Source organism: Peromyscus maniculatus, chromosome 14 (assembly GCF_049852395.1).
Source record: "Peromyscus maniculatus bairdii isolate BWxNUB_F1_BW_parent chromosome 14, HU_Pman_BW_mat_3.1, whole genome shotgun sequence".
Taxonomy (NCBI): Eukaryota; Metazoa; Chordata; class Mammalia; order Rodentia; family Cricetidae; genus Peromyscus; species Peromyscus maniculatus.
The window spans coordinates 73700941-73945790 of NC_134865.1; the positions used below are offsets into that span (position 1 = coordinate 73700941).

The 244850-nt window shown below is 47.3% G+C and overlaps 3 protein-coding genes across 8 annotated transcripts; 2 read left to right on the forward strand and 1 right to left on the reverse strand.

Moving 5' to 3' along the window:
- Window positions 1–12769: 12769 nt before the first annotated feature.
- Rin3 (Ras and Rab interactor 3) lies at window positions 12770–125817 on the forward strand. 2 transcript variants are annotated; one of them, XM_006990889.4, is made up of 10 exons: window positions 12770–13284; window positions 43628–43835; window positions 56067–56184; window positions 83704–83776; window positions 92794–92885; window positions 104835–106334; window positions 109801–110109; window positions 117303–117434; window positions 122139–122302; window positions 124693–125817. In XM_006990889.4, the coding sequence occupies exons 1-10, from the start codon at window positions 13244–13246 to the stop codon at window positions 125011–125013; spliced, it is 2958 nt and encodes a 985-aa protein (XP_006990951.2). In that variant the 5' UTR covers window positions 12770–13243; the 3' UTR covers window positions 125014–125817. The 2 variants fall into 2 exon arrangements, with proteins under 2 accessions (XP_006990951.2, XP_042117009.1); XM_042261075.2 differs by lacking the exons at window positions 12770–13284; window positions 43628–43835 and adding an exon at window positions 53616–54778.
- A 1092-nt stretch (window positions 125818–126909) lies between these two features.
- Window positions 126910–172168, reverse strand: Lgmn (legumain). Of its 5 annotated transcripts, XM_076551284.1 has the most exons (17): window positions 172107–172168; window positions 163436–163685; window positions 159999–160065; window positions 152033–152091; window positions 148369–148528; window positions 138967–139064; window positions 138173–138254; window positions 136620–136705; window positions 135908–135983; window positions 135013–135075; window positions 134268–134334; window positions 133057–133175; window positions 132877–132966; window positions 131072–131272; window positions 128567–128737; window positions 127692–127759; window positions 126910–127420 (listed from the first exon to the last, which is right to left on the reverse strand). In XM_076551284.1, exons 5-17 carry the CDS (start codon window positions 148510–148512, stop codon window positions 127378–127380), a joined length of 1308 nt encoding a protein of 435 aa, XP_076407399.1. In that variant the 5' UTR covers window positions 148513–148528; window positions 152033–152091; window positions 159999–160065; window positions 163436–163685; window positions 172107–172168; the 3' UTR covers window positions 126910–127377. The 5 variants fall into 5 exon arrangements, with proteins under 5 accessions (XP_076407399.1, XP_042117011.1, XP_042117012.1 ...); XM_042261077.2 differs by lacking the exons at window positions 159999–160065; window positions 163436–163685; window positions 172107–172168 and adding an exon at window positions 159409–159615; XM_042261078.2 differs by lacking the exons at window positions 159999–160065; window positions 163436–163685; window positions 172107–172168 and adding an exon at window positions 159368–159529.
- Window positions 172169–200317: 28149 nt separating this feature from the next.
- Golga5 (golgin A5) lies at window positions 200318–231266 on the forward strand. The gene is made up of 13 exons (XM_006990892.4): window positions 200318–200621; window positions 203241–203808; window positions 207773–207997; window positions 209646–209865; window positions 210636–210759; window positions 213132–213335; window positions 217579–217749; window positions 219602–219730; window positions 221896–221994; window positions 224573–224798; window positions 226442–226547; window positions 229494–229557; window positions 230769–231266. Exons 2-13 carry the CDS (start codon window positions 203271–203273, stop codon window positions 230847–230849), a joined length of 2187 nt encoding a protein of 728 aa, XP_006990954.1. The 5' UTR covers window positions 200318–200621; window positions 203241–203270; the 3' UTR covers window positions 230850–231266.
- Window positions 231267–244850: the final 13584 nt, after the last annotated feature.

A 244850-nucleotide genomic window follows, 5' to 3' on the forward strand; every position in this document is an offset into this window, starting at 1 on the left:
CTTCCCACTGTCAGTTATGTGGGCACAGGAGAGAGACTTTCATGGGCTCTACCCACAGGGCAGAGAAGAGGGCACTCTGAAACACAGCCAGCCTTCTTCCTGTCTTGCTTGTGTAAGGCTTTGCCTTGCTGCAGAGCGTTGGTGCCTGAAAGGCATGTTCCCCGGGCACCGCCAGCAGAGTGGTCCCATGTTGGGTTTTTCTGAAGCCACAGCATCATCTACAAAGTTCACATACATGAAGCATGCAGTCAGGTTACCAAATATATATAGTGTACACACACACACGCACACACACACATATATATATATACATGTATGTATATACACTATATATTCCCCCCCCATCAAAAAAAAACTAATATAAGTAAGTTTACAGTCTGGTGTGGCTCAGGGCTGTATGTTGGATACTCCTGATGGTTATTTTTTGATAAAAGGCAGCCTCAACCTGGGTGCTCACCTTGTGATTCCCTTCATGTCTGATTTGAGACAATGTCCCTTCACCACAGTACAATATAAGCAAATGCATGTCTTCACGCAGTTGGGAAAAGGGGCACTTTTCTCCACCTCTGCCACCCAAGAGGAGCTATCATTTTAGGAAAGCCAGCTGAGCGGCTTAGGAGCTTTGGTGGGCCCCAGGGCAGGGGAGGGGGGTCCGTTAAGCACTATAGCTTCTCAACCCTTTTTGCCTTCCAGTTCCCATGCAGCTCTGCTGCACCCTCAAATACTCACACACACCCGCATACCCACTTCTGCACTGCTAGGGAGTCAGGGCTCCCCATTGAGGTGTCCTTCACCCTGTGTTTCTTAAACTCTTCTTCTATTCCCACTGTTTCTGGTCCAGTTGTCCAAGTTGGATAGCTTCCTCTTACTCCCTTCAGCAGGGCTGAAATCGAATCTCCTCTGGTGTGCCCTGGTGTAGTCCTAGGGCTCTGGGAAGCGTTGAGAACACAGTCTGCTTCTGTGAAGGTCAAGGCTGTGGCTGCGTGGCTTGTCTATCCCTTACATTGGCAGGGTCAGGGCTTGCCTGCTCCTTGTTAAAACCCAGGATACATGCCAGCATGACCCACAGCTCTTCCCACAGTACTGCCAAAATCAGAGCAGGGGTTGGCTAGGCACAATGCTGGTTGGGGCTTTTCCATCCGTGAGTTCCAGAAAATCCTTTATCCTGGAGAGAGCCTGGGCCTTCCCTACTCCATCCTTAGAAAACAAGTTTATTTGTTGCTGTTTTTAGCTATTAATAGAAGAGACCATGTGGCTTTTGGTTTGATGTGATCAGCTTTACTCTACTAAGGAAGGGTCCAAGACAACACTCACCCCTCATCACTCTAGAATTCCCAACAAGGAAGTTTTGGGGTCCACTCCAGAGGAAACACAACAGTCCTCTTCCAATAGGAGGACTTTCCTACTTCTGAACATGCCTGGGACCGAGACAGGGTCACTCTGTTCAACTAAGGGAAGTGCTCTGTTGGTGGGGGGGATCTCGCTGCTGGGTGTCCTGCCTCAGTTTGAGTCACTACCCCTCTGAGCTGTGGACCCTGTGAATATGCTCTGGCTTCTTCCATTTGACCTACCCCAAGTTCATTTGGGGACCCAGCAGACAAAGCTGTGGCTGATCCACAGTGGCTGACTTTCGGGGATCTCCAGTCTGTGGAGGGTTGGCTGCTAGTCTATAAGACTGGATGTACATTTCAGAGCACTCACTCCTGGCAGGGTGCTCACCCCCGTGTCTCCAAAGTCCTTCCTGATGTCTGATACAAAGGCAGCTTTGATCACCCTGAGACGACAGAAGGCTGCCAGCCAGCTGTGCCAGCTGCGCCAGATCCGGGGCAGAGGTCAGACCGCCAAGGCAAGCTGGGCGTGAAGAGGCCAGGAACATCCAAGATGCCAAGGGCCAGGCTGGGCACAGTTTCCCCGGGGGATTTGGACCTTTTCTCAACACAGCCTCGACTTACCAGGTCACAGGCAGATGGAAACAGAGGAGTCTTGAATCTTAAAAGAGCCTCCTTAAAAACACTCCAAACCGAGAACTTGTGAGGCCATCCATCCGCCACCGAGTGCCCACAAGACATCCGCGTAGCATGCTGGGCTGAACATCGCTATCTTTGTTCATTCTCTAACAGGCAGAGCAGGAGCAAGGGGTTGGAAAGCTGTAAATAATAAATATATTTATGCCGCTATTTATTTTTTCAATAACTGTGACCTCCTGCACTGTGAATGCTCTGTGATATGAGATTCCTAGTTTAATAAAACTGTCATTAAATTTGAATGAATTGATATTATTGGTTCCTAAACACTGGCATGAGCTTACTTTTATTGTGCAGAAAAACAATCTAGAATATGAATCTAAAATATGAAACTAAACCTTTATAAGAAACCTAGCAGTCAGTATTGTGATACAGTATATCAAAACCCTGTACACTGTCCATACAATAAAAAAAGCACAAGTCACCCCTCCTGATAGATCTTCATCCACCTTTTCATAGACACAGACGTGTATTTTTTTTAATTACATTGGAATAACAGCCATTGAAAACCATTTCTATTTGCATATTGAGAAAAAATAAACTTCAAAAAAAAAGGACGAGAAGTTGGAGCTCTTAATTACAATAGTTGGAAATGGATAAACAGAATTGGGCTTGTGGTATACCCAGACTAGCTGCAATGAGCCCAGATGGCACCACCCTTTCCTCGTGGCAGCCAAGTCATCTCACTGTGCCCCACCACACGCTTTAAAGGGCCTCAGCTTAGTTGTTACTATCTTGAAATCCGTGTGTGTGTGTGTGTGTGTGTGTGTGTGTGTGTGTGTGTGTGTTGCACATGTTGTAGACACTTTTGAGTGTGCATGTGTACATTTGGAGACCTGAGATTGACATCAGGTGGTGTCTTCTATGGCTTCCCACCTGACTTTTTGAGGCAGTATCTCTCATTGAAAACAGCACTGCTATATAACTGAGCCATCAGACCACAGAGATACTTTTTATTATATGTATTTACTGTGGGAGGGACTCATGTACATACCACAAAGCCCATGTGGAAATGAGAAGACAACCTGTGGGAGTCGCTTCTTTCCTTCCACCATGATTGAAGGATCCCGAAGACTGAACTCAAGTTGTTGATCTTGGCAGCAAGTACTTGGATGTGCTGAACCGTCACACTGGCCCCACAGAGATACTTACGCTTATGCACTATTCACAATAGCAAGGAGATGGATCAGCCTAGATGCTCATGGAAGAATGGATGGATAAAGAAAAGATAGCAGACAGAAAGTGGAATTTCAGCCATAAAAAATTTATAAAATATGCCGGGCAGTGGTGGCATACACCTTTAATCCCAGCACTTGGGAGGCAGAGGCTGGCGGATCTCTGTGAGTTCGAGGCCAACCTGGTCTACAGAACGAGTTCCAGGACAGGCTCCAAAGCTACACAGAGAAACCCTGTCTCAAAACAAACAAACAAACAAACAAACATTATAAAATTTGCAGGAAAACGAATGGAACTGTAAAATATTAAGTGAAATAACCAAGATTCAAAAGGACAAACACTTTATGATCTCTCTCATATGTCTTAGCTTCTCATTTTTATTTATTTATTTGGTGGGGTGTTGTTGTTGTTATTGTTGTTGTTGCTTTTAAGACAGGGTCTCTGTGATTCTGGCTGGCCTTGAACTCAAAAATATTTGTCTGTCTCTGCTTCCCAAGGGCTGTATTAAAGGCATGGACCACCACAGCTGTATATACCATATGTCATATTTATGTGGGATGAGTGTGTGTAGGGGCCAGGAAAATAGAAAGGGGCCTCTGAGAGGGGAGAGTGAGTTGAGGGGGTGGAGGAGGGGAATAGAATACTTGTGGAAACTAGAAGGGAAAGGGTGCAGTGGGGGAGTGAGGAAGGACCAACCTAAACAACCCGTATAGGAAAGCACGGTAATGAACCTTGTCTATGCGCTGACTAAACAAGCATGGGCTGAAGAGACTCAGCAGCTAAGAATACTTGCTGCTCTTGTAGAGGACCTGGGTTCAGTTCCCGGCATCCACATGGGAATTAATAATCACCTATAACTCCAGCTCATGGGCTCTGACGCCCCTTTCTAACCTCTGAAGGTACCAGGTACACATGTGGTACCAGACATGCAAAAACACATGTAAATATAATAAAAATAACTAAAAAGAAAAAAGAAAAAGAAAAAAAAAGAAAGTGAATGAAAAGAAAGCACCATTTGTTATGACCCCACTACTTGGCAGACAGTTAGCCACCTCCTACAGACTCCTCACAGGCTGCTGGGACTGGGCTCCTGGATGCCCACCTTTTAGAGGAGGTTGGCCCCAGGAGTTTAAGGAGTTTACCCAAGGCCACACTGTGGGGAAGAAAAGAAGGGAGCTGAGACCGGAACCCTGTCATCTGAAGCAGAGAAAGATGCTGTCTCCTAGCAACTGAACACCCTTAGCAGCCCCCCAGGAGAGTGAGTCCCCATTTGAGGATACGTTGACCTGAGGACTCAGGGGCCTCAGCTGAGATAACAGCAGAAGCCCAGGCTGGGACCATGGCCTGGTGACCACCAGGCAGGATTGGGTGTCCCTTCATCCTACCTGTCGCCAGTCAGTTTCATGGGAGCCTCCCTTGTTCACGTGGAAGATGGCCTGAGGACACCAAGGTGATTCACAGAGAAAGTAGATGTTCTCCCCAGAGAGACATGAGATGGACACTAATCAATTCCAAAGAGTGAAAAAGAAATAATCACTACTGCCCTCAAGCAGTTGGGGAGCAACCAGCTCTGCTAAGACACAAGGCTCCCTGCCCTGGACTCTGGGGGAAAAGACCTGTGAGAGAGACTAGTAATTCCAGAAGCTTCCACCATGGGTACTAACGCTATTACAGGCTGTAATTCATTTTTCTCTCATCACTAGCTAAAGATGGAGATATGGTCTTGTCTCTAGGTCTTTTCATACACCAGCTCATCCCCTAAAGATGTCCTTCCATTATTTCCTCCATTTCTTAAAATTTCCTTGAAAGCCTACTCAAGGGTTTATGTGATGATACCTGCCTATAATTTCAGGGATTATAGGGAGGTTGAGGCAAGGGGATTATATTCTGGGTTAGCATAGGGGATATAGGGAGACTCTGCCTAAACAAACAAACAAAAAGCTTACTCTAAGAAACCCTGACTGAAACAGGGTGAGAGTTTGCTTCTCGTTCCTGTAGATGAGAAAGTTCAGTGCACTCCATGGTGCCAGTGACCCAGCATCCTTCTAGGCTACTTCCTCAAAGTCCAAAAGTCCTGACTTCATCTTGGCTGCAGCCTCATGAGCACCCTTGAGTCAGAACCAACCAATTGAGCAGCTCCCAATTTTTTAGCCAAGCAAGGGTCTGGTGGCTGATGCCTCATATCCTAGCACTTGGACGGCTGGGGAAACAAGACCTCAAGCTCAAGGCCAATTGGGGGTCCATAGCAACACCCTGTCTAAAAAAAAAAAAAAAAAAAAAAAAAAGACATAGATTGATCCTGACCCATAGAAACAATATAAAATGGAGGGGGGGGGGCATGGATATTGTTATTTAAAGCTATTATGTTTGGAGGTAATTTTCTATCCTTCAGTGGTAAATAACACTGTATATACAATATTTCCACCATGTATTCCTGAGTCCCTAGCCCAGGACTGCATGGATGAAGGGGAAGGAGCTTCTGATTGCCTACACAAGTTCTGAGGGAGGAGAAAGGAGTCCTGTCACACCTGCCTTGTCTTTGTGTCAGCGGTACTGTAGCAGTAGACGCGGCCCAGAACTGTGACCAGCCTCCTGAGGAGTTCTCCGAAGCCTTTCGGGACCTCCACCCAGGTAAAGATGGATCCTTGACTTTGCCACAGAAGAGAATTTTAGAATGAGCCAGTATTAAGTAGAGTTGAAGTTTATTAAAAACAGGACGAAAAGCACCCAGGGAAAGAGCCTGGCACACCCAAGAGTATAGGTGTGTTTCTCAAATAAGAGTAGTTTTTTAATGTCCTAGAGGCGACTGCATACAAGATTTTAGAGACCTGGAATTTCCTTGCTTAAAGGGTTTCTAAGGGTCCCTGCATCCCTTAAATAAACAATTTCTATTTATTTACATTTTTGAAATTTAACTTTTGAATAAATTTTAACTTAAATTTGTTATGTTTTTAAGGGACCCTCCTTAAATAAACCCTTAAATAAATAATCTCTATTTACATTTTTATCTACTTTCTATCTATCTATCTATCTATCTATCTATCTATCTATCTATCTATCTATCTTTTTTTTTTTTTAGTGTGGTAATTAAAGTTATAGGGTGGTTCCTAAGGTGCCAGAGATAAGAAGACAATCTAATCAGGTAAAACCAGGAGCCACCAGGGTTACAAAGGAGACTAGACTACACCTTTTTACTATAAACTGAGTAGCTGGGGAGATTCCTATAGAATTGCAGGTTTATGGATGCAAAGGGAGAATGGCCTTAAAGAAATGTTAATCGAGCTGACATTCTGGTTCCCAGATGGCAAGAGGTTACAGCCAGACTTTAGCCAAACTCCTTTCCCTTCCCGTGTAAACATAATTTTCCATCTTTCTGATCTGCCTCCCTTCCCTCAACCCGAGCACACAGTAGGGCTGCATTTGCCTGGCTGGCAGTGGGAACTCCGCTCTCCAGGATGAGCGTGACCTCCTGGCTTGCCTTCTGGCAGATGAGGCCGCTTGGGGCGGCTTAATATGTAACCACTGGCCTCTTGTCAAAAATGTAGCTGGGCTTCCCAGAGGTCACTGTTGCAAAGTCTCTTTCCATCCCCTCATTCTCAGGGCTGCCAAAGGGAAGGCCCAGCTGGGCCAGCAGGGGAGAGCCTGCCTGAGCTTGCTACCAGCAGCTGGTGTTCAGGGCTGAGTCTGTCTAGGCTCCTTTTTCTTTGTGGCTATCCTACATTGTCAGGGGCAAGAAAAGAATCTTCCAGAAAAATGACTCTCTGTGCTTAATGTTTTTAAACCACACTGTCAGCAATTTAAATGACAATAGTGACTCAGGGCTTTGCCTTTTAATGATAATAAATTACACAATACCCTTCGTTATGAACTCTGTACAGCATGTCCACAAGTCATTTTTGTGATTTTTTTGTCAGCCTCTTGTGGCTATAACAACCTCTTTGCAACTGATAAATGACACAAACTATATTATAACTGATCATATTTTTGCTTACTACCAAAGGTAAATTGTGAAGGCACGAGTCAGGACTTCATCCCTGATCACACAAGTGACTTTGCTCTGTTATCAGATAATGGTTTTTGAAAAATGATAGGCAAGATATTGAATGTATTTATCAGAGTGTCCTTATGTGTGAACCCAAGCTGTGACACAGATGGAGGAGAAAATGATGAAGTGTGCATAGTTTTAGGCTAATGTCAGCGTCTTTTTGATCAGGTTTCATCCCCTCCCCAGCTTGGTTAAGGAAAAAGTCACACACACACACACACACACACACACACACACACACACACACACAAAACCTTCGGGCCAAGTATGGGTTCTTATTGCTATGACCCATCAGGGTCCGGCATTTTTCTATTCACGGGGCAGGCATGTGACCAATTGCACATGGAGTTTCAGTCCATAATAGGAGGAAAGCTTTTTCCTTTCCTACAGCATAGACAGACTACGTGATCCCGGTTGTTCTCATGAGCGACCTTGAAGCCAAAGGAGAGCTAACCTTAGAGAGGCTAATCCCAAGGAGGACAGAGCAGGGAGAGGGCTCGAATATCAGTGACTGATGGCAACACCCAACCCCTGGCTCCTTCTTCACATATGAATTCAACCACAGCAGACAGTTTCCAAAGATGGCTGACAAGCACTATTCTGGTGCCGGTTATGCACCTGACTTGGCTTTGACAACACAAGGTAAGATGACGTCACTTCTGTGACTAGATGCCACCTCTGATTAGATGCCACCTCTATGACTAGATGCCATCTCTGTGATTAGATGTCCCCTCTGTGATTAGATATCACCTCTATGACTAGATGCCACCTCTGTGGTGATCAGGTTGTGTAAGACCAGGACTTCCCAGCTTTGGTGCAAGAGCCCTCACTTGGCCATCCCAGTCTGAGCACATGGAGGAGTGTGAGGAGCCGAGGGAGGTGGCTGAGGTCCTCAGCCCAGAGCCTTTAAGGATCTCAGCCCTGCCCATGTGCCTGCCTGGGGGTAGACTCCTCCCTGGCTGAGCATGCAGATGGGACCCCAGCCTGGCAGCACTCAGCTACTGCCTGGGAGACAAGAATATGAGACAGGCCTCAGCATGTGCCCAGACTACCTCAGAGATAGGGGTGTGCATGTTTACTGCCCCTTGTGCTTACCAACAGCTGCTGCCTCTCCCTGCAGAGCCTGGTGGCAGGTCACCTCGAACCCTCTTCAGCCAGGGCAGATGTTTGTGTGTCTGTACGGCCATGGCACAGGGTGACTGATTTTGCAATAACAGTATGTCCATACTCCAAAGCCTTAGGAAACGGGGGTGTGGGAACCTGTTGGGTGTCAGAAGAAGGTGAGAACCTACAAACTGCTTCCTGCTGATCTCTTTTTGCTGAGTGAGACTTCCTAAAGAGCCACTGTGTCACTGTGACAGATTCTCTGGTCAGGTGTTTAGACCGGCTCATCTGTGGCACTTCTACCCCATCCGACATCAAAAGAAGCACCTGAGTGGCAGTTATCTGACAGCAGCCGTCCTAGCATGGTTCAGTGCCTTTGTTACTCTGTCCAGGGCTCAGAGCCAGAAGCCCCAGGCTCTGATCTCCTCCCCCAACACACACCAAAGGACCCACAGGGCCTGACCAATAAGCTTCCTCGTCCAGTCCTCCAGCTTCCAGCTAGGTTGGCAGTCCAACCACCACAGTCACAAGGGGTCGGGAAGGAAGCCTATGTTTCCTTCCTGGTTGCTCCCCTAGGTTCACCGGGAGCCTCTGCCTGGTGGTATCTGCAGGGCACAACTATTTCCGGGTCTGGTAGCCACCTGCTCCTCCTCTTGGGAGCTTTGGATGGTAATAGATCTGGGGGTTGTGGCGCTCTCACTTGTACCTCCCTATTCTTTCCTTTCCTTTTTCCTTTGATACAATGTCTCCCCACATAGCCCGGGCTGGCCTGAAACTTGCTTCAGCCTCCAGAGTTCTGGGATCACAAGCGTGTGGAGCCACACCTCGTTCCTGAGCATTTCTTAAATCCTTCTCCTGTCAATCTAATCAGAAGAGTCATCTGTTCCCTAGGTAACAGGACTGACACAGTGAGGGTCTAGTTACAATACAACTAACAATCACAATTGTTACAATTTCTAACGGAGTGCATTCCAGCTTCTGTCCAAAGCACTCTCCTCCCATGGCTCTACCAGTACTCCAGACATCCTGTGAGGTAGGCCGTTTTGTTATCACACCTGTGAGGACAGTGGGGCACAGAGAGGCACAGTAACTAGGCAAGATGACACAGCCACTACGTGGCAAAGCCTAGCTTTGAACCCTGAAGCCCTTGCTCTTCTTACCCACTGCAGAAAGACAAAATATGCTGTTTGCTAAAAACCAGAGCAAGGTTTGCGAGGCTGTTGAAAAGCAAAACTGGGCTATGAGGCCTTTGTCTTTACTAATAGCCCCCCAAACTCCAGGAAGCTTAGAGTTGGCCTTGCTTAAGGCCATTTTTCCCTCAAAGCCCCACTCCCCATTTTCCTACTGGGGACCCAGCAATTTGGAACCTTGTATAGAGGGAGGAGGAGGAGGCTGAAGAGCCCATGGAGGTGAGCACTAACCCAGGAGGATCCAGAGATACAGATCAAGTTCTCATACTGAGAATGATACCTCATCCCTAAATGACCTCAGTTTTCCTCCCCCAACAGGGAGAGAATGGAAGGTACCAGGGGATGCTGCCACCATGCTGAGCTGGAGTCTCTGCATTGGTTTTTCTGACGAAGCCCCTGGCTTGAAGCACAGGAGACCCTGGGCCCCCGTGGTGATCTCATGAGGACAGTGTGTGCATGGCTTCCCTTCATCTTGGCGCTCTTAACTAGTAGACTTTTAGAGCATGGTAGCCCAGGCTGGCTTTGGCTACTCCAAGTTTGTACTTGTCTTGGTTACAGGAGCTTGGCATGAGAACAGACTGGGATGTTTCTAGTCCTGCCAGCCAAAGTCCCAGAGAGGCATCTATTGGCCCTGCTGAGTTATACACTTATCTGTGAACCAAATCCCAGTGACAGGTATTTGGAGTTCTCTGATTGGTCAGATGTGTTTCACATGTTTCCTGTAAAATGGAGGGGGAGAGGAGGAAAGGGGAGACTCTTTAAAGGAAACCTGGGTTCTGTTGCCAAAGGGGTGATCAAAAGAGGATCTTACAGGTACAAATCATGATAGGCCCTCATACCGCCCTCCTGGGTGTTAAGATGCAAGACTGGGGGGCGGGGCAGTGATGAGGACTGGAAAGGGAATCCAGGAAGAGGGTAAAGACAAACCGACCACACAACATCACTAACAGTGTCCACTCAGCCTTCTGGAATCTTGGCAGATTACCCCACCCCACCCCCCAGTCATTTATCAGCAAGAGTAATTCCATGATACATACCTGAGGAATTGTGCCTTCTCAGAAGGAAGGCCTGGGACTGTTCTGTGGAACTCAGGCTCTTAGGTGTTTGCCTAGAGTCAGAGCAGTGTCCTGAAAAGAAACTTATGGGGTCTGGGCGTGTAGGGTTAATTGTATCAGCCTGAAGAGCCTGGCCAGCTTGCAGTATAGGATGGCCCACCAACCTAGGTCCAAGGCCACCTAAGAATGGCCTGCCGGCTCATCTGAGGAACAACAACCAAAGATTCCTTCCTGAAGGGGGTGCTTTCTCCCACACCTCGTCTGTGTTCACGCTATCACAGATGAACGATGGAGGCTCTGAGAAAGATGTAACCACTGTTGCCTGGATAGTCCTGGGGTTGGATTTGAACACATGGCTGTCCTCTGTGCCCAGCCTCCAAGCAGGAAGCTACAGGGGTGTTGAGGGAGATGGTAAAAAGTGTGACTGTGGCCCAGGGAGGAGTTAGTCTTAGAGAAGAGATGCCTGTAGGGCCTTGTGGTGACCTGAGAGGGAGACCGGCAGCAATTTGGATACAAAGAGGGGACATAGTGTGGGCTGGAATGGCTGGGGTGGCCTTCTGGAGACCACACTTTTGTGCCTTTCAAAAAAAAAAAAAAAAAACTAGTTTGATTGGGATGCAGTTTACCCACTTAAAGTGTATAATTTGATGGTTTTCAGGATAGCCACAAAGTTGTGTAAGCGGCACCACAGTCAATTTAAAAACATGTTCATCACCCCCAAAGAAACGCCATAGCCATTGCCAGTCGCTCTCCACTCTCCCTTTCCTTCCCCCAGCTTCTAGCAACCACCAGTTTATTTTCTGTGTCTGTGAAATTGCCTGTTCTGAACACTTCATACAAATGGAATGTGGGTTTAGTGACTGGCTTCCGTCACTTAGCATGTTTTCAAGATTCATCCATGTGGAAGCACCATTTTGTTGGGGCCCCACTCATTTTTGTGGCTGAATTATATTCCCTGATTGAATATCACTTATCAGGTGTACTCATTCATCAATTGATGAATGCTTGATTGCCTCCACATACTGGCTACTGTGAATGGTTTGTATTTCTTTCTGTGCTGGAGACTGAATGTAGGGTCTCACATACACATGCTAGGCAAGCATTCTACCACTGAGCTCCTGCCCCAGCTCTGGATATGAATAAGGCTGATATAAACAGTCATATGCAAGGTTTTCACTGGACACACTGTGATGGATCGCTTTAACTGTCAACTTCACACAACCCTAGAATCACTGAGAAGAGATTCTCAATAAGGGATGTCTACATTAGTTTGGCCTGTGAGCATGCTGGTGAGGGATTGTCTTAATTATGTTATTGATGTGGGAAGACTCAGCCCACTGTGGGCAGCACTATTCCCTGGGCAGGGTGTCCTGAACTACACATGAGTGGAGAACTGAGTGCAAGCAGGTAAGAGCAAGCATGTACACATTCCATTTCTCTCTGCTCTTGACTGTGGCTGTCATGTGACCAGCTGTTTGACATCCCTGCCTTGACTTCCCCACAATGATGAACTGTAACCTGGTATTGAAAGCTGAAATAACACTCTATGGATATGCAATTGAGGTAGGATTTCTGAATACAGGGTAACCTTTTTGAGGGACTGCCAAGGCCGCTTCCCAAAACAACTGCCCCATTTCCATTCCCAGCAGGAGGCTGTTAACTATGCTTTTCTCAATTCCACAGGCTGATTTGGAGGAAATGACAAGAGAGAAGTGGTGGTGAAGGGTGTGTGGACACTCGAGCAGAAGTGTGTAAGATGTGGATGGACGTTGGGTTACTCCTATAATGTCCAAGACAGTCCCAAGCACAAAACATTTCATCTGTTCCCAGTTGTCTAAATAGTGCCCAGGCTGAGAATGAATTAGACAAGGTGATATTTTGAGGTCTGCTCTTACCGGGTCTCACGGGCTTAGCAGGCTCAGGAGACGTTTTTGAGTGCCTGGGCACTTAAAGGAGAGGCCACAAGCCTTGCGGTTTTTGTAGAAGCTGGCAGGTTTTCTCCCTCTGCCTTCATCTGGGTGTGGTACCTAGCACAGGTGTGTTAGATGTCAGGCTTGCCGGACGCTATCTGCACTGTTAAATACTGAGCTTATCAGCAGAGGTGGCATCAAAGGGAGACAGCATGGCCACCTGTCAGGGATGTGGAGGAGGTGCCCTGCCTTGGCAGCTGAGGATGGGCTGGGATGGAGAAGCTCCCAGTCAGGCCCTGGGCCTCGTCACCTGCCGGCCCTGAGCGCCTCGCTGCCCGGTGCCAACTTGGAAACTTTCCTATAAGTTTCCCTCGCAGGCTTCCCGCGGGCCACGGCCACAGCCAGCGCAGCCCTCGGACCCCGGCACCGCCCGCCGCCAGGCCCGGCCCCAGGGGCGCGGCCCGGCTTCCGCGATCCCCAGGGGGCTCCCGGCTGCAAGCAGCCGCCGCCGAATGGCTTCTGACAAAAAGCCCTTGACCACCAGGGCCGGCCTCTTCCTGCGAGCCCCGCGCGCAGCGATCCAGGAAGTGGAAGGCAGCGGCCCCGCGCTTCCCCACTGGGCGCGCGGCTGGCGGCGGCGCCTGGCCCGGCCCTCGGCAAGGGACAGCGCTGGCGCCACGCGGAGGTCGCCGCGCCCCTGAGTCCCGCGAAGCCGCGTCCCCCAACTGCGGGCCCCACGATGAGACGTGCTGAGGCGCCCGCGAGTGCCCACCCTGCCGGGTAAGTCGCAACCCGCGCCCGCCTCTCCCCAGGTGGCCCGGGTCCTGCACCTTTGCTCTGCTGGCAGGTTTTCTTGGGTGCTCAGGAGGGACCCTGGGCTGAAGACATCTTGGGTGTCGTGTTGAGATGAGACCCCCCACCCCACCCCACCCCCAGCAGGGACCAAGGCCAGACCTAGCTTCTACAGGGAAAGGGGGCGGCCCTGGTGACTGCAACACTTGGCCAAACTTTCAAACTCAGACTTTGTTAACTGGAAAAACAGCGCACATTCCCCGCGGCTGGGCGGGTTTGGTTAGAGTATATCTGTATTTGTTGTACTTGTTCGAGCCCGGTGTGTCTGTGTAGACATGGCTCCTGCCCGGGCTGAACTTTGGATGCAAGCACTCGTTGTCCCGACCCAGCCAGCCCCGTGGACCCCAATGCACCGATGCTCTGCCTGAGCCCCCGACCCCCGACCCCCACTTGCGCCCACAAATCCCTTGCTCCCTCAGATCCTGGGGCCAGGAAGAGAGTAGGGTAGTAGGATCAAAAGCACCGACAACTTCAGGCAGCCCCACCAGGCTGCTGATCCTCTGCCTGGACTGAGGCGCCACCGGGATCCCCTTTGCTAGCCCGCTTGATCTCCTGGGGGCGGTGATCTTTGGACTGCCCTCTGCATCTGCAAAGCCTGGTGTAAGGAGGGTCTAGGGTGCTCGGGTACTTATGGTTGGTGGGATCCCAGGGCACAGATTCATCGTGAAGTGGGTGAAACTAAGTGGTTTGGGGACTGCCATTCGGAAGAGATTCCTACTTTCGTGCTCTTCCCTACTCCCTCCCCCCACCACGAGAACTGGGACACTGCCCAGAGCCGCGCACCGCTGGGAATCTGTCATCCAGCCCAGTCCTGAGAGTAGCTCTGGAAGGGTCAGGTTTGAAGCGGCACCCAGTAGGAAGCGATTGCTGGGAAAGCCTTCCAGGACTTTCTGAGGTGCCGTGGCTGATGGGCGCATTTGGGGTGCCATACTTTGTATTTCCATTTAAAAGTCCCGGGCCTAGTCCCGAGTGGACTCCCGAGGCTGGCTGCCTGTTTTAAGTCTGTGACCTCATCTCCCATGGCCTTGGATCTCCACTCTGTAGAATAGGAATGCTGTACCGATCTTGTGCGGTCGGGGATGGAGGGGGTGGGGGTGGGGGTGGGGGGTGTTGAGGGGCAGTAGGATGTAACTGGCCCTCATTCCGGTAGGAGGGACTGGCCCGTCGGGACCCTTAAGTCATGTAGATGTGGCTGCCTCCTCCCTCCTACCCCCAATCCCAGCTACAGTCACAGCCCGGAAATTCTGTGTTGATGCTTCCCTTGGAAGTGATCTCTGCAGAGACAAATGTCATCCGCTGGGGAACTGGGAATTCCGATGGGGAGGGGGTCTCCTGGGAGCAAACTGGGTAGAAAAGGAGGATGAGGAAGGAAGGAACCAGGCTCTGACCTCATCTACTTCCATGGCCCGACCTATCTCCTCCTGCCTTGCCTTATTCATGCTGGCACCAGTGATTTAATCCGTGCCTCAGTTTACCTACAAGGATAAGCAGTAGTCTCTACTCCTCACAGGTTGTTTTTGAGAGTTAAATTAGTCGAAAGCATTACACAGATTGGCTGGGAGGCGACATCCTCAATGGTTATTATGTTCATTATTATTGTCATCTGTTGGGTGGGACCCTTCCTTTTGCCAACTGGGTGATTGGGACAAAGTGATCTGACTTCTCCGCCTCTGAAAATCCAGAGTCCTAGAATCCCTCCCTCACTCTGAGATTGGATTGGATGGATTGTGGTGTGTGGGAGTGAGGAGTATGTGTTGGTATGTGTGAACCTGTGTGCTCATGTGTGTATAGAGGCCAACACTGATGTCATGTGTCTTTTTTAGTCACGCTTGGCCTTCAGTTTTTTTGAGACACGGTCTCTCACTGGACCTCACTGATTCAGCTTGACTGCCTGGCCAGCGAGCTACCGATGTCCCCCAGATTTTACATGAGTTCGGGAGGGGCAGATTCAGAGGCTCATGCCTACACAGCAAGCCGTTTACTGGGTGAGCCATCTCCCCAGCACCCAGAAGAGCTGTATTTAAGCATCTGTCTACAGGACAGTGCCTGGTACATGTTCAGCACTCTGTGAGCAGAAATTTGCTGCTGAAAATGCTTGATACTCTAGAGGTCTTTTTCGTGGGAAAGATTCCTAGGTGGCATGTGTGAAACCTTGTGCCTGGGGCAGAGACCTCAGGGCAACATTTTCAAAATGACCTTTCATACCCCGCCACTGGCAAAGGGCTTGCTACCATGAGTGGCCACCCTCTGTGTACAGAAACCGAAGTGACGTCTGCTTCTAATAACTCTGGTCCCTGCTCAGGGGCTGGTCCCTTTCAAGTCCTAGGGGGTACTTTCCAACACACCCTGCACCTGAGCTACATATCTAAAAATCTCAAAGGCCTTTCACCCCAAGGCACCCCCAGGCCCTGCTGCTACCAGGACTGGTCCTGAAAGCTTGAGTCTGTCTTTGCACCCTACTGGTCCAGAGCCCTTGCCTTTCTGGGGTGGGAGGGATTCAGATGGTGGGGGGGGGGATGCTACCTGCAAGCAGCCGCTTCAGTTCTGACCCCTGTCCTGAGGGTCTTCGCAAGCAAATTCTGCTTCTTCTTGAACCGGTTGGCTGGGAGAAGAGAAAATGCAGATAGGTTGCGAGCTCCTGGGGCAGCCATTTTTTTTTCCACCCACTGTTGCAGGAGGGACCCTGCCGTAAATTTAAGACTGTTAACAACTCCTAAAGCTGCCTCTGCCCACTGACTGGTGTCCTCTGAGGACCTAAGTTGGGCAGGGAGGCATGAGGAACCCTCAGAGCATTCTAGACAGGTGGTCAGAGGGAAGAGAGGACACTGAGCAGAGGTTAAGAAAATCTAGAACATTCTAAGGGTAGGGCAATGTGGTTAGCGGGAGCCAGGGCTATAGAAAGTGGGTCTTGCAGGGGTTGAGCGGTCTCTGGTGAGTGCTCAGGGCCCAGCTGAGGTTTGCACAGAGGGTGATGGACTGCAGCTGGACTCACAGCAGCTGGGGTGGGGGTGCTTAGGTAGCCTTGTAGCCAGGCATAGACAGGATAGACAGTTTGAGGCAGGAGAAGTTAGAGTGGCAGCCTTTGTTGATGGACTGAAGTTAGATGAATGGAATAGGAAATAAGGGGCAACTCCAGAGAGGCTGAGATGGCGGAAGGCTACTGCTTGGGGTCAGACACCCAACTGTGTGAAGTCCTAGGAGAATGGTGTCCCACAGAGCCTATGAGAGCTGGAAGTTTTCTAGGCCCAGGGGAGACCTGGCAGGCACCCGACACTGCCCTGCTCTAGGAAACACACCCAGTGCATTTTCCTAAGTTTGCTATGTCGAGGGCTTACAGGTTACTTAGAATTGTATTTGTAAAAGAATTCCTCTCTTAGAACAAATGTGGTGAGCCTTGACCCAATCCGTCCTCAATGTAACAACGAGGAAACAGAGATCCTGAAAGAAGAAGGTGAACTTGGGTCTCTGAGCCTTTGGCCTGACATGATACAGGGGTTCTTGACTTTCAGGGTCTGATGTCTTGGGCAGTCTTGACTGGCATCCACCTCCTGACAGAGAACCTGACCTGGGGCAGTGAAGGGTTTTCTTATCAGGGATGTGGTGTGGGGGGGGTGCAGTTGGCATGGCATGGAGGAGTTTAGGCACACCCATCCCTGTTGCCCTCCTTCCTCTCTTGGTACCTGCCTGTCCTGGGTCCCAGTCTGTGTGGAAAACTTAAGATGTTACCAGGCGCTAGCCTTCTAACACAGATGGGGTCTGGACATCACAAGTGGAGAAACCCACAGTGTCTCTGCTGGAAGCAGAAGGCAGCCATGGTATCAGAGGCAGCCCTGTCCATCCTCTCCACCTCCCACAGCTAGTCTGCAGAGGGAGTGAGAACTGGCCTTCATGGTCCCAGGGTGGCTGCAGTTTCTTCCTGAGGGCCTTCCCCCAGCTTCCACCTGTCATGGCCAGTGAATCATTCCTTGGTTCGTGTCACTAGACAGTGACGAATGAGGCAAACTGGCAGGCAGCCATGAAGCAGAGAGGGAGAGCAAGTTTGGAGAAACAAGGAGCCCGGAAAGGCTTGGAACTGGAATCCTTTGCAGGCCTGGGAGGGAGGGTGGAGCCCTGCCCTCCCCAGAAGTGGATGACCCTGTACCTTCTCCAGTGACCTTGGAAAAAGAAGACATTGGCCAGGGTTGCAGGATGTGGGGGGTGGGGGATTAGATAGAAAAGATACAGGTGTATGGAGGTGGCCTCCCAGCTACTGTAGAGAATTGTGTGCCCAGAAAGAGCCCAAGCACAGGGGAGAGGATCTAGAAGAACCTCTGAAAATCTTCTGTGCCCCTCTGTCAGTCCCTCCTTAGTGAAGGGATAGGTGACTATGAGTCATCTTGTGCCCAGTGAGTGGATGACTTAGTTAGGGTTTCTATCGCTGTGATAAAACACCACGACCAAAAGCAACTTGGGGAGAAAAAGGTTTATCTCATCTGGCGCATCTGCCTCACAGTTCATCATCCAAGAAAGTCAGGTCAGGAACTGGAAGCCATGGAAAAATGTTCTTAGTGGCTTGCCCCTCATGGCTTGCTCAGTCTACCTTTTCATAGTACCCAGGACAGTCAGCACTGCCCAGAGAGCTGGACCCTCCCTCACACATCAACCATCAATTAAGAAAATGCAGCCCAGGCCAATGTGGCGGGAGCATTTTCTCAACTGAGTTTCCCTCTTTGAAAATGACTCTAATTTATATCAAGCTGACATTAAATTAGCCAGCACAGTGGGTTAGTGCAGAGCCGACCACTAATTCTAGACCTTTCTGTCTAGGCATCTGCTGCCCAGAACCTGCCTTTTATTCTCAGAATCAGGACCATGGAAGTCTTCCCCAACAATGGACCTAAGGATCAAATCCACAATGTTAGTGGCTTTTGTAGCCTATGCCCCACCTCTCCTCTGTCATCAGAAGCCCTTATGACCATAGTGGCACAGTGTTGCTGATAAGAAAGAGAGTGGCTGTTTCAGCTGCTTGGAAGAGTCTCAGGCTAGGCGAGGAGAGCAGCATGCCTCTCCAGCCCCTTGTCACCTTCAGGTGCATGCTTACCTGTTTAAAAAGCCCCTCAAGGGAGCTCAGACCCCAAGGTCTCTACACCCTCCCTAGTCTAGAAGACAGAAAGGGCTAGATTCCCAGGACATTGAAAGGGGACCCACTCCACCATGGTCCTTAACTACCAGGATGGTATGAGCCCCTCTCAGGGATGGGCAGAGTGGACCATCTCCTGAGCCTGGAGAATGGAGTGGGCTGGAAGTGCAAGTTCTGGAGTCCCTGGCTGCCTCGCAGGGTTTCAGTTGCAGATCTCTGAACTCGGAGAAACTCAGAATTTTAAGGCGCTCTCGTTGGGGGAGGACTGCAGGGTTGGTGGGGAGCCTGTCTTTCTTTGATCTGGAGGCTGCATATAGATCATCTGTAGAGCTAACGGATATCCTGGGGTCCTGTCCCCTCTCAAGTTTGAGGATTGGTTTCCTAGGAAGCAAGTCTCTGCAGCTCTGGTCCCCAAATAGACTCTTATCTCTGAGCCACTGTTCCAGGGACATCCAGTAATTCCCTCCAGTGCTGACTCATGGGCAGCAGGAATGGAAATCCTACAATAAGACTAGGGTACATCAATAGGGCAGGCAGTGAGTGCTTCTCCTGCCAATGGCTAGAAAAGCAGTCTTCAGAATAGTCTAGAACATGCTATTCCCTTTCCTTAGAAACAAAGGCAGATTCAGAAAGGAGCCTTCTGGACCACCTCTCTCTCCAAGCAGCTGGGAGGAAATGCTTTCTCATACCGTGGCGTTTATTTGACAAAACTGTTCTTGTAAAAGAGCTGTGTTTTAAGAGCGCCTGTGGAGAAGACCAATGGTTTTTGGAGCTAGTAGAGCTTTGACTGAGGGTGGGTAGGACGGCTTCTCTGGGGAGAGGTGCCATCGAGCAGGTCTGAGTGACGTCCCAGTGGGCAGAGTAAGAACAACAGGGAAGTCCCAACAACCTTCAGTTGTCAACACTGTGTAAGTCACCTGTGACGTCAGCCTTTGCCAGAGTGGAAAGATGGAGATGAGTGGAGACCCTGCCTGGGAAGGGTTCTTCGGCCACCCACCAGAGTAAGGTCTCCTCACCACACTCTAAGGCCTTCTTCACACCAGTCAGCCAGTCCCTGTGTAGGAGGCCAGGAAGTGACTCTGTGTCCTCCGTTGCCAATCAGTGTAGAGTGCCCTTGAAGGAGACAGAACTGCACAGGCCAGAAGAATCTTTCTTCAGATATCAACAAGGCAAGAGGGAGCTTTCTCATCTCTCTATCTCTCTCAGGCTGTCAGCCTCGACTTTTCATGGAAGAATCTGGAAGTACCTTGATTTCTACTTCAGATGCAGTTCCTCTCCCCTAGATCAAGTCCTGTGAGGGCTGCCCCAAAGCAGGTACAGGCCGATAGTCGATAGCCTCAAACTTTGAAAAGGGTCACAGAGTCCCTCATGCTCTCACCAGTTCCTACTATGTCCCCACTCTGTCGGTAGATTTAAATGCACCAGCCTGAGACAGAATCTTAGTTCCTTTCAGACAAAGTGGCCCACCTCTGCAGGGTTGTGGTCAGGGCTTGTCTGTATCTGAGGTAGCTACAGTGAGCTCAGGCCACATCCTATAAAGCGTTGGCCCCAGGCTCTGGGTCAAGGCTGCATCTTCCTATTCAGGGCCAGGTAGACTAAGGGACCTCTAGTTCTGGCCTGGGAAGGAAAGAATCTATGACAGAGAGGTAGGGGTGGGACCTTAGACAGGCTGTCCTATTGGACACTGCCCCCCTGGGATGCTGGCCTCTTCTTGTTGCCGGCTCTAGGATCTTTAAACAAGCCAAGAGCTTGTTATTCAGTAGTAAGAGATGAGACTTCAGATGTGTTTGCCACCCTACTGGTGACTGGAACCCAGTGGGGATGCTGGAGCCTATGAGAGGAGCCTGTTTTCTCAAAGGCCAAGCTGGCCCAGAAGGTGAGGGACCTCAGGCATTGGGAAGCCCTCCTCTATAGGTTCCCTGGGGCTCAGAGGCTGGTGAGGAATAAGCCAGGCTGCGCTCAGTCTGATGGTCTCTGGCTAATGGGTCAGCTGTCGAGACAAGATTCACTCAGCTCTTTCCAGACTCACGTCTGGTTTCCTCCCTCTCTGCTGGTGTCAGAGGCTGGCCATGTGGATGTGTCTAGAGCATTAAGATTAAAGGACAGTTTCTAAGGATGGCATCTGGTGACACTGTCAGTTAAACCTGTATCTTCCTGCTCTATGTGTTAGGTAGAGCTTCTAAAACCTATTCCTTCTAAAGCATATTCAGGCACTTTTCAGTTGGTAAATATCTTCCTGTTCATTCATCGACACATTCTCCTATAGCCAGCCAACTACCTGCCACCTGTCCACTCATCCATCTGCTGACCCATGCAACCATTCAGACAGCTATCCATCCATCTACCACCTGTTGATCCATCCATCATCCACCCAAGGTCCTCCCACCACCAGCCAGCTCCCTGCCACCTGTCCACCCTCCACTTGCTCTTTCATACAGCCATCTAACCAGAAGTTCAGTCCATCTGTGTACCACCTCTACAGTCATTCATCTGTCCATACATTTATCCATCCATTCATTTTTCCACTCATCTATTCATTCATCTATCTATTCATCTGTTCCCCCATCTATCTGCCCGTCCATCTATTCATCTATTCCTCCATCCATTCATTCATCAGTTTATCTCTATCCATCTAGCCATTCACTGAGCACGTAGACATCTAGACATTTCCAGTTTACCTACTAAGGCATATGTACTGCTGAAGTACAAGGCCCTGTAGGTAACGGTGCTGAGGCGGTACTACCATTGGCTGTGGTGAGCAGGGAGTGTTCTGGCAGGGATAGCACTGGGGTTATGTCTTGAAGGGTAAGTATGTATTAATGACTGAGATCAGGAATATAGGGAAAGGAATTCAATTAGGAGTTAGCTTGAGTGAGAAGTAGAAAAGTTGGTACCAACAGGCCATGTGTGTGGAGCCCTGAAGAGTCTGGTGTGGGGCAGGGAAAGGTGCTGTGTGTGAAGGCATAGAGGGGTTCTACTTGGCTCTCTGTAGAAGAGTTTGGCTTCTATTTCCCATAGTGATGAAGACCATGGGCCTGTTCCTCCACTTAGTGGCAGCTCAGCAGTACTGGGCAAGAACCTGCCACAGCACCTTCTTCCTCTCGCACTGGTGATTGGGTGGCAACCCCAGCTCCCACAGTGTTGTCATGGTGACCAGAGACAGTGTGTTCAGCTCTTTGGGCTGTGAGGCCGTTGGGAACCCTGTGTGCATGTGCACATGTGTGTGTGCTTGTGTGCACACATACATACTATTACACATGTGGATACTATTGATTCTCAAAAGCAGTTTTTATTATCTACTTTAAAAATTCATAGACAAAAATGATGAAATTGAAAGCCTCAAACATTTATCTCTTAGTCTGTACCCAGACCAAATGTGTGTTTGTATAATTTTAATCTGTATGTACATGATGACTTGTGTTCTTCTTTTTGCACCAAAGTTTACTTCCTTCCATGTTTCTACATGTGCTGGGGACATGTGTTGCCTGCCAACCATCATGGCACCATGTGATGTAGAATTACATTGTGTGTGTGTATGTGTGTATGTGTGTGTGCGTGCGCCATGGTGCACGGTGGAGATCAGAGAATAACTTCTTGAGTCAGTTCATCCTTTCCTTCATGTGGGTCCTGAGACTGGAACTCAGGTCACCAAGCTTGGTGAAAGCGCCCCTACCCACGGAGCCATCTCTCTGGCCTGTGTTATGATCATGGAATGGACAGAGCCAACTTAGTCATTGCCTCTGTGGGCTGCTCAACATCATCCCAAGTCTCCTCTGTGTTAAATTAAACCTCTGAAGACATGTGCAGGTCTGAGATTTAGGGATGACTTCCTCAAGAGTAGTTCTTCATCTCTACCCGAGGAATCTCTTGAGTTTGAGATGACAGTGAAGCAAATCTTCACAGCTGACCCCTGCATTTTAGGTGTGCATAACTTTTAAGCCAAGCATTTCTCCCATTTTCTCGCAAGTAGATATAGTCATTTGATTAAGTTCAGGACAGTGAGGTGTAAGGAGGGAGTCAAATTTGCTCAAAGATGCCTTTACACTGAAAGGATTTGTGTTTCCTATTGGCTGAAATGCAGATATCATCTCTGGAACTGAGGCAGCCATCTTGGATTCTGGGGTAAACTTAAATGCAGAAGCTATATGGGGTGCGATAACAATATGGTTAGGGTCTCAAAACACAAAGCATCATTCTTGCTCTGGACTATTTACCCAGAGTTACATGCATCTCCTCATTATGAGGGAGGAACACATATTCATCTTGTCGAAATCACTGCGATTTTACTTTCTCTGCTACACAAATTCTATCCCAAGTAGCAGTTTTATATCTTTTGTCCTTACCCAGAAATACTAAACTGAATTTTAGGGCTATGTGCAAGTTCTTGTTCTCAGTGGGGCAGAAAGGAGAAAAAGGAAGAGAGAGGAGAGGCCGCCTCCTCTAGGACTAGGTTGCAGGTATGCGAGTTTTAGACTTCACTGGAAGCTTCAGGCTATTTATTCTGGTTCTCGTCTGACGGCAGCGCCGTGTGCTCTGGGATGTGTCATACCTCCTCAAGACTGCCGCATACCATTGTGCAGGTTGTTCACTGCTCAGATGGGCCTGCCTGGCTGAGGGAGCGCCAGTGGGGGAGGGGGGAGGAAATTGCATTTTGCTCAGAGCTGAGTGTCATGACAGCTGTGTGGGAGGCGGGGTGGGCTCGGCCTGCTTCTAGGGAGAGCAAAGAGCACCTTCCTCCAAGCTGCACAGAGGCACCCTGTGGGCCACTGGGGACCCCAACCAAAGAAGACACTAATTAGCATATGTGGGGCATAGAATACTCAGCCCAGAGGAAGCGTGCTGAGGGACAGTAGCCCGGGCTGGGGAGGAGCTTGCATCCCAGGGCTTGGAGGGCGTGCATGCACTCCCCTGAGTGAGGGATGCCAGCTCCCAGGGCCCCACCCAAGCCTGTAGTCACTCTCTTCTCTGTGCCCTTCAGTTGTCCTTGGAATGGACCCAGTCAGTATGCCCTATGTAAGCAGGCTGCAACTCCTTAGCTTGATGAATATGAAGCCGTCTGAGCGGCTTGGGGCCCAGTAGGCATTTCCTGTTTTCACTTGGAATCTCACTGGGTTGGTATGCTGGTTTGTGGATCCAGGTCCTCACAGCCCGGTGGGTGGCTTCCAGTTGGGGTGATCACAAATGCAGGCACCACAGATGTCTATGCCCAGACTTCCATAGTGGAACCCACATGGCTGCATCCGTTCAGGCTGCTAGAGTGGGTGACCCTGGCCGTGGAGGCTACTACAGGAGTCTCGGCTGAATGAGGCTCAGGATCTGGACCAGATCTTGGTAGAGGAGACAGGGTGCAGTTGGGTTGCTGCAAGTTTCCCTAGAAGGGAGAGTGCGTGGGACCTGACCGGAACTGTGTGTGCACATGTCTTCAGGTGGGGAGGGTGCTAGCCCCTCCCCAGGCAACTCCCCAGGGACAGGGCAGCCATGGCTCAGCATGCTCTCAGTGAGGCCAGCACACTGTGGTCAGAGAAGAAGGGTCTAGAGCAAACTGACAGGACGCACCTCTGCCTCAGTTTCCTCATCGTACAAGTAAAGTCATAACTGTTCCTAAATCCACAGAGTTACTGGATTTTGTGAGTTAATATGTGTGAGCAGTTTGAACAGGGTTGAGCATAAAGTAGGAGTTCGGTGACGTGTTTTTCTGAAGGTCTCTGCTCCTCACGCTTACATGCCTGTCACTCAGCCTTCTGGCTGTAACCCAGTTCATAGTGTTTCTATGCCTTGTACAAACTGGTCTCTAGTTCCTGTCCATGTCCACTTTGACTTGCTTTGAATCCTTGGGATGGATGTTTGCCTTCTCTAGTCTTGGCTTCCTCTGTGAATGCAGCATGGAGATGCAGAGGACCCATGTGCTGGTCACCAGAATGAAGTAAGTGGTGGGTGGCCTCACAGCCCTCACACAGTGACACTTCACAAAGGTTTATGACCTCCTCATTCATGGTGACGTGAGGAGAAGGCCTGCTTCTTGGGAGACACCCCCTCCAAATTTGGAGGCTGGGAGAGTCTCTTACAGCTGCCACTGACCAGTCCTCCCCTTCTTCCACAGGGAGCTGAGTGAGCAGGCTGCTTCCAGGCTCTGTGTGGAGAGCCACCTCCCCCCACACACATGCATCTTGGTTTCCCCAGGGTCCTGTGTAGAAGCCAGGCTCAAAATGGCTACCATTGGTATCATGAAATGGGGACATTTCCAGTGGATCCTCATACTCCATGGCTTCTGTTTGAAAATCTGCCTGCTGGCTAAAATTCATGTGAAATTCTCTAAGAGTGCCTGCCAAGCGCTAGCAGTTCTCTGACAGGACAGCAGGTGATAAGGTGGACACTCATCCTTCCGTGGTCTCTCCAATTCATGCTACAGATAGAGGTCCTTGTCAAAGCATCCTTCAAATCAGATGTGTTCTGCATCATTGTGCTTTTTGTTGTTGGTGGCCGTTTTATTGTTCTAAGTGGCCCCAACAGCACTGAAATGTCTTGTTCCTAAGCACAGGAGGCCATGATCTATCTGGGAGATCTATGGGTGCTGCAAGCTTCTGACGGGCGTGAACTGTGATGTCGTGGCATGTGGTGTTTCGTAGTGATGACTGGAGGGTGTGTATTCACTCTGTACATAGCTGAACCTCGGGCTGGCCAGAGGCCCTGAGAACAGGGTTCTGTATTGGCTCTCAGTAGTCACAGAAGTAAGAATCTGAGGATAAGCCTGCCAGCTCCTTCCCTCCTAGGCCTCCAGGCTGTGGAGTGTCTGCTTTATCTGTGGTCTGCCTAGAAAAGCACACGCTGTCCCTTAGGCCCTGCCTGGGCGGGCCCTGGGACTTCCCTCACCTCCACTGAAGTCTGAGTTTAGGAAGACCAGTGTCTGAGGAGGTCAGTAGTCTGTGCAAGTAGCTTTGGTTCTGTGACTCTAATAGAACTCTTGGGAGTGTGACTACTGTGTGTTATTGAGACAGGAGCGGGGCTCTGAGCATTCTTGGCTGTGCCTTGGTTACCCCAGCTTGCACCCTGAGGATCTACTTCTGACCACTCTGTTGAGAATTCTCTCTATGGTCGCCGTCTTCCAAGGCTGGAGTTCTGGTGCCCCTTGGCAGGTGAGGAGACCAAGGCAGTAGAGGTGGAACCAGAATGGAGCTCCGTCCCAGCCAGATCCTCTGCCTAGCCATGAATCCCCTGAACCTTGCATCTTTGTGCCACCGATGAGGCTCACACCTGATGCCTCCCTCGATCCAGGAATGCCTTGGGTCCCTGCTGGACTGCCGTTTGGCCCTCCCATCCTCCCAGCCCCACTGCAGGGTGACACCCGAGCTGGAAGGCACAGAAAGGATGTCAGGCCACACCCTGTCCTTGGAATTCCAGGGGCACTTGAAATGGGTGTGTGGAGCATATGCCCTGAGTCTCTCCCTTCAGCTCCCACTCTCCCCCACCTCAGGACCTCACCCTACCTCAAGTTCTCTAGCCAGTATCTTGCCAGCTCCTGCTGCTACGACAAAATGCCCAACGTAGCAGTTTGTAAACAGTAGCGGTTTTCCCTCTCACAGTTTTGGAGCTGTGAAATTCAAAATCAAAGTGCCAATAGGTTCAGTGTCAGGGGGGGGCCATTTTCTATTTCTCACAAGGCTGCTGGTTCTGTCCTCACATGGAAAGGGGCCAAGCTGTGTTCTGGACCTCTGTTCTGAGGCAAAATATCCATCCACAAGGCTTCACCCTCCCTCATGATATAACCCCTTCCCAAAGGCACCATCTCCTCATATCATCCCATAAGGTAAGGCTCTGCCGTGGGCATCTGGAAGCACACAGACAGGGGTCTGTGACAGCCAGTGTCTTCAGCTTCCTCCAGCCTCTCACCTGAACACTCACACCTGTCGCATGTCACATCTGATGTGGTAGTTGGGTGTAGAGTAACAGGGAGTAACTGAATGGTAGGGTTTCGGGCCAGGGCAGGCAACTCTGTTTGGCTTTTGGAGGTAGCCCGGGAGGTGGCTCCCTGAGAATCGGCAGGAGACTCGTCAGCCTAGGGTGCACAGAAGCACACATGACAGCCAGCAGAGGAAATGTGGCCACAGCCGCTGTTTGGGAGGGCGCCAAGTGACTCCGTGTCACAGGTACTGGAGAGACGTGATGCTTTGGTGGTTTGTGCAAGACGCGGGCCAGGCCTGTGTCCTGTCTGCACCCTCTCGTTCTTAGTGGTGACCCAAGGAGAGGCAGCAGCTGGAAGCCAGCCTTGCGTTCTGAGTCACCTTTCCGTTCAGAGATGGGGACTCCTTTGTCAAAGCATGCTTCCTCCCTACAGGCATCTCTGCCCTCCAGTAGCCCTGTGAAGCCAATAGGGGCACATAACCTTTGTCTTGTTTTACTGCTGAGGAAACAGATTTGGGGCGCGGGGGGGGGGGGCGCGGGGGGGGGGGGGAGTAGCCAGAGCTCACACAGCAAGTCAGTAGCAGAGGCTAGACCAGATGATTGCTCCCTTCCCAGGGCAGTACTTTTCCTACCCTACTCAGAGCTGTGCCAGTTGGATGGACAGTGGCCATAGCTGACCATTTACTGAGCCAGATGCCCTGGTTCTGGTGCTCCTCACAGCAGCCCTTCTGGGTCAGTCAGGATTGGTACCGGGACTGGAAGAGTAGTATGCGAGTCTCAGTACACTGCAGGCAGGTGCCTGGCTGAAGTACTTGGTCTCTGTCCCCTTCTGTGAGTTGTGTCCCTTCCCCCACATCCTGAGCTCCTGTGTCAGTGCATGGTGGTGTGTGTGTGTGTGTGTGTGTGTGTGTGTGTGTGTGTGTGTGTGTGCTGTCTCTCCCTTCCCTCCACCTCAACCCTGAGTAAGCAAGCAGCTTACAGGGCCAGAGGTGGGGTGACAGTGGGCGGTGGGAGACACTATGTACTGTAGTACTCAAAGCTAGAATGGCTGACCTGGATGGGGACTCTACCCCTGGCTGGCTGTACCTCAAGCCTCCTTGGTCCAGTTTTCTCAAGAGCTCCCTCCCTGGGAAAAGAAAGCAGCAGAAACAGGGAAACAGCACCAAGCTGGGGGGGGGGGGTGGGGGGATGGGGGGTTCAATAGAAGCCTGGGAACCCAGGGCAGCTGGAGTCAACCTGCTAAAGCCGAGGCCTGGCGTCCAGCCTGCCCCATGCAACAGTTCCGGGGAGAAAAGCCATTGATGGCAGGGTGATGTTTCTTTCCTGAGGGGCTTTCCCAGCAGGGCTGCACAGTAAGGATATGAGATTCCCCGTCCCAGTCCCCTTTTCTGTCCAATCGAAACCAGATTGCAAGTAACACACGTTCATGAACCCCCTGAAAAGGCAAACAATAGAGAAGTCTAGATCTGCCTTAGCCCCGGGATAACCACTGGCCTTGTGCAGCTCTCCACACATTAAATGCAATTAGTGAAGGCTGCACCAGGTGGTAGAGGTCTGCCAGGTTGCCAGCATCACATGGACTTCCGGGAGACAGCACCAGCTACACCACAAACTAGCAAAACCTGCCAGCAGCCACTGACTAACGTCTGGAATGGGCTAGATTCCTCTGGCCTCATCATATGGTACTGGCACTCGTGGAGTATCCTGGAGACAGCATTCCTGCGCTCAGACAACTCCACATACACAGTCCCGTCTGATCCCCCTGGCTTCTGGCCCTATGGATAGATGAGGATATTTCCCCTACTTTGTTTTTCCCTCCAGAGGAGGGATCTGAATGTGTTAGTTGGCTCGGATAAAATACCCAACAGAATCGACTCAAGGAGGAAGGGTCTGTTCTGTCTCACGGTTTCAGGCTCCCATCATGCTCACCGGGCTCGGTTGCTCTGGGGTCTGTGTGTTAAGGCAGAGTGTCATGGCAGGAGATGTCTGCCTCACCTGTGGCTGGGCAGCAGTGAGGAAACGTCACTTGTGAAGTAAAGCCACCGCCCCCCAAAGCTCATGGAACCATGATCCATGGTGAATGACTGCATGGATGAGGTTGGAGTCCTCGCAACCTGTCACCTCTCGCAGGCCTCACTTCTGAACTCCACTACCTTGGGCCCTTCACTCACAGGTTTTGGGGAGACACTTCAGATCCATTCTGTGATGCTGGAGCACAGAGAAGGCAAAGAGCCTCAGGTGTGGGGAGTGCTGGCCCAGTCTTTCCCTGGCACTGTCAGGGTGTCCAAGGTGCTCCTAGGCACTGAGCCGCTCCCCCTGTCCCCCCCCCCCGCCCCCTCTCCCCGCCCCCCCGCCTGCCCAATTCTGCCCTGTGTCACACAAGAAACCCCGACAGGCAAGTAGCAAGTAAGTCTGGAAGGCTTGTTCCTGGGTCTCCATTCTTTCACTTGTGTGTGTGTGTGTGTGTGTGTGTGTGTGTGTGTGTGTGTGTGTATACACACATCACATATATGTGCCCTGTATGTGGAGATCTGAGGACAACCCTGGGCTTAGGAGCCTTCTGCTTTTGGCTTGAGATAGGGTCTCTCATTGGCCTGAAATTTCACCAAGTGGGCTAAGTCCACCTCCATCTCCCATCTCACCATCTCTTAGATCACAAACACGCACCACTGCACCCAGCTTCTTATGTGGGTTCTAGGGTTCTATGTCTACCTTTTTTTTTTTTTTTCCTGAGGCAAACCCTTTGCTGACTGAGCTTCCCTCGGCCCTATTTTTCTACCTTCGTAGTTTCCCGTTACTTTCTGATAACAGCAATTAGTATTAATATAAACATACAGAAGTGTAGTCTGTACAGAAAAGTAGAGAGGAGACAGAAATCTCTGGATCTTGATGTGAAGAAGCCCATGGTGCCTGGTGCTCTCCCCATGTAGAGCCAGGGCCGGGTTCCCCTCTCCTATGCCAGTGGGGGGGAGGGTATCTGTCTTCACGGTTATCCCTACAAGCGCTAGTCAGATTTTCAGCCTTTCCCTCTCCATCCTCCAACCCTCCCTCTCCTCCCTCCTCCCCTCCTCCCTGCTCCATTCTCAATACCCCACCACCACCACTCTGTTTAACAGAGAAACTCAGGACATACTCTCTTCTGTCTGTCTGTCATTAGCCACATCCAGTCATTCTTCCATAGCAGTACATAGCCTCCTCCGTTTTTTGTTGTTGTTGTTGTTGTTGTTTGTTTTTGTTTTGTTTTTCAGTTGCATAATTTGCCCCTCATTTCTCTGATCCCTTACCAATGGGCACGTAGGTTGTTTCCAGTCATTTCTCCTGTACAGACAATGCTCCCATGACTCCAGGGAATAGTGGTTGTTCCAGGAATCATTTTGCACATGGCAGCTCCATCTGTGAAGATGACTCTTCACAGCTGCTAGGTTAAAGGGCCTGTGTGTCTGCAATTGTGTTATAAGTTAAAAAAGTTAACCCTCCATGGAAGCTGTACTGCCCAACATTCTGGCCAGCTAAATGGACCGTAGGAACTTTTTTAATGGCTGTCTATTATTTCAGCATGTGCTAAGTTTAGCATCTAAAGTTGCTTTCTCTGTAGATCAAGTATGGATGGATATTGCCAGTTGCCTATAATGCTGATGTGTCTTCATACATCATTCTTTTTTCCTTCTTCACCTCTGCTCTGTGCTGGACCAAGGTTGTAGACAACCTCAGCACCAAAACACAGACTGGGAAGGAGAGGTGCTCTGCATGGATGGGGTGTGACACCTTCACAATTTGATTTTTTTCCCATTTTCCTCAACTGTGAATCATGCCACAGGAAACACATTTGCATTCTTGAGAGAGCTCTTTGACGTAGATTCTAAAAGAAAAATGGCCTACCATAGATACACTTAGCCCAAAGAGGACTGAGCTCTGTGAGTGGGACTGTATGGTGCTGCTCAGCTGCACATGGGGAATCCTCCTAAGGAGAACTTGGCTTTCTTGGAGTTTCCAGCCACCTTTGTTATATCCCTAACCCACAGTGTAGTCATGTGACTCAAAATCAAAAAAGACAGCAGGATGACATGGAAGGTCCTCCATCTGCCCCCTCTGGGCACCTCTTGACCACCTTTCTCTCTGTCCCTGCACAGGTATCCTGAGATCATCCTGATAAAAGTGTGTAGCACACATGCCCAGGGCTTGTCCCTGCCATAGGGACTTGGGTCCTGTGCCTTTGAGGTTTTTAACTTCAGTCCTGGCCAATACATGGATCACTGAATCCTGCCTTCTCCATACCTTCTCTATATCTAGTGACATTTCTTGGTGTCTCTTTGGGGTGGGTGCAGGATGCCAGCTGCCTTTTGTTTTAAAGATTTATTTTGTTTTTAGTTGTGTATGTTTATGTCTGTGTCTGTGTGTCTGTGTGTAAGTATATGCACATGTGAGTGCTAGTGCATAAAGTCCAAAAGAGGTGTCAGGTTCCCTGGAACTGGAGTTACAGCTGGTTGTGAGCCACCCAGTGTGGGTGCTTGGAACAAAACTCGGGTTCTCTGCAAGAGCAGTACATGTTTTAATAACTGAGCCATCTCTCCAGCCTGCTGGCTGCAATGCTTACTTCAATAGTATTATGCTTAGCCTAGAATTGGATATAATGGATGGGTGGATGGATCGGTGGGTGGTACCAATATTATTGGGCATCGCTTTCACTGAAGCACAGCGTCAAGCTCTTAGAACCAGTATACAAAGTGCTCAGGCTCCCACCCCCACTTAAATACATGTGCAGAGAGGCAAAGACAGGAGCTGTCACGTGCATAGGCCACCCAGCTGGAACTCTTTCTGCAGGCTTCCTGGTTTTCAAGCTCACATCCTCAGCAAGTTAGTTTTTTGTGATTTTAGTATACACTATGGCCATCTAGGAAGAGGGAATCTTAGTTGAGATAATACCTCTCTTTTAGTTACTTTTTCATTGCTATGACAAAATACCATGACTAAGGCAACTATAGAAGAATGTGTTTATTGGAGGATGTGAGTCTGTGGCAGGCAGGCAGGCAAGATGCTGGAGCAGCAGCTAAGAGCTTACGTCTTATTCCCAAATTGGAGGCAGAGAAAGAGAGCTAACTGGGAATGGCATGGGCTTTTGAAACCTCAAAGCCCACCCCCAGTTTCATAGCTCCTCTAACAAAGCCACGCCTCTTAATCTTTCCCAAACGGTTCTACCAACTGGAGACCAAGCATTCAAATATGAGCCCATAGGAGCCATTCTCATTAAAACCACCACAACCTCCATCAGATTGGCCTGTAGACAAGTCTGTGTGGCATTTTGTAAACAGACATTTCTCTCCCGATTGCCTATTCCCAAATACCTGGCAGCTGCTTCCCAAATAATTGACTCAGAGCTTAATATAAACTATAAATGCTCAACCAATAGCTCAGGCTTATTACTAACTAGCTCTTACATTTTAATTTAACCCATATTCCTTATTAATGCTCTGTCACATGGCAGTACCTTTATTAGCATGGCACATTCATCTCCTGCTCCCTCTGCATCTAGCTGGCGACTCCTGACTCCGCCCTTCTTCTTCCCATCATCCTTAGTTTGGTTGCCCTGCCTATACTTCCTGCCTGGCTACTGGCCAATCAGTGCTTTATTAAACCAGTTTGAGTGACAAATCTTTATAGTATACAAGAGGATTATTTCATAGCAGCATTTTGTTGATCAGTGATTAATGTGGGAGGCCCCAGCCCACTATGGGTGGTGCCACCCCTGGGCAGGTGGGTCTGGGGTGTAGCTGAAGTTTTCCTGTGTCCCACCTGACCTGCAGTCAGGACAAATCTCTCTCACCCACCAGTCCCGTAGCCACTCGGACCTAAATAAATACACAGAAGCTTATATTAATTAAAACTGCTCAGCCATTAGCTTAGGCTTACCACTGACTAGCTCTTACACTTAAACTCAGCCCATTTTGTTAATCTATATGTTGCCATGTGTTCCGTGGATTTACCTGTGTGCCATTACATGCTGCTCCCTGATTGGTGGGCTGGTGTCTCCTGACTCAGCCTTCCTCTTTTCCAGAACTCACCTTGTCTGTTTATCCTGTCTATACTTCCTGCCTGACTACTAGCCAATCAGCTTTTTATTTATCAACCAATCAGAGCAACACATTCACAGCATACAGAAAGACATTCCCCCATCACTGGGGTACGTAAGACAGCAGGCTGAGCAAGCCAGGGAGAGCAAGCCAGTATGCAAGCAGCTTTCCTCCATGGCTTCTGCCTCTGCTCCTAGTTTGGTTCGTGCCCTGACTTCCCTCTATGATGGGCTGTAATCTGGACCTGTAAGTCAGATAAACCATTTCCTCCCCCAAGTCAGTTTTGGTCAGCATTTTATTACAGCAATAGAAAACAAATAAGAGCATACCCTAGGGACCAAGCAACACACCCCTGGTCATACCGATGGCCAAGAACTGGTACAATCACCTGCAAACTGGAACCCGATGGGAGTAGACAGTCCCATCCAAGACTCAGGGAGTGGGGGCAGGGTAGTAGGCTGGGCCTACTCAGGTCAAACATTAGCAGGAAGGAATCCTGTGATCCAGAGGAAGTACTGAAGGAAGACAGAGGGACCCAAATCAGGTGAGTGGGTGTCTAGGGCCCAAGGTGAAAAGAAAGCAGTCAGGGATGGAGACATAGAGGACATGGCACAGTGAGCAGGTCAGAGCATCTGAGAAGCAGGTTTAGGGCTGGCCTATCCTAGTGGAGGCTGCCATCCAAAGAGCCTTAGCAATGCCTCTGTGGTCTCTGTGGGGCCCGTGTGTGTGTGTGTGTGTGTGTGTGTGTGTGTGTGTGTGTGTGTGTGTGTGAGAGAGAGAGAGAGAGAGAGAATGGGGGCACAGTGAGTGTGAGTCCAGAGGGAACGCTGGAACCCATGGTAGATTCAGGAAGGCAGGGCCGGGAACTGGGCTGTGACTATTGACTCAGGAGAGACGAAGGCCTCTGTAGGTAGACACAGAACGCATGAAGGCTTCTGACTTGCCAGACCCCTTGATGTGGCCTGTGACGTATGACCTGAGGTGACCTGGTCTGCTCTCATTATTTCCGGGGGCCGGAAGACCTGCTTGAGCTGACTTCCCTTCTAAGAGGCTGTGGGCAGCCTGCAGAACTGGCCAGTGCTGGGCAAAACTGTGGAGGGCCTATCTTACCATACAAGGCTTTCAGTGTTAGGAGAAGGAGAGATCCATGAAACATGGGTTCTGGTCACTGCCTGTGGGTACTGGCCTGCACCTCCAACAGTCATGCCACCCTGGGAACAGGCTGCAGGTGTCTGTGGAACAGGGGTGAAAGAGGTCTGAAGCCAGCTACTTCTCCTCTAGCCCACAGGCCCCCGAGCTCTGCTATTGGTCCTGCTTCTCTGCAGCCTGGGCCAGACGGGGAAAGAGACAGCAGCTGCGGCTGAGTAGTGCACACTCAGGGGAAAGGATCTGGCAGGAGAGGCGAGGCTGGCCTGGCCTCCTGCCTCTTCTGTGCTGTCTTCTGGGGCAGGGCCAGCCCAGCTAGAAAGAGAAGCCTTCGGAGGCCCACAGCCAAGGGTCAGATGAGTCATAGAGACAGGGAATTTGCAGGGCTGGAAGGACCTTTAGTGTTTGGCCTGCGAGAGAGGCCCAGTCAGTATATAGAGCAGCAGGCACAGCTGTTCTCCCGCATGGAGCACCCCACAGACATCATTAGTTGATCCCCCACGTTCTTGCTCTGTGGTGCCCTCAGCATAACTGTCTGAGTATTGCCAAGCAGCTGGGGTTCATGTGGGGAAATTCAACCTACCAGGCATCTGAGCTTGAGCCCAACCCTCTTGTTTTCCTGAAGAGGCTGCTGAATTGAGAGATGGGGGAGGAGAGGTGCCTGGTCCACGATCAGACTCCATGCCCAATGCCATCCCTGTTCTGCCGACAACAGCATTTGTTATGAAGTCCTCAACTCATGAGTCCTTGTCTCCCTCCATTTCTACAGTCTAACTCCACCCTCGGACAAGTTAATCTGCTACAATTTCTCCAATTATTGATCTGTAGAAAACTGATGCTTGCTACCTTAGGTCTTATTAACAAGAGTTAACTGGATAGAATGTGGTCTGTCCGTAGAAAGCAATGCTGTCTGTCCATAAGAAACAAAAGGTTGCTAGAGAAGCCCTGATAAGCTCCACCAGTCACCACAAGGATGGGGGTGGACCTCAAGAACGTTCTGCAAAGTGGAAGAAACTAACCAGTGCCCAGGTCCACTTACAGGAAATACCCAGACTAGCCGAGTCTCTAAGGAGAGAACAAATGAGTGGTAGTTGGTGATGGGGGATGGGGACTGACCAGTGGCTAACATGTTCTAAGACTAGTTGTGGTGATGGCCGCCCAGCTGTGACAATAGTAAAAACCATGGAGTCAGATACTCTTAGAACTATTTCAAAAGTGACGGCTTGGTCAGCATATTTCTAGAGGTGGTGTGTGCCAGCGTGTGGCTTGGTGTCTGTCTGGAAGAAGCAGCTGACAGATGTTCCTACTGAGTGCTTCGTGGCAAAGGGACTGCTCAGCCTGGCTGGTACAGATCCTAGAGAAGGAGGTGCTGTGGTGGTTAGTGAAGAAGCTGCTGTGGCCTATGGCAAGGCAGAATAGAGCCAGGTGGGGAATCCAAGCAGAGATATAGGTAGAAGGAAGGCGGAGTCGAGAGAGACACTGAGCGCTGCTGGGGGTTAAGGGGGGGGGGCAAGATGTAATGGAACACAGGTAACACCACAAAGCCATGTGGCAAAACACAGATTAATAGAAATGTGTTGAATTAAGTTGTAAGAGCTAGTTAATGATAAGCCAAACAGTGTGTAACTCATATAAGCCTCTGCGTGTTTATTTGAGACTAAACAGCTATAGGACCAGGAAGGACACAGGAAAACTTCCGTCTACAGAGAGGTGTACATTTTGTCATCACAAAGTTGGGGGGGGGGTGCTATATAGGGGCAAGAGGTTGTCACCACAGCCCTGCAAAGTGCAGAAAAAAGCAAGAGCCTCTCGATGAATCTAGAGCTCACCAGTTGGCTAGACTGGCTGGCCAACCAGCCCTGATCCTCAGCACTGGGATTACAGATGCACATTGCCACAGCCAGCTCAATCCTTGTGTTTACAGCAAGCACTTTATCAACTGAGCCATCTCCCCAGCCCTCACCCTGCTCACCTCTGTCCTAGTAGGACTTACTCCCCAACACTGCCTATTGTCACTAAGTCTCGACTCCCTCCTGACACTGGTTGGAGGGCCTCATCTCAATAGCAGTAGCTATTTGCTCTGTCAGTGATGGACTGAACTCTTGGCTCTGCTGTCTCCTTTAGTTCTTACCTCACCACTAAGGTAGGTGACATGGTCTCCCTGTTTTACCAAAGACTGCTCACAGGATGCAGTGGCCCCAGAATGAGGCTCTATCCTTTCCCTGAGACTGTAACCTGCCTTATGCTACTGTGAACATCCTAAACCCAGGCTTTTGGGTCTGATGACCTTCAGTATCGGCTGCTGCTCTTTGCCCAAAGTCCTGTAGCTGCCACAGGAGAGCGGAACAGTTCCCAATGGCCTTCATGGCCTTCTGCTATGATGTCCTAGAGGTGGCTGCCCAAGCTGCTCCCTAAAAATGCCTGGACCCCAAGTCTCTGGGTGGCCATAGACTGCCCTCCCAGGGTGAGCTCTCCAATTCCTTCCTAACATGGACGTGCAGGCTTCTGACCTGACTCCGAAGCTCTGACAAGGCAACGCACAGATGTCTTCTGCATGGAAACCAAGAATTGCTGTTGAGATTGAGCTGCCTGGGAAGGTAGTGAGACTCTGTTCCTCCCATCACATGGGGTGGAGGGCTTATGCCAGCAGAAGCAAAAGGCTTGGGTTCCTCAGACTACTTTCCCCAGCACCTCAGAGAAGGGGGTACAAGCACATGGGCTTTTTTGTTATTTCAAACAAATATTGGCGCACAGGGCTGGTGGGGTGGCTCAGCAGGTAAAACACACTGCTGCCAAGCCTGACAGCCCTGACCTTGATCACCAGGACCCACATGGGAAAAGGAAAGAACCAGCCAGCCTCTCACAAGTTACTACCCTCTGACCTCCATGCTTATGTTGTGGCACCTGAGCTCCACAGCCACGCATACTGAATAAAAGTAATTTAAAAGTTAGAACTATTCCAAGTCCAGAGAAACCTACAGAGAACTCTGCGATGCCCTGTGTAGCTGCAATCCAGCTTGTAACATCCCATGTGTTACCACATCTGCCTTGAGTCTTTCTTTTTTAGTAGTCTTAGAACTCTGGTCGAAGTGAGCACCCTCACACCCCACCCCCGCTGCCAGGGAACACCCTCACCTCCCTACTGGGGAGCACCCTCACCCACACTGGTGAACTGTGGCCACAGAGGAGACATACAGCTGTCGTGAATGCTTTTGGACTCAGTAGTTTGCTTATTGCTCTCCATATTCTGGTGTTTTCGTTTGTTTGATTTTAGGACTTTCTCTTTGGGCTTCATCCCAGACTCCTGGGGTAGCTGCAGGAACAGAACAAAGAATTCCTGTGGCAGCTCCTCTCTCATCGATGTGAACACTCTGTCTCCCTTCTCCTCCTCCCCTCTTCTTCCCTGACTCAGTAGAACATGACGTTTCGGGCCTTGTTTTTGTTGTTGTTTGGTTTTGTTTTGCCTTATAGATCTCAGTGACTTATTCTCAGAGCTGAGGACATACGTCCCTTTCTCCTCTGCCCCAGGGATGAAATGGGAAATGAGCACCAGTTACATAGTCTTTGTGCATGTGTGTGTGTGTGGGGGGGGGGGGTCAGTTGCCTTGTGTTGCTGAAGATTGCTGGAAGTTTATCTTATAGAGTTATAGATTTATCTTCTAGATTGGTACTTTTTGAGGGATACACATGGTGTGTGTAGGTGTAGTATATGTGAGCAGGTGATGTGTATCTGTTCATGTGTGCATCCATGCATGCTAATATGGCGACCAGAGGTTGATGCTGGATGTCTTTGTCCATCATTCACTACCTTATTTTTTGAGACTGATCTGTCACCGAACCTAGAGCTTGCCATTTGGTTAGACCGCTGGCCAGCCAACTCCAAGGATCCTCCCATGTCTGCCCCTCCCTCCAGCACTAGATTACAGACACATGTTCTCACACTTGTCTTTTGTATGTGTGTTGGGGATCTGAACTCAGGTCCCCCTGCTTGCACAAAAAGCATGTTACCTACAGCCAGCATCCCGCCCTGAAATCTGCTTTCTCCCATTTTTTTAATTGGTACATACTACAGCAGTGGTGGCCTTTGTCACCATCTCCAGCAAAGGGGGGTGCTGGGAAGTGTGACAGCGTCTCACATCTCAGATCTAACAGATTGTCATGTGAGGGGGCACAACCTTCCATTCTTAGGGTACGTCCCGCCAGCCCCCATGCTTGCCTAGCTTTTAGGTCCTGAGAAATGGTCCTCCTTAGCTGCTGTTTTGTTTCACAGTAAGTGAGGCACAGTGGGCATGAGGAATGGGTGGATCTGGGAGCGATGAACAGGCAAGTGACCGAAAAGTGTAGGTACTTCTGGGAGAAGCACATGTGACCGCCAACGTTGTTACCCAGCAAGAGCTAGCTGAACTGTTCCCATGGGCCAGACATCACCAACCCCATGGAGCAGATGAGAAAACCGTGGGTTTAAAATGATTTTCATCGTAGAAGCAATGTGTAATCATTATGATTTGATCCACCCCCCTGCATGTCTCAGAACTGTCTATAATGATGCCTTCCATGGCCGTCTGCAAATTATATTCCTTGTGCATATTTATATGTCTCTGTATGTATCTGTTCCCAAATAAGATTTAAAAAAAAAATTTATTGAATTTTCTTTGCCAGCTACTATAAAGATATGCAAATGTGGAATTTTTTTTTTTAAAAAAAAACACCTTTTTCTAAAGTTAAAGATTTTAACTTGTAAAAAAAACCCCTCTTTTTATTGCATTGATCATTTAATTATTTATTACATGTGGGGTTATGTGTACTATGAGGTACGTGTGAGGTCAGAGGACAAGTTGTAAGAGTCAGTTCTCTCCTTCCACCATGTGGGTCCTGGGGATCAAACACAGATCTTCAGGCTTGGCAGCAAGCCCTTTACTCACTGAGCCGTCTCATTGACCCAATTTGGGGGAACTAGTGCAATGGTTAGAAACAGATTCCAGAGCCTGACCCGAGGCTGTCTCATCTTAGGACCCTTAACTTGATCCCACCTGCAAAGACCCTCTCTCCAAGTCTCCTACATGGGCACTGGGGTTGAGATTTAGACTCTTTGAGGCACTCAGCTCAGCCTGTGCAGCAGGTGTGAGGGTCACAGAGAGTTCACATCACCTCTGTGAAGCTCTTCCTGCCTTCTTTCTCTGCGGAGTCCTGTGCAGAGTGTTCGGGCCTTGCCAGAAGTCATGATGATAGGTGGGGTGACATGGCTTATTTCCTAGACCTTCCATCTCTCAAACCCCCCACTTTCTGTCCAAGTCTACACAAGAGGTCTCAGTTCTCCCAGTAACGCTTCCAGGAGCTCACCAGGCAACCAAAGCCTCTGGCTCTTGGCCAGGAAACTTCTGCGCTCTCCTCCAGGCGGGTGGTAGCCAGCCAGCACCCAGGCTGCTAACCCCACTGCTCTGTCTTCTTCCCACTGAAGTTCATTAGGCCTGTGACAGGGCCCATTCCTTCTTCCAGAGCTGCTCAGAACATCCCGGAGAAGCTGGGTGCCGAGGTACACTGTGGACTTCTTGAGCAACTGACCACAGGCACACGGAGGCAGCAGAGTGTCCCTGGGCAGCTGTGGGAGGGGAAGGCTATGAGGCCACTAAAGCCATTGCTTGAGCCACACACCGGAGGAGCATCTGCCTTGGAGGGCTTCTCTTTGAGGCAGAGCTCCTTTGTAACCCCTGGCCTAGTTCCTTCATGCTGTCAACTCCATTCATGATGGCCCCGTCACTGTCACATGTCACGCCTGCTTGCTTCTTTATCTACAATCAAAGATCTCAGGGTACAGCGGCTGCAGCATCTGCTGTCAGGACGGAGGGCGTGGGTGTCAGAGTCTCTGCTCTGCCAACCGATGACAGGCACAGTGCCAGGAGGGTTCAGCCACCACCACTGACAGCAGGAGTCACAGCCACAGGCAAAGCCCAGAGTGGGCCAGCTCAGCATGTGCGATCACACCTCTTCCCTGTGGACAGTTGAGAACTCAGGTTTCCCTGTGTCATCTGTCTCTAGCTTGGTTATGGCAGATACCGTGGGGCTTTGTCCCTTGGTTCCTGTCACTCTTCCAACCTAGTATGAAGTCCACACCTCCCTGAGGCCTTGGTGTCTCCAACTTCTATACCTTGCCAGGAGACAAGGACTGTGGCCTTTGACATCTTACAGAGTCCTCTAGGCAAAAAAAAAAAAAAAAAAAAAAAAAAAAAAAAAAAAAAAAAAAAAAAAAAAAAAAAAACACCACCCTAAGGGCTCCGAGCCAGCCTCTGTCATGTTCACACTCAGCATGGACCCCGAGGAACCTCAAGGAGCTAACTTTCTGGAAAGCATCTTTGGAGCCCATGTTGGGCTGACCCATGGTTCTTGTCACGGCCAGCTGTGTGGACCGCCCTGGCCTTGCCTCTTCATCCACCAGCTGCACTTAGGGCATGAGAAGAGTCCTCCCTGTAGTTTTCTTGATCAAGAAACTTGGATTCTCTTGGCAACTGTGTTTGCGTTCATGCCAGGCTGCATGTTTCCTGTACACTTGAACTCATGGGTTGCCACCAGAGCCAGAAGTCTCGGACAGCAGCACACAGAGGTGAGCACCGTTCACTCCAGTCAAACGTGCCGGAAGTCCTCACATGAAGTCCGCACACAATAGGGGATTGCAGCAGATGGAGAAGAATGGCAGCTGGAGAGCGGAAGGATAGGAACACATTAGCTAGCTCTGCTGAATTACAGGAAACACTGTGCTAAATCTTCCACAGACTGCATCAGATCGGCACAGTCTTCCTGCCAAACAAAGACATTTTTTTAACAGTAATTAAACTGAAGCCCAGAGAGGTAAGATAATGAGCCTAAAGGCACACAGTGTGAATTCAGAACCAGGCTTCTGGTACAGCAATCAGGCTTCATTTGAATGGGCTTCACAGGATGTGAAGAATTTTATCTTAGTTTCCTGAAAAGGTAAAATTGAATGTTAAACATGCAGAAGAGTAGATTTTGTAGTGAACAGTCATATCTACCACTTACCCTTAATGTTTTCCCGTTTGCGTTATTACGTGCCTTCATCTATCTGAAAGTTCCCTTTGTTTTTTGTGCATTCCAGAGGAAGTTCTAGCCCTCCCTGAATATGTTAGCATATGGGTTGTTAACTACAGAGTTCAGTAGACGACCGCTCTCTGCAACTTTAGTATAAAATGGATGTGAACAAAGTAAACAAGCACACGGATGGAAGTATGCACTGTTTGAACTGTGCATTGACTCGTGGGATCTGTTTTCTTTGCCCGTGGCTTTGATGCAGTGTGGGCATTCGTGATTCACCCACGTGGCTATTCATCGGTGGATCTCTTTGTTGCTGGCTGCTCCCTTGTGTGGGGAGCCCAGCCTCTTCATCCTCCTTCTATCGATGGGTCCCTGGGCCAGTTTGGAGTTATTGTAAGTCAAGCTGCTGTGACCATTTCCTTACCCATCTTTTTACAGATGTGGGCTTTTGTTCCTTTGGGGAACATACTGAGGAGTGAGACCTGCCATGGAGACCATGTGTTCAGGTTGTGACAACTTGCCCTGTCATTTTCCAAAGTGGTTGTACCAATGTACATTTACACAAGCAAATCTGAGAGCCTTCTGGTACCTGAGCCATCCTCAGAAAAAATGGTGGGGGCGGTCCTTATTTCAATCTTCCGGTTGCACCACAGTGTCACCTTGCGGTTTTAATTTGCATGTCCCTAATAACCAAAGATTTCTAGCACCTTTTCACCTGCTTATTGGCCCATGTATGTTGTCTGTGGAGAATCTGTTCAGATCTTTTGACTTCCCTTTTTTAATTGACTTGCCTGTCACTCATGAAGTATGTGTTTTGCAAATATTCCCGTCCAGGTGGATGGGCAGAGGTGCATGTGTCTGGGTGCACATGCATAGTAGGTGCACATGTCTGTGGAGGGCAGAGGACAAACTCGGGTGTTCTTCAGACACCTTCCAACTTGTTTTTGGAGACAAAATGTGGTGGTTTTAATAAGAATGGCTCCCATGGGCTCATATATTTGTCATGCTTAGTCATTATGGAGTGGCACTACTTGAAAAGAATTAGGAGGTGTGGTCTTGTTGGAGTGGGTGTGGCCTTGTTGGGGGTTGAAGGAAATGTCACTGGGTGTGGGATTTGAGGTTCAAAAGCCCAAGCCAGGCCCAGTGCCCCTCTCTTCCTGCTGCCTGTGGATTCACACGTAGGGTGCTCAGCTGCTTCAACACCATGTCTGCCTGCATGCTGCCATGCTCCCTGCCATGGTGATAATGGACTGGACCTCTGAAACTATAAGCCAGCCCCAATTAAATGCTTTCCTTCATAAGAGTTGCTGTGCTCATGGTGTCCCATCACAGAAATAGTAACCCAAAGACACTAGATCTCTCACTGGCCTAGAACTTGCCAAGGAGGCTAGGCTGCCTGGTGAGGAAGCCCCAGATATCCACCTGTCTCTACCTCCTCAGTGCTAGAACTGCAAGTGCGTGCCACCATGCCCAGCTTTTTTTGTGGATTCTAGGTATCAAACTCAGATCTTATGCTTGCCTGGCAAATAACTTTACCTCCAGTCACCCCAGACCTGGGCAGAAGTTTTCAACTCTAATTCAACGATTTTTTTTTTTTTAAATACAGTAGTTGTTTTTGACATCTTGTCTCATATCTCTGTTTATCAGCTGCAGTGAGTCAAGAGCTCCATGGGAACTATAGGCAGACAGGCAGTTCAAGCAGGAGACTGGAGAAAGATATGTAGGTTCTATGGGGGGGGGGGGGGTGCTGGACAGCTGCCTTTCAGGGGGTCCTTTCAGGATGAGAATGCCTTGAATAATAGGGCACTGGCCTGAATTCTTTAGCAAGTGGGAGCCACAGAAGCTCTTGGAGCAAGGATGCACAGTGTTAGGACCACGTGACTCAAGCTAGTGTCTGGAACAGTTTCCACTTGGTCACCCGAGAGCAGCAGCCTACAACTCAGGATGCAGAGAGGAACGTGGGGGAGAGGGAGTGGAGCCACCTCCGCAGGTCTGCAAAGATCCCAGGCTTAGAAAGCCCAAGGTCCGTCCAGGGAACAGGGTTCAGAGGCTCCTCCCCTCAGCGCTGGGGTTCCAGGGGAGCTGCTTGAATACTCAGAGCCAAGGCTCCCAGTGACTACAGAACTCCTGGGGTCCCTTGCCTCTTCTAACTTCACCTTCCAAATTCACCCCTGTCACCCGCCCCCATCCCTGAAGTTCCTCCTGGACATCTCTCCCCCAGACACCTGCAGTTTTCAGTCTAAAGTGATTGTGTACTGGGGTCCTCCTTGGCCTTCCAGGCTCCGCCCCCGGCCCTTCCACTGCAGTTCTGCTGTCCAGTCTACCCCACCCACTACCTCCTTTCCATCTGAAATGCAAATGCCTAGATGGTTCATGGAGTCTCTCTCTCTCTCTCTCTCTCTCTCTCTCTCTCTCTCTCTCTCTCTCTCTCTCTCTCACCATTTTGCACACTGTGGTCACCTGTGCCTAGAATGCTCTCAGCCTATATTTTCAGTATGGACCAGTCCCTCTTAACCCAGTGACCAATGTGTGGCAAGTCACATTGGATGGTGCAGGTCTCTCTCATTCATGGTGGTAACTACATGGGTGTGGACAGGTCAAAATGGAGCTAGCAGTATACAAGCCATGTGTACATCTCATAGCCTCCCAGTTGTTCTTCAATTAAAAGGTTTCAAAACCCTTCTTCAGGATCTACTCAGATGCTGCCATGCTTCCTTGAGTCCAGCTGGGCTGAAGCTAGCCAGTGTGTCCACTCCGCTCCTATTATTATTAGTCCCTTCTTGCGCCTTAGCCGGCTGTTTCTGTGTGTGTCTTACTTGCTGTAATGATACATGCCTTAGGTGGAGACTTGTCTGTTGATATCATTCCCCAAAAGGGCCCTGGCCACATAGATGTTAAATGAGCAAATGGGGTTAATTCAATCCCTACTTGTTGTCCATCCTCCCATGGTCCTCCGAGGGATGCACTGACCATTTGATTCTATGTCCTGTCTCAGTCCTGTTTCAGATGCTGGCAAAGGAGAGGGAGAAGAAGATGAGGAGAAAGATGGCATGAGGCTTGGTTTGCCAACGACCGCAAAGAACTGCATCCCACGCCGGGGCATCAGTGTCCTGGAGAAGCTGGTGAAGACCTGCCCTGTGTGGCTGCAGCTAGGGCTAAGCCAGGCAGAGGCTGCCAGGATCCTGCAGCGGGAGAGCGCTGGGGTAAGTCAGCTCTGTCCACTCCATTGAGGCAGGTATAGCTGTGAGGAGCTCAGGATGCACCATGGCTCATCAGCAGATGCTCTGGAGTCAGGCTTTGGGGTGGACAAATGGCCTTAGGTTTCTGGGACTCATTTTTGTTTCTTTGAAATGGAAGCTTTAATATCTCCTCTCCATGTGCTGTTCCCAGGACATGGGAAGAGAGAGTGAACAGTAGATGGTGAATGGGTGAGTGGATGGGTGGGTGGATGGGTGGATGGGTGGATGGGTGGATGGGTGGATGGGTGGGTGGGTGGGTGGGTGGGTGGATGAGTGAATGCATGAGTGGGTGGATGGGTGGGTGGGCAGATGGGTGGGCGGATGGGTGGATAGGTGGGTGGGTGGATAGGTGGGTGGGTGGATAGGTGGGTGGGTGGATGGGTGGATAGGTGGGTGGGTGGATGGGTGGATGGGTGTGTGGGTGGATGGGTGGATGGGAACATGAATAGATGAGATGATGGCTGAGCAGACAGAGATGACCAGATGACAGTTGATAGAATGAGTCAGAGCACCTCCCCTGCTCCTGTCACCCCCACACATTTTCTCAAATGCTATTCCCTTTTGAAAACAGCATGTAATTTGTTTTAATTATAAAAGTGATCCATATATGCATTTGTTATTTAAAAAAAAAAACAAGCTGGACAGAAATGAACAAAATTGTCAGAAGTAAAATGTCTAATGAAGGCTTTTTCCACCTACTCAAGGCCAACTCACTCCCCAGAAGGCATTTTAAAAAGTTAAGGCAAAATACACATCACATCACATCACATCACATAAAAACAGACATTTAAAGTGTACCACAGGAATTTAGTATGCTGTGCATTAGTATGCAGCTACTGCCTCCATATGGTTCTGAGACATTCTCTTCAGCTCAAAAGACAGCCCTGTCTCCATTAAGCAGCGCCTATCCATTTCCCCCCTCCACCCCAGGATCCACTATACTTCCACAATCATTCTGAAAGAGACCAACATTGTATCCTTTGAGTCATCTTCCAGACAGTGCCCCACACCCTAGCAGCCATATTCCCCAAAGATTCACTGTGTCCGAGGCTCTCTCCCACTGTCTTCTCAGGAATGAGCCATGACCCCTAACTACCTAAGGCAACTATTGCTGCAAACAGAGGGGAGTTTCTGTCCACTAGTAACTCCCAAATACCCAGCAGCCACTTCCCAAATTACCACACAGAGGCTTATATTAATTATAAAAGCTTGGCCAGGGGTTAGGGATTTAGATCAGTGGTAGAGCCCTTGCCTAGCAAGCACAAGGCCCTGGGTCCGGTCCTCAGCTCTGGGGGGGGGGGAGCTTGGCCAGTAGCTCAGGCTTATTACTAACTAACTCCTACCCTTAAATTAACCCATATTTCTGTTTATGCTCATGGCTTGTTACCTCATTTTTACATGTCCTACTTGCCTGGCAGTAGCTGGCTAGTGTCTCTGCTGATTCCACTTTCCTTCTTCCCATCATCCTCAGTTTGGCTTTCCTACCTAACTTCCTGCCCAGCTACCTGCCTGTCAGCTTTTTATTAACCAATGAGAGTGATACATATTCATAGTATAGAAAAGGTTTGTTCCATAGCATATTGCTACTACATCTCAGGAGTCACGGGGACTGAGTGGCAGAGCCAGGGTTTGAACCTGGGCTGTCCAGGGCTCCTAGAATCTATCTCACACTGTGTCTGATACTGGAGACTCTTGCTTCCTAGCTGTTCTCATCTGGGTGTGGCTTGTGGCACTTCTCTGTCTCCTGGGAGTCATCCTCCATCTAGAACATGGGGCTCAGATTCTCCCACCCCCCAAATATATTACATTCACAGAGCTGTCATTGGTGCCTGAAAACTGGGAAGACTGGAATCCAGGGGACCTCTAGCCAAGTCCCAGCCACCCTGCCACAGGGTGTAGGGCTGGGAAGGTGATAATATCCCTACCCCAGCCCATGGGTCAGCCTGAGTGTTCATAGATGCCTCTTTTCCCACAGGGGTGCACAGCAGGAAACGGGGGGGCAGGGAGATGCCATGGCCCAGAAAACAAACCCACTGTTTATTCCTCTCTCTCAAAAGGTTTCTAGTCCTTCAGTGACTGGGGCCCACACAGCAGGAACCCCCAGCAGCCTGCACCTTCCCCTGTGAGACAGGAGTCACTCCTCCATTCCTGTGAGGAGGCAGCTTAAAGGCAGGTCAAGGAGCAAGCTGGTGCCTGGTGTACTGTTCGTTGCTTTTTCTGTTGCTGTGACAAGCACTGTGATGGGTCCAGAGGAATTAAGAGTCTGTCATGGAGGAGAGATGGCAGGCGTGGCTACTGGAGTAGCCAGCTAAGAGTTAACATCTTGACCCACAAGCACAGAAGCAGAAAGAACGACCCAGACATAGGTAAAACTTGTTACTCTCACAGCCCACCCCAGTGGCATACTTCCTCCGGCAAGGCCACGCCTCCTGAACCTACCCAAACAGTGCCATCGGGTGGGGACCAAGTATTCAAATGCCTGACACTGTGGAGGGACATTTATCAGTCAGACCACCACAGCTGGCCATCAGGAAGGGTATGTCTAGAGTGTGTGAAGGAGGGTCTATAGTCAGTGAATAGTAAGGAACAGATCCACCCCACCCCACCCCACCCCCCATCTCTGGAAGAATATTGATGGGAGTCATACCACAAACTGGGGCGATAGAAGTTGTGGTCTTGTCAGAAGTATTTCTGTGGCCAGAGTTAGGCTCAGTGGTAGTGTGAATGCCATGTTTAGCAAGCACCCCGTTTTCCCCATACCATCCTTTCTTCAAAAAGCAAAGAAACTTGACATCTTCACAGAGCACCATCCCTGTGTTATCCAGATGTCACCTTGTCATTAGCAGGCTCTGCTTTTATCCTATTTCAAAAGCCACGAGGAGGCCTGAGTTGTTTTTTCAGTGCCAGCCTTTTAGAGCCATTGGTATCCAATAAAGAGTCCTCAAGAAGCCACAGAAAGCGAAAGAGGCTGGCAGAGGTTATTATATACACTGACTGAATCCCCCTGGAAAGTAGTGTGGAGTGTACACCTCAGGGCTCTGTCACCTGATGGTCTGGGAGCTTTGTGCTGTTCATCAGTCTATTACTATTATATGGGCTTGACAGTTCATTTTCCCATCCTTTCTCTCTGCCTGTTCTGTGAGAACAATCACCTGCCAAGAACAGCCCTGAGGTCAAGAGATGTGGAGCTGGCTACAGGAGGCAGGGCTAGAGTCTAGAAGTCTAGGGAAAGCCAGGGCTGGGTGGACAGCAAGGCTGCTAGTCCTGGGGTGTGAGGTCACCTGCCTCAGGTTATGAGGCTAGTGAGTGGTGGCCTACCTGGGGCAGAGTGGGGACTAGAGCAGCAAAGGAGAAACAGGAAGGAAGCAAACACAGTCACCTCATATCTCCATATTGCATCTGCACATTAACCGTGGATGGAAAATGTTTGTGGGGACAGTTACACTGAACAGTACAGACTCTAAATGATACAGCCTAACTCCTGTTCACACAGCATTGGGCTGGCTCCGAGTTGACAAAAGATCCCAGGAGGGTTTAGAGACTAGAGGAGGATGTGAGCAGGTTGTATAGAGATTCAGGTGTCTTAGCTGAGGACGGGGATGTGTTCTGAGAGGTGATCACTAGGCTATTTTATCATTGTTGAGCCAACGTCCCATAACATACTTACACAAGCTAAGATGGCCACTTGCCAATATTATCTGAACCTTGTAGCCATTTCTGTCAACTAGATATAATCAGCATCCCCCTTCCCAGATGAGGAAGTTGAAGTACAGAGATGTTGCCTAAAGTCACACAGCTAGGAGAGTGGGGCTGGAGAATATAGCTCAGTGAGTTCCAGGCCAGCCTGGACCACCATGTAAGACACTATTCCAAAGAAAAAGGAAAGAGAGGCACATGGTGTGATCTTCAAAGATGCTGGGAAAGCCCTTTGCTCAATATGCTTCCCACAGAACCAGTGCGATGATGTCATTATTTTGAAAAGCACAGACACCATGGGTGGTCCCTGTGCTTTAAGACAGCCCAGAGACCTCCTGGGTCCACCTCCTGAAGCATTGTGAGAGGCAGCCTTTGTCACGCCTCCAGCCAGCTCTCTTGCCCATCCCCAGTGTCTGTGTGACCTTGGCCACATCTACTTCCTTCCTCCGGACCTGCCTCTACTCCCAGCAGCCTCTTCTATGATAAGGACTTGGGAACACTGTGGCCCTTTTTAAAAGGAAAAAAAAAAGTCGTATGTATCCAGCAACAGAAAGTTGCCTTTATTCCTTCTGCACTCAGGCTGGTTTGTTGTTTCAGTTAGCATGGTTTTAGAGTTACGGAAAAGTTGCAAGCCCAGAACAGAGAGTGCCCTGTACCCTGAGAACAGAGCATGCCCTGTGCCCACCCACATGCAGGCCCTGCCGCTGACAGCAGCTAACCAACACTTGCCACAGTTTCTGTACCAGTCCTGGCACATCAGTGTCAGCTAAAGTCTGGGCTTGCTCTTGCCTGACGTCCTCTGTCGGCCCCAGGACCCTTTCCAGGACTCATATGCCATGCAGTCATCATAGCTCCTTTGACTCCTCTTGGTGGGGACAGTTAGTGAGATTTGAGGAGGACAGATGGGGCATTTAGCAGGATGTCCTCCATTGGAGTTTGTCAAGTGGTTAAGCATGAGTTGACAAGTCTCGGTGGAGTAACAGAGGCAAAGCTGGGACCAACCCATCATTCAAAGGTTCTGTGTTAGTCATGATTTTTGCTGCTGTGATGAATTCCCGAGAATTAAAAACCGATTAAAAGATGGAGGATTTACATGGGCTCATGGTTTGAGAAATGTAAGTTTGTATTTGGTTAACATTGCTGTAGACCTGAAGTGATGCTGAATGGCATGACAGAGAGCCAATGATGAGCAAAGCCCACCACCCTACAGTAGACAGGAAGTAACAGAGCAAAGCCCATCACCTCGTGGTGGACAGGAAGTGATGGAGCAAAGTCTATCAACTCATGGTGGACAGAAAGTGATGGAGCAAAGCTTATCAATTCATGGTGGACAGGAAGTGACAGAGCAAAGCCCATCACCTCATGGTGGACAGAACACACATAGCCAAACAGGAAGGACCTAGGGCCATATAAAGACCCGCCCCCAAATGACCTATGTCCTTTAGCCAAACCACATCTCCTAAGGTTTCCAGAGCTCTGAATTAGCACACTAAGTCAGAGACCTTGGCTTCAAGTCTTCAACACATGAATCTGTAGGGGGCATTTCCTATTCGAACCACAACAGATACCAAATAACAATGCAATTCGTCCTGGCGGCATTGGCTTTGCCTGCCCAGTTTGTGATGTCTCTCCACCTCAACCTCATTCTTGCCCTCCTCTTTCCCTAATCTTTGGAAGGAAAGTTGCTCTGCTGTAAGGAGGGGCATTACACCCTGCCTCCTGGATGACAGGGCTCCAGAAAAATTAGAGTTCTGCATAAGATGCATCTCTTTCCCCTTGTCTGCTTAATCATGCCCATCAATATGTAATCCTAAGACTAGTTTTATACTTTGGATGCAAACTAGTTTTCAACCTTGTGTGTGTACCCCTGCTATGGGGGCCAAAGGTCAACCTCAGGTGTTGTTTACCAGGTTGGTATTTATTTATTTATTTATTTATTTATTTATTTATTTATTTATTTATTTATTTATTTATTGAGAGTCTCATAGAACCTGGTCTCATTGTACCTTCAATAAGAAGGCAAGGCTAGGCCAGGCAGCAGTGGTGCACGCCTTTAATCCCAGCACTTGGGAGGCAGAGCCAGGCAGATCTCTGTGAGTTTGAGGCCTGCCTGGTCCATAGAGGGAGATACAGGACAGGCACCAAAACTACACGGAGAAACCCTGTCTCGGAAAACCAAAAAATAAAAGAAGGCAAGGCTAGCTGGCCAGTGAGCCCCAGAAATCCTGTGCTTGTGTCTGTCTCCTCAGCGCCGGGATTTAGTGTGTACCATCACCTTTTGCAAGGGTTCTGAGCCACAAACTCAGGTCCTAATGGCTTGATGGCTTGCAAGACAAGCGTTTTACCCACTAAGCTATCTACCTGGATCCTAATATGCAATTCTGTGGAAAGCTGTCCACAGAAGTCTCTCACATGGATTGTGACGGTTAGCTTTTGTCAGCCTGACACGATCTAGGGTCATCTGGGAAAGGGAATCTCAGTTGAGAAAATGGCTCTATCAGATTAGCTTATAGGCAGGTCCGAGGGGCATTTTCTTCTTGATGACTACTATGGGAGGCCCTAGGCCACTGGGGGTGATGCCACCTCTAGACAGGAGGCCCTAGGTTGTATAAGAAAGCAAGCAGAGCATGCTTGTGGGCAGTATTACTCCACAGTCTCTGCTTGGGTTCCTGAGTCCAGGTTCCAACCTCCAGTTCCTGCCATGACTTCCCTCCATAATGGACTGTGAGCGGTAAGATGAAATAAACCCTTTCCTCCCCAAGATACTTTTGGTCTCTGTGTTTGTCGCAGCAAATAGAAAGCAAACAAGGACATGGCTCTTGTGTCCCTTGGACCCCAGCACTCCACAGTCGTGAGTACAGATGTCCTTGCCTGCTTTCCGTTGGAGCACTTCCTTATTTTCTGGCCATACAAGATGCTGTTATCTTGTACACTCTCTGCCTCAGCCCAGGGACCAGCCACATCCTGTGTCTCCAAGGACTTCTGCTTCCTTTGATTAAGGAACTCTCCTAGAAGCCAAGGTCTGTGTGTGACCTAGATCTGTTATGACTGAATTGTCATCATTTCTAGGTTGAAAGACAGTTTTCACTTATTATTTATCTATTTTATGGAGGAGGGATGCACATGCCACAGTGGGAGTGTGGAGCTCAGAGAACAACTTGTAGAAGTTGGTTCTTTCCTTCCGCCATGTGGGTTTGGGGGATCAAACTCAGGTCATCAGGCTTGGTGGCAAGTGTTTTTCCCTGCTGAGCTATCTCGATAGCCCTTAAAAGGTAGTCTTCAATAAGAGAAGCCTCTGTGGTGGAGAGAGTTTAACTTAAGAGCTGTGGGAATGCATGTTGTCAGATGGACTGGCAGACGATGGTTTGGCAGATTGCAAGAGTGCTAATTCCATTCCGACAAGCTTCTTTGGTAATACAGGGAAGTCCTATTTCCCTCTGCATGGGATGAGGCTGAGAAAGGTGGCATTGGCAGTGGTTGGGAGGTTCAGTGGTCCCCTCTCTCGTCCTTGTGGCATCCCTGTGAACAGGGGCACACTCTCCATCCACACGTAGGAAACAGCCCTGCGAGGGGAACACATGGTCTGAGTTTGGCTCCCAATTGTGGTGTCTCATTTGGTTCCACCACTGGCTGCCTTCAGAGACCCAAAAAATTACAGCATCAGCCCCCCAGGCCAAATGCTTAGTCCTTTGGCTTGGCTTAAAAAGGAGGGATTCTTCCACCCAACATCCCCAGACGTGCTGGGTGATGGGTGGGGGCGCTCTGTGTGGGGCTGGGACATTTGGTCTCCCCCTCAGTGCTTGAGAAGCTAATCCATCCGTTGGCACCAAGTTGTGTTTCTCCTCTCTGAAAGAGAAGCCGTTGGCATGCTTTAAAAGCTCCCAAGGTGACTCCGAGCTGTGGCCAGCCTTGAGAAATGCTGCCTGGGCCTTACCATGGCCGAGTTGTAAGTCAGAGGAATGATAAGCCGCAGTTTCTCCATGTCTCATAAATGAATCTTGGTCAATGTGCCCTTCAGTCCATTTCTAGGTCTCTGATCTTCTGCATGCACTCCCCAGCTCTGTTGGGGTGGGAACCCTGGGGTGAGAGGTCCTTGGCTGCCAATGAACTACCACAGCTATATGAGCCCAGGATGGCCACTGGGCTGCCCATAGGCATGATGGGAAATTCCTCCAGCAGCAAACAGTTCTGGTCCAAAATGAAAGATGAAAACATAGCCATTTAGAGTGTATCTAGATTGGAGTTTTTATTTATTTGAGGGGATTACTGTGGCCCTGTAATTCTTTGCCTGAGTCTTTTTCCATCCCAGCTATTGTTGAAAACATTGACCTGTTCAAAACCCATCCTATCTTATCCCAGTACTTGGGAGGCGGAGGCGAGGCGGGTGAATCTCTGTGAGTTCAAGGCCATACCCTATCTCAAAAGAAAACCAGACATCCTGGTAGGGTATGATCTGTGGTTGGATATGCCTGCAATCACAGCTTTCAGGAGGCGGAAGCAGGGGAATCACTGCAAGTTTGAAGTTCTGCTGGTCTCTATAGCATGTTTCAGCCCAGCTTGGACTACTTAGCAAGACACTGTGTCAAAAAACAGAACAACAAAATTACTCAGAGACAGAGGCAGAGACGGATCTTTGTGAGTTCGAGGCCAGCCTGGTCTACAGAGTGAGATCCAGGAAAGGCACAAAGCTACACAGAGAAATCCTGTCTTGAAAAACCAAAAAAGAAAAAAACAAAATTACTCCATACTGGCCAAGACAGACAGGGAAGGATTACGAGTCATCTGCACCAGCCTCAGATTGCTTTAATTCATCACAACATGAGCTCTCTTGCAACCTTGGGGGGAGGGGCTAGGAAGGCCCCCAAAGTGCTGGAGCAAGAAGAGCTTTGGAATCCTACAGGTTTTCTTCCCTACAGAGCCAGCTCAGAGAGGGCAGGTGACCTCCCTGACAACACAGAGCAGTTCTGCATTGGAATTTAGAAGGACACAACTATTCAGACTCAGTGCCCAGGCCTCTCACCATCATCTCGTTCAGAGATCAGCTGGGGGAATCCTGGCTGTCACAGAAGTGAGACCCCAATGTGGCATGTGGCCCAGTGGCTTACACTGTTCGGGGAAGGCCATTCTGCTTTCTAGGGGGTTCCTAGTGGATTGTCTTAGAGGAGCTGATGAAAGGAGACGGGGGACAGAGGAGCCAGACCCAGATGTCAGGTCAGGTAGGTGAGGACCCTGGGACCGGCGAGGTCTACTGGTGCCCTGGTGAATCGGAGAAATGGCTCAGGAGCAGGAACCTTGGCAGTGTGGGCAGGAGAGTGAACCGCTCTGTGACCAGTCACCCTGGTAAGCATCCAGGAATGAGCAGAAGGCCCTACTGCCTGCTCCTGTGTTGCTCACTCTGGCGCCTCTCCACTCAGAGCCGAGGCCTGAGGTCTGCAGTTTGGAATTAGGCCTGTCAGGTTTCCTTGCCACAGGAGCCTCCTGCCCACCTGGTGGTCACTCTTCTGGTTCAGAGATGCTTAGGGCGATAGAAACGCTAGACTTCCAGGCATGTGCTACCAGATCTAGCCAGCAGCATTCTCCTGAGGTCTACCGGGCAGGAATGAAATCACAGATTGTGTAAGGGTACCATCCCAACCCTGCTCACCTCCCCCAGGCCAGGGTGGGGTTGGAAGCTTCAGCCTGGAATCAGTCTTCAGTCTCCCTCTGAAACCAAGGGCCTAAGAGCCTCCTGTTAGCATAACCCCATGTCTGGTCAGAAAAGGTCCTTAGAAAGGACAGATGCCCCTGCCTCAGGAAGTTCCCAGGGTTTTGAAGCTCTGTACCAAGAACTGGAAACAAAGACCAGCTGTATTTCATATTGTGCCACACCCACTCAGACACTCATTCACACGCGTTTCCTCCAGCCCCGCTGGTTCCCATGGATCTGTGGGCAAGGAGGCAAACTGACCTTGAACCTCTGTAGAAGAAACAAAGTGACTTCATATTTTGAGAGACATTTTTGGGACAGTTAAAGTTCAGTGTCTCAACCATTGTCTCTGGGCAGGAGTGAGAGCTAATGGAAGCATCTAGAAACAAGCAGACAGACTAGCAGCTCCTCTTCCCTTCTCTCTACTTCTGCTTCTGGTTCTCATGCTCTCTCCACCCTGCCCAGAAGAGAGAGGCTAACCACCACCCCCCTCCCCCACCCCACTCCCACCCCCACATCTTCCCACTTCAGCTAACTTCCAGAAGGGCCATGCATGCCCATGAAGAAATGACCTTTAAGAGCCTGGTGAGATAGGGGAGGGTCATGCCTGAGACCTAGAGTCAAGGGCCTGAGTTTAAAACCCATCTCTAGCATCTCCTGTGCTGTCTTAAGCATTACCTGGCTCTCCTTAACACTGTTTCCTCCTAACCACACCCCCTGTAGATTTAGTATGAGAAGTTGCAAGTTCAGGCTTGGGGCCAACTGGGGAGATGGTACACGTCAGCTGCTGTGGATCAGGAGCAGTGAGCTCACTAGTGTGTTTTATTAACAACACTGCACTCATGCCTAAGATGACCTGGCAGTGTCACGGTGGGATTAATAATCAGTAGTTGTGGTAGCAGAATCTGGAGCCTAAGGAGAGGTCTTCTCCAGAGCTTCCCACACTTGGGGTCATGTCCTCACATTTGGGGATGTCCCGGTGTCCTCGCTCCTCAGCCAGCCCTCAACAGCTTGGCTACACTCCTGGCCTTGGGAATTCCAGCTGAGCTGTTTGGGACCTGAGCCCAGGAGACAGAGTCCAGGGGCAGTGTGAGCACGGAAAGAATGGGAACACAGACCGGGTGCTTCCCTTCTGTTGACAGTGTGTTCCAGGAGGCTACGGGTATTCCAGAGGGTGTCACCTGGGAAGGAAAGGTGGGCTTGGGAAGGGCCAGCTGGACCTGCAAAGAACATTATTAAAGAACAGTTTATAACACAGGAAGGGCCTATCATTGTGATTGCACCTAGGAGGCCACTGCCTCTGGGGATCACTCGGAAGTGGAGCCACTACATGATCAGAAGTGGTACAGCCTAGGAGTCTATAAATAGATGGTTCCCGTTCTGAGCTGTTCCTGGTGTCCGTGGTCAGCTAGTACTGGCTTAATAGAGCACAGACACACATGTCCCCTGGCCCAGAGGGTCGTCTGTTGAGTCTGTCAACTCAGAGGGAATTTGCAGCAGAAGACCTGGAAGAACTTCATTTCAGGTTAGTGCAGAGAGCCCTTGCATGGTGAAGGTCCTGGGTACCCTGAGGCTGGATCCCATTCAGCCCCTCACAGCCAGGAAGCCAGTGACTAAGTTTATATTTATAGATTCCCAGGTTGTACCACTTCTGATCGTGTAGTGCTCCACTTCAAATGGTCCCCAGAGGCAGTGGCCTCCCAGGCGCAGTCACAGTGAGAGGCCTCTCCATTGTTACCAACTGTTGTTTTATAATGTCCTGGCCAGGCCAACCTTCCTGAGTTCATCCTGTGGTCCAGGCAGGTATTTACTCAGACACCACACCCTCCTGGGGTGTAGTGGGCGGTGATAGTCAGGGTCTCTTCGCTTCTCACCTGTCAAATGGGGACCATAACAAAACTCACACCGTGGGGTGATGGAGAGAATGGAGCCAGTGAGTATATGATATACCCTGACAGTTCCTGCCACAAAGAGCTCCAGGTTAACTGTCTGCTATTTTTAACAGGGACTGATAGCAAAGGTCCATAATCTCAGCTACTCAGGAGGTAAACCAGAGGATCAAAAGTTCAAGCAAGGCCCATGTGGGCTACAGAGTGTGTTCAAGTCCAGCCTGGGCAACTTAGTGAGACCTTATTTCAAATGAAAATGAAAGGAAGGCTGAGTCTGAAACTTAGTGGCAGGGCCTTGCTTAGCACCCACAAGGCCCTGTGTTCAGTCTCCAGTACCATAAAGTCCAAACAAAATAGCTATTTCTATTTATTGATTTTTTTTTTTGTTTTTTTCAAGATGGATTTCTCTGGTAGTCTTAGCTGTCCTGGAACCAGCTCTGTAGACCCTGCTGGCCTCGAACTTGCAGAGATCCGCCTGCCTCTGTCTCCCAAGTGCTGGGATTAAAAACTTGCGTTACCACCACCTAACTGCTCTTTTTTGTTTTGCAAAGGAGAAAAAGTATAAATTTTCTGGTACCTATGATTGTTTCCAACAGTTTCCACCTCCAACCCCACCCCTCCCCAAAAAAAGCTGGATGATAAAGCCATGAGTTGAAATTCAACCAACTCCCAACTATGAGGGCTTTTCTGAGCCTAGATCCTGGGCCACCGGCATACAGAACCCCACCCACGCCCATGCATCAGCAGTGGAGAAACTGAGACTCCACTCTGGATATGGGTCAGGTTCACTTTTCTCAAGGGATGTGTGACCACTTCCTCTTCGAGTTTGTTTCAGATACCCTCTGGATGATTTCCACCCTGCCTCCATCCCTCTTCCTCCACCAAAGCTTCCGGTTCACTGAGCCTCTGCTTCTACCATTTCAGATGTTCCTCGTTTGCCGGGACAGCAGCCTGAAACGCCTGGTGCTGTGCGTCCATTTCCCTTCGCTGAAGGACAGCTCCACCGAGGTCCTGGAGTACCCAATCAAAGAAGAAAAATCTAGTAAGTTCTCACCTCACCTTCCTCCCTCCAAGCTACACAGTAGAACCTGCTAGCCACAAATCCTCCACTCTGTCCCCATGTTTGAAACTAGAATGGGGAAAATCATTTTTAGAGTTGGGTTGAAGGTAGCAGTTTGGATTAGGTAAGAGTTTGAGAGGAGACACGTTTCCTGTATGTTTCCTGTGCCCACAATATATGGACTAGACCTTGACCAGGTTTGTTTTAAACTCAGCTTATCACTCAAATGTTAAAATTGCCAGACATGGTAGTGCATGCTTGGGTAACTTGGAGGCCCGCCCAGCTATGCAGTGAGTGTCAGGTCACAAAGTATCAAATTAGAAAGACACTATTTCAAAACACTAAGCAAAGTCACTGTTAATTTTCACTGTCTCTGCTCCCAGCTTGATTGTCTTTGCTTCCCAGTATTCCCAGTAGCCATAGTCAAGTTCTTTCTTGTTTGTGAGCACAAAGGATGATAGAGAAAGGGAGGAAAAGGTGAAGAAATAAGATGTCTAGTCCTGGGTTTCAATGACATATTAGTACATTCTCAAATTGTGATTGTGATCTTGGGTATGTCATGTAGCTTCTCAGGCTTTTTCTTCCATCAAATGAAACTAACGATCACTGTCCTACCTCTGTCCCAGAGCCTTTGAAACGGTCACATGAGCAAGCACTTCTAAAGACAGGGTGTTAGTTCTGGGTGTGCACAGGACTATCAGAGCAGAGCTGGGTTAGGGAGAACCTGTCTGGGGATCTTTAGTCCAGGCTAGCCTCAAACTCATAGGCCTCCGACCTCAGCCTCTCCACTGTCACACTGAGAGGTGCACACTACCATGCCTACATCCTGGGGTGGGTTTGTACTGATCAAGACATCTTGGGTCTTGGATCTCGTCTGGGCTAGGTTCACCCATCTGCACTAACTTCTGCATCCTTTCAAAGGCTGTGTTCACGGGTTAGGTTTGAAAATCCAAGAAGCCTGTGATGAGAATCCATAGGATAAACTGGGTGGTGGTGCATATACACCTTTAATCCCAGTATTAGGGAAGCAGAGGCAGGTGGATCTGTGTGTTCAAGGCCAGCCTGGTCTACAAAGTGAGTTCCAGGACAGCTAGAGCTGATACACAGAGAAACCCTGTCTCAAACAAACAAACAAAAATTCATAGGTTATTCCAAGCACCAAATGATGACACCCAAGGTGTCCCCTGAACCTTGTCACCCTCGTCAACCACAGAGTGACAGCAGCTAAGGAAGCTACAGTAAATACTCTCCTGCTTGTTGTTCAAGACACTGAGAAAGTACATAGAGAAATAAGATGACGGTCCTGGCCTGGGGGTGGGCGTCTCCAGTCAGGTTGGAGGGCTATGCTAGAGCAGGGCAAACAGATCTCTATTCCTCTCATGATGTCGATTGACAGGTGCTACTGCCAAGGGACCTCCTGTCCAAGTGTATGGAGGGCCCAGATTCTCCCTTCTGTAGGAAGAATCTGGAAAGCTATCTAAGAGGGGGAAGCTTTAGGGCTGGGTCCTAAATGTGTGAAGGTGCTTGTATTAGTCCAATCAAAGGCTGATTTTCTACAAAAGGAAAGTAGAGCAGGTTCCCATCCTGCTTGGAGGGGGTCTTTCCAGAGACTCAGACCACGTGAATAAAACATATCCTATGCTTGTCCCATGGTTACAGAGAGTGCATCTTGTGGCAGGAACACACGGCACCTGCCTTCTAGGGTATCAAGTGAAATAAGAGACAGCAGTGGAAAGGTGTTTACTGTCTCGGGCAATGTGGCCATGTGGAAAATCAGCCAGCTGCCACAATACCAAGAAATGGCTTAAAGTTTCAGGAAGCACAGGCAAGACGCGCCTCCCTCAGGAACCCTGCATGACCCTGCTGCTCTACCGCCAGCACGTGGTCTCCATATTTTAGGGTTGGGTCCAAGGTAACAGTTAGACTAGGAAAGGAGTCTAGGTGTCTCCTATACCCATATTTTATTGACAAGAACTCAGTCATATGACCAAGCCCACCTGCAAAGGACACTGGGAAATGCAGTCAATGCAATCTTGTGCCCAGGAAAACAGAGCTGCTGGATTTTAATGAGCTGCTAGGTGTTGCTCCCTGAGTATGAGGGTAGAGATGCGGAACTAGGAAAAGGCTATGGAGTCAGGGGGCGAGGGTGGAGTTCTCAAAGAGGATGGGGCCGGGGGTGCTGTGGTTTTTTTTTTCTAAACCACTGGAATACATGTCCCTTGGTGACTCAGAAGGGGTGGAGTTGTTTGGCTTGTTTTCTGTTTCCCAAGAAACCTGGGTCATTTTTCCTATGGCCCGGGGAAAGTGACCTTCACAGTGTCTTGGGCACCACATGGTCCTGGATGTGTTTGCGACCCCTAGAGAAAGTTGACCAATAGGCCACAAACTGATGGTCTGGAATTTCAGGATTGTCCTACCTCTTACTGAGAGTCATGACTTCTGCGACTAGGCTGCCACACATTAGTTACCTCTGAACTTTTAGGGACCCAAGTGCCTTGAGTGAGTTTCAGCCTGTAGGACTGGAAAAGTGGTCAGGTAAGGTTGTGCCCGGGGCTCTGTGGAGAGATTACTAGTTCAAGGGGGGTACCAGAGGTTTTTGGAGGTGACGGGGAGAGTGTGGCTGACCCAGAAACTGCCTGGGCTTCTGTTCTGCTCTTCTGTCCTCTATGCCTTTCCACCTGCCTGCTGCTGCCTTTGGGGCCATCACATGGAGGCCTCTGCACCTTAAAGACAACACACCCCTTGGAAGGCAGGGTGGCAGTGTGATTTCATGTCCCCTTTCCAAGTCTGAGCCTGCAGAAGGCAAACAGAGTAGAATGGTGGTAACTAGAGTTAAAACAGACCCAGTTCAGAAGCATTGCAGCCATGGGAAGGAACCCTCAGCACAGAACTGGCTCAATCCTGATCCGGCTTGCACAGGTGGGAATTTATAGCAAGGTGGGGAGGGATGATTCGATGGGGTGCTGGCTGAAGGTGGGCAGATTGGCCCCACTTCTAAAGGATGGGAAACAAGAAAAACCCAATTGGGTATAGATGGTGATCAGAGAGGCGGAGCAGAGGTCCCCCACGCACTTAAAGGGGTTATTGTGTGCCGGGCGGTGGTGGCGCACGTCTTTAATCCCAGCACTCGGGAGGCAGAGCCAGGCGGATCTCTGTAAGTTCGAGGCCAGCCTGGTGTACAAAGCGAGTTCCAGGAAAGGTGCAAAGCTGCACAGAGAAACCCTGTCTCGAAAAAAGGGGTTATTGCTGAAACAGGAAGTACATGGAGGGACTTCTGAGAAGGTCCAGGAGCCTGTGACCATTTAGTTGAGTGACGTTCTGTTACAGCAGATGGACAGTGTTACTAGAGCTATGAAGGTCAGAGCCTGGGCCCTGGCAGGCCCAACCAACCGGGCTGGGCCACTGGTTCTCCATAGGCAAATTAAACAGATAATAGTGAAAATATGAGGAAAGAGAGCCGCTCAGTGTCGGGAGAGGAACAAATAGAGATCCCGTCACCGTCCCCCACAAAGTCCATCTTCAGGGTCTTGACATGAGGCTTCAGTTGAGGGTGAGAGGTCTGCATAACTAAGCAGCCCTGGCCAAGGGGTGTGGTCATCCCTGACTGATCCCTGAGCCCATCATTGTCTGGATCCCAGTGTGTCCTGCAAGGTTGTTTGAAGTGTTATCAGAACTGTGCAACCTCTTTCCAGGAAATAAGCCCTCCTCTCGCTGGCCCCAGGAGGACCCCAGCCTTCTCCTTCTCCTAGCTGACACTTTAATTCCTTGGCGACAATGACTTCAATAGTGTGATAGCCCAGAGAAAGGGGCACCAGTGTCTCTTGAGAGTATCTTCATTTCTACCACAATGATTGCACCAGGCCATTCAGAAATGGGAGCACTGACGTCTCAGGCTCTTGGTTTCCTCCAAGGGCCACATGGTAGAATTCCCTGCATTTTTAAGGCTTTAAATAAATTCAGTGTTTAGCTTTGCCCTGAAGGTAATCAAAATGCAAACCAAAGTCATCCAGGCAATCTGGTTCTTCAATCCTTATTCTTCCACATTTACCACAAACACAGAGATGCCCGTGGTTTGTATATTTTGTTCTCTCTTTACATTACTCTGCTGCTCCCAAACCTCTTTCCCTTGAGGTCTGCCGCCAGAGCAAGGCCAGTGGCTATTTCTCTGCCTCAGCGATTCTAGGTCCATCCCTCCACCCTCTCTTTTAATTCTGTGCTGTTACTGCCTTCAGGACTCAGCCCTGACCGTGGGAGCCACCCAGCCTGGTAGACTCTCACCTCTGCCTCCTGCCACTTGTGTGACTAGGGCAAGATGCTCCACCTCTCCGGGCCCTGGCACCCCTGTCTGTGAGGTAGAAATAATGATGGTGCCTTTGTCAGAATCCTGGAAGGAATCTGTTGTCCAGAAGACATAGAATGTGAGACTTTGTGGCCGGGATGGCTGCAGTGGAGCGTCCTGAGGAGGAAGTGGGAGCGCAAAGGCCCAGACCTAGAACTGGAGCTTTCTGGGTTTCCCCACTCGAGTGGAGGGAGGAGACCAGGGGATGCCCCAAAAGTGAGTTTTGCTTGACCACAGCTTTGCTTTGAGGCACTTAGAATCTGCTCTCTTCTCCTTCTCCTCCTTCTTCTTTGTTTTTGTTTTGTTTTGTTTTTGAGACAGGGTTTCTCTGTGTCACAGTCCTGGCTGTCCTGAAACTCACTCTGTAGACCAGGCTGGCCTCGAACTCACAGAGATCCGCTTGCCTCTGCCTCCTCAGTGCTGGGATTAGAGGTCTGTACCACCACTGCCCAGCTTCCCTCTCTGGTTTCTTTTTTTTTTTTTTTTTTTTTTTTTTTTTTTGGTTTTTCGAGACAGGGTTTCTCTGTGTAGCTTTGCGCCTTTCCTGGGACTCACTTGGTAGCCCAGGCTGGCCTCGAACTCACAGAGATCCACCTGGCTCTGCCTCCCGAGTGCTGGGATTAAAGGCGTGCGCCACCACCGCCCGGCTCCCTCTCTGGTTTCTTACAAAGATTTTTCTTTGAAAAATCCTGATTCTGTCAGCTGAGCTTGTAGCAGTAACAGACTGCCCTAAACCTTAATTACTTACATACAAAGTAACATGGACGTACTGTTGTACTACACATATGATTATGACAAACATATACAAAGTAACGAGCGTGTTCTCACTGATGTGACATGAACGACCTGCAGCTGAGTTTCTTCACACTGCAAGGCTGCGGAAGAGCCGTACCCATCCGGGGAATGAGAGAGAAAGCAGAATTCCATGATGACTCTGGAAGGTTCCACTCAGGAATGGCAGCCACCACTTCCCTGCATAACTCATTGACCAAACCAGGCCACATGGCCAGGCTGGAGCCCAGTGGGGTGGGAAGAATAATCTCCCCTCATACATGTGGCCAGCAGGAAGGGGAAGTAACTCCAGAGATTAAGCAAAAGAGGATTTACAGCAGGGATGCACCAGTTGAAGGAGCAGAGCGAAGGGTGGATGGGGCTATGCCAGCTTCCGGGAGTAAGCCTGCCCCTTGATGGCTGGTATAAACAACCTGTCCTAGAGGACACTGTAGCAGGAGCATCCTTTATCCTAAATGCTTGAGCCAGGAGTGTTGCAGACTTGCCCCAGATTGTGAAGTATTTGCACATGTGTAATGAGTTGTCTTGGGGATGAGACCTAAGCCTAACAAGGACACTTATTTATGCTTTATACATGCTGTATAACATAGCCTTAAAGTGGTTTTTTTTCTTTTATACTCTCTCCAATGCACCTGCCTTTTAACTCTGCTTGTCAGTTGACATCAGGTGTAGAAGTTTTCACTTGTGGCAAGATGTCAGTGGACCAAACAGTTTTGGAGTTGGGAGCCTTTCAGATTTCAAATTTCCAGAGAGAGAGAGTGCTCAGCTGGACCTGCTTTTTCATTAATATGCATAGAGGTGGCGAGGATGATAAACAGATTCATGGGATGGCATTTTCCTAGTGGTTGCTGAATAAAGGAAGAAGAAAACCCATTTGGGACTGTCTCTACCAGAGCAGCCCTGAGGCGGTGTGGTAGCCAGGCCCATGCAGGAAGTGGGCTCTGCAGTGCACAAGGCCTGAGCCACAGTTCTGTCACTCACACCTAGTCCCTCTGGCCCCCTGACCCTTGACTTTAGAAAGGTCTGTCCACGAATTCTGAGTGAGTCGTCACTCTCAGGTGTGAGTTTTACATCAGGTTGGGTACATCAACACCTGGAGAACAGCCCGTCTCCTGGGCAAGTATGGCGAATTCTCATGCTGTTTGGTGTGGGGGTTATCACCAATGGATGCAAGGGAGAGCTCTCGGGGTGAGTCCTCCTGGGCAGTAGAGATGCATATAGGCATGGTAGAGTGTTGCCAGAATGCCTTTAACTTCTCTCCATACTCTTGAGGGTAATTGTCACCAGCTGAAACCCTAGAATGAAATCTGACCTGTTTTTGACTGGAGATGGCTTAAGGCCATGAACAGGTGAGAAATTGTTATTCATAAAGGAGGGATTGGTGTAGAGACTCCTCCATGTTTTAGCAGGAGGTGAGGTGGGTTTGACTGCCTTGTGGGAGATCTCACAGGCTTGTCAATGCAACCCCCCTCCCTTTTTTTAAGAACATGAATTTTGGATAGGATGACTGTAGGTCCTAGATTTTTATTCTTGTGAGATCAGGTAAGATGCCTGATGTCCTTGTTACCGTTTCTCTATCTGTGAACTGAGGGGGACTCCCCAGCATAGCTGTGAGCAGATCCTTGAAAGAAGCTATGAGCGGGGAAGCACTCGGCATCTTTGTATCTAAATGTAGACACTTCTGGGAAGAAGTCACGAGCCCCACGTGTAGCAAGTGCTGGGTGCACAGTGGCAGTTATAATTAGCACCCTGCAGCTCACACCTCGCAACCCCTCATTTCCTGTACTGCCCGTCCTGAGGACTGCTCTAAAAAGCAGATGCGTCCCGGGCTGCTGAGTGGCCACAGGAGCTTGGGCTAAAATAGCCATGGTTTACTTCATTCTGCCTTCATCATTCCTGCTTGGAGCTTCCAGACCTGGAGTTGTGTCAGGATGAGGCAGGGAGGTCAGTTTAGCTCTTAAGAGATCTACTGCAAAACCTTAGGAAACCAAGTTAACTTCTTCCTCCTGCTCCTCCTCCTCCTGCTCCTGCTCCTCCTCCTGCTCCTCCTCTTCCTCCTGCTCCTTCTCCTCCTCCTCCTCCTATTCCTCCTCCTCCTCTTTTAGTTCTTCATTTTGAAGATCTCACAGGAGAGCTCAGGCTAGCTTCGAATTTGATCTCTTCCTGCCTCAACCCCCTGAGTATTGGGATCACAGGCATGCACGACTGGGCTCCCTACTTCCTCATCTTTCCACCTCTCCATAGTCCTGCCTTCCCTTTGTATTTTTTGAAGCCCAGGGTGGCCTCAAATGAATCTTCTGCCTCCTGGGTGCTGTGATTACACACCTAGTTTTTTTCTTCTTCTTTCAATAGATTTTGAGTCACGGTCACGAATGCCACTGTTTACCCTTCCATGTTCACCATCTTGTTTTATCATGAGCTTTCTCAGCTCCATGCTGCTAAGCATGTCACAAAATGTATCCCCAATTAAGTATCTTCTGAATGGGTTTTGAGGGAAGACACTTATAAGGGGACTAAGACACAGCCCCAACCCTGAACCAAGCGAAAAGAGGCGCCCACAACTACACACAAGGCCACTGTCTTAGGTCCTATAATGTAACCATGCTCTTGAGATGTCAACACTCCTTATTCCTGACTAGGGGAGATCAATCACCTGGGTCCCTTTGGGGCTGGGGAGTTGAGAAACAATTGTGAGGAAGAATTTTGGGGAACAGGCTTGAGAAGCTGAAGCCACAGTCTTCTATGTCAAAGTTCAGAAACAAGGAAGGCCGGGCTGGTCAGGTGGTAACGGAAGAGACAAAACCAAGGCATCGAGGGTGGAATTGGCTGGGTCACCAGCAGCTGTGAGGATTTGGTTTGAAGTGTCATGGGAAGGTTTTGAGCAGGAAGCAGCCCAATGGGATAAATGATTTAGGCCCCCTGGCTGTATAACAGCTGGCAGGGACAGCGACCAGTCACAACCGAAGAGGAAAGAGGAGTTGTAGAAGACCACCAATGGTAAAAGCTTTATGACTGCTTAGGTGTTGGGGCTGGAGAGCTGGAAGGCAGCTCTGGGGGTGGACCCTGGAGAAAGAGAGCACTCTGAGTTGTCATGTCCTCCTAGACAGGCAGGAGAGTCCAACAGGTGAGAAGAGGAGCGCTCCACAGGGTCAGTGCCTCGACAGAAAAATAGGGCAGCAACACTCCTCCGGTAAACATGACCATGGTGGCTAGAGGAGTTTGTTTTGTTCTAAGAGAGCCCAAAAAAGATCCAAATCACAGGGTCTTGTTGATTATGAAAGGAAAAGGATGGTGAAAAGAGGTTGGTGTCACAGTGTGTGGTCCTGGTCTGCCTGTGGGTGGTCCTGGTCTGCCTGTGGGTGGTCCTGGTCTGCCTGTGGGTGGTCCTGGACTGCCTGTGGGTGGTCCAGGTCTGCCTGTGGGTGGTCCTGGTCTGCCTGTGGGTGGTCCTGGTCTGCCTGTGGGGGTGGTCCTGGCCTGCCTGTGGGGGTGGTCCTGGTCTGCCTGTGGGGGTGGTCCTGGCCTGCCTGTGGGGGTGGTCCTGGTCTGCCTGTGGGGGTGGTCCTGGCCTGCCTGTGGGGGTGGTCCTGGCCTGCCTGTGGGGGTGGTCCTGGCCTGCCTGTGGGTGGTCCTGGCCTGCCTGTGGGGGTGGTCCTGGCCTGCCTGTGGGGGTGGTCCTGGCCTGCCTGTGGGGGTGGTCCTGGCCTGCCTGTGGGTGGTCCTGGCCTGCCTGTTGGTGGTCCTGGTCTGCCTGTTGGTGGTCCTGGCCTGCCTGTGGGTAATTCTGATCTGCATGTGTGTGACTGCCCACATTTAGGGACTTTCAGCTTCAAGAAACCCATCTAGGGGACAGCAGCTCAACTTGGCTATTTCTGGACCAGAGGCCTCTACTCAACCACCCTTCCTTTGAAGGCAGCGGTAGAGGACGTCAGGGCCAAGCCCTAGGGTCTCCTGGCTTCGGTCTCAGGCCTGGGTGATCTTGGCTCAGCATATGTTTGAGCCCATCTATCTGTATTGCTGTAACAAATAACTGGAACTGGGTATGGTCTAAAAAAGAGACATTCATTTCTCACAGTTTTGGGAGCTAGGAAGGCCAACATTAAGTCATGGGCAGGTAACACTGTCTGCTGAGAGCTACTCCCTGCTCCAGCATGGTGCCTTACTGTTTCATCCTATGGAGGGGCAGGGAGCTGTGTTCTCCGTGGCAAGAAGTGGAAGGACCAGTGAGCTGAACCCTGCTTGAAGCTTTGTAAAGACTTAAGACTGTGGTTTAGTGGTAGAGCACTTACCTAGCACACATGAGGCCTGCATTTCATCCCAGCATCACATATTAAGTCAAATAAAATAATTAAGAGATGGGAATGTGGCTACACTGGTTGAGTCCTTACCTAATATACATACATAAAGCCCTGGGTCCAATGCCCAGGCCTACATAAACCCAGGTGTAGTCCATGTGCTTGCACACTGAAGAGTAGAGACAAGCCTGTCCCCGGGGCTCAGTAGCCAGTCAGGCTAGCCGAATTGGTGAACCCGAAGGCCAGCAAAAGACTCTCTCAAAAATACGATGAATGGCTCCTGAGGAACAACACCCAAGGTGTTCTCTCTCTCTCTCTCTCCCTCTCTCCCTCTCTCCCTTCCTTAAGTCAAAGAAAAGTCAGAGTTAGAAACTTCACCCCCTTTTCAGATATGGATGGATGGATGCAGCAGGCAGAAACTCAGTAAGGACACAGATGAGCTCAGCACAGCCTACCAACTGGATGTGACAGACCGCTAGACCCGCGGACCACTTCATCAACACAAGCATATACACATGCCTCTCCCGTTTAAGGGAAGCATGCATCAAACAGACCACACTCTGGGACGCCCTGTGGTGTGCCTTAAGAGATTATGGAGAACAGAAACCAGACCAACCACATGGAACCAAAGTAGGAATCGACAAGCAGAAAGACAGTGGCACATCCCTACTAGATTAAACAACTCATCCACCATAATACCATGTCAAAGGAAAAATCTCATGGAAATTTGTAAATACTTTAAATGAAAATCCAAACTTCTCAAAATGTGTATAGTAGGCAGCACCTACGGGAAATATATAGCATTGAATGCGTACATTAGAAGAGAATGAAATCAGATTTCCTATTCAGTACTCTCACTTAACTGGCTCTGGAAACTAAAGATCATGTGACATGTGGCCCTCATTCCCATCAGTCACATACGGGCCCATTATACCTCTAAAGAAGCTGTAGAAAGAACAGACAAGAAATGTGTGTGGACATACCTAAGACCTACAAAGTACAGGAGTGGTCCAAACACTGCTGTGTGTGTTTCTGTATTCATCTGTTTATGAATATGAGTACTTAGCATTTATTGGCTCCTGGTGATGATAAGGTTTCTTGTCTTCAAGTCTGGCCAGGGAGGCAGTACAGGCAGTTACAGAATAGTGTGATTAGGGCTCTTGTAATCAAGTAAGAGGGTGAGGGATGGCATTATACTATAAACCAAGGTTCCAGAGAAAGCACAGATGTGGCGCTCAACCAGAGTTGGCTCCTAAGAGTCACTAGGGCACCTGAGTGGATGGGAGCAAGACTAGACAAAACCAGACAAGGGGCTTGTGTCCTGTAGTTCTCAGCACTTCCCTGTGAGGAGGCTTGAGCTGAGTGGAATACCTGACAGTGAGGACATCTAAGGAGAGATTCCTAGGAACCTTAGCTCTGGGGAAGTTTGGGGAAGTTGATCTGGCTCACTTCCCAGGTTTGCTTTTGCCCTGGGAATTCCCAGGCAGCACTACCCTAAGAAGAATGAACAGCAGTAGAGCCATTGTGAGATTGAACAAAGCCCTGGCTGGGTATCAGTGAAGTGGGTTCTCATCAGGCTTTCCCGATAACTTGCTGTGTGTCTTTGTATAAGCCACTCAATGCCTCTAAGCCTCCTGGGAAAGGGAACTCCAGACTTCTGGCAAGTAATAGATTCAAAGTGCCCTGGAAGATATAAGGCCCCACAGCTTTGCCCAACTATATGTGTCCCACACACCTAGATCAGAAAGCCTCCCCACAACCTAGAAAATACATGGTGCCGTGTCCAGACAACCTAACTGCCTTTGGGGAAGCCATATTAGTATGTCTCACCAACAGAGGCAAGAACTTCTGGGAAGTTCCACAAAAAAGAAAAAAACAGACTGGTGTCTTCTGTGGCTCTTTGTGCCTGTCTCCTCTCACTTGTCAGAATCAATGAAAGGTTTGTCTTGCTCTTTGTGGCACAGCTGACTCAACCTTTATTATGTTTATTGCTTCTGCCTTGGTTATCATAGAGTCAACATTTAGGGAACTTGCCCTAGAGGAATTTCCCCTGCTGGAATGTTCCTTTGGTGTAGTTCCCTGTCCAACACTACCCTTAGCACCTCCAAATGTGGAAGCCTCCTGGTGAAACTAAACCACTGTCACTGGGCTCTGAAATTGTAAGCCTTCGGTCTCAGTTGTAGGAGACTTACCGCATGGCTTTTGGACTGCCCGTTCTCTGTCTTCACCACCTCTGAAGCAAGTGTTAGGATCTCCTCTTTGCAGATGAGCTAATGGTGCCCAAGGATGTCAACTGGGATTCAGCCGAGTCAGAGATGTATGGCTCTTTCGCCAGAATCCAGTTGTTTCTGGTCATGTCTCTGTATTCTTCATTCAACGGGCTCTCCAAGGGCCAGAGGAAGATGGCAGAGAGAGAAATAGAGCAGACAATAATCCAGTCGTTAATATTCTCATAATTATGTCATTGTTTCCTCTTTGTGTTCCTGACACAGAGCTAGAGCCAGGCAGAAAAGGAGCAGGTAGGGCTATGTGGCCTTAGTGAGGAGGGCCATGGAGATGAGAGTTCCAGGCCTGACCCTGCCTCTGACAATTGAACATAAGCTGTAGCTAGAGTTTTCCTGCCTTGCCCACGGTTAGGACAAATCTCTGTGACCCGCCAGTTCCACAGCCACTCAGACCCAACCAAGTAAACACAGAGACTTAAATTGTTTACAAACTGTATGGCCGTGGGAGGCTTCTTGGTAACTGTTCTTATAGCTTAAATTAATCCATTTCCATAAATCTATACCTTGCCATGTGGCTCGTGGCTTACCGGCGTCTTCACATGCTTCTTGTCATGGTGGCGGCTGGCATTGACCCCTTCCGTCTTTCTGTTCTTTTATTTCTCTTCTCTGTTAGTCCCATCTATACTTCCTGCCTAGCCACTGGCCAATCAGTGTTTTATTTATTGACCAATCAGAGTAATTTGACATACAGACCATCCCACGGCACTTCCCCTTTTCTTTTTTAAAAAGGAAGGTTTTAACTTTTACACATCTCCAAAGCTAGCTTGGTATATTTAGGAATTTGGGCATAGCTCCTCTTACTACTTCCTGCTGGAGAGGGGCACTGTATCTTATGGGGACACAAAGAAAATTTTAGAATCATGGAGTAGTCCATGAGGCTGTATCATCTGAGCCAGTTGCCTTGAAACGATTCTGGATGTTGGATCATCTGGGCCTTGGTGTCATCAGAGACCTTTCAGGTGGTCTTGGCTGGTCAAACCTGATGTGTCTTAATCTGGAACAAATCCATAGCCTCTGGCTTTCTGTGGAAACAAAAGCAGAGCCTCCTTTCCAAAGCAACATATCCTTACATCCAAATTTTGAAGTCAAGGTACCTTTTAAATATACATTTTGGCATAACTCAACAGCTTTTGCAATCAAATGTTTTTCTTCAGTTACAAATATCAAAGAGAACATAATTCAGATTCTCTGTGTGATAGCCATCCTTATGTGGCTTATTTTTTATATTACCTTGAGCCTATTGCTTTAAACTGCAGCCTTCTAAGTGATGTGGCTGCTGGCTCCACCCACTTCAGCTTCCCAACATGGTTGTGGTACATTTTCCGCCAGCTCTGGGAGCCATTGTGGGTCTATGCTTTTATCAAAGCAGCATGTAGTACAGAAACCTCTTTTTTTTTTTTTTTTGTTTTGTACTAGCAAAGGCTAAATCCACCATGCAGCTTAATGAGCCATTTGCAGAGGCCTCATTCCCACAATACTGTAGGTAGAGCTCACATGCCAGGAACTCGCCATTGTAGCTCAAACATGCAGGCTGCCACTAACTTGAGAGAAACAACTAGGAACTGTTTTATCTCCATTTTAGAATCTTTTTACTCAAGTTTTAGGTAGAAACTCTTGCCCCACATTGGGCGCCATTTGAAGCTAGAGTTTTCCTGCCTTGCCCACAGTCAGGACAAATCTCTGTGACCCGCCAGTTCCACAGCCACTCAGACCCAACCAAGTAAACACAGAGACTTATATTGCTTACAAATTGTATGGCCATGGCAGGCTTCTTGGTAACTGTTCTTATAGCTTAAATTAATCCATTTCCATAAATCTATACCTTGCCATGTGGCTCGTGGCTTACCGGCGTCTTCACATGCTTCTTGTCATGGTGGTGGCTGGCAGTGACCCCTTCCATCTTCCTGTTCTTTCTTTTCTCGTCTCTGTTAGTCCCACCTATACTTCCTGCTTAGCCACTGGCCAATCAGTGTTTTATTTATGGACCATTCAGAGTAATTTGACATACAGACCATCCCACAGCAATAAGCAATCTTGTTCTGGGCTGTGGCCCTGGTAGTGTTAGAACCAGTCAGAGCCCCTGGAGAGAGCTGGCTCTTCCCAGCTAGGGATTAAGTATATCATGAAACCAGCAGGGGCTATATCCAGGGTGGTTTTCCCTAGGGAGCTAATTGTGGCCGTCCCTCCTGCTGCTGCCACTTCCCATCTGGAAAATCAGGATGTGTGAAGAGCCACCCTTGGGCCTTGACATGTATGTGAGCATCTTACAAACCAAAGCATGACGTGTGTGTGTGTGTGTGTGTGTGTGTGTGTGTGAGAGAGAGAGAGAGAGAGAGAGAGAGAGAGAGAGAGAGAGAGAGAGAGTTGGAATCTGAGCACAGTATGATAGGAACACAGATTCTGAAGAAACCAGATGAATGACGTAACTCAGTTACTCATGGCTAGTATTTGCAGTCTTGAGGAACTTCCTCATAGACACCTGAGGTGCTTCTCATTGGCTTCAGCATCCTGAGGACCACAGCCTGTCATTCACAGAAAGGATGCCGTGGAGATTTCCCATGCTTTTCTTTAAGAAATATCAATGGATGGCAGGGGCTATGAAAGAAAAAGCCAGCAGATAGGCTTAGCTTTGAAGTCTAGTAGTCACATACCATGTGGATGAACCTGGGCAGGAGTTCAGTTTCCTTTCCTGTGGCCCATGGAGCCTCCCCATAGCAGACTTTGGGGGAGACCCTTGGAGTCTAATGACGTGTTAGATTGTGTTGGACCCTCTGTGTCTCTGAGGACTGTAGTTTCCTACCAGTCTTGGGACTCCAACAGGATCCCAAGTTTTCAGAATATGGCCCATGGATTGGCACAAGAATCTCCCCCTTCTAGCCTAGCCTAAAACATTGCCCATATGCCTCTTCCTCCATAGAATGATGGCACAAAAATTACTTAGTGAGATTTGGCTAGTTACTGGGCTTTAGGCAGTTATAATGGGACCGAAGGACTATGGTATCATAGCAGTTATTTATTAAGCATTTGGTATGAATTATTTATTTTTTAATTTTGAGATAGGATCTCTCTCCACACCCAGATTGCCTCAAACACACTATCTTCCTGCCTTAGGCTCCTAACTGCTGGGATTACAATTGCTCTGCTAATTTAATCTGCATGTTAGCTTTAGGATATGGTGCCACAGTGTGGCAGATTAAGGTATTTTTTTTTTTTTGACAGTTCTTCCTTCTTGGGGTGGAGTCTATTACCCCTCCCTTCTACTTTGGTCTGTGACTTCTGCGGTCAACAAAATAAGCAGAAATGACTCTAGCCAGTTCCTCATAGGTTTTCAGAGAGCTGGCACTTCTTACATTTTAAGAGCTGAGTTGCCTCCATCCTGAGGAGAGAGGCCTGGAAGGGAGATGGACCTGGCTGACTGTAGCCTTTTAACTCTCTGTGCCAAAGAGCTAGCTCATTTGAGGAAAACATCCTGGACCCTCCAAACCAAATCAGGCCCCACCTGATAGCAGCCAATAAAAAGTCAGCTCCCCAAGGAGTGGAAATGTCGCCCAGCTGAGCACTGCCCATTTCAGACCCACAATAAGTTGTAGGAAGATGGTTGTTATTTCCAAGTCACTCTGCTTTGTCTTTTGTTACACAGCAGTAGATAACAAGAACCAAACTCCTGTTTTCCAATAACTGATGCTGCTCAGAATCACACATTACTGACAGCAAAGCCAGGGTTCAGACCCCAGGAACCCAGCTCCGAGTACCTGCTCCTAGTACTCAGTGGTTCTCCTCTTGGGCCAGTGAAGTGGCTCACCAGGCAAAGGCCCCGACTACCAACTGTGACAACTGTGTTCCAACCCCAGGACCCACTCACAAGGCAGAGGAGAAAACCAATTCCCCCAGTTTGTCTTCTGACCTCCACACAGGCTCTGTTGCCACATGCACTGTGACTTGCCCTTCCTCTGCATATAAATAAATGTAATTTATAAACCCCAAACAAATGCTTCCAAGCTCCATATGATGCTGCATACCTGTAATCCCAGCATTTGAGGGGCTGGAGGAGGAAGCAAAGTTTGAGGCCATCCTGAGCCATAAAATGAGACGCTGTCTCAGGAAGAGGAGGAGGAGAAGAGGAGAAAGAAGAGGAAGAATAGGAGGGGGAGAAGGAGGAGGAGAGGAAAAGGAGAGAGAGGAAGAGGAGGGGGAGGAAGCAGCAGCAGCCACTGCTTCTCTTAGGAAGTGTCTATCCGAGAGGAGTCACGCCCTTGCCATGATTAGAGGTTTATATGCCTTAGTTTATCCGTTTATTCAGTTTAAGAACACTAGGCCCAAGGTACACATAGATGACTATGTTAGAGCAATGTGAAGACTTTTCTGCCCTCACAAGAATCCTCCAAGTACTGGTGATGGGCAGGTGGGTGTGGACATGTGGAGTGTCCTGAAGGACAGAGAGATTTGGACAAGAAAGGAAGTGCGTATCGAGTGGCAGGACAGCTCATGCAGAGTGCCAGGGTGCTGGGTGTGTCCAGGGGAAGTTAAGTGTGGGCAGAATGTGGGTGTGTGGAAGGGAGGGGTGAACAGAGAACCAGATGCCAGCGGAGGCCCACGAGGCTGTCCCAGAGCTGTGCACACAGGCCTTGAGTGAGGCTCAGCCTTTGTCCAGAACCCAATGAAGGTCATGTGGGTGGGGACATCATCTGATGTGCCTTTCACAGAGAAGTTACATGTCTGGGGGGTGGGGGGGCGTCGCTAAAGGCTAGAATTCAAGAGAGACCCTGAGGTTGAAGACTAGAGGGTAGTCTAGGGCAGCAGTTAGGGACAGCATGTGGGACTCGACCCAGCAGTCATGGTGGGCACGAGGAGAAGGACCATGTCCCAGAAATGTCCAAGCAAACTGGCTTGCAGAAGGAAAGGGCTCTGTGGGAGGGACACAGCAAATGGCATGGCTAGCCAGGGCACTTGGTATGGGATTGGCATGCGGTAGCTGCTTACCAAATAGTTACCAAAAATAAAGGCTGGATGAGCTCCTGGTCTGGTGCCAGGATGGGGGCAGTGTGTGGGGTGCAAATTTGAGGGCCCTTTAGCAAAAGGGAGCTCCCAGAATGAGAGGTTAAATTGTACATGTCTCTTCATAATGTTCTTACCCTTGGGGACCAAGAGGCCTTTTCATCTCTGCAACTAGAGGGCAATCTGATGTGCTCTCCTCGGGTGGCAACTTGTCACCAAAGAGAATTTGAATTAAAAAACCTGCTAGAGAAATGTGAAACCTGAGTTGGCCTAGGAGGACTTCCAGCTAGCTCCCAGCTGGCAGGTAGTAAGGGAATGCCCAGGAATGGCCTCCAACAACGGCAGCACCCCATCCTGACCTAGGGCTGTGGTAGGGGTGAATTAGGAGCTATGGCCTATGCCTGCAGGGATCTGGGGAGGGCAGGGCTCTGCTCTACCACCAATATCCTCCGCTCACAACCTACACACAAGTAGACACGGTGAGGAAGATGGAGGGACTCAACAAACTGACCAATAGCTGGATGAGGGGATACCCCCATCCATACCTCCACCAGTCTTGTTCCCTAGAGCTGCAGACTCCTGGGTGAGCAAGGGCTCAGCCTGCCTGAGATGCTAAAGGCAGCCGAGAGGAGAGAAGAAAGTTGGTAAGTCTGGCTCAGTAGTCTCCCAGCAGGCAAAGTACCAGTTGCCCAAGACTGGCCCCTTTGTTCCTGATTCCTGATTCCCACTGTGGCTCTGTGTTTCTGCGTTACTAGTTTAGAACATGGGAACCCAGACCCTTTAGGGCTGAGGTGTCCACTGAACTCAGTTCCAAGCTTGGTTCTTGGGAGTCCACTATGTGCCAGCAGCAGGCTAGGAACTGCTATCCAAAGCACTTCGAGTCCGTCCGTCCGTCCGTCCGTCCGTCCACACCCCACACCCCACCCCGCCAGGTGCTTCAGAGTACCCGTACCAGTTCCTAGCAGGTCCTCCCTTGTTGTATGAGGCTGTCCTGGGCTGGGCATGATGTCAGCATTCCTGACCTCTGACCACTAGGTGCCAGTAGCACTCTCCTGAGGTGCGATAACCAGAAAACTATCTGCACACATCGCCAACCCTGGGGTACCACTTTGCTCCCAGGTAAGAACCAAGGTTTTATCTGGTGTGGTGACTCTCACGCCTTTGAAATGTGGCCGAGTTGCTCTAAGATTAAGCATGAGTGCAAAGCACACCCCAGATCTTTCACACATAGTACGAAAAAGAGAACACAGAATGTCTGCTGGGTGGTGTCTTAGTAGTATGTTAAGAAGCTAATTTTCCATGTACTTGTAAGATCATAAAGTTGAAGTGGTGGTCTCTGGCTATTCATGGTGATGCCTTCATAACCCTCGGAGCTGACCTCCCTATCAGGGTGGCGCCTGGGCCACCTTCCTCCCCACTTACCTCTTCTCTTGACATGTGTGAGCGGCCACAAGCCGCCCTTGGCTGCTTCAGTGTAGCGGGGAGAAGGGATGGTTTTCCCAGGTCCACAGCTCCTCAGCATGCCCACACTCCCACCTGCCTTCTCCCAGAAAACCTCCCATGTCCTACTCTTTATTTAGTCTTCCCTGATGACACTTGGCAATTCGCAAATCTGTCCAGTGCCCCCTTCTCTGTTGGCATCTGAACCTATATATAGTTTCCAGATGAAGTCCCGGCTGCGTCGTGACAGTCTGTCCTGTGTTCCCTTTCAGATTCTGGAAGCCTCTTGTTTGCACTTGCTCAATAAGAAAGGGCAGCCTCCAAAAACAGGAGAGCCTTCTATTTAAACAAGAGTGGCGTAATAAGGAACCGTGCGGCTGCCTCTGTGGGGCTCAGAGATGGTCTTTCACAAATGTAAACCCGGGGAGCATGTAATAAGAACCCAAAAAAAAGATCCTAGAGCTGAGACGGTGGGAAGAAATGAGGCTCGGACCCGGTGTTCTTCATGCTTCGCCCAGGCTGAGCCTGTGGCACCTGTGATGTGGTGACACCCTGTTCTAGAAAACAAGATGTGAGCAGTCAGTGCCTGAGTCAGAGAGAGGGGTGAGCACTCTGCCCAGGAAGGCCTCCCCAGCTGCTGCCTTCCAGTGTCAAGGGGGAGGCTGGCCTGAAGGAGAGGCTGTGTGCTGACACCAGCCAGGGGCCAAGGACTGATTTCCGATGGGAACTCTCATGTATCCTCCCTATCCTCTACCTCCTCTCTCCATGCCACTGCTCCTGAAAAAAGTACCTAGTGAGCTTTTTTGTGTCACCTACCACCACCCGACCACACCTCTGGACCAGCTACTGAACCTTCCTGGCTTCCTGCCTTTAGCAATGACCAAGGCATTTGGAAGGGATGGACCCATGTTTCAACCTCTGCCTGGCCTCCTTGTACCTGTCCCATTGGCTTCTAGCTGTGGTACCCCGGGCAAGACTCACTCTGTCCCCTCCATGCTCCAAATCCTGCCGGGGCCTAGATTGGTGGAGAATCGGGGCCTGGGGAAGATTATCATACACAAACCCAGGCGCTGCAGAGATGGGCGGTGCCATGAGGGTTGGGCTGGCTGTCGGGAGCACAGTGAAGGGGTGCTTCGATCAGCGGGGCACTGGAGGCAGAGGCGTCCCCAGATTATCCTTAACAGCCAGGCAAGAAAGGGCAGTCGCCCCGGAACATTTGGAACAACACTCTCCCAGCTGCCCGACCCTCACTCTGCATTACCCTCCACACCCAGGGTCTCTGGACCTTTGTGGTGCTGTTGCTATTGAAATGGCTGCTCTCCTTCCCTCAGCCCTGGTGGCATGTCACTCTGGCCTTTGCACGCTGACCCACAGCGCCTCGGTCAGCCGCTGCGGCTCTGACCTGCACTCCAAAAGTGAGTCTCAGAAAGGCTTTGCCTTAGTCTGTGACTAGAAGGGGCTTGACTGTTGTGGAGCCTCGACCTGTGGTGGGAACTAGCTCTCCCCAGAGGAGACAGGAGTTTTTCTGGACGGGGGTGGGGGGCAAGAGGGTGGTTAGTCCTTCTGTCATCCTGACTCCTAGTCTGTGAGAGCCGTGAGGCGGCTCTGGCCACAAATCCCTCTCTTCAGCAGGCTCAGGCCTCTCTTCTCCTGGCTCCCTGGCGAGATAACTGCACTGCAGCAGGGTCTCAGCACAAGTGAGACCTTAGACTGTGGGGCCCCAGGACTCAGAGTCATTGTTACTTCCTCCCCCACCTCACCCCACAAACCCCTGCCGTCTGTGGGAACAGGGGAAGCAGGTTTCCTAGGCCTTACAGAACTGAGCTGAGAGGAAAAGGCAGTCCTTCCTCTATGCTAGCCACAGACTGGTCAAGTGGTGCTTCTGGTGCCAGTTACAGTTACTGCCCAGCAGCTTACATACATACATACACACACACACACACACATACATACATACATACATACACACACACACTCACACACACACATACACATATACACATACATACACACACATACACATATACACATACTCATACACACATACACATATACTCATACACACACATACATACACACACACTCACACATACACATATACGCATACATACACACATACACACATACACATATACACATACTCATACACACACATACACATATACACATACTCATACACACATATACACATATACACATACTCATACACACATACACATATACACATACTCATACACACACATACACATATACACATACATACACACATACACACATACACATATACACATACTCATACACACATACACATATACACATACTCATACACACATACACATATACACATACTCATACACACACATACATACATATACACACATATACACACACATACATACACACACACATACACATATACACATACATACACACATACACACATACACATATACACATACATACACACACATACACATACACACACACACACACACACACACACACACACACACAGGACAACTGTGGTCCTCAAAATGGGAAAGGAGTCCACTCTGCAGTATTCCTATGGGAACACTGTGACTGGGAATGGGATGGTCCCTGGAAGGGGGTATTGCTTCCCTTCACTGTGGGGAACCCTGCAGACTTTATTCTCTCCCTAGTCCCCAGGCTCTTATCACCTTCCCTTTCTGTCCTTGGGGTCTACCTTTTCCTGCCAAGGACTTGGCCAGTAACATAGCATCCCTTTGGGGTAGGGTGTCAAAGTTGACCAGGGTTAGATGACACAGCCCTTTCTGGAGTGACAGGGGAATGCAGAGATTAGCTCCATGGTGTCGCCTAAGAACCTGGGTTAGGGTACATCCTGAGCCCACCCAAAGTTTTCCCCAGCCGGGTGTAATGGGTTTTTTCTCTTCTCCAAACCTTCTAAGAGGCTGGCTCTTAGCCTCTCCTGGGGAGGGGTGTCCAGCTTTCCTGAGCCCCTTCCACAGCAATTTCATCATGGGGCAGATCTGATCCACTGATGGATTGTTCAGCCCCTGAGTGTGCAGAGAGGTCTGCCTGCATGCAGGAGAAAGCAAATTAGCCTCTCTCCACCCGCCCAACCCAATTTTCAGTCATCCAGAGAGAACAAGCAGATGGCTCCGTCAGTGTCTACTTCCGGGAAGAAGCTCCTGGTAGGTCCCCAGGCCATGGAAAGGAAAGGTCCCTGAGGCCCTTCTGTGAGTTCATGTCAGTTTTCTCACCCACTGACCCTTTGTTTCTACAGGCCAGGCTGGGGAGGAACTCTGTCCAAGCCCTTTATGTGGGCGTCACAGCTAAACATTTTAGTAAGAGCTATTGTTGACAGCACATGGCAGTGAGATCTCCAGCCAGGGCTACACAAAGAAACCCTGTCTCAGGAAAAAAAAAAAAAAAAAAAAAAGAAAGAAAGAAAGAAAGAAAGAAAGAAAGAAAGAAAGAAAGAAAGAAAGAAAGAAAGAAAGAAAGAAAGAAAGAAAGAAAAAAAAAAGAAGTGAAATATCTACGGTTAGTGGAACTGTCTAAATGTGGGAGGTTGAGTTTCTGTTTCCTAAGTAAATGTGTACCGCACACAGTAATCTTTGGCAAGGTGTATCCTTTTGATGTTTTTGTGTATTCTCATCAAAGCTGGGATGAGGGTCCCAGCTGCTCACCCTTCACTTACTAGTGACCCTTGGCACTTTCTAGTGACCCTTGTCAGAGCTGTTCCATGCTACCTTAAAGAACACAGCATAAAGGACACATTTTCGTTTGTTGAATACACTTGCCCCAGCCACTGGGGATTTGTAGTGAGTAAAACCAGGCCTGATCTGGGCTACCTTCCACAGCGTCTATGAAAAAGTGTCTGTGAGGAGAGCAGTGTGGATAAGACCGCAGAGAAGACTGTGGCTTACATGGGAATGGTGGCCCGTTCAAGTCCCACAGCGTCTTAACTGCCTTGGTTACTTTTCTCATAACGGTGACAAAATTCTTGACCCAAAAAAAGCAGCGGAAGGAGGGACAGGTAAATGTGTATTTTGGCTCATGGACGAAGTGTGAGGTACAGTCAGCCATGTTGGGAAGATGCTGCGGGAACGGGAGGCAGCTGGTCCCTCTGTGTCTGTACTCAGGAAGCGATGAGAGACCCATGCCACTGGCCAGCTCCCTTTCTCCCTCTTGTTAGTTTGGGACCCCAGCCTACAGGATGGTTCTGCTCACAATTGGCATGGGTCTTCCCAGCTCAGCTAAACCTCTTTGGGAACTCCCACACAAAAATGCCCAGAGTAATGTTTCCTAGGGGACTTTAATCCTGTGACGTGGACAGCGAAGTGGACTGCTACATAAACCGTTTCAGAGGGCAGGAGAACTGACTGTTAGTGAAAGTCCGTTAGCCACACTGAGGTGGAATATGCAATGCCAGCCGGGCCTCTCTAATCTAATGGACACATTTAGACAGCATTCTGTCTTTGCTCATTCTTGAATCTTTGGAAAGGTAAGTTAGATTTGGAGTGAATGTCTACAAAGCATAAATCTGACAAAAGGCTTGTGTCTAGACTTTATCTCTCAAAACTCATCGTCAAAAATGAATAATCGATTGGGATTGGGGCTGGAGAGATGGTTCAGCAGTTAAGAGCACTGACTAGTCTTCCTGGAGTTTGAATCCCAGCATCCTCATGGCAGCTCACAATTCTCTGTAATTACAGTTCCATGTAGTGATACATTGTGTATCCTAATAAACTTGCCTGGGGATTGGAGGACAGAGCCAGCCACTAGATTAGACATAGAGGTCAGACAGTGGTAGCACACACCTTTAATCCCAGTACTGGGAAGCACACACACCTTTAATCCCAGTACTGGGAAGCGCACACACACCTTTAATCCCAGGAAGTGACATGGCTGGGCGGAGAAAGGTACATAAGGTGGAGGAAACAGGAACTAAAAGCAGTTCAGCTGAGATCCTTTCAGGTGAGGATTCAAGCTTTCAGTCTGAGGAAACAGGATCAGCTGAGGAGTTGGCGAGGTGAGGTTGGCTGTGGCTTGCCCTGCTTCTCTGATCTTTCAGCTTTCACCCCAATATCTGGCTCAGGGTTTTTTATTAGAAGACCATCTAAGATTTGAACAGTTCCAAGACATCTGATGCCCCCATCTGGCTTCCATAGGTACTACAAGTATATGGTGTACAGACACACATACATGCAGGCAAAATACCAGACACATAGAAAAAAAGGTGGAAATCTGGCGGGGGGGGGGGGGCGGGGGGAGCAGGGGGTGCAAGACAAGGTTTCTCTGTGTAACAGCCCTGAATGTCCTGGAATTCACTTTTTAGACCAGGGTGGCCTTGAACTCTCCATCTGCCTCTGCCTCCCGAGTGCTGGGATCAAAAGTGTGTGCTACCATGCCTGGCTCAAGGGGGGAAAGTTTTAAATGAATAACCCATTTAAAAACAGGCAAGGGATCTAAATAGATGTTTTTGTAAGAAAAAAAGTATTCAGCCATACACAGTCAATAAACATAGAACAATGCTTTAGGGAAATGCAAATCAAAACTACAGGATCCACGTTAGACCCACAGGGACGGCTGCAGTCAGGATGCCAGACAGCAAGTACTGACAAGGATATGGAGAAACCAGAGCTGCCATACATGACTGATGGGAATGCAAAAGTGACGTCACTGTGAAAAATCGTTTGGTAGTTTCTTAAACACTCAGAATTACCATCTGACGGAGGGATTCTGCCTCTTGTATGCAAACGAGAGTCCACGAATGTGTCCGTCCATGCAGGCTTGTACATGAAGATATTCACAGTGGCACTCTTTATATGCTGGAGGGACTATGCCAAGCACCATGCCAGGTGCTAGAGGTACTGTGCCAAACACCATGCCAAGTACTGGAGGTACTATGCTAAGCACCGTGCCAGGTGCTGGAGATACTGTGCCAAGCACCATGCCAAGTAATGGAGGTACTGTGCCAAGCACCATGCTAGGTGCTGGAGGTACTATGGAAAAGAAGAGAGCCGTATACAGTCTCTGCCTTGTGTAGGGCATGTGTTTACAGGGTGACAAAGTGGAATTTCTTTTTTTAAAACAATACCTAATAGCTTTCAGGTCTCTTACGGCTGTTCCATTCTAACACTGATGCTGTAAAAGCCTAGGAGCCAGGTTGGTCCATCTCTACCTATCCCCAGTCCAGCCTTGGTGGAGAGTGCTAAGGTGACAGGCTTCCTGCTGAGAGGCAGATTCTGATTGCTGTCACCCGTGGCCACCTCAGTACAGCCTGGCTCCCACTGGCTGGCACTAGAGCCTGGCCATGTGAGGTCAGCTCTCTGGAGTAGTCTGTACTACGGCTCTTACTGAGGGGCCCTGGGGAGGATAAACACTGTGACAGTCCAGCATGACTGGCTGGCCTGCTGTCTTTGTCTGGCAGGCTCTGTGTGCCACAGGATATTGCCAAGTGCAGAAGTGGGTACCGGATGTCCCCAAGGCTGTGTAAAGGCAATGTGAGGTGTAAGGTGGCATGGCCTCTTGGCAGTGCTGGGGTCTGGGCACTTGTCAGCTTCTGAGGAAATACTGGAACTAATCTTTAGGGAACACCTCTGCCAAACCCCTGCTTATAGAAGCCATTCTTGGGGCTGGAGAGGTGGCTCAGTGGTTAAGAGCACTGGCTGCTCTGCCAGAGGACCCAGGTTCAATTCTCAGTGCCTACACAGCAGCCCACAACTGTCTCTAACTCCAGTTTCAGGGAATCTAATGCCCTCTTCTGGCCTCCCACAGGCCCCAGGCATGCATGTGGTGCACAGACAATCTTGCAGGCAAAGCATTGATGCACATAAAAATAAAACAATAAGAAATTTTTCGAAGAAGTCATACTTGCTCATTATAAAAAAAATCCCACAAAACAATGCAGGAAGGAAAGCTGAGTCCACTCTGTAATGAATCTTCCTCATTTTTTTAAAAAAGTAATGGCTTTTATTTCAATTTTATTCAGATGTGTTTATTTACTGTGCTTGGTATCATATGATTGGCCCATTTAAAGTATATAATTCAGTGGCGTTAGTATATTCAGAGTTGGGCAACCATCACCACCATTTAAGAATGTTTCACCACATCTAAAAGAAACCTCATGTTGCCTAACAGTGTGAACACACACAGTGCCGCTGAACTCTATGCTAAACAGGCTGTCTGTAGTTTAGCCCAGAACCCCTCATCCCAACCTCCCCCACTCCCTACCACCCACCATTCTACCCCCACCCCAGCTTACACACAACCATCCTAAGCAACCACACATCTTCTTTCTAGATAGGGTATGCTCTGGCTTTCCACCCCAGAAGGCCCATTCTACCCTGTGCTTTGTAGGCCCTGCCTATGCGCCTGCCTCAATGGTATGCTGGGCACATGGGCAGGAAAGCAAGACCTTCCCGATCTCTGCCGGCCCCCAGCCTATGGTACGCGCTGAGCATCTCACTGATTCTGCCTGTGTGTGGCCCTGCAGAGGGAAGGATGGGAATGAGGGAAAAGGTTAGGGATAGAGAGGAGATTGAAGGCTGAGAGCTCTGGAGGCTGGAAAGGCAGAGAGGAATGAGAAATGCATTGTGGAAATGAGGGGAGAAAGGGTACAGCCTTGGCATATGGCTTCTGCGCAGAAGCTGCGTGTGCAGACAGGTGTGGCAGTGGAATCCTCCCACTGCCAATGGCCTCTCTGCTCATCTTACCAGCTGAAACTACTGTTTGGGATCATTACTGTTGTCTTGACATGCCATGAGCTATCAGGAGCAGCTCCCGAGAATTTCTTTATTTCATGCTTAAGAGGTGGTATGGTCCTTCCTTTCTGCTGCAACAAAGGACACACATTGGATGATTTTCAGTAACAAAAACTTACTCTCTTATCATTCTGGGGGCCAGAGACCTTGAACGAAGGTGTGGGTGGGCTTGACAGTTTTCGAAGCCTCAGACCCAAGTGTGTTCCTGGTCTTCCAGCTCCAGGCTTCGCCTCTGTCTTCCATGGTCATTGCTTCTCTGTGCCTTGGTGTCCTGTATCTTCAGAAGGCCATCTTGTAAAAGGGGACACCAAACATGGCAATGATTTCCAAACAAGGTCACATGTCATGTTCTAAGATTCAGGACTTCAATATGCCTTGGGGGGGGGGGCTGGGAGGGACAGTTCAGTCCTCAACAAATGGGTACACTTATAATGCTGGTTCACAGTTGTAGAAACTGAGGGCACAGAGAGGCTATTCAACAACCTGATAGAGATTTGATGTCCCGATGCACATACAAGCCTCTAGGCAGGTGCAGTACCAAGTAAAGGTCCTGGGATAAAAGAGGGTTCATCTCATACTAACTTTATGCTCCACAACTCCAGAAGTTTGTGAGGCTCTGTCCAGACAGGCTCCCTCAGGTTCAGGGTGCCCCTTTGGGTCTCAAGGGAGAAAGACCGTGAGCATATGTTGGAAGTTCTAAGACCATGGACAAGATAGTCTCAAGATTCCCAGATGGAGCCACAGGGGACATTCCCAGAGGGCAGAAATGCCAAGGACAGTTTTATTTCTTTATAAATTTTTATATCTAACCAAACAAGAAGCTATTGTCTGTCATAAATCGATAAATATGAATTTTTTTAAAAATCACATGAGCTGTTGAGAACAGTGCTTAGGCTATGGGGGGGGAGCAATTGAAATATGTATATTTGTGGATCTGTGTCACTCTCTGCCCTGTGGGAAACTGGCCCAGGCTTTGCAAACCACATAGCAGGCTGCTGTCACCTAAATGATTGTGTATTTAGGGTTGGAAGGGCTGTTCCCTTGGAAGGTGGGAAACTGAGCATTGAGAGGGAAAGGGAAGCCTGCAGAGCCTGGCTATCAGTTGCAGGGTCAAAGCTAGGCCTGGAAGTCCAGCTGAACCATCTCCTTCTCCTGCATCACATGGGAAAGATACCAGAACTCAGTTCACATATTGTTCAGCACCACCAAGGCCCAGGAAAGCCCAGTGTGGACTCCTGAGTTTAGGGAGCAAAAATTGGCAGAGGTTTGGGCTCGGGCCTGAGACTTAGGCATCATGAAAGCCAGTGTCTACTGAGATTGTCACCAGCAACTCCTTCTACTTTTACAATCTGGAATCCTGTTCACAAAAAAAAAAAAAAAAAGATGACTCTGTATTAGTTGATATCAGCCACAGTAACTGGTAATCCTTGAGCTCCCGTTTCTCACTGCAGTTGGCTCCTGATACTTATAGGGGTCCTTTGGGAGGCACCAGGACCCACAGAGAGCATGGCAGGGGTGTACCACCTTCCGGATCTAGGAGAGCAGCCAGCCCCTCCCCCTGTTGTTAGAGGATACTTACAAGAGCCTTTCTTGTGTCTCCCCAGTATTGTACCTGGAAGGCTCAGTTCTTGTGTTTGAGGACATCTTCAGACTCATCGCTTTCTACTGTGTCAGTAGGTGAGTAACCTGGCCCCAGAGGAGGTTGTGGGGGTGGCTTCCCTTCCTGTCTTAACAGAAGTCCACTTGTTGCAATACACCCATCTGGTTGCAACAGACCTCTATGCAACCTTGGGTGTGTTTGTGGGATGGGGGAGGAAAGAGTAAAGAGGGAGGGGATGCAGTGAGAGGGGACAGTCCCTTGTCTTTGCTCTGGTAACTACAAGAATAAAGATCAGCTCTGATGTTTCCTGGACTCTTCTGGTAAGGACTTCTCTACCAGCCACCTGCCCATCTGGCTCTTGGTAGTCTTTTAATTTCTAGTGTTACCAGCACCAGGGACAGCTTGGGACCCTTGAGACCAACTGGTGCTAGGGAGTACAGAAGGAACTTCCTCTATTGACAGCAAGAAGAGCTGATGCCCCTTGGTGGGTGGGAGCCTGGGATTGTTCAGCTGGGCAGACCACCGTAAGTTCCGCTCCATTCACTCAGAACTGGTTTCCGATCAGCAAGAATTTAAAAATACATTTGGTGCATAACCCATCAGCTGAAGCTGCAGGGCCTGCACAAGGGCTGATCAGATGTTTGGTAAGATGTGTTGGGGTCTTTAACCCCAGGCACCTCTGCTGAAACACATGCTCCACTAATAACACCTCCAGCCCACCCTCCCACCCTTTAGCTCAGCAGAGGAACACTGATAATTACAGCTGATGCTGAGCCCGCCTGCTGCCTAGAGAGGGCTCCCTCCAGCACTCAGTGGGCCCCTGAGAGATTTTTATACCCACCGCTTTCTTTGTTTTGTTTTGTTTCTAAATAGGCTTTCTCTGTGTGTAGCCCTGGCTGTCCTGGAACTTACTCTGTAGACCAGCATGGCCTCAAACTCATAGAGATCTGCCTGCCTCTGCCTCCTGAGTGCTGGGATTAAAGGCTTGTGCCACCACTGCCCAGCCCTACCCACTACCTTTTAAAGATTTTTTTTAATGTGTCTTAATATTTGCCTACATGTATGTATGTGTACCATGTACACGCAGTGCCCAAGAAGGCCAGAAGACAGCATCAGATCCCCTCAGACTGGAGTTACAGACAATTGTAAGTCACTATGTGAGTGCTGGGAACCGAACACAAATTCTCTATAAGGGCAGCAAGTGCTTGTAACCACTGAACCATCTCTCCAGATCACTCCACATTGTCTTTTAAAACCTTGCCAACAACCCCACAAGGGTTGTTCCCATTGCACAGATGAGAAAATGGAGACTGGTAAAACGGCAGAGCCAAGTTTAATCTAAAGAAAGCTCTGCCACCAGCGCACCCTGAAGTAATTCTATTCACCAGCTTGGCCTACTGACTCACAAGGAATAATTGCAGAGGCCCTGGATATTTGTGCTTCACAACACCCCCGACTGTGGGAAGACAGGCCCTTTTGAGTTTAGTTAGTTAAAGGAGCTCTGTCCAGTATTTGGCATGTGCCAGGTACAATGAATGAATGAATAGAAAGATGGATGGATAGAAGGATAGAAGAATGGATGGAGAGGGGGATAGAATAATGGATGGATGGATGGATGGATGGATGGATGGATGGATGGATGGATGGATGGATGGATGGTCCAGATATTAGGCTGGATATTTAACACCTCAGAGCCTCTATTTCCTCTTTTATAAAAGGGAGTGCTCATATCAATTGCTTTGATGTTAGAGGAAGGGTGAGTTGATGTCCATGAAAGAGAGAGAGTACACTGCCTGGAACCCCATAGACTCTCTCATTCCATCTCTGCCATTTGGACTATAGGAGAGTTTTCCGGGCAACAGCTTGGTGCCCAGGGAGATCAGGAGCCATGGTCACCAAGCTTACCCATGTCGCTTCCCAACCTCTCTTCCTCTGGCTGCTACTTCTCCACCATCCAGCAAAGCAGATACCTGTTCTCCTGTCTTCACACTCCAGGGATCTCTGAGGGAGATCATGGGACAGCGATGGCCTGACCATGTTCTGGGGGAGGTGTGTCAGGCAACAAGGCCTGAATGCTAAGCACCTTAAGAGCCAGGCCTGGAGTCAGAAGCCTATCACCTTGCATCTGTGTGACCCCAGGTCCATCATTCGGGCACCCTTGCCTCTCTGTCAGGGGACATTAAGAGTTAGGTATGAGAGTCTCTGACTTTGAGATTCTAAGATCCCACCTGCAGACTCCTTCAGAACCAAACCCTGGAGGCAGCTGAAAATATACTGGAGATGCTTTGTATAGCTTTGTGCCCCCTCCAGGGCATATGCTGGCGAGTATTTGTCCAGTCTAGACTGTGTTAGATCTGTATCCCCCATCACCACACTAAACCCAAGGCCATCCCTGAGCAAGCCCACTGGATTCCTTCTTCACAAAGTGTGCTTCTCATTGGGCACCTGAGGTCCCTGTGAGCTGGTGGCTGCTCATAGAGACATTCCCAGGATAACAGACACTAACCCTAGAGGTTAGTACCCAGTGAAGACTTCACCACAGCAGAAATCTCAAACTTCTCACCCCTAATCTGTGCCTGACAGATTAGGAGCTCCCTCTCAGACATTTGTGAGGGTCACAGGTGCCAAGGCCTTCAGAAACAACGCCCTCTCTGGGTGTGCCCCAGTTCTTGCAAAAAGCTTCTCAGTTTTGACAGTGCCCAGGGGCTCGGTGATGAGTGTGCAGAACTGGAAGCGTGACTGCTGCCTGAGTGTCTGTGTGCTCAGTGCGTCCTACTCCTCTCTTTTTAGTCCCTAACGTGGCCATGCATCACAAGGCTCGTAGTGCCTATCCCTACTGCACTAAAGATTTCTGTTTGGGCCTTAGCAGAGCAGCAGGTATGGATTACTCATAAATCCATTCTATGTGTTCCTAGTGATTTTAGGGATGAGGAGACTGGGGCTGGGGTGTGACTGACCTCAAGGGGCACAGCCAGGTTCTGAAGGCAGATGTGAGCCCTGGCGTGGTACCAGGCTTGTAGAGGAAATGATAAATCTGTTGCTTCCCTTCAGTCTATCCTCTCTGTATATGGGGCTGGGAGGCCCTCCCTCCTCAGGAAGATGATGTGGGAGACTGCCCAGGATGGCAGGGAGAAAACTCAAGGCAGAGGAAACAGGATAGGCAAAGGGCCTGGCCATAGGTAGAGCCAGACGGTGGTGGCACATGCCTTTAATCCCAGCACTCAGGAGGCAGAAGCAGGCGGATCTCTGAGTTCGAGGTCCTCATCTACAGAGTGAGTTCCAGAACAGCCAAGGCTACACAGAGAAACCCTGTCTTGAAAAATATAAATACATACATACATACATACTTACATAGATAGATAGATACATAGATAGATACATAGATACGTAGATACATAGATAGATACATACATAGATAGATAGATAGATAGATAGATAGATAGATAGATAGATAGATAGATAGATAGATAGATAGATAGATAGGAAAGAAAACCAGAGGTAGCCTCAGGAATGGCTCCATGGAGAGGACAGGGCAAAGCCATGCCTTGAGAAGCAGGGGCTTCCTTCCACAGCTGCTGTGAGCCATGCTGTCTTCCACGGTTAGACAGCCCCAAACAGAGCAATATGGCTGCAGCAGGAAGTGGGGTCGAAGGAAGAGAAAAGGCAAGAACAGCCAGGGGTTGCTGAAGTCATCTGGAGCCACGAAGAGATGTCACCCAAAAGGGAGGGGGCAGCCGCTGAAGAAAAGAGGCATGGTTGCGGAGATAGGAGACACCAGGGCTTCCTTCCTGCTGGCAGGATGCTCACAGTTCCATTGCTTCTTGAGCGTATCCATGGTACCAGATGCTCAGCTAAGACCCTTACCAGGATCATGGGGCCTGACCCTCAACACAGCCCTGGTACAGGGTCAGTTAACTCAAACAAATGCTGTTACCCAAGATGAGGAAGGAAGGCGCTCTGGGGGCCCATCCTCCCTCAGATATGCCCCACACAGTGGCTAGGCCACCACCCTCCTCAGGGAGTGGCTCACTGGTCACTCCCACCTTTGAAGATAACTATCATCACAGTGCTTGTGAAGCTCTATTCCGTGTAAGTGGCTCAGAAGTGCTGGTGCTCCAGGCCTTATGACTGGCATTGGAAGTGGGGGATCCCGTGGGGGTCACTGAGCCCCGAAGTCTACAGAGTCTGGTTTCAATTCCAGGTAACTAACATTGGGACCAAGCTGAGCTGAGATGCCCAGTGTCTAGCGCAGTAGATGAGCAGATGGAGACATTAGACTAGAAAATCAATTTTGTGACTTTGTATGTAAGAAAGAAAGTGAGCTGGGCTCTATTCTCCTTTAAAATGCTCTATGTAGGTAGAGTAAGTCTTGTGTTGCTGAGTGTGTGTGTGCGTGTGTGTGCTGCTTTGTGTTTCTTTTTCTTTCTTTCTTTCTTTTTTTTTTTTTCTTTTTGGTTTTTTGAGACAGGGTTTCTCTGTGTAGCTTTGGAGCCTGTCCTGGAACTCACTCTGTAGCCCAGGCTGGCCTCAAGCTCACAGAGATCCACCTGCCTCTGCCTCCCGAGTGCTGGGATTAAAGGCTGTGCCACCGCCGCCCATGCTTTGTCTTTCTTACATTAGTCCCAATCAAAAGTAAACAGGGGTGAGGACAGGGGCCTCCAGAGAGGCGTATAGGTACCTAAACGTGTGCAAGCTGGCCCAAAAAGTGAGGGGTGGTTGTGAAAACATCCACTCTGAAGTTCCCACTTTCAAACTCTATCTCTGTGGTGCCTTTTACTGAGCTTTATGGTTCACAAGAAAATAGATAAGCATGTGTACATGCAGAGCATCTGTAAATTTGATTAATTCACTGTTCAATAGCCTTTGCTTTGGTGGAAGGTCTATGACTCCCATCCACATATTCCCCACCCAAGCCTGTGCTCAGTAGGATATACTTGTGAGCTGTTTAGAAATGCAAGTTCTGTAGCTGGGGGTGCTGTTTATTAGTAGGGCACTGACCTAATATCTTGAGGCCTTGAGCTAATTCCCTACATCACACATGCTTGCACACATGAATGCAAGCTAGTGTCAGCTCTCCTAGGCCCAATGCTGCTAACCTTGGGCAGAGGAGCTCACACTTGGGGCCTCTTCCCAGGAGTTCTGATCTAGGAAGTCTACAGAGAACAGACACTGAAAACATGGCAGGGTCCCTCAGAAGTGTCCAGTGCCCCTTTAAGTTTCGATGGTTGGTAGGCTTACAGACAGATGCCCACTGACCTAGCACTTCATCAGAGGGCTGTCCTGGCATTATCCCAAAGCCCAGGGACTTCACAATTTGGGTGTGACTGAGCCTGTTTTTGGCTGCCTGCCTTCCCCACCTTCACACTGTGCTAAGACTTCTTTAGTTGCCAAACCACAAATTGGATAATTTGCATGTCATTGTCACTGACAGAGGCCACCACTAAGTCCACTAGAGTGGGCTGCTCAGTCGTACTCAGGATTGGAAAGACAAAAAGTCCCATAATCTGGGAGCCATTTCTGTTGGGGTGTGAATGGGTTATACCCTTGCTTGGGGCAAGGGTAGCAAATGCTGTCATCTCTTGAACTATTATATCCCATGGCCGAGCAGGCTCACTAGGAATCTACCCAAAAGAAATACTAGCCAAGAGCAGAATCACCAGGAACTAAAATTCTTCTTTGCAGTATTGTTTGAGCCAATGGCAATATGCAAATATTTTTGTCTTTGTTTTGTTTTTTGTTTTTGTTTATTTTACTAAGAGGCAGTCCGGTCTAGGGATGAAGAGTCTGACCTTAGATCCGATCTGGATTCAAGTTCATACACTGGCATTACGAGCTGGTCTCCAGCCTCTTGTTGCCTAGTTAGGAAATGGGTCTAGGGAAACTACCTACTTCCATGAAAGCATTTGAGAGAGAACCTGTGGAAAGTGCTAGACCAGAAGACAGTCAGCGTAAGCTATGTGCTAGAATGAAAGAAGAAGCAGGGTAAGATACTCATCCAAAGAAGAAAATACACGAGTCTTCCCATGGAGTACTTGGAGGCACAGAAAAGGGGAAAAGTCAGTGTTGCTGCGCCTGCGTGAACTGGAATGTTCTTCAGTGGCAGCTGTTACAATTATTGTATGAAGAAAGCAAGCTGAAGGACCGTGCATGGAAGAAGCAGGCTGTCATTCACTTTTGAAAATAGTTGTGTGTGTGTGTGTGTGTGTGTGTGTGTGTGTGTGTGTGTGTGTGTGTGTGTAGATGGTGGGAATCTGAAGAGGAAGGCCATTTTATTTTAAACACTTGGGTACCATTTAATTTTTTTGTTTTGTTTTGGTTTTTATTTTGTTTTTGCTTTGAGACAGGGTTTCTCTATATAGCTTTGGCTGTCCTGGAACTCACTCTGTAGACCAGGCTGGCCTCAGACTCATAGAGATCTGCCTACCTCTGCCTCCCTGAGTGTTGGGATTAAAGGCGTGTGCCACCACCACCCAGCTGGTAATGTTGAATTCTTACAGCAAATATGTTTCTGTTTCTAATTAAACAAACAGTAACAGACTGTAGGGCTGGACTGTAGCTCCATGGTAGATCATGTGCCTAGCACAGGCAAGACCCTATGTTCCATCCTCACCCCTTACCTCAAAGTCTCACATCTTTATTACATTTATTTATTTATTATTTGTTTGTTTGTTTATCTTTCTGGGTGCACCTGCCATGGTGCAAACACTGAGGCCAGAGGACAGGTTGTGGGATGCGATTCTCGTCTTTCATCATATGCGTCCCAGGGATCTAATTCATCATCTTTGGCTGCAAGCACCTCTACCTGCTGAGCCATCTCTCCAGCCATCCAAAGTCTAGCATTTTAAAAAGTGAAGACAACAGTCGTGTGGTTATCCCCGGCGAGTAATGAGGCCTGGGTAGGAAACCAGAGACAAAATAAATAAATAACAAGTGATTTGTGATGCTAGACAACAGTATTTTCTTTCTTTCTTTCTTTCTTTTTTTTTTTTTTTTTTTTTCCAGAGCCGAGGATCGAACCCAGGGCCTTGCGCTTGCTAGGCAAGCGCTCTACCACTGAGCTAAATCCCCAACTCTGACACACAGTATTTTGTTAGCTGAGTGGTCTTGGGCAGTTTCTTCAACCTCTCTGCCCTCCCCCACCTCCCAGTTACCGGCCGTAAAGCTGGAATGATTGCCTACCTATGTGGTTGCTGTGCGGTAGTAGTGTAATAGTGATGTTAGATAATATTGTTCAGCTAACTGCCACATCCTGTGTGCTGTTCTGGATGGAAGGAGTGCCCCTCCAGGGGGAGGAGTGGGGAACTGGATGATGAAGCCAATGACAACCAGGTCTGGAAGGAAGAGGAGGCCCATGGTGTGGCTTTGAAGGATACATGTAATCTAAGCAGATACGAGTAGAAGGGACTGGTGTCTAGGAACATGGTGCGTTCACTACAGGGAAGTGAGTATATTGAGGCGCAGGCAAGGGGGTGGCAGCATTTGAAGAGCTTGCTGGAGGGGTGGGGCAGCGCCCAGGCTGTCTCCTGTGTGGGGGAGTTTGAGGCTAGGTCCATCTCAGCATCATAAGACAGAGAAGTGAGTGTTAGATTACAGGAAACATGAGAATTGAGTGACCTCTGCTGGCCACTGTGCTAGGCACTTTTCTGGGGACAGAAACCATCCAAAACCACACCAACAAACTAGAGAGTCAGTCAGGAAAACTGGGGTAATGGGAGATGAATCTTGTCAGCCTTTGAAACTAGAGTAGTGAGGAGGGGTGTGGGACCCTGAGAACCTATCCAGAATGGGGTCCAGCCGGACTAGTATAGACAGATGGGCAGTTGACATCAGAAGGCCTCAGGTGCATGGGAGAGTCACGTGATGATGACTGAAGATGCTGCAGTGCCACCCGGTCTAACAGTGAAGAAGCCACAGCCACCCCAAGTGTGCCACAGTCACCCCAAATGTGCCACGGTGCTTTCTTCCCCCATGAAAGATCTTCCCAGAGTGTGGGTGGAGGGTACTAACAGAAGCCACTAGCAGAATCACCTAGCAGAGAGGCCTCAGGCAGGTGTAGGGTGGTCTGGGCCCCCTGCCATGAGGACCCCCTGTCAGCCCCATGGCAACCATTGATGCTGTTCTTTCTTCAGCTCCGTGTCCCACTGTGAACAGGTCTGTTAATCGCCGTGGTGTTTACCGTACATTACAGGGTTTCCAAGACCTCAGACATTGCCCCACCACTGCCAGGAACTGGAAGCCCCCAACCTAGACTTACAAGGAAAGGAGAGACAGACAGGGAGTGTAAAGGACCTGGGTGGAGGGAGATAGCTCTCTGGGCTAACAGGGAAGGCTCCCAGCAGATGACAAGTGAATGGATGAGATTTCTTTGCTTAGGATTGGTTGGGAAGGAGATGGGTGGAGCATGTAGGGGCAGTGGTGGAGCAGGTTGCTAATCTTGGTAGCTGTCTGTTTTTGAGCTCTGCCGTTCTGTGCCCTCTTGGTCCTCGGGTCAATTTCTGCCTTCATGGAGGAAAGACCAGCTAACCGGAGAGAAGAGAGAGAAGTGGCTGGAAGATGATAGACAGGCCCTAAATGCCAGGATAAAACATAGAATCAGGACCAGCTATCCTGGCTGGAGAGGCAGTCTCTGGGATGGAGGCTGGAGGATGGAGGATGGAGGCTGGACCAGGACCCAGCACCATCTACTCACAGCCCACCACAGTGCCTCAGAAAAACCTTTCTCCCTCTGGGCCTCGGTTTCCCTCTGTCTGAAAGGCTACTGAAGATCACTTGCCCACCTACCTCCATGTGGAGGGCAAGGGTCAGAGGTCACTAAATATAATTAAAGGAAGTGTGGGCCCGGCAGGGAAGGAGAAGCAAGGGGGTTCTCCATGCCTCGAGGGCTCTTTCCAGGTCTCTGAAGCTGGCCTGAGATCTGGATCTTGCTGGCAGCTCCCTCAACTGCAGCCCTATCCCTTGGCCCTAGGGACATGTCCAGGTTACATGAAAATCCTAGCAGTCACAGAATGTGAGATGTGGAGCTAGACATCTGGATGCTGGAGAATGGGAACTCTGGCCCTCTAGTACCTGACCTACAGCCTTCCTGTCTTTACAGAGACTTACTGCCCTTCACGTTGAGGCTGCCCCAGGCCATCCTTGAAGCCAGCAGCTTCCTGGACCTTGAGACCATCTCCAACCTGGGCCTGGGTAAGTCTTCCCTGCAGAACCAGAGAATGGGTGGGTACTGAGGCAAGGGGGTACCAGGATTTCTGCCATTGTATTAATCAAGGTTCTCTAGATGAACAGAACTCTTAGTGTGCTGTTGCTGTGAAGAGACAGCATGACCACGACAACTCTTATAAAAACATTTAACATTTCATTAATCCCAGCACTCGGGAGGCAGAGGCAGGTGAATCTCAGTGAGTTTGAGGCCAATCTGGTCTACAGAGTGAGATCCAGGACAGGCTCCAAAGCTACACAGAGAAACCCTGTCTCAATAAATAAATAAATAAATAAGTAAATAAATAAATAAAAAACCAATAGAATGAATATTTCCTTGAAGTAGTAACAATCTCAGACACATGAGAGGCTGAGAACCTTGCAGCTGCTTGGTTTGGAGGACCAATGCCTTGGTCCTACAGTGGCTGTCTCACACTGGAGAAGCCTGGGACTTAATACTTGTTCAACCCACAAGGCTGCCTGCTGCGGCAGTCCCAGCTGGCACCAAAGACCTAGAGGGTTCCAGGAGGGAGCCACTGGTCCTCTCAACACTGGAGGCCTAGAAACCCTAGCTGCACAGGAATCACCCACTGCAACAGGGTAAATGAACTCAGCAGTCAGAGAGAAGGTCAGGCAAGCAAAAGATGAGTAATCTTCCTTCTGCCCTGCCCTGTTTCATCTGAGCTGCTACACATTTGGGGTGGATCTTCCCACACCAATGAAGGCATCCCTCAGGTGAGGATCCCTACTCAGGTGATTCTAATTTGTGGCAAGTGGACAATAAAACCAGCCATCACATCAATGATCTCTGCAGAGACATCCTTGGATGACACCAAGCTGGATCCTGAACCTTAGTTTGGGAGCCAACCACCCTTGGCCCAGACATGTGGAGCCACTGAATAGGAAGATCCTTGGGGTTCTAGACAGAGGGCCCCTGCATAGCCAGGGACCATCATTAGGCTGATTACATCAGCAGTGGCCCCGAGAAAAGCAAGGCCAACACCAAGGCAGTTCTGAGGGCTGGCCCACATCAGCCCTGCTTCTTCTGGCCCAGCCCTGGCCGTGGCCCAGCCCTCATGAAGAGGAAAAGCAGCATGGATGCTATCCTAGTTAGAGTGACTACTGTGTGATGAAACACCATGACCAAAAAGCAATTTGGGGAGGAAAGGGTTTATTTGGCTTACACTTCATCGTGACTGTTCATTGACAAAGGAAGTCAGGTCAGGAACTCAAACAGGGCCTGGAGATAGGAGTTGACGCAGAGGGGTGCTATAAAGGGGTGCTGCTAACTGACTTGTTCCACATGGTTTTCTAAGCCTGCTTTCTTATAGAACCCAGGACCACCAGTCCAGGATGGCTCCACCCACAATGGGCTGGGCCCTCCCCCTTCAGTCATTAATTAAGAAAATGCCCTACAGGCTTGCCTATAGCCCAATCTTATGGAGGCATTTTCTCCATTGAGGCTCCCTCCTCTCTGATGCCTCTAGCTTGTGCCAAGTTGACATAAAGCTAGCCAGGTTAGATGTGATGGGGAACTGGAGTGTGCTCCTCATGCCCTAGGTCTTCTTCATGTCCAGCCAACCAATCCTAAGGTGGGGTTGGGAGCATCTCCAACTTTCATTCTTTTGCATAAAAGAATATATTAGCGACCCAGACTTCCTGGGCTCTTCATGGGTGTCTAGCCATACTGAGGTCTCTGCAGGCAGAGGTTTGGTCACTGCTGACCTAGGGCTGGGCCTCATCAATGCTGGCTCTGAAGAAGCCAAGATCTCCAAGCTGGTAGTTGCTAGGACACTAAGCCAGCTTGTGTTGGGGACAGGAATTATTCTACTTCTGTGTGGTATCCAGAATAGTGTGTTTAAGGCAGATGGTTGTAAGATGAATTGCTAAACGGTCTTATTAATAAAAAACTTGGAGCCAGATATTGGGGTAAAAACTGAAAAATCAGGGAAACAGAAAAAAGCCAGCCATGTTCCTACTGCTAGAACTCCTCAGCCAAAGAGAGAGAGTTACTTCTTGTGTACCCACCCTATATGCCTTTCTGTCCCTGCCATTTTACTTCCTCTCTCTGCCCAGCTACATCACTTCCTCTTTCTGCCTAGCTCTGTCACTTCCTGTCTGTCTGTACAGACCTCCAGACCTTGGTTAACTAGTGTTGGGAATAAAGGTGTGTACCACCATGCCTGGATCTGTTCCCAGTGTGGCTTTGAACTCACAGAGATCCAGATCTCTGCCTCCCAAATGCTAGGATTAAAGGCATGTGCTACCATTGCCTGACTTCTATGTTTAATATAGTGGCTGGCTTTTTCCTCTGATCCTCAGATAAGCTTTATTGGGGTGCACAAAGAAAATATCACCACATTTCCCCTTTTTTGTCTAAAAATAAAAAAAGTTATAACTAATATAAGAAAAACTATATACAATAAGTACAATAACTATATACAATATATACAGGCAATAAATACATCAACAATGTCTAGTCCATTTGCATTTGACAAATTCAGAGAAAATATTCCATTATCTATCCTATTTTGGTGAGTCCAAAATGAACCTAATTCACTTTCTATCCTAACTTATATTACCAACAGAAAACTATCTTTTTGTTGTTGTTGTTTGTTTGTTTGTTTGTTTTTGTTTTTGTTTTTGTTTTTTTTGAGACAGGGTTTCTCTGTGTAGCTTTGGTGCCTGTCCTGGAGCTCACTCTGTAGCCCAGGCTGGCCTCGAACTCACAGAGATCTGCCTGGCTCTGCCTCCCGAGTGCTGGGACTAAAGGCATTTGCCACTACCGCCCAGCTAGAAAACTATCTTTTGATGTCCTTCAAATTTATATACTTCACACCTCTTAGTGAGTTTCTTTCCTGAAATTGTTAACAAGGAAAACTGTAACTACAACTATCTAATCTTCAACTCCCTCAGAGACCCAAGAAGGAAATAATATTACCTAGTAAAACAGGAAGGACAAATAAGCAACTTCCAAAAATGTGAGTTATGACAGAAACAGCCAGCTGCCTGGACAGTCACCCAAGGTTTCTCTGCAATGTTGGGGCATCATCTTCGGCCTACAGGCTTAGCATATCTGACAGACTTGTTTGTGAAACACGATGTACACAAGGCCTACAGCTTGACCCCACATTCGGTGCGAGTATTCCATGTACCAGATGAACTTAAATTCTGCCAATAACCTGTCACAATTCAGGATTTTAAATTCTGGAAATTGCTGGAATTTTTGTAGTTTTGGAATTCGGCTTCCCATTTTTCTCTGCTTGTGGGTGGCTTCTCCTTTATTAAATGCCAGTCTACCATTGAGAGGTTAGACTCTGTCAGCCTAGTTACTCCTTCAAGAATAACTGTTTCAACTACTGTTCCGCTGCACACCAGGAGCCATTGGTCCACTGCCTGCTCAGCTGCCTTCGAAGGAAGGGGCACTGTACCTTTCCTGGATTGCAAAGCCACTTCAGCGATGGTGCCATATTGTCTTGTCTTGGCCTCAGAGGACACCTGTTGCCAAAGCTGCAACCACAACTTGTCTTGGCAAGGGTCGGTAGTCGTGTGTGTGTGTGTGTGTGTGTGTGTGTGTGTTCTGCTTGTCCATTTTGGACAGCATTCTGTCAGCAGTTGATGAGAGGGCGCTTTCTTGCCCAGTGGCTAACTTTTGCCACATTGAAAGTTAACTCCATATGCAGTTTCTTCAATGCCTGTATCTTCTCTGAAGTAGATTAGTACCGCCAGGAGCCAACATGTCTCATCATCATAAAAAAGAAAAAAATCTGTTATTAAAACAGATATTCTTAAATGCCATGTTCTGCAGATCTCTGTAGCATTTGAAGATGACCTGTCTATCTAAAATATATCTCTGTTTGACCTTGAAAACATACCTAATATGACTGCAAGTTCAATTGTAATGACTAACTACTAACTTTCATTTCTCTATATCCTAATAGTTGGTAATAATAACTTTCAAGGATTAGCAAATTGCATTAAATTGATAAATGAACTGTGTAGGTACAATATCTTGAACAAGATTAGAAATATACATACAGTATTTTCTAACAAAAACAATCTCAAATTTATATCAATATATATAATTTGTATATAATATACAAAAATCCAATCCAATGTAAAATACTTAAAACTAGTAGTTGCTTTCTAAAAGTAGATTCAATAATCTACCCTTTTATCTTATCATATCTATATAAATCAATCTCAATTTTGTAGCAATAGATGAACAGCCTCTGTAGCTAGTGGTGGGGCAGAGGCCCCGGACTTCAACACCCAGAGCTAAGAGATGTCTATAGACAGGGCTTCTTCATTAAGATTCAGCTGTTCACAGGACACTGTCTGCAGCTGATTCACAGACCAGAAATACCAGGCATGATAGATACCAATGTTGCCTAAATGGAGGAGAACTAGCCCAGATTGAAGAGCCAGGTCACAGAGGAAGTCAGGGGCAGACCTCAGACCAGAGAAGACAACCCCCACCCCCAGCTCCCAGGCCAGGCTGTTCTCCTCCCAGAGGGGTCTGGAGATGGCGGTGTGAAAGAAGAACTCATACCCATTCCATACTGCCCCTTAACAGACTCGGCTATGCTGGTCCACGGAGTTACTGAGAGTAAGCATTGAACTTCACACACACTCATTGGCCCTGTTCTGAGACTCAAGCAGGAGTCCCTAGGGCGGATGTCCAAGGTTCTCTGTAGGTTCCTCCTGCTGGGACAGCCTGGGACCACTTGCTGGATAGAAACAAGCTACTCAACTTAGGAGAATTGAATTCCTGGCTGGAATAGAGTGGCCTCAGGCACAGAGTGAGCTGGAGATGGAAGTCACCATGCAGGAAGCCAACGGTGGTGCAGACTGGCCTGCCAGCAATGACTTCTTTGAGGCATTAAAAACCAAGTGTGTTACACCTAAGAAACCACCTGGAAGGTTCTGATCGATGAGGTATCCCAGGCGCTGAAGACACAGAGCCAGGCTTGGCAGATTGATTTTTTTTTCCCAGAGTCAAGGAAAGGTTGGCTTTCCAGTCCATCTCCTGAACAGATGGAGACCCGAAACTGTCAGATGCCTGGCCCTGGCACATGCAAGCAGCAGCCTGGCCAGGCTTTGTGTGCTCCGATTATGACTGCAGAGTGCATCTGCCAGGGACTCGGGCACCCAGGGCATTGTGCCGAGCACATGTGCGTCATTCCTCTACCAAACATGTCCAGCCTTCTGACATTGCAACGGGAGGCTATCACCTACAGAGTTCACACACAAGAGCCATGCAATCAAATTATAAAAAGAAAAGAAAACGCAATGTTTTTAGTAACTTTATGATTTTTGTACTAGGCTGCATTCATAGTTATCCTGGGACCCATGAAGCCTGTTGGTCAAGGATTAGACACACTTGTTACAGCAGAAAGCTGAAACCTACTCAAACTTGCATGGAGAATTCCTAAGAAATGGAGTCCAGGGCCACTGGGCTTTGTGAGCAACAGCCTCTGCTCTGTAACGCAACCCATTGCACTCTGCAGCCTGCTCAGAGCCCTCCAGTCCTCCAGTCCTCCAGGCTCTGCCTCCATCTCCATGCCCACCTAGCCGCTGTTGCTCAAAAGGACCTCTAGGGAGAATTGGGATAATTGTTACCCAGCTTCGGGGGTGGGTCCTTGGCAACAAATGTCCTCTTGATTCAGTCAGTATTTCCAGGCAACTCAGAGGCATGATGGGAGGCAAATTCACTGACTTAGGTGCATACATTCATTATTAGATTTTATACAACACACACACACACACACATTTGATAGAGGAAGCCATGGGACTCAAGGTGTCTAACAAGCTTCCTCAACTATAAGCGGAATGAAGCACTGGCTCATGGTACCACATGGATTGAAACACGATGTTTAGTGAAAGAAGCCAGGCTGAGAAACACTTGTAAGACTCCCTCGTAGATGTGCTCAGAGGAGGCAAATCCACAGATGTGGAAAGCAGGCTAGCGCTCGCCAGGTTGTGTTGTCGTGGCATTCAAATCCCCTGGGAAAGGCCAGAGATGGACTCAATTCAAACTTAGATGAAATGAATTTACTCTTCCTGCTAGCAGAAGGACGGCAACCTTGGAGCCAAACAGCATGCCATGCCAAAGGGGGCTGAAGGAAGGGTTTGTAAAGGTGGATATCAAAGGTGTTATCAAAGGTGTTGCAGTTACCCATGGAAACCACAGCTGGGCAAGAAAATTGTTTACTCCCCTCAGTCGTTTCTCTTGCCCCTTGTGTAGTAGTCAGTCCAGTCCCACAGCAGTAAGTGGGTTTACAAAAGCAGAAAGCAAGTGGTTAATACCTCACAGTCGAAACGCCATTACCCTATCTTATCTTACCTGCAGGCCACTAGGAGCTCATAAGCATTCCAGGGCCAAGGGCAACAGCCCGTAGGGATGCCTGGTACAATATTAAGTTTCTTTAGCCATCTCAGGGGAGTTATGTGTAAATTATTACACAGGTCTGAGCACTCTGGGCCAAGTGTCGCCAATTGACTGGGATAGAGCAGGCAGTAACACAGTGCCATCAGATTAGGGCTGGCTGGCACATCACCAGGGTCGGGGTCTCACTCCTGTGATAAAAGCGTGTTTGGACTCATGATTTGAGGGACACAATCCATCGTGGCAAGAGTTTACGTCAATGGGAATGTGTGGTTGGGACATCTCACATCCCCACCAGGAAGCCAGAGAGGGTTAGAAATTGGACCACGCTATAAAACTCCAGGTCCATCAGCCAGTGACCCACTTCCTCCACCGAGGATCACCAGCTGGGATCGAATGCTCACACATGAGCCTGAAGAAAATATTTCACATTCAAAGCACTGGATGGGGAGTGGCTGATTGTGGGCATGGAGTTTCTTGGGGGGTTGGGAGGTGACTAAAATGCCCTAACATTTATTATAATGACAGTTGTGCAACTATAAATATGGGAAAGCCACCAGGGGATTTTTTAAATAGGTGAACTATGTGAATGGTATTCCTGCTGAGATGGTTGAGGGAGGTGGACCCTAAGGCCTCCTGGAAGAGGATGTGGTAGGAGCTGGGACCTCTGTGTCTTCTCTCTGTCCCTCTGCCATCAGATCCTTTCAGCCTTGCTCACTGCTTCCTGCTCTTCAGCTCCCTCCTCTCTTGCTCTGGCTCCAGCAGAAAAGAACATGGCACCTTATCACCAAGGGAGGCTGTATTTAATGTTGAGCTAGGGAGAGCAGCGAGCCCTCTCTCTACCATGTACGCTCTGAGTACGTCTTTTTTTTTTATGACATCTTTTTCTTATTATGAAATCCCAGCATGCTGTGGGTTTCTTTTTAACTGACAAGACTAGAAAAAGACAAGGCTGAAAATCGTACATAATCCCTCTACTGCTGCAGAAACACAGTTCTGCATCTTGCCTTCCACTGTTTTGTGTGAACATATGTGTGACTTTCAGTTGGTTTTCTCATACCCAGAGTCAAGAAGTGTCTAGTCAATGGTAGATTTACTGGGTTTTCAGTGTGCCCAGTGGTCTCAATTATTCCTAGTTTTTGAGACACGTTTCCTTCCTCCTTGTTAGTGACTGTATTTTTTTTGCACTTGGTTTGGGTTTGGTTTGGTTTGGTTTGAACGAGTAGACTAAGCTATTTGGACAGGGGTGATGTTACCAAAGCAAAGCTATTCCCTTGCAGGCTCAGCACCATGAGATGGTTCTTGAGTGTTTGTTCATGAGCTGACACAAACCAAGTTTAGACCTGGAAACACCAACATTCAACAGTGCAGGCTATATAGGATGTCATCCCGGACGCAGAGCCTTGGGCTAGCATGGGCCCCAAAACTAACAGAGGGTTGAATTCAGCACTGAGCTGTTTGCAACTGATTCTAAATGCAGAGGGAAGAGGATGCTGTGTTGTGGGTCTCGAACACGCTTGAGGCAGGTGGATGCTTAGCGTTTTAAAGACAGGAAAGCCACACAATGTGTAGCTCTCCCAAGTTTGTGTGAACCTTGTTTTTTCCTTTATAGCATACAATGAGACTATTTCCTAGTTAGTAAAGATTTGTTAAAAGCTTGACGTCGGGGGACTGGGGAGATAGCTTAATCAATAAAGTGCTTGCCATGCAAGCATGAGGCCCTGATTTGAGTTTTAAAATCCATATTTAAAAAAAAAAAAAAAAAAAAAAAGCTTGGCCTGGTAGCCTGTACTTGTAATCTCACCACCAAGCAGATAAAAACAGGTAGGTTCCTAGCCAGCTCACTAGCTCATTGTTGGGTTCCAGGCCAATGAGAAACAGCCTCAAAAAGTAGGATTGGCTCACCCGAGGTTGTCTTCCAGCCTCCACATAGGCACACATGTCCCTGCACAGCCCACTACACACCAAATGAAACACTGGCGTTTGAGTGAAAGTTCAACCAGCCATCTTTGGATGCTACAAACATATGTATTCCCAGAGTCTCCAGAGCTTTTCAACCATTTCCAGGGTATCTGAATCCTAATTTTACCTTCAGGCACCACAATCCAGCACCTGGCACATCCCAGGTCCCCCCAAGCAATGCAGGGATTGAAGCTGGCAAGACGTACCCCCCACCCAGGTTCAGAAAGCCTTGGCACCAGCAAAATGGCTGCCTCAGTCAAAGGGACAGGCCCTTTCTTACTGGAACTTGGACGGCTGAGCTAAGACTTGGCATGGTGCCCACAGCTCTGCCAACTGCTGGGACTGCTTCTCCAGCCTTGGCTCTTTGCAAGCTGCAGAGAACTTTCGAACTTCCTTTTTTTGTTGTGTTGTTTTGTTTTGTTTTTAGCACAAAGCCCTGAACGGCCCCATTGCCTCCCTTACACAGCCAAAGGCCCTGGTATGAGCCCAGCATCACCCTCCCCTGGAAGTAGCATTGTCTTGGAGAGCCTGTGCCCTGTGAATTGTCCTGGGAGCAGGCAAGCAACATCTTGAGCTCTGGACCTCAGGGGAGCCCCAGTGCCTGCTCCACATTTGTAAGATGCTATCAAGATGTGGAGATGTGTTGTTCTATTCTGTGCCTGCTAAGGGACCAGGTCTGCAGACCAGTGATAAGCTGGCTGACAGTTCTGCCCCAACTGGAGCTCTTCTACTTCCTTTTTTCTTCCTCTCTCACTGTCTCATCTCCTCATCCCCCCATCCCTCAGCTTATCCCCACCTAGCTTGCAAAGCTAGACTGGCCAGTGCCCCCTACCCTAGAATGCTGCCTCCGCTTTCACTAAGCTGGTTCGTTCACTCACTAGTGTTGGGTGCTGATGCCTGGGCCCTGCTCGCTGGAGTACCATCCTGGAGGCTGGAGACGCACAAATGGAAGAGGCATCAATGCTGCTTTCTGAAACCCAGGGTGTGGTGGAATACTCAAACAAAAGCATGGAATGGCAGTCCTAATGGAGGTTCCTGTAGTGAGAGGACACAGTAGGGCTAAGGGACACGGGCATCCTGCACGTATCAGTCTTCTAAGACTAATTACCAGTCTTAGAAGATTAGTAAGAACCTGGCAGGTAGGAAGGAAAATAATTCTAAGCAGAGGAAACAGCATCAGCTAAGACCCAAGGGTAAGGCAGCAGATGTCATGTCCAGGAAGCAGTGAATGGCAGATGGGGTGAAGACTCAGTAGATAATTCTAGAAAAGATATATGGGGCATATCTCCCAGGCCTTGAGTGGTGTAGGCAAACAATGATGGGAGAGCATACCCAGGCATTGATGGGCAGTTCTTGACATCAGCTACCCCATGGTTTTATCCTTCATCCACATGTCTTAAGGGACTGTGACATGAGCATGGAGGGAGCTGAGCTCAGCTTCCTGGGACTACTGAATAGTTCACCTTCTGGCCACCTGATGCTCCTCACTAGAAAGACTTCAAGGAGACCAGCCTGCTCTACTGGGCTTGTAGAGATATAGGTACCATGTTTCCGATGCTTACTCCACAGAAAGCAAGCATCTGTGTATTCTGGGTACCAAGAGTTGGTCACTCAGAGGTCAAGTGCTATCCTGGAAAGCAAAGCCACAGCCTGGCCATCATGAAGAGTGGTCCTTGGGCTATGGAAAAACTAAACCTGGTCACATCTTACCCTGTGGCTGTGATGTACAGGGAGCTTTGCATACTGTAGAAAGACACATGAAAGGTCATCATCTTGTTTTTGTGGTGACAGCTGGGTGTTCTGGGCTGGCTGCCAGGTGCAACAGAGTCTGTCTAGAGCCAGGCTCCATGGTGGGTACCATGCTGCTTTGGTGCTCATGGTTGGGTAGGCCACAGCTTGCTTTCTATCATGGTGTTAGACTCTGCTCACACTGATGGGTATGCAACCTCAGGGCACCAAGGTGGCCAAGGTCCATGTCTTTGAGCAGGCCATCATTAGAACTGGCTCTGTATGACCCTGCCATATTTCAATATCTCCTTTCACAATCAAGAACCTGTAGTGGTCATGCCTGATGATACAGACCCATAATCCTAGCTGTTCTGGAAGCTGAGGCAAGAAGATTGAATGTTCAAGGCAGCCTGGGCAACTTCGTGAAACCCTTACTCAAAATTTGAAAACATTTTTAAAAGGGGTAGGGCCCTCAGTGGTAGAGCACTTGCCTAGCATGTGGGAGACCCTGGGTTCAATCCCCAATACCAGAAAAAAAACAAAAACAAACAAAAAACATAGGTGCTTGCTGTGTTCTTACCACATCTCTAGCTGGGGTAAAATCCACCAGCCTCTAGCTGGGGTAAGAGCCACCAGCCACCCACTGATAGGCAGAGCAACCCAAGTGGGAAGTGATGCAAGTTCCTCAGAAGGAGCCTGTAGGGCAGCAACGTGCTAGTCTAACCTGCTCAACCTCCAGCACTCTGTGACCCCAGGTGGACACATTTCAGCTGAGTCACTTGCCTTCATCCGTGAAGTGGGGGCCAATGCCTAGGGGTCATCAAGACCGTCCCCGTACAGCTGCAGCCCATGACTTGTCCACTGCACAAACCCTGACTGTCATTCCTCGGTGACTTCTTTGGCAGTCCCTTACATAGGCATCTCACTGAGGAACTATGGGAGAGAAGCTGTGTCCACCATTCTTCCCAGAATCCTGAGGCAGCATGGTTCATAATCTCCTTACCTTTAAAATGAACACATTGAGCAGATCCTGGGTCCCATGTTTCTCTCCATATGGAACCACTCTCCTGTGCGCAGAGTAGCCTATTCTCCAGAAGTCATAACCCTGTATCTTTTGGGAGGCCCTGAGCATCCCTGAGTGTTTGCTGGTATGTGATACCCAGAGGCCAAGAAGTCACAATGAGGCTATGAAGACTGGTCGGTAGCCAGCAGGGCAGGGCTTGCTCAAAGGTAGGAGCGGTGTCCTCACTTGTCCCATAGCCTAGCTCCTCAGTTAGTGTCAAGACCCTCCCAAGTCATAGCAGCCTGTAGCAGACAGCTATAGGTCCAGTTCCATCACCCATAATTCTCTGGTTCCCTTTTCCTCTGTCTGCCACCTGCAGTGACCGTAATGAGTTCTAGCCCCTTCCTGTCTACGGTAGGGTTCCCTCCCAGCACCCTGTGATGCTACTGCTGAGACACCCATTGGAGGGACAGCTAGACCAAGCCCTAGGACACAGTCTGCCCAGGGTACCCAGCTGGATAGCTGCGAAAACAACTTCATTCCCTCTGTCCCTACCATGCCCTCCTCCCGCATGCCCAAAGCCATAGTCACCCCCACCTGAATCACAGTTGTTCTCCATGACAAGCTCTCACATGGGCACAGAACTGAAGCTGGGCCTCTTGTGTCCCCTCCCAGCTCTACTCCACCCTCTGCTGGTGGGTACACAGGGGACTTCCCCTCCAGGCAGGAAGTGGTGGGAGAAGTTAAGAGAGTCCAAGAAGGGAAAACAAACTTACACATGAGCGAGGGCCCTTCCCCCACTGCGAGGAGGAGGAGGAGGAGGACTGACTGCCTCTGCTCTGCTCTCTCTCCTCAGGCTTCTGGGACTCCTCACTGAACCCTCCCAGAGGTCCTGTCGAGCCCCTCAGAGGCCCAGCCCCTGGGGCCCCTGCAGCCTCCAGCCTCCGGCCCACGACCCATTACGCAAACTGTTCCTGTGAAATCGAGCTGTCGGTGGGAAATGACCGCCTGTGGTTTGTGAATCCTATCTTCATCGAGGACTGCGCCCTGCCGGCTGATCCACCGCCTCTTGGCAGCTGCCCTCCACGCCTGGTACCTGCCACTTCGGATGCTACCTCACCTACCTCCAAGGGATCCCCACGCCGTCCCCCACCTCCACCTCCCATACCCACCCTTCCTCCAGCTGGCCCTGCCCGGCCTCCTGCGCTTCCTGTGTCCCCTGCATCTGCTGTTCCTTTGCCCAACTCCCCACTAATACCCACCTCTCACCTCGCCCCCCATGCGCCGGGCCCCCCAGGCCACCCAAACCAACCACCCATGACAGCCTGCGAGAGTCTCGCGCGCCCAGCGGTAGGCCTGGGCCCCTTTGGGGAAGAAGAGATGAAGCCTGGGACAGCTCCCAGCCCCTTGCAGCCAGCTCCTCCCCCTCCACTGCCCTTGAAGAAGACTCTTCCAGCAGCTCCTCCCAGACGGCGCATCTCTGAAAGGGTGTCTCTGGAAAGCCAGAATGTGGGGACTACAGCAGACAGGGACCTCCCAAGTATTTCCAGGGCAGCCTCGCTCAGCCTTCCTTCCCATGGCACCGTGAGCAGTCTTGGGGACAGGCCTTCAAGGACCACAGAGCAAGGCCAGGATACAGAGACCAAAGCTAGCCATGCTGACGATGTACCAGTGCCTCCTGGCAAGACCAAACAGCCCCCTATCCCACCCCCCAGGAAGAAGCGGGTCTCTCGGCAGCTGGCCGCCGCCACCCTGCTCAACCCCTTGGAGAGCCCTAAACAACCCATACGAGAGGCATCCCCTGAGAAACCAGCACCTGGTGCACCTTGGGAAGGCTTGAGTCCAGCCCCACAAGCTGGGACGCAGCAGCTCCATGCCCAGACCAGCGCCTGTCCCCATAGCTCTCCAGAGTTCAAGGGTTCCCTGGCCTCGCTCTCAGACAGCCTGGGGGTGCCTGCCTCAGCCACTGACCAGGATTCCTACTCAACCAGCAGTGCAGAGGAGGAGCTCGAGTTCAGCAGCCCCAACGTGAAGAAGAAGCCCTCGATGATCCTGGACAAAGCCCGCCACCGCCTCAGCTTCGTCAGCTTCACCAGCGTCTTCCACGCCTTCCTCTCCAACGACCGCAAGCTGTACAAGAAGGTGGTGGAGCTGGCACAGGACAAGGGCTCCTACTTCGGCAGCCTAGTGCAGGACTACAAGGTGTACAGCCTGGAGATGATGGCCCGCCCGACATCCAGCACCGAGATGCTGCAGGAGATCCGAACCATGATGACCCAGCTCAAAAGCTACCTGCTGCAGAGCACTGAACTCAAAGCCCTGGTGGAGCCCAACCTGCACTCGGAGGAGGAGCTCGGTCAGTGCCAGCTTGGGAGGGTGGGAGGGAAAGGGGTACATCAGTACCCTCAGGCATCCCTGGACCCAGAGCAGGCTCTGGAGAGCCTTGCCTAATGTCCTCATTTTTCTTCCTGACTGCCCCACAAAGCTCCTGGGCCTAAATCCCTCTCTCAGGCTCTACTTCTAGGGAGCCAACTCAAGGCAGCCCACTTTCCTGACCACTCCTGTCAAGCCACCCCCTCACCCTTCCCCACCCCCCCCACCAGCAGCCCTCCCCTCCCCCACCAGCCTCTAACCCAGTCACCATCACAGCTCTGCAATTAGGATGCATGGTGGCAGGTGTCCCTGCAGCACCTACGCATCTGTGTGCGTATTGAAAAGACTCAGGCGGACCACAGTGCTGTAGCTCTATAGGATAGCGTCTACCTGCAGTCCCAGCACTTGAAAAGTGGAGGCAAAAGGATCAAAGCCATTCTCGGCTATGGAGTGAGTTGAAGGTCAGCCTGGGCTCTCAAAAAGCAAAACAGAACAGAAAACTACATCGAGGGATTTAGGGGTTACCTGATAAACATTACTGTCTCTCTAGGCACCACCTCCATGTGGTCCTGAACCTTTTCTCCTTCTCCTGGTAATTAAGAGCATCAGTTCTGGACACACAGAAAAAGGTGCTTTGAGACACTACAGGATCACGATTCATAGTGAGAGGTCCTAGGGAAAGAGACTATTAAGTACCACCTTCCCTAGTGGAGACTGGATTTGATGGCTGGCTCCCGAGGACGGATACAGTTACCAGTTCACAACATTAGGACACAGTAGTAAGGTGGTGGGTGCTATGTTGAGGTCCAAGACTGGCATTGCTTCCTCAGAAGGCCATAGTTATGTGTGCACGCCACTAGGGATGGAGGGCTCACCTAGGCAGGATGCTACATGAGAAGGCCACCCACGCAACCCCTGACTTTTTCCACTAACAGTTACCATGTCCCAGAGACCCAGGCATTACCCCACAGAGCTTGTCTGGGGAGGAAGTGAGTTATATAAGTAGTTTGACAGAGAGCACTATGCTTCCAGCTCCTTGCCTATTGTACTGGGGGGAAAAATGGCAGCAAGCTTATCACAAAGTCCCTCCTGCCCTCAGGGAGCTCTCATTCTGACAAGTGGCAGGTAACCTGCAAGAAAGTCAGGGAGCCATAAAAGAAGATGACAGAAGTGTAAAGTAGACAGGAAGTGAAGTTTGGAGGCTCTGGGAGAGGTAGGTCACAGCATCATGGCCCCCAAGGTTTAGCATTTCTGCAAGGAACCAGGCTGTGGCCGATTCAAGGCAGGAGTGCCAGGGCTTCCCGTGTGCCCAGTGTGGCTCTGCTCCTTGAGCTGAGTGAAAGCAGAGAGACTAGAGACAAGCAGAGCTGTCGTGACAAGATGTGCTGGGGGCAGGTAGGTGGGACAACACGGTGGAACACTGGGCACAGATGTAGTCCATAGAAGTCGGCGAAGACCTGGCTGGCCTCATATGGGCTCTGCATAGCTGAGGGCCAGTGTGAGCATTCCCAGGAGGCCACAGCTGCGAGTCCTAAGGCCCAAACCTGGAGAAGCCCAGTGTTCTGTGTCAGAAGTTCAGTGTCAGAGAGATGGCCTCCCACCTCATTGGACATCCGGGAGGGGACGTGTGGAGGCTTCTGAGGCTGAGTCTACAGTCTGGGAGACAACATGTCTGGAACCCAGTAACACTCAAACAGCCACAAGACAAAATCAGATCGAGCCCAGGGAAGATCGTAGGCAGTGCGCAGAACAGGAGGCCGTGAACGGGCATAGAAAAACATGGAAGGACATGGACAGCTCAAAGCCTAGAGGAAGCTGTGGTCAACCATGCATGCCAGAACAGAGGGTAAAACCCATGGCCTAAGCAGAAGTGGGAGGGGACAGGCTGTAAAGAGGATGGTGGGAAGGCTTCTTTCAGGCAGAGGTGATGCTATGGGGTCAGACTATGGGGTCAGGCAGAGAGGTGGGACATGAGGCAGGAGGATGATATGGCCACCCATGCCAGGCTGTGAATGTCAGACTAAGGATGGAAGGGATGTATCCCAGAGGTGACGAGGAGAGCTATAAAAGAGGGAATGATGATCCAGAACTATCCCAGTACTGGACTAGGGCATGGCCAGTGGTATTAGTTACCCATCTGTTGCTGTAACAAAACACCGAACAAAAGCAACTCAAGGAAAGACATGTTTGTTTTGTTTCACATTTGAGGATGCGGTCCTTTGTGATAGGGAAGTAAGTCATGGCTGCAGGGGGCTGAGGCAACTGTTTTCACTGCATTCACCCTCAGGAAGCAGAGATGAATGCAAGTGTTCGGCTCATTTTCTCCTCCTTATGCATCGTAGGCCCCAAGCCCAGAATGGAATGGTTCTGCCCACCTTTAGAAAAGCCCACCTCAATTAACCTAATGAGATCCAAGCTCACTTAGCTCCCAGCCCGCAGGCTGATCAAGACCAAGGGGTAGCGGAATGGCTAGGGCCAAGCTGTGTGAACATCTGTGTAGCAAGGGGAACATGAGAAGCCGAAGTCCAGGGGCAGAGGCAGGCCTGGCAGGCTGGAGGAGCAGTGTGGGCAAGGAAAGCATGAGTGGGCGATGAGGCAAGTCACCTAGATTTGAGAAGCACAAGAGGCATTGAGAATAATCCTACCTTGGGCTGGAGAGATGGCTCAGCAGGTAAGAGCACTGGCTACTCTTCCAGAAGACCTGGGTTCAATTCCCAGCACCCCCATGGCAGCTCACAGCTGTCTGTCACTCTAGTTCCAGGGGATCTGATACCCTCACACAGACTTACTTACATGCAGACAAAACACCAGTGCACATAAAATAAAAGTAATTTTTTAAAAAAGAATAATTATTTTTTAAAAATTATGTTTTTTTTAAAAAAAAGAATAATTCTACCAAGCCAGGCAGTGGTGGCACACGCCTATAATCCCAGCACTCAGGAGGCAGAGGCAGGCAGATCTCTGTGAGTTTGAGGCTAGCCTGGTCAACAGCAAATTCCAGGACAGCCAGAGCTACAAAGAGAAACCCTGTAAAAAATAAATGAATGAATGAATGAATGAATGAATGAATGAATGAATGAATGAATGAATAAAAAACCACAAACAATCAAAAAAAGAAAATTTCTACATTGCATTTACTGGGCACCCAAACCCTTAGTACACAGCTGCCCTGGTTGTACACTGCATAGCTGTAGCACATCTCGTGCCTTCTGGAATATGTGCTTATGGACAGGCTCTGTTCCTGGCACTGGAGATAACACTGCATTGGAGAGACCAGGATACTAGGCATGGGAGACTCTGGTGCCAGTGCCGCTGCAAAGCAGCTCCCTGTCCTGTGTGTCAGGGCTAAGTAGGAACTGGGGGTGGAAGGGCTGTGCTGCCAGGCAGCAGAGCCAGGCGGGAGGGCCCCCCGAAGCTTCTCTCCTTACCTGTCCCTCTCACCCCACCAGAGGCCATTGTGGAGTCAGCCCTGTACAAGTGTGTCCTGAAGCCCCTGAAGGATGCCATCAACTCCAGCCTGCTGGAGATCCACAGCCGCGATGGCTCACTGCAGCAGCTCAAGGAGAACCAGATGGTGATCCTGTCCACCACCACCACCGACCTGGGCGTGACCACCAGCGTGCCTGAGGTGGCTGTCATGGAGAAGATCCTGCAGAAGCTGAGCAGCATGCACAAGGCCTACTCACCTGGGAAGAAGATCTCCATCTTGCTGAAGACCTGCAAGCTTATCTACGACTCCATGGCCCTCGGCAACCCAGGTAGGCAGGCTGGGTCCCTCCTGCAGAACTAGGGCAGGATGGGAGTAGGAGGCATTCCCTGGGCACACCCCACAGGGTGACCCGGGCAAGGAAGGAAATGGTGTTTCCTGCTGCCCTCAAGACAGCCAATGAGCTGGTTACACCTGCATGTGCATCAGGAAAAGGTACCGTATGAGTTTGCAGGGAGTGCTGGCTGAAAAAACATGGTTCTGCCAGCCAGATGACTCAAACACAGAACCATTGTGCCTCGATGCTGAAAGATAGAGTTCATGATCAAAGTGCGGCAGGGCTGTGCTCTCTCTAGGCACTGGGTAGGATCTGATCCAGCCTCACTCCTAAGTCTGAAAACCCAACAGTCTTCATTCAGTATTCTCCCATGGGCTCTGTGTCCACATTTCTCTCTTAAGAGGACACAGGCCACAGTGGATCAGGGTTGGCCCTACCCTAGTGTGATTTCATCTCAGCCAATCACATCCACAAAAGGTCACCTTCTGGGGAAATAATGTTGGCTCTTTAGCATGTGTGAACTTAGAAGGGACAGGTCCAGCTGTGACTGTTGATAGTAGTAGCTCACTAGACCAAAGAGAACCTGGTCTAGACTCACCAAAGTCAGTGGAAGATGCTGATGAAAGATGACTAGGCCCATCTATACCAAAGTGGGTACCTGATGTAGGCCATCTGGGTGGGTCTCAGAGCCAAAGCATATACCTGTGGCCAGCTAGAGTCCAGGGTAGTAAGAGCTGACATCATGACCGTGTGGCACCCTGCACTGTCTAGTCACAAGCTGAACCCAGATTCAAAGGGGTGAAGTATATGTCCTCGTTGGATGGAAAAAGCTTCAATGTCACATTGCAGGGGGTACAGGGAGGAAGGGAAGAAGAGACGGAGTGGAATCATCATGCCCATTTGTAGCCAATGACCACAGCGCTCCTCTAGATACACAGGAAATGGAACCCGTGCTGCATAGGGAATAAAACGCTGACCAGAGTTCATCCTGCACCCAGCCCTGTAGCTAGGTGCCCTGGTGCTGGTGGCCACCTGTGTAGTTAGCTGTACATGGGGGCCATGGCAGGTGATAGTGGAAAGAATGTCACACCACAGTTGTGACCTCCCAGACCTGGCTTCCGATTCCCAGTCTGACCCTTACCACTTGTAGGAGCTGGAATGGGTCACTAAATCTCTTTGAGCCCAGTTTCCTCATGGGAAGAGAAGCCAGATTCTAGTAGGTCAGAGCCACACTTAGGCACTTGCTGATATTAGAAACAAGCTGTGACATCTGACCCCGGTGCCCAGCACCAGCAGGCACAATACCTGGGGCTGGCTGAGAGGCCCCTCTTCCTCTGCATGTGCCTTAGGAATGAGCAGCTAGCTGGGCCTCTGGCAAGGCAGTTGTTGGCCTGGCACTGGGGCGTGGAACAAGGTCCCTTCACCCTAGCCAGTTTCCCTCATGAGGCTGGCAGAGGCTGCAGCTCCAGGTTAGAAGCCCTTTTTTGTGGAGGACCAGTATGTATCCTGCAACTGGGAGAGAATGAATTGAGTTCCTGAAGGGCAAATGCCACATGGGGATAAAGCTACATGATGGCTGTGTTGTCATGGACAAGTGTGGTGAGAAGCAAGGTATCATCAGGACAAGTTTGTCTTTTGGAGGCCAGGGGTCTTGTGCAGTCTGCAGACCAAGGCTAGGCTGTGAGCACAACTGAATCCTGCCTAAAAGTGGCAGCAACCGTGGACAGCCTCCAGGATTCAGAGCCTTACTCCCAAGCAGCACAGTCAGCCCCAGAGGCCCAGGACCCAGGGAAGGCGCCCAGCAAGGCTGACAGCAGCCATGGGAAGTTGAAGGTCAGGGTCCCCTCGTGGCTGATGGAAACAATCTAGGAACGACTCACGCTTTCTCTTCTGCAACAACAGGTGCATGTGCACTTGTAGACTTATTGTCTTCCTTCAATTGCTTCCTGCCTTTCACTTTTTGAGACAGTATCTCACTGAACTGGAAGCTCATCAGTTCGGTTTGGCTAACTGGCCCACCAGTGTACTTCAGGGATCCATCTCCCTGTTACACACACACACACACACACACACACACACACACACACACCATGCTCAGCTCTTCCAGTGTACTTCAGGGATCCATCTCCCTGTTACACACACACACACACACACACACACACACACACACACACCATGCTCAGCTCTTCCCATGGGTGGTGCTGGGTAGCAGAACTCGGGTCCTCATACATGTACAGCAGTCACTATTGACAGAGTCATCTCCCAGCCCCAGAACATTTTTTTTTAACCTATCACTTAAAACTTAAAAATCTTTAAATGGAAATGGCTCATGGAAACAAGGATGACTAGGTACCCTTGTGAGTTTTTTTTATCCAAGCAATTGTCAGGTGCTTTCCCTGTCTCCAAACACACACATTTTCCCTCAAATCCCATGAGTTATATATCTGGACCTTTTCCCAGTCAGCGCCCTCCTGAGTCTCTGTTCCAGACTCCGGGAGTGCCAGGCAGGCCGCAGAGCTCTCATGACGGCTGTGGGTGAGTGCCTGGGTCAGCGTCTGCAGGTACAGCATCTCTCACTGGATCACAGGTTGTCACTGATCTATAAAGGTCCTGGAGGACTCGGAAAGGCTTAGGAATTACACACCTGAGAGCCACTGTTTAGCTTCCTTTAGTAAGCTGTGTTTCAAGGGTCTTTCTTTTCTTTGACTGCACTGATTTTTTAAATTATTTATTTTAATTTTAATTGTGTGTGTGTGTGTGTGTGTGTGTGTGTGTGTGTGTGTGTGTGTGTGTGTGTGTGTGTTGAATATGTACAATGGGACTCCTGGAGCTAGAGGTACAGGCACCTGTGAGCTGCCTGATATGGGTGCTGAGACCCGAACTCAGGTCCCCTGCAAGAGCAGCGTGCACTCGTAACTGCTGAGCCATCTCTCTGGCCCCCAGTGGGTATCTGTGAGGATGCAGGCTTCCTTCCTACACCCGTCTTTTTCACCTACGCCACAGTTTCTCATTTCATGCTCTCACACTTCCCTCCCAGTTGCTGACTTAGTCACTTTCTCATTGCTACGATCAAACACTCTGACCAAAGTGACAGAAGAGAAAACCGGGTCTTTTCAACTTAGAGTTCAAGGTGTTGCCCGTCTCAGCTGGGAAGTCACGACAGCAGAAGCTCGAAGCAGCTGGTCACATTGCATTCCACACTTCAAAAAACAGAGCAATCAATGCTGGCTAGTGCTTTCTGCAGCCTACAGAGCCCAGGTCTCACCCAAATAAAGATGACTCTCCTCTGATTGGCTTGCCCAGAGGTCCATCTCCCGGGTGACTGTAGGTTCTATGGAGTTGACAGCTCACGCTATTACAGTTCCACGAAGGTGAAACATTCTTAGCTGCATCTCAGTTGACTCCAGTTCTCTTCAGACTTGACACTGGCTGATTTCAAGACTACACCCGCCCCCCAGTCCCTACCCACCCCACTCCCTTCCCTGTTCCCAGCAGCTCATGCTGTCTGGCTGTGACCTTGTGACTGAAGTTGTTATCCACACCCCAGCATCCCTGTGCGGAAGGCCTGGGAGCTCGTCAGCTGCTGCTGCAGCCTGTGTTGAGCTCGCCTCCCCCCTGACCGTGTTCTGTAGAACCCCACCACACCTGCCCCAACGCTGCTCCTAGACCTCAGGCTCCCCCGACTTCTGACCCCTAGACCTCAGGCTCCCCGGACCTCTGACCCCTAGACCTCAGGCTCCCCCGACTTCTGATCCCTAGACCTCAGGCTTCCTAGACCTCTGACCTTCTAGGCTTCAGGATCCCTAAACTTTGAGCCACTTAGGGCCTTAGACATCTAGACCTCTACCCACCCTGGGCCTCAGGCCCCCCTCTCTGAGCAAGAAGCCCACCACCACCTGACTCTCCTGTCATCACCACACAGGAGAGAGAAGTTTATGTCCAGCCTATGTGGCCCATTTATATAGAAATAAAACAGCCCGGCTGTGGGTGAGACCAGTTGAGACAGTAAGAAGACAGTCACATTCGGAGTGACAGGAGCCAAACGTAGCTGGTCGCACTATCCTCGCCTGGAAGATAACGGTTATCACACTTGGCTAGACCTGGCCAGAATGCAAACGTAGAGCCACATTGTACCAAACATATGCCGTCATCACTGCACCAGCTGGCCATCCTGAGAAAGCGCCAGGTTTGGAGATAGCAGTTGAGCACATGTTTGAGGGTCCTGGGTCAGGCAGGCTGGGAAGTTAACAATTCCACCACAGACATACCCAAGGGCTGTCCAGATCTAGATAATTCCTCAGCCATATTTTCTTCCCTGGTGATTCTGGGTCAGTAGTTCTCAACCTGTGGGTCTTGACCCCCTTAGGGTGGAATGACCCTTTCATAGGGGTCACCTAAGACCATCGGAAAAAATATTTGTAAACAAAATATTTACATTACAATTCATAACAGTAGCAAAATTCATTATGAAGTAGCAACGAAAATAATTCCATGGTTTGGGGGGGTCACCACAATGTGAAGACTGTGTTAAAGGGTTGCAGCATTAGGAAGGGTGAGAACCACTGGGCTTGGCTGGGACAAATTGACATCAAAAGCTAACCAGCCCAGTTCTTAACCCTGAGCCATTTCAAAGCCCTGGCATGCATAGAACTGGCATTGAAGCCAGGGAGTTGGGTAGGCAGGTGACCCTGCTCTGCTATGTGTCTCTGCCTCCAGCTTTGAACAGATAAATAGAAACACAAACCCCACCAGCTCATGGGCTACTAGAGCAGATGAAGTGGGGTGAGGCCCCTGGGTGTCCAGGTGTTTCTTATCTGGACCAGGTGCTCCGGAAAAGCGTCCATTTGTCCCCATCTAATGTTAACTTTTTCACTATTTCATGACAGGACCCAGAAACCCATTTTAAGGGCATCAGACCTAGTGGTGGTGTCTTTAAGGACGGCTTCCAGGAGAAAGGAAGGGACTTTAAGCCACAGTTTAGTCCTGAGCCCTGAGCTGCCCCAGGACGGTTGCATCTGCTACCTGCTTTCAGGAAAAGGCCACTCAGCAAAACCAGGGGATGGGATGGGAGAGAGGCAGACACAGTGCTGAATTCTTCCCACCAGCTCAACACTCTAGAAGCCACCCTCCTTCTGGCTGGACCCTGGTGTTATGTGTGTGCTTCTGTTTAGACTGCATCAGTAGTATTTGCACGGTGTCTATAGCCACTTTGGTGACAGAGGCTCGATTGAATAGCTGGGAATGAGACTATGTATGGCCTAAGAAAACAATATTTCCTACGTAGTGCTTTATGCTAGCCTGTCCTAGAGATAATGCCCCCAAATAACTGTATTTTATGTCATCTCCTCATTTGACACACACCACACTCCTAAGTAACAGACTATCATCCCCCAGTGTTCAGATGGGGAAACTGAGGCTTGTCATGGCCTCAGGAGAGGCCCGATCTTGCAGAGCTAGACTGGCTGCACTAGGATCTTCCTAGTTACCTATTCCAGTCTGCAGGGCACCCAGACGAGCCCTCCTCGGTTTATTTTTCTCTGAGTAAGTGTTCACTCTCAGCCAGGCGGCAGGGACACATGCCTTTAATCCCAGCACTTGGGTGGCAGAGGCAGGCAGGTCTCTGCAAATTCAAAGCCAGCCTGGTCTGCAGAACAAGTTCCAGGATAGCCAGGAGGACTACAGGGGCGGGAGAGAAAAGTTCACTCTCTCCAAAGTCCCCCAGTCCATACAGTGTGCAGAAAGTCTCTGCCAGCTCCTGGCAGTGTGATTAGCTCGTTGTGTGCTTGCAGATGGTGAGCAGATGGAACTGGGAAAGACAGAAGCTAAAACCAGGAAACACAGGCTGACGCTGGCAGGGCACGATCCATGCAAGCCAGCTGTTCAGATCACAGGAGAAGCATTTCACAGCTGTCCCCATCGCCCCAGGGCATATTGCCTGTCGCCTGGCGTACAGCTGGAAGAGTCAACTGGGAGCTGATGGGTTCCAGCTGTGCTCAAAGCTAGTGCTGGTCCTTAAGCAGACATGAGGTCTCAGTGCCCATGCACATGCTCCCTGCCTACAGGGGAGTGGGGTGGGGGGAGTGGGGGACACGGGGCACAACACAGATCTGGTCCCACCAGTGATCGGCACAGAACTTGAGCATAGGCTCCCAGCTCTGAGCATTGCCCTGCCCATGGTGAGGTTGGACCTGTGGGTGTACTGGGGGCAGCTCACACCAACTCAGGGAAGCTAGTTATGCCTCTGCTCCCGACTCCATGTTCAGGTCTGCAGTTTGAACTTGGTCACTGTGGAAAAGGTTACGTCATGGAAATAGACCAGCACTGCAGGTCAGTTTCTGTTTCTGCCTTTCCCTTGGAAAGTCTGTTGTGAAGCATCTCTCTACCCAGTCAACTGAGAATCCACATGGGGCTCAGTTTGGACCACTGGCAGTGGTGGATCTCAGGCACATTGGTGGGTCTCTGGGGTGATAATTGATCTCGGGCAGTGATAGATCTTGGGGCAAGAAGGGATCTCATGTACAGTGATATTCTCAAGTGGTGGATCTCAGGCACAATGGTGGACTTGGGGCAGGAGTGGATCTCAGCAGTGGATCTCTGGGGCAGGGGTGGATCTCACACAGTGATAGATCTTAGACAGGAGTGGGATCTCAGCAGTAGATCTCAGGGGCATTAGTGGATCTCAGTTAGAGGTGGGTCTTAGGGGTAGTGATGGATCTCAGGCACAGTGATGGATCTCAGTTAATGGTAGGTGTCAGGGATAGTGGTAGATCTCAGGAATAGTGATAGATCTCAGAAATGGTGGACCTCAGGCAGTGGGTAGATCTGGGGCACAGGGTTGGATCTCAGGCTTATGCAAAAATTCCTGGAGATGCCCATGCAGCAGTGGTGGGCCTATGAATTCAGTGTGATAAGAATTTGATGGCCCAGCAAGCAGCCAGGGGCAACCATAGGGGAAGAATGAGGAAAGGGCAAGAAACCAGAGTTTTGTCACCCCAGCCCAGCGATTTCTCAGTTCCTTCTTGCCACCCTATACTGAGCCACAGGCCACAGGGGCTGACCTTAGGAGTTGTTAGGGTCCTCACTGTTGAATCGTAAGAATATGGAAACCTGGCTCTTCCAGGGTGACCTCCCATCCCTGAGTGGCTCACAGGCATCTGGCACTCACAGCTTTCATCCTCTTCTTGCAGGGAAGCCCTACGGGGCCGACGACTTCCTGCCTGTGCTCATGTACGTACTGGCCCGCAGCAACCTCACTGAGATGCTCCTCAATGTGGAGTACATGATGGAGCTCATGGACCCCGCCCTGCAGTTGGGGGAGGGTAAGTCAGCGCCACCCCTATACCCACCACTGTAGCTGGAAGTTTCTCCAGTCCCGCCCAGCCCCACGGGCCAGACAAATCTCTCCCACCCAAGGTCCCACAGCCACTTATAAAATAATCACTCAGAGGCTTAATATTAGTTACAATTTACGTGTGTCCCATTACATGTTGCTCCTTGGACGGCGGGCTAGCATCTCCCCTACTCCACCCTTCTCTCTGTATCTGTTTGGATTTCCCACCTGCCTCTAAGCTGTCTTGCCATGGGCCAAAGTTGCCTTATTTACTAGTCAATGGGAGCAACACATATATTCACAGCATACAGAAAGACATCCCACAGTACACCATCTCATGCCCATCACCAGCTCCCAAGCCAGGCGGCCCAGCAAGGACTTATTAGGTAGGACTTTAAGGCCGAGGGACTTGCACACAGGCCCTGCCCGAATAGCTCATTGATTAAGAAGACAGACAGACTGCAAAGAAAAGTGTTACCATATCTTGACAAAATTTGATGATGGGAAATTCAGAGACTGGAAGCATGTTACCCAGACAGTGCAGTCATGGAGGGCTTCTAGAGGAGGTGATACCTGGGCTGAGCATTGAAGGGTGAGCGGGAGCCAGCAGATGAAGAAAAGGAAGGAGCTGGTCATAGTGGCACACACCTTTAATTCCAGCATTCAGATAACAGAAGCAAGTGGATCTCTGTGAGTTCGAGGCCAACATGGTCTACATGGTTAAGTTCTAGGCCAGCCAGGGCTGTATAGTGAGACACTGATTCAAAAATAAACAAATAAAGCTAAATAAATTAATTAAAAAGAAGGGGGTGGCATTCTGGAGGGCACAGCAGAAGCTGGTGGTTAACAAGCGAGGCCGGAGTGGCCGAAGGCGTTGGTCGACATAGAGTGTGACTAGTAGAAATCAGGTCTTAGATGGAGTGTCCTCCTGAGACTCAGCCCCTGTTTATCCAACCCTGGCCATGACTTCTGTCTGTAGGAGGAAGTTGCTGAGGTGTTAAGGGCTTTGTACTCCCTGGCTGAATGAAGGAGGGGTATGATTTGCTGTACCCTGTCTCAGTTTCCCTTCCCCCGTCTTTCTACCCACCACTTCCTCGGGCCAGGACCTCAGCCATACCTCCACTGAGAATCCCTTGAGATACAGCAGCCCCGCTATGGGCTCTGAGGGACCACGACACATCCTCGGGGCTTCCACCCTAGAAGAATGGAACCAGCCTCCCAGGCACAAGTGTCCCCTTTGGGCTTTGTGGTTCTTGAGAGAAGCTGGCCACCTTTGCATGGTGTTTGCATCTGCCCATCTCTAGAGAGAGAAAGCCTGACGTCAGTGCTCCGTCGAGGTCTTCACAGCTCAGGGCAACAGGGAAAGTTGAGAACTTAGCTGTCATATGTGGCTTCGGGCTGTGGCTGTGACACCTGGAGCTCACTCTTTTCCCTCGTTAGTTAAACGTTACCAGCAATTGGAGAGATGTGTTTCCTGGGAAGTCCAGGAATTCAGAAGAAGTAAATGTTTTTCAGTCCATCAACACATTCATCCACCCTTCCACTCACCACCATCCATCTATCCATCTACATGTTTATTCATCCATCTATCTGTCCATTTACCCATCCACCCACCTAACCATCCATCTATCCATCCATGCCTTCACTAGTCCATCTACCTACCTAGCTAACTATCTACCAATTCATTTACCTATCTATTATCTCTCCATCCTCCATCTATTCACCAACCCATCTATCCACCCATTTATCTACTCACCAGTCCATCCATCCATAAAATTACCTACCCATTCCTCAACCCGTCCATCCATACTTGGCATCTATCTACCCATCCCCCACATAGCCATTTGTCCATCTACCAACCCATGCGCTCATTGAACCATCCATGTCAGGCATGGGGCTGCAGTGCAGAGCAGGACAGAAAAGGCTGGGAGTCTCCTGAGACTGAGCAAACAGCTAACTCGGCACCCAGACTTGCGACCCCCATCTCCTCAAGGCTGCTTTTTGGGTTTCCATGCCCACGGAAGCACTCAGAGACCGAGGAAGTTGGCAAGGATCTCTAGCCAGCGCTCACCCTGCTGAAAGAGTGACACCCACCCTGAGACCATGTCCATGAAAGTCCTGGGGACCAGGGGGAGGGTACAAAAAGGGACACTGTGCCAGTGTCTGCCCTGGCTCACTCCCTGCCTATGGAAACACTGTATCTCCGAGCTGTTCTCCTGCCCCCTCCAGCCTGTGGTGTGGTGTGATTTAGCATATTCTGACGGCTGGTTCCCATGGTCTTTGCAGCAGGCATTTGTGGTGGAGGGAACAGGGGCTTCTTCTGAGCAGCTGGGAGAGCTGGTGGGACCCCCTTCTTATACCCACCGCTTACCCTGACCCCATCTCAGGGGAATTGCCAACTGAGAAGCCAAATCTCTCCCACAAGTGTCTTCATCGACCTTTTAGCTCTTCCCCAGGCCTGCTGACAGCTGCCTGTGTCCAGTTAATCTCACCAATGGAGTTTTTCAATCAACCCACTACACACTGTCTGGGAAGTGTCTGCAAAACTCACAGTGGTGTCGCCTGCCACCTAGTGCTCATAGCAGGCACTACACAGTCTCCACCAAAAAGAGCTAGAAGGGCCATGAGGGATGTGGAAGGCTTGAAGGGGCAAGAGAGCCCCATCAGGGTTTGGAGTTCCTCCTTTCTGCCTCTGCGAAGATCAGAATCCCCCAGAACTATTATCTGAGCTCGTATAACTGTATTACCCAAGCATGACTAAGCCCGGGCCCCTTACACAAATCATGACATTGAGAAGCGAGTGGTTGCTTCAGGGTGCCATGCTCTTCCCTGGGACTCAGAAGCAGAGCATTCTTATCCTTGCCCTGCTCTCCTGGCCACAGAGATAGGACTCAGGGCTGTGCCTGCTCAGCTGAACTTAAGGAGTCTGGGAAGTGAGCATTTTCAGGCCAGGGCCACTTCCTCAGATAACAGCAGAGTTAGGATGGGAAGATGGATTCAGGTAGGTCACTGGCAGAATCAGCCTTATGTCCAAAATCATGGTCCTGGCCTTAATAACCAGGAAGAGCAGTCTGGGGAGCATCAGAGAAGCTAGCAGAGACAGGACTGGAAGAGAGCAGGATGCTTGGGGTTGGGGTAGGGAGTTACTGTGTGATCTTGGCCATGTCAGCCTCTTTTTCTGGGGTTCAGTTTCTTTCCTTTAAAGTGAAGGATCAGAACAAGGTTTTCAACTCTTAACAAGCTAATGAGCAGATAAACATTCCTGCAGAATATTGTCTTTGAACTTAAAATTCTGACCAGGCAGTGGTGGTGCACGCCTTTAATCTCAGCACTCAGAAGGCAGAAACAGGCGGATGTCTGAGTTTAAGGCCAGCCTGGTCTACAGAGCAAGTTCCAGGACAGCCAAGGTTACAGAGAGAAAACACGTGGTTTGTGCAGCGTGAAGTACCTTAAAAGCTCAATTAGAGGAAACATTACAGATTCAGGTTGTTTTTAAAGAGAAAACTTAAATGGGCCAATATTTTGGTGGGTGACTCTGGGTAAAGGCGGTTGTTGCTAAGCCTGGGGACCCCAGTTCAATTCCCACAACTCATGTGGTGGAAGGAGAGAACTGACTTCTGCAAGTTGCCCTCTGACCTCCACATGAATGTGCCCACAAATATACATACATATGTGTACACAAAATAAAGTTTTAAATGTAATAATCTTTTTCAATGGTCAGGCCTCACTATGTAGCTCCAGGTGGCCTTGAACTTGGTGTGTAGACCAAGTTGGTATCCAGCTCAGAGATTCACCTGCTTCTGCCTCCTGCGTAATGGGATTATGGATACCGAGCATCAAAATTTTTTACTATTTTAAATCCTTAAAAACTTTATGCAATAACTGAAATTTCCTGTACATCTTTGAAAATCATTTTTACAATAGATAATATATTCATGATGCTATTACAATAGATAATACATAATGGATACACATATTTTAAAGCATGTGTATGATACAGTGAGAGTTGCCTTCCAGAAATTTCTTATGTATCCTATATATTTTAAACACTTAAAAAATCTCATTTTAAAATTAAAAACTTATTTTAAAATATCATTTTAAAAATACTGAGTTTGGATGACAGACTTGGAGGAATTGCTAGGTCTCTTTGTTTTCCTCCTAATGTGGCCGAGCTAAATAGATATCCTCAGCCAGGTGTGGTGAACCACACCTTTAATCCCAGCACTCAGAAGGTAAAGGCTGGAAGAGCTCTATGAGGCTAGCCTGGTTTCCATCATGAATTTCAGGCCAGGACTAAGTAGTAATATATGTTATATAAAATATATATTATATAATAGTATAATATATATATAATTGTTTTATTATATATAATATCTAAGTATTATGTATATTAATTATATATAAATGTTATATATGGAATGTGTGTATGTATTCCAAATGATTCCTTCTTGAAGGGGGTTGAGGAAAGATGTGAGCTAGTCTGTACTGTAAAATACCAACTGCTGAGGCTGCCCAGTGTACTACAGTTGCGTGTAACCTCTGAAGCAGGTTGTAGAGTGTGGACGCCCCCTAGTGGCTATGGAGGTAGAGGCATGTTGGAAGCAGTGGGCTGAGCCATACATACACTTTTGGACCCTCCCAGTGCAAGTGGATCCAGACTTTCCTAGTTCAACCTGTGTCCTTGACCCTGCAGGTTCCTACTATCTGACCACCACCTATGGAGCCCTGGAGCACATTAAGAACTACGACAAGATCACAGTGACGAGGCAGCTGAGCATGGAGGTGCAGGACTCCATCCATCGCTGGGAACGCAGGCGCACGCTCAACAAGGCCAGGGCCTCGCGCTCCTCTGTGCAGGTAATGCTGGGGACCATAGTGACTGGGGCCGCAGATTGCACAGATGCCACCTGTGCTCTGTGCGTGGCTGCTTTGGCCTACCAGCCAGCCTTACCCTCAGGGTGAGTGGCGGGACTCCCACAGAGGAATCCAAGCCCCTGCTTGTCAATCTGCCCAGATCTGCAGATCCTGGATGGGCATAGAAGTGCCACCAGACACGTGTTATAACCCAGTGGGCAAAGTGGTATGGGAGGAACAAGTCATTCCACACACCCCAGGCTGCATCAGATCGAGTCACCCACTTGTCCCCACGCAGCCCAGATCAGCTCCCTTGCTGCCCAGTGTCCACCCAGGCTGGTGTACCTCCTTTCCTTCACTGGTTGTCACTGGCTTCTACAAAACAACCCAGCATCTCCAACAGCCCTCCTATGAGAAGTTCCCTAGTAGCCCACCCCAGTGCATACACACACACACACACACACACACACACACACACACACACACACACCGTTCGTCTCCTCTCTGCCACGTGCCCTTGCTCCCCCATTACCCCACTCATCACGTCATGCTGTAAATCCTCTATGGATGAAGCTCTCATGTTGGCGAGGACAATGCCCATGGTTCATGTGTCTCAGAGGTCCAGAGCCTGGGACACAGCCAGACGACAATGTGTAGAAAATGGAGGGAGTTGGACCAGGAGGCCAGACAACCCTCCAGAGCTATTCATAGCTGTGTAGACTATGTGTAGAAAATGGAGCCCAGACCTCTGGGAGGCAGGAGTTCTGAATTCTAGACCTAGCTTTGAACTAAGAGTTGATTTGATCCATATTCTTTAACTTAGCAAAACAAAAACATAAATAAACCTTTATCCTAGAAAGTCCTAGATTAATCATTTGGAAGTAATGGTTACCAAAACTTGCTGTGTGGTCTCGAGCCCCCTCAGAAACTCCATTTCCCATTCACATCGGCCAACTGAACTGAATGAGTTCTGACTCTGTTCTAAGCTGCCCATCCAGCATCTCTACTCCCCTCTCAAATCAACAGCATCTTAGAACCCATGGGCAGGGGAAAGAATGTTCTGGCCTCAGCTTCTGCCACTTCCTGTGGTATAAATACTCCCAAGCAAGGTCAATTTCAACTTGCATCGATGAACTAGGAGTTACAAGGAGATACGTACCATACATAGACTGTCCCAACTTGGTATATATTGGCATGAGCCAGTGCCACCCCACCACTCACACCCCCAATAGCACTTCTGCCCCACCTTTCCCTTCTGGAAGAAACAGAAGACTACTTGAGGCCCAGACCCTGGCAGCCTGTAAGAGCACACCACCCTGTAACATGGTCATTGGTATTTTCATGGTTGTGGCCGTGAGCCATCTAGTGATATTGGACTCCATCCACAGTAGGGCAGCCCCACACACATTGTTTCTCACTGGCTTGGGGGCAGTTGTAGATCTTACTGCCTTGAAGTTGGGACTGCCCTCAGTCTACAATTGAAGCAGCAGAGGTCAAGGTCACACAGCAAATGGAACCATCTTCAAAGCCAGGAAGGGCAGGGAGCTCATGGACCCATACTTCATACTTCATCCCTAGTACCACAGGCATCACCTCCACTCATCCTAAATTCACCCCTTCCCCAGCTCCCCACCCCCAGCGTCCCCCAAGCCTCTTCCTACCCTGCTTCTGAACCACAGAGGCAACCCTTGCTCTTAGAGGCCAAACTGTTCCACTTGCCTGAACTGTGGGTGCTAGTTCAGACACTTCTGCCTTCCAACACTGCACCCGAGGTGGGTGACCCAGTGGGCAAGTACTGAATGAATGATTAAACCGTGAATGATAAGAAAGGGATGAGAGAGAACCACAGACTGGCCACAGAGGGTGTCGGGGAGAAGGGGGTAACCCCCTCCTTGCCATGACTCAAAAATGATTGAATCAGCCAAGAAGTGGTGGATTAGCTGGTAAAGGTGCTTGGCACCTTAACCAGGCAAACTTAACAATGTAAGTTCAATCCCTGGACTCCATGTAAAGGTAGAAGGAGGAACCAGCTCCACAAAACTGCCCTGGGTCCTCCACACAGGCATTTGGAGCACATGGATATATCATGCAGACACACAATAACTAAATCCATATCTGAAACATAACTGAATCACCCAGGGTAAGTCCAGTGGGGAGGTGAGACCCAGAGAAGGAAGTTATCTATCAGGCCCAGTTGTTGGCAGAGTAAGAAGGGGGCACAGATGCTCAGCTTCACAGCTGTTTGAGACCCCTCTGTCCAGAGAAGACAAAGACAGGTCCAATGCTACCATGCTCCTTTCTGCTGGCCCTAGCTCCCGATGTTGGGGTGAGGGTGACCCAAGATGCTATTGGCCAAGCCTGGTGACGTCAAGTCTCCTCCATCTTGCCTGCAGGACTTCATCTGTGTGTCGTACCTGGAGCCCGAGCAGCAGTCACGGACACTGGCATCACGGGCAGACACAGAAGCCCAGGCGCTGTGTGCACAGTGCGCCGAGAAGTTTGAGGTGGCACACCCCCAAAACTACCGGCTCTTTGTGCTGGTGGATAGGCGCTGCTTCCAGCTGGCCGACGAGGCGCTGCCACACCGCATCAAGGGCTATCTGCTCCGGAGCGAGCCAAAGCGAGACTTCCACTTCGTGTATCGACCCCTGGACAGTGGCAAGGACGGCTCAAGCCAGCCCTGTCTAGTGGTGCGGGAGCCCAACTTCCTATGAGATGACCCACTGTTGACGTGTGGTGGCAGGGTCTCCTGAGACTGGGAGTCTAGAGGGACAAGGATCCGGCTCTCAGGGCCACTCCCAAATTCAGTCAGCCATGCCCATTTATTCATCTGAGTGTCTGACCACACATACTCCCAACACAAGTGCCTGTGTGGGTCACACTGGTATGCCACCCACGGAGCATGCCTAAACGGACAGGGCAGAGTCATAGCCTGGGGCACCATGTTCTTCTTTGCACAGACAGTAAGAAAAGAAAACAAGGCTGAGGAGGAAAAGGCTTTCTAGCCAGCTGTAGCAAACAAGCCTGACCCTGCTCACACCCAGCCCCTCAGGCCATTCCCTCTGCCTTCCCCGGGTCATGCCTCACCCCCTACCCCCACCTTCAAGAAAAGAACTCACTTTCCCCAGGACTGGCTAACGAAGGGGTTCCTGGCCCCAGCTGCTTGCTCCCTGAGCCTCAAGATGGAGCTGAGATGTTCCACACCAACCCAAGATCTCAGGGGTTTCTCCACGTGTGTGTCGAAGAGACAGCCCTACACCTTACCCCTGCCTCAGTGCTTGTCATCAGCTACCAGACTGCCCAGTCTGCCAGGGTTCCTGAGCCCCACTGGACACAGCCAAGCCAGCTCCAGGGAAACATGGACAAGTTCAGCCAATGCCATGAGACTGGGGGGTGGGGGCATTGAAGGACTTGTCCCCTGGTGGAAACACCACAGGTCATCAGTGTTGACAAGATGCACTCTGTGGGGGGGGGAGTGCGGGGGAGGGGGGTGTAATAAAAGCCCTTTTGCAAATGCTATGTCCTCTGAACTGGCCAAAGTTCTGCTCACCAGTCCAGGGACCTGGTGCATCGTCACCATCCTTGGTCCTCATCACCCCAGGTTCTAGATGATTTCAAGAACCATCCCTTCTACCCTTTGCTATTACTCTTGGGAATTCCAATCCTTTTGCCCTTGACTCTTATATTCGTCCTTCAAAGTCCATCTCTAAGAAGCCTTCCTTGACTCCCCACGTTAGTAACGCGCTGATAACAAGATATATAAAGACAGCTAGCTGCTCAGAACTATCAGGTTTCATTAATTCCTCTTCTTTCTTTCCTCCTTTCTTTCTTTCTTTCTTTCTTTCTTTCTTTCTTTCTTTCTTTCTTTCTTTCTTTCTTTCTTTCTTCCTTTCCTTCCTTCCTTTCCTTCTTCATTCATTAATTAATTCATTCATTCATTCATTCATTGAGACATGGTCCCCTGAGAAAGTACTCAAGCTCATTATGTAGCCAAAGATAACCTTGAGTATCTAGAGCCTTCTAGGACTGCTGTTAGTACAGGTATGCACCATCGTGGCCAGTTTATATGGTGCTGGGTTAGTTTACATGGTGGTGGAACCCAGGGCTGCCTGACCTGGGATCAAGCAGAACCTCTAACAGTGTATCACAGCGACCTACTTCCTCTAGCTAGGCCCCACATCCTGAAGTTTCCAGAACTTCCCAAAACAGCGCTGCTAGCCAGGGACCAAACACTCAGCAGTGAAGCCTGTTGGGAACATTCCCCACTCAAACCACAACAGGTAGGGAGATGGAGAGACGGAAGCGAACTTAAGGGCGAAAGGCCCCCTGAAGTTGAATGGGAGGAAGAAGGGAAAGTGGAGCATTCCAGAACAAGAGAAGCGGCCTGGGGCGTGGGGGCCTGAGGGGCGTGGGGGCCTGTGGGGCGTGGGGGCCTGTGGGGCGTGGGGGCCTGAGGGGCGTGGGGGCCTAAGGGGCGTGGGGGCCTGTGGGGCGTGGGGCTGCAAGTTCACAGAGTGTGGAACAATGGAGGACAGAGTGGTGGGAGGGGAACAGGACCCACCACGAGTGTGAAACACAGACCATGAAGCCAGAGGCCAGAAACAAACGTCTCACTTTACCAATTATTTTTTAATACATCCATTATCACAGAATAAAATACAAAAGCAATCAAAAATCATATTTTTCTAAAAATAATTCTCCCTTCGAGGCTTACAGCCCTCTTCAGGAAAATCACTGTGGAGATGGAGAGGTTTCAGTTTCCAATTTCTCAGAAGATTCCTTCGATGGCTACAGAAGCCACAGTGAATTTTCTCTTGAAAGCTAATGGACAAGAAAACAAAAAACAAAACAAAACAAACTCCTAAGAAGCAAAAGTTCCTTTCTCCAGGGAGCTTTCCCACCGGAACTGGCTTCTTAGTGGGTCAGTATTGTCAGAAAGCAATTCCTGGGAGGGGCTGACAGCATTCCCGGGGAGCTGGGCTTAGGTGCCACCTCGGGCTCCACCCTTTCTGTCTCCGGTTGGGACACATTCCAATGGACTGTGTTCACTCCTCACGCAGCGCTGGGGAGGCATCTGTTCAGTAGTGACTAAGGCACACCTTGTCCATGGCCATCTTTATCCTGCGAGAGACAGGAAGACGAATGTGGTGAGTTAGGCCAACCCCGAAGAAAGCAAGACATAATCCAACCCTGGGCAGGAGTCACTTAGGACAAAGTCCCTGGTCATCACCACTGCGAAGCCGGCCCCTCTGATTCCACTGACAAGTGGCCCCAGAACAAAATTGGGCCATGGCACTGTTGTCTACTTAGGCCAGGTCTTCCTACGCCAGTGGTATGCCCCCAGATGCATTGAGAATGATGCCCATCTTTCCCAGTGCCAAGTGCTGTTTACCTGTCAATCGGATATGGCTTTTCACAGAGGTTGGCCAGCACATACAAATGCCTCAGGGCATACTCGTACTGCAAGAGAACAAAGAACCCGCACATGAGCCATTCAGTCAGCTCGCCTGCTTCTGCATTCAGACACAAAGCCATTTACTTCAGCCAGGGGTTCTAGGTCTGTTTGGGTCATGGATCTTCCATCATTTGTCAATCTACAGGTATTTACATACTCTCGCGGGAGAGATGCACATAGGTAAGGGCCACACACGACCTCAGGAAGCTGATGGGTCTGCAAAAGCACTGTCAGGTCTGAGGGTAGGACTCGATGATGGCCGGATGGTGGCGGACCTTGCCTTTGATTTTGAGAACCCAGCAGAGAGAAGGATGGCATCCAAACGCCATACTGGATGACAAAGACTCAAGAGCAGGCTCTGCCAGGGCTTGGTCTACAGGCCACAGTTTGCCCATCTTTCTCCAGCAGGATCCAAGCATTCCCTTGTAAGAGGACTTTTTAGGGGACCGCTAGCTGACTGACCCTCTACAATGGGCAGAAGCATCATTCTTCCCTCTCCATGGACCAGGGTGTGCATGGTCTTGGAGAATGGTTAGGAGACATGAAGAGGAAGAAGCCAATGTCTGGCAGATGTGAGGGTCAGGTGACGGGTAGGGCCATATCATCAAGAGAAGGAAGCACGCTTCAAAGCCAACAGTACTGGGAGTTGTTAGCCACAACTCTGGTAGACTCCCTGGGACCAACACATATAACCCCGAACTTGGGCATCCATGTTCCGAAGGCCCAGACAGAACCTTCTATAAGCCAATGCACCTGAGTTTAGCTTCCAGCTCTCAGCCCCAGGGAGGCCTGAGGACCCTGCCTGGACTCACCGTGGGGGAGTGCCAGTTGAAGCAGTGTGTGCGGAAATGGGTCACAGCTTCCTGGTAGCAATCATGTGCAGTGAGCATGGCTCTCTCCGACAGGAGGCTCTCAGCAGAGAGTCCAAACCCTGCCAGCAGGGAGACAATCTTGTGCACAGACTTCTCAATGACGTGCCTGGCCTAGGAAGAAAAGACAGCATTTCAAATCGGCTTGATGGACTCTCTCTGGGCCCTACAGTAAGAGGCATAGACAAACATCGCTCCTGACGTAGCCTTCAACCCACAGAGGATTAAAACAGGCCGAGAAATGCATTCAAGAGAGATGGAAAGTGTGTGCTTGGCTTCTGGGACGCTGGAAAGACCTGGCCTTCTTGACCTCCCTCCACCATGGAAGAACTGATACCTGACACCCAGAGGGAGGGCAGCCTGTGCCTGGTTTAAACCTGCCTCCGAAGCACACCGCTAGTCTCCGCATTTGATGCTGTGTGCTCGGGGCTGGGGGGGGGGGGGGGGGGCACCTTTGCCTGCTCAGGAAACCATGGCTGGTTACATAGGAAGCACAGAGGCCCCCGGGTTTCTCCCAGAGGATAAAAGAGCACTGTATAAAAGACTCCGCCGAACCTGAACCTGACCTCTCCATCCAAGTCTCGGGCCCACACATGAAACCTTTCCTTTATGGCCGAATTCTTCACACTCACCACCCACGGTGCGCTGGACCCAAATACAGGGTCCCTAGAGAGCTTTGTGGTTCCTGTAACGGCTTCCCTATGCTTCAGCCAAAACCCCAGAGCCACAGGGTAAACATCAGCACAGTGTCCAGCTGTCTTCTCTCACACTGGGCACAGAAAAGTTTGTAAATGTGAAGTGATGCTGTTCTGCACACACAGAAAGCGTGCTTTGTTTTTTGAAAAAACAGTTGTTTCTTATGCTTATTTCTGAATAAGTTAAATGTCTTTTTTTAAAATCTTGACTTTTTTAATTCTTTATTTTACATAAAAATGTAACAATGCAACAGTTACCAAGAAACTGTTGACTCCAGTAAGTGTATAGGCTTAGAAGTAGTTTTCAGATTTACAGCAGACACCAGAGAAATTCTGCACTGTACACAATTGCTCAAGCCAACACAAGGAAACCCGGGTTTAGTGTCTGTGACTACCCAGAGGACAAAGACAGAATGCCCTTTCATGCCATTGTTATTTGTTTTGAGACAGGGTCTCATGTAACCCACGTTGACCTCTAACCTCTAAGTCAGTATGTAGCTGAGGAACTCCTGACCTCCCTGCCCCCACCTCTCAAGTGCTAGGATTTAAGGCAGCTGACACATTGCCTGAATCATTTTAACTCTTAATGCAGTAACAACAAACGTAATAACTCCCATGGACAAAACCTCCCTAGGATCAATAAAAGGCATCAAGAGGCCAAAGATTCGAAAGCAGAAGGACATTTGTTCCCACTGTGTTTGACCTATCCTGGCCACTCAAGTTGTCATTTTCAGAGGGGACAAGTTTAAAAGAGAAAAGCCACCAGGGGCTGGGAATGTGGCTCAGCTGGTAGAGTGCTTGCCCGCATGCAAAAAACCCTGGGTTCGAGTACTAATCCTAAGAGCCACACACGCTGGGGATGATGGAACACCAGCACTCAGAAGGCAGGAGGGTCAGAAGGTGAAGGTCACCCTCTGCTATATAGCAAGCTGGAGATGGCCAGCCCAGGATACATGAGATTCTACTTGGAAAAAAACAATAATAAACAATAATACAAACAAGGATTTTTTTTTTTTTTAAATCTTTCCGCATGTCCATCAGTGTGCCACGTTGACTGGGGACAAGCATGAACACAGGGTGGCTTCATTGGAACAGACAGGCCGGAATGAGAGTACACAGCTCTGATCAAAAAGATGCTCCTGCCAATTCCATCAACAGTTGTGACAGAGGGACAATAGTTTCAGGTCAGGCTGTGACCATGAGACAATCTGATTTTATAGATTGGATTTAAAAAAAAAAAAAAAAGCCAGGCAGTGGTGGCGCACACCTTTAATCCCAACACTCGAGAGGCAGAGGCGGGCAGGCGGATCTCTCTGTGAGTTCGAAGTCAGCTGGTCTACAAAGCAAATTCCAGGACAGGAGGCTCCAAAGCTACACAGAGAAACCCTGTCTCGACCCCTCCCCCCAAAAAAAGACTGAACAGTGACTAGAGAGAAACATCTGGAAGGGGTCACCCATAGCCAGAATATCTTAGCAAGATTCTGAGGAGCTAGACCTCAGTTCTTTCCTTCCTGTTGCTGAAGGGGTCAAAGTCAAGAATCAAAATAACTACTGCTCGGCTTTCCAAGAGCACAGAGGCCATACTCCTTTCTATATCTGGGGAGGACGCACCCTAAGTTCTGGTCGCTGGTTGTGTGTATACCAGGAGCCACACACACACACACACACACACACACACACACACACACACACACACACACGTCAGTCTAGACAGGCCTGGTCTCAAGGAAGAGTCCCTTTGGTCACTACTTACATCCATAAGCTGCTGGATCTGCCCCATGAGATTGTGGGATTGCTGCAGGTCATTGGTGCTCATCAGCTTCCTTTTCAGGATGGCCAGGGGCACCTCTGGGCTGGGGGTGAGGTCAAGGCGTGTGACCGGAGGCAGAGAGATAGGGGAACTGGCTTGGTGCTTCATACCCTGAAACTGCATCACTTTCATGGTAGAGATCGACTGGAGAGGGGAGAACACAAACAAACACGAACCGTTCGGTGAGAAAAGCAGCTGTGTCAAAGCATACCGGGGCCCGGCCCCTCCGTGAGAGGGTCATAGGTCATAGTTCCCTCCTAGCTTTAAGAACTCCAAAGGGCGCCAGTCACCTGAAAACACATGACCAACTCAGGCAGAGACAACTCGACAGGCAAGATGACACATGCATGTGGCTGAAATCTACCACCAAAGAACTTCAGAAATACCCAGTGTGCTTTGCAGGAAGAGCGCCTTCACATGCAAAGCCAACTGCAGATCCACGGTTGGGCAAAGTTTGTTTTATTTCAGCAACCCTGGATGTGCTCATCACCCCTGCTCCCCTGCCTGCCCCCAGGGACCAGCAGCAGCATGGAGGTTCCAGGCATCTGTCCAGGCTAGAGCTGAAGTCTAGGTCCCAAGAGAATGGCATAGCTAGAGTCATGGGCCAGGCTGACACTGGGCCTCAGGTGCTGACAAAATGCATACAAATGCAGTCTGAGTCTACTCGCACAGGTCAAGACAGACTCAACCCAGGGGAAGAAATGACTTTCTCATTCTCAAAGTGAGCAACATTAATGCAAAACTCATTCTAAAACTAAAACCGAACTACAAATGGAAAAACAGCAAGTTCCAAAAGATCTATCACTCACACAAAGAGACAGAGACACAGACAGACAGACTAGGAATGGACTAAGCTAAGCACCTGTACTGAGAATGGGAAGCTGAAGACAAAGCCACGTAGCGGGGCAGGGCATTCCTGGCGTCACTGTCACCATGTCCTGTTCCTTCCTACACTCATCCAAGTGCCGGGCCAGGCCAAAGCAACCTGGGCACACTTCTTGTGTGCTGTGGCTCTCCCACTGCTGACAGGCTCACTCACAGCCTCTCAGGCCATGCTCTGCAGGATGTGTTAAAGCGAGCTGGGCTTTCTGCTATGAATTTTCTTCTAGAATGCCAGAGCTTGCATCTAAGAACAGATCTCTGAAGCCTGGGGAATGGCATACTGGAAGCTCCATTTTAAGTTTGTTTCAGCTGAGCTATACATCCAAAGCCTTCCCACCCAAAGCTCAAGCCTCTGCAGCCAGAGAGCACTCTGGCCCCCTGAGTACTACTATCTGACCCTGTTGGTCCTTGCTGGACAGAGTTAGCAGTGAGGTATGTGTGTGTGAACAGTCTCCAACTTCTAGCCAATGAGGAAAACTAATGACTCGCAGCTTGGCATGAGGCAGATTTTTGGAGAATGCAAAATGTGGAGTTCAGTGGGACAGTCAGGAAACAGAATGTGGGCTTTCTTTCAGCCTCTTGCCACATGACAGGTCCTAGCTCAGTGCTTCCCAGGTGTACCTGGCTACCCTGCAAGCAAGGGCTCTGAACACAGACTCAAAGAGCTCACCCTAATGCCCAGGTCTGTAAGTGCAAACCCAGCAGGTCTGGTCCCTGAGCCTGAGACCGCAGGACAGAGTGGCCACGTGAGGCAGAGCCACGCTGAGACAATTCCACACCTGGTTTCTCTTTATCAAGAGACAGTTCTGAATGAGTCTGCTTGGGGCTCCAGGACTAGGGAGCAAGAAAGCCAAGGCCCCACTCACTTTGTTCCCGTACTGCATGACGTGGCTGGTGTTGGTGTGGGACTTCACCAGGTGATACTGCTTGTGGAGCGTCTCTTTGGTCAGATCCTCCTGCGAGAAGAAAGACACGGAAGTCCTTCAAGGACCAAAGCCTGAGGGCTACACCGTAGTGGGCTGACCGGTCCTCACGAAGGGCCTTACCACGTCGGAGTCTTCCATCCAGTTGACACTGTACCAGTCACCCAGGTATGTGCCTCTCTCCTCATCATAGTAGCAGGCATAAGATGACTCCTTGGGGTTGGCGGCGGTAGTTGCGTAAACTACAATGGATTGAAGGTATGTGAGCCATGTTTTACTCCTAGCCTTGGACTACCCTTAAAACTGGAGTCCCTCCTTTGGTGACACAAAGCTGCATTCAGCACTGGGAGAGCATGGCCCTGGCTCTTCAGAGCAATAAATCCTTTCAAACGGGGACAGAAGATGGCCAAGTGAGGGACTCTTGCTGCAGCTATGAGCAAAATCTTGTGTACTTAGAACACAACTTAGGGGAAGATGGCTGACAGATTTTAACCAATTGGGAAACGAGAAGAATATGGGCCCAATTAGGTTTCTAGGGAAGGTTGACAGTTATTTAGAAAACACTGAAATGGGTGGGGACTGGGAATACAGCAAAATGCTTGCTGAGCAAAAAACAATTAAACTAAACAAACAAAAAAGTCAAGTATGGTAGTGCATGCCTGTAATCCCAGCACTTGGGAGGTAGAGGGAAAATCAGGAGTTCAAAGTCATCCTCAGTTACATAGCAAGTCTAACATCAGCCTGGACTATAGGAATTCTGCCTCATAGAAACCACTTAGCTGGGTAGGACCTTTAAAGTATCTGCATTTAAGATGTAACTCTTAACATGCAGGCAGTCATTATCCCCACATTCAAGGACCAAGTCACCTACCTGCCTGAGATCAGGGACACTGAGTGACCAACACACAGCAAAGGAACAGAGCTGGTCAAGTTTGTAAAGCTTGCCTAGAGACCCTTCTTGATACTATTGTTTTGGGGGATTTGTTGTTGTTTTTATCATTTCTTTATTTTATTTTGTGAGTGTGAGCGTCTATTCATGTACCTTGAATCCTAGGAGGCCAGAAGAGGGCATCAGTTCCCCTGAAACTGGAATTCTAGATGGACTCAAACCCAGATCTTCTACAAGAGCAGCCAGAACTCCTGACTACTAAGCTGGGTATCCAGTCCCCCACAGAATCTTTATTCCCTACCAATACTTGTGGAGCAGAACGAGCCAGATCTGGTCACAACCATGTCCTCCATCTGCCCTCCCTCAGTGGCCTTGCACACTGGAACACGTGGTCTCAAATGGGCAGTACCCAAGGACAACCACCCTCAGCCTGTTCAACACCTACCATTGATGTCATCGGGGAGGTGGTTCATCATGGAGCCAGACTCGCATGCTTCAATGTAGAACACCATCTGAAGACATCAAGACAGGTGAGCTCCCGTAGGCAGTGCCGGCCACTGGGCTGTCACTCTTTCCACCCCTGCCCACTGTCCTTTGCTCTGGATTTGGGGAGTCACTATTGCTGGACAGAAGCTATTACCAAAGGCTACAGAAGCCATTTGACAAAAAGTAATCACATTTCTTCCCTAATGGAATAAGGTGATTTGAGTCAGCAGAACACAGGGAAGACTGGAGCTTACAAGGCTGAAGACATCGGTTCTGGTACCTGACAGTAGCAGCTCCTTGGAGCCAGGCCACAAGCGGCCATCTTTCTGTATTAATCTCATGTGTACCCCGCCCTCTATAGCTTCTACAGAGGATGCAGAGGAAAGGGACAAAGTGGACAGAGAATAAGATAGTGGTGTTCTTCCCCAGCAGTCCTCATATGTGGGCCCTGTATCTGCAGCAGCTAATTCACAGCCCCTGCCCATACCTGCTAGGTCCAAGCTGGGGGCGGGGCCCACACTGTGTGGTAACAAGCTCTCGAAGAGGTACAGTGAACCCTGGCGCTCCACTGGTTAAAGCTGACCAGGTGAAACCCTATCCAGAGCCCAGCAACCTGTCCAAGGACCAGGTGTGCCGGTGTGGACTTTGTTCCTGTGCCTCCCCCGGGCTCCTCCCTCCCCAAGGCACTCAGGAACTAAAGTTACCTTCTGGTACATTTTGTGTTCATACATATAGCGAATAGTCTTGTTCAGGTCCTTGACATGAAGCTAAAAGGTAAGAAGGTGGACATTCAGACCAGGAGCCCAGAGACGCCACCAACACCTTATAAAGTCCTTTTCCCAATCAGTAAAAGAAACCACGGTGAGCAGTAAAATCTAGAACGCCATCTCGGGCCATTCCATTGCACATGAGAGACAAGAGAAGACGCTTCTCCGTGCATAGCGTCCTCGGCATTCGGAGACTTTCTTGTACCGTATCTGCAATGTACTCAGCCCTGACTGATACTGTGGCATGGAGAGAAACAGCTAGAAAATACAGCCTTCCAGCTGCGACATTTGTCCCCCACTCCCTACCACAGCGCTGATACCGCCGTTCAGAAAACATGTCATAGGTTTAATCTCAACACACAGGCCTTCTTTTCTATTTTCCTTTAAAATTTAAAGATAAATAAAACTATGCTTTTCATTTATCTTTAAAGAGTTAAGAAGGGGGCCATGAGATGGCTTAGCCAGTTAAAGGACTTGCTGCCAGGCCTGAGGACCTGAGTTCAATCCCCAGAACCTGCAGGATGGAAAAAAAAAAAAAAAAAACCGAGAACTGACTCCCAAAAATGGTCCTTAGACCTCCACATGGATGACATGGCACACATGCACATAAAGTAAATAAATAAATAAATAAGTAAATAAACAAACAATAAATAAATAAATAAATAATAAATGTAAAAATCCATTTTTAATGTTAAGAAAAATTACTAGGAGCATACTTAGAGGTACAGCCCTTGGCTAACAAACACAAGGCCCTGCATTCAATCAACCAATCCCCAGTGTCAAATAACAATGACAACAAAAACTGACGGTCAAAATGGTAAGCAGAACTCACATCCGCACTAGGGAACACCAGGAGTCCAGTTGCTCCGTGATCAGTGAAGTAAACAAACACATGATCCCGGGGACCACTGCCAAGAGAGGACAGAAGAGCGTGAGCCAAAGGAGCCACAGCTTCCCGTTCCTGTTTCCATGTCCACGTCTCTGAAAAGCTGCCTTCATCAAAAAGTTAAGGCGTTTGAGCAGGGCGTGGTATCACGTGCCTTTAATACCAGCACTAAAGAGGCTAGAGACAGACTGATCTCTGAGCTGGAGGCCAGCCTGGTCTATCTATACAGGGAGTTCCAAATCAGCCACGACTACATAGTGAGACCCTGTCTCAAAAATGCAGAAAGGGGAAAATACACATGCATGCATGGATGCAGGCACATGCTAATTCTAGAGGATGAGTCAGACTACAAGTTCAAGAGCAGCCTGGACAATTTAATGACAGCCTGTATCAAAAAATAAATGGGAGGGTGTGCTAGGGAGGGGCAGGCAATGGGGGGGGGGGTGTGTGCTAGGATTGTCACTTAATGGTACATGCATGAAGTCATGAAGGGGAAAAAAATCATAAGGGACCCTGATGACAGGGGTCTGTATGTGGCACAGAAACAGACAAACCACATATCAGCCCTGTGTGACCTATCCTGGGTCAGGACAAAGCTGTCCTCTCTAGATCCTCTGTGTAAGGTTGCAGCTCTAAGAGTCCACGAAACCGACGGTACCTCCTCAGGACTTTTCCAGAACCTTTGCCCTTCACAGCCTCTGCATCGCCTCTCAGCACGGCCAGGAAGTTCTCTGGAGTCACATCCTACAAGGAATTGGGAGTCAGAGCCAAATGCGGCTGTTACTTCCAAGAACATTTTATAGAGTCTGTGACGACAGACCCAGGGCACCCAGCTTCAAGCTCAATAGCAAATACCCCGACACCAAGCCAGGATGACATCAATTCCCGGGGCCCCAGGGCCTATGAACTGTGGAAATGCCACCTTGTTTGAGGCCGGCGGCTACTCAGCAAGCCTTTCATTCCTTCTCAACAACTATGAAGTGGGGGACCCCCTCCCCCCAACAAAAAGATTCTGCCAGCACAGGAAAAAAATACTCAAAGAGAGGGCAAAAGAGAGGAAGTGAACGGTTAGGGCCTTGGTTTGCCTCCAGCTTGCCACCTCAGAGCCTGAGTCCCAAGGATACTAACTAGATGTCCAAGGACCCTCAGGGATCAAAACCAACGCAAAAAATAGAAAGGGAAAAAAAAAAAAAAAAAAGCCCACATCATCCCCAATTCTACCACCAGGATTTAAACCTATCCCTATAGAGAAAGAAATTCTCTCTTAAGATGGGATCAACTATATTGCATTCCCTTTGAATTTAAGTTACCATAGAGTAAAACAAAACAAAGAAATGCTAAGCTTTGGGTCCATGTTTCTTTGCCTCCTAAGACATCCTTAGAAAGTTAAGGAAAAAACGTATAAAGACCATAAATGCCAGTTTATACAGTATCAATAAACTGGGAGGAAATTAACCATTTGGGGAGGAATGTATTAGAAAATTACTAATAGGAATTTAAATAGGAAGGTCTCTGTGAGTTTGAGGGCGGTCTGGTTTACAGAGAGAGTTCCAGGACAGCCAGAGCCACACAGAGAAAGAAATGCTGTCTAGAACCCCCCTTCCACCCCACCCCCCACAAAAATTATCTTCAGGAAAATCCTGCCATATTTTGTGCTAGGAGTGGGCTGAGGAGATGGATTTCTATAAATGAGCACAGATAATCTTTAACCCGATTAAATTAACACCTCACGAAATTCAGGTTATCACTGAAGGAAATACGTTAACATGCTTGATACATGCAAAGGCTAGAGTCTAAATAGCAATAGACTGACTGTAACCTTTTTTGAACACTTGCCCTTTTTTTCCTTTTCTCTGTTGGCCTCCAAAACTCTGATTAAACTAGATACAGTAGCACGTGCCTATGGTCCCCATTACTGGGTGGGGGTGGGGGAGGCAGGAAGATCGCATGGGTCTAAGAGTTCAAGGCTAGTTTGAACAGAAAAAAAAAAAAGACCCCATATCTCAAAAATCCAAACAAACAACTAAGGCTGAGGATATGGCTCTGTGGTAGAACACTTGACTAGATTATATGAACCCCGGTTACAGGCCCAGCACCATTTCCCCCAAGAAAATCTCTTCCCCATTCAATTCTCAAGCACAAATAAGGGAGGGAGAGCTATGAATAAACTAAGGCCCAAAGCCACTGGGCTGCAGATGAGGATGCGCTCACCTCTCCAGTGTAATCCTTCAGGACTCCTTTATACACATCTGTGCCATTGGGCCGGTTGATCACAATGCCTGGAGTAGGGTTGCTGAAAAATTCAAGGACATGGTTGCAACACAAAATGTGTCTCCCTTCCAAACAGAGAGTATCTTGGGACAAGATCACGCAAACAACACTGCTCTCAATAAACAAGGACAAGCCGGGCGGTGGTGGTGCGTGCACACATCTTTAATCTCAGCACTCAGGAGGCAGAGGCCAGCCTGGTCTACAGAGCAAGTTCTAGGACAGCCAGGGCTAACAGAGAAATCATGTCTAGAAAAACCAAACAAACAGGACACAAAGCAAAACTGAACACCCAGGCTCAGGTGCCACAATCAGGAGGGACTCTGCCAGAACTCAGAAATTGCTAAGCTCAGAGCGCTCTCAGCCTTTTCTCAGTTCCAGAAAAACCTGGGCAAGTGTGCAAGAGAACCACATGGAATACTAAACACACACCAGAAAGGAGCATGGTAGGAGGTCCTGCACAAACTAGAACCTTCTACAGGCAGGTGCCCCGGCTCAGAGATTAAGAACAGGCTCCCAACTTCAGGGTGCAGGGTCTCAACCCTCTCAGAGTACCTCCTTCTGCTCATCTCCTGTTTCCTGCCACCCCACAGGGCACCCTAACATACAACATTCCTGTGGCTTTTTTCCTGGGGCCACTCCCATTCCCACACCGGTCCACTGACCTAAGGAGCCCCAGAAGCCTGACAGTGTTTTTAAATTCTGTTTCGTGGCCAAGTTTAAAGCTCCCCACTTACTCTTCAGAGTTGGCAATGTCGTCATACATCATCACTATGATCTGCTCATCAGGAATCCCGTTCCGGTGAATGATCTGGTAGGCATGGCATGCGTCTGCCTGGAAGACAGGATTCCCTCGGCTTTTAGATATCACAGGGAAGGAGGCACATTTGGGGTACAATCTTACAGAAGGCTATGACTCATTCCTTACTGGTCAAGGTTCAAAATGATTAGTTTTTAAAACATTCATTTTTATTTTTTTAACATCAATTTTACAAGATCCCACTCTTATTATCTACATACTTACCTGATAGCAAGGTAGTACTATCAAGCACATGTGTGTAAACACACAGACACAGGTGTGTAAATATACAGGCACAGACGTGCATAAATACACAGGGACAGGTGTACATACACATAGTCACACACTGTCACATCTACAGGTTAATAAGGGCCCTTGAAAGTACTAAGCACCTTGTGTTCATATTTTAGACCACAGGATGATGATGATGATGATGATGATGATGATGATGATGATGATGATAGTTAGGAATGTAACTCAGTCGGTAGAGTGCTTGCCTAGCATGCCAAAAGTTCTAAGTTCAAGCACACCACCACACAAACTGGGTATGGTGGGGCACACTTGCATTTGTTTTGGGGAGGTAAAGGCAGGCCAGAAGTTCCAGGTCATCCTTAGCTACACAGTGAGTTTGAAGTCATTCTAGGCAACAAAAAATCTATCGTCTTTAAAAAAAATGACTAGTTTCATAATTTGAAACAAAAGAAGGCCATCAAGAGGAACAGAAACCATCCCTGTTGGAATTCCTTGCTTCAGATGATGCACACTGCACTCTGTGCAGAACAATTGAGGCCAGGAAGGAAACACGTTGCATAACTTCCCACTAACAATGTCGTCCCAGAACAGAAACCTAAGTAAACACAGCGAGGTGCGTGTGGCCAGCCTCGACACCCTCAGGCAGACACTTCCATATATACAGTCACTGCACGCAGCACATGAGGTAACAAAGAAAATAAAGCATCCACAATGCCAGGTTTCTGCCTCCAGATGCCTCCGGATGCCCATCCATCTGCTGTGACTGTATGGGAAGCGTGGGTCCAGCACTCAGGAGCTGCCAGACAAGTGGACAGCTAAGTGTGAGGCCAAGAACGTCCACCTTCAGTTTGCCCTGGACTGACTTCAGGCCCCTATCTCATTAGTCCTCAGTCTTCAGGTGATAAAGGTCATGACCCCCCTCTTACAGCTGGGGGAGAGGAGGTGACCCACTCATCACACTAGGTGCATGGAGAAAGAAGCCAATCATGTTGACTACAGATCCTGATGGTTCTTCATGCAAGAGCAGCAGCGAAATCATTAAATTTACAGAAGCCCCAAGAGAAAGCAAGGGGCTAAAAATCTAGACAGAAACAAAACAAGTCATCAATCATCACATATACAGTCATATAGGATCTGAGATTCGCCTCATTTGGAGATTCTGTTCAGTGTTCACACAAACTAAAGCAGCTATCATGTCTAAGCAATCGATCTTATGAGTCTGTCCTTAGCTGGGCAATGGTGGATATACACAGAGATATACAAATTACTAAAATAACCCAGAGTTGCGAGCCTGAAATGGATGGGATGGCACAGAAATAACGCCTTGGTCAAGGCAGAGGCTTTTTAAGAGGCACAGGGATGATGAGTCCTGTGTTGATGCATTCCAGGGATGCCTCAGTCCCTCAGGCCCACCCTGACAGGCAGGTGCTCACTCCATTTTATAAGTGGGATGAGATCAGGGTCTAAACCCAGGTATCTTGCTCCATGCCCCACCCCCACCCCCATTCAGTGGCTTCCAAGGGAAGTTGGGGACATATGCAGGGTCCTCTGAAGTACTCAGCTGCCTCTACCTTAGTAAATTCAAAGGGTTCTGCGCGGAGATGAAGAGGTTAATGAACAACTGGTGTCTTCCCCTCAGAAAAGCCAAAGGAGATGACGCCGGGCTGAGCATGACCTCAATACAGGGCACAGCCTCTGTGGTGAGCAGAGATTGTTGTGACTCAGCAGACTTCAAAGCTGACACCGGGAAGAGGCCAGGCTCACAGAGGAATCCCATGACGTCCTGATACTGAAGCCTCTCACAATGTCACATATACAGTGGGCATCAGCCATCACCACCAGCCGTAAGCACAGTAAGACAGAGCGCTTGGAGCGAAGGCTAAATACAGCTGGTGTGTGCTGTATTTAGTCATCGGGAAAGGCTCTCTGGCCAGGCATGCTTGCCTGACAGGTGCATACAGCTCCTCCCCTCCTGGCCCACATCCTGTTTCCCCAGCATCCTGCCTCCCAGGCATCTTGCATCCAAGTGCAATGGTGGGGAGGTGCTGAGCTGGGGTGCTGTAGTGCCCAACCGGCCTTTCACCAAGTCCAGAGGAAGAGGCTGAGGTTTAAAGCGAGCTGATGTCATTTGTTCCCATTATACAGCAGGGTAAGTAGGGAACAGCAAGTCCAGCTACCCCAAACACTTCCATCTTCATCACTGTTGGGCTCAGCAGCCTCATGCCAGCCCTACCCAGCACCCCCTCCCCAACCCTCTCCTGCATGCCCTCTTCAAAGGATGTTTGGCTTCACGCATTAGCAGCTGACCTTGCACCAATGAAGACAAGCTTCAGAGACATCAGCCTAAGTGAGCAGTTTGTCTAAAGGACAGACTGTATGGCTCGCACTGTCTGCTGCTGCCGGCACCCTGATGCTTCCCCTCCCCAACTTCCGCTGCCTGGCTCCTGTCCCCGCCAGCCTCCATTCTGCCTCTCTGCACGCCAAACACTCAAATATTTACTGCCTGGCCCTTTCTGGAAGAGTCTGCTGACTGGTCCTGAGCCAGACAGTCGTGGTATTACACTGAGTATGGTTATGGGGGAGCGGCTAAGCAGGTTCACAGGGTTTGGGGTGCCCCACCCCTGTTAGTACTTATGTAGGAGACAATCCAACTTTTCTATCAGAAAATGTGTATTAGCCAGGCATGGTGGCACACACCTTTAATCCCAGTGCCGGGAGGCAGAGGCGAGTGGATTTCTGTGAGTTTAAGACCATCCTAGTCTACATAGTGAGTTCCAGACAGCCGGGGCTATGTAGAGAGACCCTGTGTCCAAGGAAAAAAAAATCTTTATTACAGAGTCTCACTATGTAACCCCAGCTAGCCAGGAAATCACTATGTAGACCAGGCTAGCCTCAAACTTATAGAGATCCACCTTCCACTGCCTCCCGAGCACTGAGATCAAAGGCGTGCGCTACCACGACAGTCTCCATCCAATTTTCGTTACCTGAAGACAATGTGGCTTTGTAAGTTTGTCCTTCTAACACAGCTCGCTGTTCACTCACTCCCACTCTCCCCACCATCCCTATTCCAGTCTTGACTATGCGCCATTCTTGCATCACCTCAGGAACTCTGAGTCAGACCTAGAAACTCCCTTTCCTTCTCCAGAAGCTGACGTGAACATAAGCATGTGATATGTGATTGCAACTGTTGCCGGCCAGAGAGGGCAAAGTTCCCAAACCGACTCCCAGGAAGAGGCCCACCCTTGAGAGCGAGCGTGAGCGGTAACTGACACAGGCGGCCTCCTTTTCCTCTACAGTTTTTGTTTGGAGGGGACACCGGGAGCTGCTGTAACCGTTTTATAACGAGGAGCGTTTATCTGGAGACAGGACCTCAAATCAAAATCGGAATAGATTTTAGTCAAATGGGCCTGAGTTTAAGTGGCCAGCCTAGAGCTCTCCGCATTTGCCACTTAAAACACTGAAGAGGTTCTGGTACCTGGCAGACAGACTGGCTATTCCCTCACTGTGGTTTTGTGTTGCCACAGTTCACATGGAACACTCAGCTCTCCCATAGCTCCTTCCACAGAAGCTCCTTGCCCTTCCCTCCCTTTCCCCCATTCTCCTAACTGTCACACACACACACACACACACACACACACACACACACACACACACACATACACACACACACACACACACACACACACACACACACACACACACACACACACACACACGACCAACTATAGCTACACCCTGACCCATATATATCCGGTACTTGGGAGTTCCTACAAGAACCAGCTTTGTCAACGTGAGGCCAGCGAGCCTCTCCACCATCCTCTATCACCCAACCACCACACCCCCTGGCAAACCATGGGCTCCCAAGTAAAAGAAGTCAAATGGAACCGTGAGCCAGCTCAAGTCAATTCTATCTAAGTGCCTCGGGCGATGCTATGGGGAGGACAGTTTAGAATGTTACACCAGACACCAGGAAGCTAATGAACACAGCGATCTATTCTCTTTGGTTTATCTGATTTTTCTAAGTTTCCTGTGCTAACTTTAAACACATGTTAATTTTTAATAAGAGAGAAAGGAACCATTTTAAAACAGATCTGGATAATTTAAAGATACCTGTGCCGTGGAAGTAGAGGGAAGTGATGAATGCAGACTGTGGATTCATGCTGCCTGGTTCAGATCCCATTTGTACTTCTCCCTGGCTGTGTGACCTTTTACAAGTTGCCTAACCATTCTGTGTCTCAGTTTGCCAGTCTTAGAACGGATCTGAAATAAGACTCATTCTCTTGAGCTGTCTGAGGATAAATAAGATACATGCCTAGTGCTTAGCACTGGACTGACACCCAGTAAGGGTGGCATTCTCCTTCCAGAAAGTGGGTGCTGTTGTAACGGGCAGGTAGTATCCTATCCCCACATTGTCATCCCCATGAACTGCTCCTGACTCACTGTCTAGACTCATGAATGTCCCAAAAGGAAGACGAGCCATTTGCTGCAAGTCCAGCTCCTGAATGACTTCCAGCCATGACCTTTCGCCTCATTCCAGGCTTCAGCTCCCACATGCCAGACCCTCCTCCCAGTCCTGACCACCTTCCTTAGATGCTGTGTGGCCCTCTGTGACATGGAGGATTCCCCATTCTGCAGGCTGCCTGCCTCACTCTTCTGTCCCCTCCTGCTCCGAGCCCTCACCCGGATCTTCTTCTCTAACCCTGGGCTTCCAGAGGCCTATCTGTCCTAAACAGAGTGACCCACCAGTGTCTCCAAGACCAGCCCCCTCTGCTCTCATTCCTGTATGGAAAACAGAAATCCAGTTTGGTCCAGAAAAAACAAAGCAGAAATGACCACCACAGTGCATATCAGAGCCATTGGCAAGGATGTGGTAAATGGTTTGAAACCAAAAAAAGAGCTGGGGACTGGACCTCCTGTGGATGTGGGGGAACCTCAAGCCTCTATAAATACATCCAGTTAAAACCTTCATGGGATCAAGGGAGAGTTCTTAAATGATTTAACCTCCAGTGCTGGAGGTCCACTGGGAACAGAGGCACCCACGCAGCCTCAGCTCCACCATCCTTTCCTAGGTGGAGACAAAGACTCACATCTGAAGCACCCATGCAGCACCCATGCAGCCTCAGCTCCACCATCCTTTCCTAGGTGGAGACAAAGACTAATGTCTGCAGCTACTTCCTGACCTATCTGATATTTCATATTTTACCAGGAAAACCATCAGTTCTCCCAGGTTTTCCTGGTAAAATAATAGAGGCTGGAGAGATGGCTCAGTAGTTAAGAGCACTGGCTACTCAGAGGTCCTGAGTTCAATTCCCAGCAACCACATGGTGGCTCTCAACCATGTGTAATGAGATCTGGTGCCCTCTTCTGGCATGTAGGCAGAATACTGTGTACATAATAAATATTTAAATAATAATAATAATAGTAATAATGTTTCTGGGAGCAGCTGAGCATGGTAGCTTCTGACTGTAATCCCAGTACTCAGGAGGCTGAAGCAGGAAGATTGCTTTGAATTCAAGGCTAGCTTGGATAATAGCATGAGACCCTGTTTTGAAAAAAATTCAATAAAGCAGGAGGATAGCCATGAGGTAGACACCAGCTATATCTACAAACAACCAAAAAAAAAAAAAATGGTCATGAAGGTAATGTTCAACTAGTGTATTTTCCTAAGATGGTTGATTAACCAGCAAGCTTGCTGCCTGTGGTCTGCGCTTGACTTATCTTTTCACTCAAAGGCAAAGGAATCAGTCATGATAACAAATCTTAATCTGGCCAAACTTCCTTTCTGGTCAGCACACAAAGGCCATTCAAGATAAGTCAGAACTTCACCTAAGCCAACCCCTTTGACACATATAGACAATCACCCTGACAGACACAGGGACACAGCACCTTCTGTGAAAAACCCGCCAATAGCCAGCCACTGTTCAGGAGCCAAGCGCCTGCACCATGGACAGTCTAAACAGATACCCTGGTGTACACTGGACTTCAATGACTTAGCATCAAAAAAGGACATGGGGGCCATCAAGATGGCCCTACTGATAAAGGTGCTTGTGCCAAATCTGACAACCTGAGTTCGATCCCCAGGACCCACATGGTAGAAAGAAAAAGAGTCAACACCCGCAAGTTGTCCTCTGACCTCCACACATGTGCAATAGAATACACATATACACACATTCACACACACACATAAATAAATCTAATGAAAACTTCTTTAAAGACTGTAGGCTATCTCAACAACAATTTTTATTAACTACATGGTAAATTGATATTCATTTGGACATCTGGTTTAAATAAAATGTCAAATTTCCTGTATATATTTTCTGTGTTTATACATTTGTTTGTGTGTGTGTGTGTGTGTGTGTGTGTGTGTGTGTGTGTATGTGTGTGTGTGTGTGTGTGTGTGTGTGTGTGTGTGTGTGTGTGTGTTTGAATGTGGAGGCTGGGGTATTGCTCCTCAGGTGCTGTGGTGGTTTGAATGGCCCCCATTAGGCTCATCATATATTTTCATGCTTGGTCCTCAGTTGGTGAACTGCTTGGAAAGATTAGGAGGTGTGGCCTTGGTGGAGAAAGTGTCACTGGTGTGGGCTTGAGGTTTCAAAAGCCTACTTACTTCACGCCAGTGTCTCTCCGCCTGCTACATCCAGACCATGCTCACTGCTACAATAATGAACAGACCCAATGAAACTGTACACAAGCCCCCAATTAGATGCTTTCTTTGATAAGAGTTGCCTTGATCTAGGACAGGTGCTACTCTATTTTTATTTTTATTTGTATATGTATATGCCTGTATGTTTGTATGTACATGTATGTGCAGTTTCCCAAGGAGTACAGAAGAGGGCATCAGATCCCCTAGAGCTGGAGTTAACAGGAAGCTATGAGCTGCTGGCTGTGGAAGCTGAGACCCGAACCCAGGTCCTCTAGAAGAGCAGTGAGTGCTATTAAATTCTGAGCTACCTCTCCAGCCTACCCCCAACACTACAGACCCCCTTTCTGAGACATGGTCTCCCACCGGCCTGGAGTTTGCCAGGCAGACTAGGTTGGCTGGACAGTGAGTCCCAGGGATCCATCAATCTCCACCTCCTTACATCGTGTTTGGAGTACAAGAGCACCCCAATATTCCTTGGTATTTAGTTTTGTTTTTTTTAAGTGGGTTCTTGGGGCTGAACCAGGTCCTAGTGCCTGCACAACAGACATTTTACTGAACAGACTATCTCCTCAGCCCCTCCTACATATTTTAAGCTTTTTCAAATGCGGCTGCTAGGAGTTTTTCCATGACTCATGCAGCTCTTACTGGACCAGGCAGCTCTCAAGCCAGCTGGCTGGGTCTGCATCCTACCCAGCCCACCCCCCCCCCCCATGTACCGCTTGCCAGCTCCAACCACACCGGGCCAACTGCTGGCCACTTCCATCTAAGTGTTGGTGGATAAAGAGGGATTGAGAACAGGCTGGGCTCCACACAGCCCCACTGTGAGGATTAAAGACCTCAGAATGCTCTGAGGAGAGTCTACAACATGATCCTGTGACAATCTACGCACCTTGCATCTAAAGTTTAAATCAACTTTTGTTGTTGATTTGGTTTGGTTTGGTTTTTCAAGACAGAGTTTCTCTGTGTAGCTCTGGCTGTCCTGGAACTAGCTCTGTTCTGTAGACCACATTGGCTTCCAACTCTGCCTGCCTCTGTATCCAAGTGGTGGGACTAAAGGTGTGCGCCACCACACCTGGCTAAATCAACTTTTTAAAATGACAGTGTTATCAGTTACATAGAAGTCAGCCTTTAGGCCAGGCGGATTGTAGCTTTGGTGCCTTTCCTGGAACTCACTCTGTAGCCCAGGCTGGCCTTGAACTCAGAGATCCGCCTGGCTCTGTCTCCCAAGTGCTGGGATTAAAGGCGTGCGCCACCACCACCCGGCAAGACCGACAGATGTCACTGAGCCTAGAACACACCTATTTCTCCTTCACCAAGATACCCCCGGGGCAAATGTCAGCCAATCCGGGTCCTGAACCCTAGAAATCCCCTCACCCCAACCTCTGCTATGATTAAAAACCCTACTCTGCCTGGACTCGGGAGCTCTCTGCTCTCACTGCTGCAGACAGATGGAGAATCCAAACTCAGACTTGAATAAAGCCTCTTTGCATTTGCATACAGATCCGGTGTCTCTGTGGTGGTCTTTTAAGGGTCTCTGGGATCTAGGCTTAACACCGATCATGTTCCCATCCACATACTGGCTAATCTGAGTAAGGCTGATACCAGCGCAAGATTTTACATGTTTTCATTCCTTTTGGGTCCACACCCTGGGGTGGGATCTTTGGATGAGGGGTAACTATTTCACCTTCTTCCGGACTGCCAAGCTGCTTCCCCAAGGCCATCCCTTCTTCCCCACAGAAGGCTGGCTGTTAACTATGCTTTTCCCTCTCATTTCCACAAGCTGATGTTGTGTGTTTCTGCAAATCAACGGAAACGCCAGGAGACATAAGGTAAGTAAAGGGACAGAGGCTGAGCGGGCAGAGGGGTCAGGACTCTGGTGTTCCCAGAGTTCCAGCCCTGCTTGCCTCCTGCCATGGGCCTCGGTTAAGTCGCCTCCCCTCTCTAGCCCTCAGTGTCCTTTCTGTAAGATGAAGGCGTTACCAAGGGCTCTCACTTCGTAATCTTGCTCCCAGGTTATGCCGTGATGTCTGAAGATTGAGGTTTTGTTTGTTTGTTTGTTTGTTTGTTTGTTTTTTCGAGACAGGGTTTCTCTGTGTAGCTTTGCGCCTTTCCTGGAGCTCACTTGGTAGCCCAGGCTGGCCTCGAACTCACAGAGATCCGCCTGGCTCTGCCTCCCGAGTGCTGGGATTAAAGGCATGCACCACCACGCCCGGTAAGACTGAGTTTTTGAATTGTGACAGGCAGGCAAGTGATGCCGCCATCACTTCAGACACAGTACAGACCCAAAAAGGGAATAATACACTGGTTCTGAAGGCCACCCGTGTGAGAGACAAGAAAATCCCGCATTATACTAAGACAAAATTGTCTTCCAAAATGGCCACACCACTTTGTGGATCCAAAGCCTGGCTTTGGATATTAAGTAATAAAGAAACTTCAGTTTCTTACCTGGTGCCGGTAATTATACCAGCCATTGGAGCCCGCCACAATCACCACCCAGTGCTTGCCGCCATCCTCAGGATCATCCACACCAACCGGGAGAGCACCAGCACCCAGCACCAGGCTGAGAAGCACAGCTGCTTTCCAGATCATTCTGCACCAGTGTCAGCTAGAAAGGAAAGTGCAGAGGGCTTTTAAAGAGACAGGAACTAGAGATAACATCACAGCACCTGGGGCCAGAGGGCATACTGCTTAGCACATAGGAATGTGCTGAGGGTAACAATGAAGAACCTCTCGGAGCTTTGGCCACAGGTGAGGGGCAAAGGGCAGTCCTGTCCCTACCTCTCAAACCTCCATACAAGAGCCAGGTATGGCCACAACCAACTCTCTGGATACTATCCAGAGAGCACTTAGGCCAACTTCACAAGTTCCTACCACAGCCCAGAATGCAGGTGACATCCCAGCTACCCTGTGCTGGTGACATGTCCACAGCATACTCTGAACTGTTTGTGCGAGAACACACATGTGACCTAGCTGCGCAGAGAAAAATGTGCAAAGCAGACATAAAATGTAACAGGAGGTTTTTTTGCTGGGTGGTGGATGGGACAGGGCAATCTCCTAAACCGCCTCTTCTTATTACAATAAATGTTTATTACTTGACAGGTGTATTTACATTTTTTTTGTTTATTCTTGGGAGTGGAACATGTACATGTTAGAGATCAGAGGACCACTTTAAGGAGTCGGTTCTCTCCTTCCACTCCGGATCCCAGGGACTGAACTCAAAGTCCGCTGGCCTGGCAGCGAGCACCTCTGCCCACTGAGCCACCTCACCAGTTCCAATGTAGATTACTTACAAAGTTTGAATATGCAGTACAATGAACAATAATGTGAACTCAAGTTTCCAGGAAGGGAGCACAGAATATGGGGGAGGCGGGGGAGAGATGCTGCACCTGTGTTCAAGATTCTACAAGACCAAAGGGCTGGGCTTCAAGATTAGGGAGTTAAAATGTTGCAGACTGGAGCCAAATGATCTCGGGCTACTTTGAAAATCATTCACTGCCCTCCCGTGTCTAAACTAACATCCTTGTGACTATCACAACCTCACAATGTAGCCTTAGCAAACTGCTAGAGTCCACCAGTCCAAAAGTCAAGAATGTCATCAGTTCGCATCTGACTTCTACAGCAGTGACACCCCCGCTTTGCTGTCTACGGTCCCCACCACTGGATGGGGTAAATACTTAGATCGATGACTTTCTTTGTTCTGCCCCTAATGAAAACCACATGCAACCACTTCCACATGGTATCTGTGTTCCCAGGGCCAAGGTCGTTCATATTTGGCTCTCTTATTCCCTCTGAGTGAGAGCTCTGTTTTTGTGTCAACAATAGTGAAAATGATTTAAGCCTAAGTGTGAGCCATCTGGATAAGCTATGACCAAATTTGAATTCCTGTCTTTGACACTCACCAAGTACATGTGTCTTTGTACCCAGTGGAGCAAACATTTTCACGTGGGTTTTTTTTTTTTGTTGTTGTTGTTGTTGTTTGTTTTTTGTTTTTTGAGACAGGGTTTCTCTGTGTAGCTTGCACCTTTCCTGGATCTCACTCTGTAGACCAGGCTGGCCTCGAACTCACAAAGATCCGCCTGCCTCTGCCTCCCGAGTCCTAGGACTAAAGGTGTGTGCCACCACCGCACTACCCACATGTTTTTAAAAAGGAGAGGTTAAGAGAGGGTACTGCTTCTGCAGGGGAGCTGAGTTCAGTTCCCAGCATCCATGTCGAGCGGTTCACAACTGCCCTTAACTCAGCGCCAAGAGTCTGGAACCTCTACCAAGCTCTACAAACACCTACATTCATGTGTACTTACACACACACACACACACACACACACACACACACACACACAATTAACAATAAAAAATATTTTTTTCAAAATAAACGGAGGGAGGCAGAGGAAGGTATGAAGTGACACATCCCATATTTCTGGAGTATCTTTGGCCAAAGACCAGCCTTGTGTGTTTTAGATTCCTAGCCCATTAGTTTCTGCCCCATAGTTCTGCATCTCAAGGCTTTATGCTTAAGGAATTACCCAGCCTATATTATACTTTAATGCCAAAACTTGTTTTGCATTGAGACAAATGTCCTGATGTGTTTCCCAAACTGGTCTCCAACATCTGGTAAACAATCCTCCTGCCTCAGCTTCCAGAAAAGCTGGGGCTGCAGGCATGTCCCACCACACATGTTAATGCCAAAACTTTAATCCCAGCACTGGCCAGGTGGATCTCTGTGAGTTCAAGGCCACCCTGGTCTACAGTGTGAGATCCAGGACAGGAACCAAAACTACAGAGAAACCCTGTCTGGAAAAACCAAAAAAAAACAAACAAAAAAAAACCTTTTAACATGCAAGGTAGTAATAAGGCCGTATGCTAGCCACCATACATTGTGACATTAGCCTCTCCCTGTGTCCTGAAATGACACACCCAGGCCTGTGACCCTGTGATACGAAGTGTGAGGACTCAGCAGAGAGGACCTGTGGGACAGGCTCTGCTTTGTTTCCACCCTCAGGAAAACGCACAGCAGCTAAGGCACTATGGTCTTGGGTCTATCTCTAAGCTGAAGAAGCCCCATCCTCTGTGCTAAAGCTCCCAAAATCAAAGAGACAAAGAAGAGAGGAGAGGAAGGAAGCCCTGTGTCTGCAGAGAAAGGGGAAGGAAGCCAGGGTACCTGGGGTGGAGCCTCTCGTGAGGCTACATCAGGCCCCAGTTCACATGAGAACCTCACTAGGTAGACTGTGACTGAAGGCCAGGCCCATGAACAGCTTGCACTTCTAAAGCACTCCTGGTACACAGATGTTGCCAGCCTCAGATTGCACTTGGATGCAGAGACTTCAGGCATGAGCCCCATCCATGGGCTCCCATCCTCCCTGACCCTCAACCCAGCATCCCTGAACTTGGGACTGGGATGCTTGGTCTCTGCAAATTTCTCAAATTCAAGAACCAGATCCTGAGTTTGTAAGCCTCAGTCAGTGTAAGTTAAGGTTCTTTTTTTTCCTGCCTCCTCTTCTTCCTCGGCCCGAATACCTTAGCATCCCAAGTGTGTGTGTGTGTGTGTGTGTGTGTGTATGTGTGATACCTTAGCATCCCAAGTGTGTGTGTGTGTGTGTGTGTGTGTGTGATACCTTAGCATCCCAAGTGTGTGTGTGTGTGTGTGTGTGTGTGTGTGTATGTGTGATACCTTAGCATCCCAAGTTTCAATGTCTATCCCCTCCCTTTAGCATCCCAAGAGCTGAGATTACAGCATGCACCGCCACACCCAGCTAGAATTCCCATTTCTTTCACGGCACTGCAGAGTTCATGGAGGGAGGATTAACTCTAGTAACCGCTCCCAGGTTTGCTGTTTGGTCCCGGGATTGGGGGGGGGGGGGCGGAATAGGAGGGCTAGTGAGCTGCTGAGGTGGTTTCAATGCAGGGACCAGCTGATCTGTTAATGTTAACCCAGGGAGACTCCTCCACAATCCTAAAGGCCTGATTAGGGCCCCCCATGAGGCATATCTGGACAAAGGACAAGCCAGAGAGGACACCAAAGAGCAGCAGCACGTGTCCCCAAAGCTCTCCACAGGCCCCACCAGAAAGTGCACGTGACCACCAGCAGCCTGCTGCTTCTTCGCCCTGCACTTACTTATTTAGCTTCAGTTCAGCTGCCCGGAAGCTTTCCAAGATCCAGTCAGCAATGCTTTCCTGTAAAAGTCCAGACAGCAAATATTTTTGGCTTTGTAAGCTAAACCATCTCCAACATAAATCATTTGACCCTCCCAGTATTTCATGAAAGCAACTATAGACAATATGGGAATGGATGAATATGGCTGTTTAAATAAAACTTTGTTAAAAACAAACAAACAAACAACAAAAAACAGGCATCAATTTGACCTATGGGCCAGTTTGCTGACTTTGCCCAAGAAACAGAATGAGCTCCTGGCCCCAAATACAGTCTGAATGGCTAGTATAATCTCCCATCAAAATTACCAAACTAGCCGGGCAGTGGTGGCACATGCCTGTAATCTTAGCACTCGGGAGGCAGAAGCAGGTAGATCTCTGTGAGTTCGAGGCCAGCCTGGCCTACAGAGATAGTCCAGGACAGGCTCCAAAGCTACAGAGAAACCCTGTCTGGAAAAACAAAAAACAAACAAACAAACAAACAAACAAAAATTACCAAACTGGTCCCTGGTTTACATCAGTCTCTGCTAAGTTTGGTTGTGTGACTTAGTCCCAAAGAGCACTCATTCCATGGGTGGCATTGATATGTCATTTTTCCCCTCATATTATTTAGCGGGGTAAGAAATATAATCCACATGGCTTTCTATGTTCAAAGTTTCCAGAGCCACAGATTTAACCAAGCTTGGATCAAAACCACTTGGAGGGGTTAGGGAGGCGGCTCAGTGGGTCAGTCTCTTTCCACTGTGTGTGCATGAGGATCTGATTTGAATCAACAGAACCCATTCAAAGACGGGTGTAGCAGTGGTCATTTGTAATCCCCACACTCCTACACCGAGACTAGGGGCAGAAATAGAAGAAACCAGAGGCTGGTGGGTCAAACAGCCTGGTGTATGCAGCAGTGAACCACAGAGACTCTGTCTTACTCAAACTGGATCAACACCAGGTTTACCCCATGGCCTCCACAGGCCCCTGCAGCATGCACACACCTGCACTCAAACACATGAATGTGTGTACCCACACACACATATAAACGCATCATATACATCTGGTATATGTGTATGGATATGGGGGTGGCATCTATGCTGAATTTGTAAGAGCCTTTCTTTTCTTGTCACCATCTCCAGAGCACAGCAGGATGACAATTACCTTAGGTACTGGAAGTCATCCAATGAGGAATTAAAGTTCTAAGACAGTAAGCCTAGGCTCTATACAAAAGTCATGACACATAAAGGACTTGAGCATCCTAGTTGGTATCCAAGGGAACCTTGGAAGCAGTCCCAAGGACACCCAGATGACTGTATTGGAATCAATGTCCAACCTGACTGTGAGCAGTACAATAGAGGCAGCCAGTTTAGCCACCTGGATGAGCCCACACTACAGCAGCTGTACAAACCCAGCCCTTCCTTGTATTTCATACGTGTGTCACTGTACTGCTAGGAAGGAGCAGCAGACAGGCAGAGGTCCACCTCGGTCCCCTTATTCATTCTCACAGTGGGTGATCCCTGTGAGCACACATCACTTTCAGAAAGGAAGGAAGCTGAGACTGGGAGAAGAGGAGGAACTTGCAGGTGAGTGACATAAATCTGCCTGAGTGGGCTATGCCTGTCCCATTGCACCAACTCACTGCTCCCGTGAAATCAAATCCTGGTGGGTCCATGACCACAGACAGCTCCAGCCTGGGGCTCAAACACCGAGTGGGTCTTCAGCCTTTCCCCCAGGACACCCATGACCTCTCCGGTGCTATTTTAAGGCACTAGCGGGAGCTCTTGTGTGCCCCACCATGGAGACTTTGAGCCACACACTCCCTAAGTCAACTGCCAAACATGAACTTTCCCAGCTGCCAAAGGTTCATCCTTGGTCATTCCTACCATGACGCTGTTCAGCTAGACCAGAAAGTCAAGTTAAAGACTCGCCTCAACTTCAAGAAACAGATCATCAAATGGACTTAACTAGGGACATTGGGACAGAGTGAGCAGTCTAGATGAATTCTCATGAGCCATACAGGTAATAAAGGCAAGGTCGTGGGGTCATCTAAGTAGCTAGGTCAAGTTCAAAGACAGGTATGACATCTCCATCACCACAGGTGTGACCTCTCACTGCCAGCTACCATTCACTACTGGATCTGGGTCAGGTGCATCAAGCCAAGCCAAGAAGCTAGTAGTTAGTTAGATGATGACATCATTGAAGAACTTCCAAACAGGAAAGTCTTCATCATACTCTGTTCTCTGGGAGGTTAGAGTACCTGCAAATGCCTGACAACATATAAGATGAACAAAGAGGTGGTATGGATAGTAGTCCATTGTCTGGTTGGGTTTTTGACACAGGGTCTCATTATAGAGCAAAGACTGACCCAGAACACACAATCCTCCCGCCTCCAACTCCAAGATACTAGCATTACAGGTGTGCATACCTCTGCACTAGGCAGTTTCCTTAATCAAACTTTTTTGCTGTGTTGCTTTTCTGTTTTGCTTTATTACATTGTATTCTTCTGTATTTTGAGACAGTCTCAAGTAGCCTAGGCTGGCCTCAAACTCACTATGTAACTAAGGACGACTTAGAATCCCAGATTTGCAGCCCAATTTAGTGGCAAACACCTTTAATCCCAGCGCTCAGGAAACAGAAACCAGTAGATCTCTGAGTTCAAGGCCAGTCTGGTCTACAGAGTTCCAGAATAGTTAGGGCTACACAGGGAAACCCTATCTTGAAACACCCGCACCACCACGCACACACAAAATAACTCCAGATGCTTCTGCCTCTACCTCCCAAGTGCTGGGGTTACAGTGAGCCATGTACCCAGCCTTGTTTTCAGATGCTAGCGATCAAACCCAGGGACTCACAAGTGCTAGGCAAATGCTCTATGACTGAGCTTCATCCTCAGCCCTAATTTCTCTAAAACAGGACCCTCTGCTATAACAAAGGGAAACCACTCCCTCTCTATTAGGACTATAGTACGAAGATCTCACATCTTCTGGGTTTCCTCTTGAAGACTAAGGTAACTAGATCCTATCTCAAATGAAATGTCTTACCAGATGACTTTACCATTTTCCTCAACTAGGAGACTGAGTTTTGGTGAGGAGCCAGACTGTACCCAGACTGTAACCTCTCTAGACCCGTCTAATTCTGGTTCCATCAAAATTACTCTACCTACTTCCTGTGGATAAAAGCTATGCAAAAAACTCTCATGTAGACATGCAAATGGATTCGAACAAAGGGAGGTGGCACAGACTTCCTCCATTTCACACTCCAGTATTTCCAGTCTACAGACATGGCTGCACTCTGGAGCATCCTTTGAACTGACTGTAATACCTCAACAGGTCTTCTTATTAATAATTTAAGTAAAGCCCTTAGCACATGTTCATTTTTAAGATGTGTACATCTTAACTTCACCTTTAAAAAGTGTCTTTACCATTACAGAAACCACAAGCATCTACCTACTCCTAAGCAAACAGAATCACAGCCTCAGGCGTCTAGAGACACAGCCTCTAGTGAATGGCTGACAACTTCTTAACACTTTTATTTTCAATGCCTATTTGAAATATGAATTTGTTTAAACCACGATTATTATTTTTGAAACTTGGTTCCATTACAGTTTGTGGTCTTTTTCCAAAATGACTAAAGGAAGCTTTCATAGTTACATGTTAACTCTGAGGTTAGTCCTTTTGTCCTTTTTTTTTGTTGTTTTTTTAAAGAAAACCCTGGCTGGCCTAGAGATCAAAAAGACCCGCTAGTCTCTTTCTGAGTGCTGGAACTAAAGGTGTGCACTATTACACCCAGCCTTGAAGTTTGACTTTTTTGTTAGATTTTGATTTTGTTTGATTTGTTTGATTTTGTTTTGATTGATTCCTGGCTGTCCTGGAACTCACTCCGTATATCAGGCTGGCCTTGAACTCACAGAGATTGGCCGGCCTGCCTGCCTCCAGAGTGCTGGGATTAAAGGCATGTGTCACCAGTCCTGGACCTGAGCTTGCACTTTTTACTATATCTTTTTGTTTGTTTGTTTGTTTTCCCTTCAAGAATTGTAAAGCAGAATTTTATCAGGCTCATTATACTCTTAAACAGTTCTATAGCCATCCACTGAACACTTCCTGACTTTGGAGTTTTGGGCTGTTCCTGGTTTCTTAGCCACTATAAACAATGTCACAAACACTACAACAAATCTCTCTTTATACACAAATCTCTAGGATATTTACAAGAACCATGGGGGTGGGGAGGTGTTTGTTCTGTTTTGAGACAGAGTCTATGTAGCCCTGGTTTCCTGGAATTCTAGGTAAACCAGTCTGGCCTTGAACTCAAAGAAATCCACCTGCCTCTGTCTCTCAAGTGCTGAGAACACTGGGTTTAATTCACCCTTTTTGTAAGGGGCTACTTTGTTCTAAGGCAGGGGTTTTCTCAGCCTTCCTAATGCTGAGACCCTTTAAAACAGTTCCTCATGCTGTGGTGACCCCAACCATAAAATTATTTCATTGATTCTTCATAACTGTACTATTGCTACTGTTATGAATCATAATATAAATATTTGATATGCAGGATACCTGATATGCAACCCCCATAGGTTGAGAACCACTGTTCTAAGGTAAACAGTAATCTCATTTCTTCCATCTTTTCTTCCGATAGCAAACTACATTCTCTAATCTGGATACATAAGTATCGAATCATGGGGGTTTTTTAGTTTAAAAAATGAGTCTCACCACATGTTTATCTAATCATGCAGATTTCAACAGCCTCAATGCATGTGACAACTTCCTCACCATAAACTGAGATTTGAATTTTGGTCTACTAAGCAACTTTCTGCAGCTTAAAAAATATTAGACAGCCCTGGAGATAATTCAGTGGGTAAGGGCACTTGCCAAGAAACGCTGATGGCTTGATTCCCAGAACCCAGAAAAAAACTGAGTCATGCATCTGTAATCCCAGAACACCCACCCAAGGATAGAAGGAAATGGGAGAATCTCAGATACCAGAGGACCAGCTAACCTGGAGTAAACTGTGTCCTCTGATTGACATACACGTGAGCCATGAAAGGAGTGCAATTGTGGAGGGAGGGAGGGAGGGAGGGAGGGAGAGAGAGAGGGAGACAGTCCAGAATAATAATGCTGGAGCCAAGAGTGTTGTCACAATCTAAAATCCCAGCATTCTAGAGGCTGAGGCAGGAGAATCACTGCAAGTTCGAGGTCAACCTGAATACAGAGCAAAACCCTATCTCACTGTCTCATAAAAATAACAAACGGGGCCTGGAGTGGCACACGGGACATACCCATTTAATCCCAGCACTCAGGAGGCAGAAACAAGTCTATCTCTGTGAGGCCAGCCTGGTCTACATAGTGAGTTATAGGACATCCAGCGCTACATAGAGACACTGTCTCAAAATATAAATTAATAAGAATAACAAGCATTTCTCCAAAAGAGAGTCCCGGGAAAATTCCAGAGGCAGAGTTTTCACTTCAATGCAGTGAAATGTGACCTGTTCGTTTGTAACAGCAACCACATCACATATACAACAGTGGACCCAGAAGATCAGGAGCCAGAATGTCCCATCACTGTCACTGTAGCTGCCACGATGCTGTGACCCAGTGCTTTACTCATGTGTTTCTGGCGATGCTGGTAACAACAGGCCCCTGTGCTGCCAGTCACACATAATTATGTGCCAGGCATGACCCTTCACTAGTTAGTTACTGCAGAGAGTCCTCCAGTTACTATAAATAGAAAATATTCTGTGAAACAGCAGCCAGGTTGGCCGGGCAGCAGCCTCATCCTTTTCATGCACACTACATCATCTCTGACCACACCTAGCAGCTTGTCCAGTGAGTGCCCTACACTATCCAGGCTCCTGTGAAAGCCGCCCCCCCCCCCCCCCCGTGGTGTATGCACAGCAACACAGACTACTGACATGTGTCGCAGAACATATCCCCATCAATAAGCAATGTCCTGGACATGGTGCCATCTACTTAACAGGTCTCGAATTTTCTCTTTTCTTTCTTTCTTTCTTTTTTTTTTTTTTCGAAACAGGGTTTCTCTGTGTAGCTTTGTACCTTTCCTGGAACTCACTTGGTAGCCCAGGCTGGCCTTGAACTCACAGATCTGCCTGGCTCTGCTTCCCAAGTGCTGGGATTGAAGGCGTGCGCCACCACCGCCCGGCTCGAATTTTCTTTCTTCCTACCACAGATATAGCTCCCCTGGAGGCTATTGTGACGCCCTTCTAGTCTTCAGTGTGGCCTCCTCTAACACTTTCTATGCTACAAACACTTCCAGATAAAGAGAAATCTACACTCTAAAGGCAGCTCACTGGATATTCAGGACAACATCCAAATTTCCCACTAAAGGGGCACCTGTCTCTCCTGATCAATTCACTCCCCACATGTAATCCCTTACTCTAAACAGACTCCACAATTCTAGGTCCAAAGAATTGTCCACAACTTCGCCTTGCTGTATTCCAGGTAATGCACATTCCTCCTCCACCACACTAGCCACTGTCCATCGCCCATAGCTCCAACTTCACTCCACTCTCTGCTGCACGAAGTCCTGCTTCCTCCCAAATGAGAATTGGATGTTGTCCCTGTACACGAAGGACTACCTCTATCCTTGACAAAATAAACCAGCCTCAAAAATTTTAGCAACGAACATAGCATGGTGGCCCAGAATCCTGTAATCTCAGCCTTCAGAAAGCTGAATTCAAAACCAGCATGTTGAGTTTGAGGTGTTGTGTCAAGGCCAAAACCAAACAAAAGCTTACTACAGACCAATAAATGTTTGCTTTGCAGTCCCAGAATAAAGAATATTCCAGTCGCTACAGACCACAGGGCGAGTCTCAAACCCTGACCACTCATTTTCATCTATAAAACCGAGCAGGTGACATAAGCTCCATCCTCCACCCCTCTGTCTAAACCGCTTGCACAAAATAATTCTAACCCTAACAGGGGCCGGGGACCACGCAAGGCTATCTTTCACTTTCAAGGTGGATGTGAGCCGTCCTGAAACCACCAGCTCTTCTCGGAAGGAATATTTGGGGTATTCCTATGAGGTATTTTTGTTGAGATCGGGAATTGCCCCTCTCCACGGGTGCAATGTTCCACGTTAAAAGCATCAACAATCACGACCCGGACCCTGCCAGGCGCTGCCTGGCTGTGGGACCTCAGCAAATCGACTCCTCCTCCAGTCTAAGTTTAACCCTCCAGGGGAACCAGCCGTTCCAGCAAAACACACTCGCGACACAAACAAGCCTAGGGCTGGGGGGCCCCAGGAGGGAATTATTACTCAGAAGGAGTCGAGGAATGAAAAACCTAGCCAAGAGCCCGTAAGTCACCTCTCGTGTGGCGTGGGTCCTCCTGGGGGGCCCGCGATTACCTTGGCGGGTGGGTGACTGCTGCGCGGACTGCAGGACCGTGGGAACTCCGAGACTCGCGCAGCCTCAGACCAACCACCACCAGAGTCCACCCCGCTGTGATTGAGCTGGGCCGCCACCTCTCCCTGCGCTCGAAAACCTGCGTACTCTGATTGGTGCGGCCTCGGGGCGTGGCGTTTAAGAAAACCAATAGATGCTGAGACTGAGGCCGACGAGCCAGAAAGACTACGAATACCAACATGTGTGGGCGGGGCTTCAGGGCCTTGTGGGCGGGGCTCGGGGCCCTGTGGCCGGGGTTGGGCCTGCGCTCTTGTATTAGGAGCTTGGCTTGAGCTGGGGACTGTGGGAGCAGTGAAGGGTCTCTAGGACTCACTGGTCTCCTGACATGTCAGCGCATAGGACCTAGTGATGCTCCCCTGTCGTCCACTCCCAGGAACTGTTGGAATTTTGTCGGTCTGCCTTGACCTGTGATCACAGTCCAAGAGACGAGTGACCACCCCAACTTTACAGACAGGACACCTAACAAAATCATGGAGCTTAATTTTTTTTCTCAAGCTTCCAGAACACTTTCAGTGGCGGGAGCAAACCTTACCAGTCTAGTCCTGAATCCCAAGATCCCAGTCTGCTGTTATGTCTCGAGTGTTGGGCTTCACAGTGAGCTGGAGGAAAGGAAAAAAAAAAAAAAAAATACTGTATGTGCAAGTGCCGTGACGGCGCTTAGTATGTTGAACTGATGGAGTTGGTGTGATAAAATCCATGCAGTCTTGCATGAGTTTATCAGGACCCAAGACAGGGCCACCTTCTGGGGTGTGTGTACACGCATGCACGTACCTGCAGGTGTATGTACATACATAATATATATGAATGTAGAGGCCAGAGGTTAACCGCTAGACTCTCCTACCTCTGCCTCCCTAGTATTGGGATTAAAGACATGCTTCACTATGCCCAGATCTACCTTCTGTTTTGAAAAAGGGTATCTCATTTGGCCTGGAGCTTACTGAGTGGGGTAGCCTGCTGGCCAGTGAGTGAGTCCCAGGGATCAGTCTTTGTCCTTCTCCCTAATGGTCAGATTACAAGCACGCCCCATCACACCTAGCTTTTTGTTTTTTTTTTTAATATGTAGATCCTGAAGATCAAACTAGCAAAATATGTGCTTTGCCAACTGAGCTATTTCCCCAGCCCTGAGTTTTTGGGTTTTTGGTGGTTTGTATGTTTGTTTGCTTGTGTGTTTGTTTTTCCCAGTAAATCTTAGGCCTGGCAACCCACACCAGGCCTGCTCCCTATCTTGGTTAATAAAATCCGCGAAGCGGTGGCACACATCTTTAATCCCAGCACTAGGGAGGCAGAGCCAGGCGGATCTCAGTGAGTTCAAGGCCAGCCTGGTCTACAGAGTGAGATCCAGGACAGGGACCCAAAACTACACAGAGAAACCCTGTCTCAAAAAACCAAAAAAATCATAAGATCACAGCCACACTGCCAGCTTAGTATTATCTCTGGCGATTTTTTGCAAACAAGGCAGCCTCGAACAGACCGTAAGGGCGTCCCTATGAAGATAACAACTGACCCTTTGTCAGTCCTTGGCTTTAGCATACAATGAGCTACACAGCCTAGGAGTAAAGCTTCAAAGTGACGTGGGCTTCAAGTCAAGACCCATGACTAAACATGCTTTCAGGTCTTCCACCATGAGGGTGCGAAGCTCATTCACCCTGTCTACCAGGCCCCTTGAATTGCCACATGTAGCCAAGTATTGAGATAAAGAGAATTTTGTTTCTTCCCTTTGGGAATTGACTGTCCAGCAGGAGATATAAAAATGTGTCCTTAAGCTGGGCGATGGTGGCACATGCCTTTAATCCCAGCACTAGGGAGGCAGAGGCAGAGTAATCTGAGTTCGAGGCCAGAGAAACCCTGTCTCGAAAAACCAAAAAAAAAGAAAGGAAGGAAGGAAGGAAGGAAGGAAGGAAAGAAAGAAAGAAAGAAAGAAAGAAAGAAAGAAAGAAAGAAAGAAAGAAAGAAAGAAAGAAAGAAAGAAGAAAGAAAGGTGTCCTTAACCTCTCCCTTTTTACCCACAATAAATGGTGGACTTTGACTGTTTAAGCCTTAATGATGAAAGGAAAGTGGTGACCTGTAGCCTGATATGTTTAGTCAAAGGGCCTGGGACTGCCCCTTTGCTCTCCCTCAGCAATTGAGCTGAGTGGACCAGAAGAGCAGGAACTGTAAGTGGATCTCCAATGGGAGGAGCTGCTGGTGGTTGCCAAGGTGCCCAGAAGACCTGCAAGGTGATGTCAAAGAGGTTTGGCCCCAGGCCTGGGAGCATGGGTGAGGGCTGCTTTTCAGGTTGTCTGGATTCAGATTTCAACTCCACACCCGCCAACTATAGGCTGTATGACCTGAGGGAGCTCTTTTTCCCCTCAGTGCTGGCATCAACTAAGAGTCCCACAAATATTAGCCACTTAGGTTCAGTGATCCCTTGGGCAATGGGTATAACTTGAAAATTCTAATTAGGAAAACAACTCAATGTAATCCCCAAAAGCCTGGGTTACACAATAATGATACCCTGCCTCAAAAAAAAGAGAGGGGAGGGAAGAGAAGAGGGAGGGACGGAGGGACTGAGGGACGGAGGGAGGGAGAGGGATTCTGTGACCTTGGGAACTGCCTTCACTATGGTGCCCACTCATGGGATAGCAGCACAAGATAGGTGTTGAGCCAAAGGAAAGCACCATTGACTCAAGCAAGCACCAACACAGCCCCCGGAAGCAGGCTGGCACCAGACTCCCTGCAGACACATAGGCATGGGAAACACTCCAGCAGAATTTCTGCCAGAAAAATCCTGGTTGTGGCTCCAGTGTTCGGGTCAGAGGTTAGTGAGATGATGATGTCAGAGTGTGGCAGCCACCTGGCTCGTCAGAGACACCAGCACAGACGGCCGTTTCCGGCAATCAGACAGTGAGAGATTGAATGAGAGACTGAGATTATACAAGAGTAGAGGGAAAAGGACCTCTGTAAATTCAAGGCCAGCCAGCTACATAGCCGAGTTCTAGGACGGTCGGGAGTACATAGGGCAGTGGTTCCCAACCTTCCTAATGCTGTGACCCTCTAATACAGTTCCTTGGGTTGTGGTGATATTCCAAGCATAAAATCACTTTCATTGCTACTTCATAACTGTAATTCTGCCACCATATGAATTGTAATGTAAATACCTGATATTCCACCCCTATAAAAGGGCCTTGACCCACATTTTGAGAAACAGCAACCAAAAGATTGCAGCAGGAGCTGGGGAAAGTTGAAAGCTCTGGGTTAGGGTGAGAGCAGTTTCCTGCCCCAGCATCATGGACATGTGGGGTATGTGATTCTTTGTTTTAGGGAGAGCTGTTCAGTGTGCTAGAGGATGCTTTGCAGCATGCCTGGCCTCTAGCCACATGGTGCAGGTAGCATCCCTCTGCCAAGTTGTGACATTAAAAAATGTCCACAGATGCTACAAAAAAACTGTCCAGGAGGACTGATCTCTAAAGTATATAAAAAAGTCAAGAAACTAGACATCAAAATACTGAACAATCCAATTTTAAAAAATGGGCTAAAGAGCTAAACAGAGAATTCTCAAAAGAAGAATCACAAATGGCTGAAAGACATTTAAAGAAATGCTCAGTGGGCAGTGGTGGTGCACGCCTTTAATCCCAGCACTCGGGAGCAGAGGCAGGCGGATCTCTGTGAGTTCAAGGCCAGTCTGGTCTCCAAAGCAAGTTCCAGGAAAGGTGCAAAGCTACACAGAGAAACCCTGTCTTGAAAAAACCAAAGAAAGAAAGAAATGCTCAACATCCTTAATCATCAGAGAAATGCAAATCAAAATGACTCTGAGATACCACCTTACACCTGTCAGAATGGCTATGATCAAAAACACTAATGACAGCCTATATTGGAGAAGATGTGTACATGAACAGTCTTATTAAATAAGAAGCACAGAGCCAAATGCAGAGTTAAAAGCCCAAGAGATCAGAGCAGTAGCTAAGAGCTGATACTAAAAACCTTTCTTACCTTTCGCTGCTGATGTCGATGCTGCTGATGTCGCTGCCGCTGTTGTCCTTCCCCTCAGAAAGAGAACTACTTCTTGTGTATCTGTCTTTTTATTGACTTTCTGTTCTGCCTTCTCAGTGGTTGTAAACCCAACCACATGACCTCCTCGTCACTGCCTGTCTATACAGACCTCCAGGTCTTCTATGGTTCGTATTGAGATTAAAGGCCTGTGTCTCCATGCTGGCTGTATCCTTGACACGCAGAGATCTGCCTGTCATGTGATCAGGATTAAAGGTGTGCACCATCACCGCCTGGCTTGCTATTAGCTCTGACCCCCAGGCAACTTTATTTATTAACAAACAAATAAAATCACATTTCAGTACAAATAAAATATCACCATAGCAGAGCAAAGGGAACATTCTTCCACTGTTGCTGGGAATACAAACTTGTACAACCACTGTGGAAATTAGTATGGCAGTTTCTCAGAAAATTGAGAATCGATCTACCTCAAGACCCAGTCATACCACTCTTAGGCATATACCCAAGGAATGCTCAATCATACCAAAAAGATACATGCTCAATTATGTTCATAGCAGCACTATTTGTAATAGCCAGAACCTAGAAACAATCTAGATGCCTGTCAACCGAAGAATGGATTAAGAAAATGTGGTACATATACACAATGGAGTACTACTCAGCAGAGAAAAACAATGACAACAACATGAAATTTGCAGGCAAATTGATGGATCTAGAAAATATCATCCTGAGTGAGGTAACCCAAACCCAGAAAGACAAACATGGTATGTACTCTCTCATAAGTGGATACTAGATATAAAGCAAAGAACAATCAGACTGCAACCCACAGAACCAGAGAGGCTATATAGCAGGGGGAACCCTAGGGTGAAAGTGGCTTATAATAAGTTTTGGTTTTATTCAATTACTGGGCAAGCCTCAATGAAACATTTCACTATTAGGATAAGAATTTATACTGTATCAAGCTGATAATACAAAAATAAATAAATAAATAAATAAAATTGGGAAAAATTAAAAAAAAAACAAAATAATAACAATAAAGATTTTAAAAATTAAAAAAAAACTGTCCAGGAGAGGTCTCACACACACACACACACACACACACACACACACACACACACACCATGCCACACACACCACACACACCACACCATACCACACCACCCTATTTGGACCTAGCTATTCAGAGAGAGGGCTGAATATATCCATTCACGCGTGTATTTAGCCTTTCATTCTGTCTGACCTGGCACTCAAAGGTGTGGACTCTGGGTCCAGATTGCTTGGATCTCAATTCCAGCTCTAAGACTTTCTGCTGTACAACCCCTGACAATCATTGCCACTCAATGAGCTCCAGCTTCTGCATTTGTGGCATTACAATAACAACCACAGTACTCTGCTTTAACCCCCAAGGGATAGTGTGGAAATATAGAGACTTTAAAAGTTCAGAACCCTGTAGCCATTATAAGACCATTAGTTATGCTCCTTGTGAGCTGCCTATTTTTTCTTTATGGTTCTTAGTTGTTCTTTTGCAGAGCTGCCTTAAGTCATGCTGGGATCTCGAAAAATGGACCTTGGTGGTTTGTGTTTCTAGAGTTGTATCCATGTCAGTGGATGCCCACACACTCCAGAAGAGAATTTGACATTGCTGCTGCTGTTGTTGCTGTTATAGCAGAGGTGGCCACCACTGCTACTATGTCTGGGATTACCATTTCATAATTGCTTTCTACAGATAGCACAGTGGAGGCCCTGGCAGCAAAAGTAGCTTCCACAGTTAATTAATCTTTCATTCTATTGGGCATGACAAATTTAATTCAATAGTTATATACATTTCAATTGGCTTTTAAAACTATAAATGTATAAACTCAAGTTCCATTTGCCTTTGGGATACCATCTTGCAAGGACTCCAATTTGCAGTAAAGCTCGTTAAGGAAGGGAATGGCTCAGTTGCCTTTAGCCTACTGGCAATGGGTGGGTTAGGACTTCTGTTGGTCTTTTCTGTGTCGAACACACAGATTGCAAGCCCAGCACCACTTTGAGATCTTTGGCAGCAGTTAACTCTGCAGCTCACACACGATTGAGCCTGTATGATAATGAGTATTCAGAGATGGGTAATATCTTGGGGGGGGCGCTCACCAACCTAAGACAGAGCGCCTGTGTGGCCTGGGAAGGTGTCTCCATGACGGGTAAGGTGACCTGCTGACATCCCACACAACCTAAGTCAGAAGCTCATTTATTAGTAAAAGGGGAACCTGTAGGGCCCTGGCCCCCGTTTTGGGTAACTGTAGCCTTACTTGCTATCCTTGACCTTGATATCCTCCCTATGCTAATTCCCTCCTGGGGTTCACCCTTCTGAATACTTAAAGTCAGTTCCTTGTCTATGTATCCTGCATAATGGGCATTAACAGCTTAGATGCAAGATTGTAAAACATCTGTAGCGAACTTCTGTCCTCCAGGGTCCTCCCATTGTGCTGTAAGCCTGTATTCAAAACCTCCTCCCTCCTTCAATAAACGGCATTCGGCATTTAAAAAAAAAAAGTCCAGGGCTACACAGAGAAACACTGTCTGGAAAAGATTAACAAAAAAAAGTTCAGAACCCAGCCAAGTGGTGGTGGTGGCTGCGGCGGCGGCAGCAGTGGCAGCACACACCTTTGATTCCAGCATTCAGGAGACAGAGACAGGTGGTTCTCTGTGAGTTTGAGGCTAGCCTGATCTACAGAATGAGTTGTAGGACAGCCAGGGCTATACAGAGAAACCCTGCCTCAAAAAGAGAGAGAGAGAGAGAGAGAGAGAGAACAAACTCCCAAGAGTTGTCCCCTGACTGCCACACATGTGCTGTAGCGCACACATACATACACTAAATAAATGTAATTTTAAATTTTTCAAAAAATTCTATAGTTTATAAAGGACTGTGGCTTTCTGCTTTAGACGTGCAAATGGAGAAGACAATATGTAATGAAAAAACTTCAGACAGGATCTAGCGCTTAGTGTGGTAATTAGTGTGAACTAATTACCAAGTACATAACAGAGCCAAGCACTAGCCTGAGCCCTCAAGACCCCATAGTCAATTCTCTCTACCACATAAAGTGAGTGCTGTAGTTTGAATATGTCCCTAAAAGGTCCTGAGCTGCACCATAATTCCCAGTGCAATCATGTGAGAGAGGTATGGGGCCTTTAAGAGGTATGTCAAAAAAAAAAATGCAGGGTGGTAGTGGTGGTGGCGACAGCAGCGGCTCATGTCATTAATTCCAGTACTTCGGAGGCAGAGGCAGGCAGAGCTCTGTGAGTTCGAGGCCAACCTAGTCTACAGAATTAGTTCTAGGTCAGCTAGGACTACACAGAGAAACCCTGTCTCGAAAAAACACCCCCCAAAAAGAGGTGTGTAGGTAGCAGGACAGTGGTGGCACACACCTTTGATCCCAGTACTTGGGAGTCACAAGCAGGCCTAGTTCTGTGAGTTCAAGGCCAGCCTGGTCAACAGAGCTAGTTCCAGGATAGCCAGGAATACACAGAGAAACTCTGTCTTGAAAAATCAAAGAAGGAGAAGAGGAGGAGAAAGAGGAGGAGGTGGTGGTGGTGGAGGAGGAGGAGGAGGAAGAAAGAAAGAAAGAAAGAAAGAAAGAAAGAAAGAAAGAAAGAAAGAAAGAAAGAAAGAAAGAAAGAAAGAAAGAAAGAAAGAAAGAAAGAAAGAAAGAAAGAAAGAAAGAGAAAGAAAGAGGTATGCAGGCTATAGACCTACAGTATGAAAATTTATGCTTTTCTCTTAGGCATGAATTGGCTCTGGTGAGAGGAGGCTAGTGATTTTGAGAGTAGATTGCCACAAGAATTTGACTTCCTTGGCTTTCTCTTGCTTCATTTTATACCACATGAGCTCCTCTTCCCTTCCACCGTGTCCCAAGATAGAAATAAAGCCCTCACCAGAAGCCAAGCCACAAAACCTCTACTCTTCCCTGTCTGCTGGTCTCTAAGTCAGTTTCCCTCAGGGCTGGGGCCCTTGGTAGGTTACCCAAGCTACAGTAGACAGCCCTACATCCATGTGCATTCAGGAAAGAATAACTGTACTCTGCAAGCATCTCTCTCTCTCTCTCTCTCTCTCTCTCTCTCTCTCTCTCTCTCTCTCTCTCACACACACACACACACACACACACACACACACACACGTTTTTTTTTTAAATACAGGGTTTCTCTCTGTAGCCCTGGCTGTCCTGGAACTTACTATGTAGACCAGGCTGGCCTAACTCAGAGGTTAGCTTGCTTTGGCCTCCTGAGTGCTGGGATTAAAGGCGTGCACCACCACTGCCTGCCTCACCCAATTTTAATCAAAAAAGAAAACACACAAATTGTAAATGTGGCCTGGTGGTGGTGGTGGTGGTGCACACCTTTGATCCCAGCACTGGGGAGGCAGGAGCAGGTGGATCTAAGAGTTCAAGGCCACCCTGGTTACATAGTGAGTTCCAAGACAGCCAGGGCTACACAAAGAAACCCTGTCTTGAAAATAAATATTGTAAATGCTCAATAAACATTCACAAAATGAACCCATCCTGAACCCATCCAGGGAACCATCTGGTAGATAGGAAATTGAGCCTGACCAGCACCCAAGGGGACCAGGAAACTTTTTTTGTTTGTTTTTGCTTTTTCAAGACAGGATTTCTATATGTAAAAATCCTAGCTGTGCTGGAACTTGCTTTGTAGACCAGAATGGCTTTGATCCTCCACCTGCCTCTGCCTCCTGAGTGATGGGATTAAAGGTGTGCGCCACCACTGCCCAGATGACTGGTGAAACTTAATAGTGTTTTCTCCCTTTTTAATTTATTTAGTTAGTTGTTTTATTTATTTATTTATTTTATTTTTATTTATTTATTTATTTTGAGACAGGGTCTCACTGTGTAGCTCTGGCTTCCATAGGAACTCACTATGTAGATCAGGCTTCATGCTTGTGCTACCATCACCATTATTTCCAAAACTTCATATCACAATCTCCAAGGCAAAACCATTCGCATCCCTTCAGGAACAACGGGTGTTGCTGATACCTCGGATCCCTGGTTCTCCTTGTGACTTCATTTCCTGCCATTTCACAACTGGCCAGGCCCCAGCCTTTGCCTCTATGCATTCAGTTCCCAAAACGTCCTTCCTCTTCCACTCACGCAGCTGGTTCCTATGGTCAGGAGGGTAACCCCTCCTCGGAGCATCACTTTTGAGTCAGTTGTCTTAAAATAACCTATATACCTTTCTTGATCTAGCCTTCGACCCAGCTTTATCATTGTAGTATCTAAATTGGTGATAAATGTCTATAGTACCAGCTCTAGAAAGGCTGAAGGAAATTGCCACACATTTGAGGACAACCACATTTAAGGAACTCAACCTGAGTGGAGTTCCAGAGCAGCCCAGCACAAGGCCTTGCCTTCAAAATAAAAAAGAAGGGGCTGGAGAAATGACTTGGTGGTTAAGAGCACTGGCTGCTTTTCTAGAGGACCTGGGTTCCATTCCACATAACAGCTCACAACTGCCTTTAACTCCAGTTCCATGGGACCTGACATCCTCATACAGACATACATGCTGCCAAAACACCAATGCACATAAAAATTAAAAGAAATAAGTAAAAGAAATTAAAAGGGAAGGAGGGAGGGAGGGACTGGGGATATAGACAGCTGGAAAAATGCTGCCTTGAATGTGTGAAGCCCTCAGTTTGATCCCTAGCACAGGAAGAGAAAAAGGAAGGAGGGAAGGAAGGAAGGAAGGATGGATGGAAGGATGGAAAGAAAAAAAGAAAGAGAGAGAGAGAAAGAAAGAAAGAAAGAAAGAAAGAAAGAAAGAAAGAAAGAAAGAAAGAAAGAAAGAAAGAAAGAAAGAAAAACTAAATTTGTTAGTTTTCTAGGTGATAGCCAAAATTGAAATTCTTTTTTTTTTTCTGAGACAGGGTTTCTCTGTGTAGCTTTGGAGCCTGTCCTGGAACTCGTTCTGTAGACCAGGCTGGCCTCAAACTCACAGAGATCCACCTGGCTCTGCCTCCCAAGTGCTGGGATTAAAGGCGTGAGCCACCACTGCCTGGCCAAAATTTAAATTCTTTTTTTTTTTTCCAAGACAGGGTTTCTATGTGTAGCTTTGCCGTCTTTCTGCCTGGCTCTGCCTCCCAAGTGCTGGGATTAAAGGCGTGCACTTTCACCGCCCCATCAAATTTTTTTTTTTTTTTAAGATTTATTGCCGGGCGGTGGTGGTGGTGGTGGTGGTGCACGCCTTTAACCCCAGCACTTGGGAGGCAAAGCCAGGCGGATCTCTGTGAGTTTGAGGCCAGCCTGGGCTATCAAGTGAATTCCAGGAAAGGCGCAAAGCTACACAGAGAAACCCTGTCTCGAAAAAAAAAAAAAGAATTATATATTATGTATACAATGTTCTGCCTGCATGTATGACTGCAGGTCAGAAGAAGGCACCAGATCTCATTACAAATGGTTGTGAGTAACCATGTGGTTGCTGGGAATTGAACTCAGGACCTCTGGAAGAGCAGTCATTGCTCTGAACCTCTAAGCCATCTCTCCAGCCTCAAAATTCAAATTCTTAATGGCTAGGACTCAACTATTTATTTTCTAAATGCTCAGATCTGAAATAGTTAACTATTACCACATAGTAGGTGCTTAGTAAAAATACATCAATTGGCCGGGCGGTGGTGGCACACGCCTTTAATCCCAGCACTCGGGAGGCAGAGGCAGGCGGATCTTTGTGAGTTCGAGGCCAGCCTGGGCTACCAAGTGAGTTCCAGGAAAGGCGCAAATCTACACAGAGAAACCCTGTCTCGAAAAACCAAAAAAAAAAAAAAAAAAAAAAAATACATCAATTGAATTAAACAGACAGACATGGCTTCCTATGCCTATAATCCAGGTGCTTAGGAGACAGAGGCAGGAGGATCAGTAATTCAAAGGCCAGCTTGGCCTATGGGAGACCTTGTCTCAAAAAAACTAACTAAATAAATTGTGTTACAAGGCCAGGGATGCAGCTCAGTGATGAAGTCTTTGCTGAAAGGCTAACATGGAGTGGTAAGTAAAGGCAGGGAGTTTACTGAGCTTTCTGTCAGCTGATTGAGCACTTAACTCAGTGGTAGGCTGTATCCTGGGTGCCCTGCAATAACTCTCGCCCTCAGGTCCTCACCTTTGAGACCTCGGACCACAGTGAGCCAGGCCCCTGCTATCATGTCCAGTAGCAAAGGGAGACCAGCAGGGCAGTGAGCACTTTAAAGGCAGTTTTTAGTGATTGGCAGTCACTCAGCATCTTTTTGCATCTTTATATGTATTTGGCACCAAGTCTGTATCCCAATAGCCACAGAAAACTATTGGATCTTGTGGTGACCCCCGTTAAGTTTCAAACCTGGGATGGTGAAGTGCCTATTTAACATAGCAAAGCAGACCTGGCCGACAGGTTCTCCCAGCATTCCTCAGTTTCTACCTGTTACAGGGTATGGCTCACATACTCTGCTCTCTACCCTGAACTCTCCAGCCCAGGGACTAGACTGCCCTTCTCCCCCAGAGGCTCTTCCCTATATAATCCAGACATTCTGGGTAGCCTTCCCTCTTGGACCTTTGGCCTCCTGGCTGCTACACATGGTTCCTTTTTCTCCCTCCTCCCTTGCCCTCTCCCTCTCCCCATGAAAGGACCAAGCAGATGTCATAACAGGCTGCTCAGTCTTCTCTCAAAGATCAGGCCTCAAGACATAGTCCTTGCAGTAGCTCCCTTTCTGCACGTACTCTGACAGCTCAAGGTTCAGTCAATTGTTTATTGTCTGGGACCCCTCACCAACTTAGAGCTATGTGCATGGGTCACTGTGAATGTGTGAGGCTAGCCAGCCTCCATGCCAGCTCAAGGACAGAGTCTAGGACTTGTCCACGCCTGACCAAAAATGGTAACTGTAACCCAACTAACCCTAGCCAATTAAAAGTTACTAACATGATTGCCACTTGCATAAACCAATCCTGAGTCTGTTCCTAAGTAGTCTGTAGACCCCAAGCCCCCCCCCCCACCTTGCTTTAAAAACCCTGCCCCATCACTACTCAGGGTCTCTCCTGCTCTGCTGCTGTGTCAGATAAACGGAGAGTCCTGAGTTAACTCGTAACAATACAAAGAATCTTTGCTTTTGCATCAGGTTCAGTCTCTTAGTGGTCTTTGGGGGACCCTGGGTACAACACCCACATGGCCCAACTCAGCCTGGCCATGTCCACTCTGGGCTCTCCCAGATATCCCTACCTCTGACTGTGCTCTCCCACATATCTACAATAAGCTTTCTCCTCCACCACATCTGCTTAGGAGCAGTCATGTCCTTCCCTTCCCTTTTTATTTCTCTTTTAATTCAACCCCCAACTTCACTTTTATTACCTGGAATAGACCAGACCCATTTAGGGAGGTTAGGGTTCAGAGTACAATCTTCCAGGCATAAGAGTTTAAATCCAGGTCTACTGCTTATTGTTGGCAATCTTTTTTTTTTTTTTTTTTTGAGCAAAACAATGAATTTTAATGGCAAACAAATATCTTTTTCACAATTTTCACTTGATCAGTTTAATACAAACAATTTTTTTTAAACTATAACTGCTTGGCCATTAGCTCAGGCTTATTACTGACTAGCTCTTACACTTAAATTAACCCATAATTCTTATCTATGCTTAGCCACATGGCTTGGTACCTTTTCTCAGTTCTGCCTCGTCATCTTGCTTCCTCTGTGTCTGGCTGGGGACTCCTCACTCCACCCTTCCTCTTCTCAGCATTCTCCTAGTCTGCCCGCCCAGCCTGTACTTCCTGCCTGGCTCCTTGTCCAATCAGCATTTTATTAAACCAATGTACAAGAGCATTACCCCACAGCATTTCCCCTTTTCTGTCAAATCAAAAAGGAAAGTTTTAACTTTAACATAGTAAAATTACATATAATAGAACAGTTATCAAGCAGGAATTAAAGTTACATTTGGCAAAATTAAAGAAAATATTCTATCTATCCTATATTTATGAGTCTAAAGTTTCATATCTAATTTATCTTTTATCATAGCTAAGAAGAATTATAACTATTTAGTCTTCAACTACATCAAAGACCCCAGAAGGATATAATATTACCTAAGTAAACAGGAAGTGCATTATAAGCAATTTCCAAAAATCTAGAATGACAGAGACAGCTGCCTGCCTGGACAGTCATCCAAAGTTCCTCTGCAATGTTGGGGCATCCATCTTTAGCCTATAGGTCTAGAGTTTTTTTTTTTTGGCTGCTTTTCTCTGTGTCTTGTAGAATATCTGGTGGTCTCCTCTGTGAAGCAGGAACCTGAAGGACCATCTCACCTTGTTTTGGCAGAATTCAGTAGTCATTTTCCTATGGGTCCTGTATGTCCAGTTTATACAACATACTGTCAATCAGTCAATGCAAGAACATTTTTTTGCCTAGTGGCTAACATTTACCACAGTGAAAGTAAACTCCATATGGAGTTTCTTCAATGTCCATCATCTTCTCCAAAGTAGATTGGTGCTGCCAGGAGCAGACATGTCTCACTGTCCAGAAAGTCTGATTTTTCATAAAGAATCCAGTGGAAAAAAAGCATCTTCAATAAATGGTGCTCATCTAACTGGATGTCTAGATGTCTGGCTCCACTCCTGTTCCCCACCCGTCATGGGGGGAGGGCACAATTCTGAAGTATATTGCTCCTTTTAGTTTGTTCTCATTTATGGTTTTCCTCAGAGTGACATCAATTTTGCCTCGGTTTTTAGTCTAGACAGTTAGAAAACTGTCTGGTAATATTAACTTTCTGAAATCAATCTTCCCTTCTCCCAGCTGCTGAAATGTTGAGCTTCATTGTTATTATTGTGTGGACTTGGTTCCATACCCATGTAGACACACAGCAGCCCACATCCTAATGAGGGCTACATGTTGTCAACTGAACATGAACGTGAAGGACTCCCAACACAAAGACACTTAGCAGCTGTGGAGCACCTTTTCTCAGATCTGCCTTGTCATCTTGCTTCCCCTGTCTGGCTGGTGACACCTGTTGGCCATCTTGAAAGCATTAATTATCATCCTGTGCCTTGGCTACCCTGGCCAAGAAATGAGGCTAATGATTATACTTTCCTTCCTCCCTGTTGTGAGGACTGAATGTGTTCGTGTCGGTTGGATGAAGCCTAGAACAGTGTGGGACATAGGGACACACCAGCATCTGCTCTTGTCCTATCTCACTTAGCCTTCTCAGTTTGGAACAATAACCGGTCTGAGAGATGAAGAATAGACCCGATCCGCTTCAACATTCATAAGTCATGCCCTTCCCTCAGCCCACAGTCCTCCACTTAGGTTCTCCTGGAGCTCAGGCTAAAAGGTTTGAAGATAGTCTTCTCCCTAGAGAATACTTTCTCTAGGGTCTGGATGAGGAAGGTGGGGCTGCTCTGCTGTCTTCCTGGACAGATTTTTCCACTTCCTGAAACCATGTCTGGCTCAGAAATCACTGTTTCATTCACAGTGAGGTTCCGAGATGTGCTTTCACCCAGTTCCGCAAAGCACCATGAGCATTTAGCAAATGCTGGCTGAGTGTCAAATGAGGAGATGACCTGAAGAGCCCTCTGCAGTCAACTGCTGATGACTTTTCTAGAATAGACTAGAACCCGGGACGGTTCTCACGTAGCCTAAACTGGCCTCAAACTCACTATGTAGCCAAAAAGGGACCTTGAGTCTTCTTTGTGATCTTTTGCGGTCTGACCCTGATAAAAAATGTCTTAGGCTGCGGTGAAAATGACAGAGGAGTATCCTTCACATTTGGTGCAGAAATGGTTGCAAAATTTCTCCATAAGCATGATTTGGATCTTATATGTAGAGCCCATCAGGTATTTGAAAATGGGTATGAGTTTTTCACAAAAAGGCAGTTAGTCACTCTGTTTTCTGCACCCAACTACTGTGGCGAGTTTGACAATGCAGGTGCCATGATGAGTGTGGATGAAACCCTCATGTGCTCCTTCTAGATTTTAAAGGCTGCAGAGAAAAAGAAGCCCAACGTCATGAGACCTGTCACACCACCAAGGGGGATGATCACAAAGCAAGCAAAGAAGCTGGGCGGTGGTGGCCCACACCTTTAGTCCCAGCACTCGGGAGGCAGAGCCAGGCCGATCTCTGTGAGTTTGAGGCCAGCCTAGGCTACAGAGTGAGTTCCAGGAAAGGTGCAAAGCTACACAGAGAAACCCTGTCTCGAAGTGTCACTTGACGCTACCTAGTTGGGACTTGTAACATAGCGTACACAACCTTCCTTTTTAAACTGTAATGTGTGCTGGTCGGCTTGCCCGGGGAGACCTGCTGGGCCCTCCTCCATTTTGGTTACCGCTGGCACTTGCTGGTTGTAGCAGCGAGTGAGAGGCATTTCATTCTCAAGAAAGCATTTTTGTTTTCAACCTCTGTTCCTTTGCAGACAACTGATGATGGTGTTAAGCTATACACCTCGGTAGTTTATCCTGTCCGAGGAGGAAGTGTACAATTGATCTTTTTTTAATATAGTACAAATCATGAGTAATGTAAATGCTTGTTTTCTTTAGGATATAAAGAAAGCCCCAGGGTGCGTGAATCTGTACACGTAATTGTCATAAATGCATTCTGTTGATACGAACCTCTGTGAACAATTTTTTTTAAGTTTGTTTGAAAGAGACTGCTTTTCCTGTTTGTCTTGTTATATACAAATAGGGTCTGCAGTGTCAGCCGCAGGAGTCGCCTGCCGCCCGCACTGCCCAGACTGTCTGAAGCACACTCCCTCCCCACACTGTACACTTAATGACGATTAAAGCCATTCTTTTCCATGTTTGTGACTCCTTCCTAAAGCCAAAGTTCCTGTTGGACTGTATTGGAACACCTTGGACACGAGGTGGCCAGGGCATCAAGGCTGCGTTGCACAGGCCACCTCCATGGGGACGCAGAAGCAAGTTTCTATTTTAAATAGCAAGAGTAAGCTATTAGTGATGGAAGTTAATGGCACTTTGCATAGTTCCCAGATAGTCTATTCACTGAGCAATCTTTTCACAGTTGGATCAGGCCTGAACCTGTTCGTTCAGAAAGCTTCAAATTATAGATACAACACTGTCCTATACAAGTGACTGATAGCACTTTTCTTTGGCTACATTCTTTATTCTGCGGTGATGCTGAGGCTTATAAATCAAAAGGAACTAACTTGCCGTCTACCCGTTTATACAGAACTCACAGTATCTATGACTTTTTTAAACTATGACCTGTTAAAATGAATCTGTTTCCACAGATGCCTGTGTATAGCCATGTGCTGAGAATGACTTCAGACTTATTAAATGCAAGCTTGTTAACCTGAAAAAAAAAAAAAAAAAAAAAGGAGACCTTGAACTTATGATCCTCCTGCCTCCACCTGCCAAGTCCTGGGATGACAGGCACCCGCCACCATGCCCTACCACTGAGCCACACATCCCCAGGCCTGAACTCCCTTCCTTACTTTTTTTTTTTTCCTTTCTGACTTTTGATTGTGTAATTTTACAGCTGGAATACCTTTGGCCATGAGTAGCCCAGGACCCTGGTTTTTCAAACACATAAATTGAGGCCCTGAAGGATAGAGGCTACCTGGGCTCAGGCAGAGAAGGTCTAGTGCGCATCTGGTTCACAGCCAAGGGACCTCAGGGTAGGAGAGAGGTTGAGAGGCTGGGCAGAATCTGAGCCGACATATCCCGACTTGTTGAGTGAGTTCCTGTTATCACTAGGCCTCCTTTTTTTGTTTTTGTTGTTGCTTTTTTTGTTTTTTGAGACAGGGTTTCTTTGTGTAGTCCTGGCTATCCTGGAACTAGCTCTGTAGACCAGGCTAGTCTCAAATTCAGAGATCCACCTGCCTGTTTCCAAAATGCTGGGACTAAAGGCGTGTGACACCACCACCCAGCTAGGCCTACTTTTCTTATGCTTCCAAAAGTGCCCTTCTTTGTCAAATTTAGATTTTAGTACATCACAGAACTACTACCACTATTATCTCTTCTTGTTCATCTCTTTCTAGCCCTGTAATGAGCTGGAAGAGGGCTAATGAAATCCCTTATTGCTTTCTGTGGGTATACTGGAACCCTGACTTCCCCAGCTGGGTCCGAATTGCACAAGAAATAAGACTTGCTTATGGTATTCAGCAAAATGCACACATGATAGCGTTAGCTCAAAAATAAAAATAGTTAACACGAGAACTGAGTTCCTCTTTTTGTAGAACAAGCATTTGTTCTAAAAGTCAGATCACTACTGAGGAAACACAAACTCAAAAACAGGAAGCAGAAAATATCTGGCTCAGCGAAAGTCTCTCGGTGAACGGCTCTTGCAAGTGGGACCTGAATCAACATGAAACTTAAACAGCCAGTGCTGGTGTAGGCACATTCAACACACCACGTAAGAGTGCTTGCTTTGTGGTAAGAAACACCCAGGTCCTCACCTTTTCTTCAGTCATTCAGGCCTGCCTCTTACACATCTTTATTGTATTCCCGATCCTGAGCAATGGCTCCTATTGTGGTTTTTTTTTTAAATCCCTTATCCAAATCCTCTAAAAGATTTTATTTCAGATACTATGACAATACCAGGATCACCCATGCAACCTAAGTCAGAAGCTCATTTATTAGTAAAAGGGGGACCTGTTGGGCTCTGGCCCCCGTTTTGGGTAACTGTTGCCCTGTTTGCTGACTTTGACCTTGATATCCTCCCTATGCTAATTCCCTCCAATGTTTTACCCTCCTGAATGCTTAAGGGAAGTTCCTTGTCTATATATCCTGCATAATGGGCGTTAACAGCTTAGATGCAAGATTGTAAAACATCTGTAGAGAACTTCTGCCCTCCAGGGTTCTCCCATTGTGCTGTAAGCCTGTATTCAAGACCTCCTCCCTCCAATAAACGGCATTCGGCAATAAAAAAAAAAAAAAAAAAGACAGGATCATTTGCGTCAATTTGAAACATTTTATTTTTCTTCTTTTATTACGTTGGTTGTGGCTTCAGGTACAATAGTGTAAGTAGGGCTTGTCCTGGCTTTTTTTTTTTTTTTTCAAGAAATAATTTGTGGCTGGAGAGATGGCTCAGCGGTTAAGAGCACTGGCTATGGTCCTGAGTTCAATTCCCAGCACCCGCATGGTGGCTCACAACCATCTGTAATGAGATCTGGCTCCTTCTTCTGGCCTGCAGGGATATACACAAACAACACTGTATACATAATAAATAAATAAATCTTTAAAAAAAAAAAGAAAGAATTTGTTATTGGGAAATGTTTCAAAATAAGACCACAGAATCTCCTGGGGCTCACCAGCCATCCTGTCTAGCTGCATTGGTGACCTCCAGACAAATGAGACACCTTATTTCAAAGGAGGGGTATTATGGGATATTTGTACACTGTGTGAAGGTGCATTCTTGTGATTGGTGTAATAAAAAGCTGAACAGCCAATAGCTAGGCAGGAAGTATAGGCAGGACTTCAGGCAGAGAGAGGAAGTAGGAGGAGGTAGGGCACAGAGGAAACACCAATGAGACATGGAGGGAGTTGGTCATACAGAATAAAAGAAAGGTAAAAAGCACATGGTAAAACATAGATTAATAAAAGCAGGTTAATTTGTTATAAGAGCAAGTGGGACAAGCCTAAGCTATAGGCCAAGCTTTCATAATTAATAAGAAGTCTCCCTGTCATTATTTGTGAGCTGGAAGCCCAAAGAAATATCTGACTACAGACGAGGATAGCATTCCTGAAGATGATGCCGAGACTGTCCTCCATCCTCCAAGTGTCCTACACACACACACACACACACACACACACACACACACACACACACACAGAGAGAGTCTTAGTTGGGAAGAAAAGGGTTTATTTGGCATACACCCCCAGATCACTGTTCATCTTTGAAGGAAGTCAGGACAGGAACTCAAACAGAGCCTAGAGGTAGGAATTGATGCAGAGGCCATGGAGGGGTGCTGCTTACTGGCTTGCTCTATATGGCTTTCTCAGCCTGCTTTCATCTAGAACTCAGGACCACCAGTCCAAGGATGGCACCACCCCAATAGCCTGGGCCCTCCCCATCAATCACTAATTAAGAAAATTCTAGCTGGGTGGTGTGGAGCATGCATTTAATCCCAACTTTCAGAAGGCAGAGGCAGGTGGATCTCTGTGAGTTCAAGGCCAGCCTGGTCTATAGAGCGTATTCCAGGACAGCAAAGGATACTCAGAAATATCCTGTCTTGGGGGGAAAAAAAAGGATCAGGTTGTAGGCATTTTTTTAATTTGTTTTTATCTTTTGGTTTTCTAAATCAGGGTTTCTCTCTCTCTCTCTCTCTCTCTCTCTCTCTCTCTCTCTCTCTCTCTCTCTCATTCTTACTGACTTTGTTTTTTTGGTTTTTCGAGACAGGGTTGAAGGTATTGCTTTTGGATATCCAGAATTAAACCTTGCTTTTGCATTCCGGCATGCTCGTCTTTGGTGGTCTCTCTGGGGGTCACGATCTGGGCACAACAGGTTCACAACACACCCCCACGGTCAGGCGTGTTTGCATATGCCCGGTGGACATTTCTGCCTAGCCAGTTCCAGGTCAAGATAGCCATTTCCGGGTCAAGGCGTCTCGCGTGACCAGGATCCGTGACATGACGTTTCTGTTATGCCCAGATTGTGAGCCCCCAAAGAGACCACCGAAGACCTTGGATGTCCAGAATGCAACAGCAAGGTTTATTCTGCAGATACAAGTCTAGACAGGGACTCATTCCTACACCCAATACAGTGAGGCAGGGAGGAGCCCCTCTTTCTTGGGGAAGTTAGTTTTTATAGGCAAAACCCATAAAATTTCTTAGAGGGGAGGGGGTTAGTACGGGTCCATCCTTGATTGGTCCAGTTTTTCCCGGGCCTGGACTTTATCTTATTCTAGCTTGTCTGTTTGCCTTGTCAGGAGTTTTACAACTTCTCTTCGGGGTCAGGTCATGTTATCTCTGGAGAGGGGCATCTCGTGGTTAATTGGTTACCATCAGACATCCTGACTCTGTTCTTTTGTTCCTGGGGCTGGCGCCATCATTTCTGGGGACTTGAAACTGGCCTGGGTCTATCTATATTGAGATATCTTTGTCTAAGGCCCCCTTTTTGAGACAATAGAGTGAGGATCTTGTTGTGCCTAGATCACGTCCCCAAAGCCGCCACTGGAGACTTTAGGTACAGAATGCAAAAGTAATGTGTTATCTAAGTATACAAGCCTCCAGGGAGGCTCTTCTAAATCTCTCACTCACAGCAGGGAGGTTTGAAGGAGCACTCTGCTTTCTTTGTGAGGCTAGTTCTTAAAGGCACAGACCATATAATTTATTTTAACCCGCCTCCCTTTTTAGTCTTTTGGTCGAATATCCTGACTGTGTTTTCCAAAGTCCCTGTAGCAGATACAGCCACCTGGGGAGAAGGGGTCTAAGTTCTTATCTACACTTACGAATCCTGGTTTAAGCTTCTCTTCATCTGTAGGGGATAGAGTGGGGGGTTTTACTGAGGTATCACAGTTTCATGGTGACGTAAGCGTGCAACGTGGCCATGTGATCTATACACATGCGTGGAGTAGTGACGTGACCTGGGCACGCCCAGCCTTTAAAAAACAAGCGCCATGTTCCTGGTTCCTTCTTCCTCTTCACACATGTGTCTCTCCCACAGGCCTGAACACTTTCTGTCCCTTTATCTCTAATAAAACTCTTATTAGCGGATTCTGTCGTGTTTCGTGACATTTCCTTGCAGGGTAAGAACACAACGCGGCCAAATAACTAACAAGGGTTTCTCTGTGTAGCTTTGCGCCTTTCCTAGAACTCACTCTGTAGCCCAGGCTGGCCTCGAACTCATAGAGATCCGCCTGCTTCTGCCTCCCAAGTGCTGGGATTAAAGGCATGCACCACCACCGCCCGGTGACATTTATTTTAGCTTGTCTTTAAAACATTTATTCTATTCTATTCTATTCTATTTTATTTTATTTATTTATTTAATGCCGAATGCTGTTTATTGAAGGAGGGAGGAGGTCTTAAATACAGGCTTACAGCACAATGGGAGAACCCCAGAGGGCAGAAGTTCGCTACCGATGTTTTACAATCTTGCATCAAAGCCAAGTCAGGGTTTCTCTATTGTGTAGCCCTGGCTGTCCTGGAACTAACTCTGTATATCAAACTGGCCTCGAACTCACAGAGATCCACCTGTCTCTGCTTCCCCAGGGCTGGGACTAAAGGTAAATTTAACTAAAGTTAAATTATTGTGTGTATGTATTCATGCATATCAGAGTGTTCACACATACCTGTAAGTGGATGTGTAGGTGGAGGCCAGAGGTTTGTGAACAAAAACTCATGAAAAAAAAGCTGTTGCCGGTGGTGGCACACGCCTTTAATCCCAGCACTCGGGACGCAGAGCCAGGCAGATCTCTGTGAGTTTGAGGCCAGCTGGTCTCCAAAGCTAGTTCCAGGAAAGGCACAAAGCTACACAGAGAAACCCTGTCTCGAAAAAACAAAACAAAACAAAAAAAGCTGTCCCTGGCTGTGAACAAAAAAAGCTCCTGGAAGGAGTTTCTGTGTCTGCAGAGACTGATGGTCCAATTGGAATTCAGTGTTGCAGAGCAATTGGAATTTGGCAGGTTCAGAGACTAATTATGTTATCTTAGGCTAGTTTTAGCCTCTGGAACAGCCATGTCTTGCCCCACTTTGTATCTGAACTAACACATTATTGTGATAATAAATTTAAAAAAAAAAAAACCTCTTCAAAGCTATTAACTTAGCAGAACACCAGCTTCTGCTGATCCAAGAGCTAAGAATGCATCAGATGGCATCTTAAGCCTATAGAATAGCATCCCCCATCTCATTGTACCTACCTCTCTGGTGTACCCACCAATGGATTTTAAACTTGCCTTGATTCATGACTTTTTTTGTTGTGCAAAACTATAGAAACCTTGTGAAACTGCTTTCAAGCTGGAATGTGGAGTTTGGAGTAACCTAAATCTGTGTTCTCAGGCCCTGGTCATTCAAAATGGCTCCAGAATAAATGGTCTCTTACTCCCTTTAAGATGAGAGCTGTGGTTTCTTATAGATTGATAAGGGTGTTTTCCTTGCTCACTCCCAACATTACAACTCTTTTTTTGGCGCCGGGGGATGGGGGGGTAGGGGGGTTGGGGCTGGTTGGTTCTCTCACAGAATGTAGAGCTCATGGATTCAACATTCATTACTTGTTGTCCTGCCTCTCCCTTCCCAGCTCTGGGACTCCAGGTATATACCATCCTCACACCCCAGCCTTTTCTGGAGGTGGCAAGGATCTGAATTCAGGATCTCATGGTTGCAGCAAACAGTTCACTCACTGAGCCATCCACCTCTCCAGTTATATGTTTTGTTTTTGTCTGTGGTTCCTTTTTTTTTTAATTTTTAAAAGTATTTATTTATTATGTATACAGAGGAGGGCGCCAGATCTCATTATAGATGGTTGTGAGCCACCATGTGGTTGCTGGGAATTGAACTCAGGACCTCTGAAAGAGCAGTCGGTGCTCTTAACCTCTGAGCCATCTCTCCAGCCCCTGTGGTTCTTTTTTAAAACATCGTCTCACTATGGAGCCTAAAACTCTCTTTATAGACCAGGCTGGCCTCGAACTCACAGAGATCCTCCTGCCTCTGCCTCCCGAGTGCTGGGATTAAAGGTGTGCGCCACCACTGTTCAGCCTCATAATGATTTTTATTTAAAAATAATTTAGAAGCTGGGCGGTGGTGGCACATGCCTTTAATCCCAGCACTTGGGAGGCAGAGGCAGGCAGATCTCTGTGAGTTCAAGGCACCAAGCTACACAGAGAAACCCTGTCTCAAAAAAAAAAAAAATTCATTATGCTAGCCTCCTGGTAATTTGACTAGCTAGGAAAGTGTGTGTCATAGAGCCTGGTGACCCAGAGAAAAGGTGACCTTGAGCTGGAGCAGCGGTCCCTTCGCTGTGGCTGAGCAGGAATACGCCCACCTGCTATCACATGGCCTTTTTCATTTCAACGTTTTATTGTGAAAAATCTCAAACATGCTAAAACAGGCAGCATGGAGTAATGGGAGTGATGGGGGGTCTAGTCCAGTGGTTTTCAACCTTCCTAATGCCTCTACCCTTTAATATAGTTCCTCATGTTGTGGTGACCCCCCAACCATATGATTATTTTTGTTCTACTTCATGGCTGTAATTTTGCTACTGTTATGAATCATAATGCAAATATCTATGTTTTCTGATGGTCTTAGGCGACCCCTGTGAAAGGGTCATTTGGCACCAAAGAGGTCTCAACCCACAGATTGAGAACCTCTGGTCTAGTCTCTGGTTGAACTGATTGCACTTTGTCCTTCTTTGGCTCCTTTTGCCTCTTTAAACTTCCTGCTGAGTCATTCTGACTCAGACGGACTGAAAATACACCCGGCCATCTGCAAGACACAATTATCTCTGCCGGTGAGGCTGCCCCCTGGGGTAAGAGTAGTCACATTATAGAAACTGAATCACTCCCTTTAAGTCATGACAGTAGATAAGGGCTAACCCTTAACCTAGAATGCTTCATTATGCAAACTTCTCATCCCAGACTCCATTTCCCTCTAAACTTGAGGTACCTTATGGGGCCAGGCAGTGGTGGTGCACACCTGTACCCTGCACTCAGGAGGCAGAAGCAGGGAATCTCTGAGTTGAGTTCAAGGCCAGCCAGGGCTACACAAGAAACTATGGGGGTGGGGGGGGAGTGAGACACTTGGAAGTGGGTAGTCACGGACCTCCTTTCCTCTTCCCAAAGTGGCCACACTGATTGTCTTCGTTCTCTGACTTTCACCACTAATTATCCCTTTGTCATATTGGCATGTGTGGCAGAGCCTAGTCTGGCTGGACTCACACAGCCAGCAGCCTTTGTCCTAAAACTGGTAACAGATCTGACACGGTGGCTTTGTATCTCCATTATATCTCCCCGACTCAGAGTATTCTAGCAAGTTACTAACATTATTTTCTCTTCTGTGTGGTACTGCGCTCTCAGAATGGTGCCTGATGATCTTCACCTCCTAATGTTCAAGCCTGGAGTATTTTCCTGCCGCACAGAGAAGGGGGCAGTCTGTGAAATCCATAGATTGAAATAGAAGCATTACTTTCTCACTCCCACCATGGCCATAAAAGACATGGCTGGCTATGATCAAAAACACCAATGACAGTCAATGTTGGAGAGGATGTGGAGCAAAGGGAACACTCCTTTACTGTTGGTGGGAATGTAAACTTGTACAACCACTGTGGAAATCAGTATGGCGGTTTCTCAGAAAATTAGGAATCGAACTACCTCAAGACCCAGCCATCCCACTCTTGGGCATATACCCAAGGAATGCTGATTCATACCACAAAGATACATGTTCAACTATGTTTGTAGCAGCACTATTTGTAATAGCCAGAACCTGGAAACAACCTAGATGCCCGTCAACTGAAGAATGGATTAAGAAAATGTGGTACATATACACAATGGAGTACTACTCAGCAGAGAAAAACAATGAAAGCATGAAATTTGCAGGCAAATGGATGGAACTAGAAAAAATAATTCTGAGTGAGGTAACCCAAACCCAGAAGGACAAACATGGTATGTACTCACTCGTAAGTGGATTCTAGATATAAAATAAAGAACAATCAGACTACAACCCATAGAACCATGGAGACTATATATATATCATGGGGGACCCTAGGACGACTGTGGCTTATAATAAGTTTGGGTTTTACTCAATTACTGAGCAAGCCTCAATGAAACATTTCACAATTAAGATGGGAATACATACTGTATCAAGCTGATAATAGAAAGGTGGATAAATTGATTAATTTGAAAAAGTGAAAAATGAAAAAAATAAAAAAGAAAAGAAAAATTTGAAAAAAAAAAGACATTATGGCTTCCTTGTTGGTCACAGAGATGGTTTGCTGAGGGATAATAGGCCAGTTTCAGGGATATGTTTGTTCTCAGGTACTGACTCTTCATTTGGCACCCTCATTGGCAAAGTGCTCTGGCTCTTGCTGAAGAAGCCAGCTAATTCAATCAGCTGTAGTGGGGAGACACACCTCAGTAATTCGAGGGATTCCCATCTCGGGACTTCCAATCATGGAAGCAGGATCCTTAACTAAGGCCACAGAAAAGAATTTTAGGGACTAAAACTCAGTTTGTAGAGTGCCCCCCTTGGTACACATGAAAGCCAGGGTTCAATCCCCTGCAGCACATAAAGCCAGGGTATACCAATGTAAACTGAGGTATACCAGTTGTCTCACTTCAGTAGAAAAAGAGAATTTCAATACAAGTCCTAATGAAAGAGTACAGAGTTAATTAAGTAGAGTAAACACTTCAGGTCTGGCAGAGGAGGGAAAGAGAAACTTTGAGTGTTTTCATAATCAGTACACACACACACACACACACACACACACACACACACACACACACACTATTCTGTGTCTTTACAAGTCACATTGCTCCTAAAGTAACTTGCAACAAGTTTTAAAGATTAAGCAAAGTTTAGAAATTAAGTACAAAAGTACAAGCTGGTTTTTCTTATCTTGACAGATTTCCTTTGTAAATGAGGTCTGTGGGGTGTCTGGGGATGAGCAGATGAGTGCTGATAAAGCTGAGTTCTAAGGTCACGCACAGTCAGCTCACATTGGGCCCTACATAAACACAGTCTGATGTTGTCAACACATCCTTGCCTGAAATGTTTGCAGGAAAATTAAACACCATCTTTGTAGGCAACTTTGATTTTATCAGTCCTGCTGAGGTTTCTCTCTGCTAGATTCTTGAGTGAGGGGTGCTTTCTCTTCTCATGTCTCCTCCATTTTTCTTGTCTTTCTTGGCACCACAAATGGATTAGGATGGCATGAAATAAAATCTTTGGGGAAGAGAGGGATGAGAGATGGCCAGTGGTTAATATCGTGTACTGCTCTTGCAGAGGAGCCAAAGTGAATTCCTAGGCACCCACATCAGATGGTTTTCAGTTCTCTGTAACTCCAGTTCCAGGGAGATCCAATATTTCAAGGCCTCTTTGGGCACCTGCACATACAGACATATGTACGTATACACAATTAAAAAAATTTTAAAGTGAAAAAAATCTTTGGATTTCCACAATTTTCCAGAATATATAATATATATTATATATAAACCTCACAGCAGTAAAGCCAGGCTAGTTTCCACAGAGAGTAATAACTCAAAAGGTAGAACAGGAAACTTCAATCAGGACATTAACAATATGCATCCTGCTGGACTCAGAACTCATGGCTCTGGAGCAAGGCTTCCCATGTGTTGCCTCCCACCTGCCCCACACCCATGTCCTGTGTTGGAACAGAAAGATTTAGACTGATGAACAACAGCTTGCTCCACCACTGTGTGGGTCAGGGTAGATAAGGCACCTTTTCTTAAATTTCTTTGTGTGTATATGTGTTCATGTGGGTGTGTATAAAAGGTGTGCATACAAGTGTGTGCACATGTGTGGAGGCCAGAGGGAGACATTATCTTCTTGAATGAATCTCTCCACCTTATTTTTTAGAGACAAGGTCTCTTTCTGAGCCTGGAACTTTCTGATTTGTCTAGACTGGCTGGCTGGCCAGTGAGTTCCACAGGGCTCCTCCTGTCTCTGCCTCCTCACTCTGAGTAAAGGAATACACCACCACACCCAGCTTCTTGGTCTAGGGTCTTGATTTTTGAGCCTCATGTCTGTGTATCAGACACTTTACCCACCAAGCCACCCCCCCATCCCCCCCACTCCCCCCACCCTCCCCACTCCTCCCACCCACCCCCCCCAGTCCAGATAACTGTTGTCTTTTTGGTTCACGGACTTTTATATTGAGTAACTGTTCTGAGGAACCGGAATGTGATTTTTTTTTAAATTATTGTTATTTTTAATTTTTTTATGGTTGAGACAGGGTCTGTCTTTGTAGTCCTGGCTGTCCTAGAGCTTACTATGTAGACCAGGCTGGTCTAGAACTCAGAGATCCCCCTGCCTCTCCCTCCTGAGTGCTGGTATTAGAAGTTCAATATAGCTTTTTTTTTTTTTAATGTGATTTTGTTTTTTCTTTTTCCATGTTTTCTGGATTTTGGTTCAGTTCTAGCCTTAGATTTTGGATTAAATTAAGGGTGTTCCTTCCATTTTTCCCAAGAAGAATATCTAACTCATTTTGGATTTTATATTTTCTTTTGCTGCATGGATGGTTGTTTGGGGGAGATGGGTAAGTGGGGCAGAGATTAAGTTGGTAATTTTCACAAGCTGAAATGTTTATTCTGTTGTGCAGCTGGAATAGAGGACAAAGCTATTCCTGTTCAGGACTTCTGAAGCCTGGGATTTGGAATAGTTCGAAGGTTCCTCAACTAACACCCCTTCCTGTGTGGTTGTGATCATGTGCCACCCCCAGATCTCATGCTCAAGTGAAGGGGGGTTCTGCACTGGGAAGCTCCAGCCTTGGGATGGAGAGGAGCATGTGCATGCTGGCTGGTGGTGAAATGCCACGCTGTCCTAGGTTGCAGAAGTCTCTTCCGATCGAGTACAGTTTTGTACAAGCACAAAGTAGGCAGAGAGAGGTTAGGTGAGGATGGGAGGAGTACAGGAAGGGTGGTGGAGAACTGCCGGGGGCAGGGGGTGACAAAGAAGTTACATCTCTCCATGTCATTAAATACCTGCACAAAGTTCTTAACAATAATTCACTGAATGTGATTTATATTGTGAGCTTCTGCACCTTGAAGTGATTGGTGCTGGTGTTATGGGGAACCCACCAGAAATGACCTCTCAGACACAGTTTACAGCCAGTTGAAAGCCTTTATTCCAGCCCCCCCTCCCCCGCTGAGAATACACTCAGGTATTCTGGACCTAGGTATAGCCCTGAGTGTTAGAGCATGCGGTTTTGAAGGCAAAAACAGAGTCCTGGCATCTGGGTGGACAGCTGCAGAGGGGCTTCACAGAAGCAAGCAGTTTAATGGAAGCTAAGATAAGCAGTTTGCTGGAGGGGCTTCTGCACAAGCAGGCAGAAGTTAAGTTAGCTGGGGTATCTTGACCTCCAGTTTTTAGAATAGAGATTGGTAATTTCCCATGGACTTCTCCATTAAGGAGATCAAATTCTAATTAAACCTGAAATGGCCTCAGCAAGAATACAAGATGGAGGAACCTCCGCATTGCCTTGTCCTGTCACACTGGGATAAGATGCCTGAGATCAAACCAGGTGGTCGTTGTGCACGCCTTTAACCCCAGCTCTCAGGAGGCAGAGCCAGGAGGATCTCTGTGAGTTCGAGGCCAGCCTGGTCTATAGAGCGAGATCCAGAACAGGCACCAAAACTACACAGAGAAAACCCTGTCTTGAAAAAAAAAACAAAAGAGAGAGAGAGAGAGAGAGAGAGAGAGAGAGAGAGAGAGAGAGAGAGAGAGAGAGAGAGGCCTGAGATCCTGGGAAATGACAAACTTTTTGTTTTTTTTTTTTTTTTTTTTTTTTTGGTTTTTCGAGACAGGGTTTCTCTGCGTAGCTTTGCGCCTTTCCTGGAACTCACTTGGTAGCCCAGGCTGGCCTCGAACTCACAGAGATCTGCCTGGCTCTGCCTCCCGAGTGCTGGGATTAAAGGCGTGCGCCACCACCGAAGGCAGGGTTTCTCTGTGTAGCCCTGGTTGTCTTGGAACTCACTTTGTACACCAGGTTGGCCTCAAGAGACCTGCCTGCCTCTGCCTCTTGAGTGCTTGGACTAAAGGCGTGTGTCACCATGCCTGACTGATGAATGTATTTTTCACATCCGAAGGACTGAATAGTTGGAGACAACCAGAAGGCAGCCTGTGGTAGGCAGCCTCCTGAGTCACAAAAACTGTGGACAGTGATGGTATTTACAGTTGCTGAAGGAGACACACACACACAACTGGCCCCCGCACATTGGGGATTTACTCCTGTACCCCAGATTAGGTACAAACCACATCCAAACACCTGTTTTCACAGAGAGATCCTTTATTAAGCAGGGAAGAAAACTTAAAGTGGCTGCTTCTGACTCAGGCAAAATGACCTTGCAGATATAATTTTTAAGATGAGAAAAAGGGGAGTTCTGTGTTAGGATGGGCTAGGATGTGGTGGTATATATATTGGGGCGGAGGGGGGGGCATTGAGACATGGTTTCTCTGTGAAGTTTTGGTGCCTGTCCTGGATCTCGATCTGTAGACCAGGCTGGCCTTGAACTCACAGAGATCTGCCTGGCTCTACCTCCCGAGTGCTGGGATTAAAGGTATGTGCCATCACCGCCGGCCACGGTGGTTTATTTTGATTGGGCATATTAATTAGGTGAACCAAAAGGAGCTTCCGATTGCTGAACTTTAATACTTTGATAGCTGGACCTTGGTAGTCAGGCTCAGGAGGAGAAAGGGGCCAAATAAGGGAATGGACCTTGGGGGCTAGCTTTAGGAATGTCATTAATGGGTTTTAGCAAGGCAGAGGAAATGGGAGAGAAGCACAAGACCAGAGTCCTTTCAATTGTAGCAAGACAGTATCAGACATAAATGTTTCAATAAAATAATATCACAGTATGTATTGGTATAGTTTAGACTTTAATTATTGCTGAGGCCTGTGTATTAAAGCCTGGTCCCCAGTGTGGCACCACTGGCAGGCAGTGGAACATTAGGATGGGGGGTGGGGGGATAGGAAGGGAATGGGGGGGACAGGGTTGGGGGGACGACCCATGAGGAGGTCTGTGAATCCCTGAGGGCATGGCACAATGGGGTTTATGGCACTCAGCCCCTTTCCTGTTCTGCCAATGGCTTAAGTGGTTTTATTCCGGGGTTGGGGATTTAGTTCAGTGGTAGAGCGCTTGCCTAGCAAGCACAAGGCCCTGGGTTTGGTTCTCAGCTCTGGAAAAAAAAAAAAAGTGGTTTTATTCCATCACATACCTCCACAGCTGCCTCAACAGAGGCCCAAAGCAACAGAACCAGCGGGTCAAGATCAGGACCTCCAAAACCACGAGTCAGATGAAGCTTTTATCTTTATATGTGCATAATCTCAGATATGGTTGTAGCATGGAGGAAATGATTGATATAGGAATTTTAATTTTTCCTTTAAAATGTTTATTAATTAGTGTGTATGTGTGTGTGCATATGTACGTGTGTGTATGTGCATGTACGCATGCATTCTCCTTTGTATAAATGTGGGCATGCATGCTACAGCATGCATGTGAAGGCCAAAGGGCAACTGTTAGGAGTTGGTTCTCTCCTTCCACTGTGGGTTCTGGGATTGAGCTCAGGACAGCAGCAGCAAGAGCTTCTACCCACTGGGCCATCTCACTGGTCCTAATGAAATAGTTATGAACTCACGGGGATGTCTAAAGTCAGCCATTCAGAAATCCAGAGTACTATTCACCAGCTTCTTCCAGTGTCCAGGGCTTACAACACTGTTCAACATCAAAGTCAGGTTATTGGTATTGGCTATAGAGATAGATCAGTGTTCTCATCAAATTTGGGGAGTTTGGGGCACCAGAGTTCAAAGTCTAAGAGATTAGGAGAGGCAAGCAAAGTGACAGCTTTGATCACGTGACAAGGCTTTCAAAAGAGGCGTCAGGAATGAATGCATTAGGGAATTCGTGAATGAGGAAATCCGGCAAAAGTCTGAAAATTGGTTCGAGAGAAGAGAGCCGAACTTATTTTTCTTAGAAATTGGCTCCAGCAGTAGCTAACCCATTCCTACGATTAAAAACATTAATCCATGAGTTCTGCCCTAATGACCCAATCACTTGTTTTTATTTTGAGACAGTGTCTCTCCTGGGCCAGACTGGTCTTGAACTGGCTATATAGCTCAAACTCCTGGTCCTCCTGCCTCACTTACCTAAGGACTGTGATTACAGGCCAGTATACCTACTGGTTTGTCTTTCTTTTCTTTTCTTTACTCTCTCCCTCTCTTTTTGTTTTTTGTTTTTGTTTTTTGAGACAGGGTTTGTCTGTGTTGCTTTGGATCCTGTCCTGGAACTCACTCTGTAGACCAGCTTAGCATCGAATTCACAGAGATCCACCTGCCCTTGCTTCATGGTTGCTGGGATCAAAGGTGTGCACCACCATTGTCCGGCCACCTAATGAGTTCTTAAATTTAATCCCCACCCTCAACATCTTTGCTGTGAGGATTAAACTTCCAACACATACATCAGAGATACAAACAGTCAATACCCAGGTAGGTCTAGGTGTTTCCCTCAGGGGTTCAGTGGTGGAGGCACTCATCTCTCCCAGCAGTTTAGCCACCAGGAAAACAGCAGAGTTCCCTGTCACATCTGGAGGGACTTCCACATGGGCCAGGAAATATCAAATGTCATTTGTGGACATAGACTCTAGGAACAAAAGGATAGAACAATGCTTATTTTACCTGGCAATCCAGAGAGAAGGCACAGATGTATTTTTAAGTTCCAAGTGCCCTCTGCTGCTGGAAGCTAAAAGTGCACATAGAGCAACAGTTCTATTTTTTTTATATGTTTTTTATTATTATTTTCATTTGTGAGTGAGAGTGTCCACAGAGTCTGTAATAGGGTATCAGATCCCCTAGGGCTGGAATTATAGGTAGTTGTGAGCTGACCAACGGGAGTACTGGGAACTGAACTCTGGTCCTCTGCAAGTGCTCTTGACTGCTAATCCATCTCCTCAGCTTCCTCGATTTCATTTTCTGACATCGGGTAGAACAAGGAAGTGGAGTCACAGAATCAAACTGAAAACACACAGGACTCTTAGTTAGGGTGCTGGAATAGCCAGCGAGCCTGGGGGGCTGAATAGATGAGTAGATGATGTAATGAGGGGGGTCCAAACTCAGAGAGGGGGTGTCGAGCGGAAGGGCTGAAGGCCTTTGACCTTTGTGGAGTCACAGAACAGGCCTGTTTAACTTCATTTGTCACAGTAAAACGTTCCCAAAGTGGCCTGTCACACTCACACTCCCGTCAGGAATGTCCCCCCATCCCAGTTCCACATCCTCAGCAGGACGTGGTGCTTCCCATCTTTTTATTTAGTGACTATGGAGGGGTACTACAGCTTTTCCTGGGACTTTTGATTTACGTTTCTCTGGTGACTAATAATTTCACACACCTTTTCATGTGCTCTGGCCAACTGGATGTCAGGAGGACTAGATGTATACAGTCTAGGGGGTCTTGAAATGGTGCAGGCTGGGGGGAGGGGGGCTCGGTGGGTTTCATTTTCCCTACCAGTTAAAGAATTTAAAAGCAGGGAAAACCCAAAGCACAACAGGGAGCAGCAGAGAAATCCCACACACGGCCGCCGACAGAACCAGCAGTTAAGAAAGGCATTTATGGGGCTGAGGAAACACACCCATGCAACAGACACACAGAGAAAAAGACCCTCTGCAAAGCCAAGGCTGAAAAGTCCAATCTCCTCTGGGGGTTCTAAAACCTCTTATAGAGCTGGTTGGTTTGAAGGAACCTAGGATGGTTGATTGGCCAGAACTGTGGTGCGACATATCCTTACCCAGTCTTGAACTCGTTGAGCCTCTCCATCAGTAGGGGGCCTAGTAGCGGGAGACAAAGGCTGCCAAGCTTTGTCCCCCAAGTCTCAAGGTTGAGGAAGAAGGTAGCCATCTTGGAGATTCCCACATTTATTAACTAGCCACGGCCCCTCCCCGAATCTGTCTGCCTTCCAGGGAGTCTATCTTCTAGCCTCTCAGACTGTTCCTGTTTTTAATAATTAACAAGCACAAGTGGCATCTCAGATGTACACACCATGAAGTTTCTCCTGACTGTTGGCTTCTCTCTCTCTCTCTCTCTCTCTCTCTCTCTCTCTCTCTCTCTCTCTCTCTCTCTCTCGCCTTTAATCCAAGCACTCAGGAGGCAGATGGTTTTTGGTGAATTCAAGGCCAGTCTGGTCTGCACAGCAAGAACATGTACTGAGGCTCTGTCCCAAAATTAATTAATCTTTAAAAGTTCAGATTTGGGTCTGGAGAGATGGTTGAGTGGTTAGGAGCACTTGCTGTTCTTGCAGAGTGTTTGGGGGGGGGTGTAGGAAAGAAACTGCCCGCATGGCTGCTCCATTACTAGGATGGTTTTATTATGAATAAGAGAGAGAAAATATCCAGAGGCATCTGAAAGAGTCCAGAGCAGAGAGAAAAGAAAGCAGATTGGACACGGCCAGAGCTAAGAAAGTGAGGGAGCAGGAGAGAATAGTGGAAATAGAGAGAGAGCAATGGACAGGGACTAGAGCATAGTGTGAGAAAGAGAGAGCAAGGGAGAAGTAAGAGGGGGTAAGAGAAAGAAAGAGAGTGGGGGATAATAAGAGACACAGAGAGAGAGAGAGAATAGCAAGAGTGGGAATAGAAATAGAGAAAGGCGAACAAACCTTGTGGGCTATAAAGAGGATGAGAACCTGTGGGGAGGGAAGGACAGGATGCTCTGATGGGCTTTGAAAAGTATAACAGGTACTTGGGACACTGAGGGAGCCTGGGGCCCGGCTTGGACTTTGATATGCTGATAAGCACCACAGTAGACATATATCCCTTTGACAGAGGTAAGGGAAATGATTCCTTTTGGCAGGTAGGAATAGGTTTCACAGTTCCTGAGGAATGCTGGCTTTTATCTAACCTCCAGAAATCCTCCTGTAGTCCATCTTGAGGTCACTTCTGGATATATGGACTACCAGGAACCTAATACAGAAGACTTGGGTTTGGTTTCCAGCAACTACGTTAGGTTGCTCACGACTGTCGTTCACTCCAGTTCTAGGGGATCTGACACCCTCTTCTGGCCTCTGTGGATACCTGCACATAGGTGGTGCACATACATATACTCTTAGTTACACAATATACACATTAAACAAACAAACAAATAAATATACAAATCTATGTTTTCAAAGTTCAAGTTACAATTCTTTCAGAGCTTTTTGTTTGTTTTTGTTTTTTCCTTAGCCTGGATTCAAGTGCTTTGGTGGCCTCAAGGTCATAGAGTTGTTACCTTTGTTTTCTTGTAGAAATTTCTTGTAGAAAGGTATGATTTTTACCTTTCATATTTTGATATTTTTTTGGAAATTATTCTTTTTGTTTGTTCTGTGTTTGTTTGTTTGAGACAGGGTTTCTCTGTGTAGCCTTGGCTATCCTGGAACTTGCTCTGTAGACCAGGCTGGCCTTAAACACAGAGATTCCACCTGCCTCTGCCTCTCGAGTGCTGGAATTAAAGGTGTGCACCACCACCACCTGGCCTGGAAATTATTCTTATGAGTAATGCCAAGTAAGAGTTAAGATTTATTTTTCTCTCAAAAAACCAAAAATAAATAAATAAATAAATAAATAAATAAATAAATATTTCTTTTTCTCAGTGGGTATTGCTAAGCTTCAAATCAGGCATCGTGGTGTACACCTATAATCCCAGCACTCTTGAGGCAGAGTCAAACAAGTTTGAGGTGTGTTGCTGGATCCTAATGGCTCCCTCAGTGGGGTGGAGGGGTGGGGGGTAAGGGGGTGAGGGGGGTGAGGGGGTGGGAGGGTTAAGAAAGCACGGCATCAATGGCACACAGGGAGTCAGTTGAAGTCAAATGATGAACTCATTTATTTAATAATGAGCAAGGCCTTATATACCCTCCTCCCAGCAGCACCCAGTCTGTGTTGCAATTTGGTGGCATTTCATAGTTGTCCCTCATTGGCTAAGCATGATCAGGAACTCTGATATCAATTAGGAACTCTGATATCAAGCAGGAACTCTGATAGTACCTGTTGTTAGGCCCTCAGGCTGCCTCCAGGTTGGCTCATAAGGAGTATGTTATGTGTATGCCTTGGCAACTGGTCTGAGCCAATTTCCTCAACCCTATGGGCCTGTCCTACTACAGAAGTGCTTTCTTTTTGTTTTGTTTTTTTTTTTTCGAGACAGGGTTTCTCTGTGTAGCTTTGTGCCTTTCCTGGAACTCACTTTGTAGCCCAGGCTGGCCTCAAACTCACAGAGATCCACCTGGCTCTGCCTCCCAAGTGCTGGGATTAAAGGCATGTGCCACCACCGCCCGGCTCAGAAGTGCTCTTTTAACAAATCAAAGCTAGACAGGTTCTCACAGCATTCCTCAGTCCCTGCCTGTCCTGTCATAGAGTATGGCTTGCATATTCCACCCCCTAACCTACCTAGGCTGCTGGGTTGCTCTTCCCTATATAATCCAACCATTTCAGTTACCTGCCCCTTTTTGGACGCTTGACCTCCTGGCTACTGTACCTGGTTCCCCTCCCCACTCTCCTCATGTGGCCCAGCTCAGCTTGGTCGTGTCCACTCTGGATTCTCCCAGATATCCCTGCCTCAGACTGTGCTCTCCCATATGTTTACAATAAACTTTCTCCTCCACCATACCTAGAACAGTCATGTCCTTTCCTTTCCTTTTTATTTCTTTTCTTTTTTTCATTTGTGTATGGAATTCAAGAAGGATTTGGTCATTTTAAATGTTGGTTCACATTTCTCCATTGTCCTATGTAAAGATCTATCTGTTGTGGAATATTATTTTAACTATGTAAAGATGTGTTACATTTGTTTATGCTGTGGAATATTACTTTAACTGCATGAAGATTTTTTTTTTTTTTTTGGTTTTTCGAGACAGGGTTTCTCTGTGTAGCTTTGCGCCTTAAGATGTGTTTTTTTATGCTACTTTTTTTTAAGAGATGTAAAGATGTGTTACATTTGTTTATACTGCATTTGTTTAATTATGTAAAGATGTGTTACAGTTGTTTCACCTTGCCTGCCTAAGGCACCTGATTGGTTTAATAAAAAGCTGAAAGGCCAATAGCTAGGCAGTAGAGGGATAGGTGGGGCTGGCAGACAGAGAGAACAAGTAGGAGGAGAACTCTAGGTGTGTATGGGAGGGACATGGAAGAGGGAGAAAGAGAGGGACATGCCTGGGGCCAGAAGCCAGGTAGCTACCAGTCAGCCAGCCATGAGAAGCAGGAAAGTAGGACAGAGAGAGGGGGAAGGGGAGAGGGGAGAGGGGGAGAGGAGGAGAGGGGGAGAGGGGGAGAGAGGGAGAGGGGGAGAGGGGGGGAGGGGGAGAGGGGGAGAGAGGGAGAGGGGGAGAGGGGGGGAGGGGGAGAGGGGGAGAGAGGGAGAGGGGGGGAGGGGGAGAGGGGAAAGGGAAGGAAGGAAGGAGGGAAGGAGGAAGGGAGGGAGAGGAGGAAGAAAGGAGGGAAGGAAGAGAGGAAGGAAGGAAGGAAGGAAGGAAGGAAGGAAGGAAGGAAGGAAGGAAGGAAGGAAGGAAGAAAGAAAGAAAGAAAGAAAGAAAGAAAGAAAGAAAGAAAGAAAGAAAGAGAGAAAGAGAGAAAGAGAGAAAGAGAGAGAGAAAGAAAGGCAAAAAGGCCGGGTGGTGGAGGGACACACACCTAATCCCAGCACTTGGGAGGCATTGACAGGCAGATCTCTGAGTTCGAGGCCAGCCTCTGCTCCCAAGTGCTGGAATTAAAAGGCATATGTAACAACTGCCTGGCCACATTTCTATCAATAGTGTGTACAATGTCCACTTCCCTACACTCTTATCAAAGTCTTCAGAGGTTCTTGTTTTTGTTTTTGTTTTGTTTTGTTTTATTTTTGGTTTTTCAAGACAGGCTTTCTCTGTGTAGCCCTGGCTATCCTGGAACTCACTTTGTAGACCAGGCTGGCCTGGAACTCACAGAGATCCACCTGCCTCCGCCTCCCAAGTGCTGGGATTAAAGGCATGTGACACTACACCCAGCTGAATTTTTTTTAATTGGTATATTTTTGTTGTTTGATGTTGATGTGTGTGAGTGCATGAATGTGTTGTGCTGTGCATGTGTGGAGGTATGAGGATAATAGTTCTCTCTACTATGAAGGTCCTGGGGGCAGAAATCAGTCCTTGAGCTTAACAGCAGGCATTATATATATATTTTTTTTAGCTGAGGATCGAATCCAGGGCCTTGAGCTTGCTAGGCAAGTGCTCTACCCACTGAGCTAAATCCCCAAACCCAACAGCAGGCATTTTTATGCACCAAGTCATTTTGCCAGCCCATCTCAGTGCATGTTTATGTTAAAAAAATTATTGTTCTGAGGCCAAAACAAATCAAACAAAAGAATTTCCTTTGGGAGTGAATGGGCTGCTTCACTTTATTTAATTATTTTTTTTTAAGTCAGTTACAGATCAGATCAAGATACGTTGGTTATTTTGGGAAACGTGCTGACACAAAATTATCCTTCAGAATAAGCTTTTTAAGTTGAGAGCACCTTGAAATCATGGGGGTGTTATAGTCAGTCCTGGTCGTAGGGCAGGGTTGGGTCGGCATTAGGAGAGATACAGCATCATATTGTATAAACTGATGACATGCCCACTCTGTGGCATGGTTAAGGGAAAGGTTTTTATTGTAGATATGAGAGAAAGAGAACAGGCAGAGGCATCTGGAGGAGTCCAGAGCAGAGAGAGAAAGTAGTAGATTGAGCATGGCCAGAAGACTGGACCAGGCCAATCGAGAAGCAGGAGCAGAGCTGTGTGGGGGGAGCACAGAGAGAAGGAGAATGCAGGAGAGCAGAGAGAGGGGTAGGAGGGAGACAGAGAGAGGAAGACAAAGAGAAGAGAGAGTGGACAAAAGAGGGAATAGCAGGGTCATAAGGAGAATGAGTAGGTGGCGGGAGGGAAGCACAGGAACTGGAGAAGGTTAGGGTAGGGGAGGAGGTGAAGAGAGCTGGAGGCCAGTGTGGACCCTGAATTATGTAACAGTACTTGTGATACTGAGGGAGCCTGGAGGCCAGCATGTACTTTGGTATGCTAAGAGGCACCATGGATAACCGTTTACTTCTTCTGCCAGTTGTAGCTGGAAGTTTTCCTGTGTCCTGCCTGGTCCTGCAGCTGCTCAGACCCAAATGAACACACAGAGGCTTATATTATTTTCAAACTATATGGCCTAATGGCTCAGGCTTCTTGCTAGCTAGCTCTCACATCTTATATTAACCCATTTCTATAAATCTATACTTTGCCACATGGCTTGTGGCTTACCAGTATTTTACATCTTGCTTCTCCTGGAAGCGACTGGCAGTGTCTCCTCCCTTTCTCTCCAGTTGGAATGTACTGCCTAACCTTATTCTGCCTCACCATTGGCCAAATAGCTTTACTTATCAACCAATCAGAGCAACACATATACACAGCATACAGAACGATATCCCACATCAGACAGTGATGAGGGAAAAGGCTCCTTTTGGTAGAGAGGAACCAACATCACAAGTTCCTAAGGAATGCTGGCTTTTGCCTAACCACCAGAATTTGGGGAAATGGAGCTTCCTTTGGACCTGACACATATCAGAGACAGGATGACCTGGCCTTGAAGGCAGAGGAAAAGAATATGAATTTCTGATCCTCTTTCCTCCATCTTTCAAGTGTTAGGATTATAGGCATGCACTACCAGGCCCAATTTACGCAGGGCTAGGGACCCAACTCAGAGCTTCATGCTTCATGCCTATAATTCAAGCACACTATCAATTGAGCTATAGCCCCCAGTCCTTGACATATTTTTTGGCAGCCTGTCCACTGAGCACGCACATACACACACACACACACACACACACACACACACACACAATTTTTTTATTTATTTTTCAAGACAGGGTTTTACTGTGTCACCTGGGCTGTCCTAGAACTCAGTCTGTAGACCAGGCTGGCCTGTAACTCATAGAGATCTGCCTGTGTCTGCCTCTCAAGGTCTGGGATTAAAGATGTGCACCACCACCACCACCCAGCCACTGCCAATATTTTTGATAAGGAAGATTTGGTTCTGTCCCAACTTTTTTCATTTTCACCTTTCAGTGGTTAGCTTTAACCATTTCTGGGGTCACATTAACCTGGATTTAAATCTCAACTGTAACATGGTATGGTTGGGTTGAATGGGAATGGGTCCCATTGGCTCATATATTTTTGAATACTTGGTCCTTATCTGGTGGAACTGTCTGAGAAGGAAGAATTATGAGATGTAGCCTTATTGGAGGAGGTGTGTCACTGGGGGTGGGCTTTTAGGTTTCAAAAGCCCATTCCATTCCTCTCTCTCTCTCTCTCTCTCTCTCTCTCTCTCTCTCTCTCTCTCTCTCTCTCTCCTTCTCTCTATCTCTCCCTCCAACTTCCAGATCAGGATAGAAGTTCTTAGCTACTGGATCAGAGCCATGCCTGTCTGCCTGCCTCCATATGCTCTGTGCCTTGATGGTCATAGACTCTAACCCTTTGAAACTATGGGTCCCCAAATTAAATGTTTTACTTTATAAGTTTCTTTGTCATGGTGTCTCTTCACAGCAATAGAAAAGTAAGAAACATGGCCAAGTAACTATATCTTAGAGTATCTTATGCCTTCATCTGTAAGATAGGGTAATGTATTAGGTTTTGTTAGGTAAGGCTGTAGAAAGGCCAATCCTAAATCTCACTAGCTCATAACTGCAAAGGTCCATTTCTAATTGAGTGACATGTTAGATATGGGCTGTTTTAATGCTCCATTCTTCCTTTCAGGACCCAGGCTGACAAAACAGTCCCAGCTGGGACATAAACTCTCTCTTACATGAGGAAAAAGAGCTGGAGGAAATACATCACTGACGCTGAAAGTTTAAGTTTAGGTGAGGCAGAAGACAGGCTTGTATACATTCCACCAGCAAAAGGTGGGTCATATGATCAAATCAGCATCAGCGGAGCTGGAAACAGCATCTCCATCCTGGGATGTGTTGCAGTCACCTGGCAACCACAGATGATAAAGAACCCTTAACAGGAAGAGCAGCTTACTAGTTGAGAGCTGCAATAGCACCTGCCACACAATAGGAACAGTACATTCCTAAAGTGCTGTGGAAATTGAATGAAGCAGCTCAAAGATTCTGAAAATGGTTCTCCATTTAAATCATAGATACAGCAATTATCTGCTTCTGCTGCTCTTCACTGGACTGGGCTAAACTGACTTGATAGGAAGAAAATGGTTTGCAATTATTCCCAATATTTAATGTGGGAGTCTAGGAGCACAGACTTTGGAGTGAGACGGACCCCCCCTTTTAGGACAGGCAATCTTGGATAGATTAATATCTCTGAGTCTTAGTTTCCTCAGTGCCCAAGTGCACACACTTGAGAATATAGTGTCGGCTTTCATTAGGGTCAAATTAGCCTTGTCCTGTTCACCTAGTAGATATAGCATTTAGTGAATTATTGAACACAGATTTTATTATTGAACAACGATTTCAAAGTCTGTGAACTGTACGCAGAACATAGCTATAGTACCATTGAATGAAAAGCCTTTTACTCTGTCGTTTAGATCCCAGCTCAAGTTATCTCTTCTTCAAGGGACTCTGACAGCCTGATTTATTTTCCTGCCTCTGGTCACTTCTCCCTGCTTTTCTTGATTTACAACCTTTGTAATGCTCTGAAATTATTGTTCATTCATTGGTTTAGGTAATATCTGCCTCTGTCACTTAAAAGCAAGCGCCATGAAATCAGTAATCAGGTTTTCTTTAATATATATATTATTTTAATATATTAATATTATATATTATTTTATATATATATATATTGGCGAGACAAGGTTTCTCTATGTAACAGCCTTGGCTGTCCTGGAACTCACTCTATAGACCAGGCTGGCCTCGAATTTACAGAGATCCGCCTGGCTCTGCCTCCTGAGTGGTGGGATTAAAGGCGTGCGCCACCACTGCCCAGCTAAAATCATATTCTTAATTAATATGTGCATGTGTTGTGTGCAAGTCTCTTTCCACTATGTGGATGGAACTCAGGCCATCAGGCTGCCTGTTTATATACTGAACCATCTCACAGGCCCAGGGATCATGTTTTCTGTATTCCCATCCTCTGCTTCGGAATCCTACAAAACTTTTGGGTTCCAGAGGGAGGAGGAGTTTAGAGACCTGTGCGAGCTCACCAGATGCTTACGTCCCGCCCACTTCAGACCGCCCCCCCCGCCCCCGTCATCACGTAGCCCGCCACGGACCACGCCCCCATAGTGGGCGTGACCCGCAATGTTGTGCCGGCCGCGTGCGGGCGGTGGTTGCGTCACACGCACGCTGGCGCGGCGCCGGGTTCGGCCAGCGACGGAAGCGGGGCGTGGCCAGGCGCTAGGGCCCCGCGGACGCCGGCGCCGCCGCCTGAGTGGCCTGTTAGGCGGCGGGCGGCGCTCGGCTCCCCGCCGCTCAGGCAGCTGGGCGGCCACTCTGTTTTGAGGTCCTCGCCGCCCTTCCACGTCTCCCGGAAGAGGTAGCCGGCAGGTCCGGGAGCAGCCCGCTGCTGAGGCGGCCCGGGTGGGCGACGAGGCCGTGGCGTTGTGGCTCGGCGTCCTCAGGTGAGGCGCGACCAGGCCGCGGGCGGGACGGCTTGGCCTGTGGGACCCGGTCTCTGCCTTTCCCGAGTGCCGTCGCGCTCGTCTTCGCTCAGGGCCACAGCCCCGTGGGCTCCGGCCACCGAGGCTGACTGCCCTCCACCCCCGTCTCTAACTTGCTGTGGGGGCGCCGTGGGGGTGTGTCCTCGCCACCCGGGGTCCGTCAGACTGCCGGGCCTGGCCGCTGACCCCTGACACCGCCTCTGTGTGACATCTGACCTTTCAGGTGGCTTTGCACCACCGAAATCCCCTCTTGGAGTCTCACTGAGACAAGAGCCCAGGCCCCAGCTCAGTGTCTCTAATCCATGCGAAGGTCCCTGGTAGTGTTTTAAAAGCCCCATAAACTTTCAGATGGGAGGCAAAACATTAATTAATACGTTGTTTTAGGCATTTTTATTAGAGTCAGTTTTCTCCATCTCATTACTAAATTTTACTTACGCTTTTGTGGAGTTTTATAAGTCAGAATGCATGTCACCTTCCGTTTTCATTTCATTTCTCATAAACTGAAATACACACCTAATGGGTTTCCTAAAGAATGTGTCTAAACAGTGAACTCATTGACGAGGTTAGATACAGAGAGGAAGGGATTAAAAGGTGGGCTTGACACTGGGTTGACTTAGATTTCAATGTCTGAGGTGCCATCTAAGCTCTGGGATCTTTTAAAACCATATCCATGTTTGTTTTTTAAAGGACATTGCAATTTGCCACATAATGTAGTTGAGAAAGTAATTCGTGATACTGTTTGCACAACACTTGGCATGTAAAGATGAACTGCTTCAGTGATGTTTCTAGGAGTGCCTGTGTAGGCTAGATTCTGGGAATTCATTAGTGAGCAAAACAGACACTGTGTTTCTCCACCCACTCCCCTTCCCCTAAGGGGGAGAGACAGATGTTTTAAAAACAACAGTTATAATGACCTGAAGCACTGTAAGGCAAAAGAAGGGCGTGCACACAGAAATCAAAGACCTGGCTTCGATGGAAGGAAAGATAATTCTGATGCTAGTTTAGTGAAGAAAGCCCAAGAGTTAGCTACATAACAGTTCCGGGCCAAAGAATGTTGACTTTCTTCTATAGCATGAAGGTTAATTCCTTCATTGCCTTGACTTACATGGCACCTATAAGTGTTCAAATGTGTTGGTAGGATAGATCTTTTTTTTTTTTTTTTTTTTTTTTTTGGGTTTTTCGAGACAGGGTTTCTCTGTGTAGCTTTGCGCCTTTCATGGGACTCACTTGGTAGCCCAGGCTGGCCTCGAACTCACAGAGATCCGCCTGGCTCTGCCTCCCGAGTGCTGGGATTAAAGGCGTGCGCCACCACCGCCCGGCAGGATAGATCTTTTATACAGTCATTTAAAAATAATTTGGACTCAGCTTAACATGCACATGGTAGGTACTAAGTATTTAGATTATTAAAATTTTACTTGAGACCTATATGTACATCCATAAATCATGGGAGTGCTTCACTTTAACAGTAACAGCTTTTGTGATAATCAGGAGGGGTTTTTTTTTGTTTGTTTGTTTTTTGTCGTCCCCCCCCCCCCAAGTTCAGCCCTCTGAAACAAATTTCAGAGAACGGTTTTTATTCGGCTGTAGTGAAATTTTGCAGAGCACGTCCTTTGCTATTTGAATCCTGTCTGAATTTGCTAGGGCATCCATGAAAAAGTGTCATAGGCTGGATGGATTAGACAGTAGAAGTTGATTTTTCTCAGTGGTCTAAGTCCGAGATGAAGGTATTGATTTGTATATATTTACTTATTAGTTGTGTGTGCACTTGCAGTTGTGAGCATGTATGTAGCCAGACGACAGCTTTCTTGAGTCCCCTGTCTCCTTCCCCTGTGGGTTCCATGGATTGAATTTAGATTGTCAAGCTTCAGGGAAAGGGCTTTTACCTGCCCAGTATTCTTGCCTGAGGCTGATTTCTGAAGATTCTGTTCTGGCTTACATATGACTGTCTTCTCGCTTGTTTTCACCTTGTCTCTCCTTATGACTCTTTGTGTCTACATTTCTTCTAACACAGACATCAGTTTACTTTAAATTATATTTTTAAAGACCCTGTCTCCATAAAGTCACATTCGGAGGTCTCTAGGTTTGGAGTTCAGTATATGGATTTTTGGGAATGCATTGTAGTCTCTAACATATGTTTTTGCTCTGTTAAGGTTTGCCTTTCATTGAAATAAGGAAAATAGTAGTAGTTGTAATGATAGTGGAAGTTACTAGAGGGGATTCTTTATGCCATCTCAAAAAGTTTCTTTATGTATCTCAAAAAGTGTTTCCCCCTATTGTTTGATCTTATAACCATTCTGGGCTAGGTATGGTGATAAGTCCCTGTAGCCCCAACTACTTGGGAGTTCGGATAGGAAGATGGTTTGTTCATGGTAGTTTAGGCAGCACAGCACAAATCCATCACAGAACATTTACAAAAACATTCTATAAGGAAGTATACTTACTCCGACATTTCAAGATAGGGTTTCTCAGCTTCTGTTAGTAATCTGTTCAAGGTTGCCTGACTAGTAAGAGGCAGGTTAGGATTTTAACCCAAGACTCTTTCCGGATGATACACTGATCATATCCTATCCTTTTTAACAGGTTCATCAGTAGGATTATCCTGCTACCATCATGTCTTGGTTTGCTGATCTTGCTGGAAGGGCAGAAGATCTTTTAAACCGAGTTGATCAAGGGGCTGCCACAGCTCTCAGAAAGGAGAATACCAGCAACATCTTTTATAGCAAAAATACTGACTACCCTGAACTGCACCAGCAAAACACAGATTCACCATACCAGACTGGACCTAAAGCTAACTATATTTCCTCAGCTGCTGATAACATCCGACAAAAAGCCACTGTCATAGCTGGCACAGCAAATGTGAAAGTCGGATCCAGGACAGCCGGGGAGGCCTCCCATCCCAATGAACATGCATCTGTCCCTAGGCCTTCATCGCAGTTTGTTCGAAGGAAAAAGTCAGAGCCTGATGATGAGCTGCTGTTTGATTTTCTTAACAGTTCCCAGAAGGAGCCCACTGGGAGAGTGGAAATCAAGAAAGAGAAGGGCAAAGTACCAGTCTTTCCAAGCTCTCAGTCCTCAAGTGTCAGTTCTGTGAACACCAGCGTAACCACCATCAAGGCCACTGAAGAAAATCCTGGGAGCCAAAGTCCTGGTAGTTTGTCAGTCCTGTTTCTTGCAGAATTAAGCAGATTGGATGTATCATCCTAAGTTAGAATGTTTGCATAGTATTCCTCACCCACTATTACAGGAACTGTCCTCACAGGTATAAGAGAAGGATCTTTGCCAATGTGTGGTGTAAACAAGGGTGACAACGTTGTCTACATTAGTCAATGCTATGTTAGAATAGGGATTTTTGAATGTTGTCTGTTGACCTTTCCCATACCCATAACTGAACTCAGCCTTGCATACATTAGACATCCATTCTACCACCAGGCTGCATCCCTAGCAATTTTGCTCGTATTCTGTTTATACCTTCCTGTTTCCCATTCTTTTTTTTATGATAGATGTTACATCTTTTTTTCCCCCTATGAAGCATCTCTCTTTGTTACTCTAAAAAACACTAACATACATTTATCACCTTAAAATTTTATAGTTGCTGGCCAGGCCTAGTATGTAGGCCTATTATCCTAGTTACCTGAGAGCCTGAGGCAGGAGTATAAGAAGTTCAGGGCCTGCCTAGGATACAGGATAAATTAAAGGCCAGCCTGGACAATTCAGTGAGATGCTGTCTAAAAATAAAAACTAATAATAAAAGTCTGTGTATGAAGTTAAATAGTGCAGCGCTTGCTTAGGATGCAGGAAGCCTTGGTATTCAATCTTAGTACTACAAAAAAGAAAAATAGAATTAGTAATCTTTTAATACTGAGTCAGTATTTTGATTTCCTGTTTGTATCATATTTTTAAAGATTTGTAAGCCAGGTGTAGTGGCACATGCCTTTAATACTAGTACTTGGGAGGCAGAGGCATGTGGATCACTGAATTCAAGGATAACCTAACTATAATGAATTCCAGGACAGCCAGGACTACACAGACAAACCCTGTCTCAGAAAAGAAAAAAAGGTGTCTTTGAGACTCCAGAGAAGAATTGAGATCTTAATATAATTTTTATCTATAGGCCACCCTACAGTCTTTGTTTTACAGTTTATTTATTGACTAACAGATGTAGATTTTTAAAACTTATGTGTAAGTGGTAAATACATTCTAAATTTAATTATGATTTTTCTTTTGACTTTGAGTTACTTAAAAGTTTCCCTTAGTTACAAATGTGAAATTTTCCTACTTTCATGATTTTTAACTTGATAACATTGAAATCAGATAAAACAGTCCGTGAGTTTCAGTTAAGTTTTGTATGTGTGTGTGTGTGTATGTGTATGTGTGTGTGTGTATACATATCTAAATCCTTGCATTAAATTTGTAAATTAGACTTTTAGATCTTTAACACATTTTTTGGACCTAATGAGGAGCTGTCAATATTTAATAATAGATATGTTTATTTTCTGGAGGTGTGTGGGTGCATGTGTGTCACAGAAGCATGGAGTGATAAAGGACAGTTTGAGGGATTTGTTTCTCCTACATGGGTTCTCTCCTATGAAGGTTCTGGGGATTTAACTCAGGTTATCAGGTTTGGCAGCAAGAGCCTCTTCCTGTTGAGCCTGTAGTCAAATTTTTGGGGAAAAGTCTTTCTTTCTTTACTTCTTTATTCATTGATATTTTGAGACAAGATCTAGAGCCTGTAACCGTCCCACCTCATCCTCCTTAGTTCCGGGATACATGTGCCATGAGCCTGGATCTTACTGGGATATTGGTTTTGAGAACTAGTTTAGCCCAGGTTGTCCTTAATCTCATAGGTCAGCCTCAATATTTTTTGTTTTTGTTTTTCAAGACAGGGTTTCTCTGTGTATCCCTGTCTGTTCTTGAAGTCACTCTGTAGACCAGGTTGGCCTCAAACTCACAGAGATCCACCTGCTTCTGCCTCCTGAGTGCTGGGATTAATGGGGTGTACCACCACCGCTCTGCTGGTTAGCCTCATTTTATGGTGATCCTTCTGCCTCAGCCTCCCAAGAGGTGGGATTACAGTGTGTACCACCACACCTGGCTTCTTGTGTTTTCAGTTTGCATTTGTGCAGTTGCCAAAGACTCTGAGGATTTCACCTTGTTATAACTTGTTATCTAACCTTGTGAAGAGTCCCCTTCTGTCTTATTTAAAAAATAAGTTAAATGTGGGGCTGGAGAAATGGCTCAGTGGTTTAGAGCACTGGCTGCTCTTAGAGGACATGGTTTGATTCATAGCACCCACATGATGGCTCACAACTGTCTGTAACTCCAATTCCAGGGAATCCAATACTCTTCTTCTGGCCTACATAGACACAGGGCATTTACAAGGTGTACAAATACAAACAGGCAAATATTTATACACATTAAAAATACAAAAGTAAGCTGAGTGGTGGTAGTATATGCCTTTAATCCCAGCACTTAGAAGGCAGAGGTAGGTGGATCTCTGTGAGTTTGAGGCCAGCCTGGTTTACAAAGTAATTCCAGGACAGCCAGGGCTATACAGAAAAATCTTGTCTTGAAAAACAAAACAAAAAACAAATTTAAAAATTAAATAAACAAATAAAAGTTAATTAAAAACAAGATGAATTGAACTCATCTTTTGGTAAGACATTTTAGATTTCAGTTTGGTTATAATATATTACTGTGACCTGTTGTATTAGTCTTATTGCCTTGAACCCACAGCTGTTCTGTGGTGCCTTCTCAGTGTTGATACTTGTACCCTCTTCTTTCTTTCTTTCTTTCTTTCTTTCTTTCTTTCTTTCTTTCTTTCTTTCTTTCTTTCTTCCTTTCTTTCTTCCTTTCTTTCTTTTTTTTTTTTTTGGTTTTTTTTTTTTTGTTTGTTTTTCGAGACAGGGTTTCTCTGTGTAGTTTTGGTGCCTATCCTGGATCTCACTCTGTAGACCAGGTTGGCCTCGAACTCACAGAGATCCACCTGCCTCTGCCTCCCAAGTGCTGGGATTAAAGGCATGCGCCACCACTACCCAGCACCCCCTTTTTTCAAAACCATTTCAGAAATAAGGAAATCCAGTGTTTAAATTATCTCTGGCTTTCTTCTTCCCAGAACTGTTTTTATATTTTGTCCCTTTTCTTTTATTGTGTCCAGACTTGGAGGGTCCTTGAAGGTCTGTAGACTCCATTTGTGAGACTAGATTTTCATTGGAGAGTATCTGTTGAGAATTAATGGTATTTTTATGGAATCCTATGTAGCTGGAAGTTTTCCTGTGTTCTGCCCAGTCCTGCAGCCACTCAGACCCAAGTAAACACACAGAGACTTATAATAATTACCAATTGCATGGCCTATGGCAGGCTTCTTGATAGCTAGCTCTTATAACTTAAATTAACCCATTTCTATTAATCCTTGTCTTGCCATGTGTTCTGTGGCTTACCGATCTGCTGGTGTGTTGTTCCTTGGGCGGCAGGCTGGCGTCTCTCCTCTCCTCTCCTTTCTTCTGTCTATCTGTTTGTATTTCCTGCCTGCCTCTAAGCTGCCTTGCCATAGGCCAAATGGCTTTATTTATTAGCCAATCAGAGCAACACATTCACAGCATAAGAAAGACATCCCATAGCACTCCCCCTTTTCTGTCTAATCAAAAAGGAAAGTTTTAACTTTAACATAGTAAAATTACATATAACAAAACAGTATCAAGCAAGAATTACAGGTACAATATCTAGTCTATTTGTATTTGGGAAAATTAAAGAAAATATTCTATCATCTATACTATATTTATGAGTCTAAAGTTTCATATCTAATTTATCTTTTATCATAACCAAGGAAAATTATAACTATCTAGTCTTCAATTGCATCAAAGACCCCAGGAGGATATAATATTACCTAAGTAAATAGGAAATGCGTTGTAAGTGATTTCTAAAAATCTAGAATGACAGAGACAGCTGCCTGCCTGGACAGTCATCCAAAGTTCCTCTGTAATGTACAGCATACAAAAGACATCCCACAGCAATCCTAACTATAGTGACTAACTCACCAAGAGGCATTCCAAAAGCAAGTGACAGCTGCTTACAGTGACAGTGCTATTATACCCAAGTGTGTTCTTGTTTTACAGAAGGAAATAGTTCTGAGTCTATGCCTGAAGGCCACCAGGAATCCTCAAAGGAAAGCACGGCATCAAATGCCACCAGCACGGAGCACAGTCTGCCACCTGGTGACGGCAGCAACTCACACGAGCTGTCTAACCTCCGACTGGAGAATCAGCTGCTCAGGAATGAAGTCCAGTCTCTAAATCAGGAAATGGCCTCATTACTTCAGAGATCCAAGGAAACTCAAGAAGGTAGGCCTTAATTAGATGGGGCTTGTGAAAGGTTTTTTTCCTCAGAAATTTAGAACCTAAATTTTGGCTAGTTCAGATTCTTTTTTTTTTTTTTTTAAGATTTTTTTTAATAGATTTATTTATTATGCATATAGTATTCTGCCTGCATGTATGCCTGCAGGCCAGAAGAAGGCACAAGATTTCATTACAGGTGGTTGTGAGCTACCATATGGTTGCTGGGAATTGAACTCAGGACCTCTGGAAAAGCAGCCAGTATTCTTTTGTTTTGTTTTGTTTTTTTGTTTTTTTTTGTTTTTCGAGACAGGGTTTCTTGGTGTAGCTTTGCGCCTTTCCTGGAACTTGCTTTGGAGACCAGGCTGGCCTCGAACTCACAGAGATCCGCCTGGCTCTGCCTCCCGAGTGCTGGGATTAAAGGCTTGCGCCACCACCGCCCGGCTCACAGCCAGTATTCTTAACCACTGAGCCATCTCTCCAGCCCCTAGTTCAGATTCTTAAGAAACCACTAAATTAAAAAAAAAAAAAAAAAAATGGGAGGACAGAGTCTTATACTATAGCCTAGGCTAATGTCAAGCATATAGCAGTCTTTCTGTTTCAGCCCAATGAATACTAGGTTTACATATATAAATTACTAATTAAGAACCAGTAGAAACCAGATATTAATAATATCTGATTATTTGATTTATTTATTCTGAGCTTTAAGGAGAACTATTTCATGATCCAAAGTTGGGGTTAAGTGCTAGACACTTGTAGGCAGGGTCACAGTGTTGCCACCCCAGGGACCATAAATACACATGGAATTCTGTGTGACTAGTGCCCTCCAGAACCGTGCAGTGACATGACAAGTAGATAATCCTCTAATACTTCGGAAATGATTCAAAAAGAAACAATTGGGACTGGAGAGCACTGGCTGCTCTTCCAGAGGATGAGTTCTATTCCCAGAACCGATAGGGAAGGTCACAACCATCTGTAACTCCAGTTCTAGGGATCCAGTGTCCTCTTCCGATTTTCAGGTGCACTGGCCATGCATGTGGTGCACATACATACATGTAGACAAAAACTACACATAAAAATAATCTTTTCAAAAAAGAAATAATAAGCCAGGTGGTGGTGGCGCATGCCTATAATCCCAGCACTCACGAGGCAGAGGCAGGTGGATCACTGAGTTCAAGACCATCCTGGTCTACAGAGTAAGTTCCAGGACAGCCAGGCCTACACAGAGAAACTCTGTCTTGGGGGGAAAAAAGAAAGAAAAGAAATAATGTATCTGTAATTTCGTGACAGAGAGGGTGTGAATACTATGGCTGTGGCTGAGGAGAGATGAAAACGGATAGGAAATGTCTACCCTGGTTCCTAGGGCCAGTGAGATCAGTGTGATGAAACAGTGGGAAGTTTTATTTAGGCATGAAAGAAGGCCAGAGGGCCAGAATAAGATTATTAAAAAGGGAAAAAAACCCAAAAAAACCTTTGATTTGCTCAGACTAATGGAGCCATGAAATGTTTTGAAACTAATCTTTCATGAAACCCTGTGAAGTTTGTTTCAGTACTTTTAAAATTGTTTTTGGTGGCAGACTACATATCTCACTATGCATATCATGAAAAGATGTGTTCTGTTTTGCTTGAGTAGAGAAATTTCATTTTTTTTTTCTAGAATTAAATAAGGCAAGAGCAAGAGTTGAAAAATGGAACGTTGACCATTCCAAGAGTGATCGGATAACTCGGGAGCTACGAGCCCAAGTCGATGACCTTACTGAAGCAGTGGCTGCCAAGGATTCCCAGCTGGCTGTCCTCAAAGTGCGACTGCAGGAGGCTGACCAGATGCTGAGTTCCCGCACAGAAGCACTGGAAGCCTTACAGAGTGAAAAGTCACGGTAGGTAGTTCTGCTGATAAAGAAAAGGCAAGCTAGAGTGTACACGTTTGGTAATAGTGTAGTGTTTACAGCTTATGAAGAATCAGCTTTTTTAGAAATTTAAAAGGGAAAATTTTATAATGTTGGAAATGTGAGTGATTAAAATGGATTCATTCTTTTGACCCTTGAGATACATAGTTAGAAAATTGTAAATTTAAGAGTATTTAAAAAGCATAGTGCCATTCTTTATTTAGTATATGGTATGTACTTATATTTAGCCTAAAAATATAAAAATATTCTGTTAAGAACATCTTAGGAGTTGGGAATTTAGCTCAGTGGTAGAGCACTTGCCTAGCAATCACAAGGCCCTGGGTTCGGTCCTCAGCTCTGGGGAAAAAAAAAAAAAAGAACATCTTAGGTTGAGGCAAGTGAGATGGCTTCAAAGGTTAAGAGCAGAGGACCCAGGTTCAATTCCCAACACCCACATGGCAGCTCACAACTGTCTGTAACTACAGTTCCAGGTGATCTGACATTCTCATATAGATGTACATGCAAGCAAAATACCAATAAATAAATAAATAATTTAAAAAAAAAGAATGTTGGGTTGGGGATTTAGCTCAGTGGTAGAGGCAAGGCCCTGGGTTCAGTCCTCAGCTCCGAGGGGGGAAAAAAAAGAATGTCTTAGACCATCTTTTTTCTTTGACTAATTCATAGATGCTCTAGGAATTATGGTACCTGGTTGCTTGCTCCCTGTGGCAATGTGTTCTTTCATGTGATGCATTTTCTTTTAGAATAATGCAGGATCACAATGAAGGCAGTAGCCTACAGAATCAAGCTCTGCAAACTCTTCAGGAGAGGCTACATGAAGCGGATGCCACTCTGAAGAGAGAGCAAGAGAGCTACAAACAAATGCAGGTCAGAAGGGACCTTCTCTTGGTATTCAGGCAGAGAGGGTTGCCTCTGCACTTTATAGCACATTCATTCTTCAGCAGAATTCTACCAGGCATCTTGTTGAATAGAAGCCTAGATATTTAAAAAAAAAAAATTATCTTAACCCTTGCTAAGTTAATTTTATGTATGAGAGAAAATTAAAATGGTTTATGTTCATCAGAGCTGTGTATCTGTCATTGAATTTGGTTGTAACAACCATTGCCATTTCAGTGAATGGGGTATCTTATTTTATCTTGGAGTATCTTGTTTTTATTTAATCTTGTCTAGTTCTAGTTTAACCTGATTCATTTATTTCAAGAGAAAATTATACATACTATTTACATCTTTACTCTCTCTCTCTCTCTCTTTTGGTTTTGGTTTCCTTGTATAGCCCTGGCTGTTCTAAGAACTTGCTCTGTAGACTAAGCTGGCCTCAAATTCAGAGATCCGCCTGCCTCTGCCTCCCAAGAGTTGGAACTAAAGGTGTGCACCACCATGCTGGCTTATAGCTCTACTTTTAAAGGAATTTTTAAGTGTAGTCCAATCTTTGACCTGTTTACACTTAAAAGTCACCTCTGAATCTACTGAAGGTTTTATTTATTTTTTTTTTAAGTGTGGGGGAAGGTTATTTTGTTTTTGTTTTTACTTTGTTTTTGAGATAGAGTGGGGTGGTGGTGGCGTACGCCTTTAATCCCACCACTCGGGAGGCAGAGCCAGGCAGATCTCTGTGAGTTCGAGGCCAGCCTGGTCTACAGAGTGAGATCCTGGACAGACTCAAGAACCACACAGAGAAACCCTGTCTCGAAAAACCAAAAAAAAAAAAAAAAAAAAAGAAAAAGAAAGAAAAGAAAAAAAAAAGAAAGAAAGAAAAAGAAAAGAAAGAGATCGAGTCTTACTACATAGCCCTAGAAGTCCTGGACCTTGCTATGTAGACCAGGCTAGCCTCAAAATCACAGAGGTCCACCTGCCTCTGCCTCATAAGCTGGGATTCAGGGCATTTGCCACAGTGCCCAGTTTAGTGGTTTGTTTTTATAATATTCAAGGTTGAATCCAATGGACAGTCAAGGTTGCAAACTCTTATTTTGTATCTGTAAATATTCTATAATCTGAAATACTTCTGGGCCTGGGGAACTTTGGATAAGGCGTAAATAACTCATTTCAACATGTAGTTCATGTTAAAAAAAATATTAGTGAGAGGCTGAGTGGTGTTGGCGCACTCCTTTAATCCCAGCATTCCGGAGACAGAAGCAGGTGGATCTCTGAATTTGAGGCCCATCTAATCTATAGAGCAAGTTCCAGGACAGCTAAGACTACACAGAGAAACCTTATTTCAAAGAAAAATATATATTAGTGAGATATTTTATGTTCTCTTCTGTTTTCTGAATTTTTAAAACATAGTGTACTTTATTTACACTTACAGCACATTGCAATTCATTCACTCAGATAATGAAACTATCTTTGGGGATATTTGGTCTGTATTTAGATTCCTTAAAATTTATAGATGAACAAGAGTCACATACGTATGTTGTTCTAAAAATATTCAGAAGTTTTTCTGAGAACAGGCAATTCCTCAAGAAGCTAAACATAGAGACATAGAGTTCTCATTTGGTTTATCAGTTCTACTTTAGGTATCTGTCTAAGAGATTAAAAAATGTGTGTTCACATAAAACTTGCTGACTATGTGTAGAGAAGTATTCATATCTGGGCAAAGCTGGAAATAAAAATGCTACTTGATGCCGAGATAAACAAGTTATGGTATGTCCATATAAGGAAATCCTGTTAAGGCCATAAAAAAGAATAAAGTGAGGCTGGGGTGATGCTTTAGTAAAGTTTGTGCTATGCCAGCACGAAGACGTAGGATTGGATTCATGTAAAAAGGTGGACATGGTGGCACAAATCAGTGACTTCATTTCTGGGTAAACAGAGGAAACACACAGACTCCTGGAGCTCTCTGGCCAGTCAGTCTAGCCATGGTAAGCTCCAGGTTCAGTGAGAGACTGCCTCAAACTAAACTAAACTAAAAGGTGGCTTTCACTGATTTGCTGAGGGTTGGTTTATATTTGTGGCAATCCTCTTACCTCTGCCTCCCAAGTACTGGAGTTGGGTGTGCAACACCATACCTGGGTGTTTCGTAGAAAACAGATCCTCAGCACCAAAATTGGAAATTCCAGTTCACTAAGCCCAAAAAAGACCTTGTTGCACCTTGAGCAAACTCCTAGTTGACTTTAATGCATTGCTGTTCTTTTTTGGACGTCATTGTTGGTTAGAGCTATAAATCCCTTAAGATTCTGAATGCATGGTTGTAAATATATTTCAAGCTAAATGACAGAATAAGTATAATGTAAAATTTACCACAGAGTGAGTTTGCTGCACGCCTTAATAAAATGGAAGTGGAACGTCAGAATTTGGCAGAAGCAGTTACTATGGCAGAAAGAAAGTACTCTGAGGAGAAGAAGAAGGTTGATGAGCTCCAGCAGCAAGTCAAGCTACACAGGTCGAGCTTGGAGTCTTCTAAGCAGGAGTTACTTGACTACAAACAGAAAGCTACAAGGATCCTCCAGGTAAGCACAAGTGTACACCCTGACATGCTTGCTGGGAGGCACCAGCACTCTAAAATACTCGAGATGATGTGCTGGCTGCATTGTCCTGCTACACTTAGAAAACTCCTATGAAAAGGGCAGAAACTCTCTTGATCTTACCACTGCCTGCTTCACATTTTCAGCTTGCTCCCTTCATCTCTGATGACGCTGTTGTTGCTAAGCACCTATGTTATGCTCCTTTGGTGGTTCCTATAAAAACTGCAGTCACCAATGTAGCCTTCAACTTCTCATCAGAGAGAAAAAGTGTGCTTTTGTTTGATTTAGGGTAGTCTGTCTGTCTGCGCATGAGTTCCATCTGCCTGCTTCATTTTTGTTGCTTCTCATACGTCTCACTGTTCTCATGTGTGTGACTACTGCTACTGTGTCCTAGCTCACAAAAGCACGTGGTCACTTAGCAGAAGAATGGGGACTAGATTTTGGGACCCCTTCCAAAGAAAAAATAAGTTGGTTTCTTGTTTTGCCCTTTTTTTTATTTTTTATTTTTTCTTCTTTGAACTGGCTCCTGTTTTGTCTCAACATCAGATACATAAGAATGGTTAGGACTAGACTATCCTCATTTATTAAGAACTTGTTCCCTTTGCTCCATCATATCATTTCTATCCATTACATTTCTTAATTTTCTTCTCAAAAAGTTCTAGGATGACCTGAACATGTATTTGGGGTTATATTTTGCTATTTGCATGCACTTTGACTTGGATGACACAGTCACTCTGTGACCCTCCCACCTTCTTGGAGATCCGGCCTTCTGTGCCACATACCACCTGGGCTCCTACTTTGTCCTCTCTTGTCCTTGTTTCCAGCTCTCTGGGGTTTTCTTCCCAGTCTCCAAAGAGTAAAGGCCCCTTTAAGCCCTGTCTTAAATCTTCTCTCCTGCCTTGCATTGCTGTATGCTCAGTCTGCTTCTGCCTGTCCTCTCCTGAGACTTCCAGCATGTCTCTAACCCTCACTTCCTGACCTTGGGTTCTTGCTGCTTGCCCTTTAGGTTGAGAGTCTCAACTCCCAAACCAGCTTCTTCATTGTTTTGTTCTGGTAAATATTACTGTCATTGGACACTAAAGCATGAACCCACACAGTTGTTTACAAAACTTTACTCTTTTTTAAAAAAAAAAACAAAAAAAAAAACTCTTTGATTTAAGGGTACATTCATCTTAGCAGATTTTAAAAAATCAAAATAAATAATTGACAGAGTAAAGTCGTTGATGCAGTACTGTGGGACTTGGAGAGAAAAATGCTTTATGTGCCAGGGGTGCCAGGGTTCACTGCACTGAGCTGACACTATAAAGAGAACCTTGAAGGATGAGTAGGAAGGCTCCCACAAGGGTAAAGATTTAGATTAAAAAAAAAAAAAAAAAAAGCTGTGCCAGAAGCAGGGGTCCTGAGAGAACACAGTGTGCCTGGGAAGCTAGTGCCCAAGATTAGGTGATGGGGATAAAACCCAGTGACGGGCTGGAACCAGACTGTGACGGCCCCTGCAGGTTTTATCCTGTAGGTGCTAAAGAAACTGAGTAGCATTATAAGATTTGATATTAAGAAATGTAGCAGCAGTGAGGAACTTAGGTGAGAGTTGGACATCATCTTGTTTATCGTTGCATCCTGAAACAATACCTGGTACTCAAGAAATGTAATGAAGGAATAAGTGAGATGGTGAGATCAGAGGCAAGTGGATGCTAACAGGTGATTATAAGAAGTGTTAGTGGCCTGACCTAGGTTTGTGGAAGTGAAGATGGCTAATGGGATAGCTACTGGGTAGAAGATAGGATATTTGAGAAATTTAAATTGGAAATTTAATTGGAGAGAAGGGAAAGAAGGCAGATGGAATCTGGGATGACTGGGTTTCTGTTTGCATGTAAGGATGTTGTTTCTCGTCCTCTAAAAGGAACAAAGAGGAATGATGACATGTTAGGGTTGAGGGAGGTTATGACAAGTTATATGAGGTTGAAAAACTGATACGACTATGATGTGAAAGTGTCAGGAAGGTAATTAGAAATTCAGGCCTGAAGCTCAGCAGAAGATATGGGTGTTAGCCGTGGGAGATAGTGTCAGTTAGGGTGTAGGGAAAATTAATTGTGAATAATATGCAGCTTGAGAGGAGACCTAGGACTATTAGACTATTCTAAACATCAGCATTTACAAATTGGGCAAAGAAAAAGAAAACTCCTAAGAAGAAAATGGCCAAAGTTTGGAGAACCAGAAGAAGCTGGGCCGGGTAGAGTGCCCAAGGACAGTGATGGACAGTTAGGCAGCTTCTGTGATGTGATGAAGGCTAGGTAGAGTTCTTGGATTTGGCATGTGAAATCTCTGGGTTTCTCAGAAGGGGGAGATCCAGTGTGCTTGGGGTAGTGAGGATGTAAGGATAGTGACAGCTTGACTGGCAACATAATGAAAGGCCAAAGGCTGGATGCAGATGGGAGAGTTGCCAGGTTAGAGTCCTGTGATTGGGGTGGGAGGCAGTATGTGAATGGTGAGGTTCAATGTAGCAAATTTGAAAAGTAAAGTTTGAAGAAAGAAATGGAAATACCTATAGTTCTGCCACTTAAAAGGAAAAATTCTTTTGAAAGGAGAATAACTTTAACATTCTGTATTCAGGGTAAAAGAATCGATCCTTACTGGTTGAGAACTGGCACTTTATATGTTATCTTCATAAGTCTTTTAGATCTCTTCTTCCTCCTCATCCTTCATGTCAGGGATCCACAGATCTTTCTGTAAAGGACCAGATACTAAATATTATATATTCTATGGACTAAAATGGTTACAATCATATATTCTTTGTTTTCACTTCTTACAATCGTATTGAAATGTGAAATACATGGTTAGCTTTTGAGCTATACAGAAACAGGCCACCAGATTGACCTATGGACCATGATTTAGACACCTGCTGTACAATACTTCCTTCTTGATCAACCCTCCTAAAATGCATCTTGGTGACAGCACTCTCCTGTTCACTGTCTGGTAATTTGATTTAGCCTATCAAGTCAAATGAAAATAAATTTGTCTCCAGATATGGTGGCACCTGCCTGTTACTCTAGCACTTAGGAAGCTGAAGCAGAAGGATTGCCACAAGTTCAAGGCTAACCTGGGCTACAGTGTGGGACTTCATTTCAAACAAAACAAAAATAAATGAAAGTTTAGCCTGGCATCTGAAGCACTTACAAAAGGATCCAAACTCTGAGCTGTCTCACACAGTGCTTTTGTGTTTCTCGGTATGTTTTAAAACTTGCTGTATTTCAGTGTCAGTATAAATGCCGACTAATAGCAAAACCTTCTCTCCTCCTCAGAACTCTGCAATAATCTGACCATTTCCCCTTGTTTGGGTTTCTTGCATTCTTCTGCTGGGTACCTTTAATTTCCTGTTTAGTTTGTGAGACAGCAGGAGCTTTCCAAAAGAGGACATGGTCTTTATCTCACAGAGGTCTTTGGTACAGTGCCAAATACATCTTGGATGCTCCCTAAGCATTAGTTGAGTGGAGTGTGATTGGGATAAGAAGAAAATAGGAAGTCAATCTTATGAAACATTTGCAACTATAACATGTTCATGGGGACTAAGATCCAAGGACAGGACAGGTGGCGGTGGCACACGCCTTTAATCCCAGCACTTAGGAGGCAGAGGCAGGCGGATCTCTGTGAGTTCAAGGGCAGCCTGGTCTACAAAGTGAAGGTCTAGAACAGCCAGAGCTGTAACACAGAGAAACCCTGTCTCAAAAAAAAAAAAAAAAAAAAAAAAAAAACCCAAAAGATCCAAGGACAGTACAGCCAGGATCTCTTGCATTTTTATCCCTATGGCTTTAATTAGCTGTGGATTTCCTCTATGGATGAATGTCTGGTGGTGAGATGACACTTATAAGCAAGCTGGGAATAATGCTTAGTGAAAAGTGTGCTTAGCATGTGTGTGGCCCTGGGCTCAGTCTCCGGCACCACAGTATAAAGTGAAGTAAAGTACAAGCTAGGGGCTCGATAGATGGCCCAGAAGTTAAGAGCACTTGTTACTCTTAGAGAGGATTCAGTTCCCAGTGCCCAGGTGGTGGCTTACAACAATCTATACTAGTTCCAGAGGATCTGATGCCCTCTTCTGACTTCTGTGGTCACCAGGCCTTATATGATACACGGACATACTTGCAGGCAAAACACTTACACATATAAAATAAATATAAAAAGAACAATAAGCTAATATCATCTTTGCTTAATTATACTCTCTGTTTCACAACAGTCTAAAGAAAAATTGATAAACAGCTTAAAGGAAGGCTCCAGTTTTGAAGGCCTAGATAGCAGTACTGCTAGCAGCATGGAGCTAGAAGAACTTCGGCATGAGAAGGAGATGCAAAAGGAGGAGATCCAGAAGCTGATGGGCCAGATACATCAGCTGAGATCTGAGCTACAGGTAACAGTCACTGCTTAGCATCCCAAATAGTCATTTACCCCAGCTACATCAGTTTGAGAGGTTATGATTCTGTATTTTAGGGGAAGATGGCATATTGAAACAATGTGTTTCGTTCTGCTAGAATGTTAGTTACCATATAGATATGTATCTACAGCAATCTACAGCAGTAGGTGTCTTTTCTGTTGACTGATTGTAACTCCAAGGGGTACCAAACACAGGTGACGTACTTATCACATGCTGCCATGTACCTAAGAGCCTAAATTGTACCAGGAAACAGACAAGAATCTTTAAATGTATGGATCTTAAATCCTGCTACTGAAAAGCGAATTTGTTTAGGTTTTTTTTTTTTATAAAACTGAAATGTTTCCTGATACTAACATGTACTCAGAAACTAATTATATTTTTATGCATAGTCTTATAATTGTAGTTTGTGTATAAGTGCTGTGTTTAATCTAAAAGTAACAATCTGGGGATATGACTCAGTAATAGCATGCTTACCTAGCATGTGGGAGCCCTCAGTCCAGTTCCCCTAGCACAAAACAGTAAATTGGGCCATTTAGGCCACATGAATATAGCATCTTTGACATACGAGAAGGTCTCTGGTGATTGGAGATTAAGTGCAGGGTAATGAACCTTCTAGTCTTTTTTTTTCCAAAGAATTTAATTGCATCTAGTTGGAAATTGTGTAGATGCTAAATTTACTCATATATGTTCAGTGCTTTTGGGGTAAGAATATAAAAACATGTTTTAACATTTCACCCCAGCATCATAAATAACACTGACCCATTTTCTTCCCCTGCTCAAGATATTTACAAAATCTATGTTAGGTCTAGCCAAATAAAGATGTTAGAGCTGGCAAGCTGGCTCAGCATACAAAGAGCCTTGCTGTGCAAGCTTGATAACCAGTTTGGTCCCCAGAATCTACAGAAAAATAGAAGGAAAGAGCTGACTCCACCTTGTCCTCTGACCTATAGATACACACAGTGGCAAGCATGCCCCCTACCATTCATAAACATAATAATCTTTTAATTAAAAAATAGATATACAGCCGGGCGTGGTGGCGCACGCCTTTAATCCCAGCACTTGGGAGGCAGAGGCAGGCGGATCTCTGTGAGTTCGAGGCCAGCCTGGACTACCAAGTGAGCTCCAGGAAAGGCGCAAAGCTACACAGAGAAACCCTGTCTCGAAAAAACCAAAAAAAAAAAAAAAATAGATATACAGCCGGTGTGGTGACTCATGCCTTTAATTCCAGCATTGGGAGGCAGAGGCAGGTGGATCTCCAAGTTTGAGCACAGTCTGTTCTACAGAACAAGTTCCAGGACAGCCAGAGCTGTCCTGTCTCTGCCTCCCGAGTGCTGGCATTAAAGGTGTGTACCACCACTCCTGCCTTCCTTTTGAGTTTGAAAAAGTGAGAGTAAGAAATATGGGGAGATAGGAAATTGAGTAACAGTAGTAAAGCTGGGAGCAGCTCACATACTAACCTCAGTGATGTCAGTAGTTATTTTCTCTGTGTGCACATTACCTACAGCCTACAGTGAAACTAAGGTAGTGAAGTCTCTTTTGGTATTATACTTCAGCTCTTTGAAAAAGTCTTAGCTTTTTAGTGGAGGCATGAATGGCCTAGCAAACTACAGATCACTCATAAGCTAGATGGTTTGTGGACCAGGCAGCTGTGGTGTCCTGGTCATTCCCTCACTCCTAGCCAAATTGCATAGTGAAGATACCTGATTTGATTCCCATGACCCCTTATCCCTCTGGGAGCTGCTGAGCCCTGTCCATAGCATGTGATTGTTGTTCAGTATGTGTTGAACAGAACCATTAGTTTTTGCTTTCATGTGCATGGTCTTCTTAGGATATGGAGGCTCAGCAGGTTAGTGAAGCGGAATCATCAAGAGAACAGTTACAAGATCTGCAAGACCAGGTAGCTAGGCAGAAAGCATCTAAACAAGAGCTGGAGACGGAGCTGGACCGGATGAAACAGGTAAGGAGAGGGAACTCCTCCCAAGAGAGCTTATACCCTAACCCTAACCCTGAGTGTTAGTGGTAGGGAGGAGCTTACCAATTCCTCTTGCTTTTCCGTCTCACCCACTTTGGTTTTTTTTTTTTTTTTTATGTTTATTCTTAATTGTTTATATGCATGATATGTCAGTATAGCACATACATGCTATCATCTATGTGCTATTGCTTGCTTGTGGAAGTCAAAGGACAGCTTGTGGGGTTGGTTCTCTCCTTTCACGTTTGCATGGGGTCGAGGGATTGAACTCAGGTTGTCAGGCTTGAGCTATAAGTGCCTTAACCTACTGAGCCTTTGTTGTTGTTGTTTTGTTTTGTTTTGTTTTTGTTGGGGGGTGGGCTCCTGCCTCTGCCTCCCAAGTGCTGGGATTAAAGGCATGCACCACCACACACCTTCCAACTGAGCCTTCTTGCTGACTGCAGTATTGTTTGTTTTTTAAAGGTTTGTTCATTTATTTGTGTGTCTTATGTATCTCTGTGGTATGTGTGCAGGTGTATGTGACTGCATGTGTACATGCCAAAAGAGGACGTCAGTGTCCTTCTCCATCACTTTCTACCTAGTCCTTTGAGCACTTGTTGTCTCAGCTTAACTGGAACCAGCAAGCCCTAGTGATCCTCCTGTCTCTGCCCTCATCTACTCAGTGGGGGCTACAGGACTCCTGGCTTGTTGCATGGATGCTGGGAGCTGAACTCTAGTCCTCATAATTTCGCATAAAGTGCTCTTAACTGCTGAGCATCACTTTATCCCATGTTTTTGTTGTTGTTGTTTTGTCTTAACAGATGGAAAATGGGGCACAGGATGGTGATATAACTGCCCAATACTGCAAAATGAGCTAGAGCATAAAACCCAGCATCATCAGCTCAGAACCCAGAATTCTTTCTACTTCCTGTGTCTATATCCCATCTGTCTGTCAGAGTGTGTGTAAAAACATGAAACATTGTATTCAAGTGTTAACATCTACTTTCCTAGAATTGTGAAACTGCTACTGCTACTTCTAGAAACACTTGGGGCCATATTAGCCACTTTTCTTTTGGTTTTTTGAGACAGGGTTTCTCTGTGTAGCTTTGGAGCCTGTCCTGGAACTCACTTTTTAGCCTAGGCTGACCTTGAATTCACAGAGATCCGCCTGCCTCTGCCTCCCGAGTGCTGGGATTAAAGGCATGTACCACCACCACCCAGCATAATTTTGTATATTTTAAATTCTCGTTACTTTTTTATGTGTATTTAAATTCTTTAAATGAGTTTTTCATTAGGACTTATTATGAAAATAGTATTTAAAATTAATGTTAAGAGAAAAACCAAGCAGAGACCTGCAAGGCAAGTGTGTTTGTTACAGGTTGTCTTAGTTAATATAATTATAAGCTTAGCTGTCCTTTCAGAATTGCATTTTAGGTTATTCAAGGAGCTGCTATGTATTAAAGGGCAACAGTTTCATGCTTGATAGGTGATATTTTCATTTATTATGGCAGATGTTTCCCTGCACCCTCTCTCAAATGCCATTTGTAAACGATGAAGTAGAGGAACATAAGCTGACTGTAGCTTTAGGCTACTTACTCGTCAGAGAGCCCAGCCAGATGTAAAGTATTTAATTTTAGGATTAAATGTGTACCTTATTTAAGTAATTTTAGTCTTAAATTTGTACAGACTAGAACATGGAAGAAATCTGGTAACACTCCTAGTAAATCTTTACCGGGTTATCAGCCTTGTACCCACTGAGCCATCTTACTGGCCCTTATTTTGTATTTTTAAAAATCATTTATGAACATTATATTACTGACAGCATCAATCTTTATCATAGATAGCAAATGTCTTCTTCAGTTTCTTATCATGATCAACAGTAATATTCTGTAATAAATCTTATATTCACAAATGGTGGCCTATTCTTTCTCATTGCTCTAAGGTAAGAATATATTGTATTTCCTGATGATTTATCCTATTAGCATGTATTTCAGAGCCAATGTTACAGCATCATGCTGACGTGTTGACTTTTCATCAAACCTATCCAAATCCATGTCTGGTTCATTCTGTGTGAGTGTGACGTGAACTGAGTGCTCAGTATGAGTCAATGTGGGTTTGGGGCTCTGGAGGTGGCATGGAGCACACTCAGATTAATTTATTCATGCCTTACACAGGAATTCCATTACATGGAAGAAGATCTGCATAGAACAAAGAACACACTGCAGAGCAGAATTAAAGATCGAGAGGAAGAAATTCAGAAACTAAGGAATCAGGTAGGAATGAGGAAAGTGGGTGTCCTGAGTCACTTCAGTGAGGTCTTTTCTCTCCATTTCCTTCAGAATTTGATGTGAGGTTTGAGCTGCTGAAGATTTTTCATCTCACACCACTTGAATCTTCATTGCAGTACACTATGGCTTCCTTCTGTAGACGTATCTTGTAGCTACTTCATCTGAGATTAGACTTGTCTGCAAACCTGCACGACTTCTGACCTGAGTGTGGGAGTGCTGATTATCACATTCATAACTGTGGTTTCTTTTCCTGACAAAAATTCACTGATTAATCTTTATAGCTCAATTGGTAGGACATCTATAAAGTCACGATACTTTTTTATAATTCTGAAAATGTGAAATAAAATAATGGACACCTACATATACATCCACTCTTTCAAAACTATTCTATAGGAGTAGAAAAAATAAATCTTAATCATTGTCCCTTTTGTCAAGTTTACAATTTTTTTTTTTGAGACAGGATCTCACCTTGCTGGTGTGGAATTCACTCTATAGACCAGGCTGGCCTTGAACTCACCGAGATCTGCCTGTCTCTGCCTCCTGAGTACTAGGATTAAAGGCATGTGCCACCATGACCAGCCTCAAAAATTGTTTTTGTGATGAGGGTAGGCCTAAACTACAAGGTCTTATGCAATTTAGAAGAAAGGTTTCTTGTCTTCCTTCCTTCCTTCCTTTTTTTTTTTTTTTTTTTTTTTTTTTTTTTGTTGTTGTTGTTGTTGTTGTTGTTGTTGCTGTTGTTTTGTTTTTCAAGACAGGGTTTCTCTGTGTAGCCCTGGCTGTCCTGGAACTCACTCTGTAGACCATGTTGACTTCGAACTTGGAGATCCACCTGTCTCTGCCTCCTGAGTGCTAGGATTAAAGTCCTGTGCAACCACTGCCCAACTAAGAAGAAAGGTTTCTTAGAGCAGACACAAAAGGCACAAATCATAGAAAAAAAAACTGATAAATTGAATTCATCAAAATTTAAGTTTCTGCTTACCAAAAGGCAGTGTAGAAAAGAAAGGAAGAGAGCCACAGACTGGGAGAGGGGGTTTCCAGCACCTCCTTAGCCTTCCTCATGCTTCCTCAGACAGTGCCGCACACAGCCCAGCTCTGGGAAGCAAACAGCCACCAGAATTCCTGTGGACAATAAGAAGCTGCCATACCATTTTGTTTTTGTGGGCAGAAGACTTGAACAGACCTTTGTGAAGGGTTAGGTGCTTGTGAGTAGGTCACAGGGTCATCAGGATGAGTCCCACTCAGGCTCAAGACAGCGGCTCAGCTCTCAGGTTAGAACAAGAAGCCTGTGCTGCTGGCTGTTGCACAGCGCTGGGGAAACTGGCTCCCTCTTTATTTTTTCTTATTTATCTGTTTAGAGGTAAGGCCTTGCTATTTAGTCCTGTCTGACTTGGAATGCACTGTAATCTTTCTGCCGCAGCCTCCCAAGTTCTGGGCTTATAGTCATGAACCACTATTTCTGCGGTCTGGTGAGGTTAGCAACTATCTTCCCTGTGACTCTAGATGTTGACTACAAATGAAGGTGTATCCCACAAAAACACTTGACTTTTGTATTTATTCATAAGCAGTCCAAATTGGAAACAACCAGGTTTCCCTGCAGGTGAATGACTAAACAAGTTGTGAGCCAGTATGTATTGAGGCTGGAGAAATGGCTCAGCAGCTAAGAATACTGGCTACTCATCCAGAAGACCTGGGAATGAGCTTGATTCCCAGCATCCACATGGTGGCGCACAGTCATCTGTAATTCCAGTTCCTGGGAATCCAGTACTCTCTTCTGGCCTCCATGTGCACTAGGCATGAATAGGTGTCCAGATATGCATGCAGACACAACACCCATACACATGAAATAAAATAAAATGATAAAAATGTATGGAATGATTTGACAACTTAGCTAAATCTGTTCTTTATTCCCCTAAGACAGTCTACTTACAGGAAACCCAGGAATAGGCAAAAGCAAACTCTGGTGCCAGAATTGAAAGTGGGTTGTGCGTGGTGATGGAAACGTTCTGTTCTGTCTGAAGTTGCATGGCTAGGGGATCACAGCATAGTCTTTTAGGGGGCCACACTATTGAACTGTGGATTTGGAATCCTGTTTAAGAAGTTTGAACTGTGGCCTGTAAACTTGACCATGTCAACTGCAGTAAGAAACGTAGTTTATATGTGTCTTCATAGTCACATGCATTCATAATACAAAGCCAGAAAAGAATCCCAGCTTGGTGGCATCTGCCTATAACGTCAGCATTCAGGAGGCTGAGGCAGGATGAGTTTGAGGCTAACCTGGGCTATATAGTAAGTTCAGAGCTACAAAAGGAGACCCTATCTAATAATAATAAAGAAGTTAACACAATAACATATGTATACTGTGTACTATATGAATTCCAGGAAATACCCCATCTATTACATTCTCTAACTGCTGGTGGGTAGCCTACTGATGTGGTTTAAAGATTACTTCTAACCAGTGAGAAATCTCTTATTGCTGTAGAGATTTGAAGACCCAGTTCATGTCCTTTCTATAGCATACACCATTGAGCCTGTGAACTGATTAAGTGAACTCTTTCCCCTGCAGCTTACCAACAAAACTTTAAGCAACAGCAGCCAGTCCGAGCTAGAAAGCCGACTCCATCAGCTGACAGAGACACTTATCCAGAAGCAGACCATGCTAGAGAGCCTGAGCACAGAAAAGAACTCGTTGGTCTTCCAGCTTGAGCGCCTGGAGCAGCAGGTGCACACTGCCTCCACTGGACCCAGCAGCGGATCCTCCATTAACATGTCTGCAGTTGACAGTGGTGAAGGTAAGCCTAGAGAGAGCACTGCAACAAAACATGATTCTGAAAAATTACAGAAAGACCCATTTTGCTGAAAAGGAATTTTCTTCAGTGACTCTTTTCCTGGTGTGAGACCTGGTTCCTGTGCTGTTAGTATAATCATTAGAAAGATGTAGATTGGACTAATACCTCACAGCTGTTAGACTTGGAGAAAGAGGGCCTGGCATTGGGAAGCATGTTGGAATAAGAAGATACTTGACAAGACAGAGACAAGGCAGGAATTCAGTAGCTTAGAAATTTCAGGACACTTAAAGGGAATGTGTATTCATGATCCCTTAGTAAATCAGTGTTGATGTCTGTATTAATTTGCATGTTTGTCCATGTACTTTAATTATGATAACAAAATCTGAAGATTTTTTTTTTGTTTATTGAGATGAAGATTTTAAAATGCATATTCAAAAAGAGTATGTCAGCACCAATATTGATAGGTCAGAATTTTAAATTTACAACCTCATAAAACCTATATGCAGTCATGGAGGAAATCTCTCAGTTCTTTGGCTTTAACATTCCTTTAAAAATTAAAAAATTTAAAGAGGATGCCATGTATAGGGATCAATTGGAATTTAAGTAGGGTGGCCAATGGAAAATCCAGTTGAAAAGTGACACATTATTAAAGTTCCAAAGGGTATGATAATGTGAACTGTAAAGAGGCCCGGAGGAAAAGTGTTCCAAGTAGCTGGAAGAGCAGGTGCCCTGATGATTCAGGAACAGGAAGGAGTGAGGCAAGGTGAATTCAGAGAGCTTGGAGAAGGCTGCGTAGACCTACATAAGGACTTCACTCTAAGTAAGGTAGGGATCTGATTTGCACCGTATTGTGATGTCTCTGGGTGACTCAGACCTGGCATGGTGATGTGGTCCAGTGGTGCAGCATTTGCTAATGTGTAAGGGTTTTTCCTCAGCACCCCCCCCCAAAAAAAAAAAAAAACTCTTAAGTTTCAGAGGGCTAAGAGCACAGGCAGGCAGAGAAGCCAGGGTGCCTTTGCATTAACCTATGTAAGAGATGGTAGTTTTGATCAGAGTGGGATTGGTGGGGGATGGAGGGCTGCGAGAACTTATTTGAAAAGCATGCTGGCAGAATTTACTGAAAAGCTTGCAAGAAAAGAGTGAAGGATTTTGGCCTGAGTGGATGGAAAGGTGGAGTTGTTATGTTCCAGAATGGGAAGATATCAAGAGAAGGAATTTGCCAGAGAGAGAAAGAGACTGAAATCATCATAGTTGGTACATGAGCTTGATGCCCTTAGTGATGCAGAAGAAAGAGATAAGCAGCCGGATGGCTGGGGGGGGGGGGGGGGGGCTGGAAGTGCCCATCTAGGAGCCAGCATCCTCAGTGCTACGGGACCACTGGCCTCTCTCAAAGCCAAGGCCCAGGAACGTTGACTCTTTAAAGCATCAGATGTTGTAGACTTTCTAGTGTCTACTAAAATTTTGTGGAAATTGAAGCAGTTCCTTAGTTGATCTGTGTTAACGATTTTTTTCTAATTTAGGAGCGGTGCTTAGAAAGTCTGCTTTGAGAAATTCTTTCTCATGTGATACGATACATTTTCAACTCTAGTTTTCTTAGAAAGTCAATTTTGGTATCAATATGTTAATCTGTTCTCTTATTTCAACAGGGACACGCCTTCGGAATGTTCCTGTTCTTTTTAATGACACAGAAACTAATTTGGCAGGAATGTATGGAAAGGTTCGCAAAGCTGCTAGCTCCATTGACCAATTTAGGTAAGCAGTGCCACTCAGGATGAGTGATAGCCTCAACTATTTTAATAATGTCTTCCAGTTGGCACAGCCACCATGAGCCCATTGGGGCAGAGCTAATATTTAAAGTGACAGTTCCCTTATTCCTTTGTGATACTCCCAAGCTGTGAAGTTGTCTTAGGCAGTCTGCCAGTGCCTCAGCATTATTAAACATTATCAGTCCTGGCCGACCCCTCCCAACAAACTCTACCAAGAAGCTGGCATTACCTAATTTGAAAGAGGTAGATCTACTTTTTTTTTTTTTTTTTTTCTTTTCAAGATAGGGTTTCTCTGTGTAGCCCTGGCTGTCCTGGAACTCGCTCTGCAGACCAGGCTGGCCTTGAACTCAGAGATCTGCCTGTCTCTTCCTCTCAGTGCTGGGATTAAAGCCATACCCCACCATGCATGGCTGAAGCTGTCATCACTCACTAAACCAGTCCCAGCACCAAGGAGACAGAGACAGGACCATTTGAGTTCCCAAGGTCAAAACCAGCTTGGACCACATATTGAGACTTTCTCAGAACTCACTGAGTAATAAATAAGTCCTCTGCTCATGAGAAAGTGTCCATGTGATGTCTTATCTAGTACTTCATCGTGGAGTTGAAGAAAAGATGCTGCAATAGAGAGCTGAACAATATTCCTTATAACTTGTTTTAATATGTCCATAAGTAATATTTAGAATTTATGTTATGTATTTACATACAGAATTTTATGTTTGCAAGCATCCACTTTATAAAGAAAACATTTTAGCCGGGCGGTGGTGGCGCACGCCTTTAATCCCAGCACTCGGGAGGCAGAGGCAGGCGGATCTCTGTGAGTTCGAGGCCAGCCTGGGCTACCAAGTGAGATCCAGGAAAGGCGCAAAGCTACACAAGAGAAACCCTGTCTCGGAAAACCAAAAAAAAAAAAAAAAAAAAAAGAAAACATTTTAACAGTTTACCTAGAGCCTTGATGAACTTCATATCTAAAAAAAACCTCCAATATGCCAATTTTCCCATTAGTGTTGATGGTTAGACATGGTCTTAATGAATTGTGTGATAAGAGTAATGTTTTCTTAGCCTTTCTGAGTCAGAATAGAGCTGTGGTGTTTTGTTTTCTTTTTAATTGCATAGAGTTACTTATTTAGAGGAAACTTTTTTAGTAATTGTTTTTAGATTTGTGTATTGAGTGCTGTATCCGCATGTACACATGCAGGCCAGAAGAGGGCAGCAGATCCCATTACAAATGGTTGTGAGCCACCATGTGGTTGCTGGGAATTGAATTCAGGATCTCTGGAAGAGCAGCCAGTGCTCTTAACTGCTGAGTCATCTCTCCAGCCCCCTAAGCTATGGTGTTAAAAAAAAAAAAAAATAGCCAGGTGGTGGCGCACGCCTTTAATCCCACCCAGCACTCGGGAGGCAGAAGCAGGTGGATCTCTGTGAGTACAAGGCCAGCCTGGTCTACAGAGTGAGATCCAAGGCTACACAGAGAAACCCTGTCTCAGAAAAACTTAGGGGTGGGGATTGTTCCTGAAGCCACAGGACTGTAGTCGCTGTGTGAATAAAGTGCTTGTATTCAGCATAGACCCTAGAAAACTTAGCTGCCGTGGGAGTGCTACCAGCAGTAAGACAAAGGAAAGGGATGTCTCCTCATACACACATCTTGATAAGGAAACGCCTGCAAAGAGCTGTGAGCAGTGAGGGTGGCTGCCATACTGCCCCTACCACGTTCACTCAGATGTCTGCCTGAGGTGGGTGGTTTGTTTGTTTGTTTGTTTGTTTGTTTGTTTGTTTTGTTTGTTTGAAACAGGATCTCACTTTGTAGCTCAGGTCTGGAACTCACTGTGCAGTCCAGGCTGACCTCAAACCCACAGAGATCTGTTTACCAGTGCTGAGATTAAAGGTGTGTACTGCCACACCTAACCCTTTCTGAATCCCTATGGTTTAGTCCTCTTGGGAAAATGTGTCTATGCAGAAGTTTCTAGATTAACCATTTCCAAGTAAGTGCTTGAACTGGTTTTTTTTTTATACCTATGATTTCAGCATTCTATTATTATTATTATTATTATTATTATTATTATTATTATTATTATGTATCTAGTGTTCCATCTGCATGTATGCCTGCAGGCAGGCCAGAAGAGGCACCAGATCTCATTACGGATGGTTGTGAGCCACCATGTGGTTGCTGGGAATTGAACTCAGGACCTCTGGAAGGGCAGCCAGTGCTCTTAACTGCTGAGCAATCTCTCCAGCTGAACTGAAGTTTTAACAGCTAACTCCAAATAACAATAGAAGTATTTGTTTGACCTTCTTGTGTAGTCATTTTAAGTAATCATGTGAGTCTACAATTAGACCATCCTTCTGTGGTAGTCACATGAATAGTTTGAGTGATGCTTTAAAAAATTAATCCCAGCACTTAGGAGGCATTGCCAGGTGGATCACTGTGAGTTCGAGGCCAGCCTGGTCTACAGAGTGAGATGTAAGACAGGCACCAAAACTACACGGAGACATCCTATCTGGGGGGATGGGGAGGGGGTGGAGAAGATACTGAATAGGCTGGGTAGTGGTGGTGCATGTCTTTAATCCCAGCACTTGGGAGGCAGAAGCAGGTAGATCTCTGTGAGTTCAAGGCCAGCCTGATCTACAAAGCAAGTCCCAGGACAGCCAGGGCTACACAGTGGAATGCTGTCTCAAAAAACAAAAGCAAAATAAACAAACCCATTGGATATTAGCCAGGTGATGGTAGCACATGTCTTTAATCACAACGCTCGGGAGGCAGAGGCAGGTGGATCTCTGAGTTTGAGGACAGCCTGATCTACAGAGTGAGTTCCAGGACAGCCAAGGCTATAAAGAGAAACCCTATTTCCAAAAAACCAAACACACACAAAAAAGGATGTTAACTCAGGAAGATTTGCTTTGAGTATAATTCCTTTTTTCTCACCTGTTTGCACAGTATTCGCTTGGGAATTTTTCTCCGAAGATACCCCATAGCACGAGTGTTTGTAATTATCTATATGGTGAGTAAATTTATTTTAAAAAGTAGTGCCACACTTGATTACTGTCTGTTGTTTTGGCTGCTAATCTTATTCATATTTTACCAATTAACTTTGATAGAGAATAGAGCTCATTTTTGATAAACTTTTCTCTAAATACATTACAAGTTAGCCATTTATTATGTTGAGAACATACATTGCTCAGAGGCTTTTCCTGAAGATAAAGTTAACTGGAATGTAGTTTAACAGTCACCTCCATTTTTAAGTCTAATGACAAAAATACAGCAGAGAACCACTGATTTAATTTGTATCTTAATGCTGTAAAGTTGCTCTGATTATTTTCATGTGTTTTACTTTATTTTTCTAGAAGGATCTCAAGACCAATTCATTTTCTTCTGGGTTTTTTAGTTGCACAGAACCAGTTGCAGAAATTGGGGTGCTGGTTCATGTGTGCTGTGCCTAAAAGCCACTCACTGTGCTGAGTGGGGTGTCTTTTAAGAGATTAGGCTGACTTAAAGGCTATTTTCTTAAGAAAGAGAAAGAAACCTGCTTTGAAAAGAAATTTCTATGTGATCCACTAGAGGGAGGAGTCATTCCTCTAAATAAAAAGCTTTAGGAAAGGAGGATGGGTGGGGAGGAAGAAAAAAGGGCATCAGAAAGATTTCAGAGTGCACCTCACAGGGCCGACTGCCCAGGCGCCTGCCACCATGAGTGTTGTGGGCACCGGTTGGCATTAGATGCTGTGTGTGCTGCCTACAGAATTTACACATCCCACTGATGGAACCATTCATAGTGCCCCAAGGGAGCCGGGAATTTGTCACTAATTCAGCCTCTGACACTGACGTGTTGCTCCTGTCAAGTGTGCTTTCCCGTCTCTTCACCAGAGCTGGCTAAGCTGTCCTCAGAACACCAGTCACTAACTGTCTCACAGGGCTTGCCAGCCAGCGCCTGTCTGCCTAACAGTGCTTTCCCAGCTCTGCACAGCCATCCGCTTGGTTGGTCCTGCAGATGCGACAAGTCAGGAGTGTTGGTGTTGGGGCCTCTCCAGCTAGATCTGCAGTGTGCAGCTCTTTGTTCACCACTGGCCATTTGTCTTTGTCCAGCCAGTGTACGTACCGAGCCCCTGCTGCTATGTTTCCGACCTTGTCCTAGAGGGTACAGAGACAAGGCATGGTCCCTGTCCTCCCTGCACACTCCTTAAAGACTGACACATGAATTGTTTTCTCTCCCTCTAGGCTTTGCTTCACCTCTGGGTCATGATTGTCCTGCTGACTTACTCACCAGAAATGCACCATGACCAACCGTATGGCAAGTGAACTGAGCCGCTGGTTCCCAAGAGTGCCTGCCATTGTCCAGAGCTGGGGTCTGCAGAAAGACCAATGCCTAAGACTGCTCGGAACAGTGCACAAGATGGTTTCCTCACGGAAAGCTTTTAATCTTTAAGTTATTACTCTGGTGTCTGACTCTCCCTGATTTCCGTAAGAGTCTCTAAATGCAGACAGTAATTGGACAAATTTGGCTCTGCTTTTTCTGAGTACAGTTAGTTGCCCTAGATATTGAGAGAGAGAGACAGAGACAGAGACAGAGAGAGAGAAACAGAGAGAGAACGAGAACCCTGGGGGTTGTTGCTCTGTACAGACCTTTCTATATTTTAGGTGACACTGATTATGGGTTATAATCAGGGAAACTAATTGTATTTAGGGATAAAAATAAAAAGATTTCTTTTTTAATAACTTAGTGTGCTTTCTATTTTCATATATTTAACTGCAACTATTTAATTTTTGCATGTTAGGTTCCTGGTTGGTATAACTGTTTTTTGGGGTTTTTTTTTTTTTTGGTTTTTTTTTTTTTTTTTTGGTTTTTTGAGACAGGGTTTCTCTGTGTAGCTTTGCGCCTTTCCTGGAACTCACTCTGCAGACCAGGCTGGCCTCGAACTCACAGAGATCTGCCTGGCTCCCTCCTGAGTGCTGGGATTAAAGGCGTGCGCCACCACCGCTCGGCATGGTATAACTGTTTTTTAAAATACATAAATAAAACACACTGTGCATTTTCCTTTCTTTAATAATGATTTCTAGGGAAGACCTCTCCAGTGGTTAGTGACACAGCCGCGTCGCTAGGTGACTGTGGTGTTCCCTGCTGCGCTCCTTTCTGCCCGTGCTGTCTTCCTTTTCCCCAGCCTGTGTCTCAGGGTCAGTTCATGGGGGTTGTTAGCCTCTGCTTGTAGCATGTGGGAGATGTCTGTTTACCAACACTATAGCTGGGTACTATAGTGAACCTTTGAAGGGGACATTTTCTGTATGCCCAGCATGATCTTTGAATTGTCTTTCCTCTTCATCTGGAGTCACATGTTGCTTGTCACGCAGGTGGTGGTCCTGGTGGTCTCTTTGTATGAACTTAATACATATGACTCTGAGTGGGAGCAGTCCTCTTCTTGGGCCTGTCTTGATGTGGTCACTTAATGCCAGCTGAGAACCTTGGTGACTCCATTGCCATGACTTGAACATGCAGGGAGTAAGTAGAAAGCCCTAGACTCTTGCACATTATGGAGTGCTTGTTTCCTGTTTCCTACACTCAAATGCAGTTTTCCAGGTCATGTTAGGCATGTTTGGGCTTCTGTTTTCAGTGTGGCAGAATTGAAAAAGGTAGGGGGTTTCACATCCTATAAACGGGGGCTCGGCATTGAGCTCGGCACTGAATCTAGGAGATCGCTGGCAGGAGCCTTACTTGGGGATGAGCCATCACAGTCTGAGCTGTGGAGTCAGGTCTATCTCAGACAAGTAAGGGAAGAGTTCAATCTTGTTAATGGATTGTAAGATTTTTTTTTCTCCTAATTTGGAAATGTTTCTGGAAAATGATTAAAACCAGGTTCCACCCTTAAAATGGAAAACAGCACATGCTCTTTGCTGTGTGTTGCCAGACTTCCCGTCTTTGTGTCCTCCTGGCTTTTGTTGGGACATCTGTGAGTCTTTTGTCCAGTCTGCACATTCTTGGCTTTGGCAATGTTTGACTAAGGGTTTCCGGGATCGTGGCTCTGCAGTCAGTTGTCTTTAATTGAGTTTCAGATGCATTACTCTTGACCACTCACAAACTGGGCAAGGCAATGTGAAACTTCGACCTCATTAGAGGGCTTGCAGGAGGCCAGGTCAGTAGACTCTGTCTAGGGCCAGTGCATGTATTTGGAAAGTTTTTGCAAGGTGGGGCTTCCACCAGAACAGTGTTCAAAGGGATTTCAGACATGCACAGAATTCTTGGACTGCGTTGTATTGATAGGTGTCAGTTGAAAAACAAGATTATTTTTAAAATTCCCTTTTTAGACATTGTCCTTTGTGAAAACCATCTTTTCTGCGGCTACAGAGCAAAACTTCCCAAGGAAAGACCTTTTGGTTTGGTTTGGTTTGCTTCTGCCTTCTGAGTGCTGGGATCAAAGGCGTGCACCACCACACCTAGAGCAGAATGTGAAGGGCCCAGGGTCCAGGCAGATGCCCCGCTTACCTGTGGGATAGGGCACACTCCTTAGGCCTCACTGGGCTCCAGTCCCCTGTTGCCAGGGGCCACCTGAGTGCTGGAAGTGGCAGAATGGACCTCAGTGTGGGTACAAGAAGGAAGGAGTTGGTGATGCCTGAGAGGCAAGGACCCATGGCCCAAGACTCTTGAGACCGACTGGTCATAAGAAACCCGAAGGGGCCGGGTGGTGGTGGCACACGCCTTTAATCCCAGCTCTCAGGAGGCAGAGGCAGGTGGATCTCTGAGTTCGAGGCCAGCCTGGTCTACAGAGCGAGATCCAGGAAAGGCACAAAGCTACACAGAGAAATTCTGTCTCCAAAAAACAAAAAACAAAAAAGAAACCCAAAGGAGAAACAATTGGATCTTTCTCCTTTTTAGCCTCTTAGAATTAAGGGATAGAACTCTCTGAGGAGAAAGAGGCAATCTGCTAAAGGCCTGTCTAACTGCACAGCTGTAGAACAGAACACTCCAAACGAGCTAGGCCTGATGTGGATAACCACTCCTGCCCCATGCTTGTGAAGTTGCTTGCTCCCACCCTGTGTCTGACCCATGGCACATCCAGAGAACCTGTACAAAGAAAAGAGAAATAAGGCCTGCTTGAGGAAATTTCCCATCCCTCCCTCCTAGAAGTTCTTCACCTGTTAAGGTTTGTGTGTAAACTCCATAGCTCTGTGTTTGAACTCTTGGTCCTGGCTGATGGTGCTGTTTGAGGAGGTTGGAAACCTTTAGAGCTAAGACCTGGCTGGCGGAAGTAGGCCACTAGGAGCAGGCCTTGGCTACAGAGTCTAGCCCCACTTCTCTGTCTTCCTAACCTGCTAGGATATAAAGCAGGTAGCTCATGGCCGCGTGAACCCCACCATGCCCTCCTTTCTATGACTGTGAACCCCGCCATGCCTCCCTTCTATGGCCACGTAAACCCCGCCATGCCCTCCTTCTATGACTGTGTGAACCCCACCATGCCCTCCTTCTATGACTGTGAACCCCGCCATGCCCTCCTTCTATGGCCGCGTGAACCCCACCATGCCCTCCTTCTATGACCACGTGAACCCCACCATGCCCTCCTTCTATGACCACGTGAACCCCGCCATGACCTCCTTCTATGGCCGCGTGAACCCCATCATGCCCTCCTTCTATGACCACGTGAACCCCGCCATGCCCTCCTTCTATGACCGCGTGAACCCCACCATGCCCTCCTTCTATGGCCACGTGAACCCCACCATGCCCTCCTTCTATGACTGTGAACCCCGCCATGCCCTCCTATGACTACGTGAACCCCGCCATGCCTCCCTTCTATGACCACGTGAACCCCGCCATGCCCTCCTTCTATGGCCGCGTGAACCCCACCATGCCCTCCCTTCTATGGCCACGTGAACCCCGCCATGCCCTCCCTTCTAGGGCTGCATGAACCCCACCATGCCTTCCCTCCCACAGTGGCAGTACCTTTCAAACCATAAGACACAATAGCTTTTCCAGCTCTTCCTGAAAGGGAATATATATATCAGAAGGAAGAGCTTATTTGGGAATTTGGTTCCAAAGGGCTAGACATCTAGATGTCCATTAATATGGTGAAGGTGTGGACCCAGGGGCAGGAAACTGAGAGGTAACAAATCTTTTTTTTTTTTAATGCCAATACCAAGCTGTATTTATTTATTTATTTATTTATTTATTTTTTTATTAACAAATTTTCTATTCACTTTACATACCAACCACAGATCCCCCCCTCTTCCCTCTTCCCACCCACCAGCCCTCCCCCCCATCTCCACATTTTTCAAGTCAAGGTCTCCCATGGAGAGTCAGCAGAGCCTGGCTCACTCGGCTGAGGCAGGTCCAAGCCCCTCCCCCCTGCACCAAGGCTGTGCAAGGTGTTACACCCTAGGCACTGGGCTCCAAAAAGCCCGCCCATGCACCAGGGATGAGATCACAAATCTTAATTGCACACAAGAAGTAGAAGAGAACAGGAAGTGGAGTGAGCTTATAAACCCTCAAAGCTCATCCACCATGTTGTACTTCCTCTATGTCCATGCCCTCCCTAAACAGCAACTAAGGACCAAGTGTTCAAATGCGGGAGTTTATGGGGGGACATTTCTCATCCAAGCCACATTATGCCCTTAATCCCAACAGGTTCATGGCCATATCAAAAGGCAAAATGCAGCTAATCCAACTTCAAAAGTTGTCTCGGCCTTTAACAGCCTTAACATTGTTCAAAAATTCAATCTCTTCCATATAATATATTTTGATTATATTCTCAATCCCTCAAGCCCTCCCATGTCCTTGATAGGTGTTGGGATGAGAGAAATCAGTTTTCTTCAATGGAGTGACATGGGGCATATCAGCCACACTCCAGGCAGGTCCCTTGCTCAGTAGTGTGCCAACACAAATCAGGCTCCACATTGTTGTTTGATGTTGGTTTGTATTTTTAAAAGAGAAAAAGATCTGGAATGATTTTCTTTTAAATGGCAGTGAGAGTATAATTTGAATTTATAAATGTTCTGTGTCCCAGCCATTTCTCAGATGTAGAATGTGAACCATACTCTCTGCCCTCAGGGTATTTACAGTTAAGTGGGGAAGGCAAACTGTGACTGTCATTTAGAGTTAAGTCACTGAATAGAGGTAAGATGGGCCATGGGTGTGAAGTGGGACACTGGGGAGGTGGTGCTTTTGTGGTCATTGGGACAAGAAGGATACAGGGTGGACTTTCTCCACTGGAGGGTCAGTGAGTGTCAAACATCTGGATGGGCACACACAGTATGCTCAGAACCACGAGGAGCCAGTGTGGCCAGGACAGAACTGGAGGAGGGGGCATGCAGAGCCAGCCCAAGGGACTGTCAGCCAATGGAAAGACTTAGGATTCAAAACCTCTTTTTGTGTCTGCATAGTGATCCCTTGTCCTCTGAGTCAACACCACCTTTAAACAGAGAGAACCTGTGCCAAGCCGTGTTTGTCTGGGGTCTGGAGACTGCAGTCGCCCCGTGTGAGCATTCCGAGGGTGGCAGTGGGTTTGGCTGAGGTGAAGACAGCGTCACCTTTATCACTGCCCAAATGCGTTTAACCAGAAAGACTAAATGCACTGAACTTTTCATTGGCGTGACAGAAAAGCTGCGTAAGCAGCTTAAGGGGAGGATTTACTGTGGGTCACAGTTGGAGAAGGGTCGGGGCACGGGGAAGGACCGAGCACTGTGGGGCAGGAAGCAAAGGGAAATGCAGTGGATAGGGCAGTGGCCAGGGCATCATGTAACCCCCAACAACACCGCTCCCAACTTCCTCTAACTAGGCCCCACCTTGTCCTTGCAGCACCTCTCTATTATCAATCCATCAAGGGATCAGTCTGTTTATTAGGTCAAGGCCCCCAGGAGCCAATCACTTCCCAAAATCTTAGCAGTTTGTAACCAAGTCCCCCTTCCATGACCCTGTGGGGGGAAATCTTGCATTCACATAGCACCAAATCAAGGAAAGCAAAAGTCCCCTCAGACTTCTTGATCTCCATGTCAAGGTTAACCCCTCATCACTGTTCAAGTCAAAAACAAACAGAGAAACAAAATCCAGGAGTAGAACCTTCGGCATCTGCAGGCAAGCATCTCCCTTTCACTAACTTTAGTGTGAGCCACTGCCAGGCATCCCTGCTGTCACGCCATCAAAACTTAGACACGCCTGATCTTGTTACACGAAGAAAGCCATAGTCAGCCCCTGTGGGATCACAGAGTACCGCTTGTCATGTAACTGATGCTTCTCCACTCTCTCCCCTCATGTTCACACAACTGCTCTGGGTCCCAAAGCCACAGCAAGGAAGAGAAACAAAGTAGACAGGTATGTGAGCATTCCCAAGAAGGAAAGCCGTAAACATGTAAAGCATCCAAGCTGGGCTGCAGAGCTAGCTCCGCGGTTAAGAGCATGCCCTGCTCCTGTAGAGGACCCGAGTTCAATCCCCAGACCCATGTTGGGCGGCTCACAACTGCCGGTAACTCCATCCCCAGTGAATTCAATGTCCTTGCCTCATTCAGCCGCCCTCCCACCCTCCCACAGAGAGAGAAAGGTGGTGGGGGGCAGCAAAAATACCTTACTGCTTTTACACACGAAGCCTAGACGTGTCTGCAGGTGCACACCAGCGTTGTGACATTCCCCCACGGTAGCAGTCTGTTACTGTGCCAGCCATTTCCTGCCTTTGCCTGTGGCAAAGCTTGGCTTCCTCTGTCCCTGAACCTGGACCATGAGACCTGACCTGCTTTGATGTTGAAATATCAGTGAAGACACATGTGCCACTCCTCCTGGGGGAAGATGCACGTACGTGTGTGTGTGTGTGTGTGTGTGTGTGTGTGTGTGTGTGTGTGTGTGTGTGTGTGTGAAGTCTGAATGAAGGCGCTGGGTTTTTACTGTGACGCACCTCTCAATAACTAACAAATCCACCAATGTGCCCTGCTTGCTCTTAACCCATGTTACCCCAGACATCCCCTCTGCTAAGATATTTTCCTCCCTGGCATACCCCAGCCTGGCAATTTAGCTGCTACTTTCTCTCTGAAATCAAAGCTAAGGCTCCTTCCACCCAGAAAGAAAAAAACAAAGCAAGCAAGCAAAACCCCAGGTTAGGAGTCAACAGCACACAGAATGATGTTCCCTTCCCCGCCCCGAGACATCCACATGTTTTAATTCCCGTAACCAGTGTAGAGAGGGATGTTTCGGGTATGGCTGAGGAATCATAAAATAGCATTAACCTGAAGTAGCAAGCTTGCTTGAGTCTCAGGACCCTAAAGGCAGAGGCAGGAAGCAGAAGAGCTGGAGTATGCGTGCTGCTGGATGCCGGGGAGAGCAGCATAGAGCTGCCTTTGAATGTGGAGGGAGGGGCCGGGAGCCAAGGAACAAAGGCCGCTCGAGAAGCTGGAGGATACATGGGGTGGGTTCACCCCTAGAGTCTCCAAAAGAAACAGTCCTGCCCAGACCTTTAGCCCAGTGAAACCCGGTTCAGACCTCTCACCTCCAGAACTATAGGGTAAATTATATTATTTAAGCCATTAAGTTCACAGCAATCAGCTTCGGCAGCAAAAGAACACTAATGGTGTCCCTCCTGGTGACACATGCCCACTGCACAGGAGCCTCTCAGCACAGGACCAAGGCTCCATCACTCCAGCCGAACTCCAGCCTTCAGATCCTTCTCTTGTTACAGTTGTACCCAGAATCTAGAGTAGTGCAAGGGGTTCTTAAGAACTCAAGGCACGGACCAGTGAGATGGCCCCGCCGACGAAGAAGCTTGCCACCAAGCCTGACACCCTGAGTTCAATTCCCCAGGACCCATATGGTGGAAGGCAGAACCGACTCCTGAAAGCTGCCCTCTGACCTCCACACACAAGCTCTGGCACACACATGCCTTCCCCACTAAGAAACAAACAAACAAACAAATAAGTGCAATGAAAGTTGTTTTTGGCTTTTTTTTTTTTAAATAACCAAAATGCAATTCAGCTTACATCAATAAGATCCACATGTCCTTCATGCACTTTCTTTTCTACCAAGGCCAATTCTTTCTCAGCTTCAGGTGATAATTCCCTTGGACTGTTTAAGTCCTTGTCACCTTGTAAGGTTTTGAACAAATTTTTCAGTTCATCAATTTTTACCCCAACAATAGTTCGTAGATGAGAAATGTCTCCAAATAATCTTTGAAAGTCATTAAGAGTCTGTAATTGATCTCTCCTAATTTGCACCTTTTGGGGTCTAATATTTTGTAGCTCTATTTTTATATCCTAAATAATTAATAGAATCTCCTCCTTGTATCTTTTCAGGAGCAATTTGTAATTCCAAGCAAGGCAAAATTTTCTTTACTTCTTCAAACATTCTTTCAAAAGTATCTGCATTTGAGTCAGCTAGTAAAATATCACCCATATAGTGATAAATTTAGATTTAGGAAAATTTTTACGTATCATTTCCAATGACTGTTGTACAAAATATTGGCACAGGGTTGGGCTGTTCAACATTCTCTGTGGTAGGACCCTCCATTGAAATCTTTTAACCGGTTGAGAATTATTATAAGTAGGCACCGTGAAGGCAAATCTTTCTCTGTCTTTTTCTTGTAAAGGTATTGAAAAGAAAGTTTTTTTTTAATTTATTTTTTTAAATTTAATTTTATTTATTTTATTTTACAATACCATTCAGTTCTACATATCAGCCACGGGTTCCCCTATTCTCCCCGCTCCCACACCCTCCCCTTACCTCCGCCTACCCCCCATTCCCACCTCCTCCAGGGCAAATCCTCCCCCCGAGGACTGTGATCAACCTGGTAGACTTAGTCCAGGCAGTTCCAGTCCCTTCCTCCCAGACTGAGCCAAGTGTCCCTGCATAAGCTCCAGGTTTCAAACAGCCAAGTCATGCAATGAGCACAGGACTTGGTCCCACTGCCTAGTTGCCTCCCAAACTGATCAAGCCAATCAACTGTCTCACCTATTCAGAGTGCCTGATCCAGCTGGGGGCCCCTCAGCCTTTGGTTCATAGTTCATGTGTTTCCATTCATTTGACTATTTTTTTTCAATAATTGAGTAAAACCAAAATTTATTATAAGCCACAGTCGTCCTAGAGACCTCCATGCTATATATATATAGCCTCCATAGTTCTATGGGTTGTAGTCTGATTGTTCTTTATTTTATATCTAGAATCCGCTTATGAGTGAGTACATACCATGACTGTCTTTCTGGGTTTGGGTTACCTCACTCAGGATGATTTTTTCTAGTTCCATCCATTTGCCTGCAAATTTCATGCTTTCATTGAAACAGTTTTTTAAATCAATAACTATGAGAGGCCATCCTTTTGGTAACAGAATAGGCAAAGGAATTCCAGAAAATGCTAAAGGACCACTGAACTTGATGTTGTTTTTACACATCTATATCTGAATAAAATGATTATAAATGTTTATTTACAAAGGTGAAGTACAAATGTGAATTTAACAAGAATTTGTAGATTTTCAACACTGTATGCAAACTACTTTGTTACAAGTAAATATTTATGCTTCTAAAAAAATAAGAACTCAAGGTAGGTTTGTAGAAAAAAATCAATTTTCAAAACCAGGACTAATTGAGTGACAAAAAAACTATCTGTGGCTGGTGGGCATAGGCTGCCAAGTCCGGCAAGACACAGCTTCTCCAACCCTCAATATTCTCATTCGTAGACAAGGGGAGAATGCCATTGTCCTAACAGGCTGTTTTTGAAGTGGTGAAGCCTACTCAAATGTCAGCTTGGTTGGGTGCTTTGTTCTCAACTGGGAGGAGACAGAACGTATAAAATGGCCTGCCTCACTGACAACCAGTTATCACAGCCCTGTGGAACAAACACAGCCCTTGGAGGAGACATTGAGAAGGCCACTCTCAGGAACACAGAAATCTGAACATCCCACTGGGCATTGCTTCTTGCTGAGAGACCACTGTTCCTTCAGAGATAACAGCATGGAGCCTTCCCTCTAGTTGATGAGAGTGTTCTCAGGCATCAGAGAGCCTTTGCTCTGGACACAACCTAGAGCTCTCTATTGATTAACTTTCCCCCTGCCCACTCAACATGGGCCTCATCCTGCAAGAAGTCCTGTCCCTCCTCAAGGTGATGCTGCCCATGCCTGACTTCGAGACTTGTGCTTAGTATACTGTGACCACAGGTGGCTTGGACAGACACTCTCCCTGTTTAATTTCATAATCGTACAGGCACGCAGACAGGTTTGGACAGCCACCAAGGACCTCTGATTACTCACTGTCAGGGTCACACATATCCTGTTTTCTCATGGCCGTGGTTTTGGACGACTTCATTACAAGCAGTCCCTAAGAGCTGTCTGGCATGTGGCCTTCAACTACACATCTTTGGCTAGAACCTTCCAGTAGCTTTTAGTCCCTGGTGGCGATCTGCCATATTTCTTTCAAAGGACATGTAGTCCTGGGGCAGAGCCAGGTGCACTCTGCTGAAGGGTGATGACCCTCCAGCAGGGTGAGAGGAAGCAGGTGTGGCCCGCTCAGGTCGGATCCATGGCTCTGGACTCTAGGAACAGATGCCTCCCCAACCACCCCAGCAGGAAATTGCCTTTTCAAAGTAGGTGAACAAGAGCATTTGCTGTATTTCCAGCCATAAAATTAGACCTTAAAGTATTTCAAATCATTTGGAGTGGGTTTCCCACCCTGATTATTAGAGTAACATTCCTTAATTGTGGAAGACACAAGTTTAAAGACTCCTGTCAATAATTCACAGACCCACTCATCCACGTTAGTCAGCCAGCATGTTTTGGCCTGCTCTCTTCCAGACTTTTTTCTTTGGCTGTGTATGCATGTCTATAGTAATGCCTAGAAGCACAAGAAGAAAAGCTCTGGATGAAGTTATGCTGTACATACAGCGCTCTCCCTCTCTCTCTCTTTCCCTCTTTTGCTAAGTTCTACCACAAAGCTCCACCCTAGCCACAATTTCCATTTTTAATTGTATTTTTTAATCACACAATACACAATACACAAATATACACTCATTGTAAAATTTCAAGCAACAGCCGGTGCTCCTCAGGGCTGTCCCTGCCCCCATATCTTAGTGACAACTCCGTTGACTTAGGAAGACACAGGATAGCTACCCAGAGCTCAACAAGTATGTGTTGGAAGCAGGGAAGGTAGCCATTGTGTTTTTTGTGATTTTTTCCTGTCCCTCTTTGATGGGTCTAGAGGTATAGCTCGGTGGCAGAGCATTTGAATGGCATGTGTGACATCCTGAGTTCCATTCCCAGCAGGGCCTAAAATAACAAACAAAGAAGGCAAAATGAAGGCTCAATAAAAACAATAGCTATCCACTGTGGCTATCTGTCCTGATGAGCTCACAACTGTGTGTGTGTGTGTGTGTGTGTGTGTGTGTGTGTGTGTGTATGTTTACTGGTGTGTGCGTGTACGGAGGCCAGAGGTCAATGTGGGTGCTTCTACCACTTATTTTTTTGGGCAACAAGGTCTGTCACTGAACCCAGAGCTCACTATGTACCATAGGAGATTCCAGCCCTGCATCAGTTCGGGAGGCATAGACATCAGCGAGGCTGTTCGATCATGCACTACAAATGATCTCTGGGCTCTGGGGATATGGCTTAGTAGGTAGGAATGCCTGCTGTACAAGCATGAAGACCTGAATTTGACTCCCCAGCACCCATGTAAAAAGCCGGGTCCGGCCACACATGTACCTGCAATGCCCGTGCTGAAGGGTACAGAGGTAGGAGGATCCTTGGAGCTCTCTGGCTGCTAGTTTAGCTCCAAGTCCAGTGAGAGATTCTGTTGTAAGAGAATAAGGTAGACAGTGACAGTGGAGGACACCTGACCTCCTCCCCTGGCCTCTGTGGTGTGTGCAGACCTGTGCTCGACACCCATGCACATACACCACACATACACACACACTGTGTTTCCTCTTTGCTGCTAAAATGCCTGATGGGTAGGGTGACACCTGGAGACAATGTGAAGTTCCCACTAGCAACAAAACTCCAGCAGGTGTGCGGAAGCTTGGATCGCCCTTGGCCAGCTTATCCCATCTGTACTTGCAAATGATTGTCACGGTGTCTCACCGTTCCTTCTCATATGGTTGAAGGCCCTTTTCTTCTGCTCTGTCCCCATTTTAAATCCTGTCATTACGTCACTTGCAGATTCCTTTCTGAAATTCAATTCGTTGAAATTCATCATCTTCGTCGGTCTTACTGATATTGAAATTGCCCTAATTTGCCCTGGCCTGGTCTCTTCCCCGGGAGCTGGAGGCAGGAACTGAAGAAGAGTCCATGGACGAACACTGCTTACAGGCTTGTTCTTCATGGCTTGTTCAGCCTGCTTTCTTATACAGCCCAGGGGTGATAGTGCCCACAGTGGGCTGGGCCCTCCTGTATCAATCATTAATCAAGAAAATGCTCCAGATGCCCGCAGACTTGCCTAAAGGCTGATCTCATGGAGGCAGCTTCTCAAATGAGGTTCTCTCTTCTGAAATGACCCTAGCTTATGTCAACAACAAACTAACACACAATACAAGTCCTAAAACTGTTAAGCACTGCCTGAGATTGCTTTTCTATGTCCTCGGTCACAGCGGCACTAAGTTACCCCATTGCTCTAACACTGGGTACTTAGGAGAGAGAAATTCACCATTCACGGTAACGCCATCATGAAAAACTGGATGCTCCGATCTTTCCTTGGCTTTAAAGCAAAAGTGAGGGGTCAGGGCACATCAAAGTCTATTGGGTTGCAAGTCCTGTGATTACCTTCCAGAAGATTGTATGAATTCCCCCAGCCACCAGCAGTGAGGCTCTCTCTGTGCTCCCACAGGCAAGGATTAGAAGGCAGGCTTGTCTACACATAGAATGCTGTCTCACAGGTCTATTATGGCTGTGAGGGAAGGTAGAATCTTTTGTGTCTACTCCTTGAATAAACTATACAAAAGCTGGTCATTTTAACTAGAAATCTGGAGGAATGAAGTGAATATTTCAGAAGTTCTGGTAAAATTTAATCCCAGTGCAGGAGGCTAAATTAGGCCAGAGAGGGCTCTCCCCTGTGGCTCTTTCCCAGGATAGGCCAACCCTCCTAGAGCTGTTACCAGAGTAACCAGCTTTCCATGAGTAGGACGCTGCAGACTGCCATGCTGGGAGACTCCAGCTCTTTCCTGCTGTTGAAGCCACAGACCCCACACAGCTGGGATTCAGCTGTGCTCTCCACAGAAGTCAGGCTCAGGCATTTTAGTAAGACTCTCCCCTTCCAGTAGGGCAGCTCACTGGCATTTCCACGAGGACAATCCCCAAAGCAAACCCCCCCTTAGGACCTAACAGGGTAGACTTTGAGGATGTGAAGGGTGGCAAGTGACCCATCTGACCCAAATCCCTCATTTTAACAGACCTGGACATGATGTTTCCATTCAGTTTTCTGCAGCCGGCTAGAGAACTGAGAGCCAGCACCTCAGGATTGGGACCCTAGCTCAGGAGCCTCAGCCTAGTCACTTTTCCATGATGTGACACCCCAAGATGTGTGGCTGGCTGCCTAGCCCACACAGGTGTGGGCCTCTGCTTTGGGCCTCGGATGTGGACCTGTCTGAAAACCATCAAGGATCCTTAACACAGATTACTGGTATCCTGAGAAAATGGGTTTAAAACTTCTAAAAATTACACTTATCTATTTGTGTGAGAACACACACATCATGCCAGGGCACACATGTAGAAGTCAGAAAGACAGGCTGGGGGAGTTGGATCTTCCCTCCCACCATGTGGGGTCTCAGGGATTGAACTCGGGTCATCAGGCTTGGCAGCAAATGCCTTTACCCACTGAGCCATCTGTCTGACCCAGGGAGTGTGCCTTTTAGCTGAAATAAATAGAAAGCCTGGGCCTCTCCAGTTCCATCTCACTGGGACATGCCACCACACATGTGGGAAGCTTTTGAGTCTGGGAAAGCGTGGGAGGCTTCTCAAAGCCTCATAGGTAACAGCTGTCTAAAACGAAGCCTCTCCCGGGGTCCTGCTCCTTGAAGTTGGCTCCAAGCTCGAGTGAGATCCATCTTCACTGAAGTGGAAACATGTGCTAAGCATTTGAAAGCCACTTACGACAATCAGCCTGAACCTCACAGACCCCAAGGGGATAGGAATAGTGGTTCCAGCCCTGAGTAGCCTCCTCTGCAGCCTGGGAACCACTGCAAGGTGAATGTTCTTCTTATCAGGTCCTTTCCAGGATGCTTAGAACCACCTAGTTTGCCCAATCCTGAGCAGTAGAAATTGGGAACATACTGTTCTGAACACGGCTGTCACCTGAGGATAAATTATACAAATGACCCCATCAATAAGCTACTGTTTTCTAACAAAAATCACTCCTCAAACTCAGTGACTT

Excerpts from the sequence above, each read along its gene's own strand:
- Rin3 (XM_006990889.4), top strand. The coding sequence starts at position 13,244 with ATGAGACGTGCTGAGGCGCCCGCGAGTGCCCACCCTGCCGG. Across the intron at positions 92,886-104,834 it reads CATCTCCAACCTGGGCCTGG|GCTTCTGGGACTCCTCACTG; the intron begins GTAAGTCTTCCC and ends CTCTCTCCTCAG. Across the intron at positions 122,303-124,692 it reads CCTCGCGCTCCTCTGTGCAG|GACTTCATCTGTGTGTCGTA; the intron begins GTAATGCTGGGG and ends TCTTGCCTGCAG.
- Lgmn (XM_076551284.1), bottom strand. The coding sequence starts at position 148,512 with ATGATCTGGAAAGCAGCTGTGCTTCTCAGCCTGGTGCTGGGTGCTGGT. Across the intron at positions 138,255-138,966 it reads GACATTGCCAACTCTGAAGA|CAACCCTACTCCAGGCATTG; the intron begins GTAAGTGGGGAG and ends TGAATTTTTCAG. Across the intron at positions 127,760-128,566 it reads TCAACTGGCACTCCCCCACG|TACGAGTATGCCCTGAGGCA; the intron begins GTGAGTCCAGGC and ends GTTCTCTTGCAG.
- Golga5 (XM_006990892.4), top strand. The coding sequence starts at position 203,271 with ATGTCTTGGTTTGCTGATCTTGCTGGAAGGGCAGAAGATCTTTTAAAC. Across the intron at positions 213,336-217,578 it reads AAGCTACAAGGATCCTCCAG|TCTAAAGAAAAATTGATAAA; the intron begins GTAAGCACAAGT and ends GTTTCACAACAG. Across the intron at positions 229,558-230,768 it reads TGTTTGTAATTATCTATATG|GCTTTGCTTCACCTCTGGGT; the intron begins GTGAGTAAATTT and ends CTCTCCCTCTAG.